Consider the following 241,230-nt stretch of genomic DNA (forward strand, 5'->3'; position numbering starts at 1 on the left):
TCTCTCTGGTCACTCGATTACAGACCTAAAGGTCGCAATATTACAACAAAAAGACTTCAAAAACAGACTCCAACGAGAGACTGCTGAATTGGAATTAATTTGCAAACTGGATACAATTAATTTAGGCTTGAATAGAGACGGGGAGTGGATGTGTCATTACACAAAGTAAAACTATTTCCCCATGTTTATTTCCCCACCCCCAACCCCCACTGTTCCTCAGATGTTCCTGTTAACTGCTGGAAATGGTCCACCTTGATTATCACTACAAAAGGTTTTCTTCTCACCCCCGCTCTCCTGCTGGTAATAGCTCATCTTAAGTGATCACTTTTCTTACAGTGTGTATGATAACACCCATTTTTTCATGTTCTGTGTGTATATAAATCTCCTCACTGTATTTTCCACTGAATGCATCCGATGAAGTGAGCTGTAGCTCACGAAAGCTTATGCTCAAATAAATTGGTTAGTCTCTAAGGTGCCACTAGTACTCCTTTTCTTTTTGCGAATACAGACTAACATGGCTGCTACTCTGAAACTTTTCTCAATGCAGTAACTCCCATTGGAATGCAGCTTCCTGGAAGGATAGCTCAGTATTGGTTTGTTGAAAAACATAGTGGAATGAGTGGTAAGGAGGCAGCTCACAAGATGTCATGACAAATCTCCACAAGGAAACATATTCAGAATAAATTACTTCCATTGTTTTGCATTTTATTTGCAAATTGAGCCTTCCCCCTCTCCCCCACCTGGGAACATTTTATTTTGAAAAATAAATGGATTTTGATTTGGGATGTTTTTAGACCAGGCCTTATATGCCTTCCTCTCTTCCATTTTTTTTCAATTATACTTATGCATATTTAGGAAAGGAAGCTACTGAAAATATAATAAGAGGTTAAGATATGAGGAGTTTAGATTTACAGAGCCAACAGTTTTAATCATTAATGGATGGTCTAGTCAAGCCTTAGCTGATATATTTGGAAGAACGAAATTACACATTGAGTAATCTAAGATTAATTTTTCTCTGGAGGGGGGTAAAATAAATAAATATCTTTTCTCAAATGACTTTTTTTGTCAATCACAGATGTAAGGGGTTAACCATCTGCAAGAACTGCAATAATTTTATTTCTTGATCTGTTTTAAAACTGTGAACTTTTAGCTTGAAAAATTAAGAGAGGATAAATATGGCTTGAAGTGGATTGCTGAATTTTTGGTTCATTGTTTAAATGTTTAGGTTAACTCCTCCTTTCTTCCTCTCTGGGCTCAATCAAAAGTTTCTCCCCAAGTTTTCTAATGAGTTCTGCCAGGTCTTCTGTGTTCTGAGATTTTTCCTCAAGAAGTTCATAACGGAGACTTGAGATGTCCTGTTTAATTTCCTTCAGTTCCCCTAGGAGAGAGAAGATTAAAAGTTATGAAGCAAAAGAAAAAGAGAGTGTAACCAAGGCCGTTATGATAACTGTAACTTAGTGCCAGACCATCCCGCGCATGGATTTCCTCTGTCCAACCAGAAAGGTAGGTGTATAGTATAGCTGCCTCCATGGCCCTGTACCTCTTCCTGAGTCTTTAGAGGGGGCTCTCTCTGGGGTCAGGATCCACATGAGGAGATGTGACTGGGAGTAAGGGTGTCTGGAATGAGGAGTAAGGGAGTTGTAGGGGGCACATCATAACCCCAAATAATCAATCTGCTCCATGTATATGAATCCTGCCCTCCATGTAGAGGAATCACTCTTAAATGAGGGCTCTGAAGGTAGCAGTGACCAAGGAGCATGGTGGATTGGTGCTAGGAATGCCAGAGCCAGCTGCCAGGGAGAGGTCTCAGGGATCATAGAGGCATCTGAAGCCCATTTCCTCCCACAGGGTCCCTCGATTCTGCTCAATTTCTGGGGAGAACAGCAGCAAACCCACAGAATGATTGGGGGCACCTCCACGAGGAAAGCCTATGGAGTTTTTCTCTCTCCAGAGGCAATTCCTTGGGAAGAGTTGTACTATTGCCAGAAAGGGTAGCCCAGTCTTCAGATTTTAACTCAATTTGGAATAAATATTTTTCTTAAAGGAGACACATCAAGTAACGCACACAACTGTTGATGTAATATGCCTGATTTAATGCTACTGAAACAAATCCCACAAAGGCATGTTCGTCAATAATCTACCAGTGTCATCTTCTCAGAAAACAGGCTTGTTTAAGAGCAGTTTCGAACCAGGCCGGTGAATAAGAAAATTAACACCATTTATTAGAAGATAGATGTTTTCTGCCTGAAGAATGAGAAGCCTGGTTCAGAACTAAAATAATACACTGGAATTCTATTCATATGTCAGTAGTTTAGAAACTCCGGGTAACAAGCCTGCAGGGGTCTCAATGTCGGTCTCCAAAAGACACAGTGATAACCAGCCTTTTCCACCTCCTCTCTGGGATTCACCTGAACTGGTGACAAGCTAATACTGGCAAACAGGCACAGGCACGCGAAGAGCTAGAATACTGCTGAGCTTCTGCACTTCGCTATGGCTGTGGATACATGAGAGAGCTTACAGCGGCACAGCTGAACCAGTGCAGTTGCGCTCCTGTAAACTCTCTTGTGTCGCCGCTCTAAGCTGACGGGAGAGAGCTCTCCCCTCAGCTTACTTGCTCCAGCCCCCACAAGTGGCAGTAGCTGTGTCAGCGGGAGAAGCTCACCTGCCAACAGAGTGCTGTCCACATCGACACGTAAATCGACATAAGCTATGTTGCTCGGGGGGGGGGAAGGGGGGTTATTCACACCCTTGAGTGACATAATTTATGCCGATTTAAAATGTAGTGTAGCCATAGCCTTAATCTGCATCGCCTGCTGAACCACAGGGAAAGCACTTTAGTACAGAGGCACAGCTCTGCTTTAACTCCCCAGCTGCCTGTCTGAAAGGAAGAAGATAGAGTCAGAAAGAAAAGGAAACAGAGCAGGGTTTAGTGAGCAAATAATCCAGATATGCAATTGGCAGGGGCAACATTCCACACTGAAAGGCAGAGCCAGTGCATATCTATGGTGAAGGGTGAGAGAGGGAGGGCAGCACTTCTGTGTGGGGGTCTGCAGAACACACTTGCTAGTGTATGTAGAGAACTGGTCGGATACATTAAATCACATTAAAAGAAGCTAAACTCTGTTAAACCCTTTCCCAGTATTACTTTTTTCACTTTTTGCTGTCATTGCCACAAGTGTACACTTGACCCACACCATGAAGAATGCGAGGAGAAGTGGTCACAAGACAATCTCTGAATTAAAATGATGGTGCTCCATGAGAATGTTCAACAATTCCTAGATATGGGGAATGTGTAGCTACTAGTAGAAGTGGCAACACGCTTGACATGTTATAGCCGTCGTCGTTCCCAGTGTAGGCAACAGCACTCTTACTGAAGCAATATCAGGGCTCATAGAAACCATCCTCAAACCACTCCTCACACAGTGGGCCAATTTCCTCCAAGATACTACCGACTCCCTCCTGAAACGCCACAGCATTAACCACCTCCCCCAGAACACCATCCTTGCTACCATGGATGTCACCTCCCTATACAGCAATATCCCTCACCACGATGCCATTGCTGCCTGCCTCAACTATCTACTAGATAATGAACAATGCTCAGAAATCCACCCCAAACCCATCACCAAACCATCCATGTCATCATCACCCATGACAGCTTTACATTTAACAACAAATACTTTTTAAAACTGTGCTAGGCGCTAGGATGACACCCCAATATGCCAGCCTCTTTGTGGACCACCCTGAGGAAGAACTTCTGGAAAAATGCACCACAAAACCAATGATATACCTGAGATATATTGATAATATTTTCATCTTCTGGACAGGTGACCTAAACTACCTTATAGATTTCCACCACAACTTCACCACCCATCCATCGAACACTCTTGAACGTTCCCATGCCACAATTAACATCCTAGACATCACAATCAGCTTCCACAATGGAACCCTACAAATGACTATGTACAAAAACCCATGGCGCAACACACTTACCCCAAGATCCAGCAACCACTACAGACACATCAAAAAATCTGTTATCTACAGTCAGGCATTCAGATACCACAGAATTTGCTCAGAAGAGAAAGTTTGGTTAACACCTAAACACATTTAAAACTACCTTCACTAAATAAGGACACTCCACCAGAGAAGCAGATTGCATCGTGGAACTGGCCACCCAAATAACCCGGAACAACCTGCTTTAATACAATTCTCCCCCAAAACACTGACCAGACACCCCAAGTTGTCACCCTGACTTGTAACCCAACACTAGACACAAATGGGGTATCATAAAATAATTACAACCCATACTTTATTGGGACCCAGCCTTGAAAGAAATCTTTCATGAACCCTCTCTTCTGGCCTTCAAACAATCCCCCAACTTTGCCAAGGTCATCATCAGAAGCAAACTCCCCACACACCGGGACATACAACTCAAAATGGCACCAGATCCTGCTAGAACAACAGATACCAAACCTGTGGACATATAACCACTGCTATGATGATCAATAATGCCCACAACACAACTTTCAAGATCCATGGGCCCTACACATGCCCGTCCCAACACATAATTTAGCTCATTCAGTACACCAAATGCCCCCAAAACAACTATGTGAGTAAAACAAGGCAATCACTATGCTCTCAAATGAACTAACACAGAAAAAAATGATAAAAGACAAAAATACCCTGTCACCCATGGCTGAACACTGTTCACAAAACAATTACTCAATAGCTGACTTCTCAGTCCTCATCTCAAAGGAAACTTAAACAACACCTTCAAAAGACAAGCCTAGAAACTTAAATTCATATCTCTGCTGGACACCAAAATCCATGGATGTAACAGAGACACTAGTTTTATGGCTCATGACAACAATTTGTAACTCATCCTCCTGCCTTCTAACCTTTAATTGCCCACTTCATTTTAAGTAGTCTCCTACAACATATGTGAACCCCTTATACTTAATCTGTCCCACCTTGTAGTAAGCTTACAGATTCTGGTTACCTTCTCTAGACATGAGGAAGAACTCTGAGAAGGTCACAAGCTTGTCCCTTTTACGAACAGAAGTTGGTCCAATAAAAGATATTACCCCACCTATTACCTTGTTTATGTTATAGCCAGGAAGCCAATCTCTGGTGCGGGAAGCAGAGATCCAAGAAACATGTCTTTTTCTTAACATCAGTCTCTCACATTAACATTATACTTTTTATTAGGTAATAATTTACTATTGGTTATGATATATTTTTGTTTTGCCATGTATCCAAGGACTTTGAAATGTGATTGTCCCAAAAGTTTGGGAAATGCTCTTCCAACAAGTTAACATAGTCTTTTTTGAGTTGCTTCTTTTGATTCCATGATTAACTTTGAAACTGTGATCAATATGCTACGCTCACCTTCATTGACTTCATCATTTTCCTTGTCTATCTGAGCTTTCAGTACATATCTTTTAATGAGACGCTTCATTATCTTCTAGGGCAAGGAAAGAGGAAAGAGAAAAGAGTTAGAATTTTCAAAGCTGAACTTGCTTGCATTGATTCTGAAATTCCAAGGCATGTGCTTAGTCAACATTTTGCTGTTGTATATCTAGTGTTGCATTTAACTCCTCCAGTCCATGGCATTTACCAGGATTAAAGGCCTCTCATGTATAAAAGAAACATGACAGTCTCTGCTTTCATCTAGACTATTGATATGAAAATTAACTTTCCAGTATATGTATATATGCAAGATGACAAAAGTGGACACATCTTACTAATTATTAAATTTTATTTGCAATTAAAAAATGATGCAGAAAAACCAGACTCTATGGGGCTGATTTACACCAGCTGAGGATCTGACCTTTAATCAGTGCTAATTACTAAATAACTTTGCAATAAATATATTGTTTCCATATAATTTTACATTACACTAAATTATATATGCTTCCAAACTCAAGACTGAGAAAATTCCCTGAAGCACTTGGTTCTAACATTTAATGTGCTGTAACTGTGTCCCATGCTAATCCAATATGACTTTTGTCTTCCTCTAGTAGCTAGACCGTGTATACTGGTTTATGAGTCTGCTGTTGCTTCAATTCTAAACACACCTGGTGTTTTAGCTCAGGAAGTAGGGGCTCATGTTTTAAATCCAGAAGCCCAGATTCAATCCCCACAGAAGATTGGCTCAGCAGCATCATTACATAATCACATTTGCAATGTGGATGACACTATGGTATATTTTAATAATCCAAAAAAATTCCAAATACAAAGCCACCCAGCCTAATGCTTTTGAAGTAACGTCTTAATCATAATAGCTATCAGCCCATCATAACTTGATTGGCCATGCCAAAAGCCAAGGCATTCTGGGCTTGATTGTATCATTAGATACAACCTACAGTCAGGGGTGATGCCACACTGCTCCAAGGGGAGCAGCAGCAGGCTTCCTGTCTCAGAGATGAAAGAGATCCTGAGTAGTCGATCTCCATACTTACTACTATACCCTTTTGTGGGATGCAGCTATGCCTCGGCTATGTCTACGCCACACACCACTGGCGTCATCGTGTAGTGAAACGTGTAGCTACATGCTACAGTGAAAAGCAAGCTGCGTCCACTCTGAGTGGACTGGTGTGTAGCTATGTAGAGCTACACATGTCAGTGAAAGGCTCTGGCAGAGGGAAGGCAGCTGAGAAAGGCTGAGCCTTTCCTCCCTGCAGGAGCCTTTCCCCACTACTGGAGCCTTTCCACACCTCATGGAAAGGTACCATAGCAGGGACGTGCCCAATCCTTTCCCCACTGCCTCCCCACTGCCATACCCTTTCCCCATTGCTGGAGCCTTCCCCCTGTACAGGAAAACACTCCCTCAGCAGGAAGCAGCAGGACACTACACTTCTAAAATAGCAGTGTAGACAGGGAGGCACAGCTTGCGTGAGTAGAGAGCATACTTGCATATATACCCACATCTTTCAGAAATGTCTTTACTCACCTAAGGCAGGCCTCACCAAGTACACTGCTATTTATACCTGTGTTGGGGGGGGGATGCAGGTATGTACTCTAAATGTTGCCACAAGAAGTGAGCAGTGTAGACAGACCTCTGCTCACGTGGCCAGCCAGTTCTACTTGTCCCTTTCTCACCCCTTTGTGGCACTATCTGAAGGGAGCTGTCTCTATGCTTCTCCAAGTGCAGGAGCTGCAGTGATTTCTGGAGCTTCTGGCTAACACTCCTTACATGCTTCCTCCCCACTGTGCACTCTCAAAGGCAGACTGGGGCCCCATGCATAGCAAAGAATACATAGAATGTACCATAATAATATGGAACTGCAGGAACCAAGCTTACAGTGATTTGTAATTCTTGAGGGATAAGAAAGAGGAAATATAATACAGAAAGGTAATTTGCATTAGCTTTTGACCTGGATTTTTTTCCAAAAAGAAGAGTTGCTCCTGATGTGCACTGTGTAACTGAGTCTTTCCCTTTGACTAAAATTGTTCTTCATGTTGGCCTTTTACAGTATTCCACTCAGAAATGTAGCATTTAGGAAGCATTCTACCATAATCATTCAGCCAATGCAATTATTCTAGATTTACATCCAGTAGATTTACTTCGGATTCATACTATTACTAATATCAGAATTTGTCTTTAAACCTTTAATCTGACGAGTCTTAATCCTTTTTCAATGCAAGTTGTATTAAACTGCCTTTTACCTGGTATTGTCGTGGAGGATTACTTAAGCTATTTAAATGGAGATCATCTGTGCTTCTTATACTTGATTGCTTACTTTGCCCAAGCTGAAAGAAAAACATTTGATCAGTATCAGCAATAAATGTAGGGGTTATTTAGTTGTACTTTCTTTTGTACAAGAATTCTGCAGCAGAACATTAACTTTTAGATGTAATGGTAGGGGTAAGGGTTAAATTTCAGGAGTAAAATCCTGGCTCTATTGATGTCAATGACAACACTCCCCTTACGTTCAATGGAGACAGCATTTCACCACACCAGTTCACTTTAACTCTTCCAATCCCCACTTCAGGAAAATTACTCTATTTAGAAAAGCACTTAAGTATATGCTTCAACTGAATGTAAAAACAACGAGGAATCTGGTAGCACCTTAAAGACTAACAGATGTATTTTGGTATAAGCTTTTGTGGGTATAAAACCCCTCTTCTTCAGATGTATGGAGTGAAAATTACAGATACAGGCATAAATATACTGGCACATGAAGAGAAGGGAGTTACCTCACAAGTTGAGAACCAGTGTTGACAAGCTGGCCAATTCAGCCAGGTGGATGTGGTCCACTCCTAATAATTGATGAGGAGGTGTCAATACCAAGAGAGGGATAATTGCTTTTGTAGTGAGCCATCCACTCCCAGTCCCTATTCAAGCCCAAATTAATGGTGTTAAGTTTGCAAATGAATTGTAGCTCTGCAGTTTCTCTTTGAAGTCTGTTTTTGAAGTTTTTTTTATTGCAGAATGGCTACTTTTAAATCTGTTATTGAATGTCCAGGGAGATTGAAGTGTCCTCCTACTGGCCTTTGTATGTTACCATTCCTGATGTCTGATTTGTGTCCATTTATTCTTTTACATAGAGACTGTCTGGTTTGGCCAATGTACATGGCAGAGGGGCATTGCTGGCACTTGATGGCCAGCAATAATGTGATATATGCCATGATGTGCCAGCAATGCCCCTCTGCCATGTACATTGGCCAAACCTTGTGACCCTCAGCATCATAATGCTAAACTTTTAGGCACCTTGAAAACTGGAATCCACAAAGGCTGAGTTCGGAGCCCAGGCTCCCTATACAATGCATGGGGGGGAGAGATGTGCCTGAGAATGGGATCCACAAAAGCCAGCGCACCTGACAGCTCCCTGTCTAAGCTAGCCAATAGCAGATGCTGATGCAATGTGTGTGTCCTAAGCCCCACCCTTCTCATGGAGTTAGATGCCTATCTCTGCTTGGGAACCACAACTTGGAGTCTCTCTCCTTACACACCTGGCTAACCGTACACAAAATTCCTGGTGAGGGTGGGAGAGGAGGAGGAGGACCTCCCTTATAACCTTTAATCCAGTGGTTAGGGTACTCACCCAGTATGTGGGAGATCCCAGTTTAAGTCCCCACTATGTCTTAACCACTGGACTCTGGGATATTTTGACGAGGGGCTCTCTCAATCTCTCTTCTTGAAGGACACACCCGTTGCATCAGCATCTGCTATTGGCTAGTTTAGACAGGGAGCTGCCAGGTGTGCTGGCTTTTGTGGATCCCATTTTCAGGCACTTTGTATTAAAATAATTAAAATTAATTCAGTCCATAAAAGAGTGAGAATGACTCTGTAGTCCAGTGATGAGGGCACTCAACTGGGAGGTAAGGAAACCCTGTTCAAATCCTGTCTCCTCATCAGATGCGGGAGGAGGGAAATTGAACTAGGGTCTTCCTCATCCCAGGAGAGTACACTAACCACTGGGCTAAAGGTTATAAAGGAGCCTGGCTGTTTTGTATGGAGTTAAGCATTCTCAGTGCACATCTGCCAGATTGGGACCCGCAGGCAAGATAGGCAGGGCAACACCTATGTCTACCTGGTTTGAGGATCACATTTGGGCTTAGGTGTGAGATAGACTTTTACATCAGAAAGTTAGGCACCAGGTGAGTTTAGCTGCCTACAGGGCTAGACAGCAGATAAGCAGGGGTTTGGTGGACCGTAGTAGCACCTAAACCTGGAATTTAGGCACCGAAGTCCCTTAGTGGATGTGGTCAAAGTGCTTTCCTGAACCAAGGTACCAAAGAGTAGGTAACAAACCAAACTAGCAAAGCCCCAAAAAGACACCCAACCTCAACAAAAAGGAACACCAAAGAGAATTGCAGAATGGAATAGATTCTCTTAAGTTCTGAGAAACTTTACACCCTCATGCAGGTTAGGTATGTAATGGAGTTCAAGAGCCTGATTCTCCTCTTAAATACTGCAGTTTTATATTTGTGTAACTCCACTGATGGCAGGCCTCATATACCATTAGTTTGTGTTTTGCAGCCACTTTGTACAGGTGTGTAGCCAGACAGCCAGCCCCCCCCCCCCCCGCCTCAGACCAGCATTGCTGGGAACACACGGAACAGGGCACTTAACATGAATTCCAGCACAGCCTTTGAAGCTGTGAGAAGCACAGGTGTGCTGCTACAATGTGCCTCTGGGAACATATACAACGATTAGGCTCACAGCAGGCAGAGGCGCTGTGACAGACATGGCTCTTAGCCCCTACTAAACAGCATGATGCACACACACCAACATCCTAGGTGGGAAAATATTTACCCTAATAAAAGGAATGTCCAGTAGTCGACACTTATTGTTTCTCTCCCTTGCAAGTGTAAACTACTCTTGCGAGAGCTGGCGTCACCCAGATAGACCAGCCCCAATTTGGCATAAGAAAGGAGAAAGAGAATAAAGGAGTACAGAGGTATAAGTAGGGGACCTACAGCACCATGATTTTTGAGTGGTTTTCACTATCTATCTGCTGGTCAGACAAGTGACAGCCTCCCAAGGCTTCTGCAGCTAAGAGGGGCCCTAAGCCTTGTCCCTTATTCGTCTTTCCGTGGAATTGAGTGACCGATCCTGGCTTGGCACTGCTGGAATCGAGAGATGCAAGGAGGGTAAGAAGCACCCACACCTGATCTCCTATCTTTAGTGTACACATATTTTGAAATAGAGCTCTATACTTTGTTGTCTTTCTTTGGGATTGTAGCTTCAGTTTTGTAACTTGTTTGTGTGTGTAACATCTCTACATTTAAATAAGTAGGCACTAGCAATTTTGTAACCACATGATTAGAATCTAGTTTAATACATTTTGGTAACCATTTATGCATAAGCCTGACTTGTTTCTCTCGTTTACTGTAAAGCAGCCAACACAATTAAAGAACCTCAGCCATTTTGGCTATAAAGCCTGGCCATTAGGTGAGAGTACTAAGAGCCTAGCGTTGAGTTGTGCCGCCTCCACGGGGCAAACTCTTGGGGCACCTGTCAGTCAATCCTGACTGCCCGCTGCGAAGGAGCTCTGAGCTCTAGCAGTTAAAGTCACGGGTGTGGAGAGGCTCTTAGTGCTGCCATTGGGGCACCTGTCAGTCAGTGTTGACTGCCCGCTGCGAAGGAGCTCTGAGCTCTAGCAGTTAAAGTCACGGGTGGTTAGGACCTTGGGGCATCCGTCAGCCTAGCCCCGGCTGCCCGCCGCGAAGGGACAGTGCGTCCTAGCGGTTAAAGTCACGGATGGTATAAAACGGGCATAGCTGGCACCTCACCAAACATCCCTGGCCATCGGCTAACAAGGTGTAAAGGTTACAGTGAGGATGTAAAGTGTAAAGGTGTAAGACAGTGAAGAATTTGGTTCCCTTGGCTTGTTGCTCCCCTCACTTTCACCAATGTCTTAGTGTAAGATGATTAAGCAATGCAAGTCAGAAGCCCATGGAGGTTCTGATTTCACAGTATATTTCTGAACAGCATTTTTGTTAAACACTGGAGTGAATGGACATTATTCAAAACTGGAGAACAAATTACTGGCAGATAATCCAGGGCTGCAGTTATTTAGGATGCATTATTGGTTAATGTCTTTGAGAAAGACCAAAACACAATATTGTTATGAAATGATGAATTCAATAGTGTAGCTGAATGATTAGATTGTAATAAGGATGATATGGGAACTGTCAGAAGAAAACAATTCATGTATTACTATTGATTGAGACAAATCAACCAGCTCTCTGAGCAGTAATGCAAGAAATAAGGAATCTGAAATATAAACGATGATTGACCTGGATTAGGACCTAAAGAGGTCGGCATTACAAAGTCAAAATCTTTTACAGTTGTATCTGACATACAAAAAATATTTCCTCTTCAAAATATAGGGACACAGCCACAGTATCTCAGATGCTATTGTGTATTAAACTGTGGGTACATGTTGTATTTTTAGTGGGGATTTTGGTAGCAGGCATTCTTGTGCTTTAATCAGTTGAATGCTTAGCTATAAATGAATTGGAAAGCCTTGAAACCTGATAGAAAGTACATTGGGATATAACAGGAAATAAGCTATGCCTGAATTGCAAGAGGAACTAAGGACTAGTGTGTAGTAAGTTTTCAGCTTGTGTCTGATATTAGATTCATAGATTCATAGATATTTAGGTCAGAAGGGATCATTATGATCATCTAGTCTGACCTCCTGCACAATGCAGGCCACAGAATTTCACCCACCACTCCTGCAAAAAACATCTCACCTATGTCTGAGCTACTGAAGTCCTCAAATCGTGGTTTAAAGACTTCAAGGAGCAGAGAATCCTCCAGCAAGTGACCCATGCCCCATGCTACAGAGGAAGGTGAAAAACCTCCAGGGCCTCTTCCAATCTGCCCTGGAGGAAAATTCCTTCCCGACCCCAAATATGGCGATCAGCTAAACTCTGAGCATATGGGCAAGATTCATCAGCCAGATACTACAGAAAATTATTTTCTGGGTAACTCAGATCCCACCCCATCTAATATCCCATCACAGGCCATTGGGCCTATTTACCATGAATATTTAATTACCAAAATCATGTTATCCCACCATACCATCTCCTCCATAAACTTATCGAGTTTAATCTTAAAGCCAGATAGATCTTTTGCCCCCACTGCTTCCCTTGGAAGGCTGTTCCAAAACTTCACTCCTCTGATGGTTAGAAACCTTCGTCTAATTTCTAGTCTAAATTTCCTGGTGGCCAGTTTATATCCATTTGTTCTTGTGTCTACATTGGTACTGAGCTTAAATAATTCCTCTCCCTCTCCGGTATTTATCCCTCTGATATATTTATAGAGAGCAATCATATCTCCCCTCAACCTTCTTTTAGTTAGGCTAAACAAGCCAAGCTCCTTGAGTCTCCTTTCGTAAGACAAGTTTTCCATTCCTCAGATCATCCTAGTAGCCCTTCTCTGTACCTGTTCCAGTTTGAATTCATCCTTCTTAAACATGGGAGACCAGAACTGCACACGGTATTCCTGGTGAGGTCTCACCAGTGCCTTGTATAACGGTACTAAAACCTCCTTATCCCTACTGGAAATACCTCTCCTGATGCATCCCAAGACCGCATTAGCTTTTTTCACGGCCATATCACATTGGCGGCTCATAGTCATCCTATGATCAACCAATACTCCAAGGTCCTTCTCCTCCTCCGTTACTTCTAATTGATGCGTCCCCAGCTTATAACTAAAATTCTTGTTATTAATCCCTAAATGCATGACCTTACACTTCTCACTATTAAATTTCATCCTATTACTATTACTCCAGTTTACAAGGTCGTCCAGATCCTCCTGTAGGATATCCCTGTCCTTCTCTAAATTGGCAATACCTCCCAGCTTTGTATCATCCGCAAACTTTATTAGCACACTCCCACTTTTTGTGCCGAGGTCAGTAATAAAAAGATTAAATAAGATTGGTCCCTTAGACTATGAAGTCTGAGCAGAGGGCTTTATTAGGGCTAGATTCTGATTTCACTTATAAGACTGTAAATCAGGAGTAAAACCTGAGAAGTCAGTGTTATACAGGTATAAAACTTATGCAAGTGAGATCAGAACCAAGCCCTTAATCTGTAATGAGGACAACACTTAAAATGCTCAATTTTCCCCACTCCCTTCAGAACTTCCTAACTGGAAGTTAGCCTTTTGTCTGAGATTTTCTAATGTGGCTTGTTTTCTAAAAATCAAAAGCAAACTTTACTTTCACGTCCACTGTAAATCCAAAATAATGCCACTAAAATAATGGAGTTACTCTGGATTTACCCTGGAGTAAATAAAGCAGATTTTCCTGTATGTCTTTATGCATCAAAATATTTCTTAGTCTAACTCTGCTTGTGTGTAGACAGTTTCTTTTAAACAGGTGCATTATACCAGCAACATTTTTTGTGTAAGCCATTTCATGATCTTGTTAAAATATGACTATTGGGTGATATAACACGAATATCTGTTGGAGGCCTAAAAGAAGGAAGCATTGTTATAAATTCAAAGTTATTATAGTTTAAAGAAGAAATAGTAGACATAATTGGATAACACTGCGCTAGAAGTTTAGGGTGAACACGAGGGAAAAGTTCAAACGGTAATCTCATTTAGTTTATGCAATAATTTTTCCAGTGAAGTGGTAAGATCCTGGCCTAGACAAAGCCCTTGAAAATGAGCTGGCTGGCTGAATAGGATGATGAAAAAACTGTTTTTTGTTCTTAGTTTTTATGACTGTGAAGTACCCATCATGGTGAATGTCATAGTTCAATACCACTCTTCCTTGTTGTACTAATGTTGGTGACAAGTGAAATTCTATTCTCAACAACTCATAATTTTGGCTGATTGGGAAGTTATTCATTAAATGACTTTTCAGCAGAACCAAAACTACTCCTGGGTACGTATTGGTTTTGATCAAACTTTCATTGGGAAGGTTACTTCGGTTCAGGATGGAATTTCTATTCAAAATCACTGAGAAAAATCAGATAGTGTAGTAACTTGAACTTGGGCCTTCCTATGTTGTACATGACTGCCCTAACTACCAGGCCATTGGCTATTCTCAGGTAGGGTTCTCTCTTTCTCAACCTATGGTGGTGGAGCTGTTCCACTTTGTATAAATAATTAAATATTCATTGGAGCAAGGACTGGTATCTAGGTCCCTGCTGAGTGGCAAACCAACGGCATAACTCAATTCTAAATTGAGTGCACTCCCTTCCCTCATGTTTTGCAAATAATTTGAAAGGCCTCAGGTTCGTCCCAATATGTAATGGGAAAATTTTTCAAAATCTTGAAAAGTCACAGGATGGGAAAGAAAACTTTCCTACCCAGTTCTACTCATGATAATGAAGAAAGTAGCAAATAAGCAGACCAGAGCAGGGAAATTGGGTCTACTTCTTTCTACTCACAGGTTTTATATGATTCATATTATGTATCTGCATCTCTTTGTAACAGCCCTTGAAGGTCTATTTAGTTGGGAAATTAAATAAATTTTTTTTGAGCTACAACAAGATATTGATTGCTTTTTGTTGGTATCTCTTGTCATTGTTTATAATTTTAAACTGTCATAATGTATTATTATGGTAATACTTGAAGTGCTTTTAAAGACAATTCTAAATTAAAAAATAAAGTCATATTCAACTACGCAGTATCTCTGAAGCTGTATTAGAACCTGTTTCCGAAAATTGCTTCCTGTACCCAATTTTGAAATATGAACAAGATAGAAGTACAATTCTGTTCCCACTGAAGTCAAAAAGGGATTGGAGACTGACTTCAGCATAAGCAAGCTTAGGTACTTGTTGGAACAAAATCATTTTGTTTGACAATCATTGCATTTTAATGGCTCCATTGTGCATGGGTTGCCATTTTTTGCCATAAGGACTTCATTGTAGACACCTGTGCCACAGGTACTGAGTTTTGTTTTTGCTGGTGCGTGCTTCTCTCTGCCCCCTCCACCCCAGGCAAGCAACGGGCATGGCCTAGGGGGGAAGAGGATGAGTGGGGGCAGGGCCTTGGGGGCAGAGCAGGGGTGGGGCCTCGGGGTGCTGTATGGGTGGAGCAGGGGCGGGGCCATGGTCCGCATGGCAGGACCCACAAAAGATTAATCTGGCTCTGCAGGTGCTGAGCACCCCCTAGTTTTTTTAAGTAGGTGCTTCAGCCCCAGATCACCCACAGAGTTGGTGCCTATGTCCTGTACAATGTTCATAACACCTGATTAAGAAGAGTAGAAATGAATGGTATACTTCACTACCTTTATCTTATTATTAACACTTTACTACATCTTCCTCTTTGTCAACAGATGTAAAAATTGATACAATATGTGACAGACTTTTTAACTGAGCCCAAAGAACACAGAAAACGTGAAATGTATTTAATTTAGGCAGGTAAATCAAGTGATATATAAAAGTGTGTAACTTTGTTAAATCAACCTGTAACAGCAATAGAGATGGGATATATAATTTATTGCATAACTGTGTAAGACCACTTGGTGGCAGAGAACGCCAGGATTACAACTTGTGACAAAGTTCTTCCTCTACCTTGGTGGGTTTTGAGCTTATTGGCAGATTCGCTCGCCTTGGAGCTTCATGGCAGCCCTCAGTTTGGCCGTTTTTGTGAACCCACAGTCCAGGTCAACTCCTCCTGTGTCTGATCAGGAGTTGGGAGGTTTGGGGGGAACCCGGGCCCGCCCTCTACTCTGGGTTCCAGCCCAGGGCCCTGTGGAATGCAGCTGTCTAGAGTGCCTCCTGGAACAGCTGTGTGACAGCTACAACTCCCTGGGCTACTTCCCCATGGCCTCCTCCCAACACCTTCTTTATCCTCACCATAGGACCTTCCTCCTGGTGTCTGATAATGCTTGTACTCCTCAGTCCTCCAACAATATGTGTTCTCACTGTCAGCTCCTAGCGCATCTTGCTCCCAGCTCCCTACACCCGCACCACAAACTGAAGTGAGCTCCTTTTTAAACCCAGGTGTCCTGATTAGCCTGCCTTAATTGATTCTAGCAGCTTCTTGATTGGCTGCAGGTGTTCTAATCAGCCTGTCTGTCTTACTTGTCTCCAGAAGGTTCCTGATTGTTCTGGAACCTTCCCTGTTACCTTACCCAGGGAAAAGGGACCTACTTAACCTGGGGCTAATATATCTGCCTTCTATTACTCTCCTGTAGCCATCCAGCCTGACCCTGTCACAAACTGCATTTCACTCTCATAACAGATTTGGAAGCTCTCTCTTTGAGCTTCGTGGATGCAGAATTTTCTCTCCTGAAAATTACTCAGAGAGTAAATTAAGTTTGCTAGAGAAATGACAAACCTAATCACTAAGATTTATCGACTGTATAATCACAGCCAGCACATAAGTATTTAGAGAAAGTACAAAGGATTCCTATCACGCCTGACAAAATGACTACACCTCAGTTCAGCAAAAGAATTTAGAGATGTCCTTAACTTTAAAAACATGCTTAAGTGTTTTGCTGAATCAGGGCCTACAACTATAAGCCATACACATTTATGTGGCAATATAACCCATACAGTGTCTCTCTTATCTAAAGATAAACAGCTGCATAAGTGACAGGTGATCGCTATGGAAGTGTTGCGTAAAAGAAGAGGTGGAGTGGTCCAGAACTTTGGTTACTTAGGGTATAACATAAGAACATAAGAATGGCCATACTGGGTCAGACCAAAGGTCCATCCAGCCCAGGATCCTGTCTACCGACAGTGGCCAATGCCAGGTGCCCCAGAGGGAGTGAAACTAACAGGTAACAATCAAGTGATCTCTCTTCTGCCATCCATCTCCACCCTCTGACAAACAGAGGCTAGGGACACCATTCCTTACCCATCCTGGCTAATAACCATTAATGGACTTAACCTCCATGAATTTATCCAGTTCTCTTTTAAACCCTGTTGTAGTCCTAGCCTTCACAATCTCCTCAGGCAAGGAGTTCCACAGGTTGACTGTGCACTGAGTGAAGAACAACTTCATTTTGTTTGTTTTAAACCTGGTACCCATTAATTTCATTTGCTGGCTCCTAGTTCTTATATTATGGGAACAAGTAAATAACTTTTCCTTATTCACTTTCTCCACACCACTCATGATTTTATAGACCTCTATCATATCCCCCCTTAGTCTCCTCTTTTCCAAGTTGAAAAGTCCTAGCCTCTTTAATCTCTCCTCACATGGGACCCGTTCCAAACCCCTAATCATTTTAGTTGCCCTTTTCTGAACCTTTTCTAATGCCAGTATATCTTTTTTGAGATGAGGGGACCACATCTGTATACAATATTCAAGATGTGGGCGTACCATGGATTTATAAAAGGGCAATAAGATATTCTCTGTCTTATTCTCTAACCCTTTTTTAATGATTCCTAACATCCCGTTTGCTTTTTTGACTGCCGCTGCACACTGCATGGACATCTTCAGAGAACTATCCATGATGACTCAAAGATCTTTCTCCTGATTAGTTGTAGCTAAATTAGCTCCTATCATATTGTATGTATAGTTGGGGTTATTTTTTCCAATGTCCATTTATCCACATAAAATTTCATTTGCCATTTTGTTGCCCAATCACTTAGTTTTGTGAGATCTTTTTGAAGTTCTTCGCAGTCTGCTTTGGTCTTAACTATCTGGAGCAGTTTAGTATCATAGTTTAGCCTACATAAGAAAGAAAAACCTGCTGCAGTCCCATGTTAGCCGACTCAGGGGCTGTTTCATTGCTGTGTGGACTTCAGGGACAGGCTGGAGCCTGAGCTCTGGGACCCTCCTACCTTGCAGGGTCCTAAAACCCGGGCTCCAGCCTGAGCCCGGAAGTCTACATAACAATGAAAGAGCACGGCAAGTCCAAGTCAGCTGGCATGGGCCAGCCGTGGGTTTTTCTTTGCTGTATAGACATACCCTTAGTGCTGCATGTCCATATTGTTATATATCATTGTTTTGTATCATTTAAAAATCAGTTAAGACTTTTTTTTAAGTAAACCTTGCCTATTGTGGTAGTAGTGTTGTATTGCACTTCATTAGTGTCATATAGTCACATTTTCCAAAGAGCCTGCTGACTTTGAGTGCCAGTGTCTTGCCGTCCAACTTGGGACAACTTGAACCTGATTTTCAGAGGTGCTGAGCATCAGCAATTCCTATGCACTTCAACTGGAGTTTGGAATTGCAGCACATCTCAAAAGCATGACCAGTTGCTCAGTTTGGACATCAGAATCAGAGGGCACTTTTCATTATACAGCATTGTATATAATAGTAGAATCTATAATAGTAGAATAAAAAAATTACAAAATTATATTTTGCATTGTTAGAGTCAGCAAAAACATGCTAATATGATACAACATTTTAATTTATTTTCTATTAAGTATACATTTATTAGTTATTCCTTATTTCTTTTCTGAAAGGCCATATTCAAAGATGACAGCTCACTCAGGACACATGCTGTCATCATTCTCTTGGTCAGGAAAAATGAATAGATTTCATGGCCTTCAAACCCAGTTTGTGGAGGAGCTACACTTTATGCTTCATACAGAAATTTGATTCTAAAATTAAAAGGGATGGATGCAATTTTTTAAAAAATCTACTTCTCTCTATTTTTTGGTTCTTCACGTGTAAAATGACAGGTTTCAGAGTAACAGCCGTGTTAGTGTGTATTTGCAAAAAGAAAAGGAGTACTTGTGGCACCTTAGAGACTAACCAATTTATTTGAGCATAAGCTGTCGTGAGCTACAGCTCACTTGTAAAATGTCACCCCAAATCCAGCCTGAAAGGTCGCCATAAAGGGAAGAAAGCCACAGGAGCCCTGGACCAAAAGGTTGAGGCAGGCTGCACACAGGGAGACCCTTTGGCAGTATTTGGAGGAGAAGCTGATCTTCTTCTCTCTCCAGGAAATGCAAGGGTCACGCTGCTCCAGTCAAGTGCCACCAAAAATTAGGGGAAATGTGGGGAATGAATTGCATTGGACTGTGGCCCTGGATTACAGCCTTTAGGGGCACCATTTCCTGAGTCACTGACTCAGCGGAAAGGAAGCTGGAAGAGAACATGTGTTATGCCTTTATTTTGAAATGTTAGGTGGGTCTCAAAAAACTTGTTTGTGGTGTGCTACTTTGTGACTTCCCCTATAAACACCAAAGGTCTGGCTTTGTCTCCGTCTTATGCAAGATAAGGAGGGTTGGCACTACAGAATTTCCACATTCTCTCTATGTGGCCTTCCTTTTTACTGCCATAGTGCTGCTACTCCTGCTGTAGCAAGAGCAGAAAGGATCTATTTTCAGAAAGCATATGGAGTTTTGTGTCTGATCCTGCACACCCTTACACAGTTCAGTCAGCCCACTGAAAGTACTCCTGTGAGTATGGACAGCTCAACTGGTTAACAGTTTGCAAGGTCAGGACCCTTCCCATGGTCTTATTCCAAATTACAAATCTTATTGACAGGAAGACTGCGGATGCCATTCTGAGGATGAAATGAAAACAATGATAATAAATCATTATCATACCATATTTAAGGTCAGTCTTGACAAATCCCTGGCTGGGATTATTTAGTTGGGGATTAGGTCCTGCTTTGAGCAGGGGGTTGGACTAGATGATCTCCTGAGGTCCCTTCCAACCCTGATATTCTATGATTCTGTGATCCACACCTGGTCTAGATGGGGGAGGAGATGATGTATTATAAAGGCGACAAAGGGAAGGTGATAAATAATATACCAGTAGTGGTCGTTCTAAACAATGCCTTTGGAAACAAAGGTTGTTTTTTTAAGAAGTACGGAGGGGTGCCATGTGATGGATGCAGACAGGGCCAACTCCAGACCACAGGTATCTCCAAAAGCAAAACTGTGATTGGCTAGCAGTTTCAGACTCTGTGGTGGAAACCCTAAATAGCCAGGGGATATGAGCTCAGAGGGTTTATGGCTTTTCAGTGGAAGAGGTTTTATTTATTTTTTTTATTGAGAATCAAATGTTTATAGCTGTCTTAACAGGAGAGAAAGTACACTTATTTAGTATTTGATATTCTAGAATCACTCTTCAGCTAGTGGAAAACATTATTAATATTTTAAATTTAACAGCTAGGTCAAAGCTGGAAAAAACCTTCCAAACACAGGTTACATTCCACATGGCTGTCTGTCAAAGATGCTATTTTAAGCTACGCAAACAGGCCTAGGGTTCTAGGGCCCTGTCCAAAATGTCCAAGGATATGATGATAGTATCTTTCCAGAAACACCTGTTTGATCATGGTTCTAGTTTAAGGTCCAAACTCAGTTTCCTTGGCCAATACAGATAGGGAGCAAGGATGAGATATGGAAGGAGTGACTTAAAAGTCATTGAAAGTAATTGGGATTGGTGCTTCCAGGTCCCTTACATGCTCTTGAAAATTGTACCTGAAGTTGAAAATAAAAGTCTTTTGTTTTTTTGTTTCTTGCCATCAGCCCATTTTGAGTAGCACATATACCTCCTGCAAGTCAGTGCATTTCAGTGACACCCTTCTCACTGAAGGAACCTGTAAAATCAGTTTGCACCTAGCAACTTGACAAGAGGTTTGCAAATGCCGAGGTCATTAGAAACCATGCATAAGCAAAATTCAGCATCTTATCGTGGGTATTATATATGCATTTAGTTTAATTTCAACAAGTAACATGACATGAAATCTGAGTAATGATAGTTACCAGAGATGCACAGAATGCCTCTAAAATCAGTTAAGAGGCAAACTGTGACAAGTTGATTTCAGTGGCAATATTGCTTATGGGATCTGTCAAGGTTCCTTCCCCACTCTGAACTCTAGGGTACAGATGTGGGGACTTGCATGAAAACCCCCTAAGCTTATTTTTAGCAGCTTAGGTTAAAACTTCCCCAAGCTACAAACTATTTTACCTTTTGCCCTTGGACTTTATTGCTGCCATCACCAAGCGTCCAACAAATATATAACAGGGAAAGAGCCCGCTTGGAAACGTCTTTCCCCCCAAAATACTCCCCAAACCCTACACCCCCTTTCCTGGGGAAGGCTTGATAAAAATCCTCACCAATTTCCGTAGGTGAACACAGACCCAAACCCTTGGATCTTAAGAACAATGAAAAAGCAATTAGGTTCTAAACCAGTCGGAGAACACTTCAATCTCTCTGGTCACGCAATCACAGACATGAGGGTCGCTATCTTACAGCAAAAAAACTTAAAATCCAGACTCCAGCGAGAAACTGCTGAATTGGAATTCATTTGCAAATTGGATACTATTAATTTGGGCTTGAATAGAGACTGGGAGTGGCTAAGTCATTATGCAAGGTAGCCTATCTCCCCTTGTTTTTTTCCTACAAACCCCCCCCCCCCCAAGACGTTCTGGTTAAACTTGGATTATTGCTGTGCACATTGTAAGATGAGCTATTGCCAGCAGGAGAGTGAGTTTGTGTGTGTGGTTTTTGGAGGGAGTGTGTGTGGGGGGGGGTGAGAAAACCTGGATTAGTGCTGGAAATGACCCACCTTGATTATCATGTGCATTATAAAGAGAGGTTTCAAAGAGGGATGGGCTATTACCAGCAGGAGAGTGAGTTTGTATGTGTGTCTGTGTCTGTGTGTGGGGGGGGGGAAGAGTGAGAAAACCTTGATTTGTGCTGGAAATGGCCTTCCTTGATGATCACTTGATGATCACTTTAGATAAGCTGTTAGCAGCAGGACAGTGGGGTGGGAGGAAGTTTTGTTTCATGGTCTCTGTGTGTATATAATGTCTTCTGCAGTTTCCACGATATGCTATGCATCCGATGAAGTGAGCTGTAGCTCACGAAAGCTCATGCTCAAATAAACTGGTTAGTCTCTAAGGTGCCACAAGTACTCCTTTTCTTTGTTCTTAAAAGAATTTTAATTGAAGAAACAGTAAAAGAATCACCTCTGTAAAATCAGGATGGTAAATACCTTACAGGGCAATCAGATTCAAAACATAGAGAATCCCTCTAGGCAAAACCTTAAGTTACAAAAAGACACAAAAACAGGAATATACATTCCATTCAGCACAGCTTATTTTATCAGCCATTTAAACAAAATAGAATCTAGTGCATATCTAGCTAGATTACTTACTAAGTTCTAAGACGCCATTCCTTTTCTGTTCCCGGCAAAAGCATCACACAGACAGAGAGAACCTTTGTTTCTCCCCCCCCCCCCCCCGCCAGCCAGCTTTGAAAGTATCTTGTCTCCTCATTGGTCATTTTGGTCAGGTGCCAGTGAGGTTATCCTAGCTTCTTAACCCTTTACAGGGGAAAGTGTTTTCCCTCTGGCCAGGAGGGATTTTAAAGGTGTTTACCCTTCCTTTTATATTTATGACACGATCCATGATCATTTTTAAACCTATTGTGTATTTGTTGAGAAGCAGGTCACAACATAGCCCAATGCCGCTCCTGCAGTTCCTTTCCTTTTGTCCTAGGATTATGACCAGTTGTTCCTCATTACTGTTTAATGGAAAATCTTATCTTTTAATAGGACGGTAGAGGAGAAAGGAGACAAAAAAGCAGGGGAGTAGAATGCACATGGAGGGAGGAGGAGAGATTACACAGGTAGGAGAAGAGATTTTTTTTTTTTTTTGAAACAGAGAAAAATTTTATTGTGACAATTACAAGAATTACCAAAGAACCAAATCAAAGTATGCAACAAAACAACGCAAACAGAAGGTATAACACAGCAGCTTTCAGGAGGGAGAAGTGTTCAGGCTAGCCTGGGCCCAGAGCGGGGGGGCTTCCTCGACACTCGTGGTCTTCCACCCTCCTGAGTTACCTGGTGGCCTAGAGCGGGGGAGCTTCCTCGACATTCGTGGTCTTCCACCCCCTCGAGTTACCTAGTGCCGCGCCCAGTGTCACCGATTATCCCCCCCCGAGAGTACCCGGCAAGATGGGCACGGCTGCGGGGTGGGCAGTTTGGGGGTGGGGGGGTAGACACCCATGTATTATAGGGCCCTCCTGGATGACAGTAACGATGGTATCCACAGCGGCAACGGCTGGGGCTGGTGTCTCTCGCTCTTCCCCTCAATCAAAGGGTTAGACGGAGGGAACCGGATGGGGTCACCGAGCAGAGAACCCCGGACAGCGCCCACCGCTCTTCAAAGGTGTCAAGGGAGTCGGTGGATGCCGCCCAGAGGAACTCCGCCCGGATACGTGAATGTACTGAGGATAGGAAAAAGGCCCTACAATCGCAGGACGTTTCATGGGCCAACCTCCTCTCTCTGGTTTTATAAATGGCTGTTTTTGCCAAAGCTAGGAGGAGGTTAACCAGTAGGAGAAGAGATACAATGCATAATGATATATGAAAGGGGGTCAAGCGAAATCACAGAGCAGAGACAAAAGCAAAGCTTTACCCCAGGTGGAACAGCTCTCTCTGCCCCCACACCTCTGATGGGCTCTTCTTTTTGCTATTGAAGTGCTGTCCTCTACTGTCTGCTCACAGCAGGGCAAACTGGTTGAAATTTGTTCCAGGAAAATTGCTTGTCATTTATCTAATAACATGCTGACACACAAACCTTATTTCCTAGTCCCAGTCACTGTGAACTTGGTCAAGCCTACAAAAGTTATTAACCCTGTCACAAGACTGCCAATTCCATTGGTGGGTGTAACAATGGTAAACTTTAAAAAAAACAAACTTCTATGACATTTGCTTCTGCCACGATGACTACTTTGTGATTTTTCCTTTAAAATGTCACAGTTAACTCACTTTCCTACTCATTAGGCAGTACTGATAATCTGCTTTCTGGTCATTTGGTTTGGGAAGCTGTTCTAGCCACCCTCCCCACATTCCCCTTGAGTTGCAATAATGTCATAACACCAGTCTTCACACTTCCAATCCAGCCTAACATAGTGTGTTATATCATTTGTTTCCATAAAGCAATGAGTGTTTAGCTTACACTGAGATATTGGCAAGGTAAAGAATTAACATACTGAGTATAAACACTGAGTAATCCTATTAGATAAAGCAGCAGGCCAGCTCTGCTGCACTATAGTGTCCTATCATCTGAAATCTATTGTCTAAATGCATCAGAGAACAGAAGACTTTTCAGATAAAAACACGCCACATAAAACAATAGGGGAAGAGGTATAATCTTAGAATGAGAACCACAGTGTAGCAAGGCATAATTTGAGAGGCCCTGTCACCCAGCGGAATCTACAGCCCAGAGTCAGGCAGCCAGGCTCCCTATACAATGTGTGAGGAGAGTAAGGTGCCTGAAAAAGGGACACACATAAGCCAGCATTGTGAGTCGGGAGCTGACTAAGCTAGCCAGTAAGAAATGTTGAGGAGATGGGTGTGGTCTAACCTCTGCCACTCAAAAGGAACTTGGGTGCCTAAGTCTGAGTCAGGGAGAAGTGCCTATGTCTGCTCAGGATTCACAGCCCTTTCTCACAAAAAACGGAAGAGAAGGAGCCTACTCTTATCCCTTAGTGGTCAGAACACTCATCCAGGATGTGGGAGAACCAGGTTAAAATCTCTCCTCTGCCTCATGGGAAGAAGGGACTTGAACCCATGTCTTCTACCTCGCGGTTGAATACCCTGATCTCTAGGCTATGGGGTAGTCTATGATAAGGCTCCCTCAATCAAGCTGTTCAACTTTGTATGAAGTAGTTAAACAGTCACTGGAGCAGAGACTGGACCCTCAGTCTCCCACTTCCTAGGTGAATCCCCTAACCACCAAGCTATAGAGGAATTCTCACACTCTCACTCTGGCCCAATGACTATTTAAGTATTTTAAATACTAGGGCTTAGGTGTGCACACTGTAACAAGCAAGATTTAGTTGGCTTTGTGCATGCCCACTACTAGAAATGTATGCATTTAAGAGACTTTATCCGTGGATGCGTAGGTGCTTAGGGATTTTAGACACCTACAGGGTTAAGCTGCAGCTGAGGACCTAAATGTTGGACTTAGGTGTCTAAAGCAATAGTTAGGCACTTAAATTCCTTTGTGGATCTAGCCCTTAGTGCCTAGAAGTAGAACAGATCCATATTAAGGCATCTAAAGAAAAGCTTGATACTGCTCCTCCTGAAGCCAGTAGCAAAACTCTCATTGATTTCAGTGCTGTAAGATTGGACCCAAGGTGGTCTGTTTTTAAAGATGCTAGGCACCCACTTCTCCTACTCAAGTCGACAGCAGAGAAAGGGTAAAAATATTATTAACACTTAAAATTTGTACATGGTATAGTGCATTGGAAAGTTACCTTATTCATCTCTGCATCTTCCTGAAAACCATTCTTATGACATAGGTACACTTTAGAGATCCATTTTTTTACTCTGAGTAAGAGATAAAGCAAAGATTTTGGAGTTGGCACTAGGTTGAAGGGTACAGGAAGAGTTCTCCCCTCTTCAAAGTAGGAAAACCAGAGTTTAGCCCTAGCAAACTTCCATTCCACATCAGCATCATCCTGTAAGACAGAAATATGACTATCAAAACAATGCTAACAATGTCTTCATTATTAAAATTACCCTAGCCAATGGCATTTGTGTTTTGAACAAGAATGGATGACATGAATACCAAGCAGATCCAATTACTATTTTTACCTATGAAGAAATGAAACATTAATTATGCAAATTGTTTGTTAATCTGAGAAAAGCAAAGGGATGGACCTAGGAAAAGGTAAATGTAGTTTGACTATCAGCTCCTTCATAGTGAGTGCTATTAGTCTGTAAAAAGTGTCTATCCATTGACACTTTTCGAAATTAGACTGGAGAAAAGGAAAGGCCTCAAGCCAGCAAAGCACATAAGCATATGCTTAACTTTAAGCTTGATGTTGATTTTTAAACGCATGCATAAGTGCTTCATGGAATAGGGATGGATTTAAGCACATGCTTAAAATAGAGCATGAGACATTAAACTGACCATTTGTAGGAGTATTCTATGGCACTTTTTCTAAGATTAACCACATTTTCCTGCTTAATTTCCAATTTGCTTCCATTACGGTACATTCTGTCTAAATTTTGTTTGCAGTTTCAGTTGGATGCAGCATCCTTTCTTACTTTTTTCCCTATAAACAGCTGCTGAGTTCTGTCCCAGAGATAAGCGCATTTCAGTGGTCAGTGAAGTGGCTGCTCTGTATCCCTTAACTATATTTTGCAGGCATGTGGTTTAAGACTAAGTGAATATCTGTAAAATGCGATGGGATCTCTGAATAAAGTGTGTTACACACTGGGTGCCATTAAAAATTAAACATTTACCACAGTATAGTGTCAATACTTACTGGTGACATATTCTAAATATAAGAAACACTATAGGAAAGTCAGTTGTGAAATAGACTTTTTTGTTCACTTCTGAGTGGCATACACTGTTAGCGTAAAAGAGTAACAGTAAAAAACAAAACATAATTAGACAACAATAATGTAAGTCAAACCCTACAGTTCCACTTAGTACTCACACCAGCAGAAACACCGCTGAATTCAAAGTGTTTTGCTTGTGCAAGGACTCAAGAATTTGATATTATTCTCCTCTTGAGTGCAGCAGATGAGCATTGCCAGTGATCATACACAAAGACTCTGTCACTGGGCTAAGTTATTTTAAGGCATACATCTCTGCCCCTTCCTTCATCATTTTATACACAGGTCAATTTTTAAGACTAGATATGGTTTAAAGATCTCACTACCTGCACTTTTTGGATAAAATTAAATTGCTCCATTTTCTTTATCCTTTCCTTTTGTTTTATTCTTGATGTTTGGTTTGTGGCATGGCTGGAGACTGTAGAATGTCATAAGGCCCTCCCAAGTGCTTTCAATATGACCCGTAAGGAAAGAGAGATATTTCCAGATGTGAAAGTAAGCTGGTATGGTCCGGTACGGTGTACCAGCAAGAGCCAGTAATTACTTACTAAATTTTCATTGTAAATGTTCCCTATGTGGCTAAATTTCTGCCTCTGGGCATGCATACTGCAGCTGCACTCTAGGCACCTGGGTGCCCCTCTAATGCCAAAGCCTCAGTGTGATTCACAAACCAGGAGAAGATAGGCAGAGAAAGTCTATCTGGCCTGTGGGGCCTGATCAGAGCACACCTAACTCCACACTAAATGGCCAGGATGGAGAAGGTCTATCTCCTTTGTAACCTTTAGTCCCGCATTAGGGTACTCACTCAGGGTGTGAAGACCCTGGTTCAATTCCCTTCTGTGGCTGATGGGGCAAAAGATTGGAAAAGGGGTCCCCAATTCTCAGCTGAGTGTCCTAGCTACTGGACTATGGGATGCTCTGATGTTGGACTCTCTCAATCTCTCCAAATGAAGTTGTTCCACTTTAATTAAATATTAATTGGGACAAAGAAAGAGTGCGAGTCACTTTATTGTGAGAAGTTATTCTTAAAAATTTATAAGATGATCTGGCCATTTATTTCCCACAACACCCAAAAGTTTGTGTGGATTTTTACCAGCTTATTACATTGAAGATTCTGTTCAGTAGGGAAAAAAGCAGAGTTGCTGACAAATTAAAATTATGTATTGGATTTGCCTATAGGTTGGATGCATATGAATAAGGATTCTATTCTAACAGAAAAAATAGGGGCACCACTCAAATAATAATTTCAAATTAGAGATGGAAAAGACTTGCAAGATCAGCTAATGCATCGCTCTCTAGCACTGTTCTATAGTATTTTTTTAGTACATTGTCCAGTCTAGTTCTTACTGCTCCAAGCATTGGAGTTACATAGCTTTCAGCTACTTTCAGTTTCACCACCAACAATTTGGAAGGAATGTATGGTGTTTATCTAAGCCAAAAATAACTCCAGGTTGTTTCTCTGGAACAAAAAGATATTTATATGTAGAAAATAAGAGTTTGTCATAATGTGCATTTTCTTATACACTAAACCTCAAGGAGCTAAAACCAGTCACATATAATTATAAAATAAAGTTTTACCTCAATCTCTTGGAAAGAGCTGTTGATCATTGCAATTAGCATGTTCAATAAAACAATGACCATAGTAACATTATAGACTCCATAAAGGACATAACCAATATTCTCAATAAATTTGTGTTTATAATTAATGACAACTGATTTCACTTCTGAAAGTCCGAATATAGCCCAGAACAATGTCTTAAAGCTTTCTTCAACTCTGAAAGGAAAAACAGAACATGGTCATATGCTACTGAAAAAGATTTATAAAAACTGTTTTCATAAACAAGTCACAGCTCTTTACCTACCATATACACATCTCCTGAATGAAACTGTAGAAGTCTGATCTTACTGATATTATCCATCATACGCTTAATGTAATAAGCACTCCCATTAGAAACTGCTTCATAATAACAAAGTTTCAATTTTAAGGCATAAACGATAAAGCCTACTAATTTAGCAGCAGGCAGGAGAGAGGAGGAGAGCAAAGAACCAGGTGTTGCAGTGCACAGGAGGAGAGACATTCATTCACTGGATCTACCTTAGAAGGGAGTTTAATACAAAAGGACATGATAAAAGTATATAAAATAATGAATGGTGCAGAGAAGGTAGACTGGAAACTTCCATTTTCCCATCTCCTAATATAAGAACATGGGGACTGTCAATGAAATTAAAAACTGATAAAAAGAAATAAGTTTTCACACACATTTGATTAAACTGTGAAACTCACTGACACAGGAAGTTTTTGTGGCCAAGAATTTAAGATTAAAAATGGAATTGATATTTTATATGGAGATCAAGAATATCCAGAGTTATAATTAAATAACAAACATTTTGGAAGGGATATTAAACCTCACATTTCAGGGTTTAAGCAAGTCTCTAATTATTAAACATCAGGATCAGACCTCTTGGGGAGGGGAGGGCAGGATCAGATTATCCCACATCTACCTACAGAGCAGTTCTTACACCTCCCTCTGAAGCAGCTGGTTTTGACCACTACTGGGGACAGAATACTGGATTGAATGGAACTTGAATCTGATCCAATCTGGCAACTGCTATGTTCCTACATCCTCCTCAGCTGTGGGTAATGGTTCTCTTCTGTGCTGAAATTTCCTTTGAAAAAAGTGAAACTGGTGCACAGCTGGCATATGCAGCCTACTGGGGCACATGTGATGTGTTGGCCCAAATTTCTAATGTTAGTTTAAGCAGCTGCACCTCATGGAGAAGCCTCTGGGCCAAACCAGTGGTGACATAAGTAACATGTATGTAAATTGATATCAATGACAAAGCAGCACAACTTGCACTGATTTGGCATTCATTGGGTCTGCAAAATGAGAGTGACTTATAGGCAGAAGCGTAGGAGGGTAACTGTAGAAAAAATAGCAACTAACATTAGCATGGCAAAGGTAGCCTCTACCTTAACTTACACCAGCACCATTCCCAGCACAGCTCTCTTGGGATCAGGTTTAAACCTGATGTAAACATGCCACATCTTGTGCTGAACCCTGTCTATTTTATTCAGCCGAGTATTGATCATTATTTATATTGTGGTAGCATCTACCATCCCCTATCACGGATCAGGCTTGGATCATTGTTCTAGGTGCCCTTTGTAACAAAGACATGGCCCTTGCCCCAGAAAGCATACAATCTAAGTCCAATTTATGTTCAATGGAGTCACTCCAGATATGCCCCAGTGTAACTGGGATAAAAATCTTATCCTTGATTTCAATTATATCTTAGAGGCACCAGGACTACATAGAAAGTTACCACTCACTACAAGAGCAAGAGATTTAATAAAAGATGGGAATCTTATACCACACATTATGACACTTAGTACATTAATGCATTCAGTGCAAGTAGCTCTCCTTCTACAAAATGATGTGCAATTGTTAACATTTAAACAGGAGTAATACTTACGTTGTGAATGCTTCATTTTGTTTGGCCCCACGGTAGTAGGAATAGAGATTAAACATTCCTATCATGAAGGCCACAAACACCATGATAAATATTACCATGAACTTGAAGATGTCTTTCACAGTTCTGCCAAGTGATATCTGTAGAGGTCCAAAGCTTTCATTGGCTGGGAGAATGTAGGCTATTCTGGAGAAACTTAAAACAACAGCAATTGCGTACAGGCCTTCAGATATGATTTGTGGATCAGATGGATCCCAGTTTATTCTCGCTAGAAATAAAAGATGAGAGTTTCTTGTAACTGGGCTGAAGTATACTTTAGGCTATTCATGGGATTATGCTCTTTTGGTTAGAAAAGAAAGAGTGGCCCAGATCCTTTTCTAGTGTAACCTGGCACTGAAATCAATAGAGGTATGCAGCTCGGGTGCTGGCTCGCTCTTTAGTTTTTCTTTTACCGTATTTTGAAAATGAAATGCAATGCAGCCACTTACAAAGAGAGAGGCCAATTTTCAGACTTGGGTGCCGAAATGAGGGCACCTGATTATGCACCTAAAATATACACATATAGTGCCTCCTTTGAGTGAAATCACTGATCGCTCTCAGGACTCAGCTCCTTGGTAGCATGGGCCCCTACCTGCCAATGTGAGTGCCCAAACTGAGTCCACAGCAATGAATTTTTAATGTGCTCTGCAAACTCCTTGCATGAAGATCCTTCCATCAACCAAGGCTAGAGAAAGAAACATGCTTTCTCAAGTCTAACACAGAAATGGGCTAGTTGCCCCAACATCTAATGCCCCTGAACATTTCAAAACATCATTATATATAACACAGAAAATGACGTTCCTGTCCCAGAAACTCAGTGGAGAGCTAACATTTACGCACCACAACAAATAAATGAATGACTCACTGTGTGAGCTTAGGCATGGCATGGACTCATTTAGATTATGTACATTTGCTTGTGAACAGGACCTTTTTTAGATGTAGTTCATTTCTTGTAATTACATATCTGTTCAGCAAATTTCTGAGCTCCCCCTGGGGATTTCATTGCATTCTGCATTCTAAAACCAAGAGGTTGGACCCCTACTTTAAGTGCAAAATGGAATGCAACCTTAACCATGAAATCACAACCGGTACCTCTATAATACTAATGTCAATTGAAGCTCCACTAATACAGTTCTATAGCATGGACTAGAGAGAAGAATTTTGCTTGGCAACTTTAGAAATCCAGTGCAACTTAGATACTGGTCCCTGTTTGTAAAGGCAATAGTTTGCTGTAATTTATAATTGAATTCATGTTTAACTAGCTGTTTTTAATAATTTCCCACAGATGGAATTTTTAATCCATGTTCATACTTCAAAAATGTATTTGTAGTGCTCTATAGCACATATATTCATCATACTGCTTTTATACATCCTGGGTAATGAAGCCAGGCAACCTGCTATGTACCAGCAGAAGTGTGTTCGAGATACTGGTATAAACAAACATAACACCGAATGTAATGAAGAGAGTAAAAAATAAAGTTGGGTGAAAAATTAATCCAATCTGATTGAGAGACTACATAAAGAATTAGAAATGTATTAACATAGAAACAATTCTTCTTCATCCTATATTTAAGTCTGAATTCTGTGAATTCAACTCACCCAATGTGTAGTAACTTATGTTGGAATTCAATGTTGCAGTTGTAAAGTTCTTCACATTAGCAATTGCATCGAAAATGACCTGGGCTCTGGAAGCATGCCAAAATGCCATAAATCTTGCAATGAATGATGCTGCAAAAATGGCTAACATACCAAAGTCAAGCATATTCCATAACTCAAACAGATATTCCTTGGGCCCTTGAGACCAAATTTCTTTACATTCAGCCCATATCATGCCTGTGTAAGAGAGAAGAGAGAATATACTTCATTAATTTTTAACTTCATATTAATCCTCTTTAATATTATATTATGAATAGGATGTGATCTTGGAAGCAGTCAAACTGGAAAGCATTTTTGCTTATAGATTCTGAATTCTTTTTTGATGTGCAAATCATACTCTTCAACAGAGAATGAAGGAAAATTGTCTCTCCCATTCCAACAGGAGGGCTAATTCTTTTCTCATGATAGTTTTATATTGGTGTATCTCCACTGACTTCCTATGAATTTACCTCAGTGTAAGCGACAAAAGACTGTTTACATTACTCACAGTATTTCACTGACTTCAGTTGATAATGGGACTCTTCACAGGTGAAATTCACCTCTGTACAGAGAACAAGCACAAAGCCTGTGCTTCATTTAAATCACACATAAGCCCCACCTAGTTTGAGGGCTTACGCGGGACTTAAGCAATGCATGGGCCTTGTGCTTGCTTTATGGATTTTCTCTCATGTGAGTAAATCAAAGCTGCTTTAAAACACTAACCCATACAAAAATGGTTGACACTAAGTATAATTTCGGTAAGTTCTACGGACTGTGTTATGTGTTATGCAGGAGATCAGACAAGATGATCGCAATTATGCTAAATTCTAATTAGCGTTGGCTTCTCATTATTCTTCTCAGTACGAACAATAAACTTCCTGTGAGAAGCAACATCAGCATTACAGACATTTGCTGGTCATTATAAATACCAGATGACCTACAGTAGATCAGCACAGTAGCACATGAAGCTAATGTGACATTTTATCAATTCCCTCTGCTCGACCATCTGAAAAGTAATTGAAGGAAGCTGTTTTTCCTTGGATAAAGTAAAATGAAAGATATGCTGCCTTTTATATCTTTATCAAGGGCTGTGCGGATATGTCAGCAAAATCTCTTTTTTCTAGCTGTTTGAAAGGTAAATTAAAAATTTATTAATAAAAACATGTCATGGGAAAACCACTGTGTGTTTCAGATGCGACACTCAAATCCACTTTACACATTAGTGTGTGAGGATCTAATAGCAGAATGGGCCTGATCCAGTGTTCCTTAAAGTGATTTGTGTTGTTATATGGGCTCAATTCAACAAATTCTTATTCATGTGAGTAGCCCCTTCTCATGCATGTAATAATATTATTCTTACATACTGATTTTTGTCTGTATATCCCAAAGTAGTGTACAAAGGATAGTATCATTATCCCCATTTTACAGAGGGAGAAAACAGAGGCACAGAGCAATGAAGTGCTTTGTCCAAGGTTCAACAGCAGGCCAGTTGCAGAACCAGGAATAGAAGCTGTGTTCTCATTAACTGTCCATTGGACACCTCTTGTCTTCCATGAGACTGCCTGCATAAGTAATGACTAGTCATATGAGTAAGGAGCAGGCTTAATATTTCCGAAATAAAATAAGGGAAAGTTTGTATTTGTTCATTTACCCAAAAGCCATCAAATAATATTCAGGTACCATAGCATGCAATCTATCAGTATACTGCATCCTTTTTCATTACTGTATCATTTTAAAGGTAAGAAGAAAATACCCTTTGTTATAGCTATGAAATAGCCTTGTAGGTTTCTGGAGAGAGTTGATAACACAAGCTACAATCATTTTACCAATGACTATTATATCAAATTATATGAAATTTTGTGTAGGACGTTTTCCTTATTTTTCAATTAGTGTTAATTAAAACCTCACCCAGAGTAACTGTTTAAAATACAATATATGTGACATCCATATAAGATCATGGCAGTAACTCATTTTTGACAAACAGTTACTTGTATTATATTTTAGGTACCACAATTAAGTATTATACAATCATTTCACACAGTTTTGCTCCTAAATCAGATTACAATATATAGGTTTAATTAATACAATTAAAGTTCTTAGACTGAATAATTTATTTATTCATTTATTACTACATGAAATATAAGTGCTAAATAATTTACAGGCTATACTACTATATTCATTTATTTGGTTAAATATTATAAAGTAAGGAGATTATTAGTGCTTTTTAGGACTATAGAAATGACAATATATGGTATGTTTCAGAGTAGCAGCCGTGTTGGTCTGTATCCGCAAAAAGAAAAGAATTACTTGTGGCACCTTAGAGACTAACAAATTTATTTGAGCATAAGCTTTTTTGAGCTACAGCTCACTTCATCAGATGCATGCAGTGGAAAATACAATAGGGGGATTTTATATACACAGAGAACATGAAACAATGGGTGTTACCATACAGACTGTAATGAGAGCGATCAGGTAAGGTGAGCTATTACCAGCAGGAAAAAAAAGAAAAAAAACCTCCAACATCAAAAACCCTTTTGTACTGATAATCAAGGTGGGCCATTTCCAGCAGTTGACAAGAATGTGTGAGGAACAGTGGGAGTGGGGTGGGGGTGGGGTGGAATAAACATGGGGAAATAGTTTTACTTTGTGTAATGACACATCCACTCCCAGTCTTTATTCAAGCCTAATTTAATGGTGTCCAGTTTGCAAATTAATTCCAATTCAGCAGTTTCTCGTTGGAGTCGGTTTTTGAAGTTTTTGTTGTTGTTGTAATATTGTGACTTTTAGGTGTGTAATCAAGTGACCAGAGAGATTGAAGTGTTCTCTGACTGGTTTTTGAATGTTATAATTCTTGACATCTGATATATGTGATATCTGCCATCATGTGCCAGCAATGCCCCTCTTCCATGTACATTGGCCAAACAGGACAGTCTCTACGTAAAAGAATAAATGGACACAAATCAGACGTCAAGGATAATAACCTGACTGTTTCATTTTTTGGTCTTAATTAGTATTCCTTCATTTTAAATCTTTTCAGCATTTGTATACTATTCAGCATTTGTGTACATGTTTACAGTACGAGATTTCAAGTGTAGATAAGCTACTTATTTACAACAGAATATTTCAAGTGTGGATAGACTACATGTTGACCAGATAGACCACTATGAAGAGGAGATTTGAAAGTGGTGCTAGCAGGAGACAGTGAAAACAACTGAAAAAAGAACAGGAGTACTTGTTGCACCTTAGAGACTAACAATTTATTAGAGCATAAGCTTTCGTGGCTACAGCCCACTTCATCGGATGCATAGAATGGAACATATATTAAGAAGATATATACACACATACAGATAAGTTGGAAGTTACCATACAAACTGTGAGAGGCTAATTAGTTAAGATGAGCTATTATCGGCAGGAGTAAAAACTTTTGTAGTGATAATCAAGATGGCCCATTTAGGCAGTTGAAAGGAGGTGTGAGGATACTTAACTTAAGGAAATAGATTCAATATGTGTAATGCCCCAGCCACTCCCAGTCTCTATTCAAACCCAAGTTAATGGGATCTAGTTTGCATATTAATTCAAGCTCAGCAGTTTCTCCTTGGAGTCTGTTTTTGAAGATTTCTGTTGCAAAATTGCCACCCTTAAATCTTTTACTGAGTGGCCAAAGAGGTTGAAGTGTTCACCTACCAGTTTTTGAATGTTAAGATTCCTGATGTCAGATTTGTGTCCATTTATTCTTTTGCATAGAGACTGTCCGGTTTGGCCAATGTACATGGCAGAGGGGCATTGCTGGCACATGATGGCATATATCACATTGGTAGATGTGCAGGTGAACGAGACCCTGCTGGCATGGCTAATGTGATTAGGTCCTATGATGGTGTCACTTGAATAAATATGTGGACAGAGTTGGCATCTGGCTTTGTTGGAAGGATAGGTTCCTGGGTTTTCGTTGTTTTGAAATTCCAAGTAACATTCCACAAGATGCTGATAATCATGCTTTCCCTACTTGTCTACTGACAAAAACTCTTTCAAATGGTGAGACCTGCGCAAGAGACTGGTTATGCTGGAGTACAGAAAAACAATCTTTGTACTATGCACCCTGCTTCATTTTGAATAAAAGTGTTGCAAATGCATCAGTTCTCTCTGATCAATCAGGATGGAGCATCAACAGAGGTTGGAGGAAGTTGAAAAACAGAATACCATCACATGAGAGTTCAACTTCACACAAAGAAAACTACAGGGCAGCATCAGCTGAAAGTTCAGTTGAGAATTTACTCTTGACTGAATTTTCTCTACAGAAACTAATAACTGGAAAAAAACTGCTTGAGCGCATCCTGAATGTCATCCTTTTTCTTTCTAAGCGAGGATTGGCTTTCTTTGGTTCCAGTCAACATATTGGTGATCATGCAAATGGAAACTTTCTAGGCATAGTTGAGCTCCTCAGCAAATATGATCTACTTTTATCAGAGCATGTTCGAGAATCAAAAGGGAGTCAAAAGCGCATGCAAGTCCATTATCTCTCCACATGCATACAAAATGAGTTTATTGAGCTATGTGGGTCATTCGTACAAACAACAATTCTTGATGAGATTAGAAATGCAAGTATTTTTCAATCATTGTTGATGCCACTCCAGATTGTTCTCACAAGGAACAGACTACTATGGTTATTCGATATGTTATGATTGTAGACAGCTAAAAATTTTCAATTGAAGAAAGGTTTATTTTGTTTGATAATTTCACGAGAAAAACTGGAAAAGAAATTGCTGCTCAAGTACTAGCAATTCTAGAAGGTTTAAAGTTAGATTTTCAAATCTGCATTGGTCAAGCCTATGACAATGGATCTAATATGTTTGGGAAGTACAAAGTGTACAAGCAGTTCTGCTTGAGCATAATTCAAACTGTATTTTCTCCAGCTGTGGAAACCACACACTTAACCTTGTAGGTGTTGACTGTGCTGAATCATGCCAGGAGGCAATTACTTACTTTGGGTTTGTTCAGCAAATGTACAATCTCTTCAGTAGCAGTCCACAAAGATGGGAAATTCTGAAGCAATATCTTCCTGTTTCACTGCATGGGATGTCCAAAACTAGATGGTCTACGTGGATTGATGGTGTTCAATCAGTTGCGTAGTATTTGAATTCAGTGAGAAAGGCTTTAAATGAGCTTGAATCTCTCAATCTCATTGCACAGGCTCGAACTGAACTTCAGTCTATTCAGAAGCACATGTCCAAATTTGAATGCATTCCGATGTCATCTTTGTGGATGAAACTACATACAATGATCCACCAAACTAATCTGGTAATTGAAGGACACAATGCCACACTTGATGTTGAGAGGGATAACATTGAAAGTCTTATCAATGACATTCAACCGATTTGTGAACAATGGGATGCGATCCTGACTGAGTCCAAATTAGTAGCACAGACTATTGGCATTTCATCTGAGTTCTCCACCAATCGCAACTTACCTACTGAATCTGATGCCAAGCAGCATTATAGGGTCAATGTCTTCCCTGTCATCATTGACTCTATTCAGTCAGGTCTTACATGTCGATTTGAGTCACTGCGACTAATTTATACCCTTTTGGGGTTTCTTTGGCAGTTTAACAGACTGACTAATGAAGATCTACTTTCTGCACCTGAACAATTTCAGCAACAGTACAACAAAGAAATCTCAAAAGAACTCAGTGACGAGGTCATCTTCCTCAGACAAATATATTCCATTAACTTTAAATTGGATTGCAAGCCAAAGGAATTGCTTCAAGAAATACTTGAATTTGGACTCTCTGGGGTGTTTCCTAATATCACAATTGCATTGCATATTTTTGTCAGTTTGCCTGCATCAGTGGCTTCAGGTGAACGCACCTTCAACATGTTGAAGCTGGTGAAGAACTATCACCGTTCAGCTCTGGGACAAGAGCATTTGAATGGGCTGGCCATGCTTAATATCAACTGTGACACTGCACAAAAGCTAGATTTTTCCTCAATAATTAGTGCGTTTGCATAGAAAAAGGCTAGAAAAGCATTTGTTAAATAAAAAAATATTCAAATTATGCCCCACTCTTTTTTTGGTGCCTTATTTTGTTTTTATGTGTTGTCATTTTTTATTTTTATTATGGCTAGGGGCCTCAAAAGCTGGAAGTGGCTCGGACCTCTCTGGACCTCTGAGAGGGCCTGGTCAGTAGGGAATTCCCCTTGCAAACACAGGGCAGTATATGACTTCAATATAGTCTTTCTTAGGCAAAACTCCAACTTCCATTGATTTCAGTAGGAGTTTGCTTAAGTAAAAACTGCAGGATCATGGGTCTATATAGCTTTATTTGGGTTTTCTGTTATGACTGACTTTGCTAAGGATAAGTCCTGGCATCCTTACTCAGACTGAGTAGTACTTTACTCCATTGTACTCAAGGTACTTTTCAACATATGTGACAGTGGCAGAATTTGCCCCATAATACTTAGGAGGATAGATTTCTACTCCTCTTAGGCTGAGCAGTACCTTATTTCACAAGAAGTCCTATTCATTTCAATGGGATTATTTGCAGAAGAAGATACTACTCAATACAGAGGCAGAAGTCCTTAATATGGTAAACTCATTCCATGGGAATGGAATATTGAATTAATAATGTGTACCCTATAGAGACTGACTGCAAAGAAAATGAAAGATGCAGATGTGTTCCCCTTGTGTTTTGTACTTTTTCCATGTAAGACTGGTAGCAGTGTGTGTAACTGGAATTCAGCCCCGTTGTCATCACTGCAAGACAGAATTCGAATTGAAAATGAACCTTTACCTATTACCCAAGAGATAATGAGCATCTCCATCCATGAGAAGCAGGATGTTTTCATTCTGAACAGGATGTTTCCATTCTGTTTTTCATTATTTGTTTTAGTTTCATTAGGTAGGAGTTTGGTGCCTTCAAATCTGTCAGATGCGTTCATGACTAGCAGACCAAGAAAAATGGTGAAAGAGGCTGCATGTGCTACAAACTTCATAAACGGTCCACGCATTATCCTCCCCAGCTGCAACAAAAAACAAAACACAAACAAATTCTATCAACTTTTTAAAAGTACATTTATGTCAAAAGCGCAGTAAATAAAGACAATGAAAATATATACACACTGTGATGTCATAATGAAATTTACCTTGTAAAAATGTCTATTTATTGGCTATCTTTAGAAACAAGAGGAACAATTTTGCTATTAAATGTCAGTATTCTTCTTTATCTATATAGCAATGTTTAAAAATATTACTATAATTCTTCCTTGCGCGTCTTTGCACCTATTATCATTGCTCATCAAGAGAAATATTGATTGTTACTGGAAAGTTTCTTTTAATTTTCATCCTTGAGATCCTTAAGAAACAGCAAAGGAAATGGAAGAAATATTGTATAGTTTGCTAAGTAGAGACACTGAAATATCATCACAATACAGATGGGGACACCAGGTTTAGGTTTGATGTACTATCCAACTTAGGGGCCAGGTTCAAGATAGCAAAAGCAGTTTTTCTGACATGCCTTGCCTTTTGGTTTTTAACATTTAAATAGGCCCCAAAAGGTTGTGGTTACACTTCTGTAGCTTCTTACATTCTTTCTTGATTCTCTTAATGGAAATTTCCTTAAACACCCACCAACAGACATGACTAAACCTTGAACAGACATTTAGATTGATTTAGCATGACACTAAACAAAACTGAAAATTCATGTAAGCCCACACCCATCTAGGCTATTAAAATATCTATTTTAAAGGGATTGGTAACTTCTTGCATTCCTCTCATCAGTCCTAAGGAATTAATCCAGTTGCATGCTGGGCACAAAATGCCTATCTGTTATTTAGGGTCATGACAGCCACTGTATTTGCCAAAATAGGTGAAGAATTCAAAGCAAGCCTCAAGGGGTCATTGGCTGAAATAGTTAGTATTGGTGGCCACCGAAAAAGGTAAGGAGAGGCCGCAAGCATTATTTACTATAAGTAGTTATTTGAAATTATTATTTAAAGGTCAGACTTCAGCCAACATCAAAGTGAAGTTTAAATAAACAAGGAATAAGAGGTCAGTGAAGGATACAGTAGTAGGGTCGATAAAACACAGATAACTTACTGAAAAAGATAGTCATGTATAAAAATATTATTATTAAAGGAACACTGTCAAGGTTAGTAGGCCCCAAATTTGACCTCTCTACTCTTCTATATCCTTTTGCAAATCCATGCAATTCATTATCTATTTCCAAACCCCCATAAAATTACTTTGTCTTTTTCCTAAAAATAATCAATTTCCTCAGCCTCATGAGGTGCCCTAGAACAGTACTTCTCAAACTTTTGTACTGGTGACCCCTTTCACATAGAAAGCCTCTGAGTGTGACCCCTCCTTATGAATTAAAAACACTTTGTGTATATTTAACACCATTATAAATGCTGGAGGCAAAGTGGGGTTTGCGGTGGACACTGACAGCTCGTGACCCTCCATGAAAGAACCTTGTGACCCCCTGAGGGGTCCTGACCCCCAGTTTGAGAACCCCTGCCCTAGAGCATCAGTTTATTCTGTGTGCAGTGTGAAGTAAAAGGATACCTCCTACAGGTTTTATTTTCAAACTTCCCCTCGGGGGGTTATGAACAACAGTGAGTAAAACAGATTTTGAGAATGATAAACAAAATACCTTGACAGTGTCCTTTTACATGCATTATCTGCCTGTGTTCACAAATGAGGATGGGACTGGGAGACAGATGCCAGAAAGAGACATTCCCAGGGAAGAAGCAGAAATATTGAAGGAAATCAGGTTAATGCCAGAATAGCTGATCAAGAAATGAAAAAAAAATCTAAAAGATTGACAAAGCCCCCCACTCACCAAAAAACAGAAAAAATCTTTACTAGATGTAATTAAAAACTCACTGGAAATAAAATAGGCTACAGACAGTCTGGGAGTTATTTTTGACACCTACATTTGGGAAGTGACTAGAGCTGGTCTAGGAATAGAAGTTCTGTGACTTTGACTCTACCTGTGGAGAAGATGCAGGGCAGAAAACATTAATTAGGGACAGAATGGGGAAACAGAAAGACAGGGCTTGAAATTAGAGCTTACTGCACGGAATATGCACTGAATTTAATAGGAGTTGAGGGCATGCAGCATCACATAAGATTGGACCATAAATCTTGGTAGATGACACAGATATAGAAAAGGGAAATTACACTTTCCAATGGTGAGGAAGGAACAAAAAAGTTGCTGGCAAAAAGGTAGTGGACATGCTTTTTAGTGTGATCCCTCCAAGCTTCTCTTATAGAATCATAGAACTGGAAGGGATCTCAAGAGGTCATCTAGTCCAATCCCCTGCATTCAAGGCAGGACTAAGTATTATCCAGACCATTCCTGACAGGTGTTTGCCCAGCCTGCTCTTAAAAACCCCCAGTGAGGGAGATTCCACAACCTCCCTAGGCAATTTATTCCAGTGCTTAACCACTCTGACAGTTAGGAAGTTTTTTCTAATGTCCAACCTAAACTGCCTTTGCTGCAATTTAAGCCCATTGCTTCTTCTCCTATCCGCTGAGGTTAAGAACAACAATTTTTCTCCCTCCTCCCTTGTAACAACCTTTTATGTACTTGAAAACTATTATCATGTCCCCTCTCAGTCTTCTCTTCTCCAGACTAAAAAAACCCAATTTTTTTCAATCTTCCCTCATCGGTCATGTTTTCTAGACCTTTAATCATTTTTGTTGCTATTCTCTGGACTTTCTCTAATTTGTGGACATCTTTCCTGAAATGTGGCACCCAGAATTAGACAAAATACTCCAGTTGAGGCCTAATCAGCGCGGAGTAGAGCGGAAGAATTACTTCTTGTGTCTTGCTTACAATACTCCTGCTAATACGCCCCAGAATGAAGTTTTCTTTTTTTGCAACAGTGTTACACTGTTCGCTCATATTTAGCTTGTGATCCGCTATGACCCCCAGATCCCTTTCCGCAGTGCTCCTTCCCAGGCAGTCATTTCCCATTTTGTATGTGTGCAACTGATTTTTCATTCCTAAGTGGAGTACTTTGCATTTGTCCTTACTGAATTTCATCCTATTTACTTCAGACCATTTCTCCAGTTTGTCCAGATCATTTTGAATATTAATCCTATCTTCCAAAAGCACTTGCAACCCCTTCCAGCTTGGTATCATCCACAAACTTTATAAGTGTACTCTCTATGACATTATCTAAATCAGTGATGAAGATATTAAACAGAACCGGACTCAGGACCTGTCAAGGTTCCTTCCCCACTCTGAACTCTAGGGTACAGATGTGGGGACCTGCATGAAAGACCCCCTAAGCTTATTCTTACCAGCTTAGGTTAAAAACTTCCCCAAGGTACAAACTTTGTCTTGTCCTTGAACCGTATGCTACCACCACCAAGCGTGTTAAACAAAGAACAGGGAAAGAGCCCACTTGGAGATGTCTTTCCCCAAAATATCCCCCCAAGCCCTAAAGCCCCTTTCCTGGGGAAGGCTTGATAAGAATCCTCACCAATTTATACAGGTGAACACAGACCCAAACCCTTGGATCTTAAGAACAATGAAAAATCAACCAGGTTCTTAAAAGAAGAATTTTAATTAAAGAAAAGGTAAAAGAATCACCTCTGTAAAATCAGGATGGTAAATACCTTACAGGGTAATCAGATTCAAAACAGAGAGAATCCCTCTAGGCAAAACCTTAAGTTACAAAAAGACACAAGAACAGAAATATACATTCCATTCAGCACAGCTTATTTTACCAGCCATTAAACAAAAGGAAATCTAATGCATATTCTAGCTAGATTACTTACTAACTTAACAGGAGTTGTAAGGCTGCATTCCTGATCTGTTCCCGGCAAAATCATCACACAGACCGACAAACCCTTTGTCTCCCCCCCCTCCCCCCGGGCTCCAGATTTGAAAGTTTCTTGTCCCCTCATTGGTCATTTTGGGTCAGGTGCCAGCAAGGTTATCTTAGCTTCTTAACCCTTTACAGGTGAAAGAGTTTTGCCTCTGGCCAGGAGGGATTTTATAGCACTGTATACAGAAAGGTGGTTACCCTTCCCTTTATATTTATGACAGGCCGCTATTCCAGTCTGAAGGTGATTTATGTGTACTGGAAGCTGGTAGGAGGGTTAGTGAGGAGATATAGGCTCTGGTGTCTTCAGTATAGAGATGACAGACAACTTTATACCTCCATCTCCACTGATCCAGCTGGAGTGGTAATTTACATTTCTCGGTGTCTAGGTGAGATTGGGCCATGGATGAGGGTAAACTGGCTGAGACTCAATCACCTCAAGTTGGAGGCTGGCTGAGGGAAGCAATTGGAAGATGTGACAGGAGGGCATGTGTCCTGCATTTGTGGATTGGATTCCCAATAGGAGGGTCCGGTTAGACACCCAGCTGCTCACAGAGGAGCCAGTTGCTGTTATGACTAGGTCAGCTTTCCTTCAGTTCCAGATGACCTGGAGGCTATGCCCATTTATTTCAGCTGTGGTCCTTGTAACTGTCATTCATCCCTTTCTCACCTTGAAATTAGAGTGACATACTCTGCATGAGGCTACAATTGAAATCCATCCACAGAATGCAGCCGGTGCAGGTTTTGGCACTTGCTTTTAAGTGGTGAGTCATTTTGTGAGCATATTAAACTAGTGCTCTCCGATCTCCATTGGCTGTTTATTGGTTTCCAGGTTGATTTTTAAGGTACTTATTTTTTCCCATAAAACTCTCTGGCACCTACCTATCTCAGAGGCGATATCTCTCCCTGTGACATAGTCCCACAGCTGCAGTCAGTGGAGGCAGCTAAGAAGGAGCTTTTTGGTATAGGAGGGGAAGGATGGTCCATTGGTTAGGGCATTAACCTGGGAGTTAGGAGATATGGGTTCAAGTCCCTACCTTCAGAGCACACTTGGCTGTAGGGAACTGAGGGATAAGACAGGATAAGGTTGGAGATTCCAATGGTGAGTTTATTATATGTTTATGTTCACACTGTTTCTGGGGTAGAGCCATCCGTGAGTAAATGCCAGTCTGTTAATGGATTAATTGTATTTTCAAGAGTTTGTCAAGGGCTTTGGTTAGGTGCTCTTTTATGTACTTACTACAAATGTAAGTCAATAAATAAGTTGTGATCTATTGACTTTATGGCGTCTTTAGTAAAAAGAAAGTTACTTAATGATGGGCACTTCAAAAGTTCATTCTGCTTTTAAATATATTACTGGTTCCAGTGTTATTTTCTCTATTCAAAATGGAGAACATGCAAAATTCACTTTGGTTCTGGAGATATTTTTGCTCAATGTGCCTACTCTGCCTGTATCTCTTGTCCTCAGATGATCTGATTTTACTGGATTACCAAAACCCCTGAGAGCTATGGATGTTCCCACCGGCCTTATGCTGGAAGTTTGGGAATATTGATCCTTATAAATGATGTCAGGACAGAACAGCAATTAGAGCTAGACTGTAAGCTCTATGGGGTAGGGGCAACGCCTTTTGATTTGTTTAGGACTTGAGGGTGCTATTGTAATAAAAATGCATGATGATGACAGTGATTTCCTTTGGTTTGGGATGTTTATATGTATACCTTCTAGAATTTGTGCTAAAAGTTTTAAAGTTTCTTCCCCCATAAATATGGATCTTTCTCCTGTCGTGTTTGGTAGCATGAGCCATTATGAGGACAGGATCTTTTTGCTTTGTTTTAACCTTATCATCGTTGCAATGAATATACATCCCAGAGACTAGTGAAATAGGCATTGGTTGCTGGCTCTGATAATAATAGAATAATATAAATGTAGAACTGGAAGGGACCTCAAGAGGCCATCTAGTACAGTTCCCTGCACCCAAGGCAGCACTATGTAATAACTAGACCATTCCTGACAGGAGTCTGACTAACCTGTTCTTAAAAACCTCCAGTGATGGAGATTCCATAACTTCCCTAGGCAATTTGTTTCAGTGCCTAACTACCCTGACAGGAAGTTTTTTTCCTAATGTCCAATCTAAACCTCCCTTGCTGCAATTTAAGTCCGTTGCTTCTTGTTCTATCCTCAGTGGTTAAGGAGAACCCTCCTCTTGTAACAGCATAGATTCATAGACTTTACGGTCAGAATGGACCATCGTGATCATCTAGTCTGAGCTCCTGCACATTGCAGGCCACAGACCTCACCCACCCACTCCTGTAATAGACCCCTAACCTCTGGCTGAGTTACTGAAGTCCTCAAACCATGGTTGAAAGACTTCAAGTTACAGAGAATTCACCATTTACACTGCTGCAGAGGAAGGTGAAAAGCTCCCCAGGGGCTCTTCCAATCTGACCCAGAGGAAAATTCCTTCCTGACCCCAAATATGGAGATCAGTCAAACTCTAAGCATATGGGCAAGACCCAAACTTTTATGTACTTGAAAACTGTTATGTCCCCCTCTCAGTCTTCTCTTCACCAAACCAAACAAACCCATTTTTTTTCATTCTTTTCTCACAGGTCATGTTTTCTAGACCTTTAATCATTTTTGTTGGTTTCCTCTGGACTTTTTTCAATTTGTCCTCATCTTTCCTGAAATATGACACCCAGAACTGGACACAATACTCCAGCTGAGGCCTTACCAACGCATAGTAGAGTGGCAGAATTACTTCTCCTGTCTTGCTTACAACACTCCTACTGATACATCCCAGAATGATGATTGCTTTTTTGCAATAGCGTTACACTGTTAACTGATAAAAACAACAAGGAGTGGCTGTCCCCTGATACTGTTAACCCATATTTAGTTTGTGATCCACTATGATCCCCAGATCCCTTTCCACAATACTCCTCCCTAGGCAGTCATTTCCCATTTTGTACGTGTGCAACTGATTGTTCCTTTCTATAACACAAGTTATATGCCTAGTTTTCTCTGCATGTTAAAATATGTATTCTTACATTTCACTACATTTAAGTGCATCTGCCAGTTCTATATCATAAGCAAATATAATTTCTTTACTACAATTTTCTATAGATGTTTATATTGGACAAATATGGCCCAAATTATTGATCTGTATATAACTCCAGTTCTTACTTCCCTTTCATTTCCAATGTCTCTCAGTCACAGGTAATGATAATCAAGTATCAGGGGGTAGCCGTGTTAGTCTGTATCCACAAAAACAACAAGGAGTCCGGTGGCACCTTAAAGACTAACAGATTTATTTGGGCATAAGTTTTTGTGGGTAAAAAACCACTTCTTCAGATGCATGGAGTAAAAATTACAGATGCAAGCATTAGTATAGTGTATACATTATTATATTATACTACATGAAGAGAAGGGAGTTACCTCACAAGTGGAGAACCAGTGTTGACAGGGACAATTCGATCAGGGTATATGTAGTCCACTCCCAATAATAGATGAGGAGGTGTCAATTCCAGGAGAGGCAAAGCTGCTTTTGTAATGAGCCAGCCACTCCCAGGTCCTATTCAGGCTCAAATTAATGGTGTTAAATTTGAAAATGAATTTTAGTTCTGCTGTTTCTCTTTGAAGTCTGTTTCTGAAGCTTTTTTGTTCAAGTATAGCTACTTTTAAATCTGTTATAGAATGTCCAGGAAGATTGAAGTGTTCTCCTACTGGCTTTTGTATGTTACCATTTCTTATGTCTAATTTGTGTCCATTTATTCTTTTACGTAGGGACTGTCCAGTTTGGCCAATGTACATGGCAGAGGGGCATTGCGGGCACATGATGGCACATATAACATTAGTAGACGTGCAGGTGAATGAGCCTCTGATAGTGTGGCTGATGTGGTTGGGTCCTCTGATGGTGTCGCTAGAGTAGATTTGGGGACAGAGTAGGAAATGAGGTTTGCTACGAGGTAATGATGATGATACAGCACTACTTTTATATAGCACTGTTCACCCAGAAGAATCCATTTTAGCCCACTTTACAAAGTGCATATGTAGTTATAGGAATCACCTCACCTCTGTGCCACTGAATGCAGCCCACCTCTGTGCTGAAACAGTCACTGCTTAAAACTATAGTCAAGGTACCAGCAAAGGTAGTTTAAATCACAGCAAACTGAAATAGAGTTTATAACAAGAATCAGGTATATCCAATTGAAACTACAGAAAGAATTTTAGGTAGGAAACATGTAATTACCTGTACTGGAGTTTAGCAAATATACTGACATTTACATTTCAACCCAAACAAAACAAGAGCCATGGGATAGTAATGGCCATAAATGATCAGGAATTGTTTTAAGTGTTATCCAGAGGGCAGCACCTTCCAATTTACTGTGCCCCTTAACAATATCTGGAGACATTGATTCAGTAATGACTAAGAGGGCAAATACATTTTCTACAGAATCGACAATGCCAATTCTTACAGCATCAATCTTCTTGCCATTTCTATACACAGTCACATAGTTCAATCCTTAGACCATACTTACTAAAATATTTTTTCTCATTACGTAAATTCATTCACTCCATTGACATCAGCGTAACTGAGAGCAGAATTTGATCCTATAGGACAGTATTTTATTTCATGACATTTTGTATGGGTCAAATTCTGTCCTCGATTACATCCGAGCAACTCTAGTGTCTTCATTAGAGTTGCACAGATGTAACTAAGGGCAGAATCTGGCTTTTTAAGACTAAGTAATTGAGCCAGCCCAGTGAGTTAGTGGCAACATAATGGGGGATCTGAATATGAAGCCAAAATTCTCACGGCCACGTCACCATGGGCTGAGAGTTCTACAGAGGAAATATTCTCAGTACCTGGGGGAAGAGTATGCTTTCCAAAGCAGTGATATGAGAGACATATAGAGTCCTCCCCTGCAACATGAGCTTTCCATGTTGCAAAGGAAGTGCATGTGAAAATGATGGGATACCCAGATCCATAAAAGTCATGGAAGACAGGAGACATTCCAGAAGACTGGAAAAGGGCAAATACAGTGTCCATCTATAAAAAGGGAAATAAGGACAACCCAGGGAATTACAGACCAGTCATCTTAACTACTGTACCCAGAAAGATAATGGAGCAAATAATTAAGAAATCAATTTGCAAAAACCTAGAAGATAATGAGGTGATAAGTAATAGTTATCATGGATGTGTCAAGAACAAATCATGTCAAACCAACCTGATAGCTTTCTTTGACAGGGTAACAAACCTTGTGGATAGGTGGGGAAGAGGTAGATGTGGAATATCTTGACTTTAGTAAGACTTTTGATACTGTCTCACATGATCTTCTCATAAACAAACTAGGGAAATACAACCTAAATGGAGCTACTATAAGGTGGGTGCATAACTGGTTGGAAAATCATTCCCAGAGAGTAGTTATCAGTGGTTCACAGTCATGCTGGAAGAGCATAACAAGTGGGGTCCCGCAGGGATCAGTCCTGTCATAAATATAAAGGAAAGGGTAACCACCTTTCTGTATTCAATGCTATAAAATCCCTGTTTAATGGCTGGTAAAATAAGCTGTACTGGATGGAATGTATATTTCTGTTTTTGTGTCTTTTTGTAACTTAAGGTTTTGCCTAGAGGGATTCTCTCTGTTTTGAATCTGATTACCCTGTAAGGTATTTACCATCCTGATTTTACAGAGGTGATTCTTTTACCTTTTCTTTAATTAAAATTCTTCTTTTAAGAACCTGATTGATTTTTCATTGTTCTTAAGATCCAAGGGTTTGGGTCTGTGTTCACCTGTACAAATTGGTGAGGATTCTTATCAAGCCTTCCCCAGGAAAGGGGCTGTAGGGCTTGGGGGGATATTTTGGGGGAAGACATCTCCAAGTGGGCTCTTTCCCTGTTCTTTGTTTAAAACGCTTGGTGGTGGTAGCATATGGTTCAAGGACAAGATAAAGTTTGTACCTTGGGGAAGTTTTTAACCTAAGCTGGTAAGAATAAGCTTAGGGGGTCTTTCATGCAGGTCCCCACATCTGTACCCTAGAGTTCAAAGTGGGGAAGGAACCTTGACATGGTGGCAGCAAGGTTATCTTAGCTTCTTAACCCTTTACAGGTGAAAGGGTTTTGTCTCTGGCCAGGAGGGATTTTATAGCACTGTATACAAAAAGGTGATTACCCTTCCCTTTATATTTATGACACAGCCTCAGATATGAGCAGATACTGAGGGCTGTCTCACTTGAACATTTTTTATATTCTCAACTAAAAATGATACAAGGTAACAGTACTTCTCTACTGGCCTTCACTAGCCAACAACATCAGTCTCAAGCACAAATTGATGGCTGAAGTATTCCCAGCACTTTCTACACTTCAGAAAGGGACACTGGCTGAAAGTCAAGCAAATAAAATGTGACTTTTCCCCCTCAAATATCTGCTTTACTTCCAGGGAGTTGGGCAATTCTGACCAAATTCACTCAATTTTATTAGCAACATCAAAAAATTTCCTCACATTAGGAGATACTCAATTCAGCAACTGAGCGGAGGTGACTCAGATTAACTAAGCTATCTGCCCCACGAAATAGATCAATGGATTGAATAATGATTCCTTTGCCTCTCTCACAGCCACGGCATAGGAATTTCAAAAATACCTATGTGCTGTGGTCATTTTCCCTCTCACTTCAGCTGTTGTGGGACATCTATAAACCAAAGTGACCCATGAGGTAAAAGCCAGAAAAGATGATGCCTTAGAGGCCACTTCATAGATAGTTGAGGACAAAAGTGTTACAAAATTCCACCCACCCATCCATAGATTGGTTTGTCAGAAGAACAGTATTCTGTCTCTCAGTCCCCTGGAACTGCTCTGGTACCTTTACTTTTCAAGGGTAAACCCCGTGCTAGGAGAGGAAAACTCCAATTTGGTCTTCAAGGAGGTAATTTTTATTTTAACTATTAAAAACTAGGAGGCATGTCTCTAAAATAAAACTGAAGCAGAGCAACAACTGTAACAGTTAGAAAAGTGTGGGCCAGCTTGCCCATTCACAGTATAAAATGTAACAAAATCATTAAACAGATCTATCAAGAGGAGGGAAGACAGTTGTAAAACAGAACAGGAGTTTAAATTTTAAATGGATTCTGTCAACTGAAACTGGAGAAAAAAAGCTATGCAGAAACAGATTTTCTAAAACCAAAGACCAATCAAAACGATTTTACGATCCAATAAAAAGAAGGCCTTTTAACAACAACAAAAACCAAAACAACAAATACACACTTCCCTGCAATGTTTGAAACAAAAACGCTGAAGCAGTATGAATCTGATGGCATGTGTAAAGAAAAAAGAGTTATAAAAACCGTTGGGAACATAAACAAAAATGGAACTGTCTAAATTGATGTTTATTGTCCTGAGAGAAATGCAAATAAATAAATAAATAAACAACAAGTTAAGGAAACTGGATATACTTTTAAAAATCTAAGTTGTTAATCATAATAAATTTGTTTATTTACAATGTATAATTTTAACTTTAAGGTGTCCCCTTTACCTCTTATGACAGCAGGAGAACTAAAATACCCCAGGGTGGAAACTTTGAATCAGTGACCAGCTAAAATAGATATTCTAAACAAAAGCAAAACTCTAGGGGATGGGAGAGTTTGGGCATATCTATTTTGGAAATAGATTCTGCAACATGGATCATCCAAACTGACATTCAGCTCTAAAGGCCAAATCAAAGTAACAATGTTTTGTAAATGTATGCAGAAAAGACCTGTAGCATGTGGCTGCTTTGAAAAAATTCATGAAATGAAATGAGCCTTAACATTATCTTGACAAGCCCGCAGGTTGTAGCAGTGAGAGATGCAATCAGATGGTCATTTAAGCACAGCTTTCTTGGTAACAACAGAATTTATTGTGTTGGTGTTAAAAAGTGGTTTGAATTTTCTAAGGCCTTTCGTCAGCTCATCCCAGGGATCTTTTCATGTCAAGGCCGTGGAGAAGGCCTACACTGTAGGGTGAAATTCTGACCCCATTGATGCCAATGGGGCCAGGATTTCATCCACTGTACATAGCTTTCTTATACAACCCTCAATTCCATTCAAAAATTATCACACTAAATTCAGTTCAGTTACACCAGTGTGCCCAGAATAGTTTCATTCACTTCAATGGATTTACACCGCACTACATTAATGGAACACACGAAGATCATTAATTTCAGACATATGCACATCTGTGTTGGGCAGATATTTGGACAATTTGTATTGATGATTTGTGGGCAGTAAATATAAACAAAGGTGACATTTTATCCTGTGTGAAATCATAAAATGGGTAGCTAACTAAGTGGTTTTAATTCTGAATTTTAGTTAAAGGTGGGTTCTAATGATGGTAGTATTAGCTTGATGTGAATTTAAGAGGGTTATGTTATTCTGACATGCGGTTATGATTTGCTTCCTATCTTTATTTTATTTGAATGGCATCTATCCACAGCATCAGCTTAGTCCACCCTTCTATCTGAGGGCACTCAGTATTTCTCAGAATCAGGGCCACATATTCTTCCATGAATAATAAACATATTCCCGTTTGTAGATAGCTGGTAACCTGGATAACACAAGGGAGAAGGAAGAAAACCTGCTAATTGCAGTGCTTACTATCACTGTCCTAATACTCTGATGGGCAATTTCTCACTAAACAAGTATTTAATTTTTTGTAATGTTCTTCCCTCAAGCCCCATAAATGTATTAATTAGTTTTTGTTAAATAATCTAGCTACAATATATTTATTTAACAGCACGGCAACAAAATGAAGAGTACTTTGATTCATTGTTTCTATATTAATGTTTCTACAAGGCAATACTTCCTTCCCTCCCTGATCAGTTTTTTCATTTAGTATTCATTACATTCCACATGATGAATTTACTTGTTTTTATTGCGAATGTCTGAGTGTGTAATCCTGCAGCTATTCCATTACAATCTGGCATTAAATAACACGCCACTGAAGCTTTGCTTAGTGCATCAGTAATTTATATATATGTTTTATCTTTGCCAAATTAGAAACTTGCATGCAGATGCACTTACAAGACTGTACAGACTAACCTTGCTGCATGGAGCAATCCAGTAAACCACTGACAGGAATGGCAGCCCTACGGCAACTGCAAGAACAACTAGAAACTTCACTGCCATGGTCTGCTGACGTAAACCTGAGAGATTTTCATACCAGATTGACAGAAGTTGTTGCTGGCAGTTTGGATGTGCTACAAACTATGACAAAGAAAAGGAACACAAAAAAGGAACATTATTGTCAGAATACCACTAAATAAAATATTAGCCATCTGAAATTGATGTAGAATGTAGGAATAACAACAACTCAGTTAACATTCAGAGCACTATCAGAGTGTACAGTAGTATAAAATGGCAATCTGCTCTCTTTGATAAGCATAATCTCCCTAGAATGCAGGCACACTGCTATTCATGGCAGGAATTTTGGCTAAACTGGTCCTAAAATCACACTGGAATCTGTGTGGCTAGTTAAAACTTTTTTAAAAAACCAACTCATTCTTCTAACTAGGGGAAATTTCATTTCATCTGTTCAAGTTTCAACAGAATGCCTTTGCTTATGCCTTTAACTTCATCTCAAATGTATGTTTTATTGTTATGTATGTTATATTATTTCATTGCAATATAGTGATGTGAAATGGGAAAAAAATAAGAAATGAGACACTGAATCAAGTTGCTCTATTCACAGTTTAAATGCTATTTTATTGCAAAGTGAGAGTATTGATGAGTTTAATGAATTTTAAAACAGCAATCTAAATCCTGGTCCCATTACAGCCTATCGGAATGTTGCCATTGACTTCAGTAGCATCAGGATCTGGCCTGGCACTGGGGGCACCATGGAGTCTTTCTACACCAAGAGGTTCCAATGTGAATAATTTTAGGAATGTGAGATCCCTGCATCCCTCAAAATAATTCTGGTTAAGAAAAAAAAACACGATTTCTATGGTTAATTCCTTTGTGCCAATGATTATGATACTCCAATTTTTCACAAAAGACTTTATGCTAGGAAAATTTGTCATCAAGATACAATTAAAAGAGAATCATGCAGAATCAGAGCAACCTAGGGCTGGAAGGGAACTTGAGAGGTCATCTAGTCCATCCCCACGGACTAAGGCTGGACCAAATATACCAAGACCATCCCTAAATGACATTTGTCTGTTCTTAAAAAGCTGTTTTTACAAATCTCCAATTACAGGGATTCCACAACTTCTATTAGAGCCTATTCCAGTACTTAGCTGCCCTTATAGTCAGGAAGTTTTTCCTAATATCTAACCTAAATCTCCCTCACTGTAGATGAAGCCCATTATCTCTTGTCCTACCTTCAATGGACATGGATAACAACTGATCACCAACCTCTTTACACCCAGTCTTTTTAACCATTCCTCATAGGTCATGGTTTCTAAACATTTTAGCATTTTTGTTGCTCTCCTCTACACTCACTATAATTTGTCCATATCTTTCTTAGTGTGGTGCCCCAAACTGGACAGCTCCAGCTGACACCTCACCAGTGTTGAGTACAGAATAGGACAATTACCTCCTGGCTCACATACAACACTCCTGGAGGAGAGTATAAAATAGATGTAAAGTCAGTGTACTTCTCCTAGGCAAGCAGAAGTCACCCTCTGTTCTTAAATAATATACTTACATGGACACACCTTTTTCCCCTGGATGTTCTAAACTGGAGTATGAGCATACAGATTATATAGTATAGCACAACATGAATTTCCAAATACTTATCTAACTTTAATTTTACAAATTGCATACGTGATATTTCAACATTTGCATTTCAAATGGGTACAAATTCTCCATCTAGCTCTAGAAAATCTGGACGATGAAAGGCATTAAAGTCATCATAAATCGAGCAGTACACATGATAAATACTAATTATTAATGGCTATCATTTACCATTATTTTAAAGATATTACTATGGCATTTAGATAGTATTCAGTAGCAAAGAATCAGCCTCAATCTGAGCATAATGCACAGGAACTAACTGGATCTATTCTATTCAGGTTTTTATACAATGCTCATCACCGAGATATCTGAGCACTTCCTTGTAGTACATTAAGCAAGGTGACTACACATCTGTCATGTGTTGCTTGTGCTCTCCCCAGATGGAGATGCATGTGGAGTGGAGTGGGGTGTGTGTGTCTTTCTCTTTTAAAAAATATAAATATACCTGTTCCCAGTTCATTGTACTGGGAATAGCTACACAATCTGCTGACATTTATATTCCTGATGCTCTCATTTCTGATGCCCTAAAAGTTGTTGCCTTTGTGTCCTGTACTGTAGATGACAATATACAATTTTCAGTCATGAAACAAGGAATACACAAAATGTTCACATGAAAAATATCAGTTCTTTTATTGAAAACGAGGAACAGCAGTTACTGGTGCAGGCAGTCACTAACTGTTCTTCATCATTCTATGACAAATCATTCTAGGTCAGGTAGACAAATTCTGTAAAATGAGGAAGTGTAAAACACAGCCCTCTTTTCCATCCAAGCTCTGTGACATTGTAAAAGGTATACTGGAAACTGAGGTATAAATGGATGGGGATTTCCTTTACCTGGTCTGTAATAAACTATAAACCCAAACCTGTAATATTTACTCAAGAACTCAGAGTTTTACAATGGACATTTTCCAAATTAAAGTGGCTAAATCAGAACTAATGTCTGCTAAAGAAAAATAGTAGGGATAAGTAGAGAGAGTAAATGACTAATGATGAAATAAAACCCTTCCACGTTTAATATGTAGGAGACATTGTTCAATAACAGTTCAAAGTCCATCCAGGCACACCATGTACACACCTAACTATTTTAGGATTTCCAAAAGAAACAGATCAATTAGATCTGCATAAAAGGGCTCTATTTCTGCCCAGGTAAACTGGATGGGTACTGTGGGTCCCTACTGGATTTCATAGAATTCCATCTCTTCTGCCTTTCCTGGTTATTAGATGTTGGTGAGTTTTATTTGTTTTTCACTGTGTAGCTGTAATTCTTTTTGTCATGGTGGGAAAGCTTTATCATAGGTCTTGCAGCTTGCTCTAAAAATGGTCAGATTCTGCATTAGTCTAATCTCCTTTGGAAGTTAATTTAACAGGTGAATCCCCTTGAATAAAAAAAACTTTATCTCTGGTTCACACACACTTCGTCCTGGACATTATGAGCTTCACTGTCCAGGAGAAGCATAGTTATCCAAAAGAGTAAAGGTGAAGAAGCATCTACTAATGTAGTTGGGTCCTGACTTACTGAGTGCATTCAAGATCCAGACCAAGGCCTTAAACTGGCAACAGAAGTGAACCAGGAGCTGATGAAGGGGCCATAGCACGGAGATGATATATTCATTTCAGCTTGGGTCATTGAGGAGACTGGTGGCCATGGTTCTAACCAAGCTGGAGCCTATGCATGGCTTCCAGACTGATCCCCAGATCATCTATGCTGATTAATTCTGGTATTTTGTAAGCTACCTAGATTTGCATACATCTTTCAAATTTTCTAGAGCAAATAAAAATTGGCCTTTCTCAGGAGGCAAATTCTCTGTGAATACGGCATTAAAGTTTGACATAAATATGTATGTATTATTATAGGGCCAATATACTACATTGTACATTTTAATTAACTATATCCAATGATTTTGTTTTAGAAGATGGATTAATTATCTCTCATTGGTTAAATAAATAAATGCAAAACCTGCAAATAATGTACACAGCTAGTTCAAGTAACCATATGTTAATAAGACTGCCACTCATTTAAACAACTATTTTATTAATACAAGGGCTTACTTTTTTGACTTCATACTTAATGGCAAGTTTTAAGCGGCTAAGGCTGGGACGACCATGTTCTCCACTATTATGGCTCATCTCCACATCTCCATTCAAAATAGCTTCCACTTCTTCAGTATTTCTGCACAAATCGAGGAGTCCAACTACAAAATCTTTGCATTGCACAGACAATTTTTTGTAATCATTCTGGAGAGGGGGAAAAAAGAAAATTAATAGCTGTTCACACATAACTCATGAGAAACCATTTTCCTCCTTCAATGCTACGAGTTGACTTTCTGAGAGACTATTCACCAACTAGCCACAGGAGAGGAATGAGAAGAAGAGCACTGGGCATGTATATACTCCTTTTATTTGTAGTTCTCAAAGTTCTTTATGAACATTATAAATTAAGACCCTCTGAAATAGATATTATTTTCCCCATTTTTGTGATTTGAAACCAAAAATATATAGAGCCAAATTCTCCCATTTAAATCAGTCAGTTTGCACTAGTTTAACCATGGAGAATTCAGCCCATCAATTCATGGATTATAAGGCCAGCAGGCGAGGGCCATTATGACTACCTAGGCAGACTTCCTGCAGAACACAAGCCATAGAATTTCACGAAGTGGTTAACTACTCTCACTGTAAAACAGCGCCTCCTAATTTCCAGTCTGAAGTGGTCTTGCCTCAGTTTCAAGCCATTGCATCTTGTTATGCCTTTGTCTGCTAGATTAACGAGCTCTCTACTATCAAAAATCTTCTTCCCATGGAGGTAATTACAAACTATGAGCAAGTAACCTCTCAACCTTCTCTGAGAAAATCTAAATAGATTGTGTTTCCTTTGTCTCTCACTGTAAGGCAGTTTTCTAGACCTTGAATCATTGTTGTAGATCTTCTCTGAAACTTTTTCAATTTTCAACATCCTTTTAAAAGTACAGCACCCGAACTTGAACAGTACAGTAATGGTTTCATTAATGCTATATGCAGTGGTGGTAACAGTGTGACAGAAAGCTGTTACCAATCTGTCTGAAGCATCAGGTGATCAGTCTGAGGCCACAGGTTCATTAAGGGAGGAGATGACATAACACACCAAGTGTCTAAATTTTAAAGCTTTATTAATAAAATAATAAAATAACAGCGGAGAGTGATGGGTGCTTCCCATGTCACTCAGAGGAAGGAAGAAAGCATTAGTACCCCAAGCCCTAACGCACTTTCATACTCACACACGCATTACGCGAGGCTGGCCAAGCCTGGGTGTAACATAAGAAGAAGAGGGGGAAGCGTGGACGGGAGTTCTGTTCTGTGCACACAGGTTGTCTGGGTCCGCTAGTGATCTTCAAGTTGCTCCAGCTCTCAGGAGGGTTTTAAGTCCAGGGCTTCTTGTGGGGGTGCTTCGTTCAGGGACCTCTGCTCCTGGTGCCCTCTGTGCCAATCCAAACCAGCTTTCCATTGTGTCTTCAGTTTTCTCAAAACACCCCGGCTCCAGGGATGCAAGGCTCGGCTCCCTCTCTTGCCGTCTCACTGGTGTTTTCAATCTCTGCAATCTTAGACCTTGTTTTCTTCTTTGCTGGCCTCGCTGCCTTGCAGGTCTATGCAGTTGGGTTTTTCTGTCTCATGGCTGCTTGAGCACATTCACGCCCCCGTCTCTCTTGGCTGTCAGCCAAGTCTTGGCTAGTGCCAAAGTCTTATCATTGGACTGAGCTTGCTAGCTGCAGTGTTGAGTTAACCCATTCTCTGCTCTCTTTCTCCTTCCCCGTTTGGCCTCTTGCAGCCTGCAAAAGAATCTCTTACTCTTCACTCACACCTTTGACCCTCCCCAAAATGCTTTGTGATGCTTGCAACAGCGTTAGCAACATGCAGTGCTGATCTGCCTTCCCCAGGGGAACCCCTGAGGTTGTGCCAACAGCTCCCTATTGCTACTCAATATCCCCCTGCTTACACACCCGAGGATATCATTTGCTTTCTTAGCCACCACATCAAACTGTGAGCTAATGTTCAGTTGGTTATCCACCTAGGCTAATTAGTCCTTTCCTCAGTCAATGCTTTCCAAAATATAGCCATCCATCCCTTAAGTGTGACCCACTTGAAGAATGGAAGTTAAGTTGCTCTCACAGTGAGCCAGTGGTAGGGTCAGGGTAGAATTTTGGAATACTGTTCCTGTTTTTGCAATTTCCAATTTATATAACTTGAAGGTGAAGCCAAGGATAAAAGGTATCAGGATACAGAGGTGAAATATAAGTATTAATTAGTGTTGTAACACAGGGCCTACAGGCCTCAGGCCTGTAGATATTTAGCTTAGCCAAATTAAGCTGTAGGATTTAGAATAAATTAGCAAAAATAAATTATTAATAAACCTGCTGAGCTTGTCTGTTTGTGATATGCTGATGTTTTGAAAATAACTGCTGAGTTTGGATAATAATGCCTATGCATATACAGACACCACAAGATGACCACTGGGGTGAAACATTAGAGACTTCCTTAAGGTAACCAACCGCCTGTTACTATGGTGATACGGTGGCAAAATTGGTATTGAGTGTAAGGGGAATTATCAAATTAGCCTATGAAAAATGGGGCTCCCCAAAAGTAGTGGAGTCTGGAAGGTCAAATAAGGAAAAGGAAAAACCTTCACAAATATGTATGAAGCCTGATGACTGTCAGCACAACATATTCAAAAAGCTGTTTCCTGGCTGGGGTGCCCAGGTGCAGAGGGGAGATACCAGGATCCAACCACTGGTGATGAGGATGAGGACTAACACTTTGGGTTTTTCTGCAAGGCCTGTTCTGAGTAATGGAAAAATTATGCATTCTGTATTGGTCTCTCCTTTACCAGATTGCAGTGTGTGTATTGTTTGGTTGGCTAATAAAAGTAATTATTATAGAAAGAGAACTATGTAGTCTCTGTTGTGCATCACAGACCCCCACCCCACTTCCATTGATAACCTCACTACTGTTGTCAATCTTGGGGGCTAAACTCTCATAGATTAAAGTAGGTGTCAACCCTCACCTTCGGGTGGGTAACTGGTTAAAGTAACCCATAACTATAGATAACGCTACAAAGGTTAACAGCATTACCACCTCCCACCAAAGAAAGGGAAGTAGGGAGACAAACATGACTCACAGGGGTGCCTGTGGGATGCAGTGCTTTCTGGGGCTACTCCACAGCTAATCTTCCAGACCTGGCTCAGGGTTGTGCCTAAAGTCATAATCTATCTGTGACAGGGAGCTGCTCTCGGCTCCTGTCTTCCTGCACAAATGGCTCTGACACCTCCGATTTGTAACCACCACTGTGTATGTTGTGTTCAATCCACCACTACTCTCTTACAATCCCGTGCAACAATTCTATGAACAGTGTCATACACTCATCATCCCCTTTTGCCAGAGAGAAGATATCTCTCCATGAAGAGATTTCCATTTACCCTGATGCTGCTGACCCACCTCTCTCTCTCTCATTATCCTGCACTTTCTTCCTGTGCTCCTTTTCTACTCTTGCTGTTAATGGGCGAATTAGTTCCTTTGCCCTCCTCAGGCCCTCTCCAGGGGAACTAACTGGATTTACAGTGCTGGTTCAGCTCCTGGTTCTCAGCACTCTGTCACACACCTCCCCCCTTTATCTGGTGAAGTTTCTTCTTCCACAGGTTCTCATTATTTTATTAGAGGTGCTGCTCTCTTGAGTCCTCTTCACCCCCAGGGTGGTTCTCCAGGAGCCCTTTATGAGGTCCAACCATTCTCCACCCACAAAAATTACATTGGTGGGCCAGGATCACCCCCCTAATCCTGTCTCACCCCACAGGTATTCACACCAAGAGCAATATGGTGGGATATTTGCCCCACTCTCACCCCCTTTCCTTTGTGACAGGGCCCACTGGCAACCCCCGCCCACTGATCACCCAAGGTCTCAGGTTCTCCCAGGCCTCTGAACTGTTCCTGGGGTCTCCACTCTCATCATTCCGGTGGTAGGGTTCCAATAACTGTCCAATCCCTGTCAATGAGTTTGAACTCTCCTCATCCCAGAAGGCTAATTCTGTGTTTTCTTCCTTCTCCCCTGTCACACTATCCCAATGTGCTCTGATGAAGTTAAAGTTTAAACTGTGCACTCAGGCACCTCCCAGACCAGCCTACCCTGGTAGAGGCCTTGTGCTTTTGAGATGTTTACTCAGATCCTCCATCCATAAACTTTGATGTCTTTAATGATTTTTCTAATCACATTTAAGTCATAAAAGGATTAAATAAACTTGGGACTGTCTCCAGATAAAATAACACTCCATGACTTTTTACTGTGTTAAAAATACCCAAAGAAAGTAAAATGTATTACCATGACTTGTTCCCGTTTCCCCATTATAAGTGTTCCTGTTGTTCCCACTTTCAACTTTTCCTCTATTCACTTCTTCCACTTAGAATCCTTCCTATTCTAGTAGCTGCCATCTGGGAGCACCCTGGAAGGCAGGTGATTAACTTTCTCTGTGGTAAATTCAGGACTCTCTGGATTCCCATGATAATCTCTGAGAGCACACACCAACGTGCTTGTTCTTCATTAGCCCATGGGCCCAGTGCTTCGTATTCCTTTGCAACACCATAGCATCAGTTTGTTACTTGGATAGATTAGCCAAATGACTGCATTCATGTTTCACACTTAATTTCAATTAGATATTTGTTCAAAAATAAAAGAGCCACACACATTTTTAAATAATGTCATCTAAGTCTAGGCATCTCGAATATGTCATAAAGTGGCAATGAAAATTAATGTGGTTTCTCTACAAAGAAGATACCAGAAGCCAAGTATTAAAATTTACAATTTCATGACGAGTTGTATATTAATATGGATGTGGAAAGCAGATTCACCCATTTTATGTCTCTCAAGAAGGAAATATATACATATTAATTAAAAACCTAAATCTGTAGCACTCCAGATAGAACTTGTTTTGAGACTAATATCTCTTTTTAAATTTGTTGTTCCATGAGGAGTATGGTTGAAATTGATGTTTTTTTCCCTTGCCTGGAAGTGTCAGGAAGGATGGTTAAATCTGTGTTCACCCTTCAACTCAAAGATGAACTTTTCAATATTGGAATACAACTGCTTTTGTTGCAATATCTAAGATTATACCTGCATACCCTTTTATAACTAGGCCTTGTAAATTGATCTAGGGTTATATCTGGCATTCAAGGACTCAGCCAAGTAACAAACCTCTCTAAAAATGTGGACAAAAAAGAACTTGACCTTGTTGAGTAATTGGTTTGACTTAACCTCTCTGTGCTACAGTTCCCCATCTGCAAGAGAGAGATAATAGTATTTCCCTACCTCTGAGGAGTGGTGAGAGGATAAATGCACTAAAGGTTGTGAGATGCTGAGTAACTACACTAGTGGAGGTCATATAAGAAGGAAAGATAGAAATTCAGGTTTAAGGTTGATACTCTGTGCTTGTTTTCTTCGTGTAATAATGAGTGAGTTAGGGATGCGTGAGAGACAAACTCCACACTCTGTAGCAATTAACTATTTGTGCCAAATGGTAACACACCCACATTTGTTTAAAATATTCCACTCCTACCTCATCCAAGTATAAAACAGAATCCTACTCTACCTTTTTTGGCTGAAGAGGACATTGGTATTAAAGAGGAATCTTGTTCATTTCATAACACCACTGATTCACAGATATCCCTGACTGCAGGGTACATTTATTTCTGACAATGCTTGTCAGATATCATCCATAGCCCTATGAACATTGTGAAGGTAATAGTTTGGTGGTAGAGCAAACAATTTAGAAGAAAGGAAAGGTTGACTCCAGCCCAGTAAAGTTAAAAGATTTTATACAGCACCAACCCATGGAATGTTGCATATCTAGCCAGGTGCTAGAGAGCTGGTTTAAATGCCTTGCAGCAGATTTTGTAAAGTTCAGAACTACTCAAACTAAGCCTGAACTAATTGCTCTATAGACACTTGCATCGCCCGTTGGCTATCAGCGTGGTTGACAGCTGGAGCCCTGAAATTGCACATGTGGTTTCACTGCTGGTAGGGTCCCTGTTTTGAAATTGGGGGATGGAGGGAGGTGTTCCAGCTGTGTGTCCCAGCAGTGCTGAGAGATGGAGCCTTGCTGCCCAGAATTGAGAGCCTGGACTCTGGGCTCTCCGCAGAGCTCTCAGCTGCCACTCGGGCTCTCAGATCACCACTCTGCATGGAGCTCCCTCCTGCAGGGAGCTGAAAGTTCAGGCAGCAGTTGGGTCCCAGTTGGGAGCTCCGTGGGATCTCAGCCCCCCACACTGCCCCTCTTAAGATGGTGCAAGTGCTCCTGGAGAGGACACACACCACCAACAGAAGGAGGATAGTGTGGACATGAAAAACCACAGTAATTACTGTGATGGCGCTAAGTCGACCTCACTTAGGTTGACTTAATTGTGTAGTGTAAACATGGCCTGAGTGAAATCCTGGCCCCACTGAAGACAGTGAGATTCACTGACTTCAATGGGACCAGAATTAGTTCTAGCATGTGTTGTTGACACATACCCACTTCCCAGGCTTTGACCTTACTGTTAACTCAAACGACAACAAAACATACAAACTCAAACAGCCACGCTATTCCTAAGGTTTCCCTGCAGAACCTCTCCTGTCCCAGCCTCTAGTTTCCTTTTGCCCAGAGAGACCGAACTCTCTTATATCCCAACTGGCGCTCAGGAGATTCATTCATCAGCATAAATCAGGAGTAATTAACATAATGTAGATGTAATCCCTCTCCCCTCTCTCCCCCCCCACCCCAACATTTGGAGTTTGCCGGCTCCTGGAGCTCCAGACTGAGTCTCTAAGGGGGCCCTACCAGAATAACTACAAATATGATGGCTATCAGAGCGCTCTGACCTCATTTCCCAGCATGCTTGGAGGCAGGGAATGGACAAAAGGAAGTAGAAACTGCTGCTGAGGCCCAATGAGGGGACAGCTTGACTCAAACACACAGATAGTTTAGTGTCATTTTTGGTTTGGAAGCAGGAAGCCAGGCAGCTCAGCTCAGGGAGTCCCTGCTAAACTCCCACTGCCCCCAAAGGGAGTTCTTGCACAGCTGTGAAATCTAGCTGCCTGGGCCAGGCCAATCCAGCACCATGGAGACCAGCCTCCAGCAGAGAGAGATCAACCCAGTGCCAGCTACAGAGAACCAGGAGTGACCGCAGGAGGGTTCCAGACCAGGGAACAGAGACCCTGGTGGGAGTCAGGAGAGGACCCTACCCACCTCACCCCTAGGGTTGAGGATAAAGTAAGGTAACTTTTTGTTTAAGCCAGCCAATACCACAGTGCTGCACTACACTGTCTGGATGCTCAGCCTCAGCCGACCATCTTCCTAACCCTGGAACAGCTTGTTTTCCCATCTGCACAGGCTCAGTGGGCCAGGGCCTAGTGGGGGTAAAGCCAAGGCTGTGCCCATTCCCCTCCTTTGTTTGCCCAGTCCCCGCCCACCCGTGCAAGAAGGGGAGTAGCAGCTCAGTGCTATCACCCCATTCCCCATGCTATGAATTACAATATTGGTAGCCCATATAGGGCAATAAGCAGACTCCTGGGGATTGAAGACCTCAGTCCACAAAACAGGTACAAGTTACCTCACTTTGCCCTGCGAGTGTGTGATTATGGCCCTGTCCCAGAATGACCACTTCTACGGGTGAGAAGGTACCAGAATCTCCATGTTCCTTCAATACCTGGCAACTACCAAAGAGAGTGTGAATGACACATCAATTTCTGATGCTCTGCATCATCCGTCCTTACCATTAGCATTCCACATTGTTTCTCCTAGATATTACCCCAGAAGGAGTGGAACAGCGGGGAGCACATTTAGCTGACTTCTCTAATTTTGTACAAATCAGAATCTGCTGACCATACACTTACCTTGAATTCTTTTTCAATGTTTGCAAGCACAGCCAACTCATTGCTAAGTTCTAAGGCAGTCATTACCGGGTCTTCACTGGACAAGGAGAGGTAAGCAGGACTCGCCAGACCTTTGTAAGCATTGATTCTGGACCTAGAATGGCTGAAAGAGTCATGTTTTTGCTTCTGATTGCACTCACTGCATTTGCAGAAATAGTCATGTGGCCTTTCAATGCGAGCACCTTTTCTCAGAAGGGTGTGGACAATTTCGTATTCATGGCAGTGAGCAGCCAGAATGATTGGGGTAACATCATGGGAGAACCGGGTTCCATCCTCATCATATGCATAAAAGTCATCATGCTGGAATTCTGATTGGCTGGGACTTAATGCAAGTCTCTTGCCTTCAGCAAATGCAGGATGATTTAGGATGGCTTCCACTATCCGAATATAACCTTTACTAATAGCCAAGAGCAAGGCATCCCCAACTCGGGAGAGGTTCTCCTTCTTCAGTAAAAGTTCTGTAATCTCCAGATGCTCATTGGCGACTGCGAGCTGCAAAGCATTCTGCCCCATGTAGTCCACACAGTTCACATTTAGTGAGGTACATTCTTCCAGCATTTTACGAATCACGGGAACATTCCCATATTCTGCTGCATCCAAAAAACGCTCCTCATCAAGAGAAAGGCTTGTGGAACGATCATTAAACATGTACGCTGGTCCTCGACTGGCCAGCCTTCTGCCCTTCTCCCGGAGTATTGTCTGTCGTCGAAGTGCTAACCTATTCTCAGTACCTCGACTGAATGGAAAGAGAGATATTATTAATGCTTTCATACGCAAAAAGATGTGCATTTTTAACCTACACTTTGGGAGGACACAAATCTTAATACTAAAAAAAAATTCCCCATCAGTTATCTGCTGTGCACTTTTTAATGCAGAAGTGAGACCATAAAGCTTACTTTGTTGTACTGTATAATCATTATAGCCATACAAGTCTGGAATGGATACCGTTATTACTCTCTGCTTCCCTACCTCACCCACAGTTATCACATCTGAATTTAGAAAGAGAAACTGAACCAAATTTTGCTCTCAGTTACACCAGTGTAAATCTGGAGTAACTACTATAAAGACAGTGTAGTTACTCCAACTTGGGAACCATGGTCTTTCTTTCCAGTACTTTCCATTATTTGTTTTAATTCTACAGATAACAGGCAAACATCTAATCATTTTACAGGACTGAGACTCATCGTTCCTTGTCCCACATTTGTCTCATGTATGAATGGCTGGTCCAGAAAATCAGCAAAGTAGGTAACATCAAAATAATTTGCACACCCTGAGACCTCACATCCCTGGTTAAATGGATTGCAGCCCACCTGTAGACTAGGAGTGGTGATTCAGAAGCCAGAAGAGGCACATGAGGAGTGATGGTGGACCCTTGTCAGCACAACTGACAACTTGTGTATGTGGAAATGCTTGAGATTAACACCCTAAGCAGGGCTAGGGCACAAAGGCCCCATGTTAATATGTGTATAGTATATTGCTTCAATTCAGTGCTGATTGACTTCATCTGCTCTCATTCCTTCAGTTACTACTACATGAATAATTCCCTCATCTCTTTGCTCTGATTTCTTCCCCTCCATTCACTCTTGCTTTGAGTTCTACTGATTCAAAACACTAAATAAGAGCTCAGTATTTATTATTATTTTTATTATCTGCAGCTGTTTCTCTGACATCTAGTCTGGAATGTCCAGTTGCCAATTCAACCTGAACCTGGTAGAAATTGAACATGTAATCTCCTGCTCCATTAAACCTTGCCAATTCCTTCCTTCACCATCCTCTCAATTATTCTGGCTCACAGTCTTGATGTCTGCCATGAAATCTTGTCACCTTTTCCTTTTTAACAGCTCTAAAATCTGTACCTTTTCTTCTATTCCCACTGTTAAAACCTTAGTCCACTGCTTGGCACTCTCTCTTGTCTTGACTACTGAAACGTGAAGTGAAACATTTTGAACACTTGGGGTTGGTTATACTGCATTTGTTGAGAACAACTCTATTTTTGCAGTGATTTCTCGGTACAAAATATATCCAATTTTCATTAACAAGAAAAGAGAATAATAGATAATCTGGGAAAACTAAGCTTTTAACCCCCTGCAGAAAATCATTTTCAAATTGATTTGGCCTTCTAGAATTACATCGCTAGTATCCAACATCCACTACAATTTTTTGCTTTTTTCTTTTTTTTTTCCCCAGTTGTAGCTCGATGGCACTCTACTGGCTTTTAAAAAAATATTTTATTCCTTTCTAACACATTTTCATAAAATACTGCAGGTTGCAACAAAGCAATATATACAGTATTCCTGAGATATTGCTTACTCATGAACATAAACTCAGATGTTAAACAAGACATGGCAAATATAAATCTCACCTCTTAAACTAAAAATGAAAACATCATCACAAAAGGGGAGGGAAAAGACTCAGACCATTTATATAGCTATGGTTCCTATAAAGCTTCTCTATCGACCAATCTTGTCCAGAAGAAGAAATTTTTTCCAGCATTGTTTTTCTTCCAACATGCCCATGTCCCCAGTCTATAGATAGAACAGTTTTCCAAAACATAGCTGCAGAGTGGTGTAATGTACTTGTAGCTAATAATATGTTATGACTAGAGACAATGACACTGGCCATTACCCGAAAAATACAAAGAAAGAGATCCGATTATAAGCTTATTGATGACATTTAGGGCTATGAATATGTGCTCAAACAAGGGAAAAAGAGAGTTAGAATTCCCCATGGCTCTATGTGGGCAACATGGACAATAGATTCAGGCACAATGGAGAAAACAGAGTTACTCATCTTAGTGTTAAATAAAAGGTTAACCTCAATTGCGAGTTGAAAACTTGTTTGACAGAAAATGGCTTTTTTATCTAAATGGAAACTTTTGTGAGAATCATCCATTTTTAACTAAATTTTTTCAGGTTTTCAAATTCTCCCCCTACCCAACTTGACAATGAAAATGTTGTGGGTTTGATGCCATTTTTTTCATTTCTTCAACAATCCCCCCCCCACAACACACACACACAGAATCAAAGAAAAAAATCAGTGAAAACAATTTATTGTTTTTGTTGGTTTTTTTCAAGGGAAAAAAATTCTCACCCAGGAAAAGACAGAAGTTTGAGAAATCATAGCATCAGGAAGAAGTTACAGTATTTGGCAAGAACATACATATTGGTGGAGAAGAAAGAGAGGAAGCAATGGAAATGAGAATAATAATAAGAAAAACAAAAATAACATTTGACTTCTGTAGCACCTGAGACTGTGAGCCTAAGGGAACGAAGGACTGTGTGGGGTTGGCAGCTGCAGTAGAGAATGTTGAAATGGAGCAAGGAGAGAGATGAAAGGTTTAATTTTAGAAATTCTGTGTGCAGCAGCACATCGAAGGAGACCTCTGAGAAACTACTGTAGGTCAGGTGTGCAAGCCTGAGCAAAAGGGGTGAGGGGTCAAGAGTAGAGAGGTAGAACTATGCATAATGCAGCTATGAGTGGTAACTGAAACCATAAGAATGGATGAGATTGCCTTGAGAGAGAACAGAGAGACAAGGGGCAAAGGTTGAGAGGATTCAGATATCAAGGGACAACAGAGCGAGGAACCACTTAAAATGATGAAAAAGGTAAAAGAAGCCAGGAGAGCAAGGTGTAAGATGAAACTCGAAGGTATGCCTTAGATTTGCTTGGTGTATTTTAGTGACCTTGGAAGCAACAGGAGCAGAGAATGCCCAAGAGATGGTTGGAAAGGAGAAAATCTAGACAGAGGGAATTGACGGCAAATTTCAGAATTTTAAGAGACAAAAGGGGACGAGGCAAATACTTTGGTAGTTGAAAAGATTTTTTTTTTCAGGATAAGGAACACAAAAGCATACTTGTAAGGCTGGAAAGAAAGAGCCGGAGTGGGAGAAAGATAGACTAAAGATAAGGAAGAGCAAAGAGATGTAAAAGAGGACAACTGAGGAGGGCTTCGGCTCTATCTGCCCCTTGGCTCCTATTCTCCCTTTCCCTCCAGCCCCGTTCCTCACCTTGCTGCATTCTTCCACCTCCACACTGCCCATCCCCTAGCAGCAAGAGCACTGAGAGCACAAGAGACAGTCTCCCTGCTTGCAGTTCCTGTCCCCAGCAATACAGCCGCCACTGGTAACGGCTCAGCCCCTGCAACTCCAGGGAAGGAGTGTGTGTGGAAACTCAGGTGGAATATTTGAAGAATTTAGCTGCCACACTCTAACATAACTCTACTGAGCATGTGCAAACTGAGATTTTTCAGAGATTTATACCTTGGCCAAATTTGAGCAAATTTTCAAGGTAACAGCAGAAGGCACATCCTTGACTCCAGGGCATTCCACTGCAAAATGTCAAGTCCCTACTCCAAAGGATGGAAACATTAGCGATTTGGTTGTAAGAATATTTTTAAACATCTAAAAACTAACCTATTTTTCCTTAAACTAACTCTCAAAAATGGCTGATCCCATTTAGCTTAAATTTTCAAAAAAAAAAAAAAAACCAATTCAGCCTGAGGCAGACACATAGCATAGAAGATTTCAGCTCAAACAGTTAAACTTTGGCAAATGTAAAAGTAAATGAAAACAGGTTCTTATCATGGAAAGTTTGGGCAAACTTTAACTACAGATGGCACTACCAGCTCTGCCAATAATAAAATCATTGTTAATAATTTGGTTAAATGGGCAATGACGGGGTAGGGCAAGACAGTAGTTGGGATTACTCAGATTTAGATGAAGGAGATAGTAAGACTAAGGAGGAGGAAAATTCCAGTCATCGAGTTTCAATTTCATTTGCAAATGTATTCTTTGAAATTGTGAGTTTATGAACACATAATTGATTAAGTAATATTTTATTCTTGTAAAGTCATAGAATTATAGACATGTAAGGCGGGAAAGGACCTCAAGAGATCATCAAGTTTAGCCCCCAATGCAGAGACTGGACCAAGTAAACCTACACCATCCCTGACAGGTGTTTGTCCAACCTGCTGTTAAAAACCTCCAATGATGAGGATTCCACAGCCTCCCTTAGAAGCTTATTCCAGTACTTAACTATCCTTACAGTTGGAACATTGCTTCTAGTTTCTAACTTAAATATCCCTTACTGCAGATTACTTCTTGTCCTACCTTCAGTGGACCTGGAGAACAAATGATCACCATCTTCTTTATAACAGACCGTAACATATTTGAAGACTTATCAGGTTCCTCCCCTGTCTTCTTTTCTCAAGGCTAAACATGTCCAGTTTTGTTACCCTTTCATCATGAGTCAGGTTTTCTAAAGCTTTTATCACTTTTGTTGCTTTCCTCTGGACTCTCCAATTTTTCAATATATTTCTTAAAGTCTGGCACCCAGAACTGGGCACAACACTCCTGCTGAGGCCTCAACAGTGCCAAGTGGAGAGGGACAATCACATTCTGTGTCTTACTGTAGCGAGGCAACACTTCACTGGTGCGGTGCCTCCCGCTGGTTGTCTCGAGAATTAGCTCTTTCCAGCCCAGAGCGCCCTCTGCAGGCCGGTGTCTTGCCTGCCACTGGCCCCCATGTCCCTCCTGGACCCCTATCCCCCTTTACCTCAGGGTTCTGCCCCAGCTGTACCCCCACGCTCTGGGTCTCCCCTCCCAGGGGACCCCCCAACCCTCTAAACCCCCCGTGCCTCAGTGGCTACTGCCAGTCATCACCTAGCCCCCGCTCACTGGGGCAGACTGCAGTGTAATGGCCACTCATCATTGGCAAGGGGATAGGACCTGCTGCCTTTGCCTATTCCCAGGCTGCCCTGCTGCAGCGCCAGTACCTTTCTGGGCCTTTACCAAGGCCTGCATCCTGGGGTTTTACGAGGCTGGAGCTCCCCAGCTCCCTTTACCCTTCCCCAGCACTGCTCTGCTTAAGGTACCTCGCTCTCAGGCAGCTAGCCCTTCCCACTCCAGGGCTAGAGTGAGACTTCTCCAGCTTCTGGCCCATAGCCCTCTTATAAGGGCCAGCTGTGGCCTGATTGAGGCATGGCCCCAGCTGTGGCTGCTTTCCCCAATCAGCCTAGCTGTTCCCAGCCACAGCCCTCTCCAGGGCTGCTTTTATGCCTTTTCTGCAGGAGTGGGGCAGCCACCCCATTACACTTACATATAAAACTTATGTTTAAACACCCCAGAATCATAATACAGTGGAGTCGCATCATGCGTGCAGTTAACTTATGCGAATTCAACAATATGCACTCGGCAAAAAAAAAGAAAAACAACAAGATAAATAGTGTGGGTGATTCCGCCCACCATTCCGCTCAATGAATGTATACCCTGGAGTGAGCATGAGATGGGAGACGTGAATCTGCTGTTCCCTCAGTCGGTCTCAGTTCCCGCGTGCCTCTCATAGCGTGAGCATCTCGCCGCGCTGAGTGTGATTCTAGTGTTTAAAGATACGTATTTTTCATACAACATGGCCCCTAAACACAAGCCAACTACTTCATCTGGTGCTCAACCGAAGAAACAGCGATCTGTTCCAACGCTGTAGGAAAAACTGGCTGTGTTGGACTTATTGAGAGACAGCATGTTGGTCTCCAACATGGAGAGTAAATATGGCCGCAACCACAACGAATCTTGTATCCGTGCCATCAAGATTCGAGAAAGAGAAATTCATCAAGCTGTGGCATCAAGTACTCCAATAACTGCTAAGGTGACAAGCCAGGTGCGTGATAAGACTTTAGTGAAGACTAAAAAGGCATTAAACTTATGGCTGGAAGACATGAACCGTAAACGTGTGCCTATCGATGGCAACACGTTGCGAGAAAAGGCTCTTAGCCTCTACACGCTATTCAAACCTCCCGCTGAAGAGGGACAGCCTTCTGATGAGAAGGAATTCAAAGCCAGCCAAGGTTGGCTTAACAGTTTTAGGAACCGCTTCAACCTCAAAAACGTGCAGACTACTGGTGAAGCTGCATCTGCCAATGAAGAGGCAGCAAAAGCCTACCCCGAACAATTAAAGAAAATCATAGAAGAAAAGAGCTATCTTCCGGAACAAGTTTTTAATGCTGACAAGACTGGGCTCTTCTGGAAAAAAATGCCCAACCGCACTTACATTTCGAAATCAGAAAGACAAAACATCTAAAGACCGTGTAATTGTGTTGTTTTGTAGCAATGGGGCTGGGCATTTAATAAAGCCGGGCTTGCTCTACAGGACTGCAAATCCCTGTGCCCTTAAAGGCAAGAACAAAAATCTCCTGCCTGTGTTCTGGCAATCAGATAAAAAAGCTTGGGTGACGGCAGCATTATTTCTGGATTGGTTCCACAAGTGTTTCATTCCGGAGGTCAAGCGGTACCTCGAAGAGAAAGGACTTGACTTTAAGGTGTTGCTGATAGTAGACAATGCTCGTAGCCACCCTGCGGCACTCCGGTTTGCGCATAACGATGTTGAAGTCATCTTTCTCCCCCCCCAATACCATCTTCATCTGCCAACCTCTCGACCAAGGTGTGATTTGCTGTTTCAAGGCCACGTACACGAGGCTTACATTCTCACGGATACATAGCACTATGGATGCTGACCCCAATCTTTATGTGATGGAGTGTTGGAAGTCCTTCAACATTGCCGATTGTATCACTTATATTAAACAGGCAATGGATGCAATCAAGCCCGAAACAGTCAATGCATGTTGGTGAAAGCTATGGAAAGAATGTGTGAATGATTTTAAGGGTTTCCCTACCATTGACAAAGAAGTGAAACACATTGTTGAGGTGGCCAGGCAAGTGGGTAGCGATGGTTTTGTCGACATCCTTGAGGAAGAAATTGAAGAATTAATTGAGAGCCATAGAGAAACACTGACTAACGAAGAATTAGAGGAACTGATAAAATCGTCTACAGAAGATGAAGATGACGATGATGAACAGGAAGAACCAGCAAGTTGGAATCTTCATAAATTTGCTGAAGTGTTCCAAGCAGCGAAACACTGGAATGATTTAATTTCTGAATACGATCCCTCTATGGAATGAAGCCTCAAAATCACATGTAGTATTATGGATGATTTGAGACCATATCAAGAAATGTTTGAGCAGCTCAAGAGACAACAGCGATAGTTGCCGATCACAATGTTTTTCAAGGTAAAACAACCAGCAGCAGATAAGCCTGCGCAATCAACTTCTCAAGCTGAACCAGAGCCAACCACTTCGTCTAACTTGCTCTCCGTCACCCAAGCTCTCCGTCACCTCCGTCTCCTGGATCAACATCAAGCCCTGATGACCCTCCAATAGTGTTGTCAGGGGAAGAGGAAGACTAATCATCGGAGTGTGTACAGCGCCAATCTCTCTCTCTCTCTCTCTTTTATGTAATTACAAATACAGTACTGTAAAATTATATTTTGCATATGTATTCTTTATTATATACTTTACATTCTGCATACATTATACATATTACTGTACAGGGTTGTATACATAAAGCCAGGTACAGTATACTGAACTTTATGGGCAATTTAATGGATTTTCAAGGGTAATTTTGACTATATGCGATTTTCGCCTTACGCACTGACTTTAGAATCTAACCCCTGCATAAGATGCGACTCCACTGTAGCCTTTTTCGCAATGGCATCACATTGTTGACTCATATTCAATTTGTGATTCGCTACATCCCACCGATCCTTTTTAGCAGTATTACCACCAAGGTAATTGATTGTGAGGACAATCAATGGGACACAATCATTCTGGGGTACAAAATATATCGGAAGGACAGAACAGGTTGTGCGGAGGGAGGAAAGGAGGGAGTGGCATGATATGTGAAAGAAAATGTAGAATCAAATGAAATAAAAATCTTAAATGAATCCACAAGTTCCAGAATCTCTATGGATAGTAATTCCATGCTCTAATAAGAATATAACAGTAGGGATCTATTATCGACCACCTGACCAGGACAATGATAGTGACGATGAAATGCTAAGGGCGATTAGAGAGGCTATCAAAATCAAAAACTCAAAAACTCAATAATAGTGGGGGATTTCAATTCTCCCCATATTGACTGGGTACTTGTCACCTCAGGATAAAATGCAGAGACAACATTTCTCAATACTTTAAATGCCTGCTTCTTGGAGCAGCTGGTACAGGAACCCACAAGGGGAGAGGCAACTCTCAATCTAGTCCTGAGTGGAGCACAGGATCTGGTCCAACAGGTAACTATAACAGGACGCTTGGAAATAGTGACCATAATATAATAACATTTAACATTCTTGTGGTGGGAAGAACACCTCAACAGCCCAACACTGTGGCATTTAATTTCAGAAAGGGGAACTATGCAAAAATGAGGAGGTTAGTTAAATAGAAATTAAAAGGTACAGTGACAAGAGTGAAATCCCTGCAAGCTGCATGGACACTTTTCAAAGACACCATAATAGAGGATCAACTTAAATGTATGCCCCAAATTAAAAAACACAGCAAAAGAACTAAAAAAGAGCCACCATGTAAAAGAATCAGTGAGAGATAAAAAGGCATCTTTTAAAAAGTGGAAGTCAAATCCTAGTGAGGTAAATAGAAATGAGCATAAACACTGCCAAATTAAATAGAATCATAGAATATCAGGGTTGGAAGGGACCTCAGGAGGTCATCTAGTCCAAAATGTAAAAATGTACAAATGTAACAAGAAAAGCCAAAAAGGAGTTTGAAGAACAGCTAGCCAAAAACTCAAAATGTTTTTTAAGTACATCAGAAGCAGGAAGCCTGCTAAACAACCAGTGGGGCCCCTGGAGGATTGAGATACAAAAGGAGCACTTAAAGATGATAAAGTCATTGCAGAGAAACTAAATGAATTCTTTGCTTCAGTCTTCCTGGCTGAGGATGTTAGGGAGATTCCCAAACCTGAGCCATCTTTTGTAGGTGACAAATCTGAGGAGTTGTCACAGATTGAAGTGTCACTAGAGGAGGTTTTGGAATTAATTGAGAAACTTAACAATAACAAGTCACTGGGACCAGATGGCATTCACCCAAGAGTTCTGAAAGTACTCAAACATGAAATTTTGGAACTATTAACTATGGTTTGTAACCTGTCCTTTAAATCAGCTACTGTACCCAATGACTGGAAGATAGCTAATGTAAACACCAATATTTAAGAAGAGCTCTAGAGGTGATCCTGGCAATTACAGACTGGTAAGTCTGACATCAGTACCGGGCAAATTAGTTGAAACAATAGTAAAGATTAAAATTGTCAGACACATAGAAGAAGATAAATTGTTGCGCAAAAGTCAACATGGTTTCTCAATAGGGAGATCATGTCTTACTAATCGATTAGAGTTCTTTGAGGGGGTCAACAAAGATGTGGACAAGGGGAATCCAATGGACAGAGTGTACTTAGATTTCCAGAAAGCCTTTGACAAAGTCCCTCACCAAAGGCTCTTACATAAATTAAGTTGTCATGGGATAAAAGGGAAGATCCTTTCATGGACTGAGAACTGGTTAAAACACAGGGAACAATGGCTAGGAATAAATGGTAAATTTTCAGAATGGAGAGGGGTAACTAGTGGTATTCCCAAAGGGTCAGTCCTAGGACCAATCCTATTCAACTTATTCATAAATGATCTGGAGAAAGGGGTAAACAGTGAGGTGGCAAAGTTTTCAGAAGATACTAAACTGCTCAAGATATTTAAGACCAAAGCAGACTGTGAAGAATTCACAAAACTAAGTGATTGGGCAACAAAATGGCAAATGAAATTTTATGTGGATAAATGTAAAGTAATGCACATTGGAAAAAATAACCCCAACTATACATACGATATGATGGGGGCTAATTTAGCTACAGCTAATCAGGAGAAAGATCTTGGAGTCATCATGGATAGTTCTCTGAAGACGTCCACGCAGTGTGCAGCGGCAGTCAAAAAAGCAAATGGGATGTTAGGAATCATTAAAAAAGGGATAGAGAATAAGACGGAGAATATCTTATTGCCCTTATATAAATCCATGGTACGCCCAAGTACTGCGTACAGATGTGGTCCCCTCATCTCAAAAAAGATATACTGGCATTAGAAAAGGTTCAGAAAAGGGCAACTAAAATGATTAGGGGTTTGGAACGGGTCCCATATGAGGAAAGATTAAAGAGGCTAGGACTTTTCACCTTGGAAAAGAGGAGACTGAGGGGGGATATGATAGAGGTGTATAAAATCATGAGTGGTGTGGAGAAAGTGAATAAGGAAAAGTTATTTACTTGTTCCCATAATATAAGAACTAGGGGCCACCAAATGAAATTAATGGGGACCAGGTTTAAAACAAACAAGAGGAAGTTGTTCTTCACTCAGCGCACAATCAACCTGTGGAACTCCTTGCCTGAGGAGATTGTGAAGGCCAGGCTATAACAGGGTTTAAAAGAGAACTGGATAAATTCATGGAGGTTAAGTCCATTAATGGCTATTAGCCAGGATGGGCAAGGAATGGTGTCCCTAGGCTCTGTTTGTCAGAGGATGGAGATGGATGGCAGGAGAGAGATCACTTGATCATTACCTGTTAGGGTCACTTCCTCTGGTGCACCTGGCATTGGCCACTGTCGGTAGACAGGATACTGGGCTGGATGGACCTTTGGTCTGACTCAGTATGGCCATTCTTATGTTCTTAAGCCAGTTATCCCTTAGTCATTATTATCGACAGAACTGTGATAGATATGAAAATACCCTGTAATATCCTGGACAACCCTTATTGAATTAAAATAACAAGAAGTCTGGTGGCACCTTAAAGACTAACAGATTTATTGGGGCATAAACTTTCATGGGTAAAACACCACTTCTTCAGTGGTGTTGCATATGAAGAAGTGGTGTTTTACCCATGAAAGCTTATTCCCAAATAAAACTGTTAGTCTTTAAGGTGCCACCAGACTCCTTGTTGTTTTTGTGGTTACAGACTAACACGGCTACTCCCTGATACTTATTGAATTAAGTTAAAACTTATTGAATTAAGTTTAAATATTTTAAGAGTTTATTGTATTAAAAATGCAAATGTCTATGTACTATTGAGGGATTGTATTTATTTCTATGGGGGACGGGGACCACAGCCCTCCAGGAATTAAGAATAGTGGCAGGTGGTTAGGTAAATTCACTCAGGTTGTAACACCTCCAGAGAGCTATTACCAGCTGGAGAGAGGTTTGTATTTACTAGTTCAAACTGGATTCTCCAAGGTGCTACAGTTTAAATTAACTGTAGTTAAACAGATTGAGTTAAAACTGAATCAGGGTCTTCTTTCTGATCCAGCAAATGGACAAGACCTCTGGTCCAAGGGGACTTGAATCTTTGGAAGGGATTGGAAGGTCTTTGGCCCACAGATGTTCCATAAGATTTGACAGCTAGTTCTGAATAAAAGCTGTTATGAACTGGTGACCACATGAAAAACCCCTATATTGGGGGTTTGAAGGAATAAGCACCAACCAGAACTCTTGCTGGAGTTGTGGGATTATCTCTGTTAAGTTTATTAGCACATGCATAGGTTCCTTTATTGTTTTTAATGTTTTCTCTGTAATGCTTTCACCTTAAGAATAAATGTGCTTGCTTAGAAAGTGCTGTGTGGCAACTTAACTGTGGCAATTACATTGTGTACCGTCTCTGAGGAAAGAAGCAAAGCCGGCCTTCCTAGCAGTCTGTCTTTTGCTGGGGAGGTCACAGTATAGTCAGGAAAGTTTTCAGCTTGGAAATACCCTGGTTAGAAGGGAGAGAAATGCAGGTCTCTGGCCAAGAGAGGCGATGGCTGAGGACTCTGGAGCCTAGAATAGGTGCCCTTGCTTTACCACAGACAGGAAATATATGTGCAGTAGCCCTGCACTGTGAAACATTTTATTATGTAGGCCTGCATGCACTATTTTACTGAAGTGTGTGATTGTACAAATTTAAAAGAATTAAATAGAGAAGATTTGAAAATGTTGTCTGGATGAAAATATGTACCTGATACTGTGTGTCTTTTCAGGTTCCCAAACACATGATCAACAGTGATATTTACTTTGTGCAATTAAAGACATCCTTTAAAAGATGTGCCTGCTGTGAAAGTGAAGATGTTTCTGTCATCCTTTGCCTACTTATTTTTCTACATAATATCCAAACCAATCGCCTTTTATGGCTCCACAATAAACAATTGCATCTTCACCTCTTCATCAAGTTCCTTACTAAGGTTTTTTTCTCCTAAACTAAATCTTTGCTGACCATTGAAAAAAAATATATTTATCATTGCTAGTGAGACAGATTAATTTTTTTCATGGTTCATACGAAGAATTAAATAAAGAGCCAAGGGTGAAATTAGTCCTGTTATGAAAGGCTTTGGTCAGTCCTCCGTGGCTTAAGCCCTACAGTTCTACTGCCAAAGGAAGGTCATAGATGGAACAGACTCATTTTGAAAGAATATTTTCAACCAACTGTACCCATGTCCCTGTGAATATTCTTGTCCAAAATTAATTTAGTGATGCTTTGTTCGGGGAGCAAGTGAAAAATGTCTTCTCTTCCTTTATTTGTAAATATTGCCACTTTGCACATTGAATCTAAATACTTTTTAATGCTCAGAGAAAATCAAACTTTTTATAATTAATGGAGTTAGAGTTGTAATGTAATCCTAATGGTGTATTATACATCTTGTACACGTGTGTCTCATGAACTTACTTGGATGTGATCTGTGGTTTTAGAGTTTGAGATTGATGCAACTTCAGCTGCCTCTAAAGTGTAGTAATAAATCTTCATGTCAATCCAGGGAGAGAAAATAAATGTACAAACATACATCTGAAAATATGAAAAATGACTATACTGTACTATTTGTAAGTCTATTTACAAGTGTAATGATATGCAAATTCATTAAATGATTAATTACCACCACATTTTAAGAGACATTTAGAGGAATAAATTTGTCTGCACTGGATTGCTGGATTGATGTAAAGAGAATCTTCCCTGTCCCCTTTCTTTTTGCTACAGCATTTCAAAACCATGAAAAAAATGTATAATTAAAAAAACAGGTAAAAGTTGACGAGACTGGGGCTGTGATGAAAATTTTGATGAGAAAAAAACAGATTTTGTTTATGAAATTATATTCTTTCTTCCAACCTATTTTCTCTCCTTCCTGTTTCTCCATCCTTGAGTATAGTTCAGATATGCAAGCACAAGTTAAAAGCATTAAATGGGATGACTGTTGAAAAAAGTAGTAAGATTAGGAATTGCTTTTTGTGAAAATTAAAATATTTTCACAAGGGTCATAGAGGAAAGAGGACATTTTCCATGGCAATTTTGAATACAATAAATTGTTTTAAATATCTGTTTTTTGTAGAAAACAATTCAGTTATCCTAAACATTTTTGTGCTAACTAATCTGACATGCTTTCAATGAATTTACATCTAAACATAATATTGCTCTGGCTGCATTTAATGGTTTTGCATTATGCTTTACAGAAGAATAAATGTTTCTATACAAGCCACTTGAAAAATGATTCCACTACAAAATGCCAAATAAATACACCTCTCAGTGTATATTATAGTTACAAGCAGCCCCAGCTGTGCCCTGCATCCTTTTAATTTCTTTCAGATGAAATAACCAGCAATTTATTTCACCGACCTTAGTTTCCTACTTTTTTCACTGTTGGAGAAATAGTGCAGCTCTGATTCCACACAGTGAAACATGCTGGAGTAAAAAGAAATTAAATCATCCATGCCCATTTGAAATGTCAACAATGCAATTTAGTTGCTAGGAGGAACAAATTGTGTGCTCTATTTTACACAGCCAAAGAATATATGTTGCTCTGCTTCCCTTTAATAAATGGTTTTGAATCAAATATAAGCATTGTGACAAAAGTTAACAAAAGGTTTAATATCCAGATTAAATGTATTTCTTTTTAGCGTTCATAAAAAAATCATACTACTTTCAGTTAAACTGTGTTAGCTATAGTAAGCTATAACATGGACTAACCCAGAGTAACACATATTTAACCTCTGTAATATGATTTAATGAAATTAAAGTAAAAGTTCTATTATATTTTGGTCAGGTTCTTAAACACACTGTGGTATATGAACCCCTTCCAATAGCACATTATGGGACTGACCCTGCTCTAGTGAAGCCAACAGAGCTGTGACCATTTACACAATCAGAGTTTTAGAATTGACTTCAATGACAGCAGAGTGAAGCCTTGAGCGATGTGACCAGCATCTGTTATGTATGGATCTTAATCCATTTCTTACTTTTAGCAAAGGAAATGTTTGGCAAGATAATCATTAAAACAAGCACATGCCTGCATCTCCCACTGCCATGAGTCTACCCTCTGCTGAAATCCTTGCCTACCCCTTCCTCTCCTCTCACTTTGACTGTTGTGAGCTCCTTAAACTCCGGGTTGTGTTCACTGCCTTCTAGCTAATACAAACTCTTCAGAAAATGCATTGGCTCAACAATCACTTCACACTCCAGTTCAAAATTGTCCTTGTTTTTGAAACTCTTCATTGTTTTGTCCCAACCAATGTCATGAACTAGCTTCTCTCTACTCCCTCTCCTCGCTCCCTCCACTTCTCTCTCACTGGCATACTCTCTGTCCTTCCACACCCAGTTGCTACTGATAGTGTGAGTACTCTCCACTCTGCACTGTCTGCCATCTGGAATGGCTGTCTGTATCTCTGCCTCCTCTATTCAATATAGGTTTTTATACCATGCTCATCACCATAGTATCTGAGGGCCTTCTGGTAGAACAATAAGCAACATGACTAACATCTGTACATGTGTTGTTTATTGTCTCATCCTCTTCCCAGAAAGAGAAGTGTATGCAGTGCAGTGTTTGGGTAGGTTTTTGTTTTTACATAAATATAACTGTTTATATTAGCCAAGGCGAGGTCAAAGAAATGTGCATTACACTTGGAGCGGAAACTGGTGAGGTTCATGATGGCCCTTCCCAAATCTCACCTTAATTACATCCCTTGCCTATCCTTCTTTTATGTTATTGTTCTCTTTTGGTGTAAATGAAACTCCCATCAAACCTGTCAGATCTGTGCCCATTTACGCCATCAGAGAATGTGACCCTGAATTAAACGTTTTGACACAGTTTTATGGAAGAAGATACACATAACGAAGTTGTATTCTATGCATTGTTGTAAGGGCAACCATTCTTAATGAAATCAACAGGGGCACTGGAAACATGTTGGGACCAAAGATTGTAACTAAACTACATATAAATTTAAATGTTTTTAAATTATATCATTCCCACAACCATTATATTTACTTATTCTTACAATTTGTACTTGGTAATTAAGTAAGTAAAATCCATTTTTTCATATCTGAATATTGGTGACATTGTAGCAGAATTTTTGGAAGCTTTCTAGATCCATTGCTAGCTTTGAGCACTCAACAGCTGACCTTCAATTGACCTGTCGCGTGCCATTTATCCATCTGATCGTTGGTCAGCCCCTGCTATGATGGCCTGCCACCATTCCTTCCATAATATCTTTCTCAATGTTATTTTTATCTCTATGCCTGATGTGACTAAGAGACATAAGTTTGCACCTGTTGAGTTCCGACAGCAGGGTCTGTTTCTTTCCAACAATATTTCTAATATAAGCATTCATCTTCTTTGCAGTACAGGTGATACCCAAGAGTCTTCACCAACACCACATTTCAAAGTCTTTAATTTTCTTCTTGTCAGGAGTATTAATTTCCTACAATTTCACCAGTTGAACCTCCATACATATCGAGATGCCACATTTTTTCCAAACCTTTGTAAGGAAGGCCATGGCTGAGTGAGCCATTCCTACTCTTCTTTCAAATTTACTGAACAGCCTCCTTGGTTGGATATATATGATACCGGATAACTGAATTAATCTACTGCCTAACCTACAACTTGACTGTTAATTGTGATATCCATTTGCATCTTGATTTTGTTAACCATGTCAATGTGCATCCATTTTGTTTTCACCTCATTGAGGGACAGTCATTAACTGTTTTAACAGACTCCAACATCTGTTGCATTGCATCAGTGGTTGTAGCAGAGTGTCATGTCATCAGAGTATCTCAGGCTGGTAAAGAGGAAATCCAATCCAACAGAAATCTCAACTCCATCCACTTAGAACCTTCTAGGGCTTGTCTCATAATAAATTATACATACATGTTAAAAGGTTTGGGGACAGAATGCTTCCATGTCTCACACCCTGCCCAGTGCAAAACCACTCACTGTCACCTGTTGCTGTTCACACGATGGTCTATTGTTGATGATAGAGACTTGCAATGAGTTCAGTGAGATGCTTTGGAGTCCTTATGTCAGCCAATATACTCCAAGGATGGTCACGACAGACAATATGGAAGGCTTTTGAATAGTCAGTGAAACACATAATCAGTTGGTGATTATATTCCCTGCATTTTTCAATGATGTGACAGATGATTGCGATTTGATCACGTGTGCCTCATCTTTCTCTGAAACCAGCTTGTTGTACTGATAGTTCTGCTTCTATCATTCGCTTCATGTGATCCTATATTACGTGGAGCAGAACTTTGCTCATGTGCTATATCAGGAAGATAATATGAATGTTACTATTCTCTCTTATGTCTCCCTTCCTTGGTGAGGGCAGAACTATTCCCTTTGTCCAACCATCTGGCCAATTTCTAGTCATCCATACATCACTGCAAATTTTCCATATGAGATCAATACCGCAATCACCAATCGCTTTTAACAATTGTGCTGGTACATTATCTATTCCTGGTGCTTTCGCAGGCTATATTTTCATATTGACATGCACCACTTCCTTTTGCAGGATTGATGGCTCTCTACTTAGTGGGTGAATAGAAATTATTATTATTTATTAGTACACTGAATCAGGATTGGACATCATTGTGCTAGGGGCTGAACAAATATGGGGCCTGATCCAAAGCCCAGTGAAGACAAGGAAAAGGATCCTATTGACTTCAGTGGATTTCGGATCAGTGCCATGGTCCCTGCCCCAGAGATAAGGTTAAGTTTAAGTTCACCAGTAAAAAAAAACAAACCCTGCAGTTGATCAAAAAGCTCTTCATTTCACTTTCCTGCTTGAAGTTACATCAATTCACTGCTATGCCACCAATGTACTCAGTATGATTTACGAGAACAAAGAATAAACATTTCCAACAATGGGCACTTAAAATAAGTTTGTTTGCTCAGTGGTGCTTCCTCCTTCCTCGGTTGTGATTAGCCTAAAGGGATTTCCTTACATGGGAAATCAAAAATATAGATTCTCTCTGTGCTAGCTTTTCCTCTGGATGACAGAGTTTATCACAGACTGAGATTAAACAGTTTTGAGAGAATCCCTCATTAAAATATTGGCAGCACATACTGCTGTGGTGAGGTTCTGGGACTTCAGTGTCATCTATTTCCAGTGGATTTTCCCCTCCCCCATACACTTACTCTGTATGAAATAAATTCCCTATTTTACCAATTTGCCATAATTTACAGACATTATAGTGTGAACTGGTTTTGTAATTAAATCTGGTACTTGAAGCAGAACAAAATAAACAGTGATTATTTCTACGTAATTATGTACCTGTAATAAATATTCACTTGGTAGGAAATGTTTACCTCAACATTATCTAGGGCCTTATTTTACAGTTTTTAAGCAGCCAGAAGTCCATGTGAGAGTCCGAGTCACAGGATCTGGCCATAATGCAACACACTGAAAACAAAGCATCTATACATTATCCTTGATCAGCAAACAAGACAGATCCACCCATGTCATAGCCTCTGCCAGAAAGACTATGACTGTGGCAAGCCTTTGGTCTTAGATTAACTTGCATTTGTTTTACTTTCAGTGAAGACTGGGGAACGAAAATAGAAGCACTATTAAATTTACAGTACCAATAATTACAATGTTCTTTCTTATCAAAAAATTCATGACCCACTGAATCTCATTAATTGATACCTAACAATATTAGACCTCAGGCTGACTCGGTGGTGTGATGGTGTGCAAATTCACTGCCAAACAGGAACTAAGTTCTAATTCTCCCAGGCTGCGGATCAGAGTTCTTTCACATTGCTAGAATGTTTGGAGAGCCCAAAGGCTGCTGGTTATGGAAAGTAAGAATAACCAGGCCACCAAAAATCTATGGGCAAGTTATTTCCCACTCATGAAACACTTGTCAGAATTGTCTTTAAACAAAGTGCTTCTGAAAACAGCACATATAAACTAGTTTAGTGAGTACATTAGACTAAATAGAATGTGTCCACAGATTTGTTCATGTTGGTACAGGGCTCTGAAGAAGACAAGCTGTATGCACAGTATTATTTTTGCACTATAGTAAATGCTGGAACAAGCTTTTTCATTCCATATTGCAAAATGTGCCCATCACAGCTTCTAAATGTAAATGTAAAAAGATATATAAAACCCACAAAATTACACATAACTAACTGATGTAACGTCAGTTCAAAAGAACCCTCCTACTCTCAACCACCTCCTTATGCAGGTGACCAGATGAGCCTTGAAATTTATTATTGATTCATTTTTTGTGAACACAAACTAGAACAATCATAATGGCTTATTACAAAGAGTTGGCAAGATCATAACTGGAATATTATGCATGATTTCGGATGCCTTTATTACAGGAGAGAGTTTAAAGAATCAGAAATGGTACAGGAGAGCACAGCTTGAATTACACAGTCTCCAATGTCATGACTTGGAGGGAGAGATTAGGAAAGTAGATTTGGGGTTTTCCATTGGAGTCCTTTAGAAAAGAGGAGATTAGTGTCCAGAATCAGCAGACTATTTGAGTACATGTATAGTACTATTGTCTTCAATGGGGCTACTCACATGTTTAAAGACGGCACATGCTTAACTACCTTGCTGAATCAAGGTTTAAGGGATTATCTGACTGAAGCATATAGAATTCTGAGGAATATGGTGAAGGTGGAGGTCATAAAGCTATTTAAGAGGGGGAAAGATTCAACAAAAAGCAGGGAGAATGTAAAGTAAAAAAAGGTCCAGACATGAGCGCACATACACATGCACACACACATGCTGGCATGCGCGTGCGTACATACACACACACAAAGTTTAGAAGAAAGGTACTTTTATAGGATAGGGTTGGGCAAGGTTCCAAACATTCCACTGAAGTCCTGAGCACCCTCAATTCCCACCAAAGTTAGGATGAGTGATGGGTGCTCAACACTTCAGAGGACCTTGAAGGACTGAGCCCAGACAGAGCAAAAATAAGTTTGAGAAAAGTGCATGAGGCAGCAAGAGTAGCCGCAACCTTGAACAGATTCAAAGGCTATCTCTACACTTACTCTGGCACGTAGAGTACAGGCATTACACGTGTAGCTAAGCACCACAGTGAAAGGCAGGCTGTCTCTACATTTGCCACTGTGGTATGTAGCTACACATCACAGTGAAAGGCTATGGGAGCAGGAAGGCAGTGTGGAAAGGCTCTGGCAACTCCCTGCAGCTGGAGCCTTTCACTGCAGCAAGGAAAGGCTCTGGAAGTGAGAAGGCAGTAAGATATACTGCTAAAAATAGCAGTGTAAATGATGGAGATACTGCTTGGGTGTATAAAGAGTTCGGGGCGGGGGGTTGTCAGGTATGTAAGACACTCTACTCTACTCACCTAAACCATGTCTCACATCGACACTATTGATACCCACGCTAGCTGGTGTGCAACGTCTGTACTCCACACACTGGCACAAGTGTAGACATTGCCAAAGACGCATGAGCCAAGGATTATGTGAAAGAAGATATTAGAAGATACAAATACTAGCCAGATATGGTTAGCTAGAAAAGTTGTGTTGCCACCATGCATGCCATACAATAATTTTACTTTAAAAAAGAGTGATTAATATATGATATCCATTCGAGTGAACTCATTATGCTTTCGGTGAAAGCAGAACTAATGTATGGCAATGTACTTATTTAACGTTACGATATTACCATTTTAGTATGGTATTATTACGATATTATTAGTATGATATTATTACGATATTATGGTATTATTACGATATTACCATTTTAGTATGGTATTATTATATGGTATTATATGGTATTATTTAGTATGGTATTATGATATTATTAAAATGGTACCATTTTACGATATTACCAGTTTAGTATGCAGTAGCCTGGTTATGCAGCTAAACTTGTTATGGAACTAAAATCCTCCCGTGTCTGGGCGTGCCAAATCCATATAATATTCCTGAGTGATAATGTTTGCATTTGGACCATTAGCAACCAGATTTATGTTAAAATGCACATCTCTAGCTATTTCCCTGGTGGCTCCACATCCGAGGAATCTTCTGGGGATTAATGTTTCCACTGAAAGTCTGGGATAACTTTTTTGCCTGAGTCAACCTTCATTTCAGCTGTTGTCAGGATGGAAGAATCCAATTTAGTAATGTGCTGTGCTAAAAGCACCCCATTTGGGCCAAGTCGTCCTCCTTCTTTAGGGAATCTGTTATTCCCAATGCAGAGGCAATGCACATCTGGCACCAAACACTATTTGGAGTGTGAAATGATCCTGTGCATCCCCCTTTACATGTGTCAGCCTCAGGAGCTTTTTAGCAAAGTCTCTCAGCTAATAACAATCTCAGAGTTGGATCCAAAATTCCCCTGTATAACTTCATCTGATATGATTAGTTATGGTCTAAACTTTTATCTAAATTCTATACTGTATTAAAGGAGCTCTGGTAAAGTCAGTTAGGCCTGATGTTTGACCTGCCTTCAAATATTTATAATCTGAGAAGGAAATGTCAGCCAGCTTTTAAGTATGTGAAAAATATATAAACACAGAGGGCCAAATTATGATGCCATCTTTATGAGTATGCTTGAGGTAGGGAGAGCCCATTCACTTAGGGTATGTCTACACAACGAAATTAGGTCGAATTTATAGAAGTCGGTTTTTTAGAAATCGGTTTTATATATTCGAGTGTGTGTGTCCCCACAGAAAATGCTCTAAGTGCATTAAGTGCATTAACTCGGCGGAGTGCTTCCACAGTACCGAGGCTAGAGTCAACTTCCAGAGCGTTGCACTGTGGGTAGGTATCCCACAGTTCCCGCAGTCTCTGCTGCCCATGGAATTCTGGGTTGAGATCCCAATGCCTGATGGGGCTAAAACATTGTTGCGGGTGGTTCTGGATACACATCGTCAGGCCCCCGTTCCCTCCCTCCCTCCGTGAAAGCAAGGGCAGACAATCGTTTCGCACCTTTTTTCCTGAGTTACCTGTGCAGACACCATACCACCGCAAGCATGGAGCCTGCTCAGGTAACCGTCACCGTATGTCTCCTGGGTGCTGGCAGACGCGGTACTGCATTGCTACACAGTAGCAGCAACCCATTGCCTTGTGGCAGCAGACGGTGCAATAGGACTGGTAGCCGTCATCGTCATGTCCGAGGTGCTCCTGGCCATGTCGGCCAGGAGCTTCTGGGCAGACATGGGCGCAGGGACTAAATTTGGAGTGACCTGATCAAGTCATTCTCTTTAGTCCTGCAGTCAGTCCTATTGAACCATCTTATGGTGAGCAGGCAGGCGATACGGATTGCTAGCAGTCCTATTGCATCATCTTCTGCCGGGCAGGCAAGAGATGAGGATGGCTAGCAGTCCTATTGTACCATCTTCTGCTGAGCAGCCATGAGATGTGGATGGCATGCACTCCTTCTGCATCGTCTGCTGCCAGCCAAAGATGTAAAAAATAGATGGAGTGTATCAAAACAAGAAATAGACCAGATTTGTTTTGTACTCATTTGCTTCCCCGGCCCCCCCCCCCGCCCTGTCTAGGGGACTCATTCCTCTAGGTCACACTGCAGTCACTCACAGAGAAGGTGCAGCGAGGTAAATCTAGCCATGTATCAATCAGAGGCCAGACCAACCTGCTTGTTCCAATAAGAATAATTACTTAGATGCACCATTTCTTATTGGAACCCTCCGTGAAGTCTTGCCTGAAATACTCCTTGATGTAAAGCCACCCCCTTTGTTGATTTTAGCTCCCTGAAGCCAACCCTGTAAGCCATGTCGTCAGTCGCCCCTCCCTCCATCAGAGCAATGGCAGACAATTGTTCCGCGCCTTTTTTCTGTGCGGACGCCATACCAAGGCAAGCATGGAGGCCGCTCAGCTCACTTTGGCAATTAGGAGCACATTAAACACCACACGCATTATCCAGCAGTATATGCAGCACCAGAACCTGGCAAAGCGATACCGGGCGAGGAGGCGACGTCAGCACGGTCACGTGAGTGATCAGGACATGGACACAGATTTCTCTCAAAGCATGGGCCCTGCCAATGCATGCATCATGGTGCTAATGGGGCAGGTTCATGCTGTGGAACGCCGATTCTGGGCTCGGGAAACAAGCACAGACTGGTGGGACCGCATAGTGTTGCAGGTCTGGGACGAATCCCAGTGGCTGCCAAACTTTCGCACGCGTAAGGGCACTTTCATGGAACTTTGTGACTTGCTTTCCACTGCCCTGAGGCACATGAATACCAAGATGAGAGCAGCCCTCACAGTTGAGAAGCGAGTGGCGATAGCCCTGTGGAAGCTTGCAACGCCAGACAGCCACCGGTCAGTTGGGAATCAATTTGGAGTGGGCAAATCTACTGTTGGGGCTGCTGTGATGCAAGTAGCCCACGCAATCAAAGATCTGCTGATATCAAGGGTAGTGACCCTGGGAAATGTGCAGGTCATAGTGGATGGCTTTCCTGCAATGGGATTCCCTAACTGTGGTGGGGCCATAGACGGAACCCATATCCCTATCTTGGCACCGGAGCACCAAGCCGCTGAGTACATAAACCGCAAGGGGTACTTTTCAATAGTGCTGCAAGCTCTGGTGGATCACAAGGGACGTTTCACCAACATCAACGTGGGATGGCCGGGAAAGGTACATGACGCTCGCATCTTCAGGAACTCTGATCTGTTTCAAAAGCTGCAGGAAGGGACTTTATTCCGAGACCAGAAAATAACTGTTGGGGATGTTGAAATGCCTATAGTTATCCTTGGGGACCCAGCCTACCCCTTAATGCCATGGCTCATGAAGCCGTACACAGGCAGCCTGGACAGTAGTCAGGAGCTGTTCAACTACAGGCTGAGCAAGAGCAGAATGGTGGTAGAATGTGCATTTGGACGTTTAAAGGTGCGCTGGCGCAGTTTACTGACTCGCTTAGACCTCAGCGAAACCAATATTCCCACTGTTATTACTGCTTGCTGTGCGCTCCACAATATCTGTGAGTGGAAGGGGGGAGACGTTTATGGCGGGGTGGGAGGTTGAGACAAATCGCCTGGCTGCTGGTTGTGCGCAGCCAGACACCAGGGCAGTTAGAAGAGCACAGGAGGGCGCGGTACGCCTCAGAGAAGCTTTGAAAACCAGTTTCATGACTGGCCAGGCTACGGTGTGAAAGTTCTGTTTGTTTCTCCTTGATGAAACCCCCCGCCCCTTGGTTCACTCTACTTCCCTGTAAGCTAACCACCCTCCCCTCCTCCCTTCGATCACCACTTGCAGAGGCAATAAAGTCATTGTTGCTTCACATTCATGCATTCTTTATTCATTCATCACACAAACAGGGGGATGACTACCAAGGTAGCCCAGGAGGGGTAGTGGAGGAGGGAAGGAAAATGCCACACAGCACTTTAAAAGTCTACAACTTTAAAATTTATTGAATGCCAGCCTTCTGTTTTTTGGGCAATCCTCTGTGGTGGAGTGGCTGGTTGACCGGAGGCCCCCCACCGCGTTCTTGGGCGTCTGGGTGTGGAGGCTATGGAACTTGGGGAGGAGGGCGGTTGGTTACACAAGGGCTGTAGTGGCAGTCTGTGCTCCAGCTGCCTTTGCTGCAGCTCAACCATACACTGGAGCATACTGGTTTGATCCTCCAGCAGCTTCAGCATTGAATCCTGCCTCCTCTCATCACGCTGCCGCCACATTTGAGCTTCAGCCCTGTCTTCAGCCCGCCACTTACTCTCTTCAGCCCACCACTTACTCTCTTCAGCCCCCCACCTCTCCTCCCGGTCATTTTGTGCTTTCCTGCACTCTGACATGATTTGCCTCCACGCATTCGTCTGTGCTCTGTCAGTGTGGGAGGACAGCATGAGCTCAGAGAACATTTCATCACGAGTGTGGTTTTTTTTCTTTCTAATCTTCACTAGCCTCTGGGAAGGAGAAGATCCTGTGATCTTTGAAACACATGCAGCTGGTGGAGAAAAAAAAAGGGACAGCGGTATTTAAAAAGACACATTTTATAAAACAGTGGCTACACTCTTTCAGGGTAAACCTTGCTGTTAACATTACATACATAGCACATGTGCTTTTGTTACAAGGTCGCATTTTGCCTCCCCCCACTGCATGGCTCCCCCCTCAACCCTCCCCCCTCACTGTGGCTAACAGTGGGGACCATTTCTGTTCAGCCATAGGCAAACAATGATTCCTGAGTACGTGTTACTGGCCTGGAGTGGTAAAGTGTCCTACCATGGAGGACGCAATAAGGCTGCCCTCCCCAGAAACCTTTTGCAAAGGCTTTGGCAGTACATCCAGGAGAGCCGCGAATGCCAGGGCAAATTAATCCTTTCACATGCTTGCTTTTAAACCATGTATAGTATTTTAAAAGATACACTCACTGGAGGTCTCTTCTCCGCCTGCCGGGTCCAGGAGGCAGCCTTGGGTGGGTTCGGGGGGTACTGGCTCCAGGTCCAGGGTGAGAAACAGTTCCTGGCTGTCGGGAAAACTGGTTTCTCCGCTTGCTTGCTGTGAGCTATCTACAACCTCATCATCATCATCATCATCTTCTTCGTCCCCAAAACCTGCTTCCATGTTGCCTCCATCTCCATTGAAGGAGTCAAACAACACGGCTGGGGTAGTGGTGGCTGAACCCCCTAAAATGGCATGCAGCTCATCATAGAAGCGGCATGTTTGGGGCTCTGACCCGGAGTGGTTTTCTGGTTTTCTGGTAGGCTTGCCTCAACTCCTTAAGTTTCACGCAGAACTGCTTCGGGTCCCTGTTATGGCCTCTGTCCTTCATGCCCTGGGAGATTTTGACAAAGGTTTTGGCATTTCAAAAACTGGAACGGAGTTCTGATAGCACGGATTCCTCTCCCCATACAGCGATCAGATCCCGTACCTCCCGTTCAGTCCATGCTGGAGCTCTTTTGAGATTCTGGGACTCCATCATGGTCACCTCTGCTGATGAGCTCTGCATGGTCACCTGCAGCTTGCCACGCTGGCCAAACAGGAAATGAGATTCAAAAGTTCGCGGTTCTTTTCCTGTCTACCTGGCCAGTGCATCTGAGTTGAGAGTGCTGTCCAGAGCGGTCACAATGGAGCACTCTGGGATAGCTCCCTGAGGCCAATACCGTCGAATTGTGTCCACAGTACCCCATATTCGACCCGGCAAGGCCGATTTAAGGGCTAATCCACTTGTCAGGGGTGGAGTAAGGAAATCGATTTTAAGAGCCCTTTAAGTCGAAATAAAGGGCTTCATCCTGTGGACGGGTGCAGGTTTACATCGATTTAACGTTGCTAAATTCGACCTAAAGTCCTAGTGTAGACCAGGGCTAAGTACACTCACACAGTAAAGAATCATAAAGCCTGTGTTTCCTGAATGCAAAGATAGAGTATGTGTGTGTGCGTGCTGAAAACAATACTGCAAACCACAAAGGTGGCATGTTTGGGCTCCAGGTGAAACCATAGCACTCAGTGCACCTGAGCTAGTACCAAGTGGTCAGGACTGACGGGAGGCTTGCAGCATACCTTTTACCCAGATGTAGTAAGTGCACAACTGCAGAGCTCCTGCCCTACCTAGGCACAATATCTCCCATCACCACCCATCAGATGCTACAGCTCCTGACTTGCCTCATAGTACACCACTGACTCTAAGAATGATCATCTAGCTCTTAGAATGAATGTGTATTTTGGGAGATTAATAATGGGCTATAGAACCTTTCACTTTATTTACAGACTCTAATCTGGCCAAGGTTAGTAGTGCCAGAAAGTACTGCACAATGATGTATGTGAAGTAGTGCTTTCAAACTGGCTTTCTGGGGACAGGTATTCAGATTTTATTTGGCATAAACTGGCTTCCAACTAGGAGGGTACAGTAACTGCATGCAGGTCAGAGGAAGCTTGTCCTGCTACTCCTGTGCTGTACATATACTGTAAGTAGAGAGAAGGCTTCTTTGGCCAGTGCTCTCAATCTGGACTCTTTCAAGAGCACTAACTGCACTTTAAAATATTTGAAAAATAATTTTTAAATTATACAGACAATTAGATAGGTTAATAAATATTGGGCCAGATTGTGATCTCAGTCACAATGGTACAAATCCAGAGTAGGTCCCTTGAAACCAACGGGTTTAATTTTGATGTAGACTTATGTAGCTAAGAACGGAATATGGCACAGGGTCCATATTCCTCTCTTTTCTTGTTGTCTAGTTTAATTTTAATAGAAAAGCAGCTTCTTCACTGTCTTATTATCTTTTACTTCTTGTTAACCATATAATCATAGAACTGGAAGGGACCCAGGAGGTCATCTAGTCCAGTCCCTTGCACTCATGGTAGGACTAAGTATTATCTAGACCATCCCTGACAGGTGTTTCTCTAACCTGCTCTTAAAAATCTCCCATGATGATGGAGATTCCACAACCTCCCTAGGCAATTTATTCCAGTGCTATCCACCCTGATAGGTAGGAAGTTTTTCCTAATGTCCAGCCTAAAGCACGCTTGCTGCAATTTAAACCCATTGCTTCTTGTCCTATCCTCAGAGGTTAAGAAAAACAATTTTTCTCCCTCCTCCTTGTAACAACCTTTTATGTACTTGAAAACTGTTATCATGTCCCCTCTCAGTCTTCTCTTCTGCAGACTAAACAAACCCATTTTTTTCAATCTTGCATCATAGGTCATGTTTTCTAGATGTTTAATAATTTTTGTTGCTCTTCTCTGAACTTTCTCCAATTTGTCCACATCTTTCCTGTAATGTGGAGCCCAGAACTGGACACAATACTCCAGTTGAGGCCTAATCAGTGTGGAGTAGAGCGGAAGAATTACTTCTCATGCCTTGGTTACGACACTCCTGCTAATATATCCCAGAATGATATTTTCTTTTTTTGCAACAGTGTTGACTCATATTTAGCTTGTGATCCACTGTAACCCACATATCCCTTTCTTCTGTACTCCTTCTGAGGCAGTCATTTCCCATTTTGTATGCGTGCTACTGATTGTTCCTTCCTAAGTGAAGTACTTTGCATTTGTCCTTATTGAATTTCATCCTATTTACTTCAGACCATTTCTCCAGTTTGTCCAGATCGTTTTGAATGTTAATCCTATCCTCCAAAGCACTTGCAACCCCTCCCAGCTTTATATTGTCAGCAAACATTATAAGTGTACTCCCTGTGCCATTACCTAAATCATTGATGAAGATACTGAACACAACCGGACCCAGAACTGATCCCTGCAGGACCTCACTTGATATGCCCTTCCAGCTTGTCTGTGAACCACTGATAACTACTCTCTGGGAACAGTTTTCCAACCAGTTATGCACCCACCTTATAGCAGCTCCATTTAGGTTGTATTTCCCTACTTTGTTTATGATAAGGTCATGCAAGACAATCTGCTGCTTCCCCCCTATCCACAAGGCTTGTTAACCTGTCAAAGAAAGCTATCAGGTTGTTCTGATGCAATTTGTTCTTGACAAATCCATGCTGACCTTTACTTATCACTTATTAACTTCTAGGTATCGGGAAATTGATTGCTTAATTATTTGATCCACTATCTTTCTGGGTACTGAAGTTAAGCTGACTGGTCTGTAATTCCCTGTGTTGTCCTTATTCCCCTTTTTATGGATTGGAACTATATTTGCCCTTTGCCAGTCCTCTGGAATCTCACCCGTCTTCCAAGACTTTTAAAAGATAATTGGTAATGGCTCACATATCTACTCAGTCAGTTCCTTAAGTATTCTAGGGTGTATTTCATCAGCCTCTGGTGACTTGAAAACATCTAACTTGTCTAAGTAATTGTTAACGTGTTGTAAAGTGATACTTCAGGGATTTGGCCCATTATATGTAAAGGAGAAATTGACACTAAAACATAAGTGGGTCTAGCACTGCTCCTGTGACTCTCAGACCCAAACTAGCTGTAGATATTTACAGAAATCTTTCAGACAAGTCAACATCACTCCATGACTGTATGAAAAGTGATAATAGCCAAAACATGCAAGTGAGTCGTTACAGGACCCTGCAAAGAAGAAATTGATCAAAAGAAAAGAACCATAAAGTTTAGGAAAATCTGCTTGATTGAAGTTTTTAAGTGGAAAAAAAGGATTGTGATTCTTGCCAATGAGCAAAAGGAGACAAGAATGGCTGTACCAGGCCATAGCCTAGGGCTCTCAACACCTGCACACAAAAAAAGTAGATACTTATCCATCCTGTTTAATCTGCTGTAAGTTAGGATAGACAGGCAGGCAGAAGGGAAGAGTTTTCTTTGTATATTTACTTATTCTTTGAGCCAGAGTGATTTAGGTATATATTAAGACTGCATCTTTTTTGCAACTTGAGCCCTAATTCAGCAAAGCTCTTAAGCACATCATTCAATCCCAGTGACCACAGTAGGAGCTGCTGACTGCTTAATACTTTTGAAAGTCAGGCTACTCATTTAGGTGCTTAGATGCAGATTTAGGAGACTAAGTTTAGGTTCTCATTATTGAAAATCTGGGCTGTTGTATGGATGTTGTTATGTATGCCAGAAGAATCTTACCCACAGTTGTCTATTCAACATCTGAAGAGCTAGACTCCATTATTTCTTCACATCTCTGCAGAATTGTCTTTTCCTGTACTGTAAAAACATGCAAATATGGTCCACACTGCTACATCCATGCACAAGTTATTAATATTTAAAACTCATTTTTAACACAAAGGCAATTGCCCAGCTTCAGTACCTGACTGATCACTAGACTACTACAGCCAGAGAACAGAAAATGTAAGGTCTGACGCACAGCTCTGACAGTTTAATCTGAGGTGATAAATTGTGATTCATCTACTCATTAGGCATGGACTGACGCAGCAGTGCCCATCTTGCTCATGTCAAACCCAACACTGAAATCCCCAAGACTTTTCTTAATGCTACTTTCTAAGTCATTTTTATTTGTGTATGGTGAGGTTTGCATTAAAATCATGTTAGGTTAATTTTAAAGGCACCTATTTCATTACAATGAATCTAAAGTCTTGTCCAATCATACTAATTACAAGACATGTTATGAGCATAGCACATACAGACCCGGTTGTATATTACAAACATGTTGGTATAAATAGAGCATTATTAAATTACTCATAAATCTGCAAACACAAACAAGATGGCCCTTATTATCTTATCACACATTTCAAATAAAATGATTGAGAAGCTTAAAAATAGCTCAAAAAATCTTCCTTCTATCTTCAAAGTAGTATGCTATTTCCCCTACTATGTCCTGCCACTGGTTAGAAAAATAAGCACTTAAAATAAAATCTGGGTTCTTGTACTAAAATTAATTCCTGATAAAACAAAATAAACTTCTATTATATACAAACAACTTGGACTTGATACTCTATCTCTGGAGACTACTGGTTTATTAAAGGTACGTTATCAAACAGAATCATGAGTCAAATTCTGTGCTGCATCTCTCAACATAGATAGCTGAGCCCAGGGGGATGGAGGGGCAAATGTGGCTTTTTCAGCTTCAAAAGGGATAAAATTGATATCTCTACAATTCACAAGTAACAAAAAGGATTTCAATATAGCCCTGTAATCTATATGAAGCAGCAGTCTTTGCCAGCATCTCTCCGTAGTAATAAGGTTTAGTGGGATGTCCGTAATAAAATGCCTACAAAGAAGCTGACAATGGATAGTGCACTAAAACCACTGGATATCATACCAAACAACACTGTCTCACTGTTTCCTTGTGCTCTCCCATCTGTTTGTTGTATCTACCTGTTGTCTCTTATCTCGTACTTAGATTGTAAACTCCTTGGAGTAGGGACAATCTCTGTGTCACGTGTTTGTACAATGCCTAGCACAATGGAACTCCTGTTCGTAAGTGGGGACCCTAAGCATAACCGTGACACAAATAATAAACAATAACAACAACTGTTGTCAATAGAAGTTTAATATATAGAGAGAGGCTCATTAAGGACACACAACAACTCTGTATTTGCCTGAAAAGTAATTTAAAATGTTCATTGTAAACTTATCTTTACTCTAATAAAGGCAACGATTTAAAAATGCTATCAACCTGGATATTTATATCATGCTGATCATAATGGTGTCTAAACACCTACCATACTAGGTAGATTAGATAAAGTAAGATAGATAAAATAGATAAAGTAATTGGATTTGGTCAAACAGGCCCTGCAATTTCATCCAACCAGAACTTGGTTATACATGAAAAACTAGGGGCATCATCCTCATTTAAACAATGGATGGTGGTAACTTTATTAGTAACAAAACAAAACAAAAAAATCCATAAGGTGAAACCAATAGGACCAATATTAAATGTCTTGAGCCAGGCATTTCTCTAACACACAGTCTTTTCCTGCTTGGTCTCCTTCCACCCACCACAATCTGACATCAATTCTCGGCAAGAAAATAGAGTGGCTGATACAGGACTCTATCAATAAATAACTAAAAGAAGGTAATGGAATTAATGCAAATCAACAAGGGTTTATGAAAAATAGACCCTGTCAAACTAAGGACATTTTTTAAATGAGATTACAAATTTGGTTGATAAAGGTAATAGTGTTGACGTAATAGACTTCAGTATGGCATTTGACTTTCACAACATTTTGATTAAAAAACTGTAACAATATAAAATTAACATGGCACAGATGAAGTGGATTAAAAATTGGCTAGATGACAGGCCTCAAAATGTAACTCTAAACAGGGAGTCATCATTAAGTAGGTCTGTTTCCTGCCGAGACTGATTCTTGGCTCTACGATATTTAACATTTTTATGAATGACATGGAAGAAAAAATAAAATCATCACTGATAAAGTGTGTAGATAACACAAAAATTGGGGGAGTGGTAAATAATGAAGAGGATAGGTAACTAATTCACAGTGACCTGGATTGCTTGATAAACTGGGTACAAGCAAATAATGTGTGTTTTAACATGGCTAAAGGTATATATAGACATCTAGGAACAAAGAATGTAGGCCATAGTTACAGAATGTGGCACTGTATCCTGGGAAGCAGTGACTCTGAAAAAGATTTGGGGGTTGTGGCTGATAATCAGCTGAACATGATCTCCCAATGTGATGCTGCGGTCAAAAGGGCTAATATGATCCTGGGATGCATAAATAGGGGAATCTTGAGTAGGAGTAGGGAGGTTATTTTACCTCTGTATTTGGCACTGCTGCAATTGCTGCTGGAATAGTGTGTCCAGTTCTGGTGCCCACAATTAAAAAAGGATGTTGATAAATTGGAGAGGGTTCAGAGAAGATTGAATGATTAAAGGATTAGAAAACATGCTTTATAGTGATAGACTCAAGGAGCTCAATTTATTTAGCTTAACAAAGAGAAGGTTAAGGGTTGACTTAATTACAGTCTATAATGGGGAACAAATATTTAATAATGGACTCTTCAGTCTAGCAGAGAAAAATATAATATGATACAATGTCTGGAAGTTGAAGCTAGATAAATTCAGACTGGAAATAAGGCATAAATTATTAACAGTGAGATTAATTAAACCATTGGAACAATTTACCAAGGGTCATGGTGGACTCTTCATTACTGACAACTTTTAAATCAAGATTGGATAATTTTCTAAAAACTATTCTCTAGGAATTATTTTGGGAAATTCTATGGCCTGTGTCACACAGAAGGTCTAGACTAAATGACCAGAATGGTCCCTTCTGGCCTTAGAATCTATGCATCTATGAAACTGTGAGCTCTCTCTCTCTCTCACACACACACACACGCCTTTCCATTTCCTCCCATAAAACAATCCTGCCCCCTAGAAATTGCCTACTGCCCCTGCAGGCCTCTCATTCCCACACGTTACCCATGCCTCCCAAAGCCTGCTCCTAGACAGCACCAATCCCAACTGACAGGCCACTCCCTTAGTGCAGGGGTAGAAATAAGCAACCCTCCCGCCTTGCAAATGAGAATCACAGATTACTTCCATTGACCCCAAACTCGTCTTCAGTGCAGGCTGAGCACGCGCGTGCACACACACACCTCTTACCCTTCCCAGCACAGTAAACTATAGAGCAATTTAAAAACAAACAATAAAAGCAAGAGACACGTTTTCATAACAAAAATGTAAAAAAAAAAAAAAAAACCACAGGAGTCTCTTAAAGGGCTCAGCCTTGCAACAGACACATCGCAGGTGGGTGACAGGGCATGAGCCTAGGACCTTGATTGTGCCACTGACTTTCTCTGTGACCTTGAGCAAGTCACGTCACCACTCTGTGCCTCTTTCCCCTCTCACTCGTCTATTTAGTTTATGAGGGACAGCATAAACAGGGGCTGTCTCTCACTGTATGTTTGTACTGTGCCCTGATCTTGGTTGCAGCCTCTAGATGTTCCTGTAATACAAATCATTAATAAGATCATCAAATACAATGGAGCAGTGACCCAGAGAAGACAGCAATTTGAGGGGCCTGGTTGCCCTTTAAGGGCTGAAAAACTGTACATTTGACAATGTGGTCAAAACTGAGAACATCTGTATATCTCAGGCATGGCAGACGTTACAAATGTCTGACCCTAGCAAACCAAATCCCTCTCATATCTCTTGTCTACCAAGGAGCCTAGTCAAATTGTGCCCTTATTACAAGCATTTACCCTCTTTCTGCTTCTTGTCACTGTTTCCTCAGTAGGATGATACAGTTGCTCTGGCTATCCCTCTTGCTGAGTAATGTTCAGCATGCTGATTGCTGGCACTGCCACCACTGTGTCCTGTCATGGTCATTGGCTGGCTGTGGAGTGAGGGTCCATACACCTCTCAGTAGGCCATCACTCCTACCATCATGTTCCTCTTCATGCCATCCCCACATCCCTCCCCCTTCCCTGTGTCTCACTTCTACAGAGAACAGGTCGAGGCAGAGGGACAGCAGTGTATTTAAAACTGTCTTGCACCCTGAAGTTACACTCTCATAATGTGCTGCTTCCTTTAGTCATGCCTTCTTTCATTCTGACCACACCCACACAATTTTAAACAGTGTATGGAGCGAGAGCTGATGATAAGTTACGCTGCTTGCTGTTCCTTCTTCAGGGCAGCAAACACAAGAGGGCCTATGGTTTGGAGTATGATGGCCAACTTTTATATGGTGTATCTTACACTTTTTAATTCCCTTGTATGGCATGCAATGAACTGGATAATTAGGTGTCTGAATCCAAGGGCCGTCAAGAACCCTAGATGTAACAGAGGACAGATACCAGCCCACTTTCTGGTCCATCTGTACTCTGGTGGCACAAAGGTTCAGTAACTGAGCCTTAAATGGGTGGCAGAGGATTCCCCCACACTGATAGACTCACCCATTGCTCTAGGGTCAGCATAGCAGGCTCTAAGACACCTCTCCTGACCCTTCCCCAACCTACCCCCAATGTAGGGGACATACTGGGACAGCACGGGTCTGAGGGGCCTGAGATTACCTAATTTACACTGGCAGGCCAAACCAGGAAGAGGAGAGTGCATCAGTGGACTTAAAATAACCTTTGCCCCTTCTCTCTTCATCTGTGAAGAACAGGATTCTGGTACAGTTGGGCATCTGCGCCCGGAATGAACGTCAAAGATAGTTCTCCTATTGTATTTTTGAACAAGAGGCATGAAGTGCACAAGCCATAATAGTGTAAACTAATAAAAATTAATTTCTGTGTAAGTTTTTGACTTTATTTGTAACATAAACCTGGCTTTTGATAATGAAGATCACATTACTCAGGTGACAGGACAGCAATGCAGACAGACTATATACTGGAGAAGGAAATACATTTGGTTCACTTTTCCAAATAAAGTCATAGTCATTCAGTTTCTGGTTTCTTCCCATAAAAGCATGGAATCTAATTAATACCACAATAACATATATGTATAGTTAACGGACCTATGGTTATGAAATCACTTTATCTGTAAGAAAGAAAACACACCAAAGAGGCTAATGCAGCTAAGTGTCGAGATTAGACACTGGTCTGAGTTACAAAATGTTGTTCTAGATTTTGATCCCTGCAGTTCTGGAGGGTTCAGATACAGGGTTTTGATTCAGGCCTATGTCTAATAAAAATTGACATATGAAATTAAACACTACTATTTTAAAGATATAAACAACCTGGTTCAGTAAATCAGAGGCTAGGGAGATAGGCCATTATTTATTAGCTACCTAGAAGCACAGGCAGAGTCCAGTGTTCTCTGGGGGACAATGGAACCAAATTCCACATCCACTAAAGGGCAGCATTTTCCTGAATTCTGCAGCAACTACTGCTAAATTCTGTGGCAACATTAATTTAGTCTCTCGCTGCCAGCACCATTCATTTCCATCTAGGGTGACCAGGTGTCCCGATTTTATAGGGACAGTCCTGATATTTGGGGCTTTGTCTTATATAGATTCCTATTACCCCTCACCTCCGTCCCAATTTTTCACACTTGCTGTCTGGTTACCCTATTTCCATCAGCCCCAGGGTCTCCTCACGAACACAGACAGAACGATGAGCCACAGCTGGAAAATACTCACTGACGAAAGATGAACTGATGATTATTTTCAGAGTATTATTTCTGAGGAATGCTTTTTACTGTGCTCTCCAGGTGATTCTACACCCTGAGCCTCACCTCTTCTGGTATTGTCCAAATGGCCCAGCTGAAGCCCTCCTTCCCCTCACACGTAATTGGGAAGGCAATAGCTAGTAGCAGCTTCTGAGGTTCATTCTTTCTGGCTACCCAGACCTCAGCTGCTGCGCTGTTCTCCAGGCTGCCCAACACACTAGCCTTCACTTCTTATTCTACACTCTCCATGGCTGCAAGCTAGACTCTGAAGTAGGCTCTCTGCTGCCTAGCTCTGTGGAACAATACGGGGAGCATGCATTGTGTCATCTCTTTTGCTCTTTAGACAACGGACACAACAGAAAGCAACCAGACGGTCACAGGGAGGTCCAAATAACCAGTTTCATAAATAACATACAGCATGCAAGGCCGAGCTACATACATATGCTGCTGCTGTAGCCAGCAGCAGATTTTGCAAACAGGGGGCAATGGTCATTAGCGGTGCCTCCCTATTCAACAGGTCCATTCATTCTCCTCCACCGCCGCTCCTTCTCCTCTCTGCAGCAGCACCCTTCCCTCCAACTCTGCAATCCTAGTGAGGAGGGCGGGCCCCCCGAGAAGGAAGCAGAGACTGGAGAGCAAGCCACTCCATGCTCACCTGGCAGCAGCAGCTCCTGTCCCATGGAGTTAGACCTGGCTTCCCACTCCAGTCATTGCAACCTGGTACACAGGGGTCACAGCACCATCAGGTCTGCCCTTCTGTCATGGTGGAAAGGCAGTAAGGCCAAATTTGAGAGTGGCTTTGCGACATGGTGCACAGGGTCACAGCACCACACGACCCCGTACTCCAAGACACAACACTTGGAGTGGAGAGAGGGGTCCAGCCCTGCAGGACAGGAGCCACTCCTGCTGGGTGAATGCAGGGTGGGCTCACTCTTCAGCCTCGTGAAAATTCACGATGCTCACCTCCTTTTGTCAATTGCATAATGTGCTTGAAAAGGTGCCACACATATACCTAGAGACCACTGAGGAGGCAATGCCCCCCATAGTTCCCTATTAATTCCCCCACTGTTGGAAGACAGTGCGGCCTACTGGAGGGCTTGCAAACTATTGAAAGTGTTACAGACCAGTTCCAATTCACCACACACTCTACACTGTCAGAGTTTTAAAGCTATTAATAAATAATAACTAGGCTGGTCAGAATTTGATTTTTATTTTTTCTAATCTCAATGATTTTTATTTTAAGACTTTTTTCTATTTGTATTTTTACAGTTGGGCGTGGGGAGAGCAGGGTTGGGGTTAAGGTTAGGGCAGTGCTGAGAGTGGGGCAGCAGGGGGCTCCCTGTGCTGCAGAGAGGCCCAAGACCCCAGAGCACAACATGTTGAGGAGGTTGCAGTCATCCTGGCCAGACGGAGCAGAGATCCCCTGATCAGGACTGTAAGGAGGAAGATGAGCCACAGCAGTGGGGAGGTCATGCAGCTGCTGAACAGTTCCCGCCAGGGGACAGCTGCCACCCTCCTGGCTGGTGAGTGAGTGAGCAGAGACTTGACAGCAGAGCTGCAGAGAGGGCTCCCTGCATAGCCATTGGGCTGGTGACACTAGATCCCTGCAGGCACAAGGCGCGGGGAAGGCTGGGGTCCTGGCAGGGCAGAGCAGAGACCCCCCCAGCCAGGGCTGCAATGAGGATGAGTCCCTCAGAGGTCACCCTGCTGCTGAATGGCTCCTGCCTGGAGATGGAGCAATTCAGAAATGGGGTGGCACCCTCCAAAGCCAGGCATGCCTCCTCCTCCTTGCAGTCCTGGATGGGAGTCTCTGCTCCACCAGGCCAGGACAGCAGCCTTCCGCCACACCTGAGCATCACCAGCTTACTGGCCATGCAGAAACCTTCTGCAGCTGCTGTCAAGTCTCTTGAGGCAGTGCAGGGAGCACAGGTGCAGGGCCAGTGATCCCTGATCCCTGCAGGCATGCCGAATGTTACTGATTTATACTTTTTTTCCCATTGATTTCTGTGAGTCTGCTGAAATTGACGTTTGCTGTCATTTACTGATTAAAACAGAATCCTGCCAAGCCCAATAGTAAAATAATGTACCAACATACTGCAGTATGTAAAATCCACATGCTTTGGAGTTTTATTGTAAGAATAAAATTGTGGGAAATTTGCACAAACTTTGGACTGGGGTAGGGCAGATGATTGCCCCTTCCTTCCCCTACATGCACTGTCTACTCAAATGTCCTGATTTACCCTCCCTGACCTTTTAGTTATCTTCTAGGGATCAAGATTTTGTGGTCTGACCACTTTATAACTGGCCAGTTGTCCCCTGCTGCCTGGATGTTCAGCAGGAAGCTTGCTGACCGTTCCAACCTCTGCTCTTTTGAGGGTATGTCTGTATGGGTATATCTACACTGCAACATAAGCCCATGCTTAATCACGGGCTCAAGCCTAACTCCCCTTGCATCTACACTACAATTGCACTAACCCAGAGCTCAGCCCCACAAGGTGGAAGGGTCTGAGCACAAGTCAGGACCCAGAGTTCAAGCCCTACTGCTTTGCATTGTAGATGCAGCCCTGATTGACTCGTGTCCCAGTAGTCCGCCAGAAGTATCCCACAATTCCATAGGACAATTTCCTTAGTCTTCTGTATACCAATAATCTCCAATCCACTCTGCTGAAAATGGGAGCCACTCCCCACCCTTTGGTGAATGGCAGCAGCTCAGGTCAGCGTTAACCCACTCTCTTCTGATCACTGAGGTGAAAGCACACTATCAGAGAGCCTCTTGGATTTGCAATGGAGAGTGAATCAATCAAGCCTTTTGCAAAGTGAGCTGCATCATGGTCACAGGAGCACAGCCAAATTTTGGTGAATCTCTGGTGCAAGGCCAGTAAAACTGTGGACTTCAGCAAAAGCATCAGAAATGACCACACATACCAGCAGATAGCTAACAAGCTGGCAGCTCTGCAGATTTTCCAGACAGGTGATTGGTACAGGGAGCATATTAAGAGGCTGAAGAGCAAGTACTGGAAGACCAGGGACAAGAATCACATCTTGGGCAATTTGCCAACAACATGTGCATTGTGTGATCACTTTGATCGGGTTCTGGGCACTGCTCCCAGCACAGAGCTAACTTCATGCTTCATGGTGACCTGGTCAGCCGGAATGGTGCCCTGAATCCAGCATGGGGACTGATGGGAGCCAGCAGCAGGTTCCCAATGAGGATCATGAAGTGACTATTTTAATGAAGCCCGTCCCAGAGCAGATTGTGGATTTGGATCAACAGCAAATTCTTGGTCTCTGCTTGGAAGGGCTGTTTGATTCCCCCTCCCCACAAAGGAACAGCCCACTGCCGACTGCCAAGAAAATGTTGCCAAAATGTCCACCAGCATCTCACAGATGCTCTCCCAGTTTCCTGACACAGGAGTGAAAGTGCAAGCAAGAGAAGTTCATCAAAAGGTGCCACCTCCCTGTTGCTGGCTCCGGTAGCTGGGACCACACAGACCAAAATGACTGCTTGGTAGGGAGTATTAGCGCCTGTTCAAACTTTCCCACCATTGCACCACCGTCCTAGGGCTACAGTGGCCACATTTCAGGGGCATGCTAGGAACTCTGGGATTTGGTTACTTTGACTTGCATGTGTGCGCTGCAGTGTAGACACGAGAACCCCAGGTTCGAGCACGGGTTAGAAAAGTCTTAACGTAGGGTTGAAAAAACAGTGTAGATGCTCAAGCCCAGGATTCTCTAACATGTGTCAGTTGACTTGAGTCCCACTAACCTGTAGCTTACAGTGCACTGCAGATAAACCCAAGAGGCTTTGGGGGATAACAGATTGTCTGAATCTCCTCCCAGTCCTCTGACTGCTGCAGGAATTACCCTTTACTTCTGAGGCTGAGAGAAGACAAGTAATACACTGGGCCTAATGAAATCCCCATTCTGACATTAACAGGCTGCTGGGTTACTCCATTCTTAGCTCTTTTTCATTATGAAAAGTTCCATCTATGGCTATACTTTGTTTCCTGGGCTTCAGCCAGTTTTCGGTCCAGTATCCTATTTCTTCTTTTGTTCAGTGATACTATACTACAGCAGTTAATCTCTGATGTGGAATCATGTCAGAAAATTGAAGTGTACTACATCCAATGAATTTTCCATATCTGACATGACAGTTATACAGTATCTTAAAAGAACTTCAGGAAATTAACTAAGCATGAGCTCCTGCCCTTGAATTTAAGTTGGCTATCAATAATCAAAGTGTTCTTTTTCAGGGATTCTCCTACACTATCCATTGGGAAATTCCAGGATTTTGGGGTAACAGATAACCTATCAGACTGAAATATTTCAGTCTCCTCCTTTCAGAACTTAATCCTTGAATCTAAGCACCCCTACATCAGGACAAAACTCGATCTCTAAGATAACAGAACAGTAGGGGGAACAGAAACGACCACTACTATGTCTCTCAAGCTTTGTCCTATTTTAGCAACACATTAGTTTATTAGTGCAACACATTCAAAAATCTGTCTCCAGGGATTAAGAATGCGTTCACTTTATCTTCCAGAATAATTCAAATGGCATTTTTGGTCTATTTTGGTGAAAAGATCCTTATCTAGAGAAAAAATATAATAATGAGAGCTGGACAAAGAAAGGCAATAATGTTTCATGGAGGCTTTTCCAATGTCAAAATCTGGTTTAGTTCCAAATCAGAACAAAACCCTACATTTTCAAAATTCCCCATGAAAGGGAATGGTGCTCTAGCTCTGGGGCAATCCACCTGGTGGGCTGCCCAAAAGCAGGAGAGCCTGGAAGTTGTGTGAGTCTAGGTTGTTGAGGCACCATGAACCTGGGAGTCGTGACTCCCAAGGCTTTCAGGCTCCTGACTCCTTGGTAGCACACCAGCTGGCCTGCCAAAGAGCTGGGTGGGTGAGCTGGCAGGAAACCAGGCAGCTTTTTGATAGAACCTGGCCTGGGTTCCATTGGAACTTCACTGAAATCAAATGGTCTCCTGGAAACAATTCGATTCCAACAGAAAAATCACCAGATTTTTTCCAACCAGCTCTAATAATAATGTAATACTTATTTGGGGCTAGATGTGACTTTAGGCACAGCCCAAAGTAAGAAAAGAAGCATGATCCAAATATTTAGCATGCCTGGAACTCAAGAGACCTGCGTTCAATTCCCTGCTCTGCCATAGACTTCCTGTGTGACTTTGGGCAAGTTCTGTAGTTTCTCTCTATGCTTCAGCTACTCATCTGTGAAATGGGGATAACAACACTGCCCTACCTGACAGGGATGTTGTGAGGTTAAATACATTAAAGATTCTGAGGTGCTCAGACACTACAGTAATGGAGGCCATATATGTACATAAGATAAACTGCACAGTCCCAGGAGGCATGGAGACTCAGAAACATCCCCTGAGACACAATTTCTCCCCTGCTGCTTCTTTGCTCTGAGCTAACAGCAGTAGTCAAAGTGTGCTAGGGAACTTTTAGTGTGCCCATAGACATAGCACCTGGCAAGCTGGAGCTGTGTTGATTTACACCCCAGCTTGCTGCACACTACTTGTTCACCTACACAAGCCCAGAATCAATAGTTTTCTTCTGGCTGGCTTGAAGGAGAGCACACAGAGTGCACCTACGCCTGAGAAAGCAAGTCAAAATGGCTTTCATTGCCTCTTGAGCACAAGTTTAGGGCTAGTCTACACTGGCAACGTGGCTTGCGTAGTCGCAGCAGAGTGCTGGAATAGAGCTCTCCCAGCACTCTAAAAAAACCCACCTCCACGAGGGGTGTGGCTCCTAGCACTGGTCTGAAGTTCTGCATGTTCACTTATGTTGCATAAATACATGGAACAAGCCTCCTAAGAACAAAGTTCAAAGTGAAGAAACTCTCTTATGGATAAGAAACACAGGCCTTGTCTACACAAGAAAGTTGCACATGTAAAAGTTAAAGCATGAATTTAAACCAATATAGGTAAATCAGTGCAAAATGCTTTGTTGACACTCTTATTTCTGTAAAGGAGTTGCTTATTTTGTCCTAGTTACACCTGTTCCTAAAAGACTTATGCTGAAATAAACTACCCTTGTACCAAAATAAGTGTCTACATAGCTTTTTGCACTGGCTTAACTATACTGGTTTAAATTCACACCTTAACTTGTACCAGGACAACATTCCAGGCCATAGATGAGAGTAAACTGCGTGTGCTTAAATTCAAAATAATATAGATGAACAGAGAGAAAATTGCCTTTTTGTTCTGGTGTTGTGAGCAGTACTAAATACAACAGTGATAAAGACCATAGATAAAGAGATTAGACAGATAACAACAGGCTGGCCTAGCAACCCATTAAACTGACTAGCTCATCTGGCATTAGCACAATTCTCCAGCAGCCCAATCTGGGCCTGTATTTGTTCTGTTCACTCCAAGCAAAGTGTATAAACAGCCTTTAAACATTAGCCCTCTTCATCAGCCACCATGACACAGTCAGTAATCAGGGTATACCTTGCTATAAAGATACACCAAGTTGGCCTGAAGACCACCAAGCCTGGGCTCTGAGAGACTAAGTGAAGCAGTTGGGAAGGAACTGAGAATTCCAGGCTGCAAATATCCAAGAGTTTAATACTAAGGACAACACAAATGCCCCAAATGATCTCAGCTGTGGCAGGGTACATAAGCACTGGGTTATATGGATACGTGGGGCCTTAGCCCCATTAATGTTCTGGAAAGCAGGCCCAGACCTACCTATGTTTGAGCCGGGGCACAACACAAATTTTGCCAAGGAGGGCGCCTAGGTTACCTGCCCAGCTGCTGGAAATTTGATTGGCATTACGAACTGGTGCACATGATGGAAGGACGGCTGGGCCAAATTTGACTGCTGTGTGACCTAGCATGCGGGGTCACAATGCCATTCAAATTTGGCCCAGATGCCCCTCTGTCACCCTGTGCCTACTGGGGGGAAGGGAGTTCACCCCCTGACCTATGGGGCTCTACCAAAAAATTTACAAACCCAGCTACTATGGCAGTGGAATGTGGGGGAGAACCAGGCCTCAGGCCAATCAGGGCTTTATTAAATTTCAACTGAAAGTTAATCAGAAGCCAGCATTAGTTATGGCTCTACCCTCTCCACTGTCAAATCCCTCCTGTAGACTTCCCATCTGCTGTCATGCTTTGGAAGAAAAATACCAGTAGATGGCTTATACTGGAAAGTTTGAGAGGTAACCACATGCTACCACAGGCAATCATCTGCTTTATAACATTTCACATATGTTGTACCCTTTTTCCTTTGCCATCTATTCATCTGTCAAGACTGTGAGCTCCTCACGGCAAGGACTGTACCTTCTTTTTTTTTTGGAAAGCACCTTGCATAACTGTGGACATGACTATATATAAGTAATAATATGGATCAACTGTGTTATGCTCAAGGTGGCTCAACCCACTAAGAAGGTTGACTTTTCACTTGCTTTAACTTCATGGTGGATGACTTGTAAAAGTTCTAATTATATATGCATATTGAAAGGTTTTTCGTGTTCCCCTTTAAGATGTGAGTTTCTTGGCATTAACGAGCCTTAAGTTATGATGCTACAGATGAACTTTGATCTCTTTTCTTGGCTCTATTAGCTTTTTCAGACTGTGATTTGTTTAAAAAAGAAAACATACAAAGATTCCTGGCGTGGGAGGAAAGAGATACTGTGTGGGAGAAAACCAGACAAACACATTTTTAAATGAAAGATGTGCTGGTAAAAGTCTGGCTGCAGAAACAGAGTGAGTGCCCTTTTAGAGGAAAATTAAACGAGCAAATAAAAAGCAAAATAAAAATCACTCTGAGAGTGAATACAAAGAAAGGACTAAATAAAGAAATAAAGGCAATAGAAGACACGAGAAAATGTGTGAATAGTGGTCACCATGAAAATTCATACGATTTTACCTTTGCTTGATAAACACATATCTCTGTGATTAGTACTGGAAACGCTGCAGTAATGTTAATTACTTACAAACATGACATGTAAAAGGCCTGGTTTTCAAAGCTGCTCAGCATCTGCATCTCCCATTGACTTCCAGTAGAACTGTGGGTCCTAAGCACCTCTGAAAATCAGGTTCAAAGCACATACTGGATTTTTTTTTTTTTAATAGTTTTCTCTCTTATCCAATGTAAGCAATAAACCAAGCCTCTTTATATAGTGGATCAAACTATTTTCTCCCAAGAAAGTTAATGGGGTTACACTAGCGTAACTGACAGGTCTCAGAGTAACAGCCGTGTTAGTCTGTTTGTGTGGGGGGGGGAGGGTGAGAAAACCTGGATTTGTGCTGGAAATGGCCCAACTTGATGATCACTTTAGATAAGCTATTACCAGCAGGAGAGTGGGGTGGGAGGAGGTATTGTTTCATGGTCTCTGTGTGTATATAATGTCTTCTGCAGCTTCCACAGTATGCATCCGATGAAGTGAGCTGTAGCTCACGAAAGCTCATGCTCAAATAAATTGGTTAGTCTCTAAGGTGCCACAAGTACTCCTTTTCTTTTAGTGTAACTGAGAGAAACTATGTTTAGTATGTTGCATTCTTTTCCCAACACTCTCAATCATAACGCTCACTGGTCTAATGTTTCAATGTTCCTGGGCATAACCTTCCCTGTATAATATATCTCTGTTGAAAGTGTTGCTGGGTAGAGCTACAAGAATAATGGCAGTGGGACAGCAGCAAAAATCAGAATAAAATGGCACCATTTCAAAATAATGTAATTATTTAGAGCAGACTATTTTTAATTAATTTGACATTTCCTCATTTATTTTCAGTCTGAATCAGAACAAAATCAAATATTTTTGAAAATTCCCCAAAAATGGAATTCCAAAAAAGATTCTTCGATTTGGAAATTTCTTCGATTTGGAAATGTGAAATTCTGAAATGAAATTTCAAAATTATCTGAAACAAATTTTTGTTCATTTTGAAATATTTTGTCATCCAGGAATTTTTGTCAAATCGATACATTTAGCTAAATGTTCTGATTTTGACAAAAGCAGCATTTTTCACCAAAAAAAGGTAATCATAGACTCATAGCACTGGAAGGGACCTTCAGAGGTCATCTAGTCCAGTCCCCTGCATTCGTGGCAGGACTAAGTATTATCTAGACCATCCCTATTAGGTGTTTGTCTAACTTGCTCTTAAAAATCTCCAATGATGGAGATTTCACAACCTCCCTAGGCAATTTATTCCAGTACTTAACCACCCTGACAGTTACGAAGTTTTTCCTAATGTCCAACCTAAACCTCCGTTGCTGCAATTTAAGCCCCACGGCTTCTTGTCCTATCCTCAGAGGTTAAGAAAAACAATTTTTCTCCCTCCTCCTTGTAACAACCTTTTATGTACTTGAAAACTGTTATCATGTCCCCCTCAGTCTTCTCTTTTCCAGACTAAACAAACCCATGTTTTTCAATCTTGCATCAGAGGTCATGTTTTCTAAATGTTTAATAATTGTTGTTGCTCTTCTCTGGACTTTTGCCAATTTCTCCACATATTTCCTGAAATGTGGCGTTCAGACACAATACTCCAGTTGAGTACTGGACACAATACTCCAGTTGAGGCCTAATGAGTGCAGAGTAGAGCAGAAGAATTACTTCTCATGTCTTGCTTACAATACTCCTGCTGATACATCACAGAATGATTTTCGCTTTTTTTGCAACAGCATTACACTGTTGACTCATATTTAGCTTGTGGTCCACTAAGACCCCCAGATCCCTTTCTGCAGTACTTCTTCCTTGGCAGTCATTTCCCATTTTGTGTTTGTGAAACTGATTGTTTCTTCCTAAATAGAGTACTTTGCATTTGTCCTATTTATCCTATCATCCTATTTACTTCAGACCATTTATCCTATCATCCTATTTACTTCAGACCATTTCTGCAGTTTGTCCAGATCATTTTGAATTTTAATCCTAACCTCCAAAGCACTTGCAACCCCTCCCAGCTTGGTATCATCCGCAAACTTTATAAGTGATGAACATTTTCTGACCAGCTCTAGTCAGAATGTGACCTCAGATATTCCTGTGCAAATCTGAGTAACCCAAGTGGGGATTCAGGCCCTGAAGGAAGGGTTTATCTGGAAGAGTAGTGGAGTGAAAACCTGTGAGAGGTGGAGTAGGAAAAGGCTCAGGGAAATGGCATCAAGGTGTCACATTGCAGGCTTTGGCTGTTGACCAGAGAGTCCCTGAGCTGGAGTTCCCCTACCAGCCACTGGGGAAGTGGCACAGTCTAGGCAGTATGGGAGAACACTGCCATTTTGGATGGAGAGACTTTGATAACCCCTGAAAAACACACAGGTTATGTCTACACTGCAACTAAACACCTGTGGCTGGCCTGTGTCAGCTGACTTGGGCTCTATGGACTTGGGCTGTGGGGCTGTAAAATTGTGGCACAGATGTTCAGGCTCAGGCTGGAGTCAGATTCTGGGACCGTCCTCTCTCATAGAGTCCCAGAGCTTGAGTTCCAGCCTGCACATCTACTCTGCAATTTTACAGTCCCACAGCCCAAGCCCCATAAGTCCAAGTCAGCTGACCTAGGCCAGCCTTGATTGTGCCTTGGGTCTTTTATTTCAGTGTATATGTACCCTTGTGGTTGTTAGTGAGACAGATCAGCCTGTTCATGATATCACCTGATCTTCAGCTAGGTGAAGAGTTATATGAAGAGGTGCTTAGGGATCCAGCAACTCCTTAACGCAAGGAAGATTAACTTTATGTAATCATGAAAAATGAGAGGAAAAGAAAACCTCTTATTGGTCAAAAAGGCAGGATATACCTCAAAATATTTTAACATATCAGAATGTTAGGGGATTAAATTAAAGAATTGATACAATTATTCCTGTTAACAAAAGTAATTTATATCACCAAAAGAATACGCAACAAAATCTTATAAGCATAAGGGAAAAATCTTTTCAGAATTCTTCTAGGTATGATAAATTCATTGGAAGTAACTCCAAGAAGTGAACAGGTCCCTCGTCCATAATAAATGTATTCAAACAAAAAAGACCAAGCATCCAAGGTTACCAACTTCCGATCTAAAATATCAAGAAGAAACACAAATAAACCATAACATTTTGTGACCTTCCAGAATGAACAACTCATCTTACAGGCAACAGGTGCCTGAAGGCCAGAGTAGAATGCATCCTGTTAACACCTCACTATGAAAATCAGATTGATCCTGAACAATGTTAAATAACCACCATTTTAAAAGGTCTAAATCTAAGTATCTCAGAATTTTAAGAAGGGTCTTCTAAAAGTGATATTGAGAGGGAATTTACAGCTAGTCACAATTACCAGTTTTAGAGCACAGTACAAACCTGATTAGGTCCTGAGATATGATCAAAATCTTCATACAACTGAGGAAGCTAATACATCAGCTCAGAAGTCTACACTCTGGGCCCTCTTGAAGCCTGTTGTTCCCCCTGATTTTAGAGAATCATGACTCTGAATCAGCTGGACCTTCAGTCCCCCAATCCCAGAACACAGCAAAAACAAGGCAGACCTGCTTTTCAGATCAGGTGACATTAAACAAGCTCTGCTCCAACTATTGTTATTCCTTTCCAGATAGTTCACAATAGTGGCTTGTCTTTTTTTTTTTTTTTTTTTTTTTTTTTTTTTAACTGTTCTCTGACTTTAAAGAACTCAGAGTGTAGACTATTAGAAACCAAATGGCCTTGGATAAGTTGGGCTGCAGAATTCTCCTCACTCTGCAACAGGAATCCAGAGTGTAACTTCATTGATACCTTTGGCTTTGGGAAACGTAGCAGGCACCTTTTAATTGCATCTTAGGTGTGGATAACCCAGAGCACAATGAAGAGTACAACCCCAGGGAACATTAATGAACTTCTGCTAACCAGGAGTTTTGGTTGCTCAATAAACTGTACATTGTGTTATAGCAGATAGTCGATACTACAGAGGAACCATATCACTGATTGAATAGCTAAAACATAAAGAATCACATTATCTTTTTTTAACATCCTCTTCTCATTAACGGTGTCATGTAGAAATGGAATAGGACATAGGAAAGAGGTAGAAATATAGGCCCAGATACAAAACACTAGATACAAATATCTATCAACCTTGGGGAGTTTGTAGAGGGAACCTATTAGAAGTTCAGAATTCTTTATGGAGATGACTGTGAAGTGCTGAGTGGTCTCAAAGCCCACTGAAATCAATGAGAGCAGAAGGTAATCAACACTGTGCTGGATCAGACCCAAAGGCTCTGTAGTGTCATCATGGCACATTACTTACTTTAGCACCAGTTCTGGTAAAAAGCTCTACAAAATTTTCTTATTTGACATATTTTCCTAGAACATTAAAACAGTCCCATCTAACTATTTTAGATTTGTATATGGCCCTCATTACCAAAGTTTCTGAGCATCTCAAAATCTTCAGTGTATTTATCTTCACAACACCCTTGTTAGGTACTCCTGAGGGAATTCTGCACTACTACTCAGGTGCATAATTAATGAGCCATGCATATTTTTTAATTTTTGTGCAGAAAAAACCTTCTGCTGAAATGTTGCTGCAGTTCCACCTTTTGCCCACCAGAGGGTACTGTGGTGATAGAATATAGCAGCAGCTCCCAGCCAGCTAGGGAAGAGAAAGAGCCTGCCTTCTTCACAGCGCCTGTCAAGCCAGGTCAGGAGACAGGGGCTATGGGAAGACAGATATCATGGGGCTGCTCAGGGCATCAGACAGGGGCTCATAGGGCTGGTGGGGGAGGACAGACTGTGGAAGGAGCTTAATGGGAGTGGAGGCACAGGGCCACATAGTGATGGGGGAGGGGGTACAGGGACACATAGGGACAGGGGGAGTGGGTGTCTGAGTTGGGGTGGAGGGACACATGTGGACAGGGGATACAAGGACACATGGGGGGTGCAGGAACACATGGGGAAGAGGCAGATGTGCCTGACTGAATGGGAGAGGCTAGGGGTCAGCCACAATCTGCATGGGGGAAGCTCCCTAACAATCCGTCTCCACCCCCCAAAAGCCTGTTCCATACTTTTCCCTCCCATACCCAACAGACCTCAAAGTTCACACCCAGGCTCCTTCCCAGCAATTTACTTCCCTTTCCTTCAGCTCCTCCATTACTCCAGACTCCCCCAAGCCTTTGCACTGCTTCTGAGGGTGTGGGAAATATGGTGCTATATTGTAGTTTAAATGAATTACTCAGAGTTCTGTATTAATATGCCCAGTAAGGAATCTATTTGTCACAAAACATTTCCTGAATTTTTGTTGTCTGTATTGTTACAGACATACTTCCTGACAGGTGTTTTGAAATAAAATGTCCAAAATAATTGAAACTGGTGTGATTATACTGTGTTATTTTGACAAATAAATTTTGAAGAATTTTTAGTTTTTGTTGCAGAATTTTTAATTTTTTGGTGCAGAATTCCCCCAGGAGTACTGTTAGATAGAGAAATGTTATCCTTATTTTCCAGATGGGGAATTGAGGTACAGAGAGACTAAATGATTTGTCCAGCATCACTCAGGAAGTTTGTAGCAGAGCAGGGAATTGAACCCAGATCTTCTAAGTCTTAGGCTAACACCATGACTACTGTATGAACCCTCCCTGTTTCCAGATTATTCTAAAAGGAAAAATTAAGCCTCGTGTTAACTTCTTACCAAGATGGCTATTACAGGAATTGAATTACAAGAATCTGTATTGTGCTTCCTTCATGCCTGAACACATTACCTGTGCATAACTTCATCTCCAAACAATCAGATATGTGCCATTCATAGATTTTAGATTCCAAGGCCAGAAGGAACCATTGTGATCATCTAATCTGACCTCCTGTATAACATAGGACATAGAACTTCCCCAAAATAATTCCTAGAGCATACATTTCTGAAAAACATTCAATCTTGATTTAAAAATTTCTATGGATGAAGAATCCACCATTGATAAATTGTTTCAATCATGAATTGTCCTCACTTGGACACAGGGGGGAGGGATAGCTCAGTGGTTTGAGCATTGGCCTGCTAAACCAAAGGTTGTGAGTTCAATCCGTGAGGGGGCCATTTAGGGATCTGGGGCAAAAATTGGGGATTGGTCCTGCTTTGAGCAGGAGGTTGGACTAGATGACCTCCTGAGGTCCCTTCCAACTCTGATATTCTGTGATTCTGTGAAGGCATACAATTGTGTACCAAGATAATTAGTTTGGTGGCATTTGTGACAAAGAGGTGTGCTGGACGGACATATCCATCTTACCCAGGATATGTATGAGGGAGTGACTACTGTAGTCAAAACCCATGGGGCTATAGCAGAGAATTTCCAGTAAACATTGGCCTGCTCCAGAGGTTAGTGTTGAGCCCTTTTTTATTTGCAGTTGTCATGGGTGTGATAAATGAGAATACACAGAGGGAGCCACCTTGAATATGCTGTTCACTGATAACTTAGTGATATGTGCAGAAGATTGTGAGACTCTGCAAACAAACTCTGAACAGCAGCAACACAGTTTTGCATAGGTGGGACTTACCAACATTCACTTTAAGACTGGTTTCAGAGTAGCAGCCATGTTAGTCTGTATTCGCAAAAAGAAAAGGAGTACTTGTGGCACCTTAGTCTCTAATTGGTTAGTCTCTAAGGTGCCACAAGCACTCCTTTTCTTTTCACATTAAGACTGAGGCTATTATAACTAAAGGAGGAGGACTCACCATAAAGGACGGTACAGGCTGAGAGCTTAGAAGAGTGAAAGAATTGAAATGCCTAGGAACAATAGTTGCTGATGATGGTGCCCTCCTGAGTGATGCCTGGTATAAATGATGGAAGTTGACCCCACTCTTCTGTTACAAAAGGATGCCAATAAAGTTAAAAGGTAGAGTGTATAAAACAGTCATGTGACCCATCCTAATGCAGAGAACAGAGACTTGGCCAGCCACAAGAAAAGAAATCAGCATGCGCTCCACCATAGAAATGAGGATATTGAGCTGGGCAAGTGGTTGGACACTCTCTGGTAGAAAATGAAATGAAGTTGTGAAGAGCTTTGTGCGGATTGCCCCAGTTGAAGATGAGTTGAAGGAGATTAAGCTACACTGATAATGGATATGTCGAGCAGAGACCTGGGAGTTATATTGGTAGGATTGGCCTTGCAATGATCATGGGCAGAAGACAACTGAGGGGGAGACCAAAGACTTGGTAAATGGATCAGATGTCAGAGGACCTTACAGAGGTCAATTTGCATGACAGCCAGGCATACAATCATACGTTTTGGAAGAAGGCTATAAAAATTGCCTACCCCAAATAGGGGAGTGGCAAAAAAAAAAAAGCTTAGTTCACTGTTAATAATTTACATCTTATTTCCAGTCTGAATTTATCTAGCTTCAACTTCCAGACATTGAATCATGTTATACCTATCTCTGCTAGATTGAAGAGCCCATTATCGAATTGTTCCTCATTTGCAAATGCAAAACTATTGTAGGTGGCATAATTAATATGCTACAAAGACACACTGAAAGCCTATCTTAAGAAAACTGATGTGGACATCACAAACTGGGAGGAGCAAGCCACCAACCGACCCCAATGGTGCCATATCCTCCATCAGGCAGTGGCCCACTTCGAGGAGAAGTGCCTTGCCCTCTATGCTGAAAAGAGAGAAAGAAGGAAGGAAAAAGAAAGAACTTTCTCTCAGCAGGCAGCTGGCCTGTCACAAAATGTCTGTACCTACTGCGGGCAGATTTGCAGTTCCAGGATCGGACTCCTGAGTCATCTCAGGACCCATATGTAAATCCATGGTAGAAATCATCCTTGAATTGAGGGATTGCCAATGAATGAATGATAAAATTACCTAGGGGGAAATTATAACCATTTCAAAGTCTGTTCAGATGTATGTTCAGCTGTTTCTAGGTGGAGTTACTCTGTGAGCTTTTCTTGAACACTATCAGAGATCAGCTAATTTTCATAAATCATCTGTTTCAAAGCCCACAATTAAATACTTTGTTCTGCTGCTTGGCAAACAACTAATGAGACTCCTCTGCTTAGCAACCGTCACTTTAAACACTCCATTTCCTTCACTGTAATATTATATAAATTCTGATGATCATTACATTTGTGATGGACAACCATGGAATGTAGTGGGAGGGAAGGGAGATGAACCTCATTTGGGCAAGATTATGCTAACTGAAATTCTTGTCTGTCATTTAGAGCATTATCCAAAGTCCAGTGATATCAGTAGAGAGACTCCTGTTAACTTCAATGGGCTTTGTGTCAGGCACATTGGTACGAGGGTGATAGGTGCCTAAAAATAATATAGGTGGATAAGGCCTGCTGTTTATCTCTCCCATGAGGAAGACTTTTGCCTCACCTGTTATTATTTACCTAAACAGCCCCAGTCACGATTAAGTTCTATTTCACACAGTGCAATACAAACACATAGGAAGAAACTGTCCCTGTCAGGTAGCATCTTGATCTCTTTCTCCATAAATAATTATCTTTCATGGTAACACTTCTTTCAACTAGGAGGAAAGAGGTACATAGTCACTTCTAGGACTGCCACCAATGAACCATCAGAGGGCTCTCTACATATAGATGCCTTCACCCTACTTCATCCTAATGCCAAGGCTAAGTGCATTAGCCCTACTCTGAGAGAATTAGCATATATGGGAATGCAAACCTTATATAAACTTTAATTACTTTTATTTCTTACATAGGTTTCATTTTTGAGAGTTTGAAGGTAATATTTCTCTATATAAATGAAAACTTTTAAAAACAAGATGCTTGATTTATAGCCCAGATCCTAAGTATAAAGATTACTATAACAGTCTTATTTGAGAAGAATGATCTGGCTCAACATGTTCACATTTATTTCTGATTTTGCTGATGGATGAATGGTGAGTGGCTGGCTGTTGTTAGGGTCTTTTCAATCATCTTCTTCTTCTTTTGTATGGCTTGGATAGCTGGCAACAACTACAAATTTTTGTTTTATTTTGCTTGGTAACTTACTTTGTTCTGTCTGTTATTACTTGAAACCACTTAATTCCTACTTTTTATACTTAATAAAATCACTTTTGTTTATTAATTAACCCAGAATAAGTAATTAATACCTGGGGGAGCAAAGAGCTGTGCATATCTCTCTATCAGTGTTATAGAGGGCAGACAATTTATGAGTTTACCCTGTGTAAGCTTTATACAGAGTAAAATGGATTTATTTGGGATTTGGGCTCCCAGAAAGACTGAATACTGGGTTCTGGGAAAGTCCCTGTTAACTGAGAAGCCCCTGGCCTAAGTGAATCTTAGTTTCTGTGAACTGCAGGGGCGCATAGCCCAACCTCTTGGTCTGTGCTGGAGCCAACTGGTGTGTCTAGCTCAGCAAGATGGGAGTGGAGGGAAGCCTTTTCTGGCAGGGGGGTTTGTTCTCAGTGGTATCGCAGAACATCTAGTGACAGTCTTGAGGGAGTTTCTGTGACCCAACCCATCACAACTACAAGAGCTGAAGAGTTCATGAACCCACTGTTATCTTGCATACCTTATTTTCCCATTTGTCTTTTAATAGCTGGAATATGTTCCAGACTTCTTATTCTCTACTATTACTGTATGAGAACATGGTTCTGTGCATGCACTTGTGTATAAGTAAGGCTATGATTTAGTAATGGGTATTTTTAGCAAAAGTCATGGATAGGTCTTGGGCAATAAACAAAAATTCATGGAAGCCGTGACCTGTCCATGACTTATAAATACCCCTGACTAAATTGGGGGGTGGAGGTGCTGCTGGGAGAGGGGGCGGGGAACCACCCCGGTGGGGGGCAGCGGCTGGCTTTGGGGCCGCCCAAGCGGCTGGCTGCAGAACCGCTCCAGCAGCAGCTGGTGTGGCTATCCCCGGGGCCACCTGAGCAGCTGGCCCCAGAGCCAGCTGCTTAGGCAGCCCTGGGGTCAGCCACACTAGCCACTGCAGAAGTCACAGAGGTCATGGTAAGTCACGGAATCCATGACTTCCATGACCTCCATAACAGACACAGAACCTATGTATGAGCACCCATAAAGTCCACATGGGGAAGGTGTCCTAGGTTCGTTTTGGTACATGAGAGTTCTCAAACTTCTGCTTATCAAGGTATTCTGTTGAAGGCTGTCTTATAACACTCTGTTGTATGGGAAGCGGAGGGAAAAGGGATTACTCACCACCCAAGAACTGAAAACTAAGGAGGAAGCTTTGCAATAGGTTCTGAGGTTGTGGTTCAGGCATTAAAAATACCATGGTTTCAGTCTCATAATAATTAACCAGCTCCAAGTTATAGGTTTGATTAATGTTGGTAAGCTTCTTTTATTGGGGTTTAGAATCAGAGACCTATTTCCTTAGGTCCCTTCTTAGGATTTATAAGGGCTGATTATTTGTTGTATTAATCTGTTGATTCAACTAACTTGATTATTTAATTACAATCCAGTATTGAGATTAACTTGTTGATTTGACCTTGATAGTTTTACTGCTTTATTTTTGGTTTAATTTAACATCAGTAATAGTAGCTTAGCTCTGGGGATATGTTTTCTTGATTTTATTTGTTTAATAGTTTTAATAAAATTAATGAAAGTGATACTGAGTCACATTTATTTCAATAAGCAACATGGGCCCAGAACATTTGAAGATCTGGGTGGATACCAGCTGGTCATCCTAAAAACCTAATTATGCTTAGTTCTCACACTACAATATATCTGAAAAAACTAGAGCGGAAACCCCAGATTTCCACAAGCATCTCCCAGTTCTCCCTGAAGTTGCCCAGAATGAAGAGATATCTCTGCTATCACCCCTCAGGAGATCTGGAAGGAGATCTTTTGTCAAGTATTCCCTCTCATGTTGTGAACAATCCTAGAGTTCAGTGATTGAAACAGAGCTCCAGTGGCTTGTGAATATTCATTCACTGGAGCTCCAGTGGCTCATTCAATGAATAAGCTAACATCCTGAGGGTGATCTGAGGGGGTCTCATATGCCAGCTAAGATCCCCATCCACCATCCACAGGCAAATCCCTTTCTTCTGACCTGGATTGCTGGGATAGGATACACTGAGCCCCATATGTTTCCTTCTACTCCAACTGTAGCCCATTTCTCACGCATGCTGCAATCAGCTGGCACTTATTTTCCTGTTACGGTAAAATCTAAATCATGGGCCAGTCTCGAAGAAGTGCTGAATCAATGGCAGTTGGTGCTGCCCATCTCTTCTCAGGATGGTGTTTATTTAACAGAGAAAGAGAAGAAGCAGATAAAACCAACCCATAAAGAAAACAAACATTTACTTGGTTCTTGGTCTGTGTAAGGCCTCACTAGAAATGTTCTAGATTCCATAGCTACAAAGGTCAAAAGTTTTTAGCAGGAACTTTACATGCAAGAGTACATGCTTGCTCCTTTTGTTTCTTCCTTTCTCTCTGCTTCAATTCATGGCAGGCTACAAAGCAAAAAGCCAGTAATAACCACATCATGGTCTGAATAAATTCTGAAGCCAGGGCCTCATTGTAATAATTTTCTTATGGCTAAAACATTATTACAGTATGAATGAAACAAATTCTGTCAGACAAAATTGGGATCCATGCTGCTCATAATGGTAGATTTTGTATCACATAAGAATGAACTAAATAAAACCACTACCTCTGTTAGGCCCTGATACAGATCCTATTGGAATAAATGCTAGTTTTCCATTGACTTCACTGGGAATTGAATTGGCCAGTATAGTAACATGAAATAATTTTATTTGGGTTGACGGGATGCATCAATATTAAAATAAACATTTATCTTACCTTGGTTAGCATACTGTATTAGAACTTTAATGTAAAAAGACTCTTGGAGTAAAATCCTTCCTCCATTGAAGTCAATGGGAGATTTGCCATTGACTTCACTGGAGGTAGGATTTCATGATTAGACTTTGAGAGAGATCAAAATGACAAATTTCAGCGAGTCAGATGGGATTTACTTAGCTCCACTGTCATAAATATAAAGGGAAGGGTAAACACCTTTAAAATCCCTCCTGGCCAGAGGAAAAACCCTTTCACCTGTAAAGGGTTAAGAAACTAGGATAACCTCGCTGGCACCTGACTAAAATGACCAATGAGGAGACAAGACACTTTCAAAAGCTGGAGGGAAGGAGAAACAAAGTCTCTCTCTGTCTGTGTGTGTGATGCATTTGCCGGGAACAGAAAGGAATGGAGGCTTAGAACTTAGTAAGTAATCTAGCTAGACATGCGTTAGATTCTGTTTGTTTAAATGGCTGATAAAATAAGCTGTGCTGAATGGAATGGATATTCCTGGTTTTGTGTCTTTTTGTAACTTAAGGTTTTGCCTAGAGGGATTCTCTATGTTTTGAATCTAATTACCCTGTAAGGTATTTACCATCCTGATTTTACAGAGGTGATTCTTTTACTTTTACTTCTATTAAAATTCTTCTTTTAAGAACCTGATTGCTTTTTTCATTGTTCTTAAGATCTAAGGGTTTGGGTCTGTGTTCACCTATGTAAATTGGTGAGGATTTTTATCAAGCCTTCCCCAGGAAAGGGAGTGTAGGGTTTGGGGAGGATTTTGGGGGGAAAGACGTTTCCAAGCGGGCTCTTCCCTGGTTATATATTTGTTAGACGCTTGGTGGTGGCAGCAATAAAGTCCAAGGGAAAAAGGAAAATAGTTTGTACATTGGGGAAGTTTTAACCTAATCTGGTAAAAATAAGGAGGTTTTCATGCAAGTGCCCACATCTGTACCCTAGAGTTCAGAGTGGGGAAGGAACCTTGACATCCACCATATAAAATCATACCTAGCACATTTCTCATATTAAGTGTAGACTTAGAGAAACTTTGCATGTTATGTTTTGGTATGGATACATGCTTGAGCTAAACCTCTGTAAGCAGGGTCTGAATGAGCTTCCCCCTGCCTTTTACTGATAAACTGGGGTGAAATTCCTCAGAAGCAGACCATATCTGCATAGACATCTACTTTGGTAGGTGATCAGCAGACGAACCTTCTTTGCCAAAGTGATTGGTTTTGACAGTTTTGGGTTAATATTCACTTTAGTTTGAGACACCTGGGTAATAAAATATTATCCTTATTGTATGACTCAGATGTAAACAGAACTGTGCTTAATATGCTTAATTGAGGGGGTCACCTGGATTTTAATCTCAGATGCTGAGTTGGGAGTAGTGATTCCAAATGCAAGTGAAGGTCAGAGAGGGATGGGGGCAGGTGTTTTTACCTGCTGGTGTGAATTTATTTGAAGAGTCCTAGATGCCATTTGATCTCCTGCTCCAGAGTTTAAAAACAGAGCTGATCTGACTGCATTGAGATTTCTCATTTATACTCAATGATCACTAGACCTAAATTGTAATGTTAAGAGGAACCTCTAGATACCCTGTGATGCTGCCAACATCACTAAGCAGAAGGATTAAATTTATAATTCTGAAATAAATGGTCACAATTAAACTGGGTTGTGATTTTAATAGTTTGATACAATTTGCTTAGTTTTACTGGCATGTGTTTTATCAGACTTGTACTGGAGCCATACATAAAACAGACTATAGGTAGATTCTGAACTCCTGAAATAAGGATTAAAATTAAAGTATTGTGATAGCTTTAGCAAGAGTACATATAACTTTTGAAAACATGATAATCATGCATCAGGGAAAACCATCTTTTTGGGATACTTAAAACCATCACCACCTATTACAATACCATAGCCTTTTTATTTGGCCAATCAAATGTGATTTATTCACTTTCATTTCTTGCTTCAGTTTTCTAAATGGCAGTTTCTCATTATTTAGTTACCTATTTTCACTAGCATTTGTGGTGGACCAGAGCTTAGATTCTGGACTCAGCCTGTATATATTGATGATGAAATTCACCCCAGTCTGAGACCACGTGCAAGGCTCACCATATCGTTTAAAGTGACCCAGTAGCACTTCAGCTGGATTTTAATTGGATTGATATTTGCCAGTCCCTCTGCACTGGGGTGAATTTTACCTGCAATGAAAAACTAGAATCAGCTCCAGTGAAACCTTTAAGGTACCATTGTCTCCACACCCCTTAACACAATATTACAAATGAACTCACCTTTTTAAAAATATGGTTCAAATAAAAAAAACTGGGTGTCATAATTTGCCCAAATCTAGTCATTGAGGATGGGATGGCTCAGGTGACTGGTACTAATGCAATTCAGTTCAAATCCACCTCAAGCCTGTAGCAAGTGAGGGGCAGATCCTCATCTGGTATAAAATGTCATAGCTCCATGGAACTCAGTGGATCTGCCCCTGAAATGAGTTATGAATGGACCCTTGTTAGGTGTCCTATGAGAAAAGAGTTGGCAATCTCAGTTCAGTTCCTCATGGATAGGTGTTACCATCGCAATAAGCATTAAATGGTACCCTTGTTGACAGAATCCACAGAGGAAAGAAGATTTAATAGGCAGAGTTTGGGTGGCTTTTCATCTCGACAGAGAATCTCTCTACATCAGGTTTGAGGCACCTTGTTGTGGCTGTCTGATGAAGGTGTCCAATGTATCTAGTCTCCTTCTCCATAGAGATTTTCCAATAAAATACATTTTACAAGTGCTAGAAATTCACTTTAACAAAGATGTGAGGAATTTCTCTTATTCTATATAGTGATTACCATTTTTAACAAATATTCCTTTGCTCTTTTTTTTTTGGTATCCTGGTATCATTTTGGTATCCTGGTATTTGGTATCATTTTGAAGCTCTTTGTTTGTTTCAGTCACTCCTTACATTTTCCACTAGGGCCCAATCCTTTGATGTGCTAAACTTCCTCAATTCCTGTAGAAAATAACTATGACAGCTGTAAAATAAATCTAACTGCTAACACAAGAAGTTTGAGCAGAATGGAAAGGTGGTCTTCAATGGGAGTTGAGGGTGCTCAGCACCTCACAGGACTGGACCTTCAGGATTAGATATAACTGTGCAGTTTTCTTTCTGGATCATACATGCTTCCTTTCTGCTTCCTATTCTACAGTATATTTTTAATCAAGCATTTAACAATACTGGGTTTGGTGGTCACTATTGTCTATTTTCTATTGTTCTCTCATCCTGATCTCCCTTGCAATATGTAGAGATAATGTTTCACTTGTCCTTTAGTGAAGCCCTCCTCCCAGCTTTCACTTGACAACCATCTTTTAAATTTTAAATGTAACATATATACATCTTTAATGTTTTATGTTGCAAACAGCATATACAGAAAAATGAAGGACCAGTTCAATGTAAATCTGGAGCCACTCAGTTAATTTAAAAGGAGTCCCTCCAGATTTACATAGGTCTAACTCAGAGCAGAATTTGGACCAAACAGTTTAAATCATCAAAAAATGTTGCTTTATTCCAGAAACTTTAAAAATGTTAACACAGGATGGCCTGATCCAGCAAATCTTTTAAGCAGGTGCTTGACTTTAAGCATGTGAGTGGTCCTATTGAAGTCAATGGGATTACTCATATTCTCTGGATAATCACATGCTTGAATGCTTTACTGGATCAGGGCCTCTTCTGGTTATATTTTTCTTTTCCCTTTTCCGTACCAAGCCATTAATGTTTCAAAATGACTGATATTACACAACAGATTTAGTTTTTAAAAAGCTTTATCCTGATCTATTTCACCCTCCTATAATACTTATTTACATTTTACTACACAAAGTACATTGTAGAGTTTAATCCTTTGTGTCAGGGACTGTCATTTACTGTATATATTTGTACTGTGTTTACCACAATGGAGCCCTGACCTGATAAGTAATAATAGTAATAGGCTTTGCTTAATGGAGCAAGGTAGACTTCTGCTTCTTCTGCATAGTGGGCAGTGGCTATTTCACAGTTTTGGTAACATTAGACACTCAGTTTAGCTGGAATAATTAATGCTTGGGAGAATTAATGCTCTCTCTGCATTAATAACATCACAAAAGTCTTTCTTCTTCCTTGTTTGGTTACAAAGCTTGTGTCTGGGAATGTATGGAAAAAAAATTCTTATCATTCAGCTTGCCATGTTTCCTGGCAAATTGAAGGGTTTACTATTTGTTTTGGAAACACAGAAGCCTTTGTAGGGTTACACTCAGGCACTTTCCCTCTCGGCATTTTACTTGCAGGCCCTGTATCCAGTGCAACTTCTGGCGGGTACTTAAGAATATCCAGGGAGATTTTCAAAGGGACAAACAGCAGTTAGGTGCCCTATTAGGAGTCAATGGGAGTTAGGCACCTAAATTGCTATTTGTACTTTTGAAAATCATTACTATGAGCAGGTTGATCAAAGACTACGGTATTTTTGTTCTGTATTCATACAGAGTCTGACACGACAGGCTCTTGGTCAATTACTAAGGCTGGTAGGTGCTACAGGTTAGATTCACAAAGGAACTTAGGCATGGCAAAGCTAAGAGTCACCGTGCCCAACTTTTAGGTGCCTAGAAAATCATTGGCATTCACAAAGCCTGAATTAAGACCTCAATTTCCTATAAAATGAACAGAGTGAGATAGTTGCTCTCGGTTCCCCAGCCAGGAACGGTGTAGAAGCCACCCAGGGATCCTTGCCTCTGGCAGGGAGATCCATGCCTGGAGTCTCGTTGGCTGCTGTGCTCCCGGGGGTGGGGAGCCCGGGCAGCAGCCCAAGTCACGAGCCTGGGTGGCAGCCCAGCTTGGAGCGGAGACCAAGCAGCAGCTCAGATGGGGAGCTGGGCTTTCTTGTCAATTTCACAGCACATACATCAGCGGGACAAGGCTGTAGTGGGTACACTGACATAATTAGATCAGCAGAAGCTGGCTTACATCGACCTGTTTAGTGTAGAGACCAGGCCTAAGTCTGGGCTGCAGAGAAGGGGGGACAAGTGGTGGACCATGGGATGGTGTTCCAAGAAGGAGGAGTGGTAGGCAGAGATGGGCTCCACCTAACAAAGAGAGGGAAGAGCATCTTCGCAAGCAGGCTGGCTAACCTAGTGAGGTGGGCTTTAAACTAGGTTCACCGGGGGAAGGAGACCAAAGTCCTGAGGTAAGCGGGGAAGTGGGACACCAGGAGGAAGCAGGAGCGTGTGAGAGGGGAGGGCTCCTGCCTCATACTGAGGAAGAGGGGCGATCAGCGGGTTATCTCAAGTGTCTATAAACAAATGCACGAAGCCTGGGAAACAAGCAGGGAGAACTGGAAGTCCTGGCACAGTCAAGGAATTATGATGTGATTGGAATAACAGAGACTTGATGGGATAACTCACATGACTGGAGTACTGTCATGGATGGATATAAGCTGTTCAGGAAGGACAGGCAGGGCAGAAAAGGTGGGGGAGTTGCACTGTATGTAAGAGAGCAGTATGAGTGCTCAGAGCTCAAGTATGAAACTGCAGAAAAACCTGAGAGTCTCTGGATTAAGTTTAGAAGTGTGAGCAACAAGGGTGATGTCGTGGTGGGAGTCTACTATAGACCACCGGACCAGGAGACGAGGCTTTCTTCCAGCAACTCGCAGAAGTTACTAGATCGCAGGCCCTGGTTCTCATGGGAGACTGCAATCACCCTGATATCTGCTGGGAGAGCAATACAGCGGTGCACAGACAATCCAGGAAGTTTTTGGAAAATGTAGGGGACAATTTCCTGGTGCAAGTGTTGGAGGAACCAACTAGGGGCAGAGCTCTTCTTGACCTGCTGCTCACAAACTGGGAAGAATTAGTAGGGGAAGCAAAAGTGGATGGGAACCTGGGAGGCAGTGACCATGAGATGTGCGAGTTCAGGATCCTGACACAAGGAAGAAAGGAAAGCAGCAGAATACGGACCCTGGACTTCAGAAAAGCAGACTTTGACTCCCTCAGGGAACTGATGGGCAAAATCCCCTGGGAGAATAACATGATGGGGAAAGGAGTCCAGGAGAACTGGCTGTATTTTAAAGAATCCTTATTGAAGTTACAGGGACAAACCATCCCGATGTGTAGAAAGAATAGTAAATATGGCAGGTGACCAGCTTGGCTTAACAGTGAAATCCTTGCTGATCTTAAATACAAAAAAGAAGCTTACAAGAAGTGGAAGATTGGACAAATGACCAGGGATGAGTATAAAAATATTGCTCGGGGATGCAGGAGTGAAATCAGGAAGGCCAAATCACACCTGGAGTTGCAGCTAGCAAGAGATGTTAAGAGTAACAAGAAGGGTTTCTTCAGGTATGTTAGCAACAAGAAGAAAGTCAAGGAAAGTGTGGTCCCTTACTGAATGAGGGAGGCAACCTAGTGACAGAGGATGTGGAAAAAGCTAATATACGCAATGCTTTTTTTTGCCTCTGTCTTCACGAACAAGGTCAGCTCCCAGACTACTGCACTGGGCAGCACAGCATGGGGAGGACGTGACCAGCCCTCTGTGGAGAAAGAAGTGGTTCGGGACTATTTAGAAAAGCTGGACATACACAAGTCCATGGGGCCGGATGCATTGCATCCGAGAGTGCTAAAGGAGCTGGCGGCTGTGATTGCAGAGCCATTGGCCATTATCTTTGAAAACTCATGCCGATTGGGGGAGGTCCCGGACGACTGGAAAAAGGCTAATGTAGTGCCCATCTTTAAAAAAGGGAAGAAGGAGGATCCTGGGAACTACAGGCCAGTCAGCCTCACCTCAGTCCCTGGAAAAATCATGGAGCAGGTCCTCAAGGAATCCATTCGGAAGCACTTAGAGGAGAGGAAAGTGATCAGGAACAGTCAGCATGGATTCACCAAGGGCAAGTCATGCCTGACTAATCTAATTGCCTTCTATGATGAGATAACTGGCTCTGTGGATGAAGGGAAAGCAGTGGACGTGTTGTTCCTTGACTTTAGCAAAGCTTTTGACACAGTCTCCCACAGTACTCTGGTCATAGAATCATAGAATATCAGGGTTGGAAGGGACCTCAGGAGGTCATCTAGTCCAACTCCCTGCTCAAAGTAGAACCGATCCCCAATTAAATCATCCCAGCGAGGGCTTTGTCAAGCCTGACCTTAAAAACTTCTAAGGAAGGAGATTCCACCACCTCCCTAGGTAACGCATTCCAGTGTTTCACCACCCTCCTAGTGAAAATGTTTTTCCTAATATCCAACCTAAATCTCCCCCACTGCAACTTGAGACCATTACTCCTTGTTCTGTCATCTGCTACCATTGAGAACAGTCTAGAGCCATCCTCTTTGGAACCCCCTTTCAGGTAGTTGAAAGCAGCTATCAAATCCCCCCTTATTCTTCTCTTCCGCAGACTAAACAATCCCAGTTCCCTCAGCCTCTCCTCATAAGTCATGTGTTCCAGTCCCCTAATCATTTTTGTTGCCCTCCGCTGGACGCTTTCCAATTTTTCTACATCCTTCTTGTAGTGTGGGGCCCAAAACTGGACACAGTACTCCAGATGAGGCCTCACCAATGTCTAATAGAGGGGAACGATCACGTCCCTGGATCTGCTGGCAATGCCCCTACTTATACATCCCAAAATGCCATTGGCCTTCTTGGCAACAAGGGCACACTGTAGACTCATATCCAGCTTCTTGTCCACTTGTCCCTAGGTCCTTCTCTGCAGAACTGCTCCTAGCCATTCGGTCCCTAGTCTGTAGTGGTCCATGGGATTCTTCCGTCCTAAGTGCAGGACTCTGCACTTTTCCTTGTTGAACCTCATCAGATTTCTTTTGGCCCAATGCTCTAATTTGTCTAGTCCCTCTGTATCTTATCCCTACCCTCCAGCGTATCTACCTCTCCTCCCAGTTTAGTGTAACCTGCAAACTTGCTGAGGATGCAATCCACGCCATCCTCCAGATCATTAATGAAGATATTGAACAAAACCGGCCTGAGGACCGACCTTTGGGGCACTCCACTTGATACTGGCTGCCAACTAGACATGGAGCCATTGATCACTACCCATTGAGCCCGACAATCTAGCCAGCTTTCTATGCACCTTATAGTCCATTCATCCAGCCCATACTTCTTTAACTTGCTGGCAAGAATACTGTGGGAGACCATGACAAAAGCTTTGCTGAAGTCAAGAAACAACACATCCACTGCTTTCCCTTCATCCACAGAGCCAGTTATCTCATCACAGAAGGCAATTAGATTAGTCAGGCATGACTTGCCCTTGGTGAATCCATGCTGACTGTTTCTGATCACTTTCATCTCCTCTAAGTGCTTCAGAATTGATTCCTTGAGGACCTGCTCCATGATTTTTCCAGGGACTGAGGTGAGGCTGACTGGCCTGTAGTTCCCAGGATCCAACAAAAAAACTTCAAAAACAGACTCCAACGAGAGACGGCTGAATTGGAATTAATTTGCAAACTGGATACAATTAACTTGCCCGGATGAGGTTCAATAAGGATAAGTGCAGGGTCCTACACTTAGGATGGAAGAATCCAATGCACCGCTACAGACTAGGGACCGAATGGCTAGGCAGCAGTTCTGCAGAAAAGGACCTAGGGGTGACAGTGGACGAGAAGCTGGATATGAGTCAGCAGTGTGCCCTTGTTGCCAAGAAGGCCAATGGCATTTTGGGATGTATAAGTAGGGGCATAGCGAGCAGATCGAGGGACGTGATCATTCCCCTCTATTCGACACTGGTGAGGCCTCATCTGGAGTACTGTGTCCAGTTTTGGGCCCCACACTACAAGAAGGATGTGGATAAATTGGAGAGAGTCCAGCGAAGGGCAACAAAAATGATTAGGGGTCTAGAGCACATGACTTATGAGGAGAGGCTGAGGGAGCTGGGATTGTTTAGTCTGCAGAAGAGAAGAATGAGGGGGGATTTGATAGCTGCTTTCAACTACCTGAAAGGGGGTTCCAAAGAGGATGGCTCTAGACTGTTCTCCATGGTAGCAGATGACAGAACGAGGAGTAATGGTCTCAAGTTGCAATGGGGGAGGTTTAGATTGGATATTAGGAAAAACTTTTTCACTAAGAGGGTGGTGAAACACTGGAATGCATTACCTAGGGAGGTGGTAGAATCTCCTTCCTTAGAGGTTTTTAAGGTCAGGCTTGACAAAGCCCTGGCTGGGATGATTTAACTGGGAATTGGTCCTGCTTCGAGCAGGGGGTTGGACTAGATGACCTTCTGGGGTCCCTTCCAACCCTGATATTCTATGATTCTATGAACTTAGGCTTGAATAAAGACTGGGAGTGGATGTGTCATTACACAAAGTAAAACTATTTCCCCATGTTTATTCTCCCCCACCACCACCCCCTGTTCCTCACACGTTCTTGTCAACTGCTGGAAATGTCCCACCTTGATTATCACTACAAAAGGTTTCTCCCCCCACCCCTGCTCTCCTGCTGGTAATAGCTCACCTTACCTGATCACTCTCGTTACAGTGTGTATGGTAACACCCATTGTTTCATGTTCTCTGTGTATATAAAATCTCCCCACTGTATTTTCCACTGCATGCATCCGATGAAATGAGCTGTAGCTCACGAAAGTTTATGCTCAAATAAATTTGTTAGTCTCTAAGGTGCCACAAGTACTCCTTTTCTGTATTTCTTTTATCTTCAAGTTGCCATTCCACATTTCTTCCACAAGAGCTTGAAATCAACCTACATATTTCTTCCTTCTCTTTTAATGGGCTCTGTTGGCTGTGTGAATCTTATCTGTGACAGTGATACAAGCAGCTGATTGCTTTGGTTTCTGCAGTTAGTTTCTGATTAGAACAATAGATATGGGCACTCTGCATGCCATGTGAAATAATTTGGATAAACATTGTGTTTTAATTGGTTTAATTTGGGGTTCCAGGAAGGCTGAAGCAGGTATTCTGACATCCTTACTCTTCAGCAACTCTACCAAGCTTTTATATCCCCAGGGGTCAATTAAACTTTAGACAGGCATGCCTTGTTTCTGTCATCATTTGCAGTCTCTGGCTATGACCTGCCTTTGCATCTCCTTTCAGAATCCTTTTCAATTTTATTTGGGGTTTTATCAAGGGGAAAAAATCCTAACACCACTGACAACAGTCAACTGGTAGTTTGTGTGTGGAGTTCCAACATGCAAAAATTCTCTTAAGGAACAGTTTTCAAAGCACAGACATCAGATACATCACATGTACTCTCAGAAACTCTCTACTGTGGGTTTCAGAGTGGTAGCCGTGTTAGTCTGTATCAGCAAAAAAAAACAAGGAGTACTTGTGGCACCTTAGAGACTAACAAATGTGTGCCCCAATAAATTTGTTAGTCTCTAAGGTGCCACAAGTACTCCTAGTTTTTTCTACTGTGGGTGAAATTCACCCCAATTCAGAGTTGCAGTATAAGACCTAGCCACCACCTAAGTCCCAAAGTGGTCTTATTTTGAGACCGTGAGTCTGCACAGAAATGAATTTCATCTTCTGCAATCCAGTATTTACATTTTCAAATCATGTAGAGTTGCATTTAACTGAATGAGCCTGATCAAGCTTCCATTAAAAGACATCACTGGGAGTCTTTCCAGTGATTTTAGTGGGCATTTGATCAGGCCCCAAAGGCAAGGTTCAACAGTCACATTGGTTGTGCTCTGCTCTGAAAATTTTTGTTAGAGTAGATTTGGCCTTTAGGTTTTAACTTAAATTCACTACTATCTTCTCTCTCCCTCCCTCTCTCTCATTCAACCATAATAGCAATTGGAATAAATTGTTAAAGCTAAATGGTACAACCATCTTTAAAAAAACATTTAAAAGCTCTTAACACTTCATTCAACAACACACAAACTATATTTGCAATCCTATATCTTTAATATTAAACTCAGATTAAGGAAATAAAACCAGTTGACTTCACATTAGGAAAGCTAGATAAATTTCTTAAGCAAAAAGCAGCAACAGTGCATTTGCAATACCTATGTTTTTTGCCTTCAAATTATTTCCTCTTAAAAAGATAAATCTGTCAGGTTCCATTATTTGTAAAAGCCCTACATGGCACAGTACATTTTACAGTTTTATTTCACTATCTGGTGTACACATTACAGTACCTGCAAGAGCACACTACATATCCATCTACCCAGGGGGAAAAATGAAACCTAAATTGAAGTGGCAAAACAAAAATTGCTACTTGGAATTTAAGGCTTCCAATAACCTTGAATAAAATGACTTGCGATATCTGTCCCCATTTCTTTTATAATGATATATTTTTGAATTAACTGTAACTATGTCAAATTTAATTAAAAGAGCCATTTTAATCATTTCTGTGTTGTGCTTATATTTAATTGAAATATAGCTCATCTTTGCAGCTGGCATTTCATAATGCAGCTGATTCAGGATTCTGCTTTTCTGCTTCCAAGTAATTGAAAACAAACGAACAGGAAAGCAGTTTAAAATACTTTCAGATGAAATGTTCAATCTATATTTTTCTGGAGTATGATCTGTTTTCAAAATACCATCCTGTTGGCAATTAACCTGCATAAGAGGAAAGAAGTAGTATGGCAATATACAAGAAGGAAAATGGGAGAAACATATTCCAGGAAGCTGATGACAAGGACATATTCCAGGCTCTACATGTCTAGGGAAACTAACCTCAAACTTATTCAGCTAAAAAAACAACAACCCAAAAACACTCACAGACTTCACTGGTCCCAAATCCAGTTATGGAATTGCAGCCTCATTGATTCCTATAACTTGTGGCATTATGGGAAGACTAGGTGTGATGGGGCACTCTGCACCTGGTGAGCCACATGAATTTTGAAACGCGGTACTCTAGGTTCTGGATGCGCTAACAAGGCCTGCAATATTGTACATTATTATTTGATTGATGTAGTGCTACAGGCTCCAACTAAGATTGGGGTCCCATTGTGCTACATCTTACAAACACATAGTGAGAGAATCCCTGTCCTGAAGAGCTTACAGTATACATAGAGAATGCAGACAAAAGGGAGTTAGGGAAAACAGAGGCACAGTGAGGTAGAGTGACATGATTTACCCACCATGAATGGCAGAGTTAAGGAACAGAATGTAAATCTTTTGTTTCCCAGCCTAGTGCCCTGTCCACTATATCACACTGCCTCCCCAACTTAATACTCCTTAGTTCAATATGCTACATTATCCTTTCTGACATACCCAACTCTGACTGGAAAGGTGTGACAGATGCTTTCTTATGTGAACAGGGAGTAATTTTATGGAGATTCAGACATCCCACTCCCTATACCTGAAAGACGAATATATATATGTATGATTGAAATATCTCCCTTGAGCATTACACCTACTACAGAGATTGTTTTTTTTTAAATGGCCACCTAAATAACACCCACAGAATATGTGTGTGACGTTCCCCTCTGGTGTTATCTGGACCGGTGATCTGCTACGTCACTCCAATCCTTGACTCTGGGAGCCAGCCTTACCCTGCTCTGCTGTGAGAACCCCCACTCCTGGGCTGTTCACGCACAGCCTCTAGCATGTAAGCTGCTCCCAGCTACTTGCAACCAAATGACACTAGCCAATATCTCCAGTCCCAGACACAACCCTAGGAACCTCCATCTTGCAGTGTCCAGTTATGCCCGCTTGACGCTGCAGGCTTATATGAGTTTGTCAATTTAACAAAGAAATTAATATGTACCAGACTTGTTATCCCAGGGGAATCTCTGACACGCTTCAAACCAAATGCACTGCTTCAGGTAGAATAAACAAACAGATTTATTAACTACAAAGATAAATTTTAAGTAAATCAAAGCATAACAAGTCAGATTTGGTGAAATGAAATAAAAGCAAAACACATTCTAAGCTGATCTTAACGCTTTCAATGCCCTTACAAACGTAGATGCTTCTCACCAAAGGTTGGCTGGTTGCTCCTCAGCCAGGCTCTCCCCTTTGATCAGCACTTCAGTCACTTGGTGTAGTGTCTGTAGATGTAGGTGGAAAAGAGAGGAAGAGCATGGCAAATGTCTCTCCTTTTATCATGTCCTTTCTTCCATCTTGGCTTTGCCCCACCCCCCCTTCACAGCCAGGTGAACCTCATCGCAGTTCCAAACTTACCAAATGAAGCGGGGGGTGGGGGGTGACTCCCTCGAGAGTCTAACAGATTCTCTTGTTGCTGCCTAGGCCAGCGTCTTTTGTTCCTGTAAGGTTGGGCTGAGTTTGTCCCATACCTGCCCTGATGAGGTGTGAACTGCCTCGCTGTTCTTGGAGAGTTTTTGCCAGGGCTTACTTTAAGCCATGAGGATACATTTTCAGCCTCATAACTATGTACATTAAATTATAACCTATAACATTACTGTAACAATTACTATAACATCACTATAACAACCATGCTCAGTGCATCATGAGCCTTCCAAAAGACACCCAATATGACAAACTTTGCACTGGATACCACGCAATCATTTTATGAAGATGAATATGGGAGTGTAGGGTGTACCCCAGACGTACAGAGGGTCACAGTGTGTAACACATGTGAACTGTCAATAGCACATACAAATGTGTATTTGCAGTTACAGTGACCTGTCTGTGTGAGCTGTAGCATATTTGGCAGGCACAATTTATTGTAGGCTCTATTTTTGAGAATTTGATTCATTTATGACATAGGCAAAATTAGAGAAGAACAAACATGGAAGTGATCTTCAAAGTAAGATGTAGAGAAGTCATAAAATAATTACGGTTTACCAACCATTCCCACACAGTCATCCACAGATATGTGGTGTTCTGACCACTGTATCCTTGTGGTAGTTTATTGGTCTAATCTATTCTATTCCATATAGATTCTTGGATGGCCCTCATTACTGTAATCATAGAATCATAGAATCATAGAATATCAGGGTTGGAAGGGACCCCAGAAGGTCATCTAGTCCAACCCCCTGCTCGAAGCAGGACCAATTCCCAGTTAAATCATCCCAGCCAGGGCTTTGTCAAGCCTGACCTTAAAAACCTCTAAGGAAGGAGATTCTACCACCTCCCTAGGTAACGCATTCCAGTGTTTCACCACCCTCTTAGTGAAAAAGTTTTTCCTAATATCCAATCTAAATCTCCCCCATTGCAACTTGAGACCATTACTCCTCGTTCTGTCATCTGCTACCATTGAGAACAGTCTAGAGCCATCCTCTTTGGAACCCCCTTTCAGGTAGTTGAAAGCAGCTATCAAATCCCCCCTCATTCTTCTCTTCTGCAGACTAAACAATCCCAGCTCCCTCAGCCTCTCCTCATAAGTCATGTGCTCTAGACCCCTAATCATTTTTGTTGCCCTTCGCTGGACTCTCTCCAATTTATCCACATCCTTCTTGTAGTGTGGGGCCCAAAACTGGACACAGTACTCCAGATGAGGCCTCACCAGTGTCGAATAGAGGGGAACGATCACGTCCCTCGATCTGCTCGCTATGCCCCTACTTATACATCCCAAAATGCCATTGGCCTTCTTGGCAACAAGGGCACACTGCTGACTCATATCCAGCTTCTCGTCCACTGTCACCCCTAGGTCCTTTTCTGCAGAACTGCTGCCTAGCCATTCGGTCCCTAGTCTGTAGCGGTGCATTGGATTCTTCCATCCTAAGTGCAGGACCCTGCACTTATCCTTATTGAACCTCATCAGATTTCTTTTGGCCCAATCCTCCAATTTGTCTAGGTCCTTCTATCGGAGTGCCGTCCAGTAGTTCATTAAGTGATGTTGCCAACATCTGCCAAGTGTAGTTGATTTTCTCTTTCATCCTACTCGTGGCTGTTCCTTCATTTTGGGAATGGTAGAGGGCTAACAAATATCCATACAGCACATACAAATATCAATCCTGATTCTCCCAGTGACCTGGCTAGTAGAGAACATTGGGAATTCTGTTCTGCTCCCAAGTTTAAGAAAAAAAAAAGAAAGAAATGCTGCCTACAGCATCCAGTATCCCAGGAAATATCTCATCCAAGTACTAGTCAGGCTTGGGACTATTTAGCTTCTAAGATCAGGTTCATTCAGTCCAATATGACCATCTCCTGCCCTTCCAAAGTCACATTGCCAACCTCATCAAGCCTGAATGGCATCTGGTTTCTGATGATATCAGGGGACTTAAACAGAGATATCCTGACTGGTATCTGATCAGTCCTACTATCTTGACTGAGGTACAACTGAGCTCTTCCCCAAGGGCTAGATTCAATGGATGCTACACAACATGAATAAAAGGATCAGAATTAGTCTCCAAGTGGATAATAGTGAAATAGCCTAAAATTCTTTTGTGGGCTGTTGAGGATCAGGGGCCATCTTCCTTAGGAACTACCCAAGCTTCTAACCTGTGCTGCCCGGTAGAGTCTACATTTTGAACAAGTTCAAATATGGGAAGATGGTTTTGCACAGGATATAGTTCTTTAGTCTATTATTTTATCTATTGTTTCTACTGAGGTAATGCTTAAGGACCCCAAACATGGATCAGAGCCTTATTATAACAGGCAGTGTTCAAAAATAAACAAACAAACACATACAGAGACAGTTGCTGCCCCAGAGAGATCGCAATCTAGATGGCCAAAGCAACCACAGTCACTCAGGTCTAACTGAGATGAAAATTTCAGCCAGAGTCAGAACTTGGGTGTGGGGGGAAAGCAAACTCAAAGCCTGCCCCAGCTACCCTAAAAGTGTGGCTAGGACCACCTCCTAAAACTTCCTGGTATAAAAATCCTCATGGGGAGCTCACAGCTTGCAACTGTACCATATATCTAGGGCAAAGAAAATGGCATCTGTGTGTTGACATGATGGGAGCTCAAAATCTAGAATCTCCCATTGTCTTACTCCATCTGAAGGATCAGAGAGTTTTTGTTTAATTTTGTTCTCAGTTACTGAGATGTATATTTTTTTTTACTAAAAAGGATGGTTAATTCAAATTTGAAAAGTTCCTCATAAATCAATTTGCATCAGACAAAAATAAATAAACATGAGCGCCTTATCATGACCACTAAGAATACTTTCCCACAGTTAGTGTGATGTTGCAAAATGGATGCCTGCAAGTAAATGAAGAAACAGTCTCTCAAAAATTTTAACCAAAAAATGTGTGTGTGTGTGTGTATACATTTACTTCCATGGAAAGTGTGTTATGTTTCTATCCCAGAAACTATGAAAAATAAGAAAATGAAACTTCATTTTAAATGCTGTCTATGGCTAATCCAACCACAGATTTTTATTCTTCCCACTTAATGCCATAACAAGTCCATTGACTTCAATGCTGCTATGACAATATACACGAGCTGAGGGTCTGCCCTAATCTATTACCACAGAATCCCCTTCATATTACACCTATCAACACTGTCCTCTGTCTCAGTTATATTGAGTATATTTGCTATTTCTTTGTCCTGGGGGAACTGTTCCTGAAAATTTATAGTGGCTTTAGGGACAACTATACAATCTGTATTAAAGGTGAAAGGTATTAAAGGTAATTGGCTGAAAGTAAAGTACTGATTTGTGATTTCACATGCAACCCAGATACGTATTAAACACTCAACACACAAAATTAGTCATTTCTACAAGAAAACATAGAAGTCACAAAAGGTTTCTGATTTACTGTGGTACTTCCCCTTAAGTAAGAATCAGGAAATGATTGTCCAATTAATCTGATATCTACTTAAATTATCCAAGGATAGAATAAAGAAGGTGAGATTTAAATCTCTGGAAAAAGTGTCTTCAATTATAGAAACACACAATGGGTTTATAGCTGGAACAGAAATGGTGTGAGATAAGCACAGGGTATTGCACCTTTGCCTCATTGATTTGCAGTAAGTAGATCAAGAGCAGAGATGTTAGATAGCAAAAGCAAACTTCAGTTTAGTCCTCATGGAAGTAAAACACAAATTTCAGGATGCAAGAAAACAGGTCTGGTGTTGAAATCATCAGCCAAACTTCCTTACCAACTGCTATAGGATTTTACCCACCTCAGGTATGTTTCAGGACAGATTTTCAGCATCAACAGCTCCCATTTAGGCACCTAAATTAAATGGCCAGATTTTCTAAAGGGCTTCTCAGTTATTGCTTCTGATCCTTGATCCATGGTTATGAAGAGCATCTGAGCTGCCATTCAGAACCTCTCCACACACACCCAGGCAAAACCAGCCCTGGTGTGAGTCAGAACCAGCCCTTTCCGAGGTGATATGTCTGTAGCTTCCTAGTTAAACAAAAGAAAGCCACCAGCATCTTGAAAGAATTATTATTCTAGCACATTCTATTTCATAGAAACCTCTGTCTTTAAAACATTAGGTATTGTGAACCCTTATCATTAAGGTAAGGTCCAACTATCTTCTTACAGTTCTGTGTTGCACAAGTGTACACATTAGTATCAGCACCCACATAATTATTCAAGCAATTTTCTATTCAGCTGACTAGGTATTCCTAAATCCCCCATCACAATGACATCTAGGCAGCACAGGTACTCGTTCAGATATTTCTCTGAGTGCAAAAGTGGAGGCGAGAGCTGCAAATTTGTCTCAAAGTTTTATCACTAGGGTGTGCAGGCACAAAGTGAGTGACAGCTATCTCGAAGGAAAGAATCTGAGAAAGATACTAGGGATGATAGATTACAAATTAAATATGGGTTTAAAGTGTGATGTAGTTCTGTGCAAGGACAATGCTGTTTAGATGCATATATGGGGGATCAGATGTAAAATTGTAAAGGTAAAAGTGTTTCTGTACATTACTCGGATGGAACAGCAGGTGCAATATTGCATGAAGTTCATGCCCATATATTTAAGATGTTTATTGAAAACCTAGAAAAAATACAAAAGAGGGCTACAAAAGTGATGCATGGATCAGAGGATAAGAGAGGCATAACGACCAGGAGAAGTACATTTATGTTAATCTAGAAAACAGAAGATTCAGGGGAGACACGTGATCACGGTCCTTAAATACATTCAATGTAAAAGCATAAATGAAAGGCAGCAATAATTCACAACCTTTGAAGAGGGTAGAAAAGGACGCAGCAGTAGCCAGAAACTGGGGGAAGAAAAGTTTAGGCAAAACATCATGTAAAAGTTCTTGCAACTGGGCAGTGAAAGAATAGATTAAGAGGAGAAGTGACTCAGGCACAATCAGCACAAATATTCAAGAGCTGGTTAAAGAAAAGCTAATGGGAATAATGTCGGCAGTACTTTTGAAAATGCAGGGGCTCCACAATGGGAGACCCAACTGGTCTCTTCTGTCCATACAATCAATAATGATCATTTGTACTTATTTTTACTGTTATAGGAGGGGAAACCATTGTCTGACAACAGGTTAATATATGGTCACTGAAGATTAGCAAATGTATCAAAACTGAAGACAAATCCAACAGAGTTAATAATACATTGCTATGTTAGAAAGTCATGCTAGACCTCCCCCCCCCCCCGCCCCAGCACTGCTTTACTTCCAGCTCTCTGATCTGGAGGAAAATGGAGGTAAATATTTTACAGACATCATAAAGCTGAACCATACATGCATCATTTATTTTAGTATTCATTGTAAATAGAACACTCATGAAACACAGGGTCTAACAGCAAAAAGAGCTAAGTGGGGGGGAAATTCCTATTAATAATTGCCCAAACTATTTGTATTAGATGGCAGATTCAGGTTTGGGGCATTACAGTATGATCTTTGTCATTATTGTTTGTATTACCATATGCCTAGAGTCCCCACTGGGCTGTGTGCTGTTCATGCATATAGTAAGATATGGTGCCCAGACTAATATAGGAAACTCATGACAAAGCCAGGTTTCCCAAATCCCTGTTCAGCACTTTAACCAAAGGTCACATTCCCTCACAAAGTTTGGAGGGCTAATTTCCACTCTCAACAATGCAATGAGGATCGTTCCCCACCACATAAATTAAACTGTGTTCTTGTGCTCATATCTTTGTTATTTAAAGCATCATTGACTTTATGCGGCAAAGGGGTGTGACAATGTAAGTGCAACTTATATTTCTTACAACTAATGTATAAATATGATTAATTTCTGATTTTTGTTTTTCATGACGTGTTACTTTTATTTCTGATCCTTTGAAGACTGTAATCCCACTGAAACTATGGGATGCTGTTTCTGGAATGTGCAGGTTAAGACTGATTCTTCATATTGTACTCTGATGATAAATCTATTATTGGATATGCCTTTTTGTCTATAAAACAGCAGCATAAAATGTCTATTACCATTCTAAAAGATATTTTTAAAATTCTTAAAAGAATTTACAAAGCAAGGTTCTTTCTCTTGGGCATTTCACTCCTATAATGAATTGATCAGTAGTTTAAAATACTACTGGTTTGCTCCAAAGACAACCATGGATTTTATATGCTACTTGTTTGATGACCAAGTCATAAATTTAATACAAACTCCTGCATGAACTTATTTTTTCTTGAATTATGGAATTTTATAGATAATACTTAGTCCTGCCAGGAGTGCAGGATTAGATGGGGACTGGATTAGATGATCTCCTAGGATTCTATGATTCTAAACTCTTCAATCCAGCAACATGAGATACTCAGTGCCAACAGCAAACTGTGAGTTCTGTGGTTACTGCTGAAGTATGGTGAAATATTAGGATGTCTATATAATGCAGATAGACTGCAGCCATTTTTTAGGTTGCAAAACTGAAAAAAAAATGCTTTATAGAACTTTAATGCAGTTGATAAAATCTCAGTCTAGAATCAAGGTTAGCTGAATAAGCCCATAATACCCCCAAAATGAAGAATTCATACATTTATTATTCAGTAGTATCAAATGCAGCAACTGTGGAATTATTATATCTGGCAATATATATCTGGCAGCACAGATTTGGATCTTACCCAAAATACCACACTGCCAGCCAATCCTTTAGTATCTAAAACTAAAGGTTTATTACAAAGAAAAAAGAAAAAACAAGAAGATAGATGTTAAATGGTAAAACAGTCACATACATACAAAGACTTCAAAATCCATCAAAATCCACCAATATTGGTGGGTTTGCTGGCTTGAAAGTCTCTCTGGAACACATCCACAGGTTGGATGGGTCATTCAGTCCTTTGGTCAGAGCTTCATTTGTAGAAAGTATCAGAAGGGTAGCCGTGTTAGTCTGTATCCACAAAAACAATGAGGAGTCCGGTGCACCTTAAAGACTAACAGATTATTTGGGCATAAGCTTTCATGGGAAAAAAAAAGACTTCTTCAGATGCATCAGGACTCTGCATCTGAAGAAGTGGGTTTTTTACCCACAAAAGCTCATGCCGAAATAAATCTGTTAGTCTTTAAGGTGCCACCAGACTCCTCATTGTATTTGTAGAAAGGTTACTCCAAAGGTAAGAAGCAGAAATAAAGACAAGAAGCAGGACTGAAGACAAAATGGAGAAGATGCAGCTGACTTTCACAGTCTTTTGCCATGCAGCTTGATTTCCTTTGTTCCAAACTCAAGCTTCCCAGAACAAGGCCTGGAAGCCTTAGAGTTATGTCCATAGGTACAGAGTTCATAGAATCATAGAATCATAGAATATCAGGGTTGGAAGGGACCCCAGAAGGTCATCTAGTCCAACCCCCTGCTCAAAGCAGGACCAATTCCCAGTTAAATCATCCCAGCCAGGGCTTTGTCAAGCCTGACCTTAAAAACCTCTAAAAGTTCTGTCCTGCATGCCTTGCTGAGTCATAAGGGGTATCTCTTGCCTTCTCTCAATGGGTCAATTGTATACCTGATGTCATTTGATAGACTGTCAAACAGGCTAGGTGGTGCTAATGCCAATCTGTCTGGGGGTGTCACCCAGATGCACAACAGAAGTTTGGAACTACAGACATACCATACATATAATTTACGATACAAAGGTGATACAAACAGATAATTGAGATTATCATACCTGGCAAATTATAACATTTTTTAAGATATCTTACACGGCATATCTGGCATAACTCATTGCAATTTTACAATATTGCATAATTCATAATATCTTAAAGTGTACCCCAAATTCCATATAGCATCACACTGTCTTATTATGTACTAGTATCATTAATAGATGGAGCAGATTGGATGTTGCCACCTGCAGTACCTACAGAAATTATTTAAAAAATAAACTCAAGGATTGACTGAATGCTAACTGGCAAAATAACAAACTTCTAAGACAGTAGTAAAGTTTCACTTAAAACTATAACTAAATTTTGCACAAGAAAACAGTTTAGGAAAACTAAAGGCAGAACATATTTCTATGAGAAATAAGGGTTAAAGGGACACTGTCAACTTAAAAATCACAGAGCTGTCTAAAAAGGATTTTATCTGCTATTGTCACATGTAAGACCAAGGGGAGGCTGGAATACAGGCATTAAATGAAAATACAGGATATCCCAGATCTTCCACTCCTAAATAACCTGTCCTCCATACATGCATCCTTTGTGGGGATCACTCTACAGCATCCCCTGGTTGACATCTATATGTAAACCCTTCATCTCTACATTGGCTCTAGGCCTCAGCAAACTTCCCCCCATCTTCCTAGCAACAGGTAGACCCCTGGCCACACATGCCCAAGGATTCATGGAGAGCACTCCATGAAAAGGATCATATAGCCTCAGACCCATCCCTCTATCCATCTGGCCTGTCCAGTTTCCACATCCTCTTAGATATGGACTCTGGCACAATCGGCCTCCCTGGTGTCTGGAAAGGAAGCATGTGCATGAACAGGGGCAGGAGACAATGCCATGGAGGCAACTGAGCTCCTGTATGTGCAGAGGGGATCTGCATACAGAGGCCTCCTTTTAGTGTGGATCTAAGAGGCACAATCTGGGCTAATAATAGTTCTCTCATAGGACAGTGTTTAAGAGTTCTCATATATTGTTTAAAGTGCCTAAAGACAGCAAGACACCAACACGCACATACAGAAAATATATATTAAAATATTATAAACCACTGACTAGTACATTTTGTTTTGATGAAGTATGTTACCCATGCCTAAGTCACATGGTTTTATAGACCCTCCCTCCAGTCAACTTCATACAAAGAAAAGAGGGTGAAAAGACCATAACAAATGCAAAACATGTAAGTATATGCTTAAAGTTAAACACATGCCTATTTAGAAAAGTACTTAGACATGCAATTAAATCTTATTGATTTCAATGGGATGTAAGCATATGCTTTAAGTTATGCATGTGCCTAAGTGCTTTGCTGAATTGAGGCCTTTGCCACAATATACCACATACGAGGAAGCAAATTATTTCTAATGACTTTGTTATTTTTCTGTTGGAACATTTCTGTGCCAGTTTTCATATTATATGTGTAGGATTGCCAGGCATCTGGTTTTTGACCAGAATGCCCAGTCGAAAAGGGACCCAGGCGGCTCTCGTCAGCACCACTGACTGGGCCGTTAAAAGTCCAGTTGGCGGCACAGCGGGGTAAGTTATGGCTCTGCGCGGCTCCTGGAAACAGCAGCATGGCCCCCCTCTGGCTTCTAGGCACCCAGGAGGCTCCACGCACTGCCCCTGCAGCTCCCATTGGGCAGAGCCTGGCCGTATCTCCATGTGGTAGGAGCCAGAGGAAAGGACATGCTGCTACTTCCGGGAGCTGCCTGAGGTAAGCGCCACCCAGAGCCTGAAGCCCTTATCCCCTCCCACACCCCAACCCTCCACCCCAGCTCTGATCACCCTCCTGCCCGACAAACCCCTTGGCCCCAGCCCAGAGCACCCTCCTGCACCCCAAATCCCTCATCCCCAGCCCCACACCAGAGCCCACACCCTCAGCTGGAGCCCTCACACCCCAACCCCCTGCCCCAGCCCAGAGCCCCCTCCTGCACACTGAACCCCTTCATTTCTGGCCCCACCCCATAACCCACACCACTGTTCCCTCTAAGCTGTGTGCATGTGCGCGCACACACAGATCCTAAACCCCGCGCACACAGTGAAACATTGCACACACAAATATTTGCACAGAAGCAATTTTTTGTGCACACGGCCTGTCAAAAATTAGAGGGAACATTGACCCACAACCCCGGCCCAGAGCCTGTACCCAGTCCCACACCCCAAGCCCCTGCCTCAGCTCAGAGCCCCCTTCCATACTCTGAACCCCTCGGCTCCACACCCCAGCCTGGAGCCCCCTCCTACACCCCAAACAATTCATCCCTGGTCCCACCCCAGAGCCCGCACCCCCACCTGCACCCCAACCCCCTGAGCCAGCCCAGTGAAAATGAGCGAGTGAGTGAGGGTGGGGAAGAGCAAGCGACAGAGGAAGGGGGGGAATGGAGTGAGTGGGGGTGGGGCCTCGGAGAAGGGGCAGGGCATGGGAGGGACCATGGAGGAGGCCCCTCCTCCATGTTTGGTTTTATGCAAGTAGAAAGTTGCCAACCCTATATATATGTGGTATTTTCATGGTACAGAATTAAATGAAAACAAACATGCAGATTTAGCTGAATTAAAATAAATAAGTTCGGTCTCTGCTAATTTATACATTAGTTTATTGTACTATTAAAATTCCTGAATAAGACTACGGCATTATCTGCTTTTTTTAACCATTACATTACACAAGTATTTCAACAGGTGTATCGTCAATGTATTATTGTCCTTTACCAAGCAATTCAGTAAGTTCCAGGCTCCTGTGGTAGTAATTAGAATATGATCCTGAAAATTTCTTTTGACACTGTATGTCATTCATTAGCTTGGCTGTATTTAGCAGCTGCTGTAGTCTCCTGTGAACTGGATTTTATGGCATCCAATCTGAACATAACTGCAATAATACAGCTAGTACAGCTGGGTATTCAGGACATTTTGTTTCAATAAATGCACTGTCCATGTCCCCTATTTCAGGTATTCACTCTATTCACAGCATGTTCATTTTCCAGTGCAATATAACAGAAATTGTTAGTGGTGTATACCCTTGTTTACCTTGTTAACATTATGAGCCACTGACCCTAGATTACCCCCCACAAAATGTTTATCTTTTTGAAGCTGTAACAACCTAGGGAGCCACAAATATAGATAACTTCTCACACTGGGCAAGCACAATATAGTGTGTAGTAAGATGAGGCCCTGAAACATAAACCCTGGTATCAGAGGCTTGGTATGAGGCCTGAACCAAAGGAATAGTCAAGACTTTGCTAACATAAAGCAAAGTTAAGCTGTGAGCCAGAGTCAGGTCCTGCCCACAAAAGTTGGCAAGAAGGCTGGTTCTCTCGCGATCTGCTGTGTCAGCTATCTGTGCAGAGCCGGGGCAGCACGCAGAGGGAACACACGCACACAGCTGACTGTTATCAATATTGAACAGAGCAGAGCATCACACCGGTCTGACAACACCAGCTGTTATCAGCCGACTGTCATCAACATTGAACAGAGCAGAACACCACACCGGTGTCGTCAGTTCCCTCTGCGTGTGTGTGTTCCCTCTGTGTGCTGCCCCAGCTCTGCTCAGAGAGCTGACACAGCAGTTCCCGACAGAAACCCCAATGACCACAGACTCTGATAAGGTACGAAGGCACCCGGCCAGGTTTATTGCCAAACGAAACACAGTCTAGCTCTCTGGATCAGATGTCTACAGTTCTGCTAGTACATGTGTTCCCCGACAATGGACCGGCTCAGTCAGTGGCGGGAATTACCACTGCCCCCTAGGCCAGACAAAGACATCCACTCAGGGATGCATTCTTATACACCGGTACAAACAAGTTACACATCACTCCTGACATATCAAGGTACAACCCCTCTGCATGTTAGGGTGCTGCCTTTCTCCTGGTACATGTTGGTTAGAACAAACAAGTCTATCCATCATATTATCCTTTTGACCCTGTCTTTTAGGATGGGTCAGCCTGTTCCTCATTATCTCTGTGGAATGTGTTCCTACTGGACTGTTCTGGTGCCATCCTGGCCCATGTTTATCCTATTAGTGCTTGATGTCCTTTAGATGTGTGTATACATCTTCTTCTTGCCAACTTTTGTGAGCAGGGCCTGCCTCTGGCTCACAGCTTAACTTTGCTTTATGTTAGCAAAGTCTTGATCATTCCTTTGGTTCAGGCTTCAGGCCTCATACCAGGCCTCTGATACCAGGGTTTATGTTTCAGGGCCTCATCTTACTACACAGTGTACAGTAGAACCTCAGAGTTACGAACACCTGAGTTACGAACTGTCCAGTCAACCACACACCTGATTTGAAACCGAAAGTACACAATCAGGCAGCAGCAGAGACCAAAATAAAAGCAAATACAGTACAGTACTACTAAAAAAAAACAAAACAAAGGGAAAGCAGCATTTTTCTTCCGCAAAGTTTCAAAGCTGTATTAAATCAATATTCAGTTGTAAACTTTTGAAAGACCAACCGTAATGTTTTGTTCAGTTACAAACATTTCAGAGTTATGAACAACCTCCATTCCTGAGGTGGGTGTTCGTAACTGAGGTTCTGCTGTACAAAAATATATGGGCAGTAGGCACTTAAAGGTGGTGTAAAGAAAGCTGATTTCAGCATTAAAACCAAAAACATCTGTATATAACTCACACTATAAATATGTGGGTCTTCCTCTCCTCCGCCATCAACATAAATTGAGGATTCTGCTACTGCTTCCGGCTAATGGACTTTAGCCTTTTAGTTCAAGCAGTACGGATTTGTACCTCTAGGCCCCAGGTTAAAACCCCATACACTGCCTAAGCAAGGATGCTTATGTTTACAGTTGCTTTCTAAAGGTTAGAACATGGCACCTAGCCACAGCCCTGCAATAGGGGGTACACATCTGCACACGCTCCGGTAGGGCACTGGAAGGCCTTCTGCCTCAGGCATTGTTTAAACTAGGCTTTAAAGGTGTGAAGTTAGCACGTGTTGACTCCTCCCTAGGCTTCAGCAAAATGTGCCTTGTCTACATCAGACTTTTTAAATGTGTCAGCATGTTAGCTAACATCACACTTTAAATCCTAGCCTAGATAAGGCCTCAGAGAGCTCTACAGCGCGAGTTAGGGGGACAGCCGACAACTACATTTCATCACTGTGAGGCTGGCCAGTTCTGTTAGCCATTGTTGACATGTGTGGGACAGGGGGACAGACCCATGACTGTATCCCTTTTGGGTGACTTGTCCTTAGGAAGAGCAGCTTGGTAGCACTACCTGCAATCCTCTGATTTCAGATGCTGCAATTCTGGGCAGCTCCGTTGTAGCCCATGTAAGCTTCCTATTCCCTCCTTGTTGTGTAGCCATGCAAGGTCTAGCCACCCTTGATTCACAAAGCAGTCAGTCTCAGATAGAGAGAAACATGACATTGTGTTGAAAGACTAATTTAGCCTGTGCCAGTTAATGTCCCAAGAGCACTTCAGTTATTAAATTGATATTCTCTTTAATGCAATATACTTCAAAAAGAAAAACATAATTTAGAAATCAATGTTAAAAAGAAACACCCAACCCCAAAGACCTAAGTATATATTAAATAGTTAGTAAAGCCCAAAGAGTTCAGTCAGGTTTGGTACCATGCATTGACAGGTACTGTATGGATATGGAAAAGCTTAATGTAGTCTTCAAATCTGCATATTAAAAAAAAAACAATTGTAATTGCAAGCACCTAGAATTCAGGTCTGTAGCAACAAAAGCAAGAGAGATTCAGAGTTGACACTAAAAAAATCTAGACAGCACTTTAAACATACTTCACACTTCAGTACCTTTTCTTACTACTACTTTTCTTTAAAATGATGCATATTAAGTGTTGTATTAGTCCGCCCCAATTTTCAGCTTTAATTCTGATTTTCTTGTTTTTGTGGATTTAATTAAAACATTTAACAGTTGTTGGTTTTTGGTATTTTTTTTCAACACAGAATTGCAATCCCAGCTTGGCATCAGCAGTAAGGTCAGAGATTCATAAAAATCAACTTCAACAGAAAGGCAGGCGTGTAGAAACCAAGATTAGAAAGAGGAAGATAACAGTTGTTCAAAATGCCTTAATTAGGAGCCAGAGTAACAGCCGTGTTAGTCTGTATTCGTAAAAAGAAAAAAGAAAAGGAGTACTTGTGGCACCTTAGAGACTAACCAGTTTATTTGAGCATGAGCTTTCGTGAGCTACAGCTCACTTCATCGGATGCATAGCATGAAGTGAGCTGTAGCTCACGAAAGCTCATGCTCAAATAAACTGGTTAGTCTCTAAGGTGCCACAAGTACTCCTTTTCTTTTTTCTTTTTAATTAGGAGCGTAGACAGCACAGTCTTAGATATAATGCTGCTTCCCACACTGTTTGGTCAGCAAAAAAGATAAGTAGGCTATAAACAAGAGAGAGGGATAGATCAAAAGGAATAAAAAGATTAAAACCTATCTGCGGCCTGTTCCAAGCTCTAGCTACCTTACATAAATTAAGAGGTTTCAGAGTAGCAGCCCCGTGTTAGTCTGCAACCGCAAAAAGAAAAAGGAGTACTTGTGGCACCTTAGAAACTAACAAAATTTATTAGAGCATAAGCTTTCATGAGCATGCATAGAATGGAACTTATAGTAAGATGAGATATATATATATATATACATACATACACACACACACACACACACAGATAAATTGGAAGTTACCATACAAACTGTGAGAGGCTAATTAGTTAAGATGAGCTATTATCAGCAGGAGAAAAAACTTTTGTAGTGATAATCAAGATGGCCCATTTAGACAGTTGACAAGAAGGTGTGAGGATACTTAAGTTTAGGGAAATAGACTCAATATGTGTAATGACCCAGCCACTCCCAGTCTCTATTCAAACCCAAGTTAATGGGATCTAGTTTGCATATTAATTCAAGCTCAGCAGTTTCTTGTTGGAGTCTGATTTTGAAGCTTTTCTGTTACAAAATTGCCACCCTTAGATCTTTAACTGAGTGTTCAGAGAGGCTGAAGTGTTCTCCTACTGGTTTTTGAATGTTATGATTCCTGATGTCAGATTTGTGTCCATTTATTCTTTTGCGTAGAGACTGTCTGGTGTGGCCAATGTACATGGCAGAGGGGCATTTCTGGCACATGATGGTATATATCACATTGGTAGATGTGCAGGTGAATGAGCTCCTGATGGCGTGGCTAATGTGATTAGGTCCTATGATGGTGTCACTTGAATAAATATGTGGACAGAGTTGGCATCTGGCTTTGTTGCAAGGATAGGTTCCTGGGTTAGTGTTTTTGTTGTGTGGTTGCTGGATTTGCTTCAGGTTGGGGGGCTGTCTGTAAGCGAGGACTGGTCTGTCTCCCAAGATCTGTGAGAGTGAGGGATTATTTTTCAGGATAGGTTTAAATCTTTGATGATGAGCTGGAGAGGTTTTAGTTGGGGGCTGAAGGTGACAGCTAGTGGCATTCTGTTATTTTCTTTGTTGGGCCTGTCCTGTAGTAGGTGACTTCTGGGTACTCTTCTGGCTCTGTCAATCTGTTTTTTTCACTTAAGCAGGTGGGTATTGTAGTTTTCAGAATCCTTGATAGAGATCTTGGAGGTGTTTGTCTCTGTCTGAGGGGTTGGCGCAAATGCGGTTGTATCTTAGAGCTTGGCTGTAGACAATGGATCGTGTGGTGTGTCCTGGATGGAAGAGGGAAGCATGTAGGTAAGTATAGCGGTCAGTAGGTTTCCAGTATAGGGTGGTGTTTATGTGACCATCGCTTATTAGCATAGTAGTGTCCAGGAAATGGACCGCTTGTGTGGATTGGTCTAGGCTGAGGTTGATGGTGGGATGGAAATTGTTGAAACCATGGTGGAGTTCCTCAAGGGCTTCTTTTCCATGGGTCCAGATGATGAAGATCTCATCAATGTAGCGCAAGTAGAGTAGGGGTGTTAGGGAACGAGAGCTAAGGAAGCGTTGTTCAAAGTCAGCCATAAAAATGTTGGCATACTGTGGGGCCATGCGGGTACCCACAGCAGTGCCGCTGACTTGAAGGTATACATTGTCCCCAAATGTGAAACAGTTGTGAAACAGCCACAAAAGTTATAACCTTCAGCACAATAATTAATTACAGTACAACACAGTGAGGAAAAGAAGAGACACAGGTGAGGTCTACAGCATGAATTATAAGTAGAAAACAATCTCTGGACTAGAAAGGTCACAATATTTCCACACATGGCTGGCAAAGTAAAAACAGCAAAAGGATATCAATTTGTGATGAATACAAAGTCGTACAATGCACATTGTAAGACCAACTGTGTGCGAGGAGACAGTCACAATACAATTATCCCTTGACTTGGTTAAAACATGGGTGAGTTTTGCAACATAAATAGAACTGTAGCATGGTTTGGAGACAGACCAAGGGCTTAACTACATGGAGACTTAGGGTGTCTACACATGGAGAAGGGGGTGTTATTCCCAGCTTGCATAAACATATGCTAACTCTCATTGAGCGTGCACACTAAAAACAGCAATGCAACTGAGGTAGTGCAGGCACTGGAGAGCAGCAGCGTAGGCTAGCCATGCTGAATACAAACCTGCCTCAACCCTGTTGGTAGGTACATGGTACAGTCAGCCCATGTCGCTGCTCGCCATTGCCCATGCTACTCTGGCTACACTGCTATTTTTAGCATGCTAGCCCAATCAGAGCTAGCATGGGTATATCTATATCAGCTGGGAATCACACCCCCAGCTCCAAGTGCAGACATAGCCTATGTGTGGAGCAAGCCAGGGTGTGAATTTACAATGCACTAGCCCTGTGCACACTAAGTTGTCGTGTGCACCTTTGTACTGTGCACTGAAGTTCAGTGGCATGCTTTTTCCTACTGCTGTTTGAAATAAGAGTAAGTCAACACATACCACGGAACTTTTAATACATGGTAGCAGGGTCCACACAGTGACTTAGCGTTTAGAGCAGGGGTTCTCAAACTGGGGCTCGGTACCCCGCAGGGGGTCGTGAGGTTATTACATGGGGGGTCCCGAGCTGTCAGCCTCCACCCCAAACCCCGCTTCACATCCAGCATTTATAATTGTGTTAAATATATTAACAAGTGTTTTTAATTTATAAGGTTGCACTCAGAGGCTTGCTATGTGAAAGGGGTCACCAGTACAGAAGTTTGAGAAACACTGGTTTAGAGGGCTAGTGCATTGTATATAGTGCATAGCAAGCTAGTTTGCTGTAGATTTATACCCCAGCTTGCTGCATGCTAAATCTACATGTAGGCAAGCCCTAAGCCATAATTTCAATCCAATCTACTCTTCAAGTCTACATTGTACTTTAATCATGTTTGGGAACTGCTGTGTTGTAATCAAGTCTCCCAATATTTATTTTTGCAAAAGCAGAGGGACCTTTAAGACACTGAGCAATCATTTATGAAATGGAGGCAGCAACAGGAAGGGCTATACCTGACCAATAGGGAGGAGCACTATATCTAATCCCTCCAAAATTCCCACTTCTACCACTTGCCTATAAGAAATCAGCCAACCAATGATGACTAGATTGGGGGGTAGCAAATATCAAATAGTGGATATTTATGATTTAGAGCCCTCAAGCAGCGAATAAAGTTAGTCTGTGCAACTACATGAAATTATTACTGGTTACCCTGGTCCTTTCTCCCCCTTCTTATGTCACGCTCACTTGTTGCATCTTGTCAAATATAAAATTGTACACTCTTTAAGATGGGGACCAACTTTTCCTGTGTGATTGTATGGCACCTGCCACAATGGGGCCCTGATCCTAACTCTATGGGCTCTAGGATAACAAAAATAATAAAATAATAATAATAGTTATAAAGTGACAGAGAGGGGCTCTGAAATGACTTACAGGCATATGAAAGCTTATCAGAGAAAAGGAGGTAGCTAGAAAATCTAACACTCTTTCCATGAAAGATCTAATATAGTGAGGGTAATAAAATCTTCATAATACAGACAAAAGGGTTATAAACACTAAAGAAAAAATGTAAAAATTATACAGGTTGTTTAGGACACATAGACAGTGGAGACATGTAACATGTTAAAGGAAGCTTATGTATAAAAATGCTTTACAGCCCAGGAAACATAAAAGCTTGATTCCATGATTCTTAAAGGCTATTCACAAAAAAGTGCCTAGGTTAATGATGTCTGACTGAGATGGATAAAAATTAATTATGTGTGGGGTATTGCAGAAGGGAAATAAAGAGTTTATGAGAAAATGCACCAAAAAATTTATAGGGGATTTTAAGTCAATTAGACACAAACTTGAATGTACTTAACGAAAAGGGGCAGCAGGCTAGTGTGGTTATGATACAGCTCCCATAGAACAGGGTGCCACTACAAAGAAATTAACTTTAATGTTTAACTGATTCAAAACAAAGCACAGTATGCCATTTCAACAAATTAAAACAAAACATTTTGAATTTGTGAAGGGTGAAATATTTAGTTTTTCACGTTTCCGAATCAAAAGTTTTCAGAATTTCCATTGTTTAGAAAATTTAAATGTTTCATCTAATTTTTGGTTGAAAACAAATGTTGAAATATTGGAATTTCCTCTGGGCAGAAATTCTAAATTTTGTTCAGCTCTAGGATTTGGGAAAAACAAGACAATGGGCATATAATATATTCTCTGTTCAAGAAATGGTTTTGCTTTAGCAAAGTCCAAAGGGGTAATAACCCAGAATGGAAGAAAATGAAGGTGAAGAGCTTTAATTATAATTTTTGTTTAATCAGATGTTTCTCCCTTCCTCCCTTCCCAGGATATTCTCCCAAAAGGGGGGAAAGCAAAATTTAAGGGAAAGATGTATTTGAGAGGTCTTCTTATTTATATTTTTGTGTAAATGGTACCAATGTCAGGATCTTATAAACAGGTGATGGAGCTGTGACAGAGATGGTGGCCAAATATCTCAGTTTTTTAATAGAAAAGATATCTTGAATCACCAACCTGGGCGGAAGGGATGGAACCCTGGCTATGACACCATTTCACCCAGTCATGCACTTTTGGGATGTGAAGCTAGCCTGGCAACAGTAGTATCACCTCCTTGGACCTTGACCTTAAGAATATGAGCTTCAGGATCATGGCTGCTCCCTACAAGCATGCAGGAAGTGGGAGAAATGGTTCCTTGTGCCCTCTTCCCACTTTTGTGATGTGAAATTCAGGGGCAGTATAATCGCATGATAAAAAGTAAACTAACTAGTTTCTTAAGTTTTCTCTGCTCCTTTTCACAGCATCTCCATCAAGTTTTATATCAAGTTGGTGATGATGTCAGACAGAAAAATTACCATTAACACTTCTACCTGTCTCTCTCCCCATTTTCTGCATCTCTGACATCTTTAAAACATTCTTTCAAATTATAGTGTCTTTATTTCCTAGAAATGTGAGTACCTGAAATGCATTATTCTAAAACAAGTTTAAATAGGAATAGATTAGTTTACACAGACAAAGTTGGCACAGTCCAGGCTGTTCAATGGTAATGTAGGCAATACTCTCACAAATAAAATATTCCTAATATAGCTAAAGGAAATATTAATTAACAGCTGAGAAGTATTCAGAAGTGACAATTCACTCAAAGAGAGACATTTCACGGCCATCTCTCTTCATGCAATGTGAGTCTCAAAAATAGTAGTTTAGGACTAATTTTTTTTAAGTGTGTGGGCTGTCACACAGCTAAATGAAAATGTACAATTTCACGCTTTCTGTATGACTTTTATGCATGTTTATTGTTTCAAAACTATAAGATAAAATGAAGAGCAAATCCTTGGTTATAACTCGCGCACACTCTGGGTTACATTCTGCCCTAAATTGCATGCAAATAGCTTTCCTAGAGACTCTGAATGGCTGAAATCAATTAATTCTGTGGACATATCGAAGTGAAGAATGTGTTCTGGCAACCTAGAATTTCAGTCAATATGACCTTAATAGTAATATATTCCATTTTGAAACTAATACCAATCTGAAAGACAATTAAAATGCCCATCTTACTGATTCTGACCACCTCAAAGTCAGTACAGAAAGCTATGGAAACTTTGCAGTTTGCCAGATCATCTGAATATCCTATCTATCAAATCTCTCACCCACTCTAAAAGAAAATCAATCAATTTTGATAATTTAATAAACTATAATTGTAGTCTTTACATTAAAACAAAAGATACATAGAAATAAGCAATTTGAGTTGGGCTTACCCAAACTTGATAATTAAAAGTAGTTTTTTATAGTGAGGACTTTCTTTTCTCCTACATTGTGTATAGCTTTTCCTGCCCTTTTACCTGTTGAATGCAATAGGGTATCTTAAAACTACAAATGGCTAAACTGGAAAATGCCTCCCTCCCTTTCCCCCCAAAAAAGACATTAAGTGAACATTAAAGTTTTATCATTTAGTACTCAAAAATTAAGAAATATACATGTGCATCATAATATAGTCAAGGGATCACACCAATTTTTTAGTTAATAGAATCATAGAAGATTTGGGTTGGAAGAGACCTCAGGAAGTCATCTAGTCCAATCCCCTGCTCAAAGCAGGACCAATCCCCAACTAAATCATCCCAGCTAGGGCTTTGTCAAGCCTGACCTTAAAAACCTCTAAGAATGGAGATTCCACCACCTCCCTAGGTAACCCATTCCAGTGCTTCACCACCCTCCTACTGAAAAAGTTTTTCCTAATATCCAACCTAGGCCTCCCCCCACTGCAACTTGAGACCATTGCTCCTTGTTCTGTCATCTGCCACCACTGAGAACAGCTGAGCTCCATCCTCTGTGGAACCACCTTCAGGTTATTGAAGGCTGCTATCAAATCCCCCCTTACTCTTCTCTTCTGCAGACTAAATAAGACCAGTTTCCTCAGCCTCTCCTCATAAGTCATGTGCCCCAGCCCCCTAATCATTTGTGTTGCCCTCCGCTGGACTCTCTCCAATTTGTCCACGTCCTTTCTGTAGTGTGGGGCCCAAAATTGGATGCAATACTCCAGATGTGGCCTCACCAGTGCCGACTAGAGGGGAATAATCACTTCCCTCGATCTGCTGGCAATGCTCCTACTAATGTAGCCCAATATACCATTAGCCTTCTTGGCAACAAGGGCACACTGTTGACTCATATCCAGCTTCTCATCCACTGTAATCCCCAAGTTGTTTTCTGCAGAACTGCCACGTAGCCAGTCGATCCCCAGCCTGTAGCAGTGCATCGGATTTTTCTGTCCTAAGTGCAGGACTCCACACTTGTCCTTGTTGAACCTCATCAGATTTCTTTTGGCTCAATCCTCCAATTTGTCTAGGTCACTCTGGACCCTATCCCTACCCTCCAACGTACTTACCTCTCCCGCAGCTTAGTGTCATCCATGAACTTGCTGAGGATACAATCCATCCCATTATCCAGATCATTAATGAAGTTGTTGAACAAAACCGGCAACTTATCGTGCAACTTATCTTCCCACAGCTTTTGCTATGCATATGTAACTTCTTGGGATTTTCCCCCCATTTTTGTATACTTACACTGTTTTAATTATTGAAACAGTGCATGATATCTTTGAGTTTGATTTCTTACAGGATAAGTTTTCTTTTCACTCAAGTATGTATTTTAATAGTTCAAATTCTTTTCTCAGTTATATGAATGCAACCCCCATTAAAGTCAGTCGACCCCACATCTGTGTAACTCAGAGCCGAACTGGGCACACTACATTCTTTTCAATCAGCTGTACAGATGTCCGTGGTACACTTCAGAGAAAAGGAAGTTAATTAAGGCTATGTCTACACTAGCACTTTCTGTGGTATAACTCATGTTGCTCCGGGGTGTGAAAAGGCCACCCACCATAAGCAACGTTAAGTGACCTAAGCACCGTGAAGACAGTGCTATGTTGGCGGGAGAGTTTCTCCCACCAACATAACTACCGTTGCTCACAGGGCTGGAGTAATTAAGCCTAAAGCTAGGGCTACACCAGGGAGTTTACAGCAGCAGAGCTCTCTAATGTAACCGCTCTAAGCCGACGGGAGAGAGCTCTCCTGTCAGTTTAACTACTTCAGCTGCACAAGCAGCAGTAGCTATATCGGCAGGAGAAGCTTTCCCACAGGCATAGCACTGTCTACACCAGCACTTTGATAAGTGTAACATTCACTCAGAGGGGTGACTTTTGCACACCCCTGAGCAATGAAAGTTACACTGCAGTAAGTGCAAGTGTAGACATAGCCTAAATTAGACACTAATTTGGCAGAAAATAAAGGTGATATATATTCGCCCTTAAATCCTCACTACCCCTCCATGCTGCTATACCAAGGCTCTGATCCTGCAATCTGACACACATGGATGCACCCCTGTGCCCATACAGAGCCCCACTGACTCCAACAGGGGACCATAAAAGCGTAAGGGTCTTACTGCCTGGATCAGATTGCAGGACTGAGACTTTAACTGCTGGCATGTCGTGTAAGAACATTTAACTACATACTTTCCAAATAAATAGATTTGTGGCCATCTCATTCATTTATTACATTTGTAGCTTTATGGAAAATCAATGGTGCATTCGTTTCTGCTGAGATCAGATGAATTTTAAGAATATACATCTGCAGATATAGCAGTTCTTTACAATTCATTCCCTCCCCCTTAATTTCAGCTGAAAAGACACAGAAGATTATTTATTCTGCTCTTCAAAAATAGCAAGAAACTTCTAGTTTCCTTTTGATAAAGAATTTGGCATTGTGACAGGAAACAAGACTTTTGGCACCTCTGGAGGATCTAATGAAACCCCTCTACTCCTCCCAGTGGTCTTCCCTCTGAGGAGGAGGTCCTGGCAAGCCAAACAACAGTTTGGGGTTTCTGGAATTAATTCCCAACCAAGATTCAGAGCTCAAGCAGTCACTGCACTCTGTGAGCATCTCAGCGCATTTAGAAAGAACACCTTGAACAAAGGTGTTACTCTCAAATGGGAGAGAACAAACTGGAAACCAGGGCTGGGATTTCTGTGGAATCAGATCAGCCACCTAATGGGGTGTGCTTATATTTCATTGTTTTATTTTATGAATTCACTGCTTGTAAAACTGCATGGAAAGAAATGCAGCTACAGATTTTTCCCAGGTTTTTGTCACTTAGTTTTAACCCAGAGCCATTGCAACAAACTCTACCCAGAGATGGTGATGTCTGATGATCAGTCCCAAACATCAGGTTAATTTTCTCATTTGATACTCTCCCAGATCCCACTTCAAGCAAAAAAATACAGTTGTATACACTAGGAATTAATTTACTGTGGAGGTACTTACATACTAAATCTATCAATCTTATACTGTGCTCTCTTTCACAGATTTCTTAATTTGTGATGGATTATAGGTTACAATTTTCCAACCAATGTCATGTCTTTGTTTTTTTAAGAAGTAAAGAATACTCTGCCATCCATCAGCTAGAACAATTTAAACTATCTACTGCGCTTTTGCTGCACAATTGTAATTTAAGTTACATGATCTATAAAATAATTCAAGCATTCATATTTAACATGATGGATATGTCTGCTCCCAAGAATAAGACAAGGAGTTCTGTACCTATTTATATATATTTTATGCTTACAACGTATTTCTCAATATCTTCACTACCAAGCCAGACATTTAAATTTCTTCCACTATGCCTTCCAAGATGTAAACATATATTGAATGATTCAGAAGAGTGACACTGATCAGCCTATTAAAAGTGAACAAGCTGTGTAAACCCATTATTTTCTGCAACATCTAATCCATATGATATTATCAAATCTGAAACGCAAAAAAGAACTACATCAAAATGCACAAGAACTGCATTTCCTTGACTTTACATATGATACATGGATGCAAAGATGATACTGAAGTTTTCTTGTATATATAAGTTAAAAGTAAATTACAGTGTAGCATAAAAATATTCCAAGAAATCAGTATAATTACAGAATAAGAGTCTGATCCTGCTCCCTTTGTTAAATGAATAAGAAAGCTCATTAAGGCCCAGATCCAGGAAATTATTAATGGGACTGTTCATGTGCTCAAAATCGAGCACATGCTGACCCAATCTTAATCCCATTGACTTCAATGGTAGAATCAAGCATTTAGGGCCAGATTTTTAAAAGATATTTAGGCACCTAAAGATGCAGCTAGGCACCTAGTAATATTTACAAAAGCACTTAGGTGCTTAACTCCCATTGAAATCAATGGGAATTAGGCTCTTAGTCACTTCTGAAAATCCCCTAGGCAGCCTTCTGCACCTTTAGGTATATAAATACCTTTGACAATCTGGTCATTAGTGCCTAGACTACAATAAAAGAATAACCAGCAATCAAACAGAAAGCAACTACCTTAATAGCCTCATAAAGGAGATTAGGAAAATACAAGTCCAGTGGGAAATCTTTTGAATCAGACAGTAACAAAACTGTTTTAAGATAAATTCTATTTTTTTTAAAATGTTTTCAGTTAATTTAACGTCCGGGGTAACATTTTCAAAAATGCCTAAGTGACTTAAGATCATGCTTTCAAAAGTGACTTTAAGACCAGATTGTCAAAGGTATTTAGACACTTAAGGGTCAAGTTAGGTGTCTGTGGGGAATTTTCAAAAGCATCTGACTCCCACTAATTTTCCTGGGAGTTAGGCACCTAACCTACATATGAAGCACTTTTGAAAATCCTCTCTGCACCTTTAGACACCTAAATACCTTTGTAAATCTGGCCCGAAGGAGCTTTCCACAGTTGTGGAGCCACACGTCCTTCTAACTACATGTTATCACCAGCCCTACCTCCAAGAGTGAGGAGAATTCCCATACTCCTCAAAGCCACAGACACTCTTAGGTAAGACCTCTCCTTCCATCTCTTTACACAGAAAGGGGAGAGATTGTGTCAGAGTATATAACAGAATTCTGGATCCTTTTGGAAGAAAAGCACCACAGAAATAATAGCTATATAAGAGATAATATATTTAGCATCTTGTCAGACATTAGTGGTGCAGTAAGGATATGACAACCCTGATTTCAGACGAACACATGATGATGAAGTCTTACAGGGGAATGAGCACAGGGCTGGAAAAGTCTGGCTCTGCTACATGGCCTAGACAAATCACTTCACCTCTCTCTCTCTTTCAGTTTCCTCATCGTAAAATGGGGATAATGCTATTTATTAGCCTTCCTCTCAGAGCTGTGGTGAGAATTAATTAATGTCTGTACAGTAAACTGCTACATACATATTAAATATATTTATGAACTTAAGTAAATGGCAGAAGGCAGACACTAAGAGAGATCCAACCTTTATTTCACAAATCAAACTTCAATACTCTCGAATTCCAGTCTATTTAACCTGCATTAATATTACTCTGCTTTAATTTCTTATCACTACTGTACTCCATTTAAAACTCTATTACTTGAATAGCTGGATGGGACTTGTAATTTAATTTCAGTACTTTACATTACATTCATGCTTTTCAATAGGAGTTAGGATGGTCTTATTCCCCTCTCTCAGTAGTTTCAGATGGTTCCTTCTCCAAGGTTGCAATAATAGGGCACACACGGCATTGTGCTGTGCTCATATAAATTAAGTGATGTTTGAAAAGAACAGGTGTGATCTCTTACTGCTAAAATAAACAATACTTTGGTTTTAAGAAGGCTGGCTGATTACTGTAAACCCCTGGTCACAGACTCCCAGGGAAGATCTGCAGGTACCTGGACTCAGTCAGCCCTGCAGGGGGAAAAATAGTTGATCCATAGGGTACTGTACCCCAGGGCTTGGTCTAAGACTTGGAGAATTTCAGAATGACACTCCAGGAGAGGAAAAAGCACAAGACATAACACCTTGAGGAGGTGCACTCAGAGAAACGAGAAAAGGGACAGAGGTACAGCTAGCCCTGAAACCATAACATTACTATTGAGATCAGTGGAGACAGAATTTCATCCAAGATTTCGAGGAAGGCCATCAAGGAAGTCTTAAGTGCTCCAGGAATTGGTGTTGGTTAATCAGTAGTTGATACTCCTCCCTCTGGATCATTACTGAAACAATACTCCACCTGATTACTAAGGAATATTGTGCTGCTGTATGTGCTCTCTTTCAAATTGGATGTAAAATCAACCACTCAGTCTAACCACTTGAGATCATTAAAAATTCCATGAGAGTGTTTATAAGACTCAAGTCATTAGCCCTAGTATCCCTGACAACTCAGTCTCAAGTAATTACAATCTGGCTACCTATATTCCTCTTGAAGCTTCACTTCTTGGCCAGTAATGTTTTTAAATTGTGCTCTGTAGTTGCAGTATTTCAGACCAGAGGTGGCTGTGGATTAAGAAATCCCTGTTTGTATTTTATATATCAATTTGTTAGGTAAAATCATTATTATTTTATCACACAAAGCAGTGCTGAAGTGTCATTCTCACATCAGTTGCAGTTTAGCTACCAATGTGTTCACATCTGTATGCCACTACATGATTAAGCAGTTTCTGTCCTAAAAGTATTCTGAAATCCTTAGCTGTAGAAATCTGAAAAATGTTGAATTTGTTTCTTACACGTCTCTGGTGCTGAAGAACTTCTGAAGATTGTGTTATTGTTCATTTTTGTTGTTAGACTTGCCCTCAGAAACATTATTAACATCAGCCAAAGAGCCAAGAGAGTCACTTGGGCCATGGCCGGCCCACTTTTTGGCCAGACCAAACCTGAGTGCTGCTGCAACCCTATGCACTAGCTTACATCATCACTTGCTTAAATTTGGAGAAGGGAGGAGCCACCTGAGAGGGAAGAGGAAGGTCAGGCAGGGGCAAATCTGTTCTCCCACCCACACATTCTAGATGACACTTAGCAACTCCTGATAAAGATTTTGTTCAGATACTGAAGTTCTTCTGTCATGGAGTCCTTTGTCTCTCAACTGCTAGTTGTACCAGGACTTTTGTTATTCTTCTGCCACCATATTGGCCATGCTACCATAATTCCTTGGAATGTTATGGGCAGATCCTCAGCTGATATAAATTGTCACAGCTCCATTGACTTTAAATGTGTTACATTAAATGGCAACACAGAAAGTGGCCTACATATTCCAAAGTGATGAGAGATTTGGTCAGTTTTTGGGTGCCCAACTTGAGACACTGGTCACTTTGGAAAATGTATCCCTGTCCCGATAACAATAAACAACAAAGTCAAGCTGGTTGACTTCTGATCATGTCACCACACTCCAACTTTACTTTTCTTAACATCAGTTGCTTTTTTAAATCAAGATTTTACAATCAAGGTCAGGAAAAAAAACATCAAGTACTACATCATACAAAAAAGACAGAAATTAGATGACTACAGATTTTTGCCTCACTTCAGTGGAGAACAGAAACAAATGTTCCTCATAAAATGTCTTGGGTAATTAACAAAAAGATCATGCTAAGAGCTATAGGAAAAAGAAGATAAAGAGAGATATTGCTGCAATCCAAACTTTGGCCTTTTTGAATCAGAATTGTCAGATGTTTTAGTCAGAACTGGAAAGCAAATGTCTCAGGGCTAATTTTTTATTATTATTATTGTTTTATTTACTTCCAAGTGGTATGTTCTATGCTATTTTTATTAAAGTGCTCAAGCAAAACTTGCCCTCTCTCACTATCTCCCTGCGACTCTGATTGTATTGAAATCAGTTCAGTTCCACCTCATTGATGGGGTGGGGCATAATACCTGGATTTCCAGCAGTAGTCTGCACCCCCTATGCACTGCACAGCAGAACTCCAAGACAATTCTATGTGCCCTAATACAAAGGGTATGTATGGAGGTGGGCAGGTAAGTTAATGACCATGCAGATCCAATGGCAATTTCTGTTTTGCATAGTAGAAACTGTCAGGACATAGGATTAGCCTTCTGAAAATTTCACCAGCTTGTTTGTATCCATCTATATTCACTTCTTAAGAGCCTGTTCTCCTTTATATGTTCCCAAAATAAAACTACATCATAGCCTTTACATTATCATTCCAAAGCACTGACCTCCACTTCATGTAGCGTGGAGCCAAAGGAAAGTGATTTATGAAATTTAGTGCCAAAGAACATAATCTAATGAAGCTAGCAAAGAAAACCATGAAAGGCACAGGTGCTGGCTTCCTCCTTGCCCTGGGGGTGCTCAATCCCTGCTCCACCCCAGGCCCCGCCCCCACTCCACCCCTTCCCCCAATTAATTCCCAACCAAGATTCAGAGCTCAAGCAGTCACTGCACTCTGTGAGCATCTCAGCCCATTTAAATGGTGGGCCACAGAGGGGAAATACAGGTGCAGTTACCTTGAAACTGTAATAGGAATATCAGGAGCAAATGCTCTGGGTCTGATCCTTTGGAAGCCAGTGGGAATTGAGAGTGCTCAGAATCTCAGAGGATTGGGCCCTAAATGCTGAACTATATGAATAATGGAGCACTGGCGTAAATGAAGTAAGAAAACTTTACAATTATCCTTTTCAGCTAACCACAACCTCTCTGGAGTAGGTCTGTCCTTTGATGCCATAATGAGAAGTGGTTCTTAATGTGTATGAGGGGATATTTAATCCCTTTATTACAAAGAACACATATACGGTCATCAGATGAGTGTCTTCTTTTTAGGGATTCAGTATCGCAGTTGCTGGATTTATGGGTTATGGAGGAGACTAATCAAATGACATTTTCTTTATGTAATTTCTGTCGGAAATTCTAGCATTGCCACCACTGGAGCTGTGCAGAACTTTAATTGCAAAGCCTGAAGCCATGCAAATTTTAGAGACAAGGGCTGAGCACTCACAACTCCTGTTTTCCCAGCAGGAAGAATCAATGTTCAGGACACTGCAATATCAGATCCGTTGCTTGGTTTAGTGTTTGGATAGGGAAACAAAACTAACAATGGGCTGGATTTCAGACTAAATCAGTTTGGAATAACAAATATTTTGTCAAAATTGGAAGTGAAACCATTACTTTATTCAAAAGTTCAACAACTGAGCATTATGATTTGTCATGTGATTTCACAACAAATGGCCACCTGAAGCTTGGTAAATTATAAGGGCCAAATTTTCAAAAGCACTCAGCATTGGCCTCACTCTGTTTCCATTGACATCAATTCCCATGCTTTTCAGGGGGAAAAGAGTAGGGCTAAGGCAGTGTTGAAAGTCCCAACCCTAAGTCTTCTGGACCATTTGTTGACTGAGCTTACTCTCATGTGATCAGAAGTGATAATCACACACTTATATCAGGGCTTTCACTGAGACAGGGTTTGCTACCTAAGTTCTGTGATTCCATAGTTTCCAGTGCACCCCTATAAAAACAAAAACCTCAACTCAATTAAAATATTTTATAAATTCATACAAGGCCATACTGGGTCAGACCAGTGGTCCATCTAGCACAGCATCCTGTCTTCTGATAGTGGCCAATGCCAGATGCTTCAGAAAGAATGAACGAAACAGGGCAATCCACTGAGTGATCTATCTTCTGTCATCTGTTCCTGCTCCTGGCAGTCAGAATTTTAGGGACACCCAGAGCATGGGTTTGAGTGCCTGACTATCTTGGCTAATAACCATTGATAGACCTATCCTCCACGAACTTACCTAATTCTTTTTTTAACCCAGTTATACTTTTGGCCTTCACAACATCCTCTGACAATGAGTTCTACAGTTGTGCATTGTGTAAAGAAATACTTCCTTTGTTTTGTTTTAAACCTGCTGCCTATTAATTTCATTTGGTGACCCCCGGTTCTTGTGTTATGTGAAGAAGTAAATAACTCTCCTTATTTACTTTCTCCACATCATTTGTGATTTTATAGACCTCAATCAGATCCCTCCTTAGTCATCTCTTTTCTAAGCTGAACAGTCCCAGTCTTTTTAATTTCTTCTCATATGGAAGCTATTCCATACCCCTCATCATTCTGTTTTTCCAATTCTAATATATCTTTTTTTGAGACGGGGCAATCAGACCTGCATACAGTACTCAAAGTGTGGGTGTAATTTGGATTTATATAGTGACATATTTTCTGCTTTATTCCCTTTCCTAATAGTGCCTAACATTCAGTTAGCTTTTTTGACTGCCACTACACATTGAGCGGATGTTTTCAGAGAACTATCCTCAGTGATTCCAAGATCTATTTCTTGAGTGGTAACTGCTAATTTAGACCCCATCATTTTGTATGTATAGTTGGAATTATGTTTTCCGGTGTGCATTACTTTGCATTTGTCAAAACTGAATTTCATCTTCCATTTTGTTGCCCAGTCACCCAGTTTTGTGAGATCCCTTTACAATTCTTCACAGTCAAATTTGGACTTAATTATCTTGAGTGATTTTGTATTGTCTGCAAACTTTACCACCTCATTGTTTAACCCTTTTCCCAGATCACTTGTGCATATGTTGAACAGCACTGGTCCTTGTACAAATCCTTAGGAGACCCCATATTTACCTCCCTTCCCTGTGGAAACTGACCATTTATTCCTACCGTTTATTTCTTGATTTAACCAGTTAATGAACCATGAGCGGACCTCCTCTCTTATCCCATGACTGCTTAGTTTGCTTAAGAGCCTTTAGTGAGGGCCTTGTCAAAGGTTTTCTGAAAATCCAAATACACTATATCCACTGGATCACTCTTGCCCATGTGCTTGTTGACACACTCAAAGAATTCTAATAGATTGGTGAGGCATGATTTTCCTTTACAAAAGCCGTGTTGACTCTTCCCCAACAAATTATGTTCATCTATGTGTCTGATCATTCTCTTCTTTATTATCTTTCAACCAATTTGCCTGACACTGAAGTTAGGCTTCCTGGCCTGTAATTGCCAAGATCACCTCCAGGGCCTTTAATAAAAAAAATTGGCATCACATTAGCTATCCGCCAGTCATCTGGGACAGTGGCTGTTTTAAGCAATAGGTTACATACCACTGTTAGTAGTTCTACAATTTCATATCTGAGTTCCTTCAGAACTCTTGGGAGAATACCATCTGGGCCTAGTGACTTATTACTGTTTAATTTATCAATTTGTTCCAAAGCCTCCGCTAATGACACCTCAATCTGGAACAGTTTCTCAGATTTGTCACCTAAAAAGAATAGCTCAGGTACAGCAATCTCCCTCCCAGTGAAGACTGAGACAAAGAATTCATTTTGCTTCTCTGAAATGACCTTGTCTTCACTGAGTGCTCCTTTAGTATCTCAATCATCCAGTGGTCCCACTGGCAGGCTTCCAGCTTCTGATGTACTTAAGTTTGTTGCTGTTTGTTATTATTTATATTATGGTAGCCTCCACACCATGTGTGTATGCAAACATGTGTGTGTATGTGATACACTTCAAAATCCTTGGGGAAGATGCCAAATATTAGATTACTACTATTTAGGAGGCCTAAGGCCTGAATACACAAAACAGTCCTAACAAAGTTTAGTACTTGGATTTGGATATTCTAATTATATCTAAAAGTAAGGTGATGGGTTGACCTTTAAAAAGAAATGAGGATTTGTCTGCAGTATATCTGGATATGCATAGCACAGGCAATCCCTCACACTAAAAAAAGCACAGTGCATTCATCAAAAAGAGGAAGCCCTCCATTTTCAAGGGGGCCTAATCAGCTAGTTATAATTCTGAAATACCAGCAAAATATCAGAAAGCTTTTGCACCAAATTAATCTGAGTTTAAAATCCCTGATGGGGATGAATAGAAAAATCAGGGAAGCAAGAACTAGAGCCAACTGGCAAACTGGTAGAGAAATATAATGCTAATACCTCTTCTAGTAAACTGCTATCTTCACAGATGGGTGATAATGCCCCAGCCTGCAGCCTATGCAGAGAACTGGTCCACCAGGCAAATGCCCAGTTGTCATGTGACCCATTCTGATTCTGGTGAGGCAGATCAGGGATCCAGACACCAGAGGATGACAAGGGGGAGACAGGAGGATAACTGTGTTGCTCACCTGAGCTCAATGTGTCCAGTGCCCAGTTCTGATGTGAGCGGTGAAGCACACACAAATCCTGCATCAGTGAATTCCCAAGATGTCATGGCTAAAGGAGACATAAATGTGAGCTCTTTTCCTTCTTTTTAAATAATGACTCAACTGGCCTAAACAAGTAATGTGTTCTGCTGTCAACAGAGAGTTGGCCAGGGCCTGATAAAATACATGTGAGCTCCTCCATCTGGGTGGTCTAGCAAGATTCCCATTGACTTCAGTATTCTTAGGATTTCACCCTGGAAGATCACGGTACCGCTGGTTGTAGGAGACACAAGATCCTTGCTTAAACATTATCAGGACACTGTGTGTAAACTTCCACTGCCATTGCCTAATCTCTGACTGTTCTGTGAAAAGAGGACTTTCATTTCCAGGACAGGCAGTGGATTCTTTCTTGGAGCACTGGACTTTGTCTGGGGTTCACTCCTTGGTGTCCCCATCTGGATGCCTTGTTTTGACTCTGTGACATGTTCCCCCGCCTCTCCCATTCCTGTTTAATTTTTTGTCCCCTATAATCTCTTGAGTTCTGACTTCTGTGACCCTTCCCACACCTGAGGTGGTGGGCCTTCAAGTTATTAAATAGACTGGCAACTTTAATCCATCCACCATCCCACCCTCCCATCCATTGAACCATGCAGGTTCTCACTGGCACGCATCACTAGTATCTGAGCATTTTCCAACAATCTCACTCCTTCTTCCTTCCCTGCTGGCAGAAGGCAGGCTTAGATTTGTTTTGCTTTTAATTATTGCTGTATATAGGAGAGTAGGACTGTGGGCATGACTAAGGGTACTATTGCAGGAATGTTTGAGCAAAGAGACAGATGTTGGGTTGTGCATTTGGTTCTGAGTGATACAAGGTTATTACTACACTATTTGTCATTCTTATTTCATCTGACAGTTTAGTTCATAACCACCAAAACCACATTTAAAAAAAAAAAGCACTCCATATGTAGTAGAAACCCCACCCAGCAGGTCCATCCCACAGTAATGGATTTTTTGTCTAATTTAGTGAAATTTTCTTTATGGAAGTAAGTGACTAACAGTTCCTGTAAGAACCATGCAAGCAGGGAGCTATATAAATTTCCCAAACAGCTTTGACAATGCATCTAAATCCTGATCTGCAACACCCAAGCTATTCCACTAGTAAGGCTCAAGAATCTGATCCCATTCTACATTACTTGTGAAAAGTAACAGGAGCTTATTTTTGGATGTGTTCAAATATCTTTCCCTCAGTGCCCCACCAAACTGCATTCACCATCATTCTACTAAAAGGAATGATATGCTGAAGACATTTTGAAATGAATACAGAAAATAAACTGGGATTCAATAAGCCACCACCACATTGTTTCTCATAATTTCTTGCACAATTCCTGAAAAGTATTCTTGATTTAACTACTTAAATTGTCAGTGCTTAACAAATAATAAAATAATTATACTACTTTGAGATCAAAATGCTAATCCATGCTAGAGAAAACTGAATAAAATGTAATTCTCACTAATATTTTGTCCATATTTAATCATCATAACTTCTATTTGAATACATCCTACTATCCCAAAGCCCTTTAAGCTACTGTAGAGTAGACTGCACACACATGTGCACCATACATGCACATCAGTGAACTGAAGCCATCTCTGAGGTTCCTGTCCAACGTTACACAGCACTTTGGGGCAGGAAATTAACAATGTTCTAGCCCAGTAAAATTACAGCGACAATGTAGGTAGGCAGAATGTAATTACTCAAACTTTTCTTCAGTCATGTCCCCTATGCTGAGGCACAAAGGCCATGAGGAAGGTGACAAAGCCATCAGGCTGACTCACCTTCACCCAGGGATTTCCATTGCTCTACAGGTTTCAGAGCAGCAGCAGTGTTAGTCTGTATTCGCAAAAAGAAAAGGAGTACTTGTGTGCATCCGATGAAGTGAGCTGTAGCTCATGAAAACTTATGCTCAAATAAATTTGTTAGTCTCTAAGGTGCCACAAGTACTCCTTTTCTCATTGCTCTACAGGAATTCTCTAGATTGCCGCTTATAACAGCTTTCCACACAAAGCAGTTTGGGGAAGGTGTGTAGCAAAAATTGGTCCTTGTTATTAACACTGATAGTGCAAACATGAACTATACTGTGTGTGCACAGTATTTCTCACCATTCCACTCCTCCATCCAAACTTAGCAAATCACATATACTTACATACCAAGCTCGACATCTTAAAAACATAATTCTTTTTGTTTAGAGAACAGACTTGTTTTGTATTTCAGTAACCATATGAAAATCTATCTATGTAAATGTACATTGTTCATAAGATTCTACAGTGCATTTAAGTAAATTCTACAAATAAACTGCTGAAAGTCAGACCAGATGGATTATTAATTTTATCATAACTCAGACTACTTGATGAATGACCTCCTATTTATCTGCATAAATTCAATTTGACAATACATATTTACCAATAATACACCGGTGCTTAACATGTAATAACCACCTTCCTCACCAAGTAGAACATACAGGGCTCAACTTGCCTCCTGCTGATGCACTGGTGTGCAATTTACAGCCCCCTGTACCAGCAGGAGCAGCTGCACCGAAGGGCTATGCTTACACAGCACTCTCACTGGATTCAATCATTTCAAAGAGCATTTACAGGAGGACTCCATAGAATATTCCCTGGTGGAGGCCACTCAAGGGATTTGTTGGAACAGAGCATTTAGAGGAATCCTGGCTACACCCCTCACCCTGGCTATAATAATTCACTTTTGGGGCTATGCTGTATGGCTCTATGGCCCTACTGAGGTGTGATGATACTTGCAACAGGCCTCTGATTTTCTGAGGCAAAGTGGATAGTGTTGGCCTGAAATCCTTCCTCCACTGCCCCTAAAGAACGACTGAAGCATGAGCCTCCATTTCAGCTTCGAGCCACAGAAAACTTTCTAGTTTATCTCTCTTCTCATTTTTTGATGGGAGAGTAAATACAAGACAACCAAAGACATTTAGAGCTCTTGGTGTAAAAGGAGAATCTGCCACGCCTTTTGAAAATATGTGACCGTTTTGCTAATGCTTTTTTGAGATATTTGTAAGAGGGCATAGCATCTCAAAGCCTCTAAGCAGCAAGACTGGCACTGTCGGATACAGCTGCCATATTGCACCATACTCCCCAAAGTGATTAGGTCTAATGAAGAGTCTGAAAGATAATTTTACAGCGTATTTCAAGCAGAGTAGTTGAGAATGGAAATAAAACTGATGCCAGGGGAGTAGCTGACACTATTAAATTGCATTCAGTGAAATTACACGTTTTGCTCAACATATATAGGGGTTAGAAATATGCATTGACCTTAACGTTGCCTACAAATTACCTGATTTGAAAACTGCTGAAACCAAGGAACAAGCTGTGCCTTCAGACAGTGATAAAATTCAAAACTCTTCTCTTTTTAATGTGATATTCTGCTTGCTTTACAGCTCATCTTTTAGTGCACACTTGTTTCTCCACAGATTTACAAGAAAGTGTATTTTTTGCAATTCAAATTGTTTTTAAAAACTTGAATAAGCAATATAAACAGATTGGACAGACATCTTCATTTTGGCTGGGTCTGCAATGAATTATTGTTATTGACCCATTATTGACCCTACAAGTAATTATTACAATGAATTATTATTCAGCTTCAAAATGTACTTACATGTACAGTCATTATCACATCAGATAGCACATCTGCATCTAGATTGGGATTAGACTCCAAACCTAATTCTCAGTCCTGTTTTCCATCTGCAAGACAAGGCTGCCTGCCAATGAAATACTGTCTGCAGCCTGATCTATAGATTATATATTTATTATATTGATTACTTTAGAATTCCAAGTTTGAGGGTTGACTGGTTCTCTTCCCAAGATCAGGCCCAGTATTATTAAAATTTCTATATAGTTGTGAACCCCAATGTGCAGGGTTGCAACACTCACACTATAGAAACTCTCCTATATTTACAATAATGTATTAATACATTTAGCAAAGTCACGAACACTCCAGCTCAGTAAGGGAGATAGAGAGAATGCAAAATGTACCTTTGAAATCCATATACACCGCTACCCCGATATAACACTGTCCTCGGGAGCCAAAAAATCTTAACGCTTTATAGGTAAAACCGCGTTATATCGAACTTGCTTTGGCCTCAAGCATTTCCGTTATTAATAGTCACTTCCCACCCCCGACTGACCCCTCAGAACCCCCGACCCATCCAACCCCTCCCCCCACTCCCTGTACCCTGACTGCCCCGACCCCTATCCACACCCCTGCCCCCTGACAGCCCCCCCCCCAGGACTCCCACGCCCTATCCAATGCCCCCGTTCCCCCTCCCCTGACCACCCCGCCCCCAGAACCTCCGAACCATCCAATCCCCCCTGCTCCCTGTCCCCTGACCGCCCCCCGAGACCCTCTGCCCCTTATCCAACCCTTTGGCCCCGGCCTGGCACCCTTAACACACCACTCAGAGCAGTGTGTCGGAGTCAGACACGCTGACATGCTGATCCACCGGAGCGCGCAGCCCCGCCCCCCCAGAGTGCTGCTTTACCATATTACATCTGAATTCGTGTTATATTGGGTCGCGTTATATCGGGGTAGAGGTGTACTCACACCATCCCTTGCAGAACAACCTGAAATGTTAGCCATTATCTTCCTTATCACCATCATCTTCCTGCTCATCACCAATGGTCATCATTCTGGCACCTCCCAAGAGCTACATCTCTGTCAGCTACCGCCCACAGACTAGAATACAACTTTAATATGTTACACTGTCGCCACCAAGTCTAATGCATATTCACTAGGAGTTTCTCCCCTCTTCCTTATTTGTATTTCTTCATTCTACTAATGTTGGGGTGTCCTTCTTCTATAGGTTAGTATATCAGTGATCTCAACTTATTATCATATAGATGAATTCTTTGCCACGGCATTCTTGTGGTCAGTCATCTGAGGATATTAACTCATGTTCCTGTGGTTGACTGGTGTCATTATGGACAAACTTCAAAATTCACCCTTACACATTCTATTCAGCTCCCCAAAACTTGGGGGTTTCCTTCAGGATGTTTATCTGTGCCAAAGTTCATAGGCCTTAAGCTTTATGCTAACTGCTAAAACTAATGTCTTACAGGATACAGGCCTATAGGTTCCTGGTATTACTTCTGAATATAATAAAGGCAGAATATAATGAAGGCAAGGCAATGAATATAATGAAGACAAGCTATCCCAATGGGCTACAGGCACCAGAGGAACAATAACCCAAACATTTGTACTTCAGCAAACTTTTTAAATACATATAGGTCACTATATATCTTTTGATTCTTTAAAGGGACAGAATGACTCCAGAGGAAGAGTGTCCACTCATCTACCATTCCAAAAATATAACCATGCAAGAGGACACCAAATTCAAAAGGCCTTCTTATCTACATATTTTTGGAGACAGTCTGAAGTGTGTTTTTTCCACCAAAAGGTTTGGAGATTGTTCTAAACTTAAAGAGAAGTGGATATTTTAGGCTGAAACCAGAGCTCAAATATGGGGTATTATGCCACACAGACTACTCCTGCTATGAGTTTAAAAAATTTTTTTCTTGAAAATTGCAGCATGCTATCCCTTTTTGATTCCAGTACCAATGCTGTGTGAGACACAGCAGGCAGCTGCTAGTGGAATTGAAGGTATTCTGAGGAGGAACAAAGGGATAATCCTCTACAGTCTTCTGCTGTTTTATTGTGTCTCAGTTCCAATGTGGTTACAGTGCTGCTACAAGGGAACAGTGTGGTTTAAGTGCACAACTATTTCCCCTTACTCTTGGAGAGCAATGTTCTCCCGAGTGACTTGCTGGTTAGGAACTTTGCTACTTCTCTCTTGCAATTATTATCTAGTGGTGCTAGAACCTCAGGGTGGGAATTTCAAAAGTGCTTAGATCAGAGGGACTTAGGTGCTTAACTCCTTTAGGCTCTTATAGAAATCTCTCACTAAATTTCTGTCTCTGGGAGCAGTAAACTTTACACAATAGCCTTTTAACTGTCAAACTTTTCACCTTTTTCCCTCTCAGCACTAGCAGGGACCACAATATTTGCATATAATCTCGCCTCACTTTCTCACTCTGTTTATCCTTTTACAAGGGCTCTCACTTTCTATAGATAGTGACTGATCATCTCTACAGTTCCAAGTATTGATCTGTTTTCATTCACTTTTTTCATTGTGTAGTGTTATTTCCCCTCTGTCGAAATTCCTTCCTTCTCTGCCCTATGCATAAGCCAAGATTCCATAAAAATATTTGATCTGACTTATAAGAAAGGTAATAGCTGCCTTTGATATGGTAAAGCCATTCTCAGGACAGATGCTGTATGTAGGATTCTCAGTATTATAATAAAATACATTGTGGCAGATACAAAGCATCACCTATATTCCCTTTGCTAGCTAATAGTACTGAAGCTCAAGTTTAGCCTCAAGTTTAGTAGGTCTGGCATGTGATGCTTTTTCTAGACATAGCACTAGCTGTAATGCTGAACTAGTGTGTGCCAGTTTAATATTTTCAGTTATTTTACAATTCATATGTACTTTCCTAATAAAGCACAATAGGCCTAATTCAGCCCAAATTTAAGCAGGCATAATCCCCTGAAGGCAAGGCAGCTGCATCCATTTATGCTGACACTCAATTTGGCCCAATGTGTCAGAACTCAAAAAAATTGATTTACAGGACTTTATAGAAATATGTCATGACCAAGGTATCATCACTAAAGTCTTTGACATTCATTATGCCCCAAAAAGGAACCTGTTTGTACTTTAAAAAATATTAAAGTAATTGTCTTCTATGACGAGATAACTGGTTCTGTGGATGAAGGAAAAAAGTGGACGTGTTATTCCTTGACTTTAGCAAAGCTTTTGATATGGTCTTCCATAGTATTCTTCCCAGCAAATTAAAGAAGTATGGGCTGGATGAATGGACTATAAGGTGGATAGAAAGCTGGCTAGATCATTGGGCTCAATGGGTGGCGATCAATGGCTCCATGTCTAGTTGGCAGCCGGTATCAAGCAGAGTGCCCCAAAGGTTGGTCCTGGGACCGGTTTTGTTCAATATCTTCATTAATGATCTGGAGGATGGTGTGCATTGCACCCTCAGCAAGTTTGCAGATGACACTAAACTGGGAGGAGTGGTAGATAAGCTGGAGGGTAGGGATAGGATAGAGAGAGACCTAGACAAATTAGAGGATTCGGCCAAAAGAAAGCTGATGAGGTTCAACAAGGAAAAGTGCAGAGTCCTGCACTTAGGACGGAAGAATCCCATGCACTGCTCCAGACTAGGGACCAAGTGGCTAGGCAGCAGTTCTGCAAAAAGGGGCCTTGGGGTTACAGTGGACGAGAAGTTAGATATGAGTCAACAGCGTGCCCTTGTTGTCAAGAAGGCTAACAGTATATTGCGCTGTATAAGTAGGAGCACTGCCAGCAGATCCAGGGACGTGATCATTCCCCTCTATTCGGTGTTGGTGGGGCCTCATCTGGAGTACTGTGTCCAGTTTTGGGCCCCACACTACAAGAAGGACGTGGAAAAACTGGAAAGAGTCCAGCGGAGGGCAACAAAAATGATTAGGGGGCTGGAGCACATGACTTATGAGGAGAGGCTGAGGGAACTGGGATTATTTAGTCTGCAGAAGATAAGAATGAGGGGGGATTTGATAGCTGCTTTCAACTACCTGAAAGGGATGGATGGATGGATCTAGACTGTTCTCAGTGGTAGCAGATGACAGAACAAGGAGTAATGGTCTCAAGTTGCAGTGCGGGAGGTTTAGGTTGGATAGTATGAAAAACTTTTTCACTGGGAGGGTGGTGAAGCACTGGAATGCATTACCTAGGGAGGTGGTGGAATCTCCTTCCTTAGAGGTTTGTAAGGTCAGGCCTGACAAAGCCCTGACTGGGATGATTTAGTTTGGGACTGGTCCTGCTTTGAGCAGGGGGTTGAACTAGATGATCTCCTGAGGTCCCTTCCAACCCTGATATTCTAGGATTATCTATGAATAAAGGTTGTCAAGCAATCTGATTCAAAGCAAATCTGATCGATATAAGGAGTTTGTTCCCAGAAAATACAAACTCCTTTGTAATGTATAAACCAAGTTTGGATCAGTAGCTGCACCATTTATCTAGCCCTGTTATGGAATAAGGGAAGGTAAATGATGAGAGTGAATAAATTCTTTTAAACAGGAATGTCTCTTTCTGTTAAGCAAAGAATCAGACACTGTTAAAGACGCTATATACTAAGGCCCCTGATCCTGCAAACATGTACATATATACTTAACCTTACAATCATGTGCAGATCCACTGATTCAAAAGTGTTTTAATGTGGTGTTTGCGGGATTGGGGCCTTAAATTGTAAACACAATGAACAGTTTAAAGACTTCTAAAATAACTGTTTAAATAAAACAGTCCAAACATTAGAGGACCTTGAAATTTACATATTGCATATTCTCAAAGCAATACAAACTCTGTAAAAAGGCTTGACATGCACAGAATGATCACTAGAGGAAAACTTTTCCCGAAGGTTAGCACACTTTCTTCACACTTTCAAAGTGCTAATCATGTTACACGTTATGCCATTAATTGTGTTATTCTACAGTTACAGTGAGAAGGGAGTTTTCTCAGTTCTTACTCAGGCACAGCTTCTATGGACTTCAGTGCTAGCTTTTCTTCAGTAAGGAATGAGAAATCATGGAAGTGTAGGACTGGAAGGGGCTCGAGAGATCATCTAGTCCAGTCCCCTGCATTCAAGGCAGGACTATGTAACAACTAGACCATCTCTGACAGGTGTTTGTCTAACCTGTTCTTAAAAACCTCCAGTGATAGAGATTCAACAACATCCCTAAGCAATTTGTACCAGTGCTTAATGACTAATGATTTACTCAGGACTAAGGTAGAACGGCCACATTCCAGCTGAGTGCCCTAAACACTGGGCTATATAGTTGGTTGGTCAGTCTCTCCTTCCCAATTTTTAGTTATTTATACAAAGTGCAGCAGCTCCAACAGAAGAGATTGTGTTCTGATGGGGAATGAACACAAATGTCAAAACCTTGAAATTTTTCACAAAATGAAATTCTTGCTTTCCAGCCAGCCCCTCTTACAAGAATTTGTTTAAGGAATTTAGTAAAAGTTACAGATGCTCCATATCACTGAGGAACAAGCCCTCAGTGTACATTTTTACCTCTGAAATAAGTGAATTATTACCAGTAATATACTGATCAAGATTAATGATGACATTATTAGAGTAAGTAGCAGTTTTACTTCAAACACACTGTCAGCATTGTAGTCTGAAATTCCCATAAAAAGAGTACCGTGTCTTCATTTAAGACATTAAGTGTCCACTTTTGTTCCACAGCTCAAGCCATTTCACCTTGTGCAATGCAATTGAGATGAAGGAAACTTAGATTATTACCTTTAATTCAGGTGATAAAGAGAGCCTGAAATGAAATTAATTATTGCCTTTCTTCTTTTAATCAACAACACCCATGCTGACAACTTCACAAGCTTATATGTTAGGAATCCAAAAGTGAATCTTATAAATAAATAAATAAATACAGTTAGATACCCTGACTCTATTCCACAACAATCACAACCCTTATCCTATCTGACCCTGAAGGATAGACAATTCAGAAAATTTATTTTCCTAGGGCCCAATCCTGTGAGGTGCTTGAAGCCTGACACTCTCACAGAAGTCAATGGGGAAATACCACTTGGGAGGCACACAGCTTGTAGGACTGACTCTCTAAATTGTTGATATCATAAATGCTGCAGCTACCTCTTCAGCTGCTGACTTAGTATTTTCTGTTTATATTTTATATACATCACTACTGGAAGATGAAAAAAACACATCACCCTGTCTCTTGAGATAAGCACACAGTGCCAGGTAATTTATGTTTACAGTATAATTAAAGGCATAACTGGAATTCATCTGATAATAAATTTGAGAAAAATAGGAAACTGAAGAAATATTTTGTTTTACAAACTTACTAACGGGAATTACTGTTGCATAGTGTAACATATAGCACTCTCTGTATTCTATATATTTACCAAGAACATACCTTTGTCATCTGGCTCTACGTACCTTGTTAAATATAAAGAAACTGCCAATAACGAACAGATGAACACAAAGGTCTTGATCCTGTCAAGACTTACACAGAGGATTTACTTTATGCACTTTGAGTAGTCCCACTGACTTCAGAAAAGGAACTCAGTGTAAGGCTAAGCATGTGCTTATGTTTTTGGAGGATTGGAGCCTTAACTAGTAATCTAGCTAATTTAAAGCATACAAGTAACTGTACTCCACTAGCCCCAGTGACAGCCGGGCTTTCTTGTCAATTTCACAGCTCTAGCATGGAGCCATGAAATTGACAAGAATGACAGCCAACAGCCCATGTAAATAAGACAGCGCCTACACCAACTGTGTTGCCCTAACTACACCAACATAAGCCCTACACCTCTGGTGCAGATGGAGTTGTTATGTCGGTGTAGTAGGGCTTACATGGGCAGGAGCAAGACTGTAGCGTGTACACGGACATAATTTGGTCAACATAAGCTGCCTTTTGTCGACCTAACTCTGTAGTGTAGACCAAGCCTAGGTTACAGTTTGTTTGGTAATGCAACTTACTCTGACCATCTCTCTGCACTATATGACAAGTGCTAAATTGTATCTCATATTTACTTACTTGGAGCTTCTGGTAGGGAGAGGGGAGTAACAAAAGAAGGGAGAGGAATCTTCCCACAGGTCAAATACAAAAGTGGGTAACAAAAACTTTGTAACACAGCACCTTTAACTTATCCTTCTTCAGATATCGTGCTGTATTGCTCTGCGTTACAACCCTAGAGCAAAAAGTTTGTAAGTCCTTTTTGTATGTGCACGTGATAGTAAGATCCCCCCCCCCCATTACTGTTTGCCAAAAATGTCCTTAATACAGTGATTGGCTTTGCCAAGAAACATAGTTTGTAAGAGATTAGTAGCTTTATGTTAAAACATTTTACTTTAACACAATAGTTGATGCTAGTTTCTTAAAACTATCTAATTCACTATCACAAAGTATTATACTTTCTCCAAGACCTTCATATTAGCTTAGACACAAATTGAGACTTTCATCATATGATTTACCAGAATAGCACCATAAAACATTGGCTATTATGTGATTCACTGAGGCAGAAAAAACTATTTTAAATATTCAGCTCTAGATATACTAGATATCAGTATAAATATCTAATCCCATTGCTGTCTGAGAGTTTTTCTGACCATTATTCCCTTTCTACACCAGGCTGGTTGATAAATCTTACCTAGGCAAAGTACCATATGTCAGAGGAGGTTGACCAGAGGAATCGGTTAAGTAGTAGAATACATGACGGAGTATGTCAGTTTGAAAGAAAGTTTCTCTTGTAATCAACTGAAATTATAGATTCTTGTCATGTCACATAATATAATCATTTTCCCACTCTGTGTTGCCTCTTCCCTCAGAAACACTACCAAGTGATAACTATACCAGTCACATTGATAATATATAACTAGAGATGTTGTAGGCAATGCATGTATTGCCCTGATTGTTTAAAAAAAAATATTTCTGGAATCTTAGTACTGTAAAAAGTAGAAAAATTAAAGTATAATCTTCTTACACCTGCTAATTTAAAAATTGTAATTCAGTGGCACTCTGAATATCAAATTGCCAAGCCTATATGATTTGGACTGTACATACCAATTGAGAAGATTCTGGCTTTATGAATTAGAATGTAATGTGCACCCAATAAGGACCACTGACCATAGAAGTTACTATGACTATGGAAGACACATTGCAGGGTGTTAATTTTAAACAGACCAACCAGTGCAGTCCATAACATGCTCCATATTTAGTTAAATTTATTCTATTCAGTTAGGACTTTATTTCAGTGCCAGTATAGCAGGGCATATATTACCTTCCATGTCTTTGATTCTGTCTATTCCAATTAACTCATACTCAGTTACTTTTCTCTCTTTTTCTAAAAAAAAACCAATTACAATATACAATTCTACTACGGGAAAGGTGACCAAATTGTTCAGTCCCAGTCTAATCTCCATTTCACCTATCAAATGATGTTCTGTTGCAATGAATGTTAGTAGCAACAAAAAACAAAACAAACAAACAAAAACCCCCACAAACTACAGCTGCCAGATGTCTTTTCTAGAGATATAACATGAGACAAACATACCAAACTAAAACTACCATATCAAAACTAAAAACCATCTCCATTAGCAAACGGTAATATGAAAATGAATGGCACATATGTTCATTTGCTTTTAGAGGACAAACTGAAGCAACCCCTGGTTGAGAGGCCACCGTTCCTAAACCTTGAAAAAGTGTGCGTAACTTTCATTTCAAAACTTAAATAAAGATTGCGAGGATTTCCTGGTAAGGTGGTAGCTGGAGAGTCAGACTTTCTTGTAGCCTCCTCTCCTAGGCATTTGTGAGCAGCCAACCAGTCCCTACCTAGAACGATCAGACGTTGCCTGTTGACTTCAGGGCGCGTCCTAGTGAACCGCGCTGCTGCTTGCGGGAGGGAAAGGACAGGACCCGCTCAGGTAGCGCTGGAGAGCGGGACCCGGATTTTTCACAAGCCTGCTTGTTTTTGTAAACAGGCCGCTTATTTCCTTTTATCCATCATCCCCTCATGAGCTCAGTGCCTGCTCTTCGCGATGCAAACCCAGAGATCAACTACGAACTCCCGAGTATTTGTTTGGTGACCGGCCCCAGCGAGAGGGGGAACCCAGACAGGCCGTGCGCTTGCGGGGCTGCAGACTGTTTCTCGGCCCCCACACCCCCCGCCGGCGCGCCCCACGCCCAGACCCCGCGCATCCCAGGCTACCGCGCCCTGAGGCCGGAGAGGGACCCCCGCTCCCCGCCGCCTGAGTGCCAGCCGGCAGAGGCTCGGTTCCCCGGCCCGCCCCCAACGCGCACCTGCACCTCGCTGCGCTGGGGCAGGGCTGGAAACTCCTGCTGCCGCCCGCCCCCAGCCCCACGCCTGCCGCCCCTCTGCCCCGCGGCCACCCCAGCTCCCCGCCGGAGCCGCGTCCCAGCGCGGGACCCGCTCACTCACACGGGGTAGTAGGCGTAGGGCGGCAGCGGGTTCTCCTCGCACGCCCCCGGGGCCAGGAGCAGGTAGTCCTGGCTGTCGGTCCTCCGGCCCGGCCTGGCCGGGGAGCTGCTCGGCCGCGGCGCGTAGGGCTGGCCGCGGCTCATGCTGTTCCCGGGGGTCTCCGAGCTTCGCGCCGGGGCGTGGACCGGACCCTCGGTTGGGGCTGAGGAGCCGCAGAGACCCGGGCGCCCCCGAAGGCAGCGCCGGCTCTCCCAGCCTGGCACTCCCCTTCAGCCACGCGTCCCGCGCCCGGGTGCCACCGCTCGGCTGCTCCGCTGCCTTGGGGCGGCCGGGCTGGGGCACCGGGCTCCTTCAGGGCCGCTCCCGGGCCGCCATGGAGCCCGCAGAAGAAACACTCGGGCTCCCTCGCTGCCTGGCGTCTCCAGTCAGCGGCCGGAGGGCAGCAGCGCCCCCGGCTCCCTCCACGCCCACAGCCAGGCACGGGGCCAGCAGCCACAACCGCGGCCGCCAGCAGCTCCCAGCCACACTGGCTGAGAGGAGCGAGGGAGCGGAGTGACTATGTCAGTCGGCAACATCCTCCTCCCCAGTCGTCACTGCCCGGCGTTTGGAGCCAGGAGTAAAAGTTTGCACAGCCGCGTCCTGAGCGGTGTCCTCCCTAGAGCTGCGGGAGATCCGCTGCCAACGGGCAAGTGCCCCGAGGAGCTGGAGCTGGAGCTGGGAGGTCTGGAAATGAACATCACCCTCCCGCTATAAACTACCTGCTCCCTGGGTCTAGACGCTACAGTCCCAGGCTGGGAGTGGAGCCCTCCCTTCTCCTTTAATATTGTTCCCTAGGTGATTTGCCTATCAAACTAATATTCTGCTATGGGCAGTGCGCAGGAATTTAAATTTGACCACTTTTGGAGGGGCATGTTAAACCCACGTATTATACCATATCAACACATGCCCATACATCACAGGCACAGAAATAAACAGCAGTATATGCCCCATTTCAAGGAAAAACCCTATGGAGCCATCTGAATAAATGTATGCACAAGTACTTGGTAGTGTGTTGGAGCTCCTGCTGCCCTGGCAGGGACCTTTTGCTCGCTCTCCCTACCAGAGTCCCAGGGCCAGAGGAGTTCACTCTCTCTCCCCACCCTGGCCATGGGCTGGAGGAGCTCTGTGACCCCCCACCCCAGCCAAGAACTTGTGGATACATTTGTTCAGATTTAGTGTGCATAATATGTGTATGTTTAACATGTTGTGGTTGCCTAGGCAAAGGCCCTGAGACCACTCTGCCTCCCTCTTTCCCCAGCTGTGGATTGCTGGAGAAGGAAGAGCACAGCAACTGCTCTGGAGAGAGCACATCATAATGCCACTATATAAATCCATGGTATGCCCACACCTTGAATACAGCATGCAACTCTGGCCACCCTATCTCAAAAAAGACATTAGAATTGGAAAAGGTACAAAGAAGGGCAAAAAAAAAATGATTAAGGGTATGGAACAGTTTCTGTATGAGGAGAAATTAAAAAGTCTGGGCCTGTTCAGCTTGGAAAGGAGACACTAAGAGGGAGTATGATAGAGGTTTATACAATTGTGATTGGTGTCGAGAAAGGGGATAAGAAAGTGTTATTTACTTATTCACATAACACAAGAAGCAGGGGTCACCCAATTAAATCAATAGGCCCCAGATTTAAAACAAACATAAGGAAGTACTTCGTCACACACAATGCGCATTGAACGTTGCCAGGTGATGTTGTGAAGGCCAAAACTAAAAGAGGGTTCAAAAAGAACTAGATAAGTTCATGGAGGATAGAATGGCTATGCCAAGATGGTCAGGGATGCAACCCCCTGCTCTGGGTGTCCCTAGCCTCTGTTTGCCAGAAGCTGGGAGTGGACGACGGGATGGATCACTCAGTGATGACCTGTTCCTTTCATTCCCTCTGAAGCACCTGCTATTGGTCATTGTCAAAAGACAGGATACTGGGCTAGATGAACCATTCATCTGACCCAGTATGGCCATTCTTGTGCTGAGCCTCTAAATCCGCCCACCTATATGAAGGCCCCAGTTGCAAGGAGGAGAGAATAGGGAAATAGCCTCCTGGCTCTGCCACTATTACTGCTACTGCCTCTGCAGCTAATGAGCCTCTTGGCTGATTTTTAAAGCTTTTTCTTTTTATTCCTCTTCTCCTCCTCTCCTTTCCCAGCCCCCACCCCACATTTGCTACTTATTTTAACAGCAACATAACCCTTCTGCCATGTGTTGATGGCAGCAAAAACAGCCAGGTTCAGTGTTATAAGAATTCCCTTAAAGACTTAACTGATGCCAGCTTGAGCATTAATTACTGTATTTGTATATGGACAAGTAATTCATATGAAAACTAATTTAATGTATATATTACTTGTGCATACACAAATACAGTAATTAAACATACCAACATAAAACCCACATATAGATACACATAGATATAGGCACGGACAGACATCCACATATTTTCCCAAGTTACTAGTGTAAAGCCTGTGGCTTGAAGCCTTAGAAACTAAAGAGTTCTCTACTATCTTCTGTTGGCAAAATGGGAAAAGGGTGGCCCAAAGCTGCTTTGACCTCTAGAAGTTTCTCTTGGGGTTTGTAGTTAACTTTTTCCTGTTTTGAACATCTAATTTCTTATTAGCTCAAGGAGGCATGTTCCCCATTCTTGTAATTCTTATAAAGCTTCCAAAGTCAAGAGAGAAGGACAAGAATGGGGGTTCTTTAGACAAATCCTTAAAAACTTCCATGTCATCTGCAGGTTTCATGGAGAGCACAAGCAGATCATCCATTGTATAATCCCCTCTACACTCTTAAGGCATTATTCAATGAGCAGATAGGATTTCTGCAACTGCACAACCAGCTGTTATGCCTACATTTTCATTAGCAAATATAGTTTCAAGCAATTCAAGGTCTAAGATTCAGACTTTTAGGCTAAATTGGACATTGCTTGATATAACATACCTCATTTTCTCCAAGTTAAGGATGAAAAATGATTATTACAAATGGTAATAAAGTTTCAGCTTTGGAATTAGAAGAACAGACCAATAGATAAAAGAACAGGAGTACTTGTGGCACCTTAGAGACTAACAAATTTATTAGCACATAAGCTTTCGTGGGCTACAGCCCACTTCATCGGATGCATAGAATGGAACATATAGTAAGAAGAAATATATATACATACAGCCCTGGTCTACACTAGGAGTTGAGGTCGAATTTAGCAGTGTTAAATCGATTTAACCCTGCACCCGTCCACACAATGAAGCCCTTTTTTTTTACTTAAAGGGCTCTTAAAATTGATTTCCTTACTCCACCCCCGACAAGGGGATTAGTGCTTAAATCGGCCTTGCCGGGTCGAATTTGGGGTACTGTGGACGCAATTAGACGGTATTGGCCTCCAGGAGCTATCCCAGAGTGCTCTATTGTGACCGCTCTGGACAGCACTCTCAACTCAGATGCACTGGCCAGGTAGACAGGAAAAGGCCCGCAAACTTTTGAATTTCAGTTTCCTGTTTGCATGGTCACCTGCAGCTTGCCACGCAGGCCAGAGCTCATCAGCAGAGGTGACCATGCAGAGCTCATCAGCAGAGGTGACCATGATGGAGTCTCAGAATCGCAAAAGAGCTCCAGCATGGACCGAACAGGAGGTACGGGATCTGATCGCTGTATGGGGAGAGGAATCCGTGCTATCAGAACTCTGTTCCAGTTTTCGAAATGCCAAAACATTTGTCAAAATCTCCCAGGGCATGAAGGACAGAGGCCATAACAGGGACCCGAAGCAATGCCGCGTGAAACTTATGGAGCTGAGGCAAGCCCACCAGAAAACCAGAGAGGCAAATGGCCACTCCAGGTCAGAGCCCCAAACATGCCACTTCTATGATGAGCTGCATGCCATTTTAGGGGGTTCAGCCACCACTACCCCAGCTGTGTTGTTTGACTCCTTCAATGGAGATGGAGGCAACACAGAAGCAGGTTTTGGGGATGAGGAAGATGATGATGATGATGAAGTTGTAGATAGTTCACAGCAAGCAAGCAGAGAAACCGGTTTTCCCGACAGCCAGGAACAGTTTCTCACCCTGGACCTGAAGCCAGTACCCCCCAAACCCACCCAAGGCTGTCTCCCGGACCCGCCAGGCGGAGAAGGGACCTCTGGTGAGTGTACCTTTTAAAATACTATACATGGTTTAAAAGCAAGCATGTTTAATGATTAATTTGCCCTGGCATTTGCGGCTCTCCTGGCTGTACTCCCAAAGCCTTTGTAAAAGGTTTCTGGGGAGGGCAGCCTTATTCTGTCCACCAGGGTAGGACACTTTACCACACCAGGCCAGTAGCACTTACTCGGGAATCATTGTAGAACAAAGCATTGCAGTGTATGTTTGCTGCAGTTCAAACAACATCCGTTCTTTATCTCTCTCTGTTATCCTCAGGAGAGTGATATCATTCATGGTCACCTGGTTGAAATAGGGTGCTTTTCTTCAGGGGACATTCAGAGATGGCCATTCCTGCTGAGCTGTTTGCCTGTGGCTGAACAGAAGTGTTCCCCGCTCTTAGCCACGGGGAGAGGGGAGGTGGGAGGGGCTAGCCACGTGGTGGGGGGAGGCAAAATGAGACCTTGGAATGAAAGTACATCTGCTGTGTATGTAATGTTAACAGCAAGGTTTACCGTGAAAGAGTGTACCCATTGTTCTATAAAATGTGTCTTTTTAAACACCACTGTCCCTTTTTTTTTTCTCCACCAGCTGCATGTGTTTCAAGGATCACAGAATCTTCTCCTTCCCAGAGGCTGATGAAGATTAGAAGGTGAAAAAAACGCACTCATGTTGAAATGTTCTCTGAGCTCATGCTGTCCTCCCACACTGACAGAGCACAGACGAATGCATGGAGGCAGACAATGTCAGAGTGCAGGAAAGCACAAAATGCCCAGGAGGAGAGGTGGCGGGCTGAAGAGAGTAAGTGGCAGGCTGAAGAGAGGGCTGAAGCTGAAAGGTGGCGGCAGCGTGATGAGAGGAGGCAGGATTCAATGCTGAGGTTGCTGGAGGATCAAACTAATGAGCTCCAGCGTATGGTTGAGCTGCAGGAAAGGCAGCAGGAGCACAGACCGCTGCTACAGCCCCTGTGTAACCAACCGCCCTCCTCCCCAAGTTCCATAGCCTCCTCACCCAGACGCCCAAGAACGCAGTGCGGGGGCCTCCAGCCACCCAGCAACTCCACCCCAGAGGATTGCCCAAGCAACAAAAGGCTGGCATTCAATAAGTTTTAAAGTTTTAAACTTTTAAAGTGCTGTGTGGCCTTGTCCTTCCCTCCTCCACCACCCCTCCCAGGCTACCTTGGCAGTTATCCCCCTATTTGTGTGATGAATTAATAAAGAATGCATGAATGTGAAGCAACAATGACTTTATTGCCTCTGTAAGTGGTGATCGAAGGAGGAGGAGAGGGTGGTTAGCTTACAGGGAAGTAGAGAGAACCAAGGGGCGTGGGGTTTCATCAAGAAGAAACAAACAGAACTTTCACACTGTAGCCTGGCCAGTAATGAAACTGGTCTTCAAAGCTTCTCTGATGTGCACCGCACCCTCCTGTGCTCTTCTAACCGCCCTGGTGTCGGGCTGCACGTAACCAGTGGCCAGGCAATTTGCCTCAACCTCCCACCCCGCCATAAACGTCTCCCCCCTTACTCTCACAGATATTGTGGAGCGCACAGCAAGCAGTAATAACAGTGGGAATATTCACTGAGGTCTAACCGAGTCAGTAAACTGCACCAGCGCGCTTTTAAACGTCCAAATGCACATTCTACCACCATTCTGCACTTGCTGAGCCTGTAGTTGAACAGCTCTTGACTACTGTCCAGGCTGCCTGTGTACGGCTTCATGAGCCATGGCATTAAGGGGTAGGCTGGGTCCCCAAGGATAACTATAGGCATTTCAACATCCCCAACAGTTATTTTCTGGTCTGGGAATAAAGTCCCTTCCTGCAGCTTTTGAAACAGACCAGAGTTCCTGAAGATGCAAGCGTCATGTACCTTTCCTGGCCATCCCACGTTGATGTTGGTGAAACCTCCCTTGTGATCCACCTGTGCCTGCAGCACTATTGAAAAGTACCCCTTGCGGTTTATGTACTCGCCGGCTTGGTTCTTTGGTGCCAAGATAGGGATATGGGTTCCGTCTATGGCCCCACCACAGTTAGGGAATCCCATTGCAGCAAAGCCATCCACTATGACCTACACGTTTCCCAGGGTCAGTACCCTTGATATCAGCAGATCTTTGATTGCGTGGGCTACTTGCATCACAGCAGCCCCCACAGTAGATTTGCCCACTTCAAATTGATTCCCTACTGACCGGTAGCTGTCTGGCATTGCAAGCTTCCACAGGGCTATCGCCACTCGCTTCTCAACTGTGAGGGCTGCTCTCATCTTGGTATTCATGCGCTTCAGGGCAGGGGAAAGCAAGTCACAAAGTTCCATGAAAGTGCCCTTACGCATGCAAAAGTTTGGCAGCCACTGGGAATCGTCCCAGACCTGCAACACTGTGCGGTCCCACCAGTCTGTGCTTGTTTCCCGGGCCCAGAATCGGCGTTCCATGGCATGAACCTGCCCCATTAGCACCATGATGCCTGCATTGCCAGGGCCCACGCTTTGAGAGAAGTCTGTGTCCATGTCCTCATCACTCTCGTCACCGCGCTGATGTCGCCTACTCGCCTGGTTTCGCTCTGCCAGGTTCTGGTGCTGCATATACTGCTGGATAATGCGTGTGGTGTTTAATGTGCTCCTAATTGTGGGATTCATACAGGGTTCATGCGCTTGGCAACATTCAGGGCACACCCGGAGTGTTGTGCTGGAGCTGTGCACACACAGCTCCTCTCAAGGGCATGAACCTTGGAATCTCGCCCAGATGACATGAACCGTGGGAAGCCTCCCAGGACTGGGCTCAAGGCCCGAGAGCAAGGAATGCGGTAGATAGAAATTGGTAAATAAGAATGTTAAACAAAGCCAGTGTATTCCTTTTATCTGTTGGAGAATGTAATGCGCGGGGGGAGAGAAAGAATAAAGGAGAGGGTGGAAAGCTGACAGGATCAGCCCAGTCCATTAGCAGACCAGCCTGTTTGCTTGCTAAAAGCTGTGTTCTGTCTTGTCATTGAACCGCCACACCTAATTGCCAAAGTGATCTGAGCGGGCTCCATGCTTGCCGTGGTATGGCGTCTGCACAGAAAAAAGGCGCAGAACGATTGTCTGCCGTTGCTTTCACAGAGGGAGTGAGGGAAGGAGGGCCTGATGACATGTACCCAGAACCACTCGTGACAATGTTTTTTGCCCCATCACGCATTGGGATCTCAACCCAGAATTCCAATGGGCAGCGGAGACTGCAGGAACTGTGGGATAGCTACCCACAGTGCAACACTCCGGAAGTCGATGCTAGCCTTGGTACTGTGGAAGCACTCCGCCGAGTTAATGCACTTAATGCACTTAGAGCATTTTGTGTGGGGACACACACAATCGACTATTTAAAAACGATTTCTAAAAAACCAACTTCTAAAAATTCGACCTAATTTCATAGTGTAGACATACCCACAGATAAGTTTGAAGTTGCCATACAAACTGTGAGAGGCTAATTAGTTAAGATGAGCTATTATCAGCAAGAGAAAAAAAACTTTTGTAGTGATAATCAAGATGGCCCATTTAGACAGTTGACAAGAAGGTGTGAGGATACTTAAGTTTAGGGAAATAGATTCAATATGTGTAATGACCCAGCCACTCTCAGTCTCTATTCAAACCCAAGTTAATGGTATTTAGTTTGCATATTAATTCAAGCTCAGCAGTTTCTCCTTGGAGTCTGTTTCTGAAGCTTTTCTGTTGCAAAATTGCAACCCTTAGGTCTTTTACTGAGTGGCCAGAGAGGTTGAAGTTTTCTCCTACAGGTTTTTGAATGTTATGATTCCTGTTGTCAGATTTGTGTCCATTTATTCTTTTGCGTAGAGACTGTCCCGTTTGGCCAATGTACATGGCAGAGGGGCATTGCTGGCACATGATGGCATATATCACATTGGTAGATGTGCAGGTGAACGAGCCTCTGATAATGTGGCTGATGTGATTAAGTGATATGATGGTGTCTCCTGAAAAGATATGTGGACAGAGTTGGCATCGGGCTTTGTTGCAAGGATAGGTTCCTGGGTTAGTGTTTTTGTTGAATGGTGTGTGGTTGTTGGAGAGTATTTGCTTTAGGTTGGGGGGCTGTCTGTAAGTGAGGACTGGTCTGTCTCCCAAGATCTGTGAGAGTGGGGGATCATTTTTCAGGATAGGTTGTAAATCTTTGACGATGCGCTGGAGAGGTTTTAGTTGGGGGCTGATGGTGACAGCTAGTGGTGTTCTGTTATTTTCTTTGTTGGGCCTGTCCTGTAGTTAGTGACTTCTGTGTACTCTTCTGGCTCTGTCAATCTGTTTTTTCACTTCAGCAGGTGGGTACTGTAGTTTTCAGAATCCTTGATAGAGATCTTGTAGGTGTTTGTCTCTGTCTGAAGGATTGGAGCAAATGTGGTTGTATCTTAGAGCTTGGCTGTAGACAATGGATCGTGTGATGTGGTCTGGATGAAATCGGAGGCATGTAGGTAAGTATAGCGGTCAGTAGGTTTCCGGTATAGGGTGGTGTTTATGTGGCCATCACTTATTAGTACAGTAGTGTCCAGGAAATGGACCGCTTCTCTGGATTGGTCTAGGCTGAGGTTGATGATGGGATGGAATTTGTTGAAATCATGGTGGAATTCCTCAAGGGCTTCTTTTCCATGGGTCCAGATGATGAAGATCTCATCAATGTAGCGCAGGTAGAGTAGGGGTGTTAAGGGACGAGAGCTAAGGAAACGTTGTGCTAAGTCAGCCATAAAAATGTTGGCATACTGTGGGGCCATGTGTAGAGTGCCACTGACTTGAAGGTATACATTGTTCCCAAATGTGAAATAGTTGTGGGTGAGGACAAAGTCACAAAGGTCAGCCACCAGGTTTGCTGTGACATTATCGGGGATACTGTTCCTGATATCTTGTAGTCCATATTTGTGTGGAATGTTGGTGTAGAGGGCTTCTACATCCATAGTGGACAGGATGGTGTTTTCAGAAAGATCACCGATGGATTGTAGTGGTGTCTCAGGAAGTCAGTGATGTCTCGAAGATAGCTGGGAGTGCTGGTAGTGTAGGGTCTGAGGAGAGAATCCACATAGCCAGACAATCCTGTTGTCAGGGTGCCAATGCCTGAGATGATGGGGATCCAGGATTCCCAGGTTTATGGATTTTGGGAAGCAGATAGAATACCCCTGGTCGGAGTTCTAGGTATGTGTCTGCACAGATCTGTTCCTGTGCCCTTTCGGGGAGTTTCTTGAGCAGATGGTGCAGTTTCTTTTGGTAATCTTCAGTGGGATCAGAGGATAATGGCCTATAGAATGTGGAGTTAGAGAGCTGCCTAGCAGCCTCTTGTTCATATTCCAACTTATTCATGATGACAACAGCACCTCCTTTGTCAGCCTTTTTGATTACAATGTCAGAGTTTTTCCTGAGGCTGTTGATGGCATTGTGTTCAGCACGGCTGAGGTTATGGGGCAAGTGATGCTGCTTTTCCACAATTTCAGCCTGTGCACATTGACGGAAGCCATCTATGTAGAAGTCCAGTCTGTTGTTTCGACCTTCAGGAGGAGTCCACACAGAATCCTTCTTTTTGTAGTGGTGGTAGGAAGGATTCTGTGGGTTAGTATGTTGTTCAGAGGTGTGTTGGAAATATTCCTTGAGTCGGAGACATCAAAAGTAGGATTCTAGGTCACCACAGAACTGTATCATGTTCATGGGCCTGGAGGGACAAAAGGAGAGGCCCCGAGATAGGACAGACTCTTCTGCCGGGCTAAGAGTATAGCAGGAAAGATTAACAATATTGTTGTGTGGGTTAAGGGAACCACTGTTGTGGCTCTTTGTGGCATGTAGCAGTTTAGATCGTTTAGTGTCCTTTTTCCTTTGTAGAGAAGCAAAGTTTGTGTTGTAAATGGCTTGTCTAGTTTTTGTAAAGTCCAGCCACAAGGAAGTTTGTGTGGAAGGTTGGTTTTTTATGAGAGTATCCAGTTTTGAGAGCTCATTCTTAATCTTTCCCTGTTTGCTGTAGAGGATGTTGATCAGGTGGTTCCTCAGTTTGATGGATTTCCATTCCATACGGCTAAATTCAGTGCCTTGCATAATGACAGGTTTCAGAGCAGCAGCCGTGTTAGTCTGTATCCTCAAAAAGAACAGGAATACTTGTGGCACCTTAGATGTTCACTGGAGCCTTAATAAAAAGATACTGCTTTGACAGATAGAAAGCTGGTGGTCTAAAAAGCACTTGCAGCTGCTCCATAGAGGGCTGGCTTCTCCAGCTTATTTCCAGCTGCTATACTGCTTTAAAAGACTGTTAAAAACATGTTTAATATTAGTTTTCCATGTAATCAATTGCTATCATTACCACAGGGATTATATGCTTTTGCACCCGGGAAGAGGTGGCCCACCTGATAGTGGAGAGAAGAGAAATGATCCATGAGAATCTATTGAAAGGCAATCCACACTGTGAAAACGTCTGAGAACTGGCAGTATTATTCTGGGCATACCACAAGGCATACTTCACTAGCCTACCAGAGCGATGGAGCTTGGCCATGCACTCAGGGAAGGACTACTTATGGTAGCATGAGCCATCCTAATTCCAACTCTCTCATAGGAATTTTTTTTTTAAAAGAAAATCAGCCTGTGGCTTACCAGGACTATGTATGATTTTTTCCTTGCCACCACTCTTCAAATAAGACATTTTTACCTGATTTTTGCAAACTTCACTTCCTCTGCAAAAGAGTGTGTATGTGTGTCCCCTGCCACCTCCTCACCTTTAGGTTGTTTTCAGTTGTTTTCAGCAGTTTTACAAGTTTTGCTAACCTTTCGGGTTTTTTACAGCCCTCATATTAAACATTCTTATTAGCATTTGTATTGCAAAATAAAGAGTCCAGCACTATACAAATCTTCTGCATATGAGAAACATGTTGATTAAAATCTCACATTTTATTATTGTAATAAAACCGTTGGCCAGTAACACAATAGGTCTGTGTTATTTATTTATTTATTGATTTGAGTTTTAAGCTGCTCTGATGCTTTCTGTTCTATCCTGGTCACTCTGAACCCATCTCTTCATTCCCTTGGTTTCTCCAGACTTGGCTCTAAAATTATTTGGCTGTTCTTTTCTTGTTTCTGCTCGACTGCCCTTCCCCCACACAGTGATCTGGTGCTCCATCTCTCAATCTCTGTCATCTCTCTCCAGACAATTTGAGGATTTTCTATTAACTCTTTCCTTTGACCACTTTCTTAGTTCCACAGTAGGCTGCTATTTCTCACTCCTCTTCTTTTGTTTTAAGGCCACCTTTTTCAGTGCCCAGAAAGACAGACAAGCTCTCCCACAATTCACTGGGAAAGAATCATACAGCTGGATGGGTGAGGTTCTGTGGCCTACAAGATGATCATGATGGGCCCTTGTGACCTTAAAGTCTGAGTCCTCAACTTCTGCACCTTCCCACTTACTTACCCAGGGCCAGCCTAAAGCTGTCCTACCTTCTGAATAACATTTTTTTACCCCTTTGAGTTCCACCAGGCCCTGCAGAACCATTTTCTCCATGTCTTCCGCTACTCCCTTCAAACTTCTGTCTCCAACTATTGCTTGATTGCTCCTAGATATGTTTCTCAGCTGTTCCCTTGGCACTGTGACATCTGCTTCAGCTTCCCTCTGACATTCCACTGTTTCTCAGCTTCATCCTGGAGCCCAGGGCCTCTGTACCACACTCCCCCAGCTATTCCCTCTTTAGTTTTTGAAGCCTCCTCTATCATGCCAAGTCTCCTGTATTCTCTTCTAGATGCCCTGTGTACTCCAAACCCATCATAGCTTCCAGAAATTGTAAAGCCAGTTTTACAGATTTCCATCCTCATGTCTTCACTCCTGAGTTCACCATACTATCTGCTTCTGTTCATTGTGCTCAACTCTGAAAGAAAACAGTAACTTTTTTAATGCATATTGTAACACTAATACACTGAAAATATCTATAATCTGCTCCAATAGGGAAGTGCACGCCAACACTGTGAATGCCTACTGACAGCTAATCACAAACAGCCTAAGGGTAGTGCTAGATGGCTCAGAGAGTAGTGATGGCATATGAAGCTTTCCACTTCTACGTTACTGGTTCAAGTTAGTTTTAGATCAGCTAATGATTGGTAACATCTGTGAAATTACTTGATTGTCCAATTTATGATGACCAGGCATCTATTTCACTGCACTGCCACCAAAAAGGGGCCCCAAGGCATAAAAGGTGAAAGTGTTCAATAAATATTTCTGTTCTGTATTTAGGAAAAAGCCAGATGATGTAGTCATATCATATGATGACATTCTTTCCATTCCAACTAATAAGGATGTTAAGCAGCAGCTACTAAGGTGAGACATTTTTAAATCAGCAGGTCTGGATAACTTGCATCCGAGAGTTTTAAAAGAGCTGTTTGGGGAGCTCACTGGACCACTAATGTTGATTTTCAATTAGACTGGAACTTCCCAGTGTTCCAAGAACACTGGAAGAAATCTAATGTGCCAATTTTTAAAAAGGGTAAATTGGATGACTTGGGTAATTATAGGCCTGTCAGTCTAATATCCTTCCTGGGTAAGATAATGGAGTGGCTGATACAGGATTCAATTAATAAAGAATTAAAGGAGGGTAATATAATTAATGTCAATCAGCAGGCATTATGGAAAATAGAACCTGTCAACTAACTTGATATCTTTTTTGATGAGATTACAAGTTTGGTTGATAAAGATTAACAGTGCTGATGGAACAGACTTCTGTAAGGCATTTCACTTAGTGTCACAGGACATTTGGATTAATAACCAGAATACAAAATTAACATGGCATACACTCAGTGAATTAAAAACTGGCTAACTGGTAGGTCTGAAAATGTAACTGTAAACAGCGAACCATCATCAAGCTGGTGGCATCTCACAGGGATCAGTTGTTGGCCATATACTATTTAACATTTTTACCAATGATCTGGAAGAGAACATAAAAATCATCATTGATAAAGTTTGCAGACAACACAAATATTTGGGGAGTGGTAAATAATGAAGAGGACAGGTCACTGATACAAAGTGATCTGGATCGCTTGATAAATGGGGCACAAGTAAACAATATGTGTTTTCGATATGGCTAAATGTATATATCCAAGAACAAAGAATGTAGGCAATATTTACAAGATGGGGGACTCTATCCTGGGGTGCAGTGAATCTGAAAAAGATTTCAGGTTGAGTAGGGTAATCAGCAGAACGTGCTCCAAGCGCAATGCCATGGCCAAAAGGGCTAATGCAATCCTTGGACGAATAAGCAGGGAAATCTTGAATAGGAACAGATTATTTTACCTCTGTATTTGGCATTTATGTGATTGCTGCTGGAACACTGTGTCCAGTTCTAGAGTCCACAATTCAGGAAGGGTGTTGATAAATTGGAACATGTTCAAAGAAGAGCCATGTGAATGATTAAAGGATTTGAAAACATGTCTTATAGTGATAAGCTAAATAGATTGAGCTCCTTGAGTCTAACAAAAAAGATATTTACCCTGCCACACAGTTTTGGCTAAGGGGGTGTGACTAGCAGTGCACACCAAAGAGCTGTGAAGTAACTCCTGGATGCTACCGGTGTGAGTTTAAAATTCACTACATTTTTGTGAACTTGGGAACTTTAAGTTTCCATCCACTGTGTCCACGTGGGAGAGGAGGGGGGTTATAGCTCAGCACTTTGATATGCACATCTATTCACACTCCATTAATCCAAACTATGGGGCAGTGGACACATGAGAAGGTTAAGGTATGTAACAATATGTAAGTACCTACCCAGTGAACAAATATTGATAATGGGCTCTTCACTTTAGCAGAAAAAGTATAATGTGATCCAACAGCTAGAAGTTGAAGCTAGAGAAATTGAGACTGGAAATAAGGTGTAAATTTTTAACAATAAGGGTAATTAACCATTGGAACAAGTTACCAAGGGGCATTGTGAATTTTCCATCACTGGCAATTTTTAAATCAAGATTGCAATTATTTTGGGGAAGTTCTAGGACCTGTGTTATTCAGGAGGTAGGACTAGATGATCACAATGATCCCTTCTGGCCTTGGAATCTATGAAATGGCAACTTTGTTGGCAGTCACAGTGGAGAGACGAAAGATTAAATAGACAGACAGACAATCATAGAATTGTAGGACTGGAAGGGACCTCGAGAGACCATCTAGTTCAGTCCCCTGCAGTCATGGCTAAGTATCATCTAGACCATCCCTGTGAAGAAGCTTTCACTTCTTCTGCCTCTTCCGCATTTGTTCTGAATATAAACACTTCAATCACTAGAGCTGATGAAGACCAGCACTCTTTGCCAGCACTAAATTCACTTAGGAAGCCACCTCAGGATAGTGCACAGTTTTGCTTCACTTCATTCAAACCGATCTCAAGTGTGGGGATGGCTCAGTGGTCCAGTTGTAACATAGGGCCTGATTTTCAAGTGCTAAGCACACACATCACAACTCCATCTGAAGTTAATAGCAGCCACAGGTGATCAGCGTTTCTAAAAATAAGACTCTATTATTCTACAGTGTGATGTTCACTACCATGACCAACGCTGAGAATTTTCCAGAGCTGAAAGCGTGAGAGTCTTTATCGCTTGAGCTTAAGAGACAGATTCTCAACTGGTGAGCTTCAACAGACCCAATCGCCCTGTGGTTCGAAATAGAGGGAGAGCACAGCACACACAAGTAGTGGGTTACACTACTGTTTGAGAATAGCTGAATTTGTGTCAAACTTCATCCTTTTCTTCCAGGGCCAGCTGAGGTTAAAAGATTTATTGACATGGTGATTGAAAACTTGGGCCAGGGCAATGTTTGCTCTCTTGCACTTATGCCCCTACATATCCAATTAAAAACTGGACTTGAGCATGGTAGAGGCTCTGCCTTGTCCTCAGTAAAGTAGGATAATGAGGCTTGGAAAAATTAGATTTTTATCAGTAAATGTCGGTAAACATCCATTTCACTGTACTGTATGCACACAAACTGACGAAAAACATTTCCATCAATAATAATCCAAATGTACAGATAAGCAAATAAAGAAAAGTGCTGCTTGAGAATTTATTAGAGTTTGATTTAAGGATACTTACTTTGTATATTTTGACATGTGATGTTGATAGTTTGCATTTTAATGGCTATAAATCTTTAACTTTTTGAATCTTAGTGATTTTCATTAAATTATTCTTTGCACCTCCACCCATAATTTCCCACAACTGTGAAAATGTAAATAGATAAAAATTGAAAAAAAATAAATACTGAGACCTGTAGAAATTATAAAAAATAAAAATAAAATTCTGCCATCCCTCGCTATAACTGACAGTAACTGTGTGAAAAGGACAGCTTATGAGAAGATATCTTTTGGAGGGTTAAAGATGTATGCTGCTGGGTAGGAGTGGTCCACAGAGATGGTGGAAGGGGAAAACACTCTTACAAAGGCATGGGGTTGAAACCCAGGCCATTATTGCCTGAAGGTTCTGTTTGCTCTGTAGTGCTTGTGTGGTTATAGAAAATTAAGCTAGAAGGGTGAATGCACAGGGAATCTAGCAAGCAGCTGGGATGATGGAGTAGGGAATCTTCTGCCTGGACAGTGGGTGATAAGCCAAAAACGTCTGCCACAGTATGACATTTACTGCTTGTTACACATCCTACATATCTCCCAAGAGATCAAATGAAATTTATATTACATTGGCCTTGGCAAAGACTGTTTCTGTTTACAATAATAAACATATGCTATTTCTCAATGTATTACCCATTATTAGTAGTTATGTAATGTTTCCTTTGACATTTAAAATGCAAATCAAATTAAAATGGAATCCTTGTGTATGTTCCAGAGAAAGGTTTTAGATCTGCAGTGCAGTATTTCCAGTCCAAATACATCTTTAAATCTTGGGGAAAAAAGTCAGCATTATGACACAATAATTTATTCAGAGCCTTACCTATATCTTATATACCCGCTAATTTTCATCATTTTTAATAGCAAAAATATTTATAGACTGTACTAATGTTCCTAGAGGTTACACTATTTAACTACTTTGGGAATTGTCTTATTTGTATGTTCCTGAGCACATATTCTGAAAGTGCATCTATGTTCTCTGCTATTGACAGATCAGAGATATATTTAGGGCAAAACAGAAATGTTTGTTTATGCCTCATAAACAGTTTAATTTATTTAATTACAAATTCAAATCACGTTAAATCATAACAAAAAGACCAAATAGCTTCATCAACAACCAGTTGCTGTCTACTCCCCCATCATCTTCCAATTGATGGAATACCAGGGTTGAGATTTTACACACACAGAAGTGAAGAAACTGAAAGTTTGGGTTCCCACCCCAGCTGTTGGGGAAAGAATGAACCACACATGATGGTGATAGTTACATCACTTAATCACTGCGAATGTGACTCACATACTATGGTGATGAGGATAGTATAAAAACTGCTGTACAATAGAATAGTACTGTAAGTCAGTGCCATTGAATAATTTAAAGAAAGAAAGCTGTCATAACATAGTTCTGTTTGGCATCAAATAATCAGCACTGGTAGTTCCTAAACTCTTGATCCTGTTTTTAATTTAAACAAACTATTTTTCTACTACTAATTTTTCAATTACAAAGATAAGGAAAAAATAACTTTCTCCTGAGGGCATTCTGTGCCAAAAAATAAAAAATTCTGTACACGATACTTTAAAATTCTGCAAGTTTTATTTGTCAATAAATAAATGCAGAGGCTCCAAAATGGGAATGGTGAGTGCAGGCCAGTGGCTGCACAAAGGTGGGAGATCACCCTGCAACCCTCCCACCCCCGGGACACGGACTCAGTGGTGAGGTTGCACCCAACTCTGATACAGCACAAGGCCTGGGCCTGCCCCAGAAACACTCTGGGGTCCTGCCCCTCTGCGCCAGGTGCACCAGGTGTGGGGAAGGCAGGCTCAACCAGGCAGAATCCAAGTATAGAGGGGCTCAGTAGGGGGGGATCCAGTTGTGGGGTGAGAGAATTCTGTGTGGGACAATCTGGGTGCAAGCAGATCAATGGCGGGTCTAGGTGTGGGGGAATCTGGATTCACAGAGGCTCATTGTGGGGGTTCCAGGTGAAGGTGGTTGGTGCTCAGCAGGGGGGGTCTGGGTGAGCGGGGCAGAGGTCTGGGTGCAGCTAGTTGTGGGTCAGTGGTGTGGGGGTCTGGATGCCGGGGGTCAGGGTGCTGCAGGGGAGTGGGGCTCATCAGGTTGGGGGTTTGAGTGCAGGGAGCTCAGTGGGGGGTTGTCTGGGTGCAGGGGTGAGGGTCTGGAGGCAGGGGGTCTGGGTACAGGGAGCTCCAGATGCAGGGGTTGAGGTTCAATGGAGTGGGGTTTGGATATGGAGGGCTAGGGGGTTCTGGGTGTATGGGGTGAGGCTTGGCGGGGTGTCTGGGTATGGGAGGTCCAGATGCATGGGGGTTGGGTGGATGGGGGAGCAGCTCCCCATACAGTGACCCCTCCCCCCATGGTGGAGGAGCGATGGGGGCAGGAAGCAGGGGAGCATGCTGAGCTTCCTGCAGCTGGGAGAGGTTTCTGGGGGTGGGTCTGACACAGTCCCAGCCACTCCTTCCAGGGGAAGAGGAAGTTCTGTCCTCTCCTGCCTCCAGCCCAGCCACTGATCCCAGGGCAGGATAGGAGCCACTGGCTGGGGTGTCCCCAGCCCTACAGTGATTTACCTCTCTGCTAGCTGCTCCGGGTGCCTGAAACAATATACCTGTGCAGCTAGACAGTGGGGTGATTGCTCTTGCAGCTTCCCTTTGCTTCCCTGTCAGAAAGTCATTTTTCTGTGGGGAAGCAAAGAAATCTGCGGGAGTCATGAATTCTGCGCACGTGCAGTGGCACAGATTTCCCCCAGGAATAAACTGTGTATGCAGAATGTCATATTCTCATGTTGTTAACTGGTCACACTGGCTTGGTTTTATATTTCAAGAGGAATACACATGGTTACATTCTATGCAAGGTTAGCAACATAAATGATGGTTCTGATCCAACTGAAGATACCTGATGCCTTTGGGGGAATGCAAGCCACTGAATACCATGGCTGCTGGCAGACTGGGTTGCCAATATCTGCAGCAGAAAGGCAGTGTTGGCACTGAACTGAACAAAACCATTTAATCACTCCAGTTTTGCTCTGGTGTAGCTACAGAGCTGCTTGTACAAGAAATGAATTCTCCCCCTCACCTCCCATTCTCTCAAATCCCAGTCCTTTGGAATGTCATGACTTGTTTTACACAGTGTAATTAATTGACTACAATTAGTTTTATATCTTTTGAAATACACACCAACACCCAGCTGCATTGTATCTACATTATCAAAGTCAATGCAACTGAAACATTGTAATTAAATACACTGCAATTCCAGTATAAATTATTGAGCAGTTTTTGAATAAATGTGTGTTCCCAACCCCAGAGGATGGAGCTTGCTGCTAGGAAATAAACTTCTATTTATCAACCCCCTTTTCCCATTACTGATAATGAGAGGTGTCCTCTATGCTATAAGTGAGTAGGAATATGTTTTTAAAATCAAAACTAGAAAGACATGTTCCACCTAAATCGATCTAGTTTCCAAGGATCTGACCCTATTATTCTTCCAGTAAGAGAGTAGACATAATAGGATATTGGACTCCAAGGACATTGGACTCCTCTCATGAACACAAGTGGAAATTCAGAGTAATTCCACTGAAGTTTGTGGAGTTATACCATTGTATGATTAGCATAAGTGAGATCAAAATCAGGTCTATGGACTTTTACTGTATCCTTCCTTCAGTCCTTTACATACATAAAGAAACAAAGTGATAAAGTCTTCTCGGAAACTTTGGATCCTATCATCAACTTATTCACATGCTGTACAAGATACCTTTTCTATATGAACAACAAGGAGTCCGGTGGCACCTTAAAGATTTATCTGAGCATAAGCTTTCGTGGGTAAAAACCTCACTTCTTCAGATGTTGTTTTTGTGGATACAGACTAACACGGCTGCCCCCTGATACTTTTCTATATGGTTTCTCTTGGCACTCAAACTAGTGCATTAACTTTTCTGTATCACGCACAAGAGGTTCAAGGCACTTCCATTTGTAATCTTATTGTATCACACACGTGAAGAACAGGATACTTCTGATCTTAAAACTTTTTCATTATTATAACCCAGACAAAATAGGTGGCACTTCTCCAGTGGTGCAAGTAAGCCGTCATGGTCAGGTATGCCATACCATTAAGACATTTATTGCCGGTACACCTTACTGGAAAGACACATTTTCAAGAATGAATTGTAGAGCCCTGTGCAGATACAAATGTATACCCACAGATGCGGATATCTGCGGATAGAAAATCAGTATCCACTGAACCATAGGGCTCTCCCAGGAACCGCAGTGACAAAAGGAGCAGAACATGGGACCATAGCTCCCAGGAGCCAGCGCCCCATGCCAGCAGCTCCTCCTGTGCGGCTGTACCACCCCCAGCCCCACCCACAGCCCTGTACTCCAGCCAGACTGTACAGACCCCAGACAGGAAACACAGCAGCGTGGAAAGCCTGGTGGCGGGGCTGGTCGTGGTACAGCCACACCAGAGGAGCTACCGGTGTGAGGCACTGGCTCCTGAGAGCGGTGGTCCCACGTGTGATGGGTTGGGTCACAGAGACCCCCTTGGGAATGTCACCTGATGTGCTGAGACTACCTCTGAGCCCATTTTCTCTGCCAGTTTGGACCTCCAGAACCCTGTCTTGTTGAGCCAGATACACTAATCTGCTGTAACACAGACCCAGGGTCTGACCCACACCCCCAAAGTTGCAAACTTAACTGAAAATGGCTTAGCAAGTTCTCTTCTCTCTAGCACCCAGACATCCAGCTCCCAATGGGATCCAAACCCCAAATGAATCTGTTTTACTCTGTATAAAGCTTATACAGGGTAAACTCATAAATTGTGCACACTCTATAACATTGATAGAGAGCTATGCACAGCTGTTTGCTCCCCCAGGTATTAATTATTTACTCTGGGTTAATTAATAAGCAAAAGTGATTTTTATTAAGTATAAAACGTAGGATTTCGTAGAATCATAGAATACCAGGGTTGGAAGGGACCTCAGGAGGTCATCTAATCCAACCCCCTGCTGAAAGCAGGACCAATCCCCAATTTTACCCCAGATCCCAAATGGCCCCCTCAAGGATTGAACTGTGGTTCCAAGTAATAACAGACAGAACAATGTAAGTTACCAAGCAAAATAAAACAAAACACCCAAGTCTAAGCCTAATACAGTAGGAAACTGAATAGAGGTAAATCTCACCCTCAGAGATGTCCCAATAAGCTTCTTTCACAGACTAGACTCCTTCCTAGTCTGGGCCCAATCCTTTTCAGACCAACCTTGTGGCTTATGGCCTGGGTCCAGCAATCACTCACTTCCCTGTAGTTACAGGTCTTTCTTCCAGTTTCTTTCAGGCAGCTCTTTGGGTTGGAGAGGCCATCTCTTGAGAAAGCTGAAGACAAAATGGAGAGGCTTCCAGGGCCTTTTATATTCTCTCTCCTGTTAGCATAAACCCCTTTGTTCTTCTGTGCAAAGTCACAGCAACAAGATGGAGTTTGTAGCCACCTGAGCAAGTCACATGTCCATGAATGATTCAGTTTTTTGCAGGCTGACGCCACTGTTTACATGTTAGTTTGAACGTTCCCAGGAAAGCTCAGATGTGGATTGGCGTTTCCCAAAGTCCATTGTCAGTTAAGTGTTTCTTGACTGGGCACGTACTGAGAATAGTCCTTTCTCAAGAAGCTGACAATGCTTCATTGAGGCTACTTAGAATCAAACACATTGAGATACAAGTACATAGCCAATATTCATAACTTCAAATGCACAAATGATACACACATACAGACAGTATAATCATAACCAGCAAATTGCAATCTTTCTATAGACACTTTACTTGACCTCCTTTGTACAAGATTTGGTGCAACCGATAGGACGTTGGTTGCAACAATGATCTATACGGTCATAGTTCATGTCAATAATGTCACACCCTCCTCCTGAACTTACTGCCAGAGTCTTGGACACTGTCCATGGCGGAGGCAGTACATGTAAAATCCCTGTTTGTCTTCAGTCACACACCCTTCCAATACCTTTAAACCCTATGATGTCATTCATAGATGTCCTAGCAAAGTTCTGGGTTCCTGGTCTTTGGGTGCCTGAAAACATGTTGGGGTGCAGTATTGCTGACAGAATGCAGACAGCATTATCTGGTAAAGTGTAGGTGTCTTGGCATTTAGCCACCAATGCCATGAGGAGGTGTGCCTCAGTTTCCCCTTCCACACAGCAGTCTAGGCTTGTTATGCTTTTGCTGTGGTGCCAAGCTTCCAGCCTGTTTACAGGTATAAGCTGAAAAGCAACGTGCTTGTGGGACTGTTTTGTCACAATCCCTAGCATGTACAAAAGTTTTTTTCCACAAATCAGGTATGTCACACATCTTTAAAGCGTTTACCATTAGTATTAACTCCTTTGTCTTGACCCATAGATGAAGTAGCAAAAGACACAAGATTAACAGCCAATTTATGACAGTCTGTTCACACAGTTTGGCTTGTTTAGTGTCTCTTCCATTTTCCAATCCCTTTGTGTACCATGGTAGGTGCTTTGATACAGATTGTTCTGCCTCTTTGGAGAAGACTCTCAATTCAGGCATGTGTTTGAGGCTTTGCCAAGGAAAGGGTGCACCACAACCATGCCTGCCTTCAGCCCCTCCCTCTGGAATTTGTTTGGGTTGGACCCCACCCCCTTGTGAAGCTTCCCAAATGCAAAGTTTTTCTTCCCCCAGCCTTGAAGAGACAGTGTTATCTCTCACAAGGGTAGCAGGAACAACATTCTTTAATGGAGTGCTTTGGATTCGTAAGATTCCCTCGGTCACCCCACTCTTTGTTCCCAACAGGTCAGCTGGGTGGACTCTCCCTTCCAGGAGATCTAACCCCCGTCTTCCCTCAAAACCTGATCCATAGGTGAGGAGTCTGGCATTTTAGATGCAGATTCTTCACGCTCCTCCTGGGGAAAAGCCTCCCTACAAAAGATGGCAGACCCTCCTGTCCCTCCTCACCTTCCGTCTGGACTTCCCTCTCTGGGCTCCCCTCTGAGGCAGACACTCCTGTGTCCCCGAAAAGGGAAGGTGACCCTGGTCCAGCTGTGGGCTTACAGCTACCAGCTATGACAGACTCAGGAAAATCCCGCCCCCGCTTCACTCAGGTTGGGCTTGCTTCCAGCTACAGAGTCCTTGGGGGTCTCTTCCCACCGCTTTCAGAGTAACACCCGTGTTAATCTGTATTCGCAAAAAGAAAAGGAGGACTTGTGGCACCTTAGAGACTAACCAATTTATTTGAGCATAAGCTTTCGTGAGCTACAGCTCACTTCATCAGATGCATACTGTGGAAAGTGTAGAAGATCTTTTATACACACAAAGCATGAAAAAATACATCCCCCCACCCCACTCTCCTGCTGGCAATAGCTTATCTAAAATGATCACTCTCCTTACAATGTGTATGATAATCAAGTTGGGCCATTTCCAGCACAAATCCAGGTTTTCTCACCAGGACCCCAGTTTCCATCTCCGGGATACATGTCTCTGTGTACCCCATGGCAGGACCTGTCCCCCACTGACCTGCAACTTCCTGGCAGTCGGAAGCTTGGAAGGCCTCCCTGTTACAAGGTGGAACATCTTCCTCCCCCAGGGAGATGATTACAGGACAGGAGCTGGTTTTATGCAGCCCTTCCCGCAGGGACCTGCCTTGAGCCCTGGGGCTACAGGAACTGGTTATGACCATCCCTGCCCCCAAAGGTGCATTCTCCATGGCTATAGAGGAATTAAAGGGACACTCTCCTATTTCCCCAGCAGCACGTGACTTCAGCCTCCCCCGCTGGGGCTTTTAGCACGAGATTCTTTCTTGTGGCTAACAAACCCTGGGACAGATTCTGCCACGTCAAAGAAATCATTTCCCAGTAGAAACTCTGCAAAATTGTGTGCCACTGCTGCAAAAGTCAATTCAGCTTGCAAATCACCAGTTTCCATTTGTACCTTAGCTAAAGGTGCAAGGACTTTGTAACCTCCCACCAATTCTAATTCTGCCATTTTCTCTGTTAACGAATTCTTCTCATGGATCAGGTCCCTTCTGACCACAGAAATTTCGGCACCAGTGTCTCTCCATCCTTGGAGCACTTTGCCATTAAGTTTAACAGCATGCATATGCTCACTGCTTGGTCGTGTAGAAGCAACCTTTACAAATCCCGTGTGGAAAGAGCCAACAGCCTGGGATACCCCTGTGCTCTGAGAAGCAGCAGCTTCATGTGTTACCTGCTGCCTGTTTCCACTCAGCCAAGGACATATATTCCTCAGGTGCTCAGTGGACTTACAATGAGAGCACCTCTTCAGTTCCTCTGCTTGTACTGGAGATTTGGGACAAGTAACAAGGGAATGGGGAGGTGAATGCCCCGCCTACTTTTTCCCAGGGGTAAAACAGTGATTCTGCTTTCCACCAACCCTGTACCCCTCTGCCAGTGGTTTATGTTCAATTGCAGCTTGTGACTGCTCGTAAGTCTGCAAACTCAGCTAATTTTCCCACTACAGTCACCTTTTTGTACCACAAATACTGTTTTAATCTCCTACTGGTTTTTGAATGTTAAAATTCTTTATGTCTGATTTGCGTCCATTTATTTGTTTGAGTAGAGACTGCCTGGTTTGCCCAATGTACATAGCAGAGGGGCACTGCCGGCACATGATGGGATATATCACATTCAAAAACCAGTAGGAGAGCACTTCAATCTCCCTGGACACTCAATAACAGACTTAAAAGTGGCAATTCTTCAGCAAAAAAACTTCAGAAACAGACTTCAACGAGAAACTGCAGAACTAGAATTAATTTGCCAACTTGACACCATCAACTTAGGCCTGAATAAAGACTGGGAGTGGCTGGATCACTACAAAAAATAATTTTCCCTCTGTTGATACTCACACCTTTTTGTCAACTGTTGAGAATGGGCCACTGCTACCATGATTGAATTGGCCTCGTTAGCACTACAAAAAGTAATTTTCCCTCTGTTGATATTCACCCCTTCTTGTCAACTGCTGGAAATGGGCCACATCCACCCTAATTGAATTGGCCTTATTAGCACTGACCCCCCACTCAGTAAGGCAACTCCCATCTTTTCAAGTGCTGTGTATTTATACCTGCCTACTGTATTTTCCACTCCATGCATCTGATGAAGTGGGTTATAGCCCACAAAAGTTTATGCCCAAATAGATTTGTTAGTCTCTAAGGTGCCACAAGGACTCCTCGTTGTTTTTGCTCATACAGACTAACACAGCTACCCCTCTGAAACTTGCAACCTTTCTATAGACACCTTACTTGACCTCCTTTGTAAAAGATTTGGTGCAACTATAGGACCTTGGTTGCAACAATGATCTATACGGTCACAGTTCATGTCAATAACTTCACACCACATTCCGCTTCTTTTGCCACTGCGGTTCCTGAGAGAGCCCTGCGGTTCAGCAGATACCGATTTTCTATCCAAGGATATCGATATCCACAGGTATAAATTTGTATCCGCGCAGGGCTCTAGTCATGCAACAATTTTTGTGAGGCAGTTCGGGGGTCGGTACTGTATCGGTAAGAGTTAAAATCTACTTGCACTACTTCACTTCTCTTGCCAGATCAGTATTAAACCAAATCAATGACAAAAGTAAGCAAAGAACGTAAATAGTGACAAGTAAATTAGAGAGTTAAAAATGAGAGAATAGTAAAAATTCAGAGTAGCATTAGCAATACTGGTAGAGAAATGTGTGTATTTGTACAACATATGATTTCTTTTAGTTTGATATTGTCCTTTTAAGTACCTCCATAATAAACATGGACAACTATTGAGCCAACAGGAATCAATTTTCTTTTTAATCACACTTACCCATAGAGGATAAATTCCTAATCTACAGAAGACAACATACCTCTTTTGCCTTCTGGACTCTGAAAATTTGCCCACAGCCCTGGAAGAGTGCCTTTCAGTCTTCATCCTTAGATATTAACCTGTATGTATGATACCACTAGGCTTGAGGATTGTAGCAGCTAAGATGACAGGAGTCTTGCGGGAAGGTAGAGGGTGACCAACTGCTTATGATGAACAGTGAATAGCTGAAGCAAACTGACAGGATGAAATTTGTTAATTCTTGCAAGTGATGACATCTCTCACTGAAAATGGGATAAATTTGTAAACGGGACAGAGGGCTAAGTATGTTGGATAACTCATTTGTGATGAATAATTTGACCACCTCTATCCAGGAACCTGGACAAATTCCAGTATGCATTATGACATTCTGCTTACATAACATTCTCCTATGATTTCAGAGACAGTATAGGCTACAGTGCCATCCATCAGTAAGTCTTTTTCAGCTTTCCCAGTGTCTGGTATTGGATGAGGGCTAGCTGTCAGAAGCTCAGTCTGCAGAAGCCTGGTGCTGGTGGGTTAGGAGAAATAACCAGAGAATATGGCAGAGGTGACAGCTGCACCCTTCAATTTAATCTGTTGATGAAAAGACACTGTATAAATGCAAGCTCAATTATTGTTACTTTGCATCAAAACTATGTGGCGATGTAAGATCCGAGGGTAGTTTTATTGACTGGATCCTGTGCATGCACATTTGGAATGGCGATCTCAGTCTCAGAATAACAAATTGATTTCAATGGAGCTGCACAGGCATCGTTCGGCCCTAGGTTAGGAACACCTGCTGTAGATGTGCTGGAACCACAGATTTATAATGCCATCAACGCTGACTTGCTCTTCGGCCTTCCAAGGTAGATAAACTGATTACCATGCAGTTAACTAAGTGTAGGTCTTTTGAATGGTGGCACTTTTCATAAGAATCGGAGTTTTTCCTACTGGTATGGATACAAGATTTTCCTTCCTTTCCTGCTGTTGTGCAGTATGCCTTTGGGCAGTCACCTTCTATTTCAAGCAACTGCATTTTAGTAATGGTGCACAGCAGCTGTACAGCTTGCAAAGAACACGAGGATCCAGGACAAAAGGTTTTATTTAAAAATTAAGTAATGTATTCAACTGCCCTATGGAATAGAATCAAAATGGCTCAACTGTGTGTCAGAGGCCATATACTGGTAATAATAATAGAGAGCCCCTTTTAGATCAAGTGGTAGAAGGATCTGAGCTCTCCATCTCTCACTTTGTTGCCTCTGAGCGCCAAATAACTGTGTGGTGAATACAGTGGGAATGATAAATCCCAACTGGCCATGGATTTCATACAATATTGTTTTGAACAAACATGGGCCAAAGGAGTTCTCTGCCTTACCATGGACTTTCTACTTATCTATCAGCATAAAAAAGAACTTATTTCAGTGCCTGGTGGGCACATCAGTATCATTTAAGAGTTGGAGTGTTTGTCTCAGCACAGTCTGCTCCTGCTGCTATTCATTCTCTGAGCAATTCTGATACCCTAGTGGGGTTTAAATGCCAAAGTAACCAGTGACAAACTTAAGGCAGATGAAAGGCTGCAGCTTTTCAAACTATGGGACAAAGAATATACTCAATGTTCACAAGTCCTACGTAAGAACAAATTTCAATCTAGAAAATATTTAAAATATGAAACAGGTCAGTGGTAAATGTAATTAAATGACATTTTAATGTCTTTTAGAACTTTTCTTTTTATGGACTCCATACAAATACACCATAGTATTGCCCCATTCCCTGTCCAAACCACCTACAGTGTCATAGAATCACAGAATATTAGAGTTGGAAGGGACCTCAGAAGGTCATCTAGTCTAATCCCCTGCTAAAAGCAGGACCAACACCAACTAAATCATCCCAGCCACGACTTTGTCAAGCTGGGCCTTAAAAACCTCTAAGAATGGAGATTCCATCACCTCCCTAGGTAACCCATTCCAGTGCTTCACCACCCTCCTAGTAAAATAGTGTTTCCTAATATCCAACCTAGACCTCCCCCACTGCAACTTGAACCATTGCTTCTTGTTCTGTCATCTGCCACCACTGAGAACAGCCAAGCTCCATCCTCTTTGAAACCCCACTTCCAGGTAGTTGAAGGCTGCTATCAAATCCCCCCCTCACTCTTCTCTTCTGCAGACTAAATAACCCCAGTTCCTTCAGCCTCTCCTCATAAGTCATGTGTTCCAGCCCCCTAACTATTTTCATTGCCCTCCGCTGGACTCTCTCCAATTTGTCCACATCCCTTCTGTAATGGGGGGAACAAAACTGGACGCAATACTGCAGGTGTGGCCTCACCAGTGCGGAATAGAGGGGAATAATCACTTCCCTCGATCTGCTGGCAATGCTCCTACTAATACAGCCCAATATGCCGTTGGCTTTCTTGGCAACAAGGGCACACTGCTGACTCATTACCAGCTTCTCATCCACTGTAATCTCCAGGTCCTTTTCTGCTGAACTGCTGCTTAGCCAGTCAGTCCCCAGCCTGTAGCTATGCATGGGATTCTTCCTTCCCAAGTGCAGGACTCTGCATTTGTCCTTGTTGAACCTCATCAGATTTCTTTTTGCCCAATCCTCCAATTTGTCTCAGTCACTCTGGACCCTATCCCTACCCTCCAGCATATTTACCTCTTCCCCCACCCTAGCTTAGTGTCATCTGCAAACTTGCTGAGGGTGCAATTCATCCCATCATTTAGATCATTAATAAAGGTGTCAATGAAAACCGACCCTGTTCTGGAATGTGTTTGAGGGAGACCACATGCCTTTCTTGGGATTCAAGCAGATTTCATCACACAGCACAATTCATCATACAGCTATCACCATGATATTTTAGGCCACCCCACAGTAATCACCCGGTGAAACTTAGATTTGGTGTCAATAAGGTATTGTTGGGTGCTCAATCAGATGGCCACGGAAGGGCAGTGTCAACTTTTTCAATCTGTGGTGAGAAACCATATTGTTTATCACACCCCATTAGCCCACACTTCTGTAACAAAAAGGAAATTTACTTCAGGGTTTGCTGGAGTCTTTTGACAAATTAGAAAAACAAATCAAAACCCTACATATCAGGTTGGGGAAGGTTGAGGGCAGAAGGTCTATGGTAAAGCAGAGAGTATCTTTAGGTATATTATTGTTTTCCTCATTCTAATAAAAATCTGTGAGCAGTGTTAGAAGAAAGCTAGTCTGTTTGTGATTCTTTACCATTTTCACATGCCAGTTACAAAGCCAATAAGGGAAGTTTTTTAAAAACATAGACCTTATTCGTATACTTATTTGGAAACAAGAGTTAGCAAGACTGCAATATCAATCCAGTTTAGCTTAATGAGTGTCCACATGCCATACTAATGTGCTTGTAAACAGTGCTGAGCAAAGAAATAAAATGAACTAAAAGTGAATTAATACAGTAAATCTCATTTTCTTTTCAATACAAATGTGTGCCTAGGGCCCACCTTTGATTCCCCTACAGCAGATATGTGGGTGTGTAACAGGATTCTGTAGAGCATCTGCATCCAAGAATAATGCAAAAGGGATCTGGGGTATTCAGTTTATTCCTGGATAGTGGGATTAATGTGGAGTGGATAAGTATGCATATTAAACAAAACAATAATGGCATAACCAATGTAAAAAGAAAAATATGTTTGTGCACAATACTTTGGAGAAATTCTTCCAGAACAAATAAGGACAATAATAATAATAACACAGCAGTGCTGCTAAGGTCCTTGTTAGCCTATTTTTGTTTTGTTAAGTCTCAATCAATTAGACCAGTCTAGAGGCTGAGTGAATTTGCTCAGCCAGCATTTCAGGGGAAAAAATAAAGATTTTTGGTTGATTAGTCAGATTTTTCTCTTGTTCCAGACTTCACAGTTTTCAGGTTTTTTATCTTTCACTGGGAAATCTGTTGAATCTACAATGCAGAAGAACACAAATTGTATGAAAAATGCAAAAGTAGAGGCATGTTTCACACAGTAGCATGTGCTTCTGTTGTATGGTGCATCATTTGTTCTGTGCAATTCCAAAGGTCTTTAACTTAGTTTTCATGTGGTCCTGATTCAGGTAAACTCTTGCTAAAGTCAAAACGAAGCAAGCTTGGAGTGCCACCTTGAAGTAAAAGCTACGCAAGGGTCTCAGAGTCTGGCCCTACATGGATACTGTACCAGCTATATGGACTCAACATAGTACAGTATATTTTAATCCTATGTGAATCCTCTAAATGATCTCGTGGCTTAATCTCCTCCAAAAGATTAGAAAAATCCTATTTATTTGGCATAAATATATGAACCAACCATCATATTTTGACTCTATATGATGTATTTAAAAATAGCACTGTCAGCATATTCCATGCATGTCAGCAGAGTTTCCATTTGCTGAACATTCATTTGGGCAGATACTTCTGGCTGGGAAAAAACCACACATTTGCAATAACGCAAAAACTAAATACGAATCCACAAGACTACTCAAAATTGTCCATTCTGAGTCACCTAGGCAACTCCTCTCATGCAGCTTCTGTAATTACTCATGGTTAGTTCCCTGGATATAAATTCAGGTCTATAGATGTTGATGGGTAAAATCTTCAATCACCTAATGACAGAGAAAGCTGTTTGCCAGAAGCTGGGAATGGGTGACAGGGGATGGATCACTTGATGATTGCCTTTTCTGTTCATTCCCTCTGAAACACCTGGCATTGGCTACTGTCAGAAGACAGGATACTGGGCTAGATGGGACTTTTGGTCTGACCCAGTATGGCCGTTCTTATGTTAATTGATTCTGCAGTCCATGTTGTCACTACCACCAACCTTGGCACAATTCTTTTTAGTAAGCTATCCTCTTAGTGCTTGTTGGTGTGCCCACAAACAAGACTGGGTGGGATGGAAAGAGGACTGTTCAACAATTAAAAAAGTATAAGTATTAGGTCCGATCCTGCAAACACTTGCTACTCAGCATAGTGCTGTTTAGTATCCTGAGTAGTTTTATGGAAACTACTGACTACCGTGGGATTACTTAAGTAATGAGGGTGAAATCCTCACCATATTGAAGTCTATGGGAGTTTTGCCATTTACTTCAATGGGTCCCACATTTCACCCTTTATGTTTGCAAGATTGAGACCAGAGCATTTAGACACTTGTCTGTATACTGTATGTGCGTCAGGGCAGGGTCAATGTCTTTGTGTATGGAAAGCACAATGTAGATAACTCATACCAGAAAACTTCTCTGTTGCGACTAAATTCCTTTTGCCCCGCTAATGTGGTCTTCCAAAATTATTTTTAAATTGTTTTATAAATGTGACGTGTGTCTTCTCAGTGCTATCTAGGCATTTTGTGGTATCATGAATATTTAAGATTATGCATTCTGAAGAACTCACTAGCAAAACACAAATCCAGCCAACCTAGAACTAAGGGATTTTTGCATAAGGTTAATTTTATACCTACTTATGCCCCAGTCATGAAAACACTTGTGCATTTTTGCTTGATTTCACCAATGTAAGTAGTCCCATTGAGTTCAATAGGACTACACAAATGCACAAAGTTAAGCTCAGAATTGTTGGCAGGGATGGGGGCTTTATTAGGAATTTCCCCCACTGCTCATTAGTAGTGAGATACTTCACAGACTCCTGTATTTTCAAGATTTTTGAAGGTTACCTTTAAATAAATAAACCAGGCTTCTGCGGTTGTTTCTTCTGGTTTTCCCCTTTAAATCAGTTTAGCTTAGACACCCTTTTGTGGAAATCTTTGTTTCATTCCCAAGTAATATGTAACCTTTTTGCTGGGGAAAAAAATTCTAAGTGTATCCCAAATTTCATCCACTTCAGCATTTGAAAAGCAGTGGACTTTGTGGGAATTACTGTAGATGCCAAGACAGATAAATATGTCATCTACAGGATATGAAGGCAACAGTTTGCTTCAGAGGTTTGTTTTTATTGGGGACATACTAGCTTCTGCTAGCAGAGGTTTTGGCACAAATTGTTAGCTTAATTATTTCCCAGGTAAAGTTGCTAGTTCCATTAATTTACTGCCGCCTTAATTATAACGACGAATTCTATGTATTTTGAGTGAAATGTTGCATACTGAATATTCTGACATTAAGAAACTGTGGTGTTAACTTACGATATTATTGTGAATCTCACAATATTGACTCTTAAAGTGTCAGTTCCTGGAGTCATATTTAAGTACATATTAGGATACTTAAACTAGCTGAAGCAATCTCTCAGAACTGTTAACAAGCATCTTTGAGAATTCATGGAGGATGGCTGAGGTCCCAGAGGACTGGAAAAAGGCAAATATAGTACCTATCTTAAAAAGGGGAACAAAGAGGAGTTGGAGAATTATAGACTAGGCAGGCTAACTTTGATATCTTGAAATATACCAGAACAAATGATTAAACAATCAATTTGTAAGCACCTAGAGGATAATAGGGTGATAAGGAACAGCCATCATTGATTTGTCAAGATGAAATCATGCCATACCAACCTAATTTCCTTCTTTGACAGGGTTCGTGGCCTAGTGGATAGAGGGAAAGCAGTAGACATAATACATTTTGATTGTAGGACGTTTCTGGCACAGTCCCACATGACAGTCTCATAAGTAAATAAGGAAATGTGGTCCAGATGAAATTACTAGGAGGTGTATGCAAAACTGGTTCAAAGACCCTACTCAAAGAGTAGTTATCAATGTTTTGTTCTAAAACTGGGTGTGGTACTAGTCAATATTTTTATTAATGACTTAGATAATAGAGTGGAGAGTATGTGTATAAAAATCAAATGCATAACTATAAAATGGGGAATAACAGGTTAGATGGTAGTACTGCTGAAAAGGATCTGGGGTTTATAGTGGATCACAAATTGAATATGAGCCAATAATCTGATGCAATTGCAAAAAAGGCTAATATCATTCTGGGTTTATGAACTGGAGTGTTGTATGTAAGACCCTGGCAGGTAATTGTCCCTCTCTACTCAGCTACTCAGGTGAGGCCTCAGCTAGAGTTGTGCATCCAGTTCTGGATGCAACACTCAAAAGCAGAAAGCAAAGAAAGAACAGTTTCAGATAGACATATATGTCTCTCTCTTAAGTAGAGTCTTGTTCATGCTCCTTATTGAAATCAGTGTCAAATTCACACTAATTTCAAAGGGATCCGGAGCAGGTTTATTTATGGGGGAAATGAAGGTGATCTACTGTATGGGAAAAGTAGTAGCATTCCAACTTATTTACAGTCAGCACACTTCTGAGAGGTTCTTAACCCATGTGAGCTCAGTCTCAGTCCTTCCCCATTTATGTAGCAGTACAAGTCCTTCTGAGCACATTGTGCCCATGCTCTATATACAAGACTGGTTTGCTAATAGCCTAATTTAGTCTTGATTTTAGCAAAACACACCCTGCAGAGCATGAGCCTTGGCTTCAACAAAGAGCATCTTTTGTGTGTTGAACACAGCTGAGGAGCTTCTGTTGACAAGTCTCCAGATTTAAACAAGAGGGACTGGACCCCCAGTTCTAGAATTCATTTCACCACAGGTGGAGTTTTTGGCCCTCATGACACAATACAAAGTCCATCTGTTCACTAGATATTTGCTTGAGGATATAAAGTAGTTTTCTCTGAATGGGAATAGTGTTTCTTGAGGCTACCTTCCATCACAGCATTTTGCTGATTGGTCAGCTCTAGCATTATTTTCAATTACGACTGCATATTCTTGGGAGGATTTAAATATTAAATTTCTGATTCTGTAAATACACCTAGAGGCTTGTTCTAAGTGTGCAGGTTTATAGATATTTATACTATCTCTCCACAGTTAAGACTGCAACTAACTTTCCAGTTTTATGCCAATTTTGGCTCCCCTTTCCTATATTCATAAAAAAACCCTCCTTTTTTGAAATTATGCATCCACAGCAGATTTTTAGATAAAAATTTTGAAGTGAGCCAGGCAAACTATGAGATCTGCACCTTAAAAAATAATATTTACTACTGAAAATTCTAATAGTTGTTTGTTTCATCTCAAAATGTCTGGCTGTAGAAAGAGCAAATCTGTTCTACTAACTAATCCTTCTACTAACTGCTGAGACCAGGTGCAGTGAACTGGTCTGGAAAGGATAGAATGGGTCATTTTGGAATTGTTCACAAATAGTTTTTGAAGATTCATGAACTGTATCAAGCCTCTGATTCAACTTGGCAACTGTGCCAAGGAGAGCATGCACATATACACCCATTCCCCTAGCCCCAGAGAAATCTAAGTTAAAATATTCACTCTTTAGAATTCCCATAGAGACTACTATAATCTCTGCAAGGCCTCCTGTTCATTATAAATCTCATAGGCTCCTTCTGACTCTGCATTGACACCAATGGTACATTGAAACCAACAAACACACTGGGATTGATTCAAGGACATCACCACCCAAACAAATCTTGTTTAATATATGCGCTTTTCAGGAATTTCTATCTAAGCCCTGAGAGAGTTCCTGCTGACATTAACAGAACCGTCTAGCACTGTTCCCTCTAAGCTGTGCGCATGTGCACGCACACATAGATCTTAAACCCCACACTCACGGCAAAACACCGCGCGCACTCCAGCTTCGGCGGCGGGTTTTTTGGGTTTTTTTTGCTTCGGTGGCAGCACAGGATTCTTTAACTTTTGCAAGGGGATGCTATAACAGTGCAAAGTATTATGGTTGTCACCACATTTCTCCTCTTTCCTCACTGAGCTACAACTTGTCATAAATGTTTAACATTGCTAGCGCTTCACAGAGCCCCTTAGTTGTTATACTGTCACACTGAAATATGCAAGAGAATTGCTTTTCTCTACCACAGTCTGGGATATAGCTTTTCATTCTCAATAACAAGTTCATACCAGGCTACATGGTGCAAAATAAATTAAATAATCCTAAAGCAAACACTAAGCAAAAAGTTAAAAACAAAATTAAAAAGAGATCTGATATCAGATGACCAGGCCCTCTCAAAGGTCCAGACAGGCCTGGACCACTTCCAGTTTTTGAGGCCCCTAGCCATAATACAAATAAAAAATGACGACACATGAAAACAAAATAAGGCACCAAAAAAAGAGTGAGACATAATTTGAATATTTTTTTATTTAACAAATGCTTTTCTAGCCTTTTTCTGTGCAAATGCACTAACTATTGAGGAAAAAATCTAGTTTTCGCGCAATGTCACAGTTGATATTAAGCATGGCGAGCCCATTCAAACGCTCTTGTCCCATAGCTGAACGGTGATAGTTCTTTACCTGCTTCAACACGTTGAAGGTGCATTCACCTGAAGCCACTGACGCATGCAAACTGACAAAAATATGCAAGGCAATTGTGATATTAGAAAACACCCGAGAGTCTAAGTTTGAGTACTTCTTGAAGCAATTCCTTTGGCTTGCAATCCAATTTAAAGTTCGTGGAATATATTCGTTTGAGGAAGATGACCTTGTCACTGAGATCTTTTGAGATATCTATGTTAAACTGTTGCTGAAATTCTTCAGCTGCAGAAAGTAGATCTTCATTACTCAGTCTGTTGAACTGCTAAAGAAACCCAAAAAAGGTACAAATTAGTTGCAGTGACTCAAATCGACGTGTAAGACCTGATTGAATAGAGTCAATGATGACAAGGAAGACATTGACTCTATAATGCTGCTCGGCATCGGATTCAGTAGGTAGGTTGCGATTGGTGGAGAACTCAGATGAAATGCCAATAGTCTGTGCTACTAATTTGGACTCAGTCAGGGTCGCATCCCAGTGTTCACAAATCTGTTAAATTATGCTCAAGCAGAACTGCTTGTACACCTTTGTACTTCACAGCCATATTAGATCCACTGTCATAGACTTAACCAATGCAGACTTGAAAATCTAACTTAAAACCTTCTAGAATTGCTAGAGCAGCAGTTTCTTTTCCAGTTTTTCTTGTGAAATTATCAAACAAAATAAACCTTTCTTCAATTGAAAATTTTGAGCTGTCTACAATCTTAACATATTGAATTACCATAGTAGTCTGTTCCTTGTGAGAACAATCTGCAGTGGCATCAACAATGATTGAAAAATACTTGGCATTTCTAACCTCATCAAGAATTGTTGTGTGTATGAATGACCCACATAGCTCAATAAATTTGCTTTATATGCGTGTGGAGAGAGAATGGAGTTGCATTCGCTTTTGACTCTTGCAATTCTCGAACACGTTTAACATACTCTGAAAAAAGTGGTCCATATTTGCTGAGGAGCTCAACTATGCCTAGAAAGTTTCCAGTTGCACAATCACCAATACGTTGACTGGTTCCAAAGAAAGCCAATCCCCTCTCAGAAAGAAAAAGGATGACATTCAGAATAGAATCATAGAAGATTAGGTTTGGAAGAGACCTCAGGAGGTCATCTAGTCAAACCCCCTGCTCAAAGCAGGACCAACACCAACTAAATCATCCCAGCCACGGCTTTATCAAGCTGGGCCTTAAAAACCTCTAAGGATGGAGATTCCACCACCTCCCAAGGTAACCCATTCCAGTGCTTCACCACCCGCCTAGTGAAATAGTGTTTCTTAATATCCAACCTATACCTCCCGCGCTGCAACTTGAATCATTGCTCCTTGTTCTGTCATCTGCCATCACTGAGAACAGCTGAGCTCCATCCTCTTTGGAACCCCCCTTCAGGTGGTTGAAGGCTGCTATCAAATCCCCCCTCACTCTTCTCTTCTGCAGACTAAACAATCCCAATTCCCTCAGCCTCTCCTCGTAAGTCATGTGCCCCAGCCCCCTGATCATTTTTGTTGCCCTCCGCTGGATTCTCCAATTTGTCCAAATCCTTTCTGTAGTGGCGGGCCCAAAATTGGATGCAATACTCCAGACGTGGCCTCACCAGTGCCGAATAGAGGGGCATAATCGCTTATCTCGATCTGCTGGCAATGCTCCTACTATGGCAGCCCAATATGCTGTTAGCCTTCTTGGCAACAAGGGCACACTCATTACCAGCTTTTCATCCACTGTAATCCCCAGGTCCTTTTTTGCAGAACTGCTGCTTAGCCAGTCGATCCCCAGCCTGTAGCAGTGCATGGGATTCATCCGTCCTAAATGCAGTACTCTGCACTTGTCTGTGTTGAACCTCATCAGATTTCTTTTTGCCCAATCCTCCAATTTGTCTAGGTCACTCTGGACCCTATCCCTACCCTCCAGCATATCTAGCTTCCCCCCCAGCTTAGTGTCATCTGAAAACTTGCTGAGGGTGCAATCCATCCCATCATCCAGATCATTAATAAAGATGTTGAACAAAACCGACCCCTGGGGCACTCCGCTTGATACCAGCTGCCAACTAGACATTGAGCCATTGATCACTACCCGTTGAGCCCTACAATCTAGCCAGCTTTCTATCCACCTTATAGTCCATTCATCCAATCCATACTTTGACTTGCTGGCAGGAATACTGTGGGAGACCGTATCAAAAGCTCAAGAAGTTTTTTCCAGGTATTAGTTTCTGTAGAGAGTTCAGTCAAGAGTAAATTCTCAACTGAACTTTCAGCTGCCCTACTGGCCGATTTCTATGCAACATAGTTTACTTTGTGTTATGTTGAACTCTCATGTGATGGTATTCGGTCTTTCAACTTCCTTCAACCTCTGTTGATGCTCTATCCTGATTGATCAGAGAGAACTGATGCATTTGCAGCACTTTTGTTCAAAATGAAGCAGGGTGCACAGTACAGGGATTGTTTTTTTCCATACTCCAGCTTAACCAGTCTCTTGTGCAGGTCTCAACATTTGGAAGAGTTTTTGTCAGCAGAAGAGAAGGCAAAGCATGATTATTAGCATCTTGTGGAATGTTACTAGGAATATCAAAGCAACGAATTTGAAGAAAAGATTGCATTTGGGCAGCATTGCTCTTGTCAATAATTCCAATGTCAGTCACAGTCAAACCTGTAGTACTCGTGAATTGCTCTTGCTGCGTAAGATCTACATCTTCCTGTTGCTGAGTTTCTTGATCGTACAGAGGATCTTCTGCTGCATCTGTTACTGCTGGCACATCTCTTTCTTGACTATTGTCCGCATGTTCAGGTATTGGCATTGAAATATCATCTGTTGCAGTTGCAGAGTTTTCATTATCTATAGCATTGTTTGTTGGGTAAGGTGTGTTTCCCAGTGGTTTGAGAAATTAAGTTATTGGCTTTGAGTTCTTAGCTGCTGCTTCACTCAGTTGTTTTCGCCATCTCTTGCTTGCACCACTTTCAAATCTCCTCTTCATAGTGATCTATCTGGTCAATATGTAGCCTATCCACACTTAAAATATTCTGCTGTAAATAAGTAGCTTATCTACACTTGAAATCTTCTACTGTAAACATGTACACAAATGCTGAATGGTACACAAATGCTGAAAAGACTTAAAACAAAGGAATACTAGTTAAGAACACAAAATGAAACAGTCAGACAAATTATTATCCTTATCACTGAATCAAAACTCAAGCACACAAGATATAACATAACAGGCTGAGCTGAAGACAAAGGGATGACATATATATAGTAAACACAGACATGGATGCAGACAGAGAGATAATGTCCAAAAATTTCAAACATGTCCTCACGAAACTCACTGTACAAGATTTTCCTCACAAATTTTCATCATAAATCTGGGCCTATAGACTACAAAAGCCTATGATGATGGCCAAGCTATAAAGCTAGGGCTCAGCCAACCAGTCACCTCTTTTAGCTACCATATGAAGATAATAATGAGGAATTCTCACACATAAATAATTCCTTAGTCAACTAGACATAAAACTATAAAGACACTAAAATGTAACAATTCTCTACCTTTCAACATGCACTTGATCCAGCACCAGCCACTAGTAGTAGTTTGTTTATATAATCAGCTGATCTGAGAGGACACGTTCATCACGGTCTAATCTTGAGCCATCAGAGCCGATATATTTTTATTAATATTTATGAACATTTTTAACTCTTTAATATGACAAAATCTATATCAGTTAACAAAAGAATTATGTCTTTTACCAAATCACATGTCTTATTTGTTTCAATTTGCAGCTGTAAGCTGAGAGAGTGTGTCACATTTTGGTCCGATAGGGATGTGCATAAAAACAAGTTGCGAAACTTGTCAAATGCCAAAAAATTAACAAGTGTCTAAATTTGAGGCCCCCTTTTAGCTTGAGGCCCAGGCCAAATGGCCCTCCTGGCCCCACCTCTGATTGGCCCTGCAGACAACCAATGAGCAGCAGCCACTCTGCCAAATAAAAGGTAGTGCACTGGGCAATAATCAAAGAAGAGAGACAAGGTGGGGGAAGGTGAAGTGACCCAGAGAGGGAGGCCTCACATCAAACCTTGCAGTTGACTATTGAGGGACTCTGGCATAGTCAGAGCTGAATAGATGTAGTTAAGAGCAAAACATATCTATGGAACCCCATTACCGCAACTGACTATGTGTAGCTGAGGGCAGAACTTGGTCGTCCCAAAGATGTTTCAGAGTGATTACGAGTCCTCCTGTGAGTGACCCCCTTCGAGAAAAGTGAAAGACAAAAGTTTGCATTGCAAGGCCAGAAAGACCAGCAGAAATGGTACAGTTCTGAGGTTTTAAACAAAGATTATTTTGTGTACCCACCTCACAAATTCCAGCCTTCCCTTGCCAGCTGGCCCATAATTACCGTCTAGAAAACTTCTCCACCATAGGAATTTGCAATATGGAATAACTTTTAAGTCAACACTCCTATATTATTGAAGTACAAGGGAGTGCAAACACTGAAACATTGTGAGTCAAATTTACCTCTTGCATTCCAGTGGCTCAAATCAGTGGAACCCAGGCTACAATTCCATCAACAGTAGGTCACACAATGGTGCAAGTTGTTGCAATCTCAACTCTTCTGGGGCCTAGTAAGCAGTGAAGCCAGCCTGCCTGGGAGATACATCTTCCAGGCACACTACACCATATGGGCTCATGGGGATCAGAAGCTCCAATAGGAGCTAGTGAGCACTAGGAACTCCAGCCCACATTCCTACCTCCCTATGGATGGCACAAACCCAATCATTCTGGGGCAGCGCGCTCCATCGACATTTGCCCTTTCCCATCAGACCCCATGACTTTTTCAGGCCCTGCCCCTAGCAACACCAGCTCCAGCAAGACTCAGAGGAGCACTCATATCTAATGTTAATAGTTAAAGCTCTCTTCAGTCACTTTATCTGAAACATTCTTAGACGATTAAATAAGATTCAGTGACAGGGAGATAATTTATCAGTTGTAAGTTGAGAGTGGAGCTGCTAAAGTCCCAGGACATTAAGATAATTCTTGCATACCAAATGTATTAATCCTGTTATAAAGCAAAAAGGAGTAAACAAGTCCTATTTATTTAATGGAACAGGGGCACTTGCAAATAAGCTTTTTTTGGGGGGGGTATATAATAGCTGAATATAATATTTATTATTATTTATTATTATTAAGGGAACTGAATACTAAGACTCCAGAAATAAAAACTCTTCAAGGCAACAAATGTAAACCATATTTTTGCTGAAAGGAAGGGGTAAAGGGCGGAGAATAAAAGTCATTTCATAAAGTAAATAGTTACTAAGGACTTAATATTAGGGTTTGGTCTGATCCTTGTTGAAGAGTTGTTTTTGTAGCCTAAAGAGGTGATATTCTGTAGATGAGAATAAACTGAATGCAGATAGGGTAGGGTAAGGGGGTGGGAGAAGAAGAGGGGGAGGTTAAGTATCCTGGTCAAGCTAGTGATAATTCCAGTTTTAAAAAAAGACACATAAAATTTTCAGATGCTAGTTACCAAAAGAGTTGTAACTATCTAATCAAAGTCACCTAGAGTTCAAACTGATACCCAGTTTTACCACCTGATTGCAACAGAACATCTCTTTTGATGTCTCTTGTTAGCCTAAATTTGCTACAGTACAGTGCAATGAGTTAAAGGACCACACACTGCTCTGTTTTTCTCATTAAATCCAGTGTAAGACAATTGGGCTTTATGACTCATTGAGGATTGCATTTGGCTCAAGGAAACACTTGCATTCTTATCTCAGATTTTTCTTGTTTCTATAAACTTAACTTGGAGAATTAGGGGTAGATCCTGACCTCCATTACACCAGTGTAAATCCAGAGTACCTAAAATTATTTCAATGGATTTATTCTAGAATCAGATCAGAATCTAGTTCTCTGCCTCATCTAAAAACCCTCTTGAAGTGGTTTCTACACTGACCATATATGGCCAAGTAAACAGGACTCTTTTTTAGCTTGTATTTGAATTCCATACAATTTCTCATGTGCTGCTATTTTCCCTGTAACCCTGTATGTTCCTGCGTCACATGCAGAATATTATTTTTGCCATGTCGAATAGTGCACGCCAGGTCACATATATTCATCCTTCAGGAAGCAACTTGTTCTTTTCTGTAGTTTTGAGAGAGTTATTTTTCCACTAATATTCTGTCATTTTACAAACACCGATTCTTCACATTCTTCTTTTTATTTTTGGACCCTGGCACAGAATACATTCTACTTTGGGATTAAAATAAACATCCCCTAAAGAGGACTGAGGCACAAAGCAAAAGGTGGGGAAAAATACAAAGAAACTTCACTCCATTTCCTTGAATCTGGTATAGTCAGCTACACTTGTTAAAAGGGAGTGTAAAATGCTATCATTCTGATTTGCTATTGCTGTATTCAGATATCTACCAATAGGGTTCCAAAGTCTTTTTGAAGAGGATTTGTTTACATATAACACCTCCCTTTCATCATTTTCTGAGTGTGAACAAAATTATTTTTATTCCATGAAAAAGCTATCATGCTTGTGATTTACAATCATTTTGGTTATGTGAAACAAACAGGTCACTTTAAAGGACAGTGACAGTAGTGAGCTGAGCTAGACAATTATTACTACCACGTGTTGCATCTCCAAAGGTGCTCTAAGATTCATATAGTAAAATCTTTGATAAATGCTGAAATTTTGGGGGATAGAACAGATTAATTGTAGGAAAAATCTCATTCTGTTTTATTAATTGAAGAACAAAACAGAATACATGAAGTCGGATCTACAGGAACATGGACATCATGATTCTGATTTTTTATTTGATTGCACAGGTATTATGGTGGTGTATCTCCATTGACAGCAAGGGAATTACGCCAATGTAAAACCAGTATAACAGAGTGGAGAATCTGGCCTGTTTGAACTCTGCAACGTTTCTTCTCGTTTTGCCCCTTGTAAATTTCAATAGGTTTCTTTTGCATGGAGAGCGCAATATGAAAGCCATCTGATGGTTAATTTAACACTTGCATAAGAGTAATGCTGGAGCCCTGCTTCACTGGAGCTCAAGATTCTGGGCCTGGTTGTCCACTGCCCTGCACCTGTCAATTACACCTGTGCAAGGAGGAAGCAAAGTAGGTTTAAAATGCCGCTCAAGCAGAATAGTAGTACTTTACACCCTCTTTGCATAGGCATAAAAGACTTCATAGAGTGTACGGCAGTGGAGAATCAGGCCCAGTATGCTGCATGGTCTTTGGTTAACATCACTTCAAATATATGGGCTATTCACATGAGAAAGTTGCAAGATTAGGTTCTTTGCATTTGCAGTGATGTCAGGAGAGGTGAATCAGTACACCGAGTTTAAATTCTTTTTGTTATATTTTTATAGAAACTCTTAAACTGTTGCGGAAAGATAAACTGAATCATAACACCTGCAACTGATTAACTTGACCATTCCCAAAATACTTTGTACTCCAATCCCCTTCCCCCACAAATTTTAAATCATTGTTTTGAAGAAGTAAAACATAGCAGTACTGTATATACGATGGCACCTTGCATTCTGAATGATCCTGAAGTTCTTCACAAGCCATTGACGAGTACTGAAACACAGCCAACTCAGGAATATCTGGCAGCAGTCAGCCAGTACACAGTGGCACCATTGCACTCAATAGCAGGATGGGAGAAGAAACTTTGGCAAGGGATACTGGCTCAAAACCGCACTTGTAGAGACAATGCTAGGAGGTCTTTGTCTGTGTAGAACAAATAGGACCTCTTTGTTTGTATGTAACAGACAAACTCCATGGTATGCTCAGTTTCAAAGGCAAAGCTGACTACACAAGGATTTGAACCTGTGCCTGGATATAACTCACCTATTGCTTTGGCCACTAAGTTATTGCCTTGACTTAGTAATGTACATATGCAGCAATATGCCCGATAGTCATGAGAATCTCTATGTGAAGCCAATGTACTTGGGCTTTGCAGAGAAAGTACAGCATAAGGGATAGAACGCTGGACTAGTACTTGGAAAACTTGTTTCTCTGCCACTGACCTATAGACATTAATGGCACTGACCACCTGTGTAAAGTGCTTTGAGATCTACTGATGAAGAGTGCTATGAAAGAGCTCGGCATTATTTATTATTTGGCCCAAAGAGGGATATAAAGTACCTCCATCCATCTCAGTGGGCAGCTAACTCTGAAACAGTGCCATTTTAAAGTTAACAATTATTTCATTGTCAATCATTTTAACAGAAACCTCTGGCTACTCTGGGACTGTGAGCAAAACTTAGAAATGTAGGTGGAGTCTGAGCACTTCCCACAATCTTTCCCAGCTTGAAACTTTCCCCCCCAAATCTGCAAGGAATGCAAGGAACCTCTGCAAAAGTCTTTCTTAAATGAAATAAAAGAGTATGTCTTTATTAATAGAGTTCAGATTGTTAAAGATAAAAGCCTGAAAAAAGGTAAAGTTACCCACACAGGATCACTTTGGCTCCAGACCCAAGAAAGCGCTTAACGTTGAGCAGTTTAGTCAATAGCAGTGGTTCTCAACCAGGGGTCCCAGGCCCGCTGGGGGTCTGCAAGCAGGTTTCAGGGGATCCACCAAATTAAACCAGAGAGCAGGGCTAGCATTAGACTCACTGGGGCCTAGGACACAAAGCTGAATCCTGAGCCCCATCACCCAGGGCTGAAGCCGAAGCAACTTAGCTTTGAGGGGCCCCCTGTGGCATGGGGTCCTGGGCAGTTGCTCTGCTTGCTACCCGCTAACACCAGTCCTGGCTTTTAATCTACTGCAAAACAGTTGTTGTGGCACAGGTGGGCCATGGAACTTTTATAGCGTGTTGTGGGGGGAGGCCTCAGAAAGAAAAGGTTGAGAACACCTGGTCTATGGGACTACTCACATGCTTAAGGGTTTTGCTTGACTGGCACCCAGGACTTTAGGAATCCCCAGTGTAAATATAATGGTTTGAATTCCTTAAACTAAATGTGGGGAACCTCGTCCAGGGAGAACTGGAATCGGAGAAACTTTTCCATCAGCCTGAAAATTGGTATATTATTTAAAAATTCAGGTTTAAGGCACATTTATTGAATAAATAGTAGTCAAATAACAATGAATGCCTCTTACTCTTATCCTGGTAGAGGAATGGCCTTGGAAATTTAGCCTTGGAAAAACTGAACATTAACTCCAGTGAAATGAAGCTTTTTGGCATAGGGACATATCTGACCTACTGGAGTAATCATCTGTGAAGGAAGCCCAGTTAAATTGTTAAGTATCAGGCCAATCCTGTACTCCAGTACTCAGTAAACTAAGGTCCAGATCATTCTCCTGAGATCAGTGCAGAGAGGGGACACTCTGACAGATCTCACCCTCTCTGTGTGGAAAGGGAAGTGAGCCGACTATATAGCATCTCCCACCAGTTTGCCCTTCCAACCCCCCCTAGCAAGCCTAGGGAACTGCATGTCGTGCAGGCAGTGGCCTGTGGTGAGTTTGGGAAGAATTCATCATCCCATGTCCCCACCAACCCCACAGGAAATCTCATGGAAAAACTAATCCATCCCAAGGCTGCATTAACTTTTATACAGACCTACCTCCCTGCTACAGGGAACCACTTGGACTAAGGTCACCAGGAAGGGGGACCCAGAGCTTTTCTAAGATGGGGTAGATGGTCCATGCAGATGGTCCTGTGCCCACGGGAGAGGGGGAATCCGCTTAGCTAAACATAAATCCTGGAGGAGTTGAGGGATGAATGCTGTGCCCATTCTGGGTGGAAAGGGGACAACCCCACCATGGACCAACCAGGGAGAAAACTGTGCCTGTGGGTTTTTGCAGAGGAATCAGTGAACTGACCAGAGGTAAGACATTCAGTGGAAATTATGGCTCGAACCCTTACTTTTCTTGCAAATAGTTATTGGTAGTTTAAAATCTAACTTCAGAGAAATAGAACTTGAAATTAACTATACAGAACGGTAAAAAAGAGTTACATTGTATATTTGATGCTTATGGGGGTGCGAGAGAGGGGTTGTATGGCACATGAAATTACAAGCCCAATAGCAAGGATTGTTAGTGAATCTGTAAACTTGGGAGTCATACCCTATGAAAGGAGAATTGCCAATATAGAACCTATATTTAAGAAAGGACAAAAACGTGATCTGGCCCATTAGTTTGACCTCAATTGTATGCAAAGTCTTAGAACAAATTTTGAAAAAGAGAATGGTTAAGGGCATACAGGTAAATGGTAATTGGGATAAAATACAAGATGGTTTTGCAAAAGGTAGATTGTGCCTGACCAACATAAGCTTCTTCTTTGAGAAGATAACTGATTTTCTAGATAAAGGAAATGCAGTAGATCTAATCTTCCTATATTTCAGTAAAGCATTTGATATAGTTTCACATGAGAAATTAGTTATTAATTTGGAGAAGATGGGATTAATATGCGAATGGAAAGGTGGGAAAGGAACTGGTTAAAGGGTAGACTACAATGGGTCATGCTGAAAGGTGAACAGTCAGGCTAGAGGAAGGTTACTAGTGGAGTTCCTCAAGGATCAGACTCGGGACCAATGTTATTCAACATTTTCATTATTGACCTTGGCACAAGAAGTAGGTGTGTGCTAATAAAATTTGTGGGTTATGCAAAATTGGGAGGTATTGCCAATACTGAGGAGGACGGGAAATCATACAAGAAGTTTTGGATGATCTTGAAAACTGGAGTAATAGAAATTGAATGAAATTTAATAGTGCGAATTCATGTACTTGGGGACTAATAAGAATGTTTGCTATAAGATGGAGATATATCAGTGGGAAGCAACAGAGTAAGAGAAAGACCTGGTGGTATTGGTTGATCACAAGGTGATTATGAGCCACCACTGTGATGCAGTAGTGAAAAAGGCTAATGCAATCCTAAAATGCATCAGGCAAAGTATTTCCAGTAGAGATAGGGAAGTGTTCTTATCTTTATAAAAGGCTCCGGTGAAACCATGTCTGGAATACTTCTGGTCTCCCATGTTTAAGAAAGATTGAATTCAAACTAGAACAGATGCAGAGAAGAGCTAGTAAGGTGATTAGAGGAATAGAGAACTTGCCTTACAAGACGGAATTCAAGAGCTTGGCTTGTTTAGCCTAACAAAATGAAGGCTGAGGGGAGATATGATTGCTATCTATAAATATATCAGAGGGATAAATACCAGGAAGGGAGAGGAATTAATTTAAATTAAGGCCCAATGCTGGCACAAGAACAAATGGAAACAAACTGGTCACCCACACATTTAGGTTTGAAATTAGATGAAGGTTTTTAACCATCAGAGGAGTGAAGTTCTGGAACAGCCTTCCAAGGGAAGGAGTGGGGTCAAAAAAACCCAATTTGTTTCAAGACTGAGCTTGACAAGTGGAGGGGATGGTATGAGGAGATTGCCTACAATGGCATGTGGTCTACCCGCAACTGCTATTAGCAAAGAGCTCCAATGGCTGGAGATGGGACACTAGTTGGGGCGGGCTCTGAGTTACTACAGAGAATTCTTTCCCAGATGTGCAGGTGATGGATCTTGCTCACATGCTCAGAGTGTAACTGAATGCTATATTTTGGGTCAGAAAGGAAACCCCCCAGATAGACTGGCAGAGAGGGGTTTTTCGCCTCCTTCTGCAGCATGGGGCATCAGTCACTTGCTGGTTTGAACTAGAGTAAACAGTAAATTCTCTGTAACTTGAAGTCTTTAAATCAAGATTTGAGGGCTTCAGTAACTCAGCCAGAGGTTATAGGCCTATTACAGGAGTGAGTGACTGAGCTTCTGTGACCTGCAATATGCAGGAGGTCAGACTAAATGATCATGATGGTCCCTTCTGGCTGTAATGTCTATGAGTCTACTTCCTGCTGTTGTTTTCTCAGGCCAGCACAGCCTCCCACTCAAGCTCCTACAGGAGTCTCTCTCTTCCTCCCTTATATCCCCTGGCCTGAGTTAATAATATAACCTCCTTTATTATTACTCATCCTCCCTCACCATGAACTATGCTTGTCATAGATGGGTCTGAGACCCATCTCCCCGTAAGGGGCCTAGCCACCCTGTGACAATATTATATGAATAAAAGGGACTCTAGAAACATGTCATTGTTAATGTGGAATGATGTGAGATTTTTACTCAGAATAAACACAAGGAAATACAGTTAAGACACCACTCAGAAAACAGAAAGATCAAATATATCCAGCAACTGTTAAAGCTTCAAAAATGTGTCATTTAAAGGTGTTGTGGATTTCTTTTGCGCCTATTAGAGATACTCAATACAAGGAGATATCTTAGTGAATTCCATATTAAACTGTCACTCAGAAATCACACCATTCCCTGAGAATATTAATGGTTTGCTACATTATCAGAATGCTACAATGCTGACAGAGGAAGACAAACATTAGTAACTGAAATGCAAAGATCAGACTGAAATGTCAACCTCTCTTACCTACACAGGTCTAATGTTTGAGTATATATAAACAAGACAGGAATTGTCTGTTATAACCAATGTTAATATGAAGCCACTATTATTACTGGATATAAAATATTGTAAATTAAATAAAACCAGACTGTGAAGATAATAAAACTGAGAGACCTGATATTTTGAGATTAGAATAATAAAATCATAATAGAAAACAATAGCTGGTGTATCATGGTGCTGGAACTACTTTATTGACGTACTGAAAAAAAGAAACATCTGTGACATCGGTGCCTCTTAGTTGATAAAGCCAAAAATGTACAGGGCCTAAATGTTCAAGTCTACTGAGCCACCTGAAAGCACTCCTCACCCACCCAGCTTTTGCCTGAAGGATGTCTTAGTCTTTGCCAGAATGGATTAAGCACGCCAACTCTTCTACAGATATCAGCATGCAGGAGGATTGACAGATATAAAGCAACAATACTTGAAGTGCTTTCATTCAGTAACTTGTTAAACAAAAGCTATAGCCAATTTGACCCCCATACCTACCTTTATCTGAGCCCTGCCACTTGGTCAGCTACACAGATCGCATAGGCCATCCTGAACTCTGAAAAAACCTATAATGGTTGTCACTAAAAACCACTTTCAAACATCAGACTGAGATACCTCAAGTTTAGACCTGATACTGTTAGCTTTGATGACACAAGTAATCCTTACTCTTGAGCAATCTCATAAGAACATAAGAATGGCTGTACTGGGTCAGACCAAAGGTCCATCCAGCCCAGGATCCTGTCTACCGACAGTGGCCAATGTCAGGTGCTCCAGAGGGAGTGAACTTAACAGGTAATGATCTAGTGATCTCTCTCCTGCCATCCATCTCCACCCTCCGACAAACAGAGGCTAGGGACACCATTCCTTACCCATCCTAGCTAATAGCCATTAATGGACTTAACCTCCATGAATTTATCCAGTTCTCTTTTAAACCCTGTTATAGTCCTAGCCTTCACTACCTCCTCAGGCAAGGAGTTCCATAGGTTGACCGTGCACTGAGTGAAGAACAATTTCCTTTTATTTGTTTTAAACCTGCTACCCATTAATTTCATTTGGTGGCCCCTAGTTCTTATATTATGGGAACAAGTAAATAACTTTTCCTTATTCACTTTCTCCACACCACTCATGATTTTATACACCTCTATCATATCCCCCTTAGTCTCCTCTTTTCCAAGCTGAAAAGTCCTAGGCTCTTTAATCTCTCCTCATATGGGACCCATTCCAAACCCCTAATCATTTTAGTTGCCCTTTTCTGAACCTTTTCTAATGCCAGTATATCTTTTTTGAGAGGAGGGGACCACACCAGTATGCAGGATTCAAGATGTGGGCGCACCATGGATTTATATAAGGGCAATAAGATATTCTCTGTCTTATTCTCTATCCCTTTTTTAATGATTCCTAACATCCCGTTTGCTTTTTTGACTGCCGCTGCACACTGCGTGGATGTCTTCAGAGAACTATCCACGATGACTCAAAGATCTTTCTCCTGATTAGTTGTAGCTAAATTAGCCCCCATCAAATTGTATGTATAGTTGGGGTTATTTTTTCCAATGTGCATTACTTTACATTTATCCACATTAAATTTCATTTCCCATTTTGTTGCCCAATCACTTACTTTTGTGAGATCTTTTTGAATTTCTTCACAGACTGCTTTGGTCTTAACTATCTTGATCAGTTCAGTATCATCTGCAAACTTTGCCACTTCACTGTTTACCCCTTTCTCCAGATCATTTATGAATAAGTTGAATAGGATTGGTCCTAAGACTGACCCTTGGGGAACACCACTAGTTACCCCTCTCCATTCTGAAAATTTACCATTTATTCCTACCCTTTGTTTCCTGTCTTTTAACCAGTTCTCAGTCCATGAAAGGATCTTCCCTTTTATCCCATGACAACTTAATTTACATAAACTAACAGACGTATTGGAGCATAAGCTTTCCTGTCGGATGCATGTAGTAGAAATTCCCAGAGCCAGGTATAAATATGCAAGCAAGAATCAGGCTAGGGATAACAAGGTTAGTTCAATCAGGGAGGATGAGGCCCTCTTCTAGCAGTTGAGGTGTGAACACCTGCTGCAAGGCAAGCCCAAGAAAGAAACCAACAGAACTCCACTGGCCATCATATACAGTCCTCAGCTAAAACCGCTCCAACACATCATCAGTGATCTACAACCCATCCTGGACAACAATCCCTCACTTTCACGGGCCCTGGGAGGCAGGCCAGTCCTCACCCACAGACAACCTGCCAACCTGAAGCATATTCTCACCAGCAACTACACACCGTACCATAGTAACTCTAACTCAGGAACCAATCCATGCAACAAACCTTGATGCCAACTCTGCCCACATATCTACACCAGCGACACCATCACAGGACCTAACCAGATCAGCCACACCATCACTGGATCCTTCACCTGCATGTCCACCAATGTAATATACGCCATCATGTGCCAGCAATGCCCCTCTGCTATGTACATCGGCCAAACTGGACAGTCCCTACGTAAAAGGATAAATGGACACAAATCAGATATTAGGAATGGCAAGATACAAAAACCTGTAGAGAACACTTCAACCTCGCTGGACACACAATAGCAGATTTAAAGGTAGCCATCCTGCAGCAAAAAAACTTCAGGACCAGACTTCAAAAGAAACTGCTGAGCTTCAGTTTATTTGCAAATTTGACACCATCAGCTCAGGATTAAACAAAGACTGTGAATGGCTAGCCAACTACAAAAGCAGTTTCTCCTCCCTTGGTGTTCAGACCTCAACTGCTTGAAGAGGGCCTCATCCTCCCTGATTGAACTAACCTCGTTATCCCTAGCCTGATTCTTGCTTGCATATTTATACCTGCCTCTGGGAATTTCCATTACGTGCATCCAACGAAGTGGGTATTCACCCACGAAAGCTTATGCTCCAATACGTCTGTTAGTCTATAAGGTGCCATAGGACTCTTTGCCACTTTTACAGATCCAGACTAACACGGCTACCCCTCTGATACTTAATTTACGAAAGAGCCTTTGGTGAGGGACCTTGTCAAAGGCTTTCTGGAAATCTAAGTACACTGTGTCTACTAGATCCCCCTTGTCCACATGTTTGTTGACCCTCTCAAAGAACTCTAATAGATTAGTAAGACATGATCTCCCTTTACAGAAACCATGTTGACTTTTGCGCAACAATTTATGCACTTCTATGTGTCTGACAATTTTATTCTTTACTATTGTTTCAACTAATTTGCCCGGTACTGACTTTAGACTTACCAGTCTGTAATTGCCAGGATCACCTCTAGAGCTCTTCTTAAATATTGGCGTTTACATTAGCTATCTTCCAGTCATTGGGTACAGTAGCTGATTTAAAGGACAGGTTACAAACCATAGTTAATAGTTCCAAAATTTCACATTTGAGTTCTTTCAGAACTCTTGGGTGAATGCCATCTGGTCCCGGTGACTTGTTACTGTTAAGTTTCTCAATTAATTCCAAAACCTCCTCTAGTGACACTTCAATCTGTGACCATTCTTCAAATTTGTCACCTACAAAAAATGGCTCAGGTTTGGGAATCTCCCTAACATCCTCAGCTGTGAAGACTGAAGCAAAGAATTCATTTAGCTTCTCTGCAATGATTTTATCATCTTTAAGTGCTCCTTTTGCATCTCGATCCTCCCGGGCCCCAGCTGGTTGCTTAGCAGACTTCCTACTTCTGATGTGCTTAAAAAACATTTTGTTATTACCTTTTGAGTTTTTGGCTAGCTGTTCTTCAAACTCCTTTTTGGCTTTTCTTATTACATTTTTACATTTAATTTGGCAGTGTTTATGCTCCTTTCTCTTTACCTCACTAGGATTTGACTTCCACTTTTTAAAAGATGCCTTTTTATCTCTCACTGATTCTTTTACATGGTTGTTAAGCCACGGTGGCTCTTTTTGAGTTCTTTTACTGTGTTTTTTAATTTGGGGCATACATTTAAGTTGAGCCTCTATCATGGTGTCTTTGAAAAGTGTCCTTGCAGCTTGCAGGGATTTCACTCTAGTCACTGTACCTTTTAATTTCTGTTTAACTAACCTCCTCATTTTTGCATAGTTCCCCTTTCTGAAATTAAATGCCACAGGGTTGGGCTGTTGAGGTGTTCTTCCCACCACAGGAATGTTAAATGTTATTATATTATGGTCACTATTTCCAAGCGGTCCTGTTATATTTACCTCTTGGACCAGATCCTGCGCTCCACTCAGGACTAGATCGAGAGTTGCCTCTCCCCTTGTGGGTTCCTGTACCAGCTGCTCCAAGAAGCAGGCATTTAAAGTATCGAGAAATGTTGTCTCTGCACTTCGTCCTGAGGTGACACGTACCCAGTCAGTATGGGGATAATTGAAATCCCCCACTATTATTGAGTTTTTTATTATGTTAGCCTCTCTAATCTCCCTTAGCATTTCATTGTCACTATCACTGTCCTGGTCAGGTGGCCGATAATAGATCTCTACTGTTATATTCTTATTAGAGCATGGAGTTTCTATCCATAGAGATTCTATGGAACGTGTGGATTCATTTAAGATTTTTATTTCATTTGATTCTACATTTTCTTTCACATATAGTGCCACTCCCCCCTTCGCCCCCCCCCCCCCCCGCACTACCTGTTCTGTCCTTCCGATATATTTTGTACCCCGGAATGATTGTGTCCCATTGATTGTCCTCACTCCACCAGGTTTCTGTGATGCCTATTATATTAATATCCTCCTTTAACACGAGGCACTCTAGTTCACCCATCTTATTATTTAGACTTCTAGCATTTGTGTACAAGCACTTTAAAAACTTGTCACTGCTTATTTGTTTGCCCTTTTCTGTTGTGTCAGATTCTTTATGTGAATGTTTCTCATCTGATCTGGCCCATACTTTATCCTCTTCCATCCTCTCCTCCTGACTAGAACCTAGAGAATCTCTATCAATAGACTCTCCTCTAAGAGAAGTTTCTGTCCGATCCACGTGCGCCTCTGCAGCAATCGGCTTCCCCCCATCTCTTAGTTTAAAAACTGCTCTGCAACCTTTTTAATGTTAAGTGCCAGCAGTCTGGATCCACTTTGGTTAGGTGGAGCCCATCCTTCCTGTATAGGCTACCCCATCCCAAAAGTTTCCCCAGTTCCTAATAAATCTAAACCCCTCCTCTCTACACCATCATCTCATCCACACATTGAGACTCTGAAGCTCTGCCTGCCTACCTGGCTCTGCATGTGGAACTGAAAGCATTTCTGAGAATGCCACCACAGGGGTCCTGGATTTCAGTCTCTTTCCTAGCAGCCTAATTTTGGCCGCCAGGACGTCTCTCCTACCCTTCCCTATGTCATTGGCACCTACATGTACCATGACCACCAGCTCCTCCCCAGCACTACACGTAAGTCTATCTAGATGCCTCGAGAGATCCGCAACCTTCACACCAGGCAGGCAAGTCACCATACGGTTCTCCCGGTCATCACAGTGAACTGGAATTGCTCACAGGTAAGTGTTGCAGTACTAGGCCTTAATTTTCTATTCAAAGTGTAAGAAGATACTGCAGCCTCTTTGACCAAGCTGTAGTTTCTATGTTGACTTCTTAAATGACAACCACTGAATTCAGGTAGTTTTTACTGCTCATGTATTTAGGAAAAGTTTCATTTTTCAGTCACACTTTATGCAAACACAGATTGAAAGCTGCCCCAGTGTCAGGGCAAAGGTCCCAGAGGCATTTGCAGTCTTCAGCATTAACAGTGTATCTTGGAGCACAAAAACTGGGTGTACAATTAGTACCATCATGGTTAGGGGAGAATTCGTTGTTCTGTTTTTCCTCCCCCTCCCCTCCCCTGCCAGGCCTTTGAAGTTTAAAAGGATACCATCAACTTGACCCCCTTTAAATAGTATGGCCTGAAATTGTATAAGTGCTTATAAGCATTTTTTATGTTCCTCTCTTTAGACAGGTGCCAAGAACATGACCAAACATGTGTGGGCTTCATCCTTCCTGCCTCGTTCCTTCACCTCTTCATATCTGTGCATGCCTGCCTGCTGCCTCTTCAGTATCAGTTCTGCAGCTGGTGGTACTGGTAAACACCCTTAGGTAGGATTTGGGAAGGAGCATGCACATTAGACTCCTTGTAATGGGGTCAGCATCCACCTCTTGCAAGCACCCTCTCTGATTGGGTGTGTCCATGGTCTTTAAATCAGTCCCAAAATCCTGCCATCAAGCCTCCTCCCTGGGGGTAATGGTTTTGTCCTCTTAGCCTGTTTTGGCCCCAGTCTATAAGTCCCCTTTTGGGGGTTTACTGATGTCTAATTGTAGGCCCTTCCCCAATGGCCTCTGGGGGGACCTGGGCCTGCCCACTACTCTGGGCCCCAGCCCAGGAACCATAAGAATAGCAACTATGCATCGCCATGTCCCTTTAGTAAAACCGTCTTCAGTTCCCGGGGCCACTTCCCCGTGGCCTCAGCCTTCACCGATGCCTTACCCTTAGCTCAGGGCTCTTCTAAGATCAGGCCCAGTAGCCAGCCAGGAGCTGTTCCTTGCTCGCCAGGTCCCTACTAGCACAAGGCTGTCCATTGTGTTGCAGTTCCCTTTGGCAAGCCAGGAGCCCCTCTGCACTCTTCTAGTTCCAGCAAGGAACTGCATTGTGTCTGGCTCTGTAGCTCCTTTTTATAGGGCCCTCCCCGACTGGCTGTTCCCCTGCAGCTAGCCATTCTAGCCTGCTTGAAGGACCTCTCCACTGCTCCTTACCTGGGACAAGTGTGGCAGGACCCTGAGGCCTCCAGAAGGAGGCCTCTGGGCCTAGTCCACCCCATCACACCCTTCTAGAACAGCACAGCAAAATTATGTTGTCATGCTTGACAGGAAGTGCTACTTATTATTACCAAAACAGTAGAACTAACTATACACAAAGTACTGTCGAATAAACAATATAAACAAACTGGGAATAAAGGGAAGGATTTTTTCCTGTAATATCTTTCAGTTATAGCAATTCTAAGGACTATTTGTTTCAGTAATAGGCACATAACTTTCAGATGGAGACATGATTTGAGTTGAGAATGCTGCTTTAAAGTGAAGTTAATTCCAAAAAGCAAACTGTAAAAAATGAAGTAAGAGAGGCTTCATCTTTATCGTTTCCCAGTTATCCCGGATCTGAGAGTCAAGCTGAGTTCTTTTATTAGCGTCACCAGTGATAAAGTTCTGTAGACTAAACTCCTTCCTCCATTAAACCTTTGTAATCCTGCTGTCTTCAAATCATGTCCTTTGGGACACAAATGCAATCTGTGATTTATTGCTTTTGGTGGTTCTGAAGAGGTGTAATTGATTGGCCCTATAATTGGAATTTAGATTAATAGGTTTTAACTGAAGAAGGGACCATTAGATCATCTAGTCCAGGGGTTCCCAAACTTGGTTTGTGGCTTGTTCAGGGTAAGTCCCTGGTGGGCCGCAAGATGCTTTGTTTACCTGAGTGTCTGCAGGTACGGCTGCTCACAGCTCCCAGTGGCCGTGGATTGTCGTTCCCGGCCAATGGGAGCTGCGGGAATGCAGATGCGGAGGGATGCCCCCCCCCCCCCAGCCTCACGGTAGTACTCAAAAGCTCTGGTCAAGATTGGGAACTCACAGTGCTGGGCACTGCACAATCCCAGAAAAGAGGCAATCCATGCCCTGAAAGTCTTCCTTTTAAACAGTTACTAAATTACTCAGAGATGTCTGAGATATCTCAAATGCACTATGCAAAACTAACACCATTGTCTTTGTTCTCATAGGTTTTGTTTCACTATTCAGCTCTCTGCTGGTGATATTTTACAAAGTCTGTTTCAATTGACTACTTTTTATTTTGTGTTTTTGTTTTGCAAGCTGCTGAAGTGCTCTGGCCTTTAGGCTAATTTTCAACAGCTGTCTCAAAACAATTTCACTCACTGGACTTTTTGCCAGACATGCTACTGCCCCTAAAATTTTTACAGCCCTCTGTGGAGTAGTTGAAATTGATGAACATCAGTTCTGTTGCACATTTTGTAGAGGGTGACGAGATCTTCAATTTGAGGAGACTACAGGCGAAGCCGAAGGTACAGGAAGTGACTGTTCATAATCTTCTGTTTGCTGATGACTGTTCCCTGAATGCCAAATCTGAGTCTTACATGCAGCGGAGTATGGATTATTTCACTTCAGCTTGTGACAATTTTGGTCTCACAATCAACATGAAGACGTCAGAAGTGATGTACCAGCCTGCATTAGGAAAGCCATATGTAGAGCCCACTATCACAAGGAATGGCTAAACCCTTCAGGCAGTGGACAAGTTCACCTACCTCAGCAGTACGCATCGAGGATTAAATCAATGCCAGAATTGCCAAAACAAGTGTGGCCTTTGGCAGACTATGTAAAAATCTGTGGGAGAATAGAGGCATCAGTCAACAAATAAAACTGAAGGTCTACAAAACCATCATGTTGCCAACTCTGATGTATGCATGCAAAACTTTGATGGTGTACAGACGTCATGCTATGAAGCTGAATCACTTTCAAATGGGCTGTCTGAACAAATTGATGAGGATAAGATGACAAGACAGGTTTCCAGATACTGAGGTTCTCCTACAGGCAGACATTCCAAGCATCCATACTCTGTTGATGAAATCACAGATAAGATGGGCAGGCCATGTCACCAGAATGTCAGATGAATGACTGCCAAAGAAGATCTTTTACAGGGAGCTAAAGGAGGGAAAGAACTCTCAGGGAGGCCAGAAGAAACATTTCAAGGACTCCCTCAAGTTATCCTTAGGGCATTTCAACACTGACCCAGAGTTTTGGGAAGATCTTGCTCATCATCATTCTACCTGGCGAAGTCTCATCCATACGGGAAGTACAGTCTATGAGCAGAGGAGAACTGCTGAGGCAGAGCACAAGTGCCAGAAGCGTAAACCTCGCAAAAGCAGCACATCCACTATTAATCAAGCAACCTATAGTGGCATCTCTTGTTCAGTGTGCCACAGACAGTTCAAAGCTCAAATTGGCCTGATCAGCCACTCACGTGTCCACAGACACCAAACCAAAAAGTGATGTCATGATCATCTTCTAACACAAAGGATGAACAACAAAAACAGAGGGTGAAAAAGCCTCAGGAGGTTTCATCCTTACCATTTTTATTCTACTCAGTGTTGCTGTACAAAAATGAACATTCTGTAAAACGAGCTGAAATATAAAGACTTATGTAGCATTTGACAGGTGTCAAATGGAATCTATGGAAATCTGTCTTTGACTTGTGTCTAGTACAGTAAAAATTACAGCAAAAACATTAGACAATTTTGTGAAAAAAATAAAAATTTTCAACTAGTGGCAACAATTTTTGTGAAAAGTCTTGGTTTTGGAGAGAAAAAAGCCATTTTCCAAAGAAAAAAAATTAATGTGAAAAATTTCAACCAGCTCTAGTTTGGATTTATTCTATATTGCACTGTTCAAGGATAGCAAAGTGCTTTCACATCATTAACAAAGATTCACTACTCACTCGTAAGGCAGAGATTATTTCTGTTTTACAAAGGGGGGAAAGTGAAACATTAAGTGACTTGCCGAAGGTTATACAGGAAAGTCTCTGTCAGAGCTAGGATTAGCACTCCAGTCTTGTGACTCATTTCTATGCCTTTACCATGAGAGCACCTTCCCTCTTCATGGTTGTGGTGGTGCCTGGACAGACAAGCAAAGTACACTTATGTTTTATTTACATTTGTAGAACTTTTGGATATCTTAAACACATCATTTCATGCTTATACCAAATACTCTCCCAAATGTGGTACAGGCTGTCACAGATCTCATTGAATCAGAATTAGTTTTCTACCTTCTGTATGAAGCGATTTTAAATGTGACAATTTAAAATGCATCCTTTGGATTGAATTATGTATGCTAGAACACAAATACAAGGTCTGGAAATTAACAGTTTTTTGGTTGAAAGGTAGAGCAAGTGAGATATAAACCAAGTTGCTGATCATGTAAATGTTACAGTGACAATTAAAGCTAATAAGAGGAAAGATTATGCGTAAGAAATATAGCAGCTCCAGAGGTTCCTTCCATGCACCATCCAGCAACATTTTTGTTTGGTAAACCAGAGAATAAATGCTGTTTTCGTAAGGTAAGATGAAAGGACGCTTTAAGTATTTTGTGAGCCAAACAAATCATCATATTTGCCTTGTATCCAAATTATAACACTGCAAATAGTCATAAACTAAATTTATTTTCTCAAAACTGTGGGGGTCATTAGTCATTGTAACTAAGTAAACGCCTCTCGGATGTTTTCTTTGCACAGGATTCAGAAATGTTGATCAAGAAGGAGAAAGTTGTTTGGAATTGGTAAAATGTGTTTAAAAGTTTACCACCTAATCTTTTTGAAATTGCACTCTGCATAGAGAAGGAACCATAGTGCATTGAGCACAGAACTGGGAGCCAGAAATCTCTGGGTTAGAATCTCTGTTTGGCCATTGACTCAGTGTGTGTCCTAGGACAAGTCATATAACCTCTCTGTGCTTCAGTAGCTCCACTTATACAACAAAAATACTACTACTTACCTTTTCCTAGATGGTTTTTAATTGTTTGAGTAGCATACTCACAGCTGGATAGGACATTCTCAAGGGACTACAAACAATAGTCAACATCCATGGATGGGGGCATGTGTTTCATAAAATATACAAATGGCTTCTAATTACACCACTTCATGGTGTAATCTGCCTGTATGCAGATACCTCTGAAGTGCATTGGGCAAGCTATAAAGTTTTCAGGTCTTCCACCTTGGACCCAATCTTCTGAGAGGCATCTAAGGGTAGAGTCTAGGGCAAATGTGATGCAACTGCAGTTGGTGGCTCCTCTTCCATCACAGATCAGAGGTCTGAAAAGCAGTTAGAGTCAGAAGGATACTCAGCATTGCTGGCTGTAGTGTGTAGAGATGGAATTCCATGTAGTCATTTTAATAGGTGTCAGGTGAAATGATCAGTGGAGAATTGGTGATAAAGCCTATTTTATATGTCATTCCAATGACTTTGTGTTGGTGTGAAATGTTAGCTCTACCTACATGATTTTGATTTAAGAAGTTAGTCGATCACACATAAGTACAAATTTTCCCCGTTGCTGTATGAACTACTGTGGAAAGTATTATAAACATCTGTTTCTCTCTTCAGACCAGAACATTTAAAGTTGTTACACATGTCTAGGAAAGACTGTGGTCTTCATCACAAAGTAGAGGTAGGCCTGCGGTCAGTTTCTGTGGTTTTTGTCATCTAGGTAGTTAAACAGAAGCTTCCTTTAAATGAGGAATCAGACAAACCAATTTACAGAGGCTGAGAACATAACAAAGTCTGAAAAGTGAAGACGATTAAACTAATTGGGGCAAATTCACTAATCTAACTACATTACTTGTTAGCATGACAAAACTAACTTTCAAAGTCTGCTAAACTTAGTCTGACACTTTCTGAATACAGAGGTCAGAAAACAAAGTGGATAGGTTTAAAACTAATTTGCTAGGGAATGAAGATTCTGAACAATTTTTAAAAGTCAGAAATAACTCCAGAAAAGAGATTCTGGAGGGTTTTTTTCACAAGAGTATTAACAGAGGACTTCAATTATTCCTTAGACTATGACTAATACCAATAACATCATCATACATTGCACTTTTCTGTATTCTGGCAGCTCCTTCTCACTCCAGGGATAAAGGGAATTTTGTGAAGAGCGTGGTGGAGGAAGCCTATCAGATAAATGAAACATGTACCTGAAAATGTTTTGGTGCTACATCTGCTGACACTTTTAGTATACTAACATACAACTTCTGTAAGCAAAATGATTTTTGCAGAGTAGATGGGCTCTAACTAACAAGAAGAATTACTAATTCCAGAGGGAATGCACTGTTTTAAAAGGTGAAACAGAAAAAGCATTTATACAGTACATTTTTTTAAAAAAATCATATGTTCATTCACAGAGTGCACCAAACTCAGCTCTGGTATAAGCAGGCTCAATCCCTACTGAAATCAATAGAGGTTCCATTCCATTTATACCAAGAATTTATTTCATTCTATGCGGATTTTTTTCCTTCCTTTAAGGAAAAAGTGAGTAAAACAATTTATTCTAATACCAACGTTGTAATTCCTACAGAACAAACAGATCCCTGCTTTCAGGGTTACACATGTTCCCTGAAAAGTTCTTACTGTGAAGCTTTCATGAAATCATAGAAGATAGAAGTGAAAAATGCCTATACCTACACTGCAGCTGGGAGCAGTGAAAGCCCCACTACTTGGCACTATTAGAAATAGATGAGAAAGTACTAGCAAATGCTGAAGGGAACATCCTGCACTGGCTGGGAGATGGGAATCCGTTCTATTGTCTAATATATCTCTGTCAGGAATTTTTTCTGCTATCTTGGAAGTATATTGTTGAATGATGTTACTATACACAGTGAGTTGACAAGTCATATCTACAAAGCCAGTTCATCATTTGGCAGACTGGCAGCAACATGGTATTAAGCTTCAAACCAATTTAAAAGTCTATAAAGTCACTGTGCTGTCCAGTTTGTTGTATGGGTGGGAGACCTGCTACAGGCATCACAGTAAGCTTCTACAAAAGTTCCATTTAGGACATCTGCATGCCATACTCTGCATCAAAGGACAGGATACAGTTACCAGTAATGAGGTCCTGGAACACAGTCACTTCACAGCGATTGAAGTGTTTAGCACATCACAGTTATGCTGGGCTGGTCATATGTTGAGGATGGATGACCCCAGAATACCAGCTGCAGTATGGCAAACTGAAAGTGGGCAATTACATATGAAGCAGCCAGAAGAAATGATGGAGTTACTCAGTTCAAGATTAACCACTGTATGCTGAAGCACAACTTGAAACAGTGCAACATTGACATTTACAGCTGAGACTCGTAGCAAGAGATGGATCATGCTTGCAAGCTAGCAGCTAATGATGGAGTTACTCAGCTTGAGATTAACGACCATATGGATTTTGAGGCACAGAGGCTGAGTCATAAACAGCAGCAGACTCAGCAGGCATAGATTTAAATTCCTTCCTCCACATCCAACTACCTACGTACTCTGCGCTGAAAGGACTGCCACGCGTGGATCGACCTTTTTAGCCACAACCATACTCACAAGACATAATACCATTATCAGTGTCATCTTTGGTCATGAAGGACAATAACAACAAAAAGTCCCTTTCCAAATTTAATCTCATTAATCCTAATTAACCCCCTTTCTACAACCCTAAATAATTCCTCACCTTTCTTGGTTTTTAAATTCTTTAAATACTTTTAGAGAACTATATCACCCTCTAGCCTGTCATCTCATAGCTGTGATAACATATACTTAGCTCTTTTCATTTTTCCTTGTGGTCCTCCAGCTCCGTACTCCCTTTTGTTGCTGTTCTGAGAGCTTCTTCTTATCTAATATATTTCTGGTAGTGAGATGTCCAGAATAGAAAATGATATTCCAGGCTTAACCACTACAGAGCCAACCTCTGACACAATGCATTAGAGAATGCATCCCAAAATTGCACTAGGTTTTTTGTTGACAGCTATGTCTAATTTGCTGTCCACTGTCATGCTTAGGGATCTTTCAGCACCACCATTTTCTAGTACTCTGGGTTCCTTCCCAGTAAGTATCTGTGATTCTATTTTCTCCATTAATGTTAATTTACTGTTATTCCAAATTGAATCTTATTTTATTGTTCTCCGCTCATCAGCGTCACACAGAGGTTTTGGGGGGTCCAGAGCAAAATCTGAAACTGCAGTCCCCCGCCCTTCCAGAAAAAGTTACCACTGAGGGGAGCCTATGGGGGGGGGGAGAAGTTGGAGAGCAAGCCTGACTGCACTCTCCCCACAGGGATATGTAGCTCCTCAGGTTTGGCTCAGTTGTCCCTCCATTGTGACAGAGGGGCAGCTGGGCCAAATTTGAGTGAGTGGTGCTTCCAGCCTGCATGCCAGATCTCAACAGCACTCAGTTTGGGAGCCCCCTCAAATGTGGAGCCCAGGGCAAACTGCGTCTTTTAATCACCTCACTCCCCTAAGACAGCCCTGCCACTCAAGTTTCTAATCTGCTGAGAAAAGAAAAGGAGTACTTGTGGCACCTTAGAGACTAACCAATTTATCTGAGCATAAGCTGAAGTGAGCTGTAGCTCACGAAAGCTTATGCTCAAATAAATTGGTTAGTCTCTAAGGTGCCACAAGTACTCCTTTTCTTTTTGCGAATACAGACTAACACGGCTGTTACTCTGAAACCTGTAATCTCCTGAGGTGTCTCTGCATTTATTTTTCTGTCCTGATTGGTGTTTACAACACTTTGGAGCTTATCATTCTCTCTGAAGTTTATTCAATGCTGTTGATTTCCTTTTTCAGATCACTAATGAAAAGTTTTAAATAAGACCATGCCTAATACTGAGTCTTGCAACATGCACCTCCCACCCATTCTCTGGAGTGCTATTTATTACCCTTTATTTCAGTCCTTCATCCATTTTCTATCTATATGACAGTTTTCATAACCAACTGATTTCCAGCAGGCTATTCAGAAAGCTGCTTCTTTGATTTAAAAGTGCCCAGTCCCAAAGAACTATATCTTTACACCATGTTGTTTCATCAGCAAATTATGGACTGAGAAGAAAAAGTACATTCTGTCAATAAACTGACTTTGTCATGTATTGATGTTGTCAGTACAATGGTTAATCATGGACCACACTATTAGCCTGTTTTACAGGAAGCCTGTCCAGTCTCAAGCCAGTAATTAAGGCACCACAAGAAAATAATATTGGAATTTTGTTTTCGGTGAATGATGATTTAGTTTCAGTAATAAGAGAAGTAGCTCTCAATGGCAAAATCATAGTCTTTAAGGTGCCACTGGACTCCTTGTTGCTTTTGTGGATACATACTAACACGGCTACCCCCTGATACTTGACACTACTTCTTGTCTCACCAGCCACTTTAGAAAGAGAAAGAAATAATCCACTCAAAATAAATGACGGCTCCTAAAATAGCATCAGCCAGATGCAAAAAAGCTATTTGTTACATATAGGAGACTTGTTTAAATGACAAGGAACAGCCACTTTCACTGGGATTTATTGTTTTTATGTGAATCATAATCTTCTTTGCCGTCACCCTTCCCTGTTAGTTGGGATTGTTACAGGTCAGAACAACTGCACCTGTATTCCCCCTCTATGGGCCACCAAGAGCAGGACCAGGCTTAGGGGTGGGCATGCTGGATGACGGCCCAGAGTGAGCCTTGCTGAGGGGATGCCTCTGGAGGAGATGTCCTGTCTCTCCTCCCTCCGCTCTTCTGCAGCCTTCTGCAGCTACCGCTACTCCTGCCCAGGAGCAAGAGAAGCTCCCTAAAAGGAGCGACGGAAGCTCCCAAAACATGGCCTTGCCCCTCCCCAGCGCCACCCCTTCTCTCCCAGGCCCCACTCCCATGCCACCCCTTCCCCTGAGACCCTGCCCTTCACCCTTATGGCTGGTAAGAAGTGAGAGGGCCATAGCCATCTGCCCCCCGTTCCGATGCCCCTCTTACCCCCTCTCCTTGCTTGGAGCCATCCCTGGCCAACCTGCTCCCAGGAGCCTCCTCTCTGCTGTGTGTGTGGGAAGGTGCGCTGATGGGATGTCTCCATCCCCCGCTCATGTACCCAGTCCCTGCTGAGCTGGGGTAGAGGGACAAGAGTCTGTGCTGCCTCTGAGTCAGGCATGGGAGCTGCTGGCCACTGCTGCTGGACTGAACAAGCCTTCAGACTAGTGAGTGCTGTGCTTAAAGTGACAGCGCGCTGTCTCTCACACTCCCCCAACACATACACACACTCTCTCTCTCTCACTCCTCTAACACACACACTCACCCCCTTGTATTATTGTTACTGTCATTACTTGATATTTCCTGTCAAAATGCTCAATGCACATATATTCTCTATATTTATTCTTTCAAAGTTCGTTAAGGATTACAGTGCTGTTATTTTAATTTTTTGACTTGTCTGTGCATTTCATAATTTTATTTCTCTTATGCTTTAATATAATTCTTCGAGTAGTGAGTTCTAAAATGCCTAACCTGTCCTGGCGGGAATAATTATCATTATTACTTTTATTATACAGTGCTTTGCCATTCATGATTTAAAGTGGTACAATGAAATAATAACAGGTGTCAGAGTAGCAGTGGTGTTAGTCTCTATTCGCAAAAAGAAAAGGAGTACTTGTGGCACCTTAGGGTCTAAATTTGTTAGTCTCTAAGGTGCCACAAGTACTCCTTTTCTTTAATCAAATAATAGTATCCTTCTAGAGCCCGTGGGGGCCAGGGGCGATGGAGGGACACCAAAATACAAGTTCACCCAGAGCGCCATTTTCCCTAAGGCGGGCACTGACCAAAGACCCCCACAGCTCACAGTTTTCACTTCTCTTCAGTCAAGCCCAGAGTCTTTCTCCAACCTGAGTAGGGTTTTCCAGGCTGCACATCTTCCTGGTTTACACTGTGATATTCCCAGCAAACCAGACTGTCTAAGTAGGCCAGTGTCTGTGCTTCACTTCCTCTTCAGAAGCTATGAACAGTGTATTGCCCACAGTTATAAGTTACCAAGCAGCCCTTTCTAAGCAAGCACATTTATTCTTAAGGTGAAAGCATTACAGAGAAAACAGATTTAAAACAATAAAAGAACATACACACATGCTAAAAGACTTACCAGAGGTCACCCCAATTACAACCTCAGGTGCTGGTAGGTGTCAGTCCTTCAAAACCCACAGCTGGGTTTTCTCTGTGGTTACAAGTTCATAATTGTTTCAGATTCAAAACCAGGGCCCAAGCTGGACAGTTCAGCTGTTTCTTTATACAGTTCAGGCCTTTGATCTCCAGTCACCAGGAACAGGCAATCAGCAGACAATCACGCACTCCTCAGAGGGTAACTTCAAGAGGCTGGGGTTTTTGCATAAGATGATGTGGGGGGTTTGCATTAACCTCCTTGTTGGTATTTCCCAGGAAAGCCACTTAACGCTTCTTGTCTCAAAAATCCATTTTTGTCTGGCACATTGTCAATACAGACCTTTGAACTCTGAGCCTCACATCACATCCACTAGAGAGGTTACATATAATCCTGGCCCACTGTAATACATAAACTTAATACAATAATTTTTTTCAAGGATATTGCAGGAACTTGCTATATTTGTCACAGAGGTTGTCAGCTCTTTTTCTTCATCTCAGAAAAGACACCCACTGTTTTTAATAATACAATTTACTTAACAGGGAAATGCAAAACTATATGCCCACATATTATTTACCTGTGTTTGTTAACACAAGATTTAAAAAATATCAGGACTGTGATGTTTTCAGTCACAACCTAAAAGCTAAGGGCCAGATTTTCAAAGGTATTTAGGTGTCTAAATATGCAAAGAGGCACCTAGTACGATTTTCAAAGCAGATTAAGTGCCTAATTCCTATGTTAATGGGAGTTAGGTGCCAAGCCTGCTTAAACATTTTTGGAGATTCCCCTAGGTTCCTATCTGCATCTTTAGGTGCCTAAATACCTTTGAAAATCTGGCCCTAGCTCTCCCCTCCGCCCACCTCCCCCCTACTGAAACTTCCTATGTAGGTTTTCAGCTGAATTCATCCCAGGCTTAACTGCATGAATTTAGTTGATGTCACAATAGGGATGAATTTGGACCAATGTGTCTGGTGATAGAGCCTATGGGAAAACAGGAGTTTCATTCTGTAGGAAATTTCAATATTTTGACATTGTTTTCATTAAGAATAGGAACAAAAAGTCAAAACTGGAATGAAATAGAAATGCAAAAAATTGTCATTATGGAAACAATTAAACATTTTGTTAATGTTGAAACACTACAATATAAAATATTAAATTTAATAGATAAATAAAATATTAATGATAGATGCATGTAATATCATTAATAAGTTAATATAAAAGACAAAGTTAAATTAAACAAAATGTTTCATTATTATCTAAATGAAACCAGCTGATTAGTAATTGGATTAATTCACAACAAGGAAGATTGAGGTTAGCTATTAGGAAAAAGTTTCTAATTGTAAGGAAGTTAAGCCTGGAATAGTTTACTAAGGCAGGTGATGGAATCCCAATCATTGGAGGTTTTTAAGAAGTGGTTAGACAATCATCTATCAGGGATGGTGTCACAGGGTTATTTGCTCA

The 241,230-nt window shown here is 41.6% G+C and overlaps 1 protein-coding gene across 1 annotated transcript; it reads right to left on the minus strand.

Moving 5' to 3' along the window:
• Window positions 1–456: 456 nt before the first annotated feature.
• Window positions 457–176,574, minus strand: TRPC6 (transient receptor potential cation channel subfamily C member 6). The gene is made up of 12 exons (XM_074943216.1): window positions 176,355–176,574; window positions 63,311–64,085; window positions 55,474–55,659; window positions 51,730–51,894; window positions 38,614–38,842; window positions 31,794–32,027; window positions 30,159–30,423; window positions 28,266–28,461; window positions 25,598–25,801; window positions 7,666–7,749; window positions 5,386–5,461; window positions 457–1,378 (listed from the first exon to the last, which is right to left on the minus strand). Exons 1-12 carry the CDS (start codon window positions 176,495–176,497, stop codon window positions 1,227–1,229), a joined length of 2,709 nt encoding a protein of 902 aa, XP_074799317.1. The 5' UTR covers window positions 176,498–176,574; the 3' UTR covers window positions 457–1,226.
• Window positions 176,575–241,230: the final 64,656 nt, after the last annotated feature.

The sequence above is a fragment of the Natator depressus genome, chromosome 1 (assembly GCF_965152275.1).
Source record: "Natator depressus isolate rNatDep1 chromosome 1, rNatDep2.hap1, whole genome shotgun sequence".
Taxonomy (NCBI): Eukaryota; Metazoa; Chordata; order Testudines; family Cheloniidae; genus Natator; species Natator depressus.

Bases quoted from the DNA above. Each gene is read 5' to 3' on its own strand.
- TRPC6 (XM_074943216.1), bottom strand. From the start codon at position 176,497: ATGAGCCGCGGCCAGCCCTACGCGCCGCGGCCGAGCAGCTCCCCGGCC. The intron at 5,462-7,665 runs GTAAAAGGCAGT...TCCTTGCCCTAG, and splicing joins ATCCTCCACGACAATACCAG to AAGATAATGAAGCGTCTCAT. The intron at 1,379-5,385 runs GTGAGCGTAGCA...TCTCTCTCCTAG, and splicing joins AAATGATGAAGTCAATGAAG to GGGAACTGAAGGAAATTAAA.